The sequence below is a fragment of the Seriola aureovittata genome, chromosome 16 (genome assembly GCF_021018895.1).
Source record: "Seriola aureovittata isolate HTS-2021-v1 ecotype China chromosome 16, ASM2101889v1, whole genome shotgun sequence".
Classification (NCBI taxonomy): domain Eukaryota; kingdom Metazoa; phylum Chordata; class Actinopteri; order Carangiformes; family Carangidae; genus Seriola; species Seriola aureovittata.
Window position 1 is genome coordinate 13,203,536 of NC_079379.1, and position 288,358 is coordinate 13,491,893.

The 288,358-nt window shown below is 40.5% G+C and overlaps 15 protein-coding genes across 19 annotated transcripts in view; 5 read left to right on the forward strand and 10 right to left on the reverse strand.

Annotated features, from left to right (window-relative positions):
* Window positions 1-743: 743 nt before the first annotated feature.
* Window positions 744-13,572, reverse strand: ptpn2b (protein tyrosine phosphatase non-receptor type 2b). The gene is made up of 10 exons (XM_056400070.1): window positions 13,348-13,572; window positions 12,731-12,821; window positions 12,528-12,628; window positions 9,639-9,737; window positions 8,055-8,192; window positions 7,188-7,397; window positions 6,306-6,467; window positions 5,230-5,438; window positions 4,376-4,471; window positions 744-1,720 (listed from the first exon to the last, which is right to left on the reverse strand). The coding sequence occupies exons 1-10, from the start codon at window positions 13,402-13,404 to the stop codon at window positions 1,699-1,701; spliced, it is 1,185 nt and encodes a 394-aa protein (XP_056256045.1). The 5' UTR covers window positions 13,405-13,572; the 3' UTR covers window positions 744-1,698.
* Window positions 13,573-16,583: 3,011 nt separating this feature from the next.
* Window positions 16,584-40,488, forward strand: LOC130183767 (E3 ubiquitin-protein ligase RNF19A-like). The gene is made up of 10 exons (XM_056399442.1): window positions 16,584-16,719; window positions 28,283-29,177; window positions 33,089-33,297; window positions 33,518-33,662; window positions 34,045-34,207; window positions 34,693-34,807; window positions 35,101-35,259; window positions 36,200-36,419; window positions 36,718-36,861; window positions 37,065-40,488. The coding sequence occupies exons 2-10, from the start codon at window positions 28,570-28,572 to the stop codon at window positions 37,879-37,881; spliced, it is 2,580 nt and encodes an 859-aa protein (XP_056255417.1). The 5' UTR covers window positions 16,584-16,719; window positions 28,283-28,569; the 3' UTR covers window positions 37,882-40,488.
* A 299-nt stretch (window positions 40,489-40,787) lies between these two features.
* On the reverse strand, window positions 40,788-52,640 carry spag1a (sperm associated antigen 1a). Of its 3 annotated transcripts, XR_008829955.1 has the most exons (10): window positions 52,274-52,468; window positions 50,692-51,272; window positions 49,039-49,138; window positions 47,646-47,798; window positions 47,065-47,222; window positions 44,716-44,857; window positions 43,595-43,721; window positions 43,318-43,455; window positions 42,851-42,962; window positions 40,788-41,883 (listed from the first exon to the last, which is right to left on the reverse strand). XR_008829955.1 is itself a non-coding variant. In XM_056400206.1 (9 exons), the coding sequence occupies exons 2-9, from the start codon at window positions 51,047-51,049 to the stop codon at window positions 42,957-42,959; spliced, it is 1,182 nt and encodes a 393-aa protein (XP_056256181.1). In that variant the 5' UTR covers window positions 51,050-51,272; window positions 52,571-52,640; the 3' UTR covers window positions 40,788-42,956. The 3 variants fall into 3 exon arrangements, 2 of the variants coding, with proteins under 2 accessions (XP_056256181.1, XP_056256180.1); XM_056400206.1 differs by lacking the exon at window positions 52,274-52,468 and adding an exon at window positions 52,571-52,640 and having other exon boundaries at window positions 40,788-42,962; XM_056400205.1 differs by having other exon boundaries at window positions 40,788-42,962.
* Window positions 52,641-52,840: 200 nt separating this feature from the next.
* polr2k (RNA polymerase II, I and III subunit K) lies at window positions 52,841-54,559 on the reverse strand. The gene is made up of 4 exons (XM_056400207.1): window positions 54,457-54,559; window positions 54,173-54,240; window positions 53,383-53,475; window positions 52,841-52,952 (listed from the first exon to the last, which is right to left on the reverse strand). The coding sequence occupies exons 2-4, from the start codon at window positions 54,231-54,233 to the stop codon at window positions 52,930-52,932; spliced, it is 177 nt and encodes a 58-aa protein (XP_056256182.1). The 5' UTR covers window positions 54,234-54,240; window positions 54,457-54,559; the 3' UTR covers window positions 52,841-52,929.
* Window positions 54,560-54,799: 240 nt separating this feature from the next.
* Window positions 54,800-63,212, forward strand: stk3 (serine/threonine kinase 3 (STE20 homolog, yeast)). The gene is made up of 11 exons (XM_056399161.1): window positions 54,800-54,953; window positions 56,114-56,194; window positions 56,370-56,498; window positions 56,775-56,889; window positions 57,410-57,574; window positions 57,738-57,905; window positions 57,997-58,134; window positions 58,368-58,493; window positions 58,583-58,784; window positions 59,635-59,828; window positions 60,011-63,212. Exons 1-11 carry the CDS (start codon window positions 54,931-54,933, stop codon window positions 60,167-60,169), a joined length of 1,500 nt encoding a protein of 499 aa, XP_056255136.1. The 5' UTR covers window positions 54,800-54,930; the 3' UTR covers window positions 60,170-63,212.
* A 208-nt stretch (window positions 63,213-63,420) lies between these two features.
* On the forward strand, window positions 63,421-68,301 carry rida (reactive intermediate imine deaminase A homolog). 2 transcript variants are annotated; one of them, XM_056399164.1, is made up of 6 exons: window positions 63,421-63,579; window positions 64,588-64,693; window positions 65,273-65,327; window positions 65,425-65,493; window positions 67,448-67,503; window positions 67,774-68,301. In XM_056399164.1, exons 1-6 carry the CDS (start codon window positions 63,515-63,517, stop codon window positions 67,828-67,830), a joined length of 408 nt encoding a protein of 135 aa, XP_056255139.1. In that variant the 5' UTR covers window positions 63,421-63,514; the 3' UTR covers window positions 67,831-68,301. The 2 variants fall into 2 exon arrangements, with proteins under 2 accessions (XP_056255139.1, XP_056255138.1); XM_056399163.1 differs by lacking the exon at window positions 63,421-63,579 and adding an exon at window positions 63,723-63,872.
* A 61-nt stretch (window positions 68,302-68,362) lies between these two features.
* si:dkey-284p5.3 (uncharacterized protein LOC557830 homolog) lies at window positions 68,363-74,467 on the reverse strand. Its single transcript, XM_056399165.1, has 4 exons — window positions 74,073-74,467; window positions 71,256-71,513; window positions 69,178-69,219; window positions 68,363-69,092 (listed from the first exon to the last, which is right to left on the reverse strand). The coding sequence occupies exons 1-4, from the start codon at window positions 74,161-74,163 to the stop codon at window positions 69,079-69,081; spliced, it is 405 nt and encodes a 134-aa protein (XP_056255140.1). The 5' UTR covers window positions 74,164-74,467; the 3' UTR covers window positions 68,363-69,078.
* An 832-nt stretch (window positions 74,468-75,299) lies between these two features.
* Window positions 75,300-78,197, forward strand: rpl30 (ribosomal protein L30). The gene is made up of 5 exons (XM_056398476.1): window positions 75,300-75,391; window positions 75,506-75,554; window positions 76,022-76,167; window positions 77,132-77,262; window positions 78,097-78,197. The coding sequence occupies exons 2-5, from the start codon at window positions 75,534-75,536 to the stop codon at window positions 78,147-78,149; spliced, it is 351 nt and encodes a 116-aa protein (XP_056254451.1). The 5' UTR covers window positions 75,300-75,391; window positions 75,506-75,533; the 3' UTR covers window positions 78,150-78,197.
* A 13,914-nt stretch (window positions 78,198-92,111) lies between these two features.
* On the reverse strand, window positions 92,112-105,685 carry laptm4b (lysosomal protein transmembrane 4 beta). The gene is made up of 7 exons (XM_056400075.1): window positions 105,412-105,685; window positions 104,052-104,169; window positions 102,056-102,129; window positions 101,790-101,912; window positions 101,366-101,464; window positions 98,842-98,937; window positions 92,112-94,401 (listed from the first exon to the last, which is right to left on the reverse strand). Exons 1-7 carry the CDS (start codon window positions 105,502-105,504, stop codon window positions 94,327-94,329), a joined length of 678 nt encoding a protein of 225 aa, XP_056256050.1. The 5' UTR covers window positions 105,505-105,685; the 3' UTR covers window positions 92,112-94,326.
* Window positions 105,686-108,131: 2,446 nt separating this feature from the next.
* mtdha (metadherin a) lies at window positions 108,132-116,063 on the reverse strand. Of its 2 annotated transcripts, none has more exons than XM_056400078.1 (12): window positions 115,573-116,063; window positions 114,624-114,722; window positions 114,241-114,352; window positions 113,795-113,962; window positions 113,492-113,542; window positions 113,106-113,279; window positions 112,068-112,145; window positions 111,888-111,959; window positions 111,633-111,760; window positions 111,269-111,379; window positions 111,054-111,153; window positions 108,132-110,816 (listed from the first exon to the last, which is right to left on the reverse strand). In XM_056400078.1, exons 1-12 carry the CDS (start codon window positions 115,918-115,920, stop codon window positions 110,749-110,751), a joined length of 1,509 nt encoding a protein of 502 aa, XP_056256053.1. In that variant the 5' UTR covers window positions 115,921-116,063; the 3' UTR covers window positions 108,132-110,748. The 2 variants fall into 2 exon arrangements, with proteins under 2 accessions (XP_056256053.1, XP_056256052.1); XM_056400077.1 differs by having other exon boundaries at window positions 112,068-112,148.
* Window positions 116,064-116,186: 123 nt separating this feature from the next.
* On the reverse strand, window positions 116,187-121,087 carry rrm2b (ribonucleotide reductase M2 b). Its single transcript, XM_056400080.1, has 9 exons — window positions 120,928-121,087; window positions 120,143-120,307; window positions 119,786-119,902; window positions 119,199-119,332; window positions 118,595-118,689; window positions 118,337-118,470; window positions 117,349-117,453; window positions 116,978-117,091; window positions 116,187-116,744 (listed from the first exon to the last, which is right to left on the reverse strand). The coding sequence occupies exons 1-9, from the start codon at window positions 120,979-120,981 to the stop codon at window positions 116,592-116,594; spliced, it is 1,071 nt and encodes a 356-aa protein (XP_056256055.1). The 5' UTR covers window positions 120,982-121,087; the 3' UTR covers window positions 116,187-116,591.
* A 139-nt stretch (window positions 121,088-121,226) lies between these two features.
* LOC130184212 (nuclear transport factor 2-like) lies at window positions 121,227-126,122 on the reverse strand. Its single transcript, XM_056400083.1, has 5 exons — window positions 126,016-126,122; window positions 124,022-124,142; window positions 123,777-123,848; window positions 123,419-123,517; window positions 121,227-121,527 (listed from the first exon to the last, which is right to left on the reverse strand). The coding sequence occupies exons 2-5, from the start codon at window positions 124,124-124,126 to the stop codon at window positions 121,411-121,413; spliced, it is 393 nt and encodes a 130-aa protein (XP_056256058.1). The 5' UTR covers window positions 124,127-124,142; window positions 126,016-126,122; the 3' UTR covers window positions 121,227-121,410.
* A 372-nt stretch (window positions 126,123-126,494) lies between these two features.
* Window positions 126,495-130,970, reverse strand: bloc1s4 (biogenesis of lysosomal organelles complex-1, subunit 4, cappuccino). Its single transcript, XM_056400081.1, has 5 exons — window positions 130,589-130,970; window positions 128,756-128,827; window positions 128,520-128,621; window positions 127,741-127,875; window positions 126,495-127,495 (listed from the first exon to the last, which is right to left on the reverse strand). The coding sequence occupies exons 1-5, from the start codon at window positions 130,904-130,906 to the stop codon at window positions 127,397-127,399; spliced, it is 726 nt and encodes a 241-aa protein (XP_056256056.1). The 5' UTR covers window positions 130,907-130,970; the 3' UTR covers window positions 126,495-127,396.
* A 2,119-nt stretch (window positions 130,971-133,089) lies between these two features.
* Window positions 133,090-165,242, reverse strand: pard6gb (par-6 family cell polarity regulator gamma b). The gene is made up of 3 exons (XM_056400079.1): window positions 164,924-165,242; window positions 160,291-160,513; window positions 133,090-134,739 (listed from the first exon to the last, which is right to left on the reverse strand). The coding sequence occupies exons 1-3, from the start codon at window positions 164,993-164,995 to the stop codon at window positions 133,643-133,645; spliced, it is 1,392 nt and encodes a 463-aa protein (XP_056256054.1). The 5' UTR covers window positions 164,996-165,242; the 3' UTR covers window positions 133,090-133,642.
* Window positions 165,243-255,423: 90,181 nt separating this feature from the next.
* jarid2b (jumonji, AT rich interactive domain 2b) overlaps window positions 255,424-288,358 on the forward strand; it is a 105,455-nt gene continuing 72,520 nt past the window's right edge. The window contains exon 1 of the mRNA XM_056399195.1: window positions 255,424-256,034. Within this exon, the coding sequence (XP_056255170.1) occupies window positions 255,990-256,034 (45 nt within the window). The 5' untranslated portion in view covers window positions 255,424-255,989. The remainder of the gene's footprint in view (window positions 256,035-288,358) is intronic.

Genomic DNA, 288,358 nt, shown 5'->3' on the forward strand with positions numbered 1-288,358 from the left:
AACGGATTCTGTTATTTTCTAATTCTTTCATTTACTTATGACTAATTTTAACTTAACTTTTCTGTTATTAATGTAAAATAAAACCTTAGTTCCTGGGACTCAGAATTCCTGCTGCTAGGTAACGTCATTAGTCTACCTTACCATCACTCTTTGCATAGCATAAAAACGGGGAAACGACTAACCTCACTGTGTTGAATGGTAACAAAAATCTGCCTCACTGTAATACTCACTAATTAACACGTTATATTTTATTTGTTAATTTGTACAAAAAACGGGTCTAACAACGAAATCGATTTTATGGGAGTCTAACGTTATCTCTAAGAACAGTAACTCTCTATACCCAGCTATGGTTGCCGCTACGTTGCTAGGCAACATGATGAGGCTACTGCAAGTAACCACCAAAGAGGTTACGCGCCACTTCCTTAGCTGAAAGCAGAAACTTCCTCCCATGTGTCCAGTCTTTGTGCTAAGCTAACTGGCTGCTGTCCCGTTGTTTATTGTGTCCTCGTTTAACTAACACACACACACACACACACACACACACACACACACACACACACACACACACACACACACACGGTATCAGTCTTCTGATTCAACTTTAAAACAGAAAGCATATTTCCCCAAATCTAAAATTATTGCTCTAAGTTAAATTTCTTTGTTTGTAGTAACATTCTGAGATGCTACTTATGACAATTCAAGATGCAGAGTTGTGGTAAAGTAACCAGAAAAGTACAAACACATGTTGTTAAGTAAACTAGATGATACCAGTTTTATTTGAGGATTACACTCTTAAGAGAGAAGAATTTAAGACAAATTCATTTCAAAAGGAGAAAAAGTCATCAAATCAGCTTTCTACTGTATTCAAATCTGTAACATTGTGTGTCTTCGTCTTTTTCTTTTCTTTTTTACAAGCAAAAAAAATATGTCTTTTTACACACATCTTTTAAAAAGAACACTATGTACATCATGAAAACATCACATGCCACTGAATTTCTCATGTGGGAGGAGGCAGAGCTTCTCATTTGACCAACCCCCCATCACTGTGAAAAACTTCAAGTAATCTCTTATAAAAAATAGAACATTTTCATTTTTGTCTCTGAAAAAAGGTTTTCTAAAAATACACATATGAACACCATTACAAATTGGCAATGCATAGCCCCTATTTTCAGTTTTAATTTCATAAATGCTAAGAAGCATGACAGAAAGACAAAGCTGTAAATAATAATATTAGAGCAAAAAACAGATTTTCTGACTCCAGAAGCAGCGCAGGTGTTGGTTGAGGTGTGGCTGTGGGGGGGAGGGGGTAAAGCGCTGGTGTGTTTGTCTTTTTAAATGTGCGCTCTTCAAAGAATGTCAAAGTATCTGCTGTAAACAGTTTAAAAAGGAAGAGGAGATATGGAAAAGCTGTGATGTGGGGCACTGAAGAGGATGTGGGAGTGACATGTTGCTAACACGGCTAAGAAGAGGGATGTGTGCGGTGGCTGACTAATGCTGTTGGGCTGGGACACACACACACAAAAAAAAACATGACAAAAGGAGGAGGAGAGCTGGCTGTTGAGGTGGAGGTGAGGAACAGTGGTTTGGAGTTGAGGAAGAGGAGGAGGACAGAGCCCCTTCAGAGGAGAGAGCTGGAGTTCCCTGCAGATGTTGGCTTTGCTGCCAGAGCTGTAGTCATGTGGCCATGGGAGGAGGTGGTTAGCAGTCACTGGGTTTCATCCTGTCACAAGACACAAAATATTTCAAGAGGTTGAACTAAAGACTATTTTCTACCAGAGAGTCAGTGAAGCTCAAGAGTGATCAAAGGAACTTGTGCCACAAAATCAAATAGCGTCTTGGATCACTTTGATCAAATCAACATTAGATCAATTATCAATGCAGCGAAAGCAGCCATCATGTTTAATAAGCAACATGTCACACTCTGTTCAGATGTTCTCAGCTGTAAATGTAAAATTTTCAAGAAAAATTTCCATTTGGTTAGTGCAGAGAATTATATCTGGTTATCTGTAACTAACCTAAGACTACAGATAATGTGGAAGGCTTTTAAAGATAAGAGAAGAACTGAAACAGTCAATGAATCTGTTAGTTCATAAACAAGAAACTATCAGCAACTATTCGTTTAGGTAAAATAGCAAGCAAAAATGTCAGATATTCTCAGATTCATTTGCGGTTTTTCTTTTGTTTGTTATCAATGTAAATTGAGTATCTCTGGGTCTTGGTCTGTTGGTCCAACAGAAAAAGACTTTGGAAAATGCAACCACTGGCTCTGGGAACTCGACATGACCACCATGGCCTCTTGTACTGTCATGTTTAAAAAAGCGAGGAAAAGGTTATGTAGACATTGAAATCCTGGGTAGCTGATGCCGCCCAGCTGTTCCGCTTTAGTTGTGGTCTTTATACTGTCCTGTGCCTTTTACTGTCAAAAACCTGCTCACATCAAGCATAAATATTGTATGTAACTTGAAAAAAGAACATCATTTTTACAGCATGAATCTTCATGGAGGTGAAATAATTGGCCAGGTAATTAGTTGATTGTCAGAATTAACCGATTTGAGGATTTGCTGCTTTTCTGTGTCTTATGTGATATTAAACTGATTATTTTTAAATAGTGTACTATTGGCTAAACGTCACCTTTGGCGGTAGGACATTGTAGCAGGCATTTTCATGAATTCCAGACACTTTATAAACCAAATTGATTAGAAAACACTGCAGGTAAATCGATAATGACAATAATTGTTAGTTGTGGCCCTAAATATCCAGTTTGATACACTACAAGTCACAAAAAGTTTTGATTATTCAAGTCATTCAGCCTATTTAAATAAAAACAGTCCCTTCTTGACCTGACCATAAATCTCCTAATGGTAATGAAACACCCAAACTTCCATTCAAACTTTAAAAAGGCCAAAACACAACTGATGCAGTTTATTACCCACAAGACAATTAGGAACATCACCATGCTAAGGTTCTGAAGAAACATGAGGACCTCACAACAAAACTCTGAAAGTTAGAAGTACCAGTAAAAAACATAGGAACATGCAACAAACCTTAACGCACCCCAATTCATTTGGTGTGATGGACTGACAGCCTCAACCAGGACAAGAATTTTACTCTTAACTTAGACTTACTTTGTATCACTGTCAAGGGACCATCTGTAATTCTGTCCTAGCCACTTCACTTCCCAACGAAATAATACTAGCTTTATGTGCAAAGCAGTGGTTGTTGATTATATGTAACTGTGTTTTGTGCTGGCTTACTCACTAACATTTTACAGGATTGAACAGATAAGTTAGACTGAGAGTTAGCTGCCACCAAATCTGAATATATGATGCGGTATAATTTAGCACTTTGCAATATTCCAAGTCAACCTGACATTTCAGAGCTTCAACAACCATTAGCCACAAGTATAAACACACACACACACACACACACACACACAAACTAACACACACACACATTCACACATCATGCTAGAGTGCAGCCAAAATGAACACACCTCCAAACCGCAGGAGCCAAGCCAATCACGAAGGAAAGAACAAAACCCCAAGAGAAACAAAAACACAACAGACACCGAGCACACACACACAAACAAACAAACAAACACACACACACACACACACACACACACACACACACACACACCTCAATGTACAAGAGTGGGCGTTCTTTTTAAAAGCTGTGGGTAAACTTCCTCCTAAATGTGCTCTTCATGGTTGTTGTTGCTGTCTCAGAGGGGGGTAAAGATACACTGCCCCCCACTGGACAGGCCAGCTCTTGTCATGTGCAGCAAATGCAGCCCAAACTGTCCGAGAAGAACCACAACAGCAGAATAAGACCGTGTCAGGACTGGTGCACTTTTGACCGTATTACTGGAACAACACTGACATGTCACACAACAAAGAGATGGCTTCTCAGAAATGACTTAGTGAGCTGTTTTTGGCGGCGCACAGTCATCAGAAATAAATGCTTCCTCAGGTCTAACTGCCACGCCTTTATGAGAACATGATGTAAATGTCAGCTTGCTATACTAGTGGCTTCTCACTAAGTGACTGAGAATTGTTGAGAGAGAGAGGGAGAGAGAAAATACGAAATAGAAAGAAAATTAAGCCTCAGTTGTAGTATTAGGATGTTGAGTCATGCTGTGGGAAAGCCTGGCTTTCCTCTACACGGTTTCGAAGAAATTGAGCTAAAAACTGACTCATATCTTTTCTTTTACATCAAAAGAGTTGTAGAAGGCGCCCATCAGAATAAATTACAGCGAGTACTGAATACAAAAGAAATAGTGTGATGGTGCATGATGTCCTGGAATGCAATAATAACATGATGCTTGGTGTATGAAAAATAATAATAGGCTAGTTCAGCTAAAAGATATAATTACCTTTTTCTCTTCTTCTCTGAGTCATTTGTCCTGGGCTTGCTTTGGGGTGTCTTGGCTGTGCCTGATTTGGAGATACTGTCTTCTCTGCGTCGCTTGCTGAAAAAAGGGATAATGGGTGAAGCATCTCTCTCCAGGAACATTATGCTCTTAACAGAAAATAACACGCCCTTAAGGCAAGGGAAGGATAGATGTTAAAAACCCAAATGCCAACCACTTTTGACCTCGCAAGGTCTTCATCAAGGTCTTCTTCAACAACATTGTGAATTATTGTGTTGTGAGCCATTCTTTTAAATTAAGCATTGTAAGATCCTAAAGGATTATGTATCGATCATGTTTTCTGTGACTGATTACGACTTGTGGTTTTTAAACAGTCAACACTGTAGTCACGATTTGAAAAAAACTGTCCCAACATAACCCCACCAAGAAACTTTCTCTCTGGCCACTAAAAAGACCCTCTGGAAAATTTTCTCAGCAATTAAAAATTTACATTTACATGCGACTTTTCATTATATTCTCTGTAAATGTTTTTTGCCTAGAAACTCTCAAATTTAAACTATTAAGATTTAAAAAATCTGAATTGCCTTCAAGAGTCTTTAAAAATCTTCCATAATTACATGTTAATATAAATATGATAACTTGTGTATCAATCTACTGCCACACATTAAGCTATTTATTTCTACCTGCACAGGTTCTACTATCTGTGTAAAATGCAGACTAGTTCTAATTTTTGATCATAAGCAAAATTCTAATCAAAATTTCAAAAACTAACCGTCTCTTTCAAATGATATTCACACTAATGTTCTGCCACAAACTAGCTTTGGCTCAATATAATCAGAGCATCAGAGTGTACTGACTGTGTTGTGCTGCCGTCCAGCTCCTGTTCCTTGCAGGGAGACTGTGCAGGTACTTTGCCGTCCTGTCTGTAGTCACTTCCTTCCTCCAGCTGACCTCCCCGTTGGCTGCCGTTGTATCGCTCTGTCGCTAACCTGGCCTGAGGCTGAGTTGAGGGGCGAGACTCCGATGTTGGCTCCTGATCTTCCCTGGACAACTCCCGCCACCGGTTCTACATGGGGTGAAGGACAGTAAACAGGGAGGAGATTAGTGGATAGCTGGTTTTCTACTGATGAAATTCATAAATAGACCAGAATTTGAGAGGGATACATTAAAGACTTTTGTCTAAAATTTCCTGTATGTTATACAAATGTAGTTACCAACAAGCCTTATTATGCTAATAAACTCCATAATAACACTGCACTTTGATGCACAGAAGTCACTGCACGGTCAAGTATTCAGGACATCCACTTGCACAAAATACTGGAATTTGATACATGGTTATTGACTTCTGACATTCTCAACGTAGGTTGATAAGCTGAGAAAAAAACAGTCTCTTTTTCTTTAGCTCTCTTCTTAGAGAGAGGAGACAGAATATGACATAATCAAACTTTCATTCTTAGCCTCACTGGTGATAAAACTGGCTTTGGTGTGATTAGGAGATGTTAAAAATAGGGAACTCAATATTTGAAAGATTAAAATTAAATTGCTAAATTACTATGCTTTACAAGGACAAGTGAGTGAAACAGAATCGAGGTGAGGTAAATTCAAATTTTGTGGTTTTCTCTGCAGCCAAATTCCCGGTTGTACAGAGGCATAAATTACCTTTGAGAAACTGTCTGGTGTGTACACTGTGTTTGAACTTTCTGTGTTTGAGTCATATAAATGAAAAACTGTTATATTTTTGCTTCCAAAATTGTAGAGGTGGGAGGATCTTTCTGCTGTATTTGGACTTTTAAAGGTTCTTGGCACAGACAGCCCTTAAGCTCTGTGATGCCCAAACTATATTTTCTTCATCTGTTGTGAACAAGTACTACAGAAATAAAATAGACATTAAAAGTACTTATAGAATTGGTTATGTTGTGTGTGGTGCAGGTACCTGTACAGAGGAGTCTCCCATAATGTACTTGGCTCCTTCAAGGACAGCCATGTAGGAGAAGCGTAGCTGGTCAGGGGTCTGGATCAGGCCCATGCGGTATTTCCTCATGTCCAAAAGGATGTTTTTGATGTCCACTGAGGAAGGGTCTTTCCTCTTGTCCATCTGCAGGGGTCAGCAGTATAATTCAGCTCAGCTAACCAGGATGAACTCTCATTTCTCTAAATATCTGGTGACTAATTTGTTGTTCAGAAGAAAAATTCAGGCCTTACACTGTCACACATCCCCCAGTATAGTTTTGGGATGAAATGCTGTAACTGACAATTTCAGTGCGCTACTTTTCTTTGATCTGGCTTATCTACCTCGACATCATTTTGTTTTCATGTGTTTTCCAGCATGGTGGGTCAAGCCAGGAAAAGGAGTTTGCACTTCAGCTGTGGGTTCTACATAAAAGTTAATTTATGTTTAGTAGTTTAAGGTGTTTTTTCTTCAGTATTTTTCTCTTTTAACTACATTTTAAATTGTGCTGTCAACACTGACCAAAAATTACTTTTGATTTTCCCTTCTAAAAATACACATATAGGTACAAACCAGTCAAACATCTATTTTCCAAACAGATATTTTTGGATAGAGTGCAGCTCACTCTATCTGCAGCCAAGTTAGATTGGGAACTCTCCGCCTTCTTTACCACACTCTTACTGTTTAATTATTCACTTGTTTCAGTTTGACCTACATTTCATGTTCAGTCAAGGAAAGTGACTTTGTGTGTCTCCTGTCCTGATTAGTCTACACAACCTAAAAACGTAATTACACTTGAGTTTCACTGTGAAACTTCAGTAAAAGCATTAAATCAGACCTCATATGGAACAAAGAGGCAGGGCTTACCAGGACCAGACATGTGTCGACTAATGAAAACGTCCCTGAGCGTCCAATTCCAGCACTGCAGTGGACCACAGCCGGCCCATGGTCAACACCCAACGCTCTCGACTCCCGCACCTTGAAAAGGAAGTTTAGGAAGGACGCTGGGGACTCTGGGACACCAAAATCAGGCCATGTGGTGTAATGAAAGTGGTAGATCTCTCTCTTCTCCCCTGTCTGTGAAAATAAACAAACAGAGGCCTCGTTAGCAGCTAGAAACAAATAAAACTTTCACTTATTGGCAGTGAGCCAGTCTGTCCTGTTTTTTTATCAGTACTGGCTGAGGTGACTGGAAGTTATTTCACAAGTGTTTAACAGTTGAACTTATCAAACATTCACAACAGTTTCAGTTTCAATTCATGCAATAAACAAGGCTCTGAAAACCTGTCACACCAACACAGCAAATGTGTGAACTTATTTCTCATTCTTGTTTTTTTCAGTTAATATTTTTCATTTTACTTTAAAAAAGAAGTGTTCATTTTGAATTTTACAAACAAGTTAAAGATGGACCACAGAAATTTATACTTCAAAAATGCAATTCGCAGCAGACACACTGTAGCCTAAGCATGTCTATTTAAAATACTTGAACTGCTCTGCGGCATAGCCTACCCCTCATTTGCATGTTCTCCCCACCTCCACAATTTTGGATGTGTGGGAGGGTGAAACTTGGGTGAATATAAGAGCCTTAAGTATCAACAAGGATGTTTTCAGTTTTAAAAAACTTCGGACAATACAGATTCATACATCTTGTTGTGACACCCTTGAACCATTTCAGTTCTCCTTTGCCTCCTTTCACTGGAAATTCCCCTTATACTAAATAATCCTCTGGCCTACATTAATATTCTGCAGCTCCAATACTCTGGTGGTGTAGTAAGACTTGGTGTCTTCTGATAACAGCTTGACCAAGAAACGCGTGTCTCTAAAGGCCATCTCCCTCTCCTCAGCTGTGGGCCAGTACTGGGCACACTTTTCCTGTAACAGAAGAAGAAAAGGGAAAAAAATCTTAGACACCACGAAAATGAGACATCTGGCAAGGAAATACAGCTGATGAAAAGCAGATGTAAGCTGAGAGGTCAGGTTGACCATGAGATAAAGCAGCTGATGACTAACTCGATGATAGTTTGTTCCTCTGAACTGAAAGGAAAACTGGAAGAGAAATTAAATTGAGCTGAGAACATAACATCATTTCATACACACACAGACTCTTTGAATGTATTTTGTTGCACAACTACATAACACAATTTTGAAAAAAATAACAGGTTCAAAACATGAGGGTCTATAATTTTTCTAACTTTATTGTTTACTTCCTTCCTCTTTTGACATATTATTTTAATATTACAAAGTTTTTTTTTTTTGCTAGCTATCCCGCACAGACAAATTAAAGGGGACATTTAAACGGATGTTGGATTGTTTTGGTGGGTGTTTTTCAAAATGTCTAAAACCTTGCACAGCAGCACATCTCTCTGCTAGTGTGCCAATGTTTCCTGCTGCCTCTCCACACCAGCAGCGCGCTGATCTGAATCTACTGCAGGTAACTCATTGACTATGCATGACTACCACATACAACCCCGCGTCAAATAACCCGATCTATCCCTTTAAGATGAGAAGCCAAACTAAATTCCAAAACCGTTCCTGATCCTGTATTACACTTAAAGCACTGTAATCTTCACAGTTTTCAGGGTGCAAACTGAACAGCAAGTCATCTGTTAGTAGGGTGGCCAAATACTCTGAAGTTATGCCTACAACCAACATCTCATCATTCAGTGTTTTCTTTGTAAACAGACAATGACCAGAACTGTTGATGGTAAGTCTATTATGTAACCTTCCCTCTGCAGGATTTGAGAGCTGTTTGACCTACATAAAAGATCCTTGTGTGGTTAATAATATGTGGACTAGGTGTTTTGTAGCTTTTATTTCCAAGAAAACAGTCAGTGAATCTCATTATTCAGCGAGATCCACTCCAGCTGCTTTACTGAGAAAGAGAGAGAGGGATTACAGCTGTTCTACTTGACAGAGTGAGTGTGTGTGTGTATGTTTGATCAGCACATTGCAGGATAACTGGAGTTACAGGAGTTAAGAGGTTGAACTGCATCCCACTTCCTTAAATCTGAGAGCTTGCAGTCAAAACACTGAATTCCAGTTATCCTGCTGACAGGACAGGGAGGCATCACAATGAACCATTCAAACAAAAATCAAGCAGGATTAATAAAGCTACATAAATGATCTCACACTGTCAGCAAGCTGCAAACTTTAACAAAGTGTGTGTCTTTTACTGAAGATAAAGTGGTCAGTGCATGACTTGTATATCTGTGATATATTTAGAATGTCTGCAGTCTCTGTATGTGGGTGTGTACACACCAGACAAATGACAGATGTCAAACCAGACAAAAAGATGTTTGTGTTTTATCATGTACTTACTGATCCTTTCTCTATGACCCTGTTGAGCATGATTACCACCTTAGTCTTCTGCTCCCAGATCATGAGCCAAAAATGGCCACAGGTGTTTCTGAGGGGGCCCTGTGGATGACACAAACACACATGTACGAACATCATTTGATCAGTTACATGATGGTAGTAAAAAAGTCCGGTATGATGGCAAAGGAAATATGTGTGATCTTTCAAGCACGAGCAATAACTTCATTAGCTGAGCAAAAAGCAGAGGCTGGTATTTATTAATGTGCAACAGAGATTTGCAAAGTGATAAGAAAGTACCTAAAGGTCAATGAAAATGCTAAAGGTTATGATGTGGTTAAGTTGAGAAACCTACAGTTTGTAGATGTTAAATGTCAAATGTCCTCCAGACAAATAATATAGAAATCTAGAGTACATACACACAAAGGCATAGATAATGTTAACATTATCTTAGCTATCTTTGCTTTCTTTTTTTTGTGTCGTGTTTTTGTGTTTCATGTGTAAATACAAAAAAATATGTCAGTAATAGGATTAAAAGAAATACCATTATGTACAGCAACACACTGTTTGATGTCACACAGATCAGGATGCAAATAACTAAAGAACTGTGAAATAAAAACACAAAAAATGTGCATGGTTCAACTATTTAAGGATACCCACAATTCATTGGACAGAGGCAAGCATTATCTAATTTTCTTAGCTTTAAAAGCATTATATTCCTATATTTTTCATCATGGAACAAGACCCATGATAGATAATTCATTTTCAGATGGTCTGTAATCTGTGTTTACCGGACATTTCCATGCCGTAACAACCCACAGATGAATGGTATCATCTAGCTTATTTCACAAAAGGTTGACATATTTTTGCTTGATAACATCCTAAACATGTCTGCATCATGTCTACAATCCACAATTCCAGTAAGAAATTTGATATCTTAAGTCTTATCATGTTGAACTGAGCAATCTTTCTGTGGCTTCAAATTACTGAGACGGTATTCAGTGCGTGGTATGCAACATCATTTGGTGAACAAGAATCTTTTTTATCAGCCCACACTCAGTTATCTATGGTCACGCAAGCAAGAAAAAAATAATCACATGAAAAAGTTAAGTGGTTATTTGTCCTTTCATTTGCTGAAGAAGTGAGAATATTCAAATTTGTTTGGGGTGAAAACACCACTGACTTCTGTTTACAAACCAATGTTGAAGACTTTGGCATTATAAATGACCTCAAAGAAACAAGTCACATATTATCTCCATAACATTTGTAATGTTGGCTCTTGATTCTTAATCACAATATTTCAGCCTGATGTATGTATGTGATAAGCCGTGAAAATATCAGTACTACAAGTAATAAGCTGAGAAAATTACAATAAAGTGATGCTTGGTCTGCCCTAACACAACACTTATGAGTCAACGTTACATGTCTCAGAGAAGTCTCAGTCAAGTTATGTCACAGTCTAACTCTACAAAGAAATCAATTTTTTAGTAAAGCTAAAAAATAAAATTGTGTCACCTCAGATAAATGAAGCGCTGTCAACACCAGAATTTGTAGAGCTTCTATTTTAACGGTTAAGCAAGTATCTTCTATTCAGATTTTAAAAAACTACAAAACTTCTGTGGTGATCCTTACATTTCAACTTGTTTCTATGTCAGTGTAATTACCATTAGACAAAACCAGTAAGCAAGTGGTATGTCTGATTTCAGCAGTATCCAGTTAAGACTGAAAAATGCGATCACCATACAAACGTTCCTGAGAGTTAAACAAGTAAAAGTTTTCAGCTCAACTGCCAATGTGACTTGTGGTGTTGTGCGTGCAAACCGATTTTTAGATAGCAGTTATCTTTTAGAAAAAATGGCAGGCACCTGCAAAAAAAATCATGATCCCACAAGCCAACATTATCATCAAGCAGCTGACTGGGATCAGCCTGCAACCTGGTTCTCTCTGGTCATGAGGTAAACAGCTGAATGGAAAACGTTTCCAATAAGGGTGGTCCTGAGACTGAATCTTCCCTGGAGGTTTATTTCTATTGCCATTAGACATCAGTTTAGTGACCTCTGACACACTGTAACAACTTTACAATTTCATAAGTGTATAAAGCTGTATGTAGTTTAAAGTTGTAAGTAATTATAAAAATGAAACACAGCATAGGTGCAAAATACAGCTTCACCTCAACATAAATATTTCTATTAAATAAAGAACTCAAAACAATCATTTCATGAAAAAAAAAAAATTCAACAATCGTTCTGAATAAATAGAATATTAAGAAAGATAAATTCTTTGAGTTCTGAAATGTAATCGTCTACTACTACTCACTTATTACTAAATATTTGAATATATAAGATCAGAACTACCACACATTCACTAACTCTTCTTTACACAACATGACGACTTGTGTCAAACCACACACACTCCTACAGTCAACACTATACAACACTGCAGACTTTACTCATCTCTAAACGATTTACCTTAACCAAACAAGCATTCTTTATCATCCATCACGCTGAGTGACACAACATATACACGCATAATTCAATATTAAGTCTGAACAACAAACCTGAACTACTGTCCATCTGCTCTGACAGCACACATGCTGATTTGCTTTTCTGGCGTATCAGTCAGCCACCAGTTTTCTGATAACACTCACTAATTGACTTCTGTTAGAGAATTCATGGTGTGCTGTTCATACATTATATTACAGTCACATCATAAAGAACTTTTATGTAGTTTTTGTTTATTTTAAAGGGACCAGTTTTAGAGCCAAAATGATTAGTGGGTGATTAGTCAGTTGAAAATGAATCTTCAACTATTTTGATACCAATTAACTGTTTAATCCCAAGATAACAGACCTGCATGCATGATTGTTATTACCGGAATAAAAAGTTTTGGACTTGCCTGGGACAATATGTAACTTCTCTGGGCTTCCTCCATCACTACCAGACTTGCATTGATGTAGTCATTTTCTGTGTTCTCCAGCTTCACCCGACTATGATCAACTACAGGCAGCGTGAGGGACAGAGTTAATTCAGATACAGATAGAGGCTTGGGGAAATGTTAAATGTGTAAACAGTTTGCAGTTTCCACAAATGTTTACTCACATGGACTGACATCTCTGTATCTGTTTCGGTTGCGATTCTCTGGATACTTTGCCACCTTATAGGCGCACTCGTGGGACTGATTCCTGATTTCCTGAAGAGAAAAGAAAGGTTGTTTAGAAACAAGAATTCGACAGATTTTATGCCACACGCTGACAGGGGCTCAATGAGGCAGGAAACCGGTCACATCCTATCTAAAATGTGCCAGTCCACAATCACAGTGTGTTAGCAGTTACCTCAGCTCTGAACATTACACAAACTCTCACGTTAAGATCCTGCTGTGGAGAATAAACATGAACAATGGAGTGTAAAAGTCAAAGAAGTGAATAGCTAACTAATGTAGCTGATCAGAGAGCTTCAACCACATGCACAAGCTTATGACACTGACTAAGCTTACGGTAGCATTTACGCAGTCATTTCAAAAAGTACTGCAGTGTCCATTGACAAACTTAAAAATATATAAAATGGACATAAAACAAAAAGCAAAGACACGTAGCGATGAGTAATTGGCTAGATATCGGACACTTAATGAGTTGGCCGAGCTGTTAGCTTGCTAAATTGAATGCGCGCTTCAAGTACTATCTGTATTAGCTTCATGCTAGCTATGCTAAAAGACTTACTAAGTACAGTTTTTGCCACCGGCCCTCTGAGTCTATGTCTTCAAACTCCTTGTCCATTTTCAGTGTGGCAATGCCAGTCTGTTCCAAACCAGGTTAGTATAATTAGCTGTCTGACTATCTACCTCATTACTTTATTCAGCCAAGAGAGACTTTTAGTCAAAGAGTTACCACTTCCCTGCGCTAGCGACCTCTGGCTAATTGTTTGTTCGTTATCTCTCTACTGCAGTTGACAATCCGAGGAGGTGATGTGTGCGCATGCGCCAACAGAGGTCCCTTCAGGAGCTGTCAAACCAAACACAGCAAAGATTTTCAGTGAGCAACCGAGATCAGTCCATGTAAAGCACCCATTTTGAGAATAAATGTTTATAATGTAATAATCCACTACACACATTTCATTATATTACCAATATAGCTATTTTACACCGTTTCATGAATGAGTAATTCATTTGGAGAGAGTTATTGTGCATTAATAGATTTTTTCAGTATTTGCTATGATCTTCATGTTTCATTTCACATCTTGGTACCTAGACCTAGTCGTTCAGATTTTAATCATAAATGATTTCAATTTAAATTGAATCAAATTATCATTTTTATTTCATAAACATTTTGTCCATAAAACATCAGAAAATAATAATAATTAAAAAAAAAAAAAAAAAAAAAAGATGCCAGTCACAATTTTGCAAAGTTTAAGGTTTTGTCTGGCCAACAGTTCAAAACCAAGGGTTTTGATTTAAATATCATAGAGAACTAGAAAAAACCCTGTAAGTATTCACATTTGAGAATCTACACCCCATGGATTTGGGATATTTTTGTTTACAAAACATAATAACGTACTTTATCAGCAATCACTGTAGTTCCATTAATCCACTGACTGTTGCAACATTTTTAACAATAATTCTGAAACCAATTTAAAACAATGTGTGTACCTTTTAATATAGTTCTCAAAGAGGCCAATGTTGCAGCCTTGACACAGTTCCAGATTATTCATTTAATAAAATAACTGAATTAAACTACAGCATCACTGGCATCATACATTTATGATGTATTTGATAATAGCTATTATAGGAACAATTCATTTCTAAATTCATCAGAGTTTGAACAACTTTCTATATCAATGACAGAAAAAAACACTCAACAATAACACTATCTGGGTCATTTCATGTAGTATATCCTTTGTTAAACAACACCATGAGGCTTAGAAATGTGATTCTCAGTGTGCTGAGCACAGAACACTTTAGTAATCTGACTCTCATGACACTGATTACAGCAAACAGGTCAACAGCATCATTTCTAACATGACCAAGCTCTTGCACGTTCCCCTTTTCACTTATGACAGATCTGTCTTTAATACCTCAGCTAATGATTCAATTGACTGGTTTTTTATAGTTCTTCCATTTACTTCCCTTTTTTAGCCGGGTTACTAAGAAACAGAGATGAAAAAAAAGCCTCCTGAGATTGTTTGTTTGGTTGAGTTGTGGACAGGTCTGAACATGTCTGAGCCATAAAGACACCTACAGTAATGTGATGATCCCCCTTAGACAGATAATCATTAAGACAGGTGCTGAAATACATAGAAGTGATGCAAGTCAAACCGTCTGGAAAACAGCTTTATTCAACTTTGAAATAAAGGGGGGATTTAAGGGGAAGTTGGGCTTTAGTTTGACATTGTCATTTAAATCCTGTTGTGAGCACTGATCGTCTACACATGATAGAAAAACACAGATAAATGGAAAGTTCTCTTACTGACAAATATCAAATTACATTGAGGAGATCTGACATGCATTAAAAACACACAAACATCATACACTACAGCATGAAGTTTTGCTTTGCCAGTGTCTTTTCTCAAAGTGGAATAGTGGAATACCCTATGTGTGTGTGTGTGTGTGTGTGTGTGTGTGTGTGTGTGTGTGTGTGTGTGTGTGTGTGTGTGTGTGTGTGTGTGTGTGTGTGTGTGTGTGTGTGTGTGTATCATAATATGCCTTCATGATATGCGTATAGGGAAACTACTCTTCAATGACCACAGGGTGGCAGCATTTCCCCTACCACACTTGAGCTGCCGACGTGTCAAGTCAACGGCTGCTATCAGGAAGAGATGTTCCGGTTGAACTATTTGACTAACAAATAAATACACAAAAATTACTGGAGCTTGTGGACGCACAGTAGATAACTTCTCACCATAGGAAAATAAATATATACGCAGATTGATGTGTTTTATGGTTTACATTTTGGCTGTAAAGTATTTGGAGTGAGATCTTTTCCATGAAAGGTGGTTTGAGCCAACTAACTCTAAAATAGAAATTGGTAGTGGTGGTAAAACATCATATATTCAATGTTACTAAATAAACGACCCAACATTGTTTGTGAAATTAAAGCAAATATTATAATATATACAGTAAAATAATGCATTAAAGTTAAAGTGTGTTTTGACTTTTGCTACAGAGGTGGAAAGTAAATACGCTTATATATACATTTACATAAGTGCTGTACTAAAGTACAGTTTTTGAGATACTTTACTTGAGCACTTATATTTTTCACTGCATTTCAACTCCTCTACATTTCACAGGGAAATATTGTAATTTTTACTCCACTACATTTACTTGACAAGTTACTTTGCAGATAAGTAATACAAAACACAAAATACAATTAACAAATACATTCTGATTCCTAGTATGAAGCTTAGAATATAGTTTTATTAATCCAGGGGGAGAAATTCACAAGATAATATTAGTATATATAATAGTAGCCTATGTAAAAAAAAATGTTTTAACATATTTATTTTCTTAACTTATTTATCTATTAATGTATTATTGCCATTTACAATACTAAAGTTATCTACATATGAATGCATCAATAATTCCCATAACACAATATAATATATGTTGTTCTGAAAAGGCCTTCCTGCAAAAAGGGTAGGCCTACTTCTACTTTTTTGTACTTGGTACTCCTCAATTTCCTTCGGTTTTAATAAAGTAGTTAGACCCATAGGTTATACCTAAACAAGTGACGGTTTTTATTCATTATTCAGTTTTTCATTCATGTTTTTTTCTTTATTTTTTTTCTTTATAGTGTTCTTGCAATTTTTACATGGGTAAAGAATACATCCTCCATTACTGGCTACGCTCTGTGTAGCCACAGAAACCTTATGGATGTGTGTTTTATTGTGAAAAGCGAGCATTTGGTACCGGAGTCCGGATGTTTTGGTATTATTGTTCTCTGACTTGACAACAACAGTCAGACTCAGTCGGGGAATGCAGCCTGACTGTCCTGCGAAGTTTCCTGCCACATATTTCCAACTACGGTTCACTGAGAAATGGAGACTGAGGTGTACACGGCTGTAGTGAAGTAAAAGGAGTAACCAGTGGAAATCTAACGGTAAGTGACTATAACAGTGATCTTTATAGCCCGAAGCAGTCAACGTGTGGTAAATATCACACAGATCAGAACTTCTTCCTGTACGGGGCTGACGAGAGGCTAGCAGTTTTTAGCTTTGTTAGCTTGTAAATTCTCCTCGTTAACTCCGGGACGACAGAAATCCTCCACATAAGACACCAAATAAAGTTTTATGGCCGTAGAGGTCAACTGAGATAGACCATATTGTCGACTTAACTGTCCTGTGAGCGAGCAAACGCCATAGCTCAGCCAGTGAGCAACTCTTAGAGCGATTAAAGTTGGTCACTAGCTTCATGCTAGCCAAATCTGATTTCGTTAGCTAACAGGCTAACACTGGTTAGCCAGGTGGAAAGTGTAAACAAAATGAGGTTTATACTGTGCCGAACTTCGAATCAAGTATGGGGTCTGATTTCCGTCTTCTTGTGAATTATTTTACTACTGTCGTTACTCGTGAAACAAGCCATTTCTTATAGACCTCCGTGGGATGGTAGGGTTTTTGGCTGAGATACAGTGTTATCCATAGTATCCTAATTTCTTTAGTTTATTTGCACTCACAGTTTAGGGTTCAAAAAGACGAAGTGTTCACTAGTTTGTTATATCTGAAATAGCAGAACATATTCATTCACTCCCTGTAAAACACTGGAACAGGTCCATGCAACTAAATTCTTGTCTACCTTTATGCGTAACACTTTACTCCCGCAGTTTAGCATTTATAAGTAGTATACAAACTTTTGAAAAATGCTTTATAGCATACTATGATGTAGATATAAGTGGCTATTAATGCAACCATTATAAGTCCTTGTGTGGGGAAATGCCTGGTTACTGGTGACATGGCAATATAGTAAAATTATAATATCTTCATAGGAGAAGTTATAATTGTTAACGAATACTGTATTAACACTTAAAATGTCCTTATAGCTGCTTTACAACTACCTTACAGTGTGATATAGGCCATATATGAAATGTTGGTTATAAATGCTTAAAAGGAGGACTATGAAATTAGGTAAATTGTAGCCCCTTTATGTCGTACTCATAAATTTAGGCAATTTGTACTGATTAGTGTAACATTAGAGCAAAGGTTGGTCTGTTTTGTTTTCTGTGACTGTTTTGTGCTTCACAAAGCAAGAATTATAGTAGCACCTTTTTAAGATGTTTAAAGCATTCAAAAGTGACCATATACTACTATACTATATGTATTGGTAATTTGATATCATGTTTTTGGCATTTAATTATTGCTGGTTCACATTCTCAAAGTAAGTGATCTTCATGTAACGTTGAAGTTCATTTGATTGTGATTTGTCCTGTTACTAAACGTATGTGGTTCAGTGAATGGAAATACTCACCTTCAATGTTTTCTATCCTAATTTTATAGCATAGTCAACATGATAATGTTTTACTGAGTAGATAACATGTCAGTTGTGGGGCACAGTCCTTCCGTATTTACTGTGTGACTTTTATAGCATGCATGCTAAATTAATCTGAGCCACTCTCACTGTGGTATTCTGTTGATGAGTCACGGTGCTTTGTTTTCTCCTAATGACCAGTTACTGTCTTCACCAATCTCAGCCTTACACTTGCTGAATGTAACTAAAATGAAACTTCATGCTCACAAGTTTGGTGAAATTTTGGGGCTCATGTAATTGAAGTGCCATAATTCAGTGCTTTGTCAATGGCATGTCTTACCACCTTGCCAAATCTTTTTGATTTTAGTGGCAGACAGTACATTTTCAAACAATGAATCATTACTAGTGTTATATGGAAATAGTAACATACATGGTAATGTAATATCTGTATTTAATTTTAGCCCAAGATAGTTTTTTTTTTATTTAAACCCAAGATTTTTTCATTTTACACGCACAAAAAATGCTTTTGCACATGCAATTTTCAGGTTATAAAGGATGCTCCGACATCACCCAAAGACCATTCCCTAATTTACTTAGAAATTTAAACTAGGTCAAAAATTCCCCCAGTCTGAACTAGTTGAAGGTTAACTGACCTAAATTTGGCGACCATTTTGTGCAGGGGATGTTGTGCCCAAACTGTATTTTGAAAAATATTTTTCATATACCCATCCACAGTGTCTTAGATCCGTCGGGTGACAGTTCTGATTATTCTTTTGAGAAAAGAAATTCAGTATCCAAATGGGAGAAATGTATGTCTTATGCATGTTGTGTCTATGAATGAGCCCCCTGTCTAAGCATATACCAGCAGACATACTCTCTGATGTTCATCTTTGTGGATGGAGATGTTCTTTGTATTGTAACCAATCTAAACCTTTTATTTTAAGCTGTATTTGTATAATCCTGCATCCATCACCCCTGTGTCATTGATGTGACTGTGACATTGACTGACAGTCAGACAGCTGTCTGTGACGCAAACACACAAGACCCATGAGCTGTGAATCAAAGCAAACATTTGCTTCTTTTTTTTTTTTTTTATTGTCTCCTATCTACAAACATGGGCACTTATCCAGACTTTGGCTTGATGAATGAATTCGCAAACATTTGTGCACCAGGGAGAGATAGCCAACACCTTAACATAATTTTTGACTTCAAGAAGGGGTGAATTTTCTAGATACAATTAGTCTTTCAAATTTGCATGTTTGTACTGTGTGGGACTAATGAAAAGTTTAATCACAGATTGTGGTTATTTGAAATTTTTAGCTGAACCGACTATGGTCTAACACTACATCCCTGAATTTGAGTGAGTGAGTGATGGAAGTACCACATCTGAGATCATACATCTCTTCAAATTTTCTAGCTAAATTAATTCAAAGGCAGTCAAATCAGTGCATCTTTGGCTTTGATTAAACTGTGAACCCCAGCACTGCTGGCGAATTATGAATAGCTGTTGGTGTCTCTTTCCTCCTTCATTGTAGAACAGAATGGAACAGGGCTGTCTCCCACAAACCACCGATCTGCTTCCTGCTCCCCCGCTGTTTGGGGTGAAAAGCCTTTAGCAGAGAAGATAGACAGTGAGGAGACTGTCATGGTATGTAGTGATCAGGGCATGCATGATGAATAGGGTTGATGGAGTGGATTCACCCAATACCACTCATTCTGTCCCTATGTGAAACTGCATTTTATCCAACATTTGGTTGGAGCCAGTGGTAGTGGTAAGGGATGACAAAAAATACTCTAAACCATTTTCATTCTAGGTAATTCTCTTCACAAAAAAGAATTGCACAAGCCTCAGGTTATGTTTTTTTGTGTAGGAGTTTGGCTTGCTAGGTTTGCACAAAGCAGACATTATTCCCCATGACTTAATGGTTAACCTGCGGGGTTCAGGCGTTAGAGTTAGCCCAACTCTGACTCTGCATTCAGGGTGGACCACTTGAATGCTTGAATGTGAGACTAAGTCCTCTGAGCAACTGTCCAAGCCAGCTTCACCTCTTTTGTCAGGTCATTCATTACAGGGTGCAGTTGAGAAGGAGTCAGAGTGGTCATTGCCTAAGATGCTCAAGCCATCATGGAGGGTGCCTCTGGGTTTGGCCAGGAAAATTTTCATCTCATTAAATCTGCTCTCTAGAGAAAACATGAGCTCAGGGGTGGTAATGGCCCGTAGCTGAACATGTGGCTCCTATTGCAGCTCGAGCCTGCTGTGTGGACTATGAGGCAGTTTTGGTGTAGTGGCCACAGTCGAATTTGAGTTTACGTGACTCAGAAATACTTTGCCATATACAGCTATTGTGAAAGAAACAGCAACATCTAAAAATGACTATTTGAATATAATTATTTGAACCATAAGGTCAAATATAAATTGCAAATACATTACTGCTTGCTGCTGGGGTCCTGAAAATAGGAATGGCATGCAGAAGTGGGATTAACTCTTTGTTAAATAATCAAGCTGATTTGAGATGAATAGGCAGCAACATTTAGATTCATAGAGTTAATCCATGATGTGGTTCATCTCCTTTATCGTCCTTGTCAGAACCTCACTGTGCAGTATAGATGTCCCTCTATGTAGCAGGGAACTGGTATCTCCCTTTGCTCTCCCTTGTTCAAACACAAGTCGGAAGGGCTGATTTCTTTATTTGCTGTCTCCATGGCGCTCAATAGAGAAAATACAGATGAATTAAACCTCATGTTCAAATTACTATTTGACATGATATACTCTTTTTTTTAGTACTGTAGAAAATTTAGCTACCTGATCATTGCATTCTCAGTTGCATCCTTACTCTTACTGACCCTGACATTTGAATAAAACTGTTCCCTCATCATAATATACCAGATACAATGGAAAAGTACCTTCCCCTGTTGGCAGACTGTTTAGTAAATAGTGCTGAAAGTAGCCTCAGAGGCATTCATTCCAGTACCTCCTGTCCCCACTCTCTGTTGAACGTCAGACATTATTATTATACTTTGGCTGGCAGATAATAGACTAAATGGAGATTCATTAAGCTACTGGGTTATTTCGATGCCCAGCTGACAGGAATTTGGCTTACACCTGATGAGCAGTCTAACTATAACTTTTTTCCAATATGAATGTGCTTCAGTGGGATGGTGCTGGAGACAATAAAAGTTTAAAAAACACAAATATTTAATGTCAATGTGCTAGGTAAACAAAATTACGTAAGAGAAAAAAAAAGCTTTCTTATAGTTTGTTGTCCAGTCTCTGGAGTTTTCCTCTGTCCAAAGTTGTAATAACTGAATGCATTGTCATAATCAGGAAGTTTGTCCTTCAGCTGGAATGTCACCGGATATTAGTGTACGTGATGAACATTTTGCAGAAGAACACTTTGAGCTATTCGTTTCCAGACAAGGAAACTGGTCATTGTACGTGTGATTTCTTTGAAGGCAAGCATTTGTATCAAACTTGCAAAATCACCTCTTTACCTAGATTTGGACTTAAGTACTTATAAACAGCAGGGCAGGGGTTCATTCTTAATATACTTCCGATTACCAAGAATTAAAGTTAACAGTGGGATTGGGATGGTGGTCGGATATTGTGGACCTCCAGAAACTGTTGTAGTGTCATGAATGTGATACACTGGAGGTGGCTCAACTACAGAGTTGTCACAAAATCGGAGTTGTATATTAGAAAACAGCCAAAGTCCAAGTCATCATACAGGAAATCCCAGAGCCAGGGTGACAATTACATCTGTTTAAATTACAGGACTGTGTTGACCTTTGCCTGGATTCCAAAGGCGTGAAACAAATGTGTTTTGATATAGCTACTAGTTAGTAATTATTATACAGGGTAATAGGTGTGAAGTCAGTTGGGAAGTCAGAGAGTTAAAACTACATTCCTGTACAATGTCAAATTAAGTCATCACGACTGCTTTCCATTGTGCAGTGTGTCATCAACTTCAGATACGATCAGTTGGTGTCTTGATATACTGCACTTAACGCTGCCACACAAGAGGGCAGTTAGCATCTGTCCGTATACGTTTCCTAGTGCAAAGGGGCTGAAAAAACAAATGAGGATTTTGGTATTTTAAATATTTACAGTAAAATATCAGAGTAGATGTTAAATTTAATACACAGCTGTTAATCCAACTTTCGAAATAGAGTTTGACCAAAAAATTGACCAGACCAGTACATTGGTTGTTATTAGCTTATCACTAAGACATTGATCAGCTTACATGTCAGCTGATAAATAACATGAAATTGTTGCACAAAACTACCAGAGATATGTTTGAGGTCATTTAGGAAGTGAAAAGTTAAACAAGATTTTAAGGGAAGTTTTTGCGTATGTTATAGTTTGTTATCACTTCATATTGACCAGAATTTCATTATCAAATTTGAGTAACTCTCAAATATCAATATTGGCCTCAAAAATAAAATCCAGTATCAATCGGGCTGTAATCAAAGGAAGTAAATTGTGCTCACATTGAGTCAGTGCTAGAGACAAACTCATTTTAAACAACTCATTGACGCTTCCCTTTTTTATAAGCAACACAACATTAAGAACCAGGGTTACGCAAGTAATCTAAAGCTTCACAACATGAGTAACTGAACAGTTGCAAACACAGACTTTAACTTTCATTTTAATTGGAAATTAAACCTATTGTTGTGTTTGACTGTAAAAGCCACTGATGTCATTTTGACAAGACTCTGGACACATCTCAGTGGTGTGTGCTGATGGTTCAAGAAGATGGCACATTTTCAGGTCAGCTTAAGGTCATGTATTTGTTACTGAGTAGTTCTGCAAAAGGAATAGCATCTGCAGAGGGGACATCTTTATTGCTGCCTTGTTTTATTTGGGCTACAGCTCTTCTGTTTACTTTGGCAATAGAACAAGTACCATACAACAATGTTAATGTGAATATTCGGGGAAAGATGTTTCTTTGGGAGAGGGCCATGTTCGGTTTATAGCTTATTAATAGTCCAAAAAATTACAAATGGCACTTGTGTAACTGTGTTTGACATGTTTTGACGTGTGGAGTCGCAGACCTGTAACATAAACTATTCCATTGCAATTTGGTTATGCACCTAATTGTGTCTTTGCAAAATTACAGGCAATGGAAACCTGGATTTATTTTGTTTATTGCCGTGCAGGAGCCAACATGTTATTGCGGTCTGAAGGGCTATGCTTGTTAAAACCATTACTGCTGAAGGCCCAAGTGACACATTTTGTTACTATTTTTTCCCTGTCCATCTTGATAGATTATAGTGTGTCTTACCAACAACAACAAAAATCACTGACCTTGCATTGACCTATCCCTTGAGTAGAAAACCACTGATTTAAATCATGTTACAATGGTAATCATGATATAGCATCAGCTGATGTAAACTCTTTCATATAAGAGTTGATGGAAGGTTGAAACCATTTAGTCTGCCGCAGTAGGCTTCCTGCCCTGGGGTTGTCTCAGGAACTGGGACACCATCCCAGTGTGTGAGCTGTGGTTGCATGTGATTGCCCCTGAGCCATAGAACTTGAATACATGCATGTGTCTGCACACACACACACAAACACACACTGACCGCAGTCACATGGAAAGTCCCACTCACTCTTGGTATAGTGCCGGGGCAGGCTTCTCCAGTTTAATTAAGCCTTGGGAGTGTAATTTCACATTGACTTGTGGGTTGCTTAAAATTGCTCCTCTGTCTTATTAAAATTTCCTCTTGGAGACATGATTGGTGTATTGACCCAGTATATTATGAAGCTTTGATGTGGAATTATTGTGTTAGGACATCACTTAGGACATCAGTAGATGCTTTCCCACCAAAAGATCCAGGAAGTTTAATTTCCCATGAAATAATGTCCAATCATTTTTTCCAGGGGTAAAAGTTCCTCTTGCACATGGTGATTTGTGTTTCCGGAGAAGGGCGAAAGCCCTGGGAACATTAAGCAAATTAGTTGGCTAATGTATCAAAAGCACAACAGTTGCCTTTTACATAATTTGGGTGCTCAACAGTGCAAAAATGGACAACAAAGCTTGGACTTTGTCGGCCCATTGGCCTGCTCCATCCTGAGTATTGATGGCCACAAACTACAAGCAAATAACATGTTAGCAGTTATGGGTTTTGAAATTATTGGGTGTGTAACAGTGTGGCGAGAAAACTGCATACGTTACTAATCAGTTGACATTTAGTTCGGTAAGCCCTACCCCAGAAATAACTGAACCTTCAGAAAGTACTGCCCCCCAAGCACGGATTTATTTGGGGTTTCCCAAGGACTTGATTTAGACCCTGGTTCCTCTGATGGAAACACAGGTAGAGGAAGTGAGTTCTCAAAATGTTCCTGCTCCCCGGGGAAAGTCCCTGCAGTGGAAACTTGCCTATTGTGGACCTACGTGACACTTACACCGTGACACACCTCAAGGAAGTAGCACCAAACTGTCTGATGCATCATTTCACATCATCTTTTGTCACTTTACCCACTGTTTGTGTTGCTTAAATTTCAGATGTTCTGGCTTTGGTTTTCAAATGTGAGTTTTAAACTTTCAGAGCCACCAATTTAAACACATTATTCTTTACAACTTGGCTTCAGTGCTAATTGCCTGAGGAGATGCAATTATGATTTATAGCCTTTTCTTCATCCAATTTATCTTTGGGGTCATGGTTAAATATATAGGTTAACATAACATTAGATATACTTATATGGTACAGTCAGCTAAACATGGCTGCTTGGTAGCATCTAGTCCCTATTTTTTCTCTCTCATCAAAATCTATTTCAAGTGATGCTTCAAAAATTTCCAGCATAATTCCTGTTAGATAATTGATATATTACCTCACAGATACTTTACTTAGTCTTCCATTTATAGCAGAGGTTTTCCGACCTTCTAAATTAATGACCACCGCTGCTAAAAGGAGAACTTAAAGAAAATGAACTGAAAGATTCTGATTCACTCGGGAAATGCCCTATAAATATTGAGTGAGGATATTGTTTTAGCTATCATCCAGAAACTACATTGTAAGATGAGATACATGAGGATCTGTCAGATTCAGCAGATGATAATGTTTCCTGAGCTGTATTTAATCAAAGGAGTACGTTGCTATGTCAGGTGATTAAAAAGATCTTCTACCCTGGCCCCAGTCACCTGAGTATGTGGGAGTAACTAACCTCACCCTCAGGAGAGCTCAATGAGGGCTATCTTCATTGTTGGTGACTGATAGTACAAATAATCCTTTAAGTCTTTCATCTAAAATGCTGTCATCTGTTTGTATTACATCAACGTCTTTTCTGATGACAACAGTTACTGACGCAGGTCTGTCAGTTTATTCATTGCCAGTTTTGCATTGACAGGAATAAGGTTCGGTCAGGGGCTTTTTGTTCTTCCTGGTTGTGACGATATTTGTTTTAAGCCGATGTGTATTGCTACAAACAGTGTGAGTGTTATAACTTTTTCAAGCGGGCAACTAGACTAATTGAAACGTTGTTTTCACGTCCCAACAGTCCTGCTATCACCCTCATATCACAGTCGTCACTGTTGGTACTATGAATGTGACCTTCAAAGAGGTAACAGGACTATATTTTTTACAATGCCTGTATTGTATAGCACTCTTGTTATTGTGTTGTGATCAAGGTGAAGAAGATAAACCTAAAGGTAACACTTAAGGAGAAAAACGTGCATCCGTACCCAAACTTCAGGTGCACTGAAAAGAGAAAACTTTTAGTAGGTCAAGCAAAACAATCGTGACATAACGACATAACAAACAAACACCGTCATCAATGAAGTAAACACCCACCAGTGTTGTCTGCAGTATATTCTCCCCAATGTACGCTTAGTCATTGTTGTCATGCTGTCAATCTAATGATTAATTGCTTGATCCTGTGTCAGTAACAGATTTGTCCAATTCAGCCTTTTACATATGTTTTTGTTGTCAGACTTTTAATATATGCAACCAGTTCATAAGGGTTTATTCAAAGGATCAGCTTTGTGTCTAGTGTCGAGTTGTCATTTTGTATGTGTGCATGCTCAAATATACACAGGATCCATAGTGTTATAAGTAGGATAATTTCTGGCTTACCGTGGCTGTTTGACACAGCAGGACTCACACGTCTTTCATCTCATATTCACATCTGTGTTACAGGATATTTAGCTTCTAGCTGTAGGAACTTTTATGCAGCTGTGGGATAGCAGATAGAACGACCTTCCTTGCAGGCTGCAGGCCATGTTTAGACCTTGTATCTCAAATGTGTCAAGAGCAAGTTTAGATGAATTGCAATTTACACCTGGCATCAGAAGGCCTCTGAAATGCACATCACCACTGCTAAACAGAAAAAAAAACCTTTTACGCTTGTACTTACAGTTGGATTGAAGTGGCACTTTGGTACCTCAGCTGTGAAACCTTGTCTGAGTTGTTTGGTATGGGCAAGTCAATAAGTTAGGAGCTATGAGTATGAATATATTCACACTACACTGCACAGGTTGGAGGCTGGACACATCTCAGACAAAAAATTTTTTTTTTAGAGTTTGTGATCAAATCAACCGCAATGCGTTTGAGCGGTAGTTATTAATGCACCATTAATTCAACTTAGTATTTGGTTGATATAGAAGAGGAATAATAGTCACCATCTAAACACATGGAGTCTAGGCACCAGACTGAATCCGGCCTCTGGCTGTGCAGCTAAAAGCTCTTTTTTTTTTTTTTTAAATTCTCCTCTAACACTGAAGCAGCCGTAGTAAAAGTTAACTGCTGCCTGCGTGTCATCCTGAAGGGAGAAAAAACCACAGTCAGTCAGACTAAGGTTTGTAGGTTATGAGACTGAACATTTGTGCTTTGTGGGATTGCTGCCCCAGTTGAGATTTGCAGCGGGCTTATTAATTAGTCACCTTTTGGCTCCCAATGGAATTTTCCTGAAATTAGTCCCTAATGACAAACACACTTACTCAAACACAAGTTTGGAGCACACAGAAGCAGAGGGAAATCATACTTGGTCCTCCATAGTGCTTATTTGGTATTATGCTTAAGGGTTTTTGAAAGACAAATCTGCAGCTATAGTTCTGAGGAAGTGAAGGCAAGATCTCACGGAATCATACAAATATGGAAAGTTGTTTAGATTCCTGTGGTTTAAACATAGCAAAGAGTTAAGAAGATGGATAATGACCAGCAAAACTTATTGTTTGATTTTGGTTTTTTTGGGGGGTTTTTTTGCAACTGGATTCTGTGCTTTGATGTTAAATGCATGATGCAGTTTTTATCCACCATCTGTTAGAATTTAAAAATTTTAAAAACAGAACCTTTCCACAGTGCAGTTGATCTACTGGTTACTGAGACTAGCTTTTTATCCTGCTGACAGGTTGACTTAATATATGCAGCTACAGCATCGCGTGCCATTGCGTCCCTCGCTGAAATGCACACAGTGTGACATAAGCAGTCATTTTATTCTGCTTCTCCCATCAGTCGGTCTCTTTAGGAATCAGCTCAGAGCAGAGTTGTTTATCCAAAACATGTAAATTCATCAGCTGTGTTGGGATCTGTGAACTCAGTGGAAGCCCACACAGTACCACACCCACTGTGTTGTTGTTTTGTTGTTTTTTGTGCTGTTATGCTTCTCGTCACTTTAAGGTCTCTAGTCTAGTCTGTCTTTTGTGTTGATGTCTGCCGCCAGGACAGAATCGTGAGAATCTACAAGTGCACTTATACACTGGCCTCACAGCGGATGAGTTATCCTTCAGTTGTTCACATTGTGTGAAATCTGAACATGTGGAAGCACTTGAGGCAAGGTGCGGCTGCTCTAGAGGCACACTGACACAGCTGTGGCCACATCTGAGTTCTAGGGTGGGAAAACACATTGTTTTGCCTACACTTGACTAATACACACTCCAGGGAAGGCCTGCAGTCGTTTATGTAAGTAGACTAACATGCAGGCACACATACACAGAAGACACGCCTGAAGAAATGTCTGCGGTCTGCCAGAAAATGCCTAATTATCAAAAGGATGGTCTTGCCTTAACACAGACCGTTGAAGCATCTCACTAGGAATAGATTTTGTTGACGTCATATCTCCAGTTGATTGGTTGTTTTGCATCCTGAGGAACAGATCACTGCACCTTGCTTCCAAATGTCTGTTTTTGCAGCAGCACATTAAAAGTTAATGCATTCAGCTGTGGTTTAGTACCTTATTTTCTTTTCTTTTTTTCTGTTTCTCTCAGGTTAGTGTCCTAGATCTGAGCAACTGCATCTCGGCCTCAACAGAAACCCTTCATCACTGTGATTTAAACCCAGGACAGACCGCACCACTGACTTCAAGTCCTCCTATACCAACTTCAAGCCACTGCCACTATGTCCTAGCTAACAGCAGTCCAGTTCCCTTCCCTGACCACCCTGTCCCTTAAGCCCCAGTCCCTTTCTCCATCTTCTCCCCCTCTCACCGTCCCTTATCTCCTCTCCTGATGTGGTGATTTCTGGTGGAAGCCCCAGCAGCACCCCGCCTGGCGTGATGAGCAGCCTGCACCAGCAACATCATGGCAGCACAGGCTCAGAGCGAGATCTTCACTCTGCCGCCTCCTCTGTCAGCCTCCCTTCAGTTAGAAAGACCCCCAAGAAGCGCCGTCTGTCCCTCCACTCACTCTTTGGTCGACGGCGCCGGCCTGACCGCGACCCCAAGCGCAAGTCCAGGACTCTGCAGTCCGGAGCTGGAGTGGACGGCGTTGTCAGCACTGAAATTGTGCAGTCAGAGACTTTCCATGATAAAACTTCTGCCCATTCTTTACCAGGTGTAGCATCAACTTCATCAGTGTCAGGGTCTTCATCAGAGCTGCTGGAGTGCCCCTTGTGCCTACTGCGCCATGCACGTGAGCGCTTCCCAGACATCATGACCTGTCACCACCGCTCATGTGCAGACTGCCTGCGACAGTATCTGCGCATCGAGATCTCAGAGTCTCGTGTCAACATCAGCTGCCCTGAGTGCTCAGAGCGATTCAATCCCCACGACATCCGGATGATCCTGGGAGACCGAGCCCTCATGGAGAAGTACGAGGAGTTCATGCTGAGGAGGTGGCTGGTGGCTGAACCTGACTGCCGCTGGTGTCCTGCCCCAGACTGCGGGTAAGAAACATATCTGAGGGATTATATAGGCAAATCAGTGAAGAACACAAGACAATCTGCTCTTTCCATAAAAAAAAAGACTCACCAGGTGAATCAAGGTGAAAGCGTTCTTGATCTTAATCAGTCCCAGGAGATGAGGGTGACATGATGCTTTAAAAAGGCTTTTAGTCTTGTGGACAAATAACACAGAGGTTTTGCAGCCAAATAAAAAGCAAGCAACACAGCATATGACAATTTTATCTCAGCCAGTCTGCCATAATCGTTTCAGGCCTGTTAGATTATTTCCACATTGACTGCAACTTTTAACATTTCAGAATCTCTTGTTCCGTTTCCTAAGATGTGCTCGATGTTCTCTACGTCTGATGTAACCAATAGACAAGTCCCAAAATAACAGTAAGCAGCAACATCAAGGAAACTCACAGGCTGTAATCTGGCCTTTTGAAGTTCACCCCAGCTTCTGCATCGATGCCCAGGTTATAAATAGCTTGTAGCAGTAATAGACCTGTTTATTCTGTCAGCCTAATGAGTCAGCCAAGAAAGATGTGAGCAGCAAGTGAATGATGATGCCTGTTGTCGTCAGACTGTATCTGACATTTTTCAAAGCACATGATGGGCATAGGATGTAAAGGGACTTCAATATTCACATCACTAAATATAGGAGCATAAATAGCATAAATAAAAAAGTATTTATGTTGTGGGTCTGTGAGAGAGTTAAATTAAGCAAAGTGTATAAGTTTAAATCAGTTCAGGTTTATTTTTGTTGCCCTTCACAAATACTAATACACATAAATGTAAAATCTACATTGATGGTAAATATAATACAACAAAAAACTTGAAATTAAAATATTGTGAGTTTTGAATAAAACTAGTAGTGATTTGCCTTAATCATCACCATTATAACGTATTTTATTTACCGTAAAACACTTTCGTGACAAAGTGCTTTACAGTTAAATGGAGTAAATGATGAATCGTGTCCAAAAAAGGAAAGTGCAAGACTACAAAAATTAACCGGTGCCAGTGTAACGCACATAATAATAAAACAGTAAAACAATGAAGAACATAAAAAGGTAAAAAAAGACAGGATAACCAAAGCGAACGAAAACTACTGAATTTGAGTATTGGGCTTGGTGAAACATTAGCTCGAGGTCAGATGAGGTTCTGCAAATACATTATCGAATCTCTGTGGTTTCTTTCAGTTAGAAATGATTTTTTCTGGTTTCCCTCTTTCACATGGCGTTGACGGTGAAGGTGAGGGTCGAGTCAGGGTCTTATACGTTTGGAGCTGGAAGGGATTCAGCAGTTTGCTCACAGCGGCCTGAACTGAGGTTAACATTGCACTTTCTCCGCTCACTAGGCGCAGGCACCTTTAGGCCATGACTACCACCGTGCACACGTGCACTTGTATTGCTCAGCTACACTTGCAGCAGTCTGTATTTTTTGCCACAGGTGCTGGCTGGACTTTTTTTTTTTTTTTTTTAAAGAATGCTATTTATATATTCATAGAGTTCTGGTTCAGTAGCACACATGCCCTGCCTTCAGTTAGCACCATTAGTTGAGTTTTGAGTGATGGCTGGATTCAGTAATGGTTTTAGCCTTCCCTCTCTCTCTCATGGCTTTGTTTCATCAACACTGCTGACCCTGTCTGTTAGAATAATGGCTCTTTCATGAGCTTGTTTCAGCGCTTCTTGCTGCATTCCTCCAAACAGTCCAGCTCTGGCAAACTGCCACTCTCCTTTGGTTAATTCTCTTGCTGTTGATTGTTGTGTGATTGCACTTGCAAGTTACTGGGCTTTGTTGTTCATTTCAGCAGTTACAGTTGTCAACTCCAAGAATCCTATGCATGAAGAGACAAATCATTCATCTATTTGCTGGGTAGAGTCTTGGCTTTGCAGTGGTGTCATGTGTAGTTGTTGTGTTTGGGGTTTGGCATATCTGCACCTCAGCACTGTTTTTGTATTTGGTGCAAATTTGAGTTGTGTTTCAAAAGGGGACCATTAGTGATCAGTATAAAAACGTGAGTCAAAAGTGAGCAGGAATACAGTTGTTACACTAAAACACATGTGGAAAAACACTTGATGGTTGTAATACCAAAAGGTCCATTTGGAAGATTTCCCGTCCAGTTACAGCTTCTACACATTCGCCACCAGTTTGCTTCACCAAGGTGTTAGTGGAGACTGTCTGCAAACTGTCTAGACTCAATGTTTTTTAGGTATATGTGTTCACACACACAACCCCCACTGCTCAACCGTCAAATATGTCAGTTAGGAGGGTGGGACGTGTAAAAAGCTGATTTCATAACAGTGCTACTAGTTTGCTCTCATTTTTGTTGCCTTCATCTGAAAACAGAAACCATGAAAACCACCAAAAAAATATGATGAAAGCCTTTTATTTATTCCCACCTCACTTTTGTTTTTGCATTTTACTTTTACATTTTTTCATTTGTAACATAATTATGCAAATGTTTTGCTTTAGACTTACGTAATCTCTTCAGAGCGACTGAGCCACTTTCATAGCATGAAAAACTGACACTTTTTGCTCTTTTAAAAAAAATTTTTAGTTTGGTGTTCTTTGATAGGTGTATTTATGATGGGCCAAGCTATGCACGCATTACTTTTGTTTTGTATTATTTGTCCATTTCACAAGGGTCACATATTCTGGGTCACAGCTGACTCACTTTTAGTTGAAGTCTTTTGCACAACTACCAGCTTTATCATGATTTAACTCACTGTTGATTGTCTGGTATCAGCTGATGTTTGATTAAATACTTTTCTCATTTTAACTAAAATCTTTACCCTGCGTGTGTGTGCGTGTGCGTGTGTGTGTGTGCGCGCGTGTGTATGAGCCAATAGCCGTGTTGTGTAAAGCAGCTGATGCCATCATTTCTGCTTACTTGGCGTAAATAATTTTTGGGGAATTTGTGCTGAGCTGAATAAGCAGCTCTGTCTTGCTGTAGGCTTTGCGCTCCAGAATTACATTTCTAAATGTAGATTTAGTGGATTTTACAGTGTGTGAGTGGATCATGAGGACTCTCACACTGGGCCTTTATGCTTTTGCACAGAGAGATGTCCCACTATAGAGCCGGTGCAGATTGTCAGTTGATCCATGAGTCAGTCAGTGTTTGTTTTTCTTTATTGGCTCTTTCTAATGTTCCCATGATAACCCTGCTATGGGAGGCTGAATGGCTGCAACAACCTCAGGGTTTAGCTGAGGTTTTCATACATATACTTATTTTATTAATAGGCCAGGTATCTAAGTTGTTTTGTTTTTCAGCAAAACAATGAATTATCATGTTATTTATACCAGTGGGACACAAGCAGGTTTGTGAGTCACTAATCAAGGGGAAACCGTTGCTACCATTCATTTTATTACTCATCAGAGATAATAAAGCCATTTATTTGAAGCAGTAATTGTGTTTGGATGTAAATGTTGCTGCAACAATGGATTTTTATAGTACCAGTTTGTCAAGTTGTATTAGATCTAAATGCTTTTAATAAAACAGTTGTTGGAAATACCCTCTGTCCTGCTGTGCGGCTTATAAATTGGCCATTGTAATGATTGATGAGGGACACCAGCGTGACATGCAGTCGTGCAGAACTGAATGTGCCTTCATTGATTTATTATAACAGCTCATTGGTGGAATCATCATGGAAAAATGGCAAATTTCCTGTGTTTTTGTAACAAATAAACATTGCTGAAGATGTAAATAGTACCACTGACCACTGTGAAATTTAGTATTTAAGCACACTAGATATTGGCCCACAGTTTTACCCACCCAGTTTAATTCTCCTGCACTCTTCCTATACTTGCCATTTTAGCCCTGCTGACCTCTAGTGTTGTGGTGAGCTACTGCACCCATTCTCTTTTACTAGCTACTATTTACCACCTTATGGGCTGTATTTTTCCTCTCTCAGTTATGCAGTAATTGCATTTGGCTGCGCCAGCTGCCCAAAGATCACCTGTGGACGCGAGGGCTGTGGGACAGAGTTCTGCTACCACTGCAAACAGCTGTGGCATCCCAACCAGACATGTGACACGGCACGGCAACAAAGGGCCCAGAACCTCCGGCTGAGGAGTTTCAGGTCCTCCTCCCTCAGCTACAGCCAAGAGAGTGGAGCCGCAGGTAAGTTACAAATAAATGCCCTCATGCAAATACACACGGAGTAACCTGGCCACCATTTTGGTATTTACACACATACACACACAAAATAATCACACATATCTGTACCTTAAGCAAACACATCACCTATTTTTAGCCTCATAGTTCTACACAGATGATTTCACAGTACACAATCTGCGCTGTAAAAAGCTTCTCTGGCTTACCCTCAATCAACCTCCACTAGGTGATGACATCAAGCCATGTCCTCGTTGTGCTGCTTACATCATCAAGATGAATGATGGAAGCTGTAATCACATGACCTGCGCTGTCTGCGGCTGCGAGTTTTGCTGGCTCTGCATGAAGGAGATCTCTGACCTGCACTATTTAAGGTGAGACAAATGTAGAGTTCATTTAAAAACTGCTTCTCAGCTCTCAGTAGTTTGTACAACTGTGTCTCCTTTCAGTGTTTTGGTCTTTTAACAGCGTTTACTTTTCTAATTATTTCTTGCTTGAGTGTGAAAGCCTGTGATTGACTTTGGGGAAAAAACAGTTTGACACAACAATCCAAACTCAGATTCCCCTCACCAGCTTTTTCCAGAGCTTTCAACTGGAAAGTTTTTTTTTGTAATAATTGAATTTTTAATAACTAGTTGTCTGGAAATAGTATTAGATTTTTTCAGAGGATAATTTTCAGTCATTATTGTCACCATAATTCACACTCTTGAGTTTACACAGACAAATCTTCTGTCTCTGTCTCGCCCGCCCTCTCAGTCCATCAGGCTGCACCTTCTGGGGAAAGAAGCCCTGGAGCAGAAAGAAGAAGATTCTCTGGCAGCTCGGCACGTTGGTGGGAGCACCCGTGGGCATCGCCCTTATTGCTGGCATCGCCATTCCCGCAATGATCATTGGTATCCCAGTCTATGTGGGTAGGAAGGTGAGAGCTGCCACCAAGGAAGGCTGTTATGTTAAAAAGATGATGATGGATAACCCAACTATAATATAACTATAATAACTTGTTTTGCTTGTTTGTAAACTAAAAGAAAAACAGAGTATTTTGCTGTTTGTATGAGCGGGAAGAGGCAGGCGGGGTTGAAAATACCTCAGCTGGAAACAAAGATTGGTTGATAAGTAATAATTGGTTTGTGGAATGGAAAAAGGCTTTCGTTACCATGGTTGTCCAAATGTAGTTTTAGACACAGTTCCTAATATTGTTTTACTAACCTAACAAGGCTAAATGTATTATTCATGTATGTAATCTTAATCCAGTTTATTAGGTCACATCAGTTTTGAGATCTGAGGAACAAATTTCTTTTTTTCTTCTTTTTTTTTTAAGAGATTTTCTGTGGTGTCAGAATCACATCTGAACATAATGTGATTCAATATTTTATGGCAATAAACAAAGATTTTTTTCCCCCTCAGATCCATAACCGCTATGAGGGCAAAGACATTTCCAAACACAAGAGGAACTTGGTAATAGCTGGTGGTGTGACGCTGTCTGTGATCGTGTCGCCTGTGGTTGCTGCAGTCACTGTTGGTAAGAAAGAAGTGTTTTTCTCCCTTTTCCTTCTCGTTTTTCTCCTCTCCACTTTCTCCGCCGCCATCTGTTTCTCAACTACATTTAAATAATTTACAAGGGTTTTCTCTGAGGGCCAGGAGTAGAAAGTGAGTACTGTATAAAAGTATCATCTTGGGTTTGGAAATTGGCCCGAAACATTTGCCACATGCCGTCTTTCTACTTTGGACTATCTGAAAATGTGGATATGCTGGGAAAATCTTTTTACAGTGTTTTTGGAATGAATATGTGTGTGTTTACGTTGTGTTGTGTAGGCATCGGTGTTCCCATCATGCTCGCTTACGTCTACGGAGTTGTCCCGATCTCACTGTGTCGGAGCGGCGGCTGTGGAGTGTCTGCCGGCAACGGCAAAGGGGTGCGAATCGAGTTTGACGATGAAAATGACAACATAGGCAGTGGGGCTGCAGCCACAGGTAAATATCTGACTGAGTGACTGATCAGTTCAAATTGGGAAAAAACTACAGGCCAAAGAAGTTTGATACATACACACAAAGGAATATCAATAAATCTGCTTCTGAGTACATGGAGTATTTAGAATGAACCTACTTTACATGTTTCATAAACATATAATCTCCTGGAGACTTGTGTATGTTGTTATACGCACCATCCTTTCCAGAGTGTCTGGAAAACACCAGCGACCGTGATGCAAGCGGTTTTGGTGATGTGTTTGCCAACTCTGTTTGGCACATAGAAGTACACCTGCATCCGTCAGTGCCCTTTGTGTGTACATATAGATTATTCATAGCCCATGAAATGCCAAAACAGTTGATGGGAGAGGCAGGCCGTGTGATGGTGTGAAATGACTGGCGCAGTGTCAGTGGTTTCTCCTGTCAGCGTGCGTTTGTCACTGTCAAACTGACGGCTGCATGAGGGCGCGCTCCTCTTGCTTTCCCAGGAGGTGCTGAAGGAAAGGGATTGTATTTCTCACAGCTTCTTCACTTCTGTCACCACTGAGTGATAATTATGAATCCACATGACAGCAGGGACTCTGACCTTCCCAGGAACATAAGGTGTGAGACATGATGACACTTATTCACACCTTTAGAATTCATCAATCTGTTGTTTCGGGATACATTGTACGGCCTGTAAAAGTCAGTGAAGTCATTGATAAAAGTCAAAAGATTAAACTCAGCTCTCCTCTGCTTCCTTTCAGCTTTAACCAGCAGTTGGTGTCGGTCACTTTTTGTCATTGTGTGTGGAAACAGAGATATTGATAATATACCTTTTATGTTTCTCAAACATCCACTTATTTAGCTTTAGGTACAACTGTTAAGTTCTTTTGTCGGACGCAACTCTCTTTAAATTTAATAAAATGACAAAATCTTTCTTCCCTCTTCTCCCTTTTCTTCACAGACACAACCTCGGTGGCAGAGACGCGGCTCAACAATCCCAGCCTCGGTGACGGAGCGAGCGTGGGCGGTCTGACGGGCCTGAGCCTCAGTGTCAGCGGGAGCCACATGGAGCGCTGCGGCATGAGCTCCACTCAGAGGGACAACATGAGTGACAACGCCAGCACCACAGCCCTCGCCGGGACCAGCATCACTGGCAGCCTGTCTGGCAGCTGCTACAACAGGTAATAGACTGGACCTGTTTCATTTCTAGCCACAAAACTGTTCTGATTGAATAAAAAACATGGGGCAAATGCTGCTACGTGATCAGCAAAGGGGGGTTATTTCACGCAGGTGTGTTCATGAATTTGCACATGCACACATCTATCATTTTGAGCAAGAGAGAGGATGATGTAGATGATTTTGAGATAAGATAGTCTGATAGTCATGTTATTGTCTTTGAAAATATCTGCCATTGTGCTCATGGTGCAGATGATGCAAAGATACAGGGACTCATTTTGTGTCATTTATTGTATTTCCCAGGATGGAAGTGCAGGCTGACGTCCAGAAGGAGCGCTGCAGTCTGAGCGGAGAGTCAGCCACTGTCAGTCTTGGGACAATCAGTGACAACGCGAGCACAAAAGCCATGGCAGGATCCATCCTCAATGCCTACATGCCTCTGGAAAGGTGAGCAGAGCATTTTCGTCCTATTTACTGTTTCCCCAATCCCAATCCTAGTTTTTCTTGTACCTTTTGTCAGACGCCCTGTGGTCGAATTGTTAAACATGCATGTAGATACACCTGGATGCACAAGATAAAAGTTGTAATATTGAAATTATATGTTGTTATTCTTTTACTGTAAGTCAAAATTGTGTGCTTTTATTTTGCAGAGACAATAGTCTGGAAATTCAGGCAGATGTGGAGTCCAAACAGGAGAAGGTGAGACACTGCAGTGCCAGCAGCAGCCTGGATGAAGCTAGCTGTAGCAGTAGCACCGCTGGCCTCAAAGGTGCTAGCGGTGGCGTATGCCCCTGCTCATGCCCCTCCACCTGCTGCTGTACACAGCATGACAACCACTGCTGCCCCTCGTCTCCCTGGTCAAAGGAGCCCTCCACTTCAGGGGGCAAAAAGAGCAAAGGAAAGCTTTGGAAAAGAGCTAGCAGCAGCAAAGGAGAAACAAAAATGAATGAAACACAAGGATATATGGATGCTCAGCTCCTTGAGCAGCGAAGCACTAACTCCTCTGAGTTTGATTCTCCATCACTGAGCGGCAGCCTGCCCTCTGTGGCCGACTCGCACTGTAGCCACTTCTCATCAGAGCTCAGCTGCTCAGATCCTGAAACCTCAAGACCAGCTCACCCACCCTGCTCCGCCCCAATGGAAACCCACACTCACCATCCCGCCACCGCCGCCTTCAATGACATCACCATCACACCCATGCCTGAGGTGGAGAATGACCGCCTGGAGCACTATCCATCACAGAGTAGCCACGTGGCCTTCACCCACCACCTGCTGCTGTCTGCATCTCCACCTGCTTCACCAAAAGAGGGAAGTAGTGGGAAGTTTCTGTACATCAGCGAGGAGAGCGTTGGCAATGTCGCAGGCATGGAGCCGGTGGAGGACGAGAGCATGAACGAGACCACCAACAACACTGCAGTACAGCCTGTAAGCCCGACGAGGAAGCGCTGTATACAAACAGACATCTAAAGCAACTCTTCACCCCTTCTGCTGTTGGCTTTGTCACCACTGCTTGCTCAATTAGCCTTATCACCTAATTTCACTCTTGAGCGAAGCAGCCAATTCATCTTTGGAAGCTGGGGGTCAAGTTTAAGGTAATATTATATTTTTATCTGCTGTGGAGGCAGGAATATTATGTGAATGTCAGTCTGCACAGTTGCAGAGAGGGTCAAGGTCTAAGTTAGAGAAAGATTTGTGAGTAAACAGAAGCACAGTAAAGTCAAAGCCAATGGTTTGGTTCTGTTATTCAGGCAGGACAACCAGGCGTGTGAAGAGGTTGTTGACGCTGGAGCAGCAAGGCTTATAGAAGGTAGAGCTGAATGTTTGTGGGCAGGTGTAAAGCAGGATATCAGTGTGGTGAGATACTACACAAGGCTGTTTATTTATCCAGCTGTTATGATGATCTGCAAAGTCTGACATTTTCAGTCTGCACCCCTAATGATTTTCTGAATCAAAACCTTTTCCTAAAGCTTACAAAAAGCAGAACTGATAAAGCTGGATGAGAGCGAGTAAAATGTCTGATATTCTTTTCAATAGTAAATTGAGCTGCTATTATGAAGCATCACCGATCCTCCTTCATTGCATCTGCAAAAATCTGGGTTCTTCAGGGTTTGCATGAATCAGGGAGGAGATGTCATCACTGTGGTCCACCACTGTGCCACCACTTCATTCTGTGACTTCTTAATGGTGAGAAACACAACAGCTAAAGGATTGTTGAACCTTCTGTCGAGCGTCCAAACCTAAGCGGGACCAGTCCAGTAACAGATTTTATTTTTCCATAATCATTGATAAAGAAGTGATTATAATTGCTTTTGTTTAAAATGTGACCCTTGTTTTTTGTGCTATGTATTTGCTTATTTTTATTTTCCATTTTGGGAAAGTTGGTTTTAATGTTGAAGCCCTGTGTTGGGTCCAAACTTTTCAGTATAATGGGGTGGGAATTGTGTTGACAAAGCTCAAGCCCTTCCTCGTTTTTAATTATTGTGAATTTAAGTTGCCATTTTGCATAATTTAAGTCTTCACAAGCCCCTGTCTACAGTGGTAAAAATAGTTATTTGTTTGTGGTTGCACCTGTGCAAAAATGGAACTTTTTCACTGCAGTTTTTAGTATATCATTGAATTATGAGAGTTGTATTCAAAAAAGGGAATTTTGTTATTCCCTGTAAACTGAGAGATGCAAAAAACCAGCATCAATTTTTAATTTGAAAGTGTAGCATGTTATAGGGCTTGTTTTAGTAATCAGTCACTAAAACTGGAAAGCCATCCAAACACTATTTCTTATAAGAAAAATAACCTGTCAAGTAACTATACAACAAGAGCGGATGTGTCCAATAAGGGAAACACATCAACTTCAAAAATAGGTTTGTTGTGCAATGAGAAACTTCTTGTGTATTGGAGCACATCCATCTTTCAGTGGTTTAATATTCAGTAGTGAATATATGGTAATAATGTTACATTTTTGATTCTCCCTCAGTAATATCCAAATCAAAATATTATTTTTGATTCAGAGCTTTGGGTGTATTTTAACTACAATATGTTTTAAAGTTGTTTCTTGAATCCTTGCAAATGATTGATGCAAATAATTTTATATTTGTTGGACCCACGGTGCCTTTTGGGGAAAAATCCTTTGTATAGTGTTTTTTATTTTATTTTATTTTCCTCATTCTGTATGTCTTCAAATGATAAACATAAAAATCATAAGAGAATGAATAATGTTTGCCTCATTAAATGCTTGAAATGCACGAAAGCTGATGCTAAATACTCATCCTCCCAGTAGCTTGTTAAGCCTACCAAAGACTGCTCTCAGGCCACTGTGGTGTAGACTACGACACTCAACACAACTGTTAATGGTGTTTGATGGTACCAGAAGGATTTCCTTGAAATCTTCACACGATTAGAGTTCAGTCCATAAAGTTGAAAAATGGCTTCTGTAGACCAGATAAGTCATGGCAATACAACTTTGGATTAAACCTAATTAGGGGGCACTAGTTTAAATCTCAAGACCAAAATATTTGTTTGTGGTTAAGTCATTTTTAGGAATAATAATTTGGAAAATGTTTCCCTGAAGTAGCCAAAGTCTGAAAGTTGGTGGAATTTATGTGCTGTGGGAAGGTTAGTCAGCACGTGTTGGTAATAAAACCCTTCTTATCCAAAGCGATCAGCATCAAGAGTGTCTGAGTGCAGTAAGACTTCATCTTGTGTTCAGCAGCTGCAGTGACCACAGATTGCTCTGCCATCTCAGCTGGTCGAGCTCAGCATGAGCTGTCTCAGAGTGCAGAGCTTGTCTTCACCAGAGTAGCTGTGTTGATGACTAAAAGAAAGTTTTGGTGCAATACAACAGCCTCCAGCTGCAGGATATTCCCACCTCGTTTATGTTCCTTCTGTTGAAAAATGCCTGTTTAATTCCTGTGAGTTTTATATTATTATTTGAAGACTAGTGCCAGGTCTGTTTTTTAGCTTGGTCAAAAGCAGTGTATGCTATTTGAAAAAGTATATATTTCCTAATCATTTGCTTTATAATGTGCATGTAAATGCATATCTTTAAACAAATTCTGTCAAATAAAATTCTGAATCAAGCTTTGTTGTCTATATATTTTGACATAAGAATGATTGTTTTGATTGTCATGCTGTGGTGCAGTCATTCACACTTCATGCTCCCCTGTGCAATTACTGTTTAACTGAGATTAGTGGGTGGGCTCAAGCAGTTGTGGTTCAAGGAAACTATAACTTTCCTAGTCACTGGAGAAAAATACATAAACTTCTCTCGTTTCTTTCTAATTTTATATGTTTTGTTGTTGGGAGAGTTTCCCTTTGGCTATACGTTTAGTCAAATCTTTCAAATTAAGTCCTGTGAAGTTGCAGGGAAAAAAAGCACATTGAAGCATTCACATTGCAGTTTATTATTTACATTTGCATTTAACCTATTTACATACAGTACATGCTTTTACATTCCAAGAAGCACAACAAACATTGTCTGGAACAACTAAGCCTCATATCAACTGTTTTCATTTAAATGGGATTTATATGCTTTTATTTTGACAACACAAGAAAAACAAAAACAAGAAAAGGAGATAAACCAAGGGTATAGGCTGGACAATGAGCACATTAATACTACAAAGTACAAGTGAAATAAAGGCTGTGGCACATTGTGCTATACAAAGATTTACATTTTTTTTTGTGTCTTGTAGAGCTGACAGGATTTATTTAAAAAGTGTAAGGTGTGAGAAACAAATCAGATCTAAAGATATTTGAGTGCTCACCCACACAGGTGTTTTTAATTCTAGTTAATTAGCCCTCTGCTCAGGTTGAACCTGGGAGGTGCAATGCTAACGAGCTCTAATCTACTAAAAGGTCAAATAAGTGAAAACATCTGTGTAAGTGAAACTTGACTGAACTTTAAAAATGCAGTCAAGATATATTTTAAGTTTAACTGGAGTTCCTGTTAATTTTATTAAAATCATGATGTTCTGGTTGTATGTTCAGCCATTTGATTATTGATCATTTTGACCTGTCTGTCCTATTTTGTGGGTTTTTTTGCACAGACTGCTAAACTGAAAACCAGGTTGAGGGTGGGTGGAGGAAAAAAAGCTACTTGACCTTCAGGACCATATTCATCTCAACTGATATTCAGGCAGTTGAAGAAGAAATGGGATGAAGTTAACTTTATTCAGACTAGCTGAGAAATGTAGGTACTAAACGTTTGTTAATAGTCACTCTCTTAAGGGGTAGGTGCCCAACTCCGGCATCCCAAATCATTTTTGTTAAGGCAGAATCTGTGACTTCAGCCACTTGACAGAGCACACAGACACCAAGCTTTGTGAGTTTATTATTGTTTTACTTGTTAAAAAAAAGAAGTATGTCATCACCTTTGGATTTTGCCTTTTTGCCTTGCCTTGTTCCTTGTTGCAGCTGCGAGGGCGTGGAGATATGGACATAAGTTAAAACAGATGCAGCAGGAGACTTTCTGCACACCTACACAAAGACACACAGTCCTCCTGGTTACATTCAAGACTGAACCTGAGACCTACAGTACGTCTTACAGTACAACAGTAAGTGACCTGTAACCCTAAATTCAGTAGCTGGATATTCATTTAAAGCCAGTAAAGTGACAAGCTTATGGTTAACAATGACTTCAGCACTGAGCTCATAATTTGTTGGATTTTAACTATGGCAAATCATTATTTTACCATTTTTAAATCCCAGTTAGGTTACGGCCTCTCACTTCATTCTGGAGGTCTACAGGATTGATTTGGTGGAGATCATCGAACTAAAAGAGCTTATTGAAACAGCAGCATTGTCATGGTTTAGCTGTGGAAATATGCAGCAATAACCAACACTATATAATGATGATGATGATGGTTTATAGTCAGTTGTTGGCAGCAGCTGTAATAATACGAATGTAAACAGTGACATATGTCTTGTACATTAGCTGCAATAGGTGGAACCCTGGATACATTGGGAATGTACCAGATAATGACCTATTGACTTGATTGATCTTTCTGGGCCTTCCTTATCTCTACATACAATAAGTTGAGAGTTGAATAAATTTCTGTCAGTCAGTTTGAAACCAAACACAACATATTAAAAAGAAATTAAAATAAAACTTTTAATCTTGGCGTATTTCATCCTAACTGGTAGAAATCTCAATAAGGCACACATTACACGCTCTTTCTTTCCCCATTTTACTTCAACAAATAACAGTGCTCGGCAGCCTAGTACATGAATCTGTATGTACAGTATATTACATCATAATGTGAATGACTTATAGTGCAAGCAGGTCAAGTACCTTTACATTAGCCTTTTTAAACAAAGCTGCCCGTTATGTAAGGTTGTGCACTCAGGAGTTATGGTGTGGTTTGCACACGTTGCAGATGGTGCAGAGCTCAAAAGCTGGTCGTCCAAGGAGCCCGTCCTCGGAGTTAACGCCAGTCTTACTTACTCAAGTTGATGGCTTTAGAAGTCTTTCTCCTCCAGAATTGCTGCAGTACAATAAGAGTCCACACCTGTTTCATTCCTCTGCCTCTATATGGATCCACGAGGAGCCATCAAACCTGGAGGACATCAGCAGAAGTTAGCCTCTTGGTGGTTTTGTTTGTTCTAGTTTTGTGATAGGTTTGAGTTTATGTGTAACGTACTTAAAATAAGACCCTGTCTAGATTGAGTTGCAATGATATAAATATTAGACCACCAACATTAAAAATCAAAATGCAAATCATAGCTATAGTAAGTGTACAGATGAAGAGGTGTGTGTGTGTGTGTGTGTGTGTGTGTGTGTGTGTGTGTGTGTGTGTGTGTGTGTGTGTGTGTGTGTGTGTGTGTGTGTGTGTGTGTGTGTGTGTGTGTGTGTGTGTGTGTGTGTGTGTGTGTGTGTGTGTGTGTGCGCGCGCATGCATATAAATCACTTACCCTTGGTGTGTGTGCAGTGTTGTCCATCAGGCTCTGTCTCAGCAAGCTTGTCACCACCTCAAGTTCCTGCTCAGCTTCCCGAATGTTTGGGTCCAGCTGGAGGACTTCCTGGAGGTCACTGCTGGCTGACAGATAGTCCTAGGTTTGGGGTCACATGCAGATATACACACACACACATAGAAGAAGAAAACAAGAGATAATTAGATGCACAAACCCTTCTAATCCAAAATCTTCAAAGAAATGAACCAGCATATTTGTAATCGGGGATGATAGGCACCTGTAAACCTTTATAAGCCAGTGCTCGCCTGTAGAAGGCTTTCTTGTTTCCCGGCTCCAGCTGCAGAGCAGAGTCACAGTCTTGTTTGGCCTCTTTAAAGTGATTCAGCTTCAGGAAGCAAATGGCTCTGGAGGATAGTGAAGAAAAAGAAAGGAGTCAAAAAGTGCAACATGTCAGGATTCTGCTACTGGTAATGATATTAAGGACCAATCTGCTCCATTACTGTTGAAATATCTTATTTTAACAGTAATGGAGGTTAGAGGACAGAAAATCTATATCTTAACTCATTTTTATTAAGTAAGAAATGCTCTTAAAACAAGAGAAAAATTCTGCCAGTGCAGTGACATTATTTCAGTCCACTTCTATAACAACTTGTTTCAAGAATCCTTCTAAAACGAAATACCATTCTGGATTACAGGAATGTGCATTATCTTATCATCAACCTTTAGAAAACCCTTGAAATAAATTGTGATGAAGATTTGAAATCATCTTACTGCACTGGCAGATTTTTCAGCCTCAAAACAGACAAAATTTACTTTTTACAATGTTGAATAATATTTGATCTGGTATCAAGACACCTTCTACCTGTCCAACCTCGATACATCTTTGTTTTATTTATATGCTTCTCTATTATTAATGCCCCAACTAATCAGCTTCTCTATATTTGCAGCCATAGACTGAAATCTTATGATAATATTATTTAACTTAATAAAACTGATAGTGGCTGCCCTTATTCTCATAAGCAAGATTACATTTGATCTTAGCCAAAATGAGATTTAATAGACTGAAGTTGACACCTGGATGATTATGTGGTGCCCTCTACTGTTTAAGAATTAGCATTTTATTACTACCCTCAGCTTTGGGACAGTCCACGTGTCTTTAACATAAAAAATATGTGAACATGTAATCTGGAATCTGGTGCTACCGTTTGACCGAAAACTGGTTGAGAAAAAGGTAAAGATGAGCAAGGGAGTGCTGCTGGAAGACACACACTGCACAGTATTTATTTCCCAGTTTAATTCAGGGATGATTCAACATGTGGAAATTCCCAGATCAAACAGTCCTGCTCAGGGTGTGTGCAAGTAAGGCTTCAAGTTGCACACAGTAGGGTTGTTTCATACCTGTTTGTGTAGAGAGCACATTCGTCAGGTTTTATGGTGAGACATTCACTGTACTTCTCCAGAGCCTCCTGGAACTGGCCCTTCTTGACCAGATCATTGCCTTTCTGTTTCAGTAAAGTAAACTGGGCCTCTTTTCTTCTGACTGTTGACAGAAAAATATAATTTACCCAAAATTCAATACTGAAACAAGTGAAGGAAAATATAGCAATACAAAGTTACTGCTGTTAAGAAAAGTGTCAATGTCCTTGATAGGTCAAAACAAGTGGCAATATGATTGAACTAGATTTCGTTCTTCATTACAGGTTATACATGTCAGGGGCCGACTGTATTAAATGTGTGTTTGTTTGGTGCACAAACTTTTTCAGGAGTGATGAATAAATCTATCTATAAGTCTATCAGCAGCAGTCAGAGGAGATGGGTGAACTCCTGCTTACTGAGCTCTCTGCTGTGCTGAGAAAGCCACTATGTCTAATGACTTGGGGAAAACACACACACACACACACGGGCACTTAAACACATCTATAGGCTTTTCAATACGTACGTACACACACACACACACACACACACACACACACACACACACACATACACACACACACTCCTGGCCTTTATCAGACAACCCAAGTATTGATATAAAGTCTAAATTATTTATCCAGTGAGACAAGACAACTGACTGAACTTGGCGTCAAAGTAATATGTTTGCTGAAAGTTCATTCTTCCTCTGGCTGAGATGTCTGGTTATTGGTACCTGCCACTCTGACAGTAACAATAACTAGCCTGTTATTGGTCAAGACTTTCTATTCCTTTATAACTGAGAGAATAAATTGTTTAATAAAACATGGATTCTAGTTCATTCACCACTGCAAAAATGGAAAATAGAACCATCGTTAGCCTGTTTATGGATCTGAACTGATAAAACCATGCACTAGTGGCATGTGGAATATTTGTCTCTGGAATGAGCCCTTTGCTTTGGCAATGGGAAGCAAGAACAGTTGCAAGAATCAGGAGAGCCATATGATTTTTTTAATTCAGTATCAACAACAGCTCAACCACAGTGCAGCACTCAGTTATCTGTAGCTATTTAAAGCACTTTTGTAAATGAACAATTCATTCTTCAATTCATTTTTTATCTTATCTTTTATCTGCCTCAGTTTGTTTGAATGGATTCTTTTCAACAGTTTATCATATAGAATTTAGGTTTATGTTGTTTTTATCTATGGTTTTATTTTGTGGGTAATTATCTCCTATGCTTTCTTAATCAGCCTTAGTTGATTAAGATGGGAGCATTGTAACTTAACTGAATTACTTAATCACTTAAATGAATTCAAAATACCTACATCCAGTTGATTTTGCATTTATTAACATGGGCTGAGACTGCATTGACTTACTAGCCTGGTTTCAGCCTGAATCCAATATCTAATATAAGAATTAATTATAATAAGAAACACCTTATATTAGGTGGTGAAATCCTATTTTGTCACTGCAAATATGCACAATTTAATATAAGATACAGATTTCTGCAATTCTGACGACCTGTCTACCCAGCAACAGCAATGTGCTATTCTGAGCTCTGCTCTGTCTATGTGCTATAGTCATGAAGTGTTTATGCCTATGTGTGTGTGTGTGTGTGTCTGTATATGATCAGTCTTTTGTCAGTGTAAGGTGTTTGTAAATACAAATAAAGCAATGTTTTTTATAGTGTATGTGTGTGTTTTTATAGCTGTATACAACACTGCATATGTTTAAATATATTTGAATGTATGAAACGTGTGGAGTCTTCTGGTCTGTGTGAGCAGGAGCAGCCTACAGGAAACCTGACCTGGATTGTTCCATTACAGCAGCGCTACACTCTGTGTAGATCACATTCCCCTATGCATTATTGATTGATAGTCCATCCAGACACACACACACACACACACACACACACACACACACACACTGTCTCTCAGCAGGAGTTCCTCACTGAATCCCTGACCGACTTCTGCTTTATGTTTCCATAATTGAAGGGTATAATTTCAAATTTTAACGACCACAATTCATTACGCAATATTTCAAAAATTAAACTATTTGGTCCAGGAAAGAATAATATTAATACATACACATATTTTTATGTAAAAAAAAAAAAAGAGAACACATGTCCTAATTGGATACCACTTTTTGAAAACCATTAAATCACAGTTACACATAGTGATTGCTATAACTGTGCGTGCCGTGTGATGTGCGTGTGCTTGTGAATGATTTACAAAAAAAATAGGAGGCTAAAAAACCTTAACACATTTACATTTAAAATGTGTGTTTATGTAGTTCACATAACTTCTCACTAAGCTCAGAGGAAGTGATTTCATTCACCTTCATCCTGTGCAGCTCTAGCGGCTCGGGCCTGGGCCTGCTCGATGCTGATCGGTTTCTGTCTGTGTTGCACCTGGACGGACAGAGGGACGACCGGGATCTCTGGAAGTTTCTCCCTCCACTCAGGTCCGTCCTGCTCGATCAGCATCTTGGTGATCCTGGAAGTAAACATGGAGAGTGTAAAACATGAACACTTGAATTGCAAAAGGGTTTTAAAAGTGCATGTGTTGTGTTAGTTAGATTAACGCTGCAGCCACTACAGGGTTCGTAGGCTCTACTTTATGAGATGTTACTACTATTCTTCATGGTACTGAACGTGTTGTCTTAACCCACTGTTTAAAAGTGATGTCTTAGGTTTGAATGTTTCACTCAACGTAGATATAATATAAATACATTAAATTAAATAAAGTGCAAGCTGATACCGAATGTGACATTAATCATATGGTTTGGGAAAAACACAACAGCCACTATTGAATGAACCCTGAAAGTGCAATGCCTAAACAGCTCTCATTCTTTCTAAAAGTTACAGCAGCTACATGAGAGCAGCTGTAGTTTGGTATGTTTAGCTAAGCTGAGCTGACCTGTGGACGCTGTCATGAGCCGCCTGCACCCCGGTGTCAATCTGCAGGACAGTCTTATAATCCACGTAGGCCATTCTGTAGCGCTCCAGTGACTCATAGGCCATAGCTCTGCGCAACAGGGGCTTCAAGGAGTAGGGCTGCAGCTCCAAAGCCCTAAGAGGATCAGAGAGACGTAGAGACAGAGGATCAAACCCTCTACACCTGCACACCGTGTCACACGAGTAACTGGGCTGATCTGAAGCTCTCCATTCAAAAACATGTGAGGGATTATTTGTTTTAGACAGAGAGATTCCTGCAGCCTCCTGAACCAACAATGAAAACCAAACCCCGTGCGTCCAAAAGTGCTTTTCCATGGGCGATCTCTATATATGACTCTATAAAAGATTTTGTGGGAAAGCTGAGCAATCTACTGTCTGAGCTTGTAGCTGTGTACTAAGCTGTGACAATCCCACTGAGGGCCTTATGGGCAAATTACAAAGCAAATGTGCTTTTTCAACTAATCCCTCCTGTCTGCTATGGATGCAGTGTATAGAAAAGCATATTTTCATTTATTGTAAGTATTCTATTCTATTTTCTTGTAAAGATGAAGTGCTGTGAATGATGAGTTCAGCTAAACAGAAGGGTCCAAATGATAACTATCCAGGACAGTGTAATCATTAGGATATCCTGTGAAAGGATAATACATTGCCAACTATCACGTAATGTGTTTATAGTTAAGGCTTAATCTAAGGTTAAGCTGATGTCTACCTCCAAAAGTAACTAAACAAGCATTAGAGTGAAATGTTTTAAATTCATTTCAGATAAGTTTTTAGAATAATGCTAATAATGAACTCCATAATGAAATCCACATTATACCTTTCCAAACACAGTTTTCTATCACTTCTGAATGTAAACAGACTAATTACAGCCAGTTGCCTCACATAAGCTCAACTGTTGAAAAACTAAAAATATAAATAACATCAATTTAAAGGTGTTGCAGAGAACTACACATGTGTCAAAATAGTAATATAAAGCTTTTTTGTAACTCAAGGTGGAGCTGAAATCTGATAAACTGTCTCAGGTGATGTCCCTTGAGTCAGTGTAGGTTGGGGCTGAAGACTACAACTTACCAGACCTCTTGGCCCGCTCCTCAACTCTATTAGCATAACACACCCAAATCTCTGCTCCAACTGTCAGCAGGCCAGTTACATTGTGGATAATGTAGGCCCAAGTTTTTACAAGGAACAAGAAAGTATGGAATACAAAAGACATTTTGTACAATGCTAAATCGGTGGAGTACTTTAAATCTGACAAAAACTACACTGAAGTGGATACAAACAAGAAATAAATGTCTGAATGTGCAAATGAACACATACAGCCAGATGCGCACACAGTTCTGACACTGATCACGTACTTGGTGCAGTCCTGTATGCAGTCTGTGCTGTTTCCATCCTTCAGGTAACAGGCAGCTCTGTTGGAGTAGAGAATACACAGGTCTTCTGGACTGTCAATGCCTGCAGGGGAACAACCATAACTCATCTGAAAGAACAGACACTGAAAGAACACTCCAGTCATCTTTGAGCTCAGTATAAAACACGATCAATACAATAGTTTTGCTCCTGTGAAAATAAGATGGTACGCTCAGCGGTTTGGACTGAGAGCTCTAGACCAAAGAGAAATCATGATAACACAAACAGTTCAATTTAAAGTCATTACACTATCCAGAGATGCTGAGGGGGGGTCAATGGTAGACGAGGGCAGGTAGATGAATGGATGTGTTATCAGTCACTCTGGTAGAGTAATTTTCTACTCTGTCCTTTCTCCTCTGAGCCTCCAGTTCACAACCCTCTAGCAGACCATCAGTCAATATATACTGCTTTACTGCCCTTAAAACTACTGTCAGCAGTCTTCATACCCATCTACACTTGTGTGATCTCTCTACAATATTTAAAAAAAAGACATCATGACACATTGTTGTCAGTCAGTCAGTCAGTCAGTCTCAAAGTATCCTTCTGTTAAGTCTACTCAAATCATTTTAAGTCTATCTCCAGTGCTGCAGAAAAAGCAATGACTCTTGCCAACTACGTGAGTAAAAGTTGGCTGAGTGCTCTTTAAGTTGGAGCATGACATTCAATCTTACCTAAAAGCCCCATGCACCAGCACATGACTTCTATCTACGGTCAGTCGCACTGCCTTGCGCCAACACTCGGCTGCATTTACAAGTCAACTCCTCATTTCTCAGATACTGTTTGTGAATGTGTGTAAAAACTAATAGGTAACAGTAATAACTGACAGGTGACATATCTGAAAAGTGACCTGCACTCATCCTGCACTTCAATTATAATGTGGGGTGGAGAGCATGTGCATGCAGAATGGGTAGACAGAGGAAATTATGCAGCATGGCAAGTACTGGCATAATGCATTTATAACTGACATGAGATACTTTGGATTATGGAGCCAAATGACACTGAGTCAATTTCCCTTTCCTTACAATAGCTAATACACAGGTGTTAGAGGTGACATTTTGTCTGTCACTGTGTCATCCATCTGTTGTTCTTTCTACCTCAGTCACTTGTTAGAGAATTAAGTATTTATACTATTTAGATCATTTAAAACTAAGTATGAATAAAGTATAAGGTAAAGTATGCAGCTGCGAAATTAAGCTAAATAATTACTTGATGAATCTATTAGTCGATCAAAACAGCATTAATCAACAATTTTGTTAATTGTCTAAAATAAGATTCCACAAATTCACCGGCCCTAGTTTTTATAAGTCCTCTGTGATTGTAAATGGAATATTTTTTTGGTTGTGGCCTGTTAGTTGGACCAAACAAATATTATGAATACATTAATTTGGGTTTTAGAGAATCATTTCAAACAATTAATTGATTAATATTGTGTATGACAGGTTTTACAATACAGAATTTCTTTTACCAGATATGTCTGAGAGTAAAATATGTTTTGCTACCTAAATTTGTAATCAACAGACACGTTTTTCTTTGAATGAAATTCTGTATCTGAGGTGATCACTCTTGGAAAATAAACAAACAGTTCATATCCTCCCCACCTGCTTCAGCACATCCATCAATGGCCTGGGTATACTTCTCCAAGGCATCTCCAAACTGGCCATGTTTGAAGAGATGGTTTCCCTCATTCTTGAGCCGAGCCAGGTGAGGAGGAAGGGCCCCAGCAGGGGCGTCCAGGTAACTTGTGTCCACTGCATGGCTGTCCTGCTCCTGTTGTCCACCTGCAGGGCTGCTTTCCCTCTGTGTGCCATTGGCCACCCCCTTCTCTGGAGCTCCCTGAGCGTGGGGCTTTTTCACGCTGCCTCCACCCCGGCTTCTCGTCCCGCTCCCTGCTGTGGCCTGATCTAATCTAGCTGCCCCTCCTCCGCTGCCCGAGGGTTTCTCCTGCGTGTTCCCCATAGCTGCACTCCCTCTGCAGTGTGTTCAAACTCTTCCTGCCTCCCTGCCTCTCCCTCAGAGCTGCAGCTACATCTGTGCCTGGCTGGGGATTTCTGATAGACACGCCCCCTGGATGAAACGTCAGAAGTGATGTCACAGAGGGGGGAAGTGCAACAAAGATGCAGTGCTGCAGTAGGACAGCACTGATGGGAGAGCCTCAGATTAGACTTCACAGCAAATGACTCTGGGGAGAGAATGCCTTCTTGTCAATCTGTCTTTTCACTGTAAAATAAAACTTTGGGTTTTTCGATAACCCTTATAACAGAGGACATTTTAACTTATAACAGGAAAAGGACACCCGTAGATAATAAAATGAATTAGCTGCTTCAGTTTCAGCGTCCTTGTAGTGTACATGCTTGCTCACTGTCACCCCATCATGGTTTACTGGACAATTAAATAGAACAGAGCATTGTAAATGTTAAAAATAATAATACCTTTGCTGTTCCTACTATTACTATTACTATCCTGTGAATACAGCCAATTGTTGGGCTGAATCATAAAGCAACATGATGAAACTAATTTGGGCTCTACCTTGTCATGGGTATTTGTCAACGAGATTATTTTTCAATTTTTATAGATTTAAATTTTTTTTTCTATATAGTAGTCAAAAAAGAATTAGGCTACCACTATGATGTCACTTAAAGAACTAGTCCCACACTGTACGCTAATTCTTTCTTGCCAATATTAAGATGTAATAACTGACACTATATTCTCATGTCTTTATGGTAAATCAATCATAGTTGAAGCCAGCAGCTGGTTACCTTAGCCTAGCGTAACGACTGAAAACAGCTGCGTCCAAAAGTGGCTACATTCAGAGCAGACATTTTAACTTGTCTCATATATTAACACGTTACTGATTGTTTGTGTAATCTCTACAAAAACAGCAAACTTCTGTAATAACTACTATTCACAGTTGAGGCCTCTACTGGTTGCCTGGCAACTACTCCCAGCCAAAAAATAGTCTAACAGCACTTATACTGTTAGTCTGTGGTCCAACACATAAAGTAAAAGTTTGCATATCCCCCAGTAAAAGATTAGTTGAACTGTGTTGTGTAGTTTACTTTTTGTCCTAATTTAACATTATATAGTATTAATTAGTTTACTTTTAGAAGGGAAGCGGTTTTACCCTGGTTCGAGCCTTCGTGCTACGCTAAGCTAACTGGCTACAGGTTAGCTTACATTTACCTTACATATCCCTGCATTGAATCCATCTTCTCATCAAACCAATCCTTGTAGGTACAGATTCCACGGGCATGGCTCGCCATCTGGCGACCTGTGTCAGCCACGCATACAACGTTGAAGAGCCAACTCCACGTGAAATGTTTTAGTCCCTTTTAGAGGTCTATCTGTTATTTAGCCTCCTCTCACTGATTTAAATGACGTGGACCAAATAATAGAAACAACTTTCCGTACAAAATGACCAAGAATTGAATCAGCACCTCTCTAAAACAGTTCAACACAAACTGAGACTATATAACTTACCCAAAAAAGAGATAAATTAGTATTTAAAAAGCGAATATTTCTCAATTTGCGTTCCTGTATCTACCTAATTGTTACCATTCAAATATGATAATGAATATGAAAAAAAACAGTGAAAACAGTTAAAGTGAGTAAAAATCATGTTTTTAATAAACCGAAACTTTCATCCATCACTCGAAAAGTCACTCAAAAAAAGAAAAAGAAAAAGTAAAACAGTACTGTTTGTGTTGACATGAAAATGATGGGCTTTGACCATAATTCAGAAGTCTGGAGTCAGGTCTGAAGGTCTATTTATTTACATGGTCATACACTACAAAAATAGCACACAACAATAACAATCATAACAGCTGCTCTCCTCTTCTTCATCTGGCATCAAAGACAACCACTGAAATCAAATAGTCAAGGAATGTATAGGTATCATAGTATTCACTTCAAACATATGGTTTAATAAATATAAAAAATGTTTTCCATCCAAATGTGTGCATTTGTTCAAAACCTTACACATCTGCTCCCTTTTTAATAAATTCTCACAAGGGGTAGTCAGTCAAGAAATGTTCCATATTTTCAGCATGAACATGAAACCACAGTTTATATAACATGGTCTTTGACATGTCTTCTCTATAATCTAAAATCCAAAATCCCCATCATAAAAATTTCGATCCATTGATTTCGAGGTGTGTTATCATTCCAAAATCTGACAGTTATTTCAATCAGATTATCAGTACTGGAAAACAAATTGTAGCTCAATGATAAGTTCCTTGTATGGTTTCACTCTGTCTCTCTCTCACACACATGCAAAGACATTTAAAGGATACATCTCTTTGTTCTCTTCTTGTACATGATCCTGTAGCCGCACTCTCTGCATCGGATTGGATCACGGGCTTTAATTTCATTTTCAGTGTGACATTCTGCAATTAAAGACAGAAAAAATGTAACAAAAAATACCCTTAAATGAAGACTGATACAGTTTGTAGAACTATGTTAAAGAACTCGTCAGTCAACAGAAAATAAATCTGCAACTATTTTGATCCTGAAATATATCCTGAAATCTACTGGTCTACAGACATTTAAACATACCATGTAATGATTGCTTTTGCTAACTCTGTCTCAAATGTGTGAGAGAGGAGGCAAGACGGACTGGTTTAGATTCTTGGGTGACAATTATACAATATTAGCCCTTTACTTGATATGAATTATGTTGTAGACATGATGGACTCTTTGTAGTATCACTTGGAAACGTATGCACTGCACTCTAGATCTGGTTTATATTAAATTGTGGTTTCTTTGGATCCAATGCACTCTAGGCAGAGCTGTGTACATGACACAAATAAAAAGAAATCATTCTATAAAACTGGATTGTATCGACCTCAAGGATCTCTTTTAATGTCGTTAAGTACTAAGTGCCATATGTATAGCACTGATGTATCAGTTCTACTAGAACCGTAGTTATTTTTATAGTATAACGTAAGAGAAACACCCAAGACAGAAGAAGTTGTATTAGTACTAACAGTGATAATAGATGCATTAGAAAACAGGTCTGGTAGTATCGTTAGCTTACGTAACAGTTGTAGTGGCTATAACATTAACACAACAGTAGAAATGCACCTCCACATATGTAGATCATAGGCTGCTGCTTGGGTGGTTGCAAATCTTTCTGTGTATCCATTTTGATCCTTTAAGATAGAGAGAGAGGTGTTAAGATCATCACAACTGTATCGTTTTAGCATGCTAACACAGAAACAGCATGGTGCTGCCGATAGGATTAGCCAAAACCGTCATAACCGGTGGACGTAGTGAACTGCAAAGGTCTTTGAGAAATCTCAAAATGGAGTATGTATATAGTAAATATGAAATACACCGAAGGAATAGAGACAAATAAGAGATCTTACCGTTTAAAGACACTAACTGTTAGCTGTTTACCTCTCTTTTCATCTCACACTGGTGCCTTCGCGCACATGCGTACCACTGTCCAATTGGCCTCAAAGCAAGGTGTATTGTGATTGGTCAGAAGATACTCTGTCATATTTGGCATATTTTTGATTTTACGAATAATACGAATGTATAAAGAATTCCAAAGTATATAATAGCCTTAAAGGTTCATGTATTTCACATTATCCACGGTTTCTAACTTTGTAGAGACAAAAGTTTTGGTGTTTTTGTTTTGCACTCCGGCTCACCAGGGGGCGCTGTGGTAAAAATTATATCCCCAAACGGTCAATCATCTGACGGACACTCAGCTGGCCCTCCACTAGTTTTTGACAACAACGACTCTGTCGACAATGTTCACATCGTGACTATTGGCCCCAAAACTGACATAACTTACAATTAGTCCGTTGCCTTTCTATTCTTTGAAGCTATACATCATGGAGCCGTCTGCGCCCAAAAGGTTTGTGTACATTCTGCTGGTTTGAATCGTTGTTTCAATCTATTAACTAGCGAGCAAAAGGCTAACGTTGGCGGTAGCTGCCGCTTAGCGAGCTAGCTAATGCTAATTTAGTTAGCTTTACCAGTTTTCTTTCAAACTTTCTCTCCAGTTAAGACGAATTAACGGGTTTAATGATCACTCTTGATCAAAATCACGCGCACTGTGTTAAACCTTCTGTTGGGTTTCAGGCCTGTCTCGTGGTTGGGCTAACTCTTTAACGAGTGCCTTTGCCGTTTGACATGTGTTACTATTTTGACATGAAATAGAAATTAATTGGTTGTGTGTGAGTTGAGACAATCTTACACCTCTGTGGAGCATCCCTGGTAACCGTTTAGTGAATTGGCCTCGGCTCCTTGTGTACACTGGTAGTTTAAACTTAACACCTCAGGGGCTGATTTCACTAAAGAGGAAATAAGAGCTGGGCTATATTGCAACAGTAACATGTCGTTTCCCCTGCTCTGAAAGGCAACATTTCAATTAGGCATTGTCTGTAAGATTAGAGCTACAACTGTAGATTATCATATGCAGCCGTAAAACTGTAATTTACCTTTTAGTTGTTTTGAAAATTGACCATCTCTATTTCCAAGACCCAGTGTTAAAGCTTCAAGATGCTTGTTTTGTTCGACCACCACTTAAAAACCTACATATGACAAATTCTTATTTCGTTTACATAATGAAACAAATAATCAATCAGTTGATTAACAGAAAATTAATTATCTACAATTTTAATAATTGTATAATTTATCGAGGTAAAATTCTAAATATTTGCTGGTTCCAGCTTCTCAAATGTAAGAATTCTTTTTTATTTTATTTTACATTATTGTAAACTAAATATCTTCCAGTTTGAACTGTTAAACAAAACTAGACATCTGAAGATGTCACCTTGGACTCTGTAGAATTGACCCATTGACTAATGATTTCACTGATCATTTCATATATAGGATATTTTTTTTCTAACATTTTGTGTCCTAGCAAATTGTCCGAACTGGTGACTTATTTATGTGTGTAACTTTAACTGATTTGAAATGCTTCTATTGTACAATGTTTTAGTTTGGTTTCTATTCTTGTTTTCAGTTACACATTTATACTAAGATTACAAATGATTTGTTCCATTTTCACAGCAAGCTGAAAAAGCTGAGTGAGGACAGTCTAACCAAACAACCAGAGGAAGTGTTTGATGTTCTAGAGAAGCTCGGTGAAGGGTAAGAACTTCATCTCTGCTCCTTTGACTGAAAATATTTTAAGTCCATCAGATACAACAGTCAGCACTTTCTGAGATGGACCTCTTTTGTTGTGTAATACATTAAGTGGTTAATATTTTGAACTATAAAATGCAGTTTATACATATTTGGACTTAGCTTTTGTGTCTCTGTTTAGTTCCTATGGCAGTGTGTTCAAAGCCATCCATAAGGAGTCAGGCCAGGTGGTGGCCATAAAGCAGGTCCCTGTGGAGTCTGATCTGCAGGAAATCATCAAGGAGATTTCCATCATGCAACAGTGTGACAGGTGGGACAACAATGTAGATTTCCTGAAATCTCCACATTTACTATATAGATGAAATTAGAAATGCTGAAAAAAACCTTTATTGTCCTCAAAGTATTATTTTAGCTACCATAGATCACTGTACTAGGTAGGTTTGATTTAACAATCATACTAGTATCTCCTGCTGCCCGTACTATCCATTGTCTTGATGTATGAAGTTTTCTCACTTCTGCTCTTTTAGTTTGAAACGGAACTTTGTCCTCTCTTTTGATAACCACTCTGTTTTGCGTTTCCTCTTAGCCCTTATGTAGTGAAGTACTATGGCAGCTACTTCAAGAACACAGACCTGTGGATTGTCATGGAGTATTGTGGCGCTGGGTCTGTCTCTGACATTATCAGGCTGCGCAATAAAACGGTGGGTATTTACAGAGGGTTACAACTTCCTGTGTGGGCCCGTCTAAAAATTTAGGGATTCCCAGAATTTATATTTTCTGTGATATTTTTCTTAGAAAAAGCAGATTAAGTTATTTATATTATATATCCTAGACTGATACACTTTACCAACAAATAGTATTGAAGTTTTGTTCAATAGTTATACACTTCTGAGGTTGTCTGTTGATGTAACACAGATGTTAACACAATATTTCTTATTGATATGATGGTGAGAAAGCCACAGTGCCCTCATGACTATTTTTAGAGACATGAGCATGGTTTTTATATAGTTATTACCAAACAGTGCTGTGTATAATAAAGCAGAAAGGAGAGATTTTTAAGTAGGTTCTAAGTTGTAGACACTCAGGACTGAACTGTCAAAACTAATGATTGCATAAAGAATACAATAATTCATACTTTACTCTTCGTTACACGTTATTATTTCTTTATTCACTCATGGATCTCATTTTGTCCCTGCGTTTTCTTTTTCCTTCCCACCTCAGCTGACAGAGGATGAGATTGCTACCATCCTGAAGTCCACATTGAAGGGTCTTGAATACCTCCACTTCATGAGAAAGATTCATCGGGACATCAAGGCAGGAAACATCCTTCTCAACACTGAGGGACATGCCAAACTGGCAGATTTCGGAGTAGCTGGACAACTAACGGTAACATTATAATTGATGTTGGAGTTCTTTTGACAACAAAGTGAATGGTCTCATCAATCCTCCACATGGAATACTCAGTCTTGCGCTGATTTTGTGAATCCATTTGAATGGATTTAAAATGTAGTGCTCAATGATGAGACCAGCATATATTTTCTCTCTGAAGGACACCATGGCAAAGAGAAACACTGTGATCGGTACTCCATTCTGGATGGCCCCGGAGGTGATTCAGGAGATTGGCTACAACTGTGTGGCTGACATCTGGTCCCTGGGCATCACTTCTATAGAGATGGCAGAAGGAAAACCTCCATACGCTGACATCCATCCCATGAGAGTGAGTGTAAACATGTTGGGTACTAAACCTAGCCACTTTTCTCTTATCAAAGTCTCTGACTCTGTTTTGTATCTTCTCTATGTTCCTCCAGGCGATCTTCATGATCCCCACCAACCCTCCTCCAACATTCAGAAAGCCAGAGCTTTGGTCAGACGAATTCACAGACTTTGTCAAGAAGTGCCTGGTGAAGAATCCAGAGCAGAGAGCGACTGCCACCCAGCTCCTACAGGTTGGAAGGGAAGAGGGAGACATACACACAAGCACACGCACACACAAGCAGCCGCATTTAGATATAAACATATTACAGCAGAACTCACAAGCTTATGTGCACACACTCAAAGACTTGATGCTGTAGAAACACATTCATAAAACACAAGATGTAAAAGATGCATAGATGTAATTTACCACACAGTGGTAAAATAGAGTGCGCACAACAATCTTTTTTTTCTGCTTAACATCCAGCACCCATTCATCAGCCAGGCCAAGCCAGTCACAATTTTGAGAGACCTGATAACTGAAGCCATGGAGATGAAAGCCAAAAGGCAGCAGGAGCAGCAGAGAGAACTGGAGGAGGAGGACGACAACTCTGTACGTATTCTGAGACGTTGTTCCATTCAAAGCAACCACCAGACAGCTCTATGTTAAGGCTTTATGTCTCATTGTCTTGTGTCATTCAGGAGGAAGAGACTGAGGTGGACTCTCATACTATGGTGAAGTCGGGCTCAGAGGGCGCAGGGACCATGAGGGCCACCAGCACCATGAGTGACGGAGCACAGACCATGATCGAACACAGCAGCACCATGTTAGAGTCAGACCTGGGCACTATGGTCATCAACAGTGATGATGAAGAGGAAGAGGAAGACCAGGGATCCATGAGGAGTGAGCACATATGTGTTGTTAAGCAAATTATAGGGAATAAGGTGATGGTAGCAGACAGGAGAACAGAAAAGAGGAGCGAGTGCTTAAGAAATATTATATTTACAAAGGATTATTTGTAATCACATTGAGACTCTGGTATTTTTATGGAGACACACAGTCTAACACCACACAGCCCCAAGCAGTCACTGGGTGCGAAAAAATTGTGGGACTGAAAGCAAAGTGCTAGAGAAGGGCTGGATCCAACAAAGGTCTCACAGAGTAGCCATGTTGCCATGTTCATGTCATACGAGATGGATGGTATAGTTGTTTATGTTTACAACTTGGAAGTGTTCACATGATCAAGCTTTTTATATGTTGACACCTGGTAGTGTGAGAAATAAAATATAGTGCATTGACAGTATAACACCATATCCATTAAATCCTGGTTTAGTTACACTGAACGGCAGTCTCTTGCTGATTTGAGGCATTAATATTTGTTTAGTTGCCAAGTCAGATGTATCAGAGCTTTCAGAAAAATATGAGATTTTCAGTGGTAATATTGACGTGAATGGTGTGTGCTAGTTGGAACTCGTATTTCCCATAATTGCATAATATGACTTGAACACAACATAAGTTACCACTAGACAGATGGGGTAAGTTGCCTGTGGTCCTTTTAACACAACGTTCTAAGTGATAATAAATGTTATATCCGTGTTATTTAATGGGTGGTAATATTGTCCAGAGTATGAGGAGTGTCCCTTTAAAATCTCAACAAACATAAACTTCCAACATGCTTTAATACACTTGTAGATTGTCTCCAAGAAAGCATATCGAAGATCAGTCAGAACATGATCCTCTTCCTCCTCCACAGGGCACGCCACCCCCCAGCAGCCCATACGTCCATCCTTCATGGACTATTTTGACAAGCAGGACTCCAACAAGGCAGCCCAGCAGCAGGAGAACTACAACCACAACCAGCCACAGGAGCAGCCCGGCTACCACATCCAGTCCAAGAACGTCTTCCCTGACAACTGGAAGGTCCCACAGGACGGGGACTTTGACTTTGTGAGTAACATCTTCCACAATTCTGTGATGCTACCGCTGTAATGAATGGGGTTATTCATGGTGGAAATTATTATACACTAGTCCTTCAGTGGTTAAAAATATAAAAACAGAAGACACTAAATATGACTCATCTCTTTCTCATCATCATTTGTCTGTGTTTGTACTTGTGTGCTATCACCCAGTTGAAGAACCTAGACTTTGAGGAGCTACAGATGCGCCTGAGTGCCTTGGATCCCATGATGGAGCGGGAGATCGAGGAGCTCAGACAGCGCTACACTGCCAAGAGGCAGCCCATCCTGGATGCAATGGATGCGAAGAAGAGAAGACAACAGAACTTCTAAGTGATCCTCCCTGTCGCCCTCATGCCCTGGTCTGGGTTTCAAAGCCACTATTACCACAAACCCTATGTCCTAATGACTCAGAGGAACTAGAATGACCTTATTGTCTTTGTTGGAAGTCGACTGGAAGTCTGACTGACTGCTAACTGACCTCTGTCTGAAGAGAGATGCTTCTTTTCCTGGGTAACATCCATTTTGGCTCCTGGAATCCACAATTACAAGCCTTGTTTCTACACAGTTTAAACCTTAAATTTGATTCTACTGTTCCTGTAAAGTTCCTTCTCCACAAATGTTGTTCAAGACTGCGGCCAAAGAGAGAACCGAGCCTTGGTGATTGCACATCTGAAAGTCGCAAAATTAACTTCCTCTCTTCCAAATGAAATTCCCCTCACATAGAAAGACCCTCTGGGAATCACCGTCAAAACATAAGGAAGGACATCTACCATGACAACCAGGCCAGCATTTCACCTAGTTTCTGGAAGCAGCAGTGTGGTCAATGACAAGTGGTCTTTTTTCCCTCAGACATTTTTAGTTTCACTGTAAATATAATATAGAGCCTAGTTTGGAAATACCTGCAACAAAAAGCTGTGGAGGTTCGTCCATGACCAAAGACAATCAAAGTGACGTAGATTCAGTTGAGAATGCCTTAAAAATATTTGAAACCTGGTTTTCAAAATGAGCAATGTAATGAAACAACCAAGTTGTCGGAGGGTTAAATCCCTCCTCACTTGGAGAGATGAGTTGGACTGTGGAAAGCTGCAAGTGTTTGTCAGAGTGGACAGATTTGGATGGTGAAGAGTGGATCCTGCATGTTTTCAATTGTTTGTGGACCAGAAAATTCTACACTCATTTCTCTAGTCTTTATTATCATTTATTTAATTTTGTTGTTTCCAAATATGATGTTCTGGGCTTCTTGATATTTCCAATGTACTGTCCATTTCGACAGACACCATGCATCTTAGTGCCTCATACCACACACCTGTCCCTCACTGAGCATGTACTCACCCACTCCTGAGCCACTTTTTCTTTTTAATTCATTCCCAAAGCAAAAGCATTCCTAAATACTGAATGACTATTATTTTAATCTCTCTGTGGTCTTTAAAAACCCTGTATGACTTTCTGAAACGTTTAAGCCAGATGTCGAGCCGTATCAATTCAGGGCTCCTTGAAGAAAGTAGCCAGGTATTACTTGCCATATTGACTGTTCATAGCCGTAGTTCACTTCAGGAGATAAAAGACTTAAGTGACTGACTGATACTGTTCACCTAAGTAAAGCAAAGCTGCTGCATCAGCCACACATCTTTAGATAATTATTTTGTATTGCATTAAAATCTCTTTCCAGCAAATTACCCTGCAGCTTGTATATATATAGACACTCATACTCATACTCACGTGTTGTTGCTTTCCATTTCCTGACATTTAGAGTGTGATGTTATTGGTGAAGGAATGAAAATGTACTTTGTGCTCTGCGTGTTTTGGGACACAAACTCATTATCAACAGTTCAAAACTGTATTTACACAAAATTATTGAGCCCAGTGAGGAACGTGTGGTGTGAAATTGCTCCTTCTTTGTGAAAGTGAAGGTTAGTAAGGTGTTTTTATTCAAATATCTGCACTGAAGGTAACTATGTCAGCACCAGCGTATGTAATGGCCAGTAGGTAACAAGAAATCTTAGTACAGAAATGTTAACGATATCTTTGCAATGGGCTGAGAAACTAATTAAGAATGACAATTTTTTTCTTACCAGGGAGAACTGACAGGTTTATTATTTAACTGTAACAGATCCGGTTCAGCATCTGTATCGGCCGTAATTCTTAAATAACCAAATTCGAGGGATCTTATCAAATGGTTTTTTATCCTTAAAAAAATATTTTTTCCTATTATCAGATTTTTCTCAGCTGTTAAATATTGATATCGGTCTCTGACTCAAAAATCCAGTTTGGGCTGTAGTTCACAGGTTTCAGTGCTGAATCGAAAACCCTTACTAACAAGCCCATGACACACGGTGTGTGTCATACACATGTGATGTCTACATGAAGGAAACAAACTGCTCTTGTCTTATAATTTAGTTTTGTGTCGATGTTTGAGTTTGATCTGTCATGTGCTAATAACGACCCTTTGAATGAATCCAGACTGTGCTTATACTGAATACACCTGCAGTATGTCTGCACGTTGCTGTTACATATGAAAGTTAGTATGCAGTCTTGATGGTGTGGTTCAGCCCATACTTACTGCATATTATGTGACATTTTACGAATAGGATAATCTTATACATCGACCTGTTACACTATCTTACTGTGTGTCTCATCTGACGGATAATGTGGCCAAAACGAGACGACATTTTAAACACAAATTCAAATTTCAATCAGCATCATCTCAATGTCTGAATGATCATGTTTGTACGTATGATTGATTGTTTTATTTTTCTACATGAAGATGAACCTGTTCTTTCACAGAAATCATTAACATTCTTGCCATGAAATGTTTTCATAAATTAAGTCTGCAGTGCATTAGCAACTTACACACAAGCATTCACACTCTATTTATTAAATGCTTAAACTTCTTTCTTTTGGTGACACTGGTTTAAATATAAAAGCTGATCTGGCTGTTAATATTTTAGCCCCTTGTCAAATATATTTGGCTTGATTTCTGCTTGTGTTGGACTATGCATATTTATAATTCTGTTTGCTCTGTAGTTGAATGCTCTTACATTAACTGCACAGGTAAGAGTATTGTTAATATGGAGGATGGATTATTTTCAGCTTTTAATGAAAACTGCTCTGTACAGTTTTAAAAAGCCCAGTTTGAAATATGACATTGTTCAGAATCGGCCATACTATGTACAGTTATCTGAAATCACGTTTTGATATATAGCAGTATGATTTTGTCTTCATTTATTTCCGCTATATAATAACTTTTGAAGGTGTTGGGTGGAATGTGAGCATTTATGTTTGAACCACTTAATTTATTATCTTTGTTTGTAATACTTTATAAAGTTTTGAAAACGTGCAAGAAATAATAAAAGTTACTTATAGTTAACCTTAACTGCAGTGGGATGCTTTATATCTTATCTCTGATCTCACTTGTGGAGACTTCAACCTCTGAGCTGGGCTCAGTTGTACCGTAACTCTTCTACTATGAACGCCACTGTTTTCAGTTTGCATGCTGTTTCCTAAAGAAGCGCCTCCTAAAATGCAGCGTGCTCTTGTTGGCAGAGATTACGGTAGACTTAACGGGGGCAACTGTTCCTTTTTTATCCCCCCCCCCTAAGTTGTTGCACAGCCATTTCACAGCCACTCTGCAGTGAAGAAAGTTTGGAGGAAATAGAAGAAAAAAATCAGGGAAACATGGCTGCACTCCACAGAAAGATCATCAACACTGCATCGGCCCCGGCGGCCATCGGTCCATACAGGTAAGGCAAGTTTAAACTCAGAAATATGCATCATAATCTATTTATAGCGACACGTGGTTTGTAGAAGTAAATGAATGAGTGGGAATCACACACAGTCCAGCGTTTGACCAGGGGCGGGTCTTCGTGTTCAATGAACTCACCTGCTTGACTTGACCCCATAAAAGAAAGTGCCGAAGTTAAACTTTGAGCAGAGCAGAAATATCCCTGAATCACACAGGCAGCAGAGTCATGGCAACTATTCATCGACAGATTCCTTACACACCTAAAGCCCCTGTCAGACAGGGAATATACAGGTAAGCATCAATGTGCTGTGAAATACTGCAACTTGAACCTCAAATAGCTCTAGCCTTAAGAAAAAAAAAAAAAAAAAAGGTGCCGTTTTTGTTTGTGATAACTCGACTAAAACATATTTCAGTGATCAGAAGTCATGAAATTGCCTCACTAATTTCCTGTTTTCTTCTTTGATTCAATGTGTGTACTTGCTCAGATTGAGGGGTGTTCCTGGTCTGACCAATCGGCTGTCAGTGGGTGGAGTTAGTTTAGACGAATGGACTCTGCTCATGATCTTGTTTTCGAGCAAAAATCCACATTCAGTCGATTCGCCACTACTGCACTAACATGCAACATGCATCTAAAATACTGTAACACTAATTGATATTTAGGTAAATAAAGCAGGTTACAAGGCTAAAGCAAAACATACATTACGTCACTGAATAACTCCTGAAATACACTGAACATCACAGACTTATGTAAATGAAATACTGCAGTAAAATAGAGCTGTCAGAGTTTTATCACATGACTTTATCTGGATTACTCCTTTTAAAAGATTAACAGCTTGTTTGCATCTTATTTTTCACCATTTCTTCCAAGTGCTTGGTTGATTATCAGTCAAATTAATTAATTATTGTGTGTGTGTGTGTGTGTGTGTGTGTGTGTGTGTGTGTGTGTGTGTGTGTGTGTGTGTGTGTGTGTGTGTGTGTGTGTGTGTGTCCTCTGTATTGTCCTCAGTCAGGCAGTGGTTGCGGACAGAACCATGTATATCTCCGGTCAGCTGGGGCTCGATGTGGCCTCTGGTCAGCTGGTAGATGGAGGAGTCCAGGCCCAGGCCAAACAGGTGAAGCTCACAGAGACGGATAATGATGATGATGGTTGACTATGTTTGAACACCACAAGATGGCAGGACATTTACTGTCCAGTTATTTCTAGCGGCTGAGAGGTTTATCAGTGTAAACCAGAGCCACTGTGCCTCAACTTTACTCCATTTCTATAGTAACTGTGTTTCCATAAGTAATTTACATCTAAGATCATCAAGAAGCACAGCTCTGAGCCACATGCCTTTGACCAAACAACTGAGGCTCAAAATATTCAGTAAGCTATTTTCTTTAAATGATAAATGTTTCATGCTAAGATGATGGACGTACAAGCATTAAAGCTACAGTAACTTGACTTGGGTAAATGTGTATTTTTGCTTTTCAATTTAAATTTCAAGTGTTAAGAACCTAATAAAAACAACAATATGAATAGATAAAAACACAAAATTAAACAAACTAAAGCAACAGTGTCTACACTGACACTGATTAATTCAAATAACAGTATGTTTCCCAGGCTTCGTCCTTTTGGCATAATTACATTTAAAGGTCTGAGCAACATAAATAAAAAACAGAAACATAACAGGTCACCTCTCATTCCTCAGGCTCTCATCAATATGGGGGAGATCCTTAAAGCTGCTGGCTGTGACTACACCAACGGTAAGATCTGACTGTGTGTGTGTGTGTGTGTGTGTGTGTGTGTGTGTGTGTGTGTCAACAAACTAAAGAAAATAAAAAATAAAATCTTTTGTTTCAGTGGTGAAGACGACTGTGCTGCTCTCAGATATAAATGACTTCAACAGTGTCAATGAGGTCTACAAGACATGTAAGTAAACATGTAAATACTTAATTGTTTCCATATTTCAATACACGTTGCCTAACATTTTATGCAAGAAAGTGAAGAATGTGCAATTAACTTATTAATTTCTAATGGTATTGTCAAAATGTACTTTGTGTTCTTCCCTCAAAGTTATAATCTATTAAGAAAAGCAGCCACATGGGGGCAGGTTTTAACCAGGTCAGAACTGCTGTCACCTGCTCGATCTGCCTTCACAAACACCTGAGTCACTGTTTGGATAGTGGTTCATTTAATCAAGGCTGTCAGTGTACTATCTGCCAGCTCCAACAGTGTTGATTTGTAGAACATTTCTCACATCACTTGACTTTCAGTGCAGATATGATTTGAGAAATTAAACAGGTTCTTGTTTTTACTGATGGTTATGTTTATATGCTCCTGTGTCTGGAGCCTGAAGAATTCAACCTGAATAATTATAGGCTTTAATGTAATCATTCAGTGAATTGATCAGTTCTAAAAAGGTATAATTTGATTCTATTAAATTTGCATCAAAACAATGCATCATAAAACTAAAAGTTAAAAAAGTAATAAAAACTTAATTAAATTTGACAATACTACTTCCTTGTTCTGACTTCAAATTATTTTTTCATTTTAAAATAGATTTGAAAAATAGATTTGAAAAAAGTTTTTCCATTGAACTTTTTGTCACTGCAGTTGCTATGTGTATGCATCTCATATTCCATCTCACACTACATTTGATCCCTGGTTTAACATGTACAGTTTCCATTTCATGATTGTTTTAAATTACAGGCAGCTTGCCCTAATTTAAATATATCTAAGTGGTGTCCCACCTTAAAATTAAATGAAATCCAGTTCACAATCTACTATTATATTACACATAAACAGTGTAAAAGTCTGTAATCAGTCCAGTGGCACACTCCTGCCTCCGTACCTGTGTGGTCATGAGGAGATACAGTGGCTCATATTTCACTGACATCTCTCAGAAAGTGACTGCTGGCAGGTTTAGCAGCTGCCTGACAGACAGACTCACTCTGCTCTTCCTCTGCTGCATGAAAGCAGCCTCCTCATACAGGCCGCTCAGTCTGGGCATTTCCTCCTGGATCACAACAGACAGGTGTAATGGAAGCTGCACTGCCCAGTGAGCTGTAAATGGACACCTGCTGTGCAGGCACACAGGTGTAACCCAACCCCTCCCTGCAAGCTTTGCTGCGCACACCATTGACTGTGGTACAAGCCTGAGCTCCCTCCCAGCTCCAGACTCTACTCAACCCTAAACACAAGCAGGCAACTTTCCCTGACCTTGACAGAGAAAGGCGAGGACGTGTGTCCAGTTGATCCAAAGTCGAGTGAATTTGAACTTTTCAGGCAGCAAGTGAAAACTCTCACTTTAAAGTACATTTCCGCCAGCAGCCAATGTTTTGACTGCGTCTGATAAATCTGGTTACTCGAATTATCAGCTAAAAAAGATTTGTTTTTCTCATACAGCTGTTTTTGTCTTGTAAAAAAAACTCAACAGCTGTAACTCCTTGTGTGGGCACCCATAAGTGTTAATGATTTATGAAAGAGTAATAAGCCATATTAATATATTATATTCATATTTTCATGTTAAAAAACCTGTTTCATTTATGTGTATCCTCCTCCAACCGGCTCTTAAATTCATCAAGGAGACTCAGCCAATGGTCAGTTAGACCACGTAACTTCAGGGACCCTTCAAGACAAACATGTTATGTGTTAAAATGGATTTTTTCAAACCTAGCAACCAAATAGTTGCACTTAATGTCTCATTATTTCTCATTAATAAATCATCTTTTAGCATCAATAGACCCTTGGTTTATAAAATATCTCATTCATTAAAAGAGCTTCCCAGAAATTAAATGATGTATTTATAGTTAGAGTCGTCAACCTGGTGGCTTTTTGATATGCTTTTTTTATACTGTACATATCATGTTTGTTTTCTCTCCAGTTTTCAGCAGTAACTTCCCTGCCAGAGCTGCCTACCAGGTCGCTGCTCTCCCTAGAGTAAGTACAGACAAAACCTTTACACCATTTTAGAACCGCAGTGCCCCATGGTACATGGTTCATATACATCAATACATATGGGGTGGTGGAAAAGAGCATGGTAGCTAGGTGCATGCTCAGTCATGCATGTCATGCATTTCCTATCAACCATGTTGACTTTTAAATGCTCAGCTGCTTGGAGTTAAAAGTTGTACATGTCCTTTTCTCAGTAGCTCTTTTACATTCCCCCTTGTCCTCAATGTTTCTCTGTCTGCTTCTTTTTCACCTCAGGGTGCACTGGTGGAAATTGAGGCGGTTGCTGTCCTCGGTCCTCTCTCAGACTCCTGACTAGCCGGCCACATCACAAACAAGTTATAGCCTAACCACCAAACGGCCGTATAGTTGCGCTGTGGAAGCCTTAATGTATTTCCAGATGACAAATGAAAGACCAAACTAGGATCTTGTTCAATTTCCTTTTCCCTATAGTCGGGTTTTATGACTTTCTCATGAGTTTCTCTTCTGCTCACTGTGGCTGGTTGACGGCACTGCTGAACTATTTTCAGGATTGTACCACTGGAAAACCACCTTTAAACTAACAAAAGAGAAGCACTTAACTAAAGGTAATTTCATACCCGACATACTCCATGAAGCAGATTGTGCAGATAATACCATTTCCTCATTCCGACAGAAATCAGCCTTCTTTGGTGCCGTCTCTGGTTTCATAACTCATCTTCTGTTTTTCTCCTGAATAAAAAAAACTGACACACATTTGAAAAGAGAAGCTCTCACTAATAAATAAATGCAGTAAAACCCCTAAAATGTCTCATCCAACATATGTATTCATCCTTGCTTTAAGATATCAAAGAAACTCTGTTAGATGTCATCTTTAAGGTGGCCCTTTTAATTTCTTGACAGTTAATAGCTTATTACAGATTTCAGGTTTTCCTTCCAGAGAGAAATCATGACACATCAGAAGCAAACAAAAAAAAAAAAAACTCACTCTCATATTTACTCTTATCTCATTGGTTCTCATCAGGAACCCATATTGATTTTTAAAATCAGACCTCAGTAAACCTGCAGTGGACCAGCTCTTCATTTTCATCACAAACATAGTTGTACAATCAAAGCCAGCTACCCAAACAGAATAACATCTCATAAATCAAATATATTTTGGCTTTGGTTTCCTTAGAATCATGATTTTGTAGAAAACTACAGAATGAACTCTTAGGTTAAAGTTAGATTAAAGACATCTACTATCATACATTTCTATGCACTGAATAAATAGAAGTGATTAGTAATTTAAGATATTTTGAAATGATTGCTTCCTCTGAAGATCAACACACCCACTAAGTGCAGTAGAACTCTGTCAATGTGCAGTTTTCAAGCAGAAAATGCAGCCATACACCATCATGAGGGGAAGAAGGCACAGTGATGACCGAGGAACCCTGATCGAAAGTGGATATCACAGGGTCTGCATCTTGGCAACAAGGTGATGTCTGTTTCACACACACACACACACACGGACGTACTTTCACTCACACATACAAACAAGATCAGACACTTCCAGTTAATCTGTGCAGTCATTCACGTTGCACTTCACTCGCTGGGAGCTGGAAACAAAGAGGGAAACATGTTTAGGACTGCACTGATGGTGTTATGTGGATGTGACAATGTGGAAACTACAGCTGTGCTCACCTGGTGTCTCCTCTGGTTTGGGCTCTGAATCATCTGCTTTTTCTGTTTTGAATGAAAGACAAAAAGATTTGTACACGAGAACAACAAACGTGGTCACGTTTAAATGTTTGGTTCACTCGGGACGACCCTGGCAGCGTGGAGGTTAGATTGATCACATCACCTCCAGTTAGTTAGTTAGTAAACGTTAATTATTCAACCTGTTACACATTTTGGTTGTGAAATCCCAACAATGCTGAACAAAAGTACAAAAACTTGCATCTCACATTCAATTGGATGTTTGACATTCAGTTTTCCCTCAAACGCTTGTGATTGCAGATTAATCCCAAAAGGCCAGTCCCAACCCCTGACCACTGACAGGTACAGAAGTGTTTGAACTGCCATGTCCGGTGTGTTAATGAGACACTTGATCCTCTCTCTTCATTGGCTGTGAAATGGAGGCAGGGAGGCTCAGCGCACCTGACATCATTCATCGCCAGTGGCAGCCCTGTATGTGTTGGCATGCTCTAGTTTCTCTGTGGATTCCAGTTGCACCTTAATGAGACCACGGTGACAACAAAGTGTTCACAACAAACACACACACACACACACACACACACACACACACACACACACTCTCTCCAAAGGGCCATTCAAACAGGACTGTGGTCAAGCTTGAACTGAGGGTGAGTGAGGTTGGAGACCAAAGGGGGGTCAAGATCAAGTGGGGACAAAGATCAAGGAGAGTCCTGACTATTTTTTTAATGCATTGCATGGTTTAACCTTGCAAGTATCCATCCCTTAAAATCCGATCTGTTTTAACTCTTTTTAACTTACACAAATCAGGATCTGATCCTGGGCCGACTGGTAAGAAATCATAAATGACGCTTGGAGGATTAAAACTGAATTTGTTACTGAATTGTTACTGTCTTCTTTTTTGGTCTGCAGCCCTTAATAAGAGTTCCTCAAAACATCACACTTTATATATCTTACATGTGTACACAACCAGGAGGGAGAACGTTTCATGAAGAGGATCTTAGAGAATACTCAATCAACTAAACATCAAGGAAAACGTAATTCATAAACTAATGAAAACGGCTTGGATCCATAAAGTGAGTACAAGTGTGATTTATTGAGACAGGTCCTCTAATACTAACTAAATAATCAGATGTGTGACTTATAAACACATTCCTGTGGCCGCCCCGGTGTGTTCATTAAAAGCCAAAGTCATGTCTGTGTGTTGTTGGATACTGCCTGGTTACCACCGTTGCTGTTGGGACTGGGGAGGGTCTAGGGAAAGACGGAAGGGACATTATGTACCTGGATGCCGAGGCAGCCTGTGTTCATTGGGTCACTATGTAGGAGGCGGAGCAGTGCTCAGGTTATTGCAGGTCAGTGGAAGCAATTGTCCAATTTGTCTATAATAAGTTTCTCTTCCCTCAATGGGACACAAATATTGTTACTATTGTTTTCTCCCTTATGTGGTAACAGCTTTTAAGGGCCAGTTTCACAGATGAAGATTAAAATATCAAGAGAAAAATGCCCAAACCTCGAGAGGTTTGAATGAATCCACGCCGAAGCTTCCTCACACACTTCAAGAACGATGTCTCGTTAGAGAAAATAGTAGTAGCGGTGGTTAATGAGGCATAAGTATATAGTATATATACCAAAATGGACAAACAGGTTTGCAGCTCCATCCTTATCAACTTTACAACTTAGTGAGGTGTTCATTCAGTCTGATACACGTCACAGTGTTAGGGAGATAAGTCATGCTGTAGAAGACAAATGTTTAATTTGCATTGAAAATTGTATAAAATGAATAGGTGCTTGGAACCTAGCTGATAGCTTGAAGCAATTCATTTTGCAAAGACAAATGGGCTTGTTCATGTGAGGATGGTTGACAGTCCACTAAAATATTTAGTAATCCCCCAAAATCTACATTGGTATAGTTCTTTATGGGATTAAAAGAAGTTTGGGATTTAAATTCCCATACAAGCCCTATATACCTTGAACACTTCTGGATCTGTTAATGGTCAGGTTTGGGGTTGGCCATGTGGGATGAAGAGAGAAGACACTGCTTTTTCTTTTTTACTCCAACTTACCCTGGTCTGCAGCTGCAGCTTCCGAGGAGCTCGCTGCTGCCTCAGTGGTGCTGTCTGCTGCCGCTGCCTCTCCGTCTGCAGGTGGACTGGCTTCTGCAGGCTGAGGTTCCTCCCCTGCTGGTGGAGCTGCAGCGGTGCTGTCTGCAGATGTGGCAGCTGCAGCAGGTTCATCTGCAGGTTTAACATCGCCATCAGCCGGTGTTTGGTCCGGAAGAGTTTCGCTGTCCTCAGCTACTTTGCCAGTTTCGTTGGCCGCCCCTGTCAGAGACACAGTGTTAAGCACGTGCATTTGTTAGCTCATGTTAAAAATGCCCCCAAAAATACCTTAAAGAAATCTCCCATTTAATGTCATGCCGACTCTTGACACTGGCAGAACAAAACACACAAACACTGACCCTGTCAGGTAAGAAAACAGGAACTACACTTTTGTCATTTAAATGTGAGACAGTTTAGGGTATCAGTACTGTGCTCTTAGGTTCTGCTGGTTTTAGTTTCCTTTATGTTTGTGTTGCTTATGTGAGCTATTGAGTTAATCCAAAACCAGAGGGACCAGTCTGCATAACTAATATTGTTATGGGCCCTAAGCAACAGTGAAAACATTTTCTGTAATCTCTTCATGAACTTTCTGCAGGCTTTGTCTGCAGCATGTTAGACTGTATGACACAGATGTTTTCATCTTGTGATGAATTGCATTGTGCTTCATAATTAAAGATTGGGAGTACTGTGAAAATAAGAATCTGACTCCTGTTAACTCCAGTCTCTGACCACACGACCACCAGTTTCACCCAAATAGCAATAACAAGCAAGAGCAATAACAATGCGATCAATTCCTTGAAAACAGAACTATACCTGATCAACTGTTCCTCCTTCAAATAACTTAGTAAAGAATAAAACGAATGCTGCTGCTACTTGCCACAGATCAAAAAGTTTAAATAAAAAAATGGCATAGAGAGACCTCCACCTACACATAACAGGAGCCACAAAGAGTTAATGATTATGCAGATTGTTGTTAATGAACAGGAACAGCATAGCTCTATGAACAGGTGACTGTGTGTTTTGTGATGTTACATATCACTTCCTTGTAGAACTTTTTCTTCTGGGGGATTTGCATTGCAAATATTTGCATGGATCGTCAGTCTTGACCATCAACCTTCTGTTTTCAAAGTTGCTTGAAGCAATTAAACAAAGTTCTCCTCGAAACAGAAGTGATGTCATTAAGAACCTGGGACATGATATTTGTTAACACTGTTCCCATCCTGTCAATATTCAACATCATTATGATAAATACTTTCTCTGTTGTAATTGTGAAGAATAAGAAGTAAGTCAATATGTCAGATGGAGGGTGCTGCTGGGTAAAGACTGGCACTCGTGTGTGTTACACTGACATGTCTTTAAATGGATAAACCTCGGGGTAATAAACGTAACCCTTTTTGGGAATGACAAGTAGCATCAAGGAAAGGAAATGAGCAACATGCAAAAATAAGAAAACATCTTGACAAATTTCCATTTGACCTCTGAGACGATGTTCACTGTCATTTGGCTGATAAAGCTCTGCCATCCTCATCATCCAACAACAATGACATGATTATTTATTAAGAGTTGTAGTGGAAGCTCTCCTCTCACTTGTCACCTTTTGGGGGGGTCAGAGGTCAGGATCAGCTGCATGATACAGGTTTAAACACATTTAATCAGTCTCAGTGGCAGTTTCTCAGCTCAATACATCAATGCAAGTAGATGCATTTGAGCCCGTTAACTTATGTGAGCGTGCGTGTATGTGCTTCCATGTGTTTTATGGCAATAATCGGCCTGTATATCTCTTTAAGAAGTGCAAAAAGAGAGTGAGAACAAGTGACACTTGCTCTGAGGTGGTCCCACTCAGTGAATCTTTTACTAGTTTTCACCTACTTATTCTTTGAAGTGTCAAGTAATGCTTGTGCTGGCAGAAACTGCAAAAAAGTCACATTTACTACAGTCAGACACAAAGCATTTGTCCCTCACATATTTATAAGTTCCAACTCTTCCTTAACACTGCTAAATGCAAACGCAGCATCCGGTGTTGATGTTTTACCTTGAAAGGTGTGCTAGTTTGCACCACAGCCCGGGCCATCTCTGACCCACTACAACAGAGGAGTGTCCAAAGTGGCTTCTCCATTTCCTATTGAAACTGTAGACTGTCACCAAATCTGCTTTCATGCCACTGTCTCTCCCTCTCAGGGAGGACAGAGCCAGAAGCCACTGTTAAATAATGACAATAAACTTTCCCATCCTGTCACTGTGGCGCTCTGGCTCAGTAAAAATAAAGAAACCAGATACTGTACCCAGAGAAATACACTGGTGTTCATTTGCATGCAGACTGTGCCGTTCCTTATCAGGACAGTGCTCCCTATATTATAACTGAATGGATGATGCAACTCTATATGGACACAGTGGTGAGCTTCCATGATGACACCATTTTCACTGACATGTCACAAGGTTATTCATAGTATCTACTGAAACAAAATAACTATTCAAAGTGCTTTAATTAATATGTTGACGTCATTAAGCATTTATAGACATAACCTGAGTGATATCATTGTAGTAAATTGATATTTACAGTTATGTTAAGGCCATCGACATCTCTACTACTCTCTACTACTATAATTTCAGACTATGCAAAAATATACATTATTTAACATACAAATTATGAAACTACAGTATGTCAAATTTAGTTTTTGGATAGGAAATGTAGCTGCATGTACAGCACATTTGTTATTTGCCTTTTCCACACACCTCTTAAACATATTATTATACATAGAAGAATAAAGCTTTCTGCATCACCTGTAGTGCTGGCTCCGTTGCTCTCCTCGGGCTTAGCACTGGGTCGAGTCGTGTCTACCGCTGAAGTTTGGGAACTGGTGGAGCATCCCATCCTGTCCTGTGCACATCGAGGACTAGAAGGTGAAGTTCAAAGTGAAGAGGTGAGGCTGGAGCTGCCCTGATGACGTCGTGCATAGATATCGTCTCAGTAAGTGGAGAGGACTCAAAACTTTGCAGAGAGAATCCCCTGGAGGAGAAACAAAAAGCCAGGCTGGACGTCAAATTCCTCTACTCCCGTGCGTAATTGCGCACCAGGGTACTTCCTCCAGTAAATGCGTTCAGCTCCTGGTGTCGTGGTCACACGTTTCTAAAAACAGTTGGACCCGCAGATGAAATGTAGGCTTTTGTTGTGTACTGTAACTTAGGCTGTTTCCAAGAGGCTGGCGCAGTGACAAAAATACATTATTCAGTCAGTGTGCAGCGGCCACCTCTTGGGGCGGGGAAAGCCAGGCCAAAAACTAGGCCCACTGCCAATGTGCCTTTGAGCAAACATCTTAATCCAGAGTTAATCTACTGGGGCAGCGTAATGGCCAACTACCACACACCCTATACTGTCAAACTACTCCTTTACAATGACGAGTCCCGCATTCATTATTTAACTTAAGTGCAAAATATTGGCAGAAAAATGTACTTGAATTATTAAAATTAAAGACAGCTGCATTAGACAGCAGAAAGGCTCCTAGTAGAGAGTAATAACTGAGTTCAAAGCAAAAATTATATCTGTAAAAATAAATGTAGTGGATTAAAAAGTAGACATATAGTCTTTCAAATGTTGTGGGAAGTCACAAAATAGCATTAAATAGAAGAATATAGAAGAACAAAAGTACAAAAGAAGCACAAAAACCTAAAAGTTGTAGCCTACTTACTTTTGAGATTTACATTTTACATTTAAAACACATGATCAATTTATAAAAATATCATCATAGATTATACTACCCAACAGTGTGCACAATAAAACAGCCTCTGACTGCAGCTCTATCTGTACTTCTATTTGAATAAGGTTTTGAATGCAGGACTTTTATTTATAATGGAGTATTTTTTACAGTTATTTTGTATGGCTGGAATAACTATATACCCATATAGTAGGTTATGTATGAAATGGATGGCTTTTAAGAATTGATTATTGATTCATTTCTTCAAAAAAAAAAAAAAAGCTCTATAAAGCATCTGTAGTGAGTAACCTGCGCAGTTCTCTTCTGCGCAGGCCCTCCGAAAAGATAGCAGCGCAGTGCACCATGGGCCTTCCTTTCTCTCCGAGGCCATATTGGAGTCATCTCACAGTAAGAAGAGCTCCGAGTTTTCTAAATAAAACCTAACGTTTTCTTGACATTTTCACGTTTTATTTCTATCCAGACCCTAACGAAACTATTTTCCTCCCCTCCTGTCGCTCGCAGGTTGGCCGGTCAGGACTAAATCGCAAACATGGTGGCCGCAAAGAAGACGGTGAGTGCGGTGGGGTCGGGCTGGGGAACACGCCGCTTCACGTGGAGACGTGTGTCTCTCAGGGCCTGCTAGCTAACACCGCGGCTGCCCTTATGAACTTATTGTTAGCACTCAACATGTAAATTGAAGAGCTGAATTATTTCGGACGTAATGGTGTGAAGTCACCCGTGTCTGCTCTTTCTCTCTTTATTGCTGTTTATCCGTCTGTTTGTCTGACGACGGCTAACCTGCTAATGCTAATTTGCTAAATGCAACAACAGCGAAATGTTGGAAAAGTAGCAACAGTTGCTGCAAATGTACGTTAAAAACATACTTAACATGTTGACCTCATTGTGTCCATTTTGATGAATGTCATTATTTCCACAATGTTGCTTTGGCTTTTTTGAGAGCACAACGATGGTGAAAGTTAGCTGTGCAGCTCAATGTGGTGTCACTGACTGTAGAAATGTGTATCGGTGTTTGTATAGAAAAAGTCCATGGAGTCCATTAACTCCCGTCTCCAGCTGGTGATGAAGAGTGGAAAATACGTCCTGGGCTACAAACAGTCACAGAAGATGATCCGTCAGGGAAAAGCCAAGCTGGTTATCCTGGCCAACAACTGCCCTGCTCTCAGGTATGTGATGATGGTCTCCAGTCTGCACCATTAAGGTTTGAGTTTGACGTATGAAACTTGAGTCACTTTATTTAATAAGAAAATATGGTATGACAAATACAATTTATGATTGAAAACATGTGCCAATGGATTGTTTAACATCAGACAGCACTGTAAACAGGAGTTTTGTGAACTCACAGTGAACTGGGAAATTAAGGGAGAATGTGGTCTTTATTCTATAATATCAATAATTTTGTTATCCTGACTGCTTATTGGAGAAGGAATATTTATTGTCATCTAAAGTGAAAACTCAATTTGGAAATTGCATTGCTTTTCTGTTTGCAGGAAGTTATAAGCAGACAATAGAAATACGTTCAAAAGCTTGGTAATCACCCTATTTTATCCAATGGGAAGTGTAGATATTTGGCATTGGTCAGTTAATGAAAAGCCCAAGACAATGCAGATATGACACAACTTACCCCTGACCTGCTCCATGTTTCTGTAGTGGTCTAAAGTAAAAGCTTAGCATTTAAGAGTTAATTTTTTTTTGATAGTATTAGTATTATAGTATTGAGTTGTGTTATGCAACATGCATGTCAGGATCCTAATTTTTTTTTTTTTATTGGCATGTCACACGATGACTACGGAATGAAAATTCCAATTATAAATAGTATATAGTGTATATATAAAACTATTCAAACTAGTCATAGATAACATTTCTTCGTAAAGATTTCAGATGTTAAAATCTTAACATTTAGATTTGTTATAAATTGTTTACACCCTGATAATTGGAATTATTGTGTTGAGAGACATTAAATACAATGATCCAAGTTTCTAGGGTAGTGTGGCTTGTCTGCACCTTTTTTTTTTCTTTTTTAATGCATTTGTTAAATTGTACTTCCTGTCTTCTGTCAAATTTACTTGGTTTAATGGTGTATTTGCTGCTTTGACTCACATATTTCTTTTGCCTGTCTGCTGTGTTCAGGAAATCTGAGATCGAGTACTATGCCATGCTGGCCAAGACTGGTGTCCACCACTACAGTGGAAACAACATTGAGCTTGGCACAGCCTGTGGCAAATACTACAGGGTGTGCACACTGGCGATCATTGACCCTGGTGAGTACCTGTATTGGTATTGGACAGCATCTGCACTATATTAAATGGACTAATGGGATGTTTCCGACACAAGCTTGTGCCAGTCACTGTCTGGTATCAAAATTGATGAATTGACATTTGCCAGGGGCCGATTGGTCCCAGTGAGGCTGTTTGACATGAGTGAACAGAACAGCAGCAGCAAAGAGGCTCTGCTAACACAAACCGAAGTTTTCAAGCACATCACAACGTTTCAGTGATTCATGCTAGAATATGCATATCTAGTCAATGAATCTGTTCACCCAGAAGTACTGTATATTAGTCTATTACTAACAGTTTAATTGAGATAATATACATGCATTAACAGGGGGAGCAACTAAAGTCAATGTCAAAGCATCCTTTTTTCAAATTATTTCTAACACAAGCTCACTTCAGCTCAACAAATAAGTTCCAAATTGGTCAAGATTTATTTAAAATAGTTTGGAGCATTGTTTACACGGAGGTCTATTAAAACTCTTATACAGACGCATGTTTTTTTTTTTCCCCTGACACTTGGTTTTCTTTGCGAATTTTTGCGCCTGTTGGACTTGTTCACCAAAGTGGTCCAGTTCAGGACTAGTGGTTCGCTAGATGAAAGCCGATCGGAGTGCTCAGCTGAGCTGCCAGTGCTTTCTGGCCAGTTCATGAATGCTCTGTTGGTCACACTTATCCTCATAATGTCAACTTTGGTAATTTATTTTTTAGAGGGTATTAAAATTAGCTGTTAATGCTAGGGATATAATTGGATGTCTTTGTACTGCATATGTGACAAGTTTTAATTTCAGTTCACTGACTCTTCGTTCATCTTTTCCTCTTCAGGCGATTCTGACATCATCAGGAGCATGCCAGATCAGCAGCAGCAGCCTCAGTAGAGCTGTTCCCCCACCCCGTTGTTATAAATAAAGTTGGAGTTAACAGATCATGCTGCTGTCATGTCATTTTTGTTCAATATAAACTTGCTGTCCAGACATAGTGTAAGTCCCGCAAGTGTCCACCAGAGAGCAGCATCCTACTCTTTGGATTTCTCATTCTACCCACCACCCCCTTGCCTAACATTGCATGTTCCCTATGAGGGATTTCCTCTTCTCTCTGCAGATTTGTTTACATTATGAGGCTGTCAGAAGAAAACACAATGATGGAAACCAAATTTAAGTAGCAAAGCTTTCTTCAGAGACTTGTGTAACAGCATGGTGACAGGATTATCAGTTTGTGTGTAAATCATCATCCTCCCAACTGACTGCTTATCACATTGATGTCAAAATTACACAACTGCTGATATTTGAGGATGTTTTTTTTTCCTCACTTACATAAACCTTGGGAATAACCGTCTGCTATATTAGCTGCAGCCTGTTGACTGTAATCGAGTAAGGACACTCTCCTTTCAGAGGTATTAAAAGCTTTACAGGGTGATGGTCACCTCTGATGTCCTCCAACTTATAAACAGCTGAGTTTTAAAAGTGTCTCAGTGAATCAACTCTATAAAGAAATGTTAAGCATCTACTACTATCTACTGTCCCATGACAACAGGAAAAAAACATCCACTGATCATGACCCTGTGATTTAGTCAAAAGCTCCAGAAGAACTGAATAAGTGCCAACTGCTGTTTCTAAGGGCTAGAATATATAAAATGGGCCACTCTCTCAAAACATAAGAAGTATATGGCCCATGTAAAAGGTACATGCAATTGGTTTTACACACTGATAATTTTATTTGCCATGTTTGGTATAGCTCAGTCAGATTTTTGGGAATTTTCTGAGGAAAATAACACGTCATAGTGATGCGATGAGAGTCATCTCAGCTTGGGCTTGCAAACAATTAGCCTCTGTTACAAACTGGAGGTATGGAGTTAAAAGGACACTGGTGTTTATCAGGCAGGGAGGATCGAAGCCGTCCATCAAGTAATTTGGCCCAGTTTTTACACTCATTGCTTCCCTAATGTGCTATACAAATAAACTTGCCCGATAAAGTACCCTATCAAGTTGCATTATGAGAGATGTAGGAATCTGTTTTTGTAGCTTGACCCATACTAAAGATCAAAAGTCAAAGCAACTTGTCATGTGGTGCAGCAACAACCACCTCTCCTTGAATGTGGAGAAGACAAAGGAGATGGTAGTCGACTACAGGAAAGGTCGCAGTGTGCACGGCTTTGCTGTAGAATTAGTCAGTAGTACTAAGTTCTTGGGGGTTCACATCACTGATCTGACCTGGTCCATCAACACCACAGACCTCACCAAAAAAGGCCAAGCAACGCCTCTACTTCCTGCAGAGACTGAAAAAAGCGAATTTTCCCTCATCCATCATGAACACTTTCTAGAGGAACCATCAAAAGCATCCTGACACACGGCATCACCTTCTGGTACAAGAACTGCACAACTGCTGAGCAGAAGTCCCTGCAAAGAATAGTGAGAGCGGCAGAAAAGATCTCAGGTGTCTCTCTCCCCTCAGTGGTAAACATCCACACAGACGGGTGTGTCAGAAAGGCCACCAACATACTGTCTGACCCCTCCCACCAACTCTTTGCACTCTTGCCATCTGAAGGAGGCTCCACATCCATGCAAGATCCACCAGACTGTACAATATCTTTTTTCCGCAAGCCATAAGAACTATGAACTTCCTCAAAATGCTGGCCCCATCCCTGTCTCCAACACCAGAGGGTGACATGCAAAAAAAAATGCACCAGCATTTTAAGTGTGCACTGGACATGACTGTTTATTAAGGACAATTGTTTGCATCAGCACCTTTTTATATATTATCTTAAGCTGCTCTTATAAAAAGTTTTTAATGCTGCTCTCTTTGTCACATGTATACTGTATCTAACATGTATTTTGTTGTTTTTAAATGTGACCTGCACCCTGATCTATGGAGTACGGTATTTCACTTCCATGTATGCTGAAACGCATTTTATGGTAAAATCATACACAAACATATAGAATTTTAATAAGCATGAAGTTGCATTTCACTGTGAGTATTTTATATGTGTTATAAACTAATATCTTCATACATCCAAGGTATGTGTGTCTGTCATTATAATATATCTTCTTATATGTGACACATATGGTAACATCAGTCTTGAATTAAGGGACATATACTGTATGTCACACATATGTTATTGGTCATAGTATACTAAGGAATGAAAACATCAAATTATATTCATAGAAAAGTCATAGAATGAAAAGGCACAAAAAACCACAGTATAATGAGCCATATAAATGTCAAAATCGCATTGGTATAGTAAGGCATAAAAAATGTCATAGTATAGTAAGGCATAAAAAACGCCATAGTATAGTAAGGCATCTAAACGTCAAAAACGCCATAGTATAGTAAGGCATAAAAAACGTCAAAAACGTCATAGTATAGTAAGGCATAAAAAACGCCATAGTATAGTAAGGCATCAAAACGTGAAAACATGTCATAGTATAGTAAGGCATAAAAAACACCATAGTATAGTAAGGAAAAAAACGTCAAAAAACGTCATAGTATTATAGTAAAGCATATAAAATACAATAGTATAGTAAGACAAAAAAAAAAAAAATCAAAAACGCCATAGTATAGTAAGGAATAAAAAACGTCAAAAACGTCATAGTATAGTAAGGCATAAAAAACGCCATTGTATAGTAAGGAATAAAAAACGTCAAAAACGCCATAGTATACTAAGGCATAAAAATGTGAAAAAGCGCCATAGTATAGTAAGACAATAAAAACACCATAGTATAGTAAGGCATAAAAACCGTCAAAAACGCCATAGTATAGTAAGGCATAAAAACCGTCAAAAACGCCATAGTATAGTAAGGCATAAAAAACGTCAAAAACACCATAGTATACTAAGGCATAAAAAATGCCATAGTATAGTAAGACAAAAAAAGCGCCATAGTATAGTAAGACATTAAAACGTCAAAAAACGCCATAGTATAGTAAGGCATAAAAACGTCAAAAAATGCTATAGTATAGTAAGGCATTAAAACGTCGAAAACGCAATAGTATAGTAAGGCATAAAAAACGCCATAGTATATTAAGGCATAAAAAACGTCAAAAAAGTCATAGTATAGTAAGGCATTAAAATGTCGAAAACGCCATAGTATAGTCAGGCATAAAAACGTCAAAAACGTCATAGTATAGTAAGGCATAAAAACATCAAAAACGCCATAGTATAGTAAGGAATAAAAAACGTCAAAAACGCCATAGTATAGTAAGGCATAAAAACCGTCAAAAACGCCATAGTATAGTAAGGAATAAAAAACGTCAAAAACGCCATAGTATACTAAGGCATAAAAATGTGAAAAAACGCCATAGTATAGTAAGGCATAAAAACATCAAAAACGCCATAGTATAGTAAGACAAAAAAAACACCATAGTATAGTAAGGCATAAAAAACGTCAAAAACACCATAGTATACTAAGGCATAAAAAATGCCATAGTATAGTAAGACAAAAAAAGCGCCATAGTATAGTAAGACATTAAAACGTCAAAAAACGCCATAGTATATTAAGGCATAAAAAACGTCAAAAAAGTCATAGTATAGTAAGGCATTAAAATGTCGAAAACGCCATAATATAGTCAGGCATAAAAACGTCAAAAACGTCATAGTATAGTAAGGCATAAAAAACGTCAAAAACGCCATACTATACTAAGGCATAAAAATGTGAAAAAACGCCATAGTATAGTAAGGCATAAAAACATCAAAAACGCCATAGTATAGTAAGGAATAAAAAACGTCAAAAACGCCATAGTATAGTAAGACATTAAAACGTCAAAAAACGCCATAGTATATTAAGGCATAAAAAACGTCAAAAAAGTCATAGTATAGTAAGGCATTAAAATGTCGAAAACGCCATAGTATAGTCAGGCATAAAAACGCCATAGTATAGTAAGGCATAAAAACCGTCAAAAACACCATAGTATAGTAAGGAATAAAAAACGTCAAAAACGCCATAGTATAGTAAGGCATAAAAACCGTCAAAAACGCCATAGTATAGTAAGGAATAAAAAACGTCAAAAACGCCATAGTATAGTAAGGCATAAAAACCGTCAAAAACGCCATAGTATAGTAAGGAATAAAAAACGTCAAAAACGCCATAGTATAGTAAGACAAAAAAAACGCCATAGTATAGTAAGGCATAAAAAACGTCAAAAACACCATAGTATAGTAAGGCATAAAAAATGCCATAGTATAGTAAGACAAAAAAAGCGCCATAGTATAGTAAGGCATAAAAACGCCATAGTATAGTAAGGCATAAAAAACGTGAAAAAACGCCATAGTATAGTAAGGCATTAAAATGTCGAAAACGCCATAGTATAGTAAGGCATAAAAACGTGAAAAAACGCCATAGTATAGTAAGGCATAAAAAACGTCAAAAACGTCATAGTATAGTAAGGCATAAAAAACGCCATTGTATAGTAAGGAATAAAAAACGTCAAAAACGCCATAGTATAGTAAGGCATAAAAAACGCCATAGTATAGTAAGGAATAAAAAACGTCAAAAACGCCATAGTATACTAAGGCATAAAAATGTGAAAAAACGCCATAGTATAGTAAGGCATCAAAACGTCAAAAAAAGCCATAGTATAGTAAGGCATAAAAACATCAAAAACGCCATAGTATAGTAAGACAAAAAAAACACCATAGTATAGTAAGGCATAAAAATGTCAAAAACGCCATAGTATAGTAAGGCATAAAAAACGTCAAAAATACCATAGTATAGTAAGGCATAAAAAATGCCATGATATAGTAAGACAAAAAAAGCGCCATAGTATAGTAAGACATTAAAACGTCAAAAAACGCCATAGTATAGTAAGGCATAAAAACGTCAAAAAATGCTATAGTATAGTAAGGCATTAAAACGTCAAAAACGCAATAGTATAGTAAGGCATAAAAAACGCCATAGTATATTAAGGCATAAAAAACGTCAAAAACGTCATAGTATAGTAAAGCATAAAAACGTCAAAAACGCCATAGTATAGTAAGGCATAAAAAACGTCAAAAAACGCCATAGTATAGTAAGGCATTAAAATGTCGAAAACGCCATAGTATAGTCAGGCATAAAAACGTGAAAAAATGTCATAGTATAGTAAGGCATAAAAAACACCATAGTATAGTAAGGCATAAAAACGTCAAAGACGTCATAGTATAGTTAGGCATAAAAACGTCAAAAAACGTCATAGTATTATAGTAAGGCATATAAAATACAATAGTATAGTAAGACAAAAAAAAAAAAGTCAAAAACGCCATAGTATAGTAAGGCATAAAAACGTGAAAAAACGCCATAGTATAGTAAGGCATTAAAATGTCGAAAACGCCATAGTATAGTAAGGCATAAAAAACGTCAAAAACGTCATAGTATAGTAAGGCATAAAAAACGCCATAGTATAGTAAGACAAAAAAAGCGCCATAGTATAGTAAGACATTAAAACGTCAAAAAACGCCATAGTGTAGTAAGGCATAAAAACGTCAAAAAATGCTATAGTATAGTAAGGCATTAAAACGTCGAAAACGCAATAGTATAGTAAGGCATAAAAAACGCCATAGTATATTAAGGCATAAAAAACGTCAAAAACGCCATAGTATAGTAAGGCATAAAAAGCCATAAAAACGTCAAAAAACGCCATAGTATAGTAAGGCATTAAAATGTCGAAAACACCATAGTATAGTAAGGCATAAAAAACATCAAAGACGTCATAGTATAGTTAGGCATAAAAACGTCAAAAAACGTCATAGTATTATAGTAAGGCATATAAAATACAATAGTATAGTAAGACAAAAAAAAAAAGTCAAAAACGCCATAGTATAGTAAGGCATAAAAACGTGAAAAAACGCCATAGTATAGTAAGGCATTAAAATGTCGAAAACGCCATAGTATAGTAAGGCATAAAAAACGTCAAAAACGTCATAGTATAGTAAGGCATAAAAAACGCCATAGTATAGTAAGGCATCAAAAACGCCATAGTATAGTAAGGCATAAAAAACGGCATAGTATAGTAAGGCATAAAAAACGTCAAAAACGCCATAGTATAGTAAGGCATAAAAAACGCCATAGTATAGTCAGGCATAAAAAACGGAAAAAACGGCATAGTATAGTAAGGCATAAAAAACGTCAAAAAACGCCATAGTATAGAAAGGCATTAAAATGTCGAAAACGCCATAGTATAGTAAGGTATAAAAAACGCCATAGTATAGTAAGGAATAAAAAACGTCGAAAACGCCATAGTATAGTAAGGCATAAAAAACGCCATAGTATAGTAAGGCATAAAAAACGGCATAGTATAGTCAGGCATAAAAAACGGAAAAAACGGCATAGTATAGTAAGGCATAAAAAAACGCTATAGTATAGTAAGGCATAAAAAACGTCAAAAATGTCATAGTATAGTAAGGCATAAAAAAGTCAAAAACGCCATAGTATAGTAAGGCATAAAAACGTGAAAAAACGCCATAGTATAGAAAGGCATAAAAACGTGAAAAAACGCCATAGTATAGTAAGGCATTAAAATGTCGAAAATGCCATAGTATAGTAAGGTATAAAAAACGCCATAGTATAGTAAGGAATAAAAAACGTCGAAAACGCCATAGTATAGTAAGGCATAAAAAACGCCATAGTATAGTAAGGCATAAAAAACGGCATAGTATAGTCAGGCATAAAAAACGGAAAAAACGGCATAGTATAGTAAGGCATAAAAAACGCTATAGTATAGTAAGGCATAAAAAAACGTCAAAAAACGCCATAGTATAGTAAGGCATTAGAATGTCGAAAACGCCATAGTATAGTAAGGCATAAAAACGTGAAAAAACGCCATAGTATAGAAAGGCATAAAAACGTGAAAAAACGCCATAGTATAGTAAGGCATTAAAATGTCGAAAATGCCATAGTATAGTAAGGTATAAAAAACGCCATAGTATAGTAAGGAATAAAAAACGTCAAAAACGCCATAGTATAGTAAGGCATCAAAACGTCAATAAACGCCATAGTATAGTAAGGCATTAAAACGTCGAAAACGCCATAGTATAGTAAGGCGTGAAAAACATCAAAAACGTCATAGTATAGTAAGGCATAAAAAATGTCAAAAATACCATAGTATAGTAAGGCATAAAAAATGCCATAGTATAGTAAGACAAAAAAAGCGCCATAGTATAGTAAGACATTAAAACGTCAAAAAACGCCATAGTATAGTAAGGCATAAAAACGTCAAAAAATGCTATAGTATAGTAAGGCATTAAAACGTCGAAAACGCAATAGTATAGTAAGGCATAAAAAACGCCATAGTATATTAAGGCATAAAAAACGTCAAAAACGCCATAGTATAGTAAGGCATAAAAAACGTCAAAAAACGCCATAGTATAGTAAGGCATTAAAATGTCGAAAACACCATAGTATAGTAAGGCATAAAAAACATCAAAGACGTCATAGTATAGTTAGGCATAAAAACGTCAAAAAACGTCATAGTATTATAGTAAGGCATATAAAATACAATAGTATAGTAAGACAAAAAAAAAAAAGTCAAAAACGCCATAGTATAGTAAGGCATAAAAAACGCCATAGTATAGTCAGGCATAAAAAACGGAAAAAACGGCATAGTATAGTAAGGCATAAAAAACGTCAAAAAACGCCATAGTATAGAAAGGCATTAAAATGTCGAAAACGCCATAGTATAGTAAGGTATAAAAAACGCCATAGTATAGTAAGGAATAAAAAACGTCGAAAACGCCATAGTATAGTAAGGCATAAAAAACGCCATAGTATAGTAAGGCATAAAAAACGGCATAGTATAGTCAGGCATAAAAAACGGAAAAAACGGCATAGTATAGTAAGGCATAAAAAACGCTATAGTATAGTAAGGCATAAAAAACGTCAAAAAACGCCATAGTATAGTAAGGCATTAGAATGTCGAAAACGCCATAGTATAGTAAGGCATAAAAACGTGAAAAAACGCCATAGTATAGAAAGGCATAAAAACGTGAAAAAACGCCATAGTATAGTAAGGCATTAAAATGTCGAAAACGCCATAGTATAGTAAGGTATAAAAAACGCCATAGTATAGTAAGGAATAAAAAACGTCAAAAACGCCATAGTATAGTAAGGCATCAAAACGTCAATAAACGCCATAGTATAGTAAGGCATTAAAACGTCGAAAACGCCATAGTATAGTAAGGCGTGAAAAACATCAAAAACGTCATAGTACAGTAAGGCATAAAAAACTCCATAGTATAGTAAGGCATAAAAAACGTCAAAAACGCCATAGTATAGTAAGGCATAAAAAACGCCATAGTATAGTAAGGCATAAAAAACGCCATAGTATAGTCAGGCATAAAAAACGGAAAAAACGGCATAGTGTAGTAAGGCATAAAAAACGCCATAGTATAGTCAGGCATAAAAAACGGAAAAAATGTCATAGTATAGTAAGGCATAAAAAACGTCAAAAACGCCATAGTATAGTAAGGCATAAAAACGTCAAAAACGCCATAGTATAGTAAGGCATAAAAAAAACATGAAAAAACGTCATAGTATAGTATGGCATAAAAAACGCAGTAGTATAGAAAGGCATAAAAAACGTCAAAACGTAAGGCATAAAAAATGCCGTAGTATAGTTAGGCATAAAAAACGTCAAAAATGTCATAGTATAGTAAGGCATAAAAAAGTCAAAAACGCCATAGTATAGTAAAGCATCAAAACGTCAAAAAACGCCATAGTATAGTAAGGCATTAAAACGTCGAAAACGCCATAGTATAGTAAGGAATAAAAAACGCCATAGTATAGTAAGGCATAAAAACGTGAAAAAATGTCATAGTATAGTAAGGCATAAAAAACGTCAAAAACGCCATAGTATAGTAAGGCATAAAAAACGCCATAGTATAGTAAGGCATAAAAATGTGAAAAAATGCCATAGTATAGTAAGGCATCAAAACGTCAAAAAACACTATAGTATAGTAAGGCATTAAAACGTCGAAAACACCATAGTATAGTAAGGCATAAAAAACATCAAAAACGTCATAGTATAGTAAGGCATAAAAAACGCCATAGTATAGTAAGGCATAAAAAACGCCGTAGTATAGTAAGGCATAAAAAACGTCAAAAATGCCATAGTATAGTAAGGCATCAAAACGTCAAAAAACACTATAGTATAGTAAGGCATTAAAACGTCGAAAACACCATAGTATAGTAAGGCATAAAAAACATCAAAAACGTCATAGTATAGTAAGGCATAAAAAACGCCATAGTATAGTAAGGCATAAAAAACATAAAAAACGTCAAGTATAGTAAGGCATAAAAAACGCCATAGTATAGTAAGGCATAAAAATGTGAAAAAACGCCATAGTATAGTCAGGCATAAAAAACGCCACAGTATAGTAAGGCATAAAAATGTGAAAAAACGCCATAGTATAGTAAGGCATAAAAAACGCCATAGTATAGTAAGGCATAAAAAACGTCAAAAACGCCATAGTACAGTAAGGCATAAAAAACGTCAAAAACGCCATAGTATAGTAAGGCATCAAAACGTCAAAAAACGCTATAGTATAGTAAGGCATTAAAACGTCGAAAACGCCATAGTATAGTAAGGCATAAAAAACGCCATAGCATAGTAAGGCATAAAAAACATAAAAAACGTCAAGTATAGTAAGGCATAAAAAACGTCATAGTATAGTAAGGCATAAAAAACGTCAAAAACGCCATAGTATAGTAAGGCATAAAAACGTCAAAAACGCCATAGTATAGTATAGTAAGGCATAAAAAAACATGAAAAAACGTCATAGTATAGTAAGGCATTAAAACGTGAAAAAATGTCATAGTATAGTAAGGCATAAAAAAAACATGAAAAAATGTCATAGTATAGTAAGGCATAAAAAAACGCCATAGTATAGTTAGGCATAAAAAACGTCAAAAATGTCATAGTATAGTAAGGCATAAAAAACGCCATAGTATAGTAAGGCATAAAAATGTGAAAAAACGCCATAGTATAGTAAGGCATAAAAAACGGAAAAAAACGCCATAGTATAGTGAGGCATAAAAAACGCCATAGTATAGTTAGGCATAAACACGTGAAAAAATGTCATAGTATAGTAAGGCATAAAAAACGTCAAAAACGCCATAGTATAGTAAGGCATTAAAACGTCGAAAACGCCATAGTATAGTAAGGCATAAAAACGTGAAAAAGTGTCATAGTATAGTAAGGCATTATAACGTCGAAAACGCCATAGTATAGTAAGGCATAAAAAACATAAAAAACGTCAAGTATAGTAAGGCATAAAAAACGCCATAGTATAGTAAGGCATAAAAAACGCCGTAGTATAGTAAGGCATAAAAAACGTCAAAAACGCCATAGTATCGTAAGGCATAAAAACGTGAAAAAATGTCATAGTATAGTAAGGCATAAAAAACGCCGTAGTATAGTAAGGCATAAAAAACGTCAAAAACGCCATAGTATCGTAAGGCATAAAAAACGGAAAAAACGCCATAGTATAGTAAGGCATAAAAATTTGAAAAAACGCCATAGTATAGTAAGGCATAAAAAACGGAAAAAAACGCCATAGTATAGTAAGGCATAAAAAACGCCATAGTATAGTAAGGCATAAAAAACGTCAAAAACGCCATAGTATAGTAAGGCATAAAAAACGCCATAGTATAGTTAGGCATAAACACGTGAAAAAATGTCATAGTATAGTAAGGCATAAAAAACGTCAAAAACGCCATAGTATAGTAAGGCATCAAATCGTCAAAAAACGCCATAGTATAGTAAGGCATAAAAACATGAAAAAGTGTCATAGTATAGTAAGGCATTATAACGTCGAAAACGCCATAGTATAGTAAGGCATAAAAAACGCCATAGTATCGTAAGGCATAAAAAACGGAAAAAACGCCATAGTATAGTAATACATAAAAAACGCCATAGTATAGTAAGGCATAAAAAAACGGAAAAAACGGCATAGTATAGTAAGGCATAAAAAACGTCAAAAAACGCCATAGTATAGTGAGGCATTAAAACGTCGAAAACGCCATAGTATAGTAAGGCATAAAAAACGCCGTAGTATAGTAAGGCATAAAAATGTCGAAAACGCCATAGTATAGTAAGGCATAAAAACGTGAAAAAATTTCATAGTAAGGCATAAAAAATGTCAAAAAACGCCATAGTATAGTAAGACAAAAAAAAACAGGAAAAAACGTCATAGTATAGTAAGGCATAAAAAACGTCATAGAACAGTAAGGCATTAAAACGTCAAAAAAAACTTCATACTATAGTAAGGCATAAAAACGTCAAAAAATGTCGTAGGCATAAAAATGTATATGGTAGTGACATGTCCCTACCATCCATATGCAAACCTACTCCCTTGTGTCAATGACGTCATGTGCAAATGAGCAATACAAAAGCGATCATGCAAATGTAACAATTTTTTTTCTTTTTGCAATCGCCCTGCCGCCCCCTGACAAGATGCGGCCCTCGGCGGCTGCCCACGTCACCCGTATCTAAATTCGCCACTGCATGAATGAGTGCATTACATGCAAAGCCTGGAAAACTGACTACCATGGTTAGAGATCATTTCTTGGCAAGGTATGCTAATACAAACCAATCCCATTTATGCCACGATCACATTTCATTCTTTTTGCCATAAGTTTGCTGCCTTACAGGGGCCGATGCATCTACCCAGTGACAGAGATATAAGCCGTCCATCATCCATCGAGTGGTTTGGCCCAGTTTTTCCACTCACTGCTTCCCTAAGCCTTTTTCTTGATTCCCAATTAAATCGAATGAAATCATCCCAGATGATCCATTTCACGTGCAGCAGATGCCCTGCTCAAAATGAGGACAATATATAAAGATGTGACAGAATAAGATCTGAATGAACAAGTATGAACAATCTGCACAATAATAGAAATAAAGCTATAGAGAGCCACGCTGCAGCCCCAGCCCTAGCCCTTCACATATCTAGGCTATTGTGTTAGGCTTATTTCATTTAGTGTGGTTTTTTACATTTTGGCTAAGCACAGATTAAATTGTTAACTTTGCTAACTAATTTATTTCCTATTATGTAAAACAATGTCCAAAATACTAACCACAAGGCAATTAACTGTCATTTTGGTCAGTATAGTAAATTTATCATTGAACATTTCTCACCATAAATGATATGTGACATTAATTAGACTTCAGTGGATATTGACTGAGTGCCATGTGCTTTATATTCTCATTAATGATCATAAACTTCTCTCATTGTCTCTGGGCAGTGTGATTACAGGCAGAAAATTACATACACCAAGCAGTTTTCGAGTTGTAATACTTCACAGTAAATGTACATACAAATCCTATTAGGTATTACTTTTGACAAGCTGCTCTACGGTAAAATGTTAGGAAAATTTCAGAGGACAATCTGAATTGTATCCAGGTCATATGAATTCTGCCAACAGATTCTGGCTCTTATGTCCTCTTTTCATAAATATCTCCTCTTTTAAGCTGAGTCATTGTACAACCCTTTCTGCTTCCACTAAGCATTTCAGCAAGAAAAGAGACAGAATGTCAGAATGTGACCCACTTGTTTTTTTTTTTGTTTTTTTTTTTGTTTTGTTTCCTCCCCTGCCCTGTCCCAGTGGCAGAAAGTAGGTGAGCGTGTCTGTCTGGTAGCCTACTGTCAGACCCAAGGTAATGCCAGCCTCCATTTTGAGGCAGGCGGCTAAATCCTTGCTGATCTGCCAGCTTGTTCATCCGCACTGGGCTGAGGGGAGCACTGAATCTCTGAGGGCAGCAGGATGCACGCATGTCAGCATAACACCCATTTTTTTGAACAGTCATACTCTTGAAACTTCACCGTCTATATAATAATGTGATCTTAGAACAATCTCGTAAGAACTGTGCATAAATGACAATGCTCTAATAACAAGGTTTAGACCTGTTTCTGGTCCATGTGCAGAGACAGTTCACAATTAGTATGAACTATACTAATTTATCCTGTGTTTTAAACAACAGAGAAAATATGATGAATGTAATGTCTGAATTAAAATGAATAAAACTCCAATAGACTGATGATATACTGACTTAGGATGAATTTCCTGGCACTGAATCGATCCAGTCAGCTCTTGGTAAGCATCTGTGCTCAATTTCAACCTATGAGATGTTTCATTTTTGTTGAGTGGTGTTTCTCCCAAGATGCCAACTCCCCTATCACAAGACACAGACACTCTGTAATTTGAATAGGACGGGCATACTGTCAGCCGCATCCTCCTCCAACAACCACATAACCTTCACTTTAAGGGAAGAATGTAAGAGCCCTGCTTCATTTTCACGGTCCTGGTGTTGTGAATGCTGTTATTGTGCTATTAATGTTAGTTAAATTAGTAATTGTAAATAGATTATTGTTGCAGAAATCATGCCAGTGTTTTAAGAGGTGGGCTTTAATATAATTTTCTGTTCTTTTTATATCTGGTCTTGCATGTTTTTTGTTTAATTGTATTTTTTCAGTTTTTATTAAATGTTATCTTTGAGCTTGCTTGAATATTGTTATTTTTTATTTCCCCTGTCATGGCAAACATTTGGATCATCAATACAATACACTGCTATTCATCAAACATTAGAAAATACTTCTGGTGGTATGCAAAATGAGAAGATGAAACACAAACAAAAAATTTTAAAAAGTAATGCGACATTATATATATACTTTATATTAAAATAAATAGCATACTGAAAGGAACTGCTACAAGCCTTAAGTTTATCCTGATAAAGTTGTTTTTTCATCTCCCAAGCTGATTGAAATGTTTCATAATGTATGTGAACTCATCAATATCGTTTTTATTATGTTGTTTTCAAGATGACAATGAAAGCTCAAAACAAAACGACTCCATAAGAAATCCAGCAGGAGACAAAGGTTGATTTCGCTTTTTATTATTCAGAATTGAAGACATGAGCTCATGCAGATCCAACAAGAGGATGTGTGTGAATGGAAAAGCGATGGAGAACAGTCTTGAGTGATTCTAATAAAATGAGGCTTCAGCCATCCACTTGTCCAGATACAAGCTTTTTCCTCTAAACCCCGAATGACTCGGCTCAAAATTCCCCTTCCATCACAAATCTGCAGCTTTTCAGCCACATCACACAGTGTAAATACTGATTTGTTGATGTTATGTTTTGGAAGCTTGTATCATCCAGACACGGGCGGCTGATCATATTAGAATCACTTGGCTACAGAATAGCATGGTAACGATGAAGAAAACACAAACACAACGGTTTATAGTGAGCTCACGCTGACTTTAAAGTGCAATTTCATTTTCAGCTTTGTTGGATTTGCAAAAGCAGTGGTCATAATTCACACAGGGACAATGATGAAGGGGCCAACGAAGGGATACATTATCAACTACAGAATTAGTATCAAATGGAAAACTACTTCATGGTATACATGTACTTCCAGGTCTAACAAGTTGTGACTGCACTATTGCATAGTCTGTAACTCTGATTTATTTTCTCTCTGTTCATAACAAATACTACTTGGGAATTATTGGAAAGAACAGGATTATTATGTGTTCCATTATTATTTCTAATAATGCTCAACTGATTGCCTAAATAATTCAAGGCAAAAGACAAGCATTTGCACTGTTTAACTAGCTTCACATACTGTTTATTGATTTTGTGCTACTATGCAATGCTAAATCAATGCTTTAAGATCCCCATCCATCATTAATGTCAAAAACATCACCAGCACAGGAAATATCTCAAAATGATGTCACTGAATGTGCAAAAAAACAAAAAAACAATGTTACTACATATAAAGGACCTAAAAGTTACATCATAATGTCACACATAGCGCTCAAGCAAGCAGACACACACATACAAACACTCACAACCACAAACATAGACACGCATACACTCTCTGCATGTACAGCAGCATGTCACGCTGTCTTTATAGGAAAATGCCCTCAGTCCAGCTAAGTTAGCTCAACTCAAAAGATCAGATTATACACTATAATCCATGTAAAAAAAAAAAAAAAAAAAAGACACAGTCAATGCTGTTGCATGTGCAACTCAACGGGGACACAAGACAGACGTCTCTACTGAAATATATTCACTCATTAACGTTTACACATTGGACTTTTTATGTGTAATGACTTTTTTGATGTGAATCTGTAAAGTGTGTGAATGAGTGAAACATTTAGGTTTGTGTTCGCTTCACTGGATGATCACATTAATGCCAGTCTTTTGAGATCTCGGAGCAGTTCAGGAAAGGGGCAGGAAGGCAAACTGGAATAGATTGTGATTGAAATCAATAGGTGAACAAGGTTTTCACTGGCAGTTAACGGGTTACAGGTTTACAGACAGTGTGTTACATGGATACAAAAGGAAGACGTAGTTGTTATTGGTCAAGGGACCTTCTTCAATACGATATCCTGCAGGACGAGCTACATCAGTACAACAGGACAGCCTTTCCTATTCACTTCTTTTTCTCTCAGTTTTTACTGTTATACAAAAAAGTCATACAAAAATACCCCAACATTACATTCAATGAAGGAAATTTGTCAATTTCTGAAAAAAGTGCTCTTGCATAACTGATCACGTATGTCGCTTTCCTTCTCACTCTCTCTCTATCGCTATCTCTCTTCAGGTAGTTTGTTTCTAGACAAAGACCACGAGGGAGATTCACAGTATTGGGGGTTAACAGTTGGTGGCCAGACCGGTGGGTGCACGTTTCACTCAAAGAAAAGTGCAAATTAAGTTGGGACAGAGTGTTCAGGGCGTGCAAGAGTTTAGATGCTGCCAGGGGACAGCAGCTGCCAAGAGGGAGCGGTCTCAAAGTTGCTGCGATACTGTCGTATGAGGAGGACAGAGGAGACGAGAGGGGAGGAGAATACGTCACAACAACCAGGAGCGATGGTGGAGAGTTGATGGCAATACTGGCTCAGGGTTAGCCTAATCTAATCTAAAATTGGCAGGAATCCAAGCTGAAACCAGCATCTAAGACATTGCTTTTTCTTGGTTTTTCAACATGTCCCAGCGAGCTTCAAGGGTCCTACTGTTGGAGAGAGATGTTGGAGGTGTTTGGGGGGGGTAGGGGGGTGTTTGGGGTATAGGGTCCAGCAGTGAGGATGTATCTCACGCCTCCATATATTGGGGAGGAGGCTCCTTGGGTGGAATGGCAATGGCTTCCTCGTATGGTGGCAGCAGAACCTGAAATGTAACAGAGAACCAAAAGGAGGCTCAGTTAAAACTCATAGCTCAAATACATCCTCAATACTGTTCTGCTGTTTGTTAGAAAGGGTTCAGTCGTGACAATTGTAAAACATTTAATTTTCCTGAATTGGTGATATCAGTAAATTATTGAAAAGATTTGGCTATCCTTGAGATCTCCATTGAGAACTCCATTGCTGAAAGAAGACTGTGAGATGTGGTTGAAGCTTGGAGCTTACATTACAAAGAATTAGCATCCATGCTTAAATTCTACATATACCTTATTTCACAAGAAGTTGTAGCTGCTAGCTTTAAATTCCAGCTTTGATAATTAAAGTGAATTATGTTTGCTAGAAGAACACAATTATACTCTTATAAAAGAAAAGCTGAATTCATTCGCCAATCCCTCCCAGTAATTTATCCATAGTGAGCAGTATAGGAGCGTTTGGACACTATAAATCATCATTTTGCATTTGAGTAGTTTACATGCTGGACATGGACACATCTTTCTTCATTCTACTGTGAGAATTTCTAAGGGAGCTATGGTGTGTAGAAATTTCAGACAGAAAAACTAGTTCACAGTATAGTCAACAGGAAGTGATTTCAGACACAGCCTTAGTCACTGTTGCATGTTTCTGCCCGATTCCTTCAAGCTCTTTATACTCCATCCCTATAGAAGGCATTACTAGCTGAAAGGACAACGTCCACAAACACATCCCTGTGCTCTACAGGCCGGACTGCTTTCTCTCTACTAGAGGTCTTTCTCTGTAAATGGCGTTATAAAACCAGCCCTGCTGCTAATTCAGTGAGAGAGAGAGAATATTCTCGGAGGGGATGGAATTGTGAAATAGCCAGGGAGGCCCGGCAAACACATCACAGGGAGGATTTGAAATGAAGCGGACAAGCAGACTATTATGTAACATGTCCAGAAGAGGAGAGGGGGACGGACGGAGATATATAGAGAGAGGAGGGAGGGGAGGAGAGAGAGAGAGAGAGCGAGGGAGCGAGAGAGAGACGACCCTTGTGCATTTTAATGGCATTTATATAAAAGCAGGGCAGATAAGCAGCTGGGTACTTGATGTTCAAGGCTGTAAAAAGCCATTTAGACACACTGCCGGCTTTCTAATAGTAAAAATAGATGGAGCACTCGATTCACTCACCACCGTGTGTGGAGAGAGGGAACGCCATGAATAAAACCATATCATCACTATTCAGGCCAATTTGAAAGCTATTCAACCTGTTTAAACCATGTGCCACAGATATTTGTTGCATCTAGATTCTATCTGTGCCCTGATAAGTCTCTAATTAAAATTCACACAGCTTATTCTGTGGCCTTCACTTTGACCCACTTGCTTCAGCTGTTTGCTTCATTTTGTTTTGTTTTTTTACATGCCAAGTTTTTTCTGAATTAATCTGGATAAACAGTTGATTTTCTAGTATACATTTATACACTATAACACTAATTTTCTGTTTCCATTAACTAACTAATAATAACAAATGTTACAACACAACCTTTATGTAATTGATTCTGTCCAAGACATTTTCAACATTTTCAAGATAATTTGCCGTTTTCTTTTACTTAATTTCTTTCATTGTGTAATTTAATGAACGTGGTTAAAACCATATCTTAATGACACATTTTATTTCTAAAACTAAAATTAATTAATTAATTCTTATTCATTATATGTGGAGCCCTGAAACCGGAAAAGGGCAGTAAAAGGTTATCAAATCAGTTTAAACTAATCAATACATAAATAAAGCCGAGTGTAATAAATATATATACAGCTTCACACTTTTCTTTTGACCTCCAATCAACTGGAATAAGGAATTAAAACTTAATTTTAAAAAGTTTTCTATTTGTTTTTGCCTAGCTAATTTTTTCATCTAAAATAATTATTTTCTCAAAGCAACGTACAAAGATTTCTATTTCTTTTTACACTCCATTTTAATAATCTAATATTGTATTGTTCACAACACGCACACAGAAAGGGCCGGTACAGAGACTAACAGGGCTTGTTAATGCTTTATGGATTTTTTTTCGATGGACAAACAGGATATAAAGCACGCACATCCAAAAAAAGAATTTAAAAAAAAAAACTTTCACGGGTGCTGGGTTACAAATCAAACTTAGTCAGTTAGTCAGACAAAAGATCAGCACACTGTGCTTACTGTATAGCTCCCAGCAATTTTAATAAAGCAATGATTTGGTCTACTGGAGATCTTCGATAGGCACTGTCCAAATCACCATTACAAAGCAGGACAGACACAAACACATTCATAATTCAGGTGATTGTGATTTTATGTTCCCACAGATGCCACGGCCGACTGGAATTTGTCCCTGTAGTCCTGATGGCCAGTCCAACCACAGAGCTCCGGGACTTGAGAGGATTCAGAACTGAAGCCTACTTATTAATACAACCGGTTGTTTTTCTCTGCCTTTATCATAGCACTAAGATTGGGGTTGTTTCTTGCTTTGCCTGGCAGATAGCAGTAGCCATGTTGTGATCTGGCCTTGCAACAGTGGCACCAACAGTAATACCACTTGGAAACAAAAGGGGGAAAGTCAAAAAGTTGTCTGTTTCCACTTTAACTGCTAATCCACATGAATTGATCTCGTTTTGTTATCTGCATTCTTTACAAATCAGTTTTATAATAATCTTTTTTTTTTTTTTAAACAGAGTGTTTTGATGACAAATGTATTAAGTTTTTCTTCTCAAATTGTGGCTGTGGAAAACACTTCTTTCCTTTCATATTGGCCCTCCATCATATCTGCAGTGGACAAAACAGACTGGCACATACGATACACAATATGATACCAGAGCCTGCTGGATAAGCTCCTGCCTGTAGAGTCTGTTTCATAAGGTGAGAAACGCCAGCAGTGAACCGGGGCCTCGACAACACAAGGGCAAAGTGACAGACAGATGAAGTGCTACGTATTGAGACGACAGCGGGTGTGAGACAGATTAATGTCTTATGTATCAGTGTGGAGGATTACAGACAGACAGACAAATGGAAACCATGACTATGCTAAAGCCTCTGAGAAGCTTCCTGAGTGAACACTGAGGGATCAACGACGACGGCTGGCCAGCCGGCCAACCCCACCTAAGGATGACCTACAGTGCCTACTGCACTGTGACCAACACCACCAATGTCACATCACTGACTCTCACACAACCGAACACAAAGTGTATGTTGACAACACTGGGATATTTAGACGGCTCAACAGAAGAATCTGGAGCCTGGACATTCTCACTGGACCACGTATATACACTGCAGAGTGTATGCTATTCTACCAGTGTCTATGATATACTACCAAGAAAAAAATATAGGGGGTTCTATGAATTACTATAATTTACTTCTGCAGTACAGTGATACTGTATGTGTAGGATTTAATCATGCATTTAATCACCTTAAATAATTTCTTGCTTATCTTAATAATAAGCAAATCCTGTACAAACATTTTTACCTGTCGGTTTCATTCTCATTTAATTTCTGCTTTGGCAAGAATTAATTAATGATTAAAAAACTACACATAGCATCTTCAGCTGTTCATGTATGTAGAGACTGTGACATGATACCTATTCTAGTGATTTAGTAGCAGGACCACACTAACCTGAACCTCTTGGAAATGGAAAAGTTATTTGACATGTGGAATGACCTGATGACCGCAATATACTGAGGCGTGCGATAAAATACTTTCTGAAAATACCTTTCAAATTAATTTGGGGAAATATAATAATTTTTAATATACAGAATGTAAACAGAGATTCAAACAGATCAGTTATCTTTCTCTTTTTTCTTATTTTGAAAGAGTCAATAAAATTTTAATCACATTACATTGGCTGTGAGGTGCCGGAGGTACTTCTTCCTCATTAGCAATGTGGCATCTATGAATGCAGAAAACATTCACTCCCACACTGAATAGAAAATCATTCCCATCTTCTTGCGTTAAATGTCTTTAAGTTCTCAAGTAGGTTGAGGTTAATGAGGTTTTTGAGAATTTTAAAAATTAAATGTTTATTTTTTATTCTAAATTTCTGCTCTAATCACAATTCCAGCTCTATAAAAATGATGATTTTACAAGTAATACCCAGAAACCTTACCTTGTACATTAAGAGGTATCAACTCATTGAACTGCAATAACATACAAAAGTGAATAGTCTATATTTTAGTAGAGTTAGGTAAAACCTCAGCAGTTGAGCCTAGCATTTGATACACCGTATTAAAGTTAAAGTGTTACTTAAGTGATGACAATGACTTTTCAAAACCTTTAACTCTAATGAATCAAAGCTTGTAAGCCAAAACAGCAAAAAAAAAAAAAAAAAAATCAATGCTGTGCAAATGCAATTATATTATGATCCCAGGATATGGGGGTGGGGGGGTGGGGGGTGTCAGGATGTCCTTGAGGTGAGGAGCTGGGAGGCGGATGTGCGGACTCACCGTGGTGTCGTTGGTGGTCACATAAACCAGGACCTCTGTGGTGCCCCTGCCGCTCACATATCTGTAGCAGTTCCACACACAGCCAATCAGGTAGGCCTGTCCCCATGAAAACAAAGAACACACAATGACCTTTACCAACATTTCGTACACGTCTCCACTTTTCATTATTACTGATGCTGCTTGCTATGATCTCATCCATTCATCAAGGTTAGGGATGATGACAGCAGAGATGCATCATATCAACACTTCATAAAGACTGTGATATAACGGGTATCATCGTGAGCATCAAGACAGGTAAGGGCAAATGGCAATTCAATTCAGCTGTAAAAACATAAGACAATTTAATGGGTGGACATTTCCAACATTTTACCAAAAGCAACTTAACAGGCATCTCTTGCTTCAGTAAGGCTATGCCTGCACTGAGGTTTAGGTTTGGCTGACTTGGCAGAAGAACAGGAGGTTCATTGTGCGTATGTGTGAGTAGCCTGCTGAGTCGGTACCTCTGCCAGCAGTAAGAGCAACCAACCAACCAGGACGCCAGACAGACTGCTAGCCAATCACTTTACCATCTGCTGAGTTGACCTCCTCACTGTGATACCAACTCTAAACTGAGGTCAACTTAACCACTATGCAGCACAGTATTGCACAATTATACCTTTAAAACACAACACGTAATGATGATAATGCAGCTAAGTGCAGCAGATCCAGTTCAACTTGTTATTTTGATCAAATAAAACAATTGTTTATTGTTCACTCTCCCGTAAGTTTTATTTTGTTTAACTGACTCAACAGTCTGCAATCTACAGGATACAAACATTACATTTTTAGATTTTTTTTGTCCCTGAAACATTTTGTTTGCGAGGTACAACAGCATTTTGTATCAGAGAGGCAACGTTCTAGCTGTGCTACGATGTCCAAGTTTGTCCATCTTGCCCATTTACATTCTAGTGTGTCATACTGTCTCTCTTTTTATTCATCCAAGCTTCTATCTATTTACACTTTTGTATCTGCCCCTCCCCTCCCCTCCTATCTACCCTCTTTTCTCGCTTCAGCTCTACTTCTCTCTGTCTGTCTATATCTGTCATTTATGCCAAATGCAGTCGACTGGAGGATGTTGGCTTCTGCAGGAACTTCAGCAGGTGCTGCCTCTGTTCTGAGATCTGGGTGCATCCTTGAGTTTTCAGATCTGGCCTCTTCCCAGCAGACTGACTAACTATCATCACTATAGGCAACAGTAGCAAATGTATTGTATATGCAGCTCTTCAATAAAAAAAAGGGGCTCTATTGATTTTGCTTGGCAAGGACTTAGCAAGGACACATCTCTATTTGATCTTTAATTCTGAATTTTGGAGCAATAAGCAGTTCAACTACCGCACATACTCTACACTCCCCCTCTGAGTTGTGACATTTATAACTCTTCTCTCTGCGAGTCCAACAGTGTGTCTTCCAGTGGCTGCTTCCTATCATAAAACCCCAGCTCTGGCTTTGGATATCTGCCGAGAACATTTCCAATCTGAGCTTAAAGGAGAAACAACTTGATCTGATTGTACACATGACTGCAACTTCATATTCCATCTCGTTCCAGAGCCCCAGAGCATAGCTGCGCCTGGAGAATCATCCATGCATTAAGGAGGAATTAGCTTGACAGGAGTTGGTTTCCTGTTGTCCCTGACCCGCTGCTCTCTAACTGCGTGATAATCTCATGAAGAACATTGATAATGGAAACGTTCACAGTGACAGATTCATTGTACATGCCAGATACTGCTATGAGATGTGTGCAGTGTTAAACTTAATTGCTTTGATCAGATTGCAATATGATGAGCATATCTATAAACAAGAACAGATCAAAACCCAGTATATGGCTGTATCGCATCGAAGGCTATTTGCAGTCTGCCTAGTGTCAGCCGGTTTCAGCCCTTTATCTGTGTGCTTCTGTCTTACTCTCTGTGTTCACATAAACAGTATCTTAATACAGCTGAACTCCCAATAAAACTGTTCCCATTTATATGTTTTTGTTTCTGTTGTCAGACAATGGAACAAGTATAAAAAAGTGACTGAAACACAGCCCATTAAGACCACATGTTAACAAGCAGTCATTTCCAAGCTACTGCTCAGCACTGATAAAATCCTGATTTTATGACAGTGACGTCATCTGACGAAATCCGAACACATAAGTTAAAGTCAAAGACTGTGCTGTGATTTCAACTACATTTACTTTATAATGATCAGAGAGAAAGTTAGAAGCTGAATGAGGGGCATGGAGAGGTTTGTCTGAAGAAGAAAAGTGTCACCTCATGTTCGCAGGAAGGACTGAGAGAAAGTAGCTAAGGTTTGTCCAAATAGACACTAGATTTGTTGATAGGTGATCAGGTGATCATTTTGAAAAGAAAAAAAAAAAAAGTTGTGAGCGTAAATCTTTTTCTATGCATTCTATTCCTATAGTTTTAGATATCATTCAGATGGATGTTTGCCAAAGCCAAAAAAGGCCGAAGCTAGTGCAGATTAGGAGAATCTGCAGGCTTACCTTGAATGAAAGGATGCAGCCAATGAAGAGAAGGACTGCAAAAACTAGGCACATGTTGTTGGTGGACATGATGTCCTCTTTGTAAGGGAATGTCCCCGGCTGAAGGAAAACAGGTAGAGAGAAGAAGATAAATTAAGGAAGAAGATAAATTAAAATAAATAAATGTCAGGACCAAAACAAAAATCAGTGAAAGAGGCATGTTAAACAGAGAATAATGAAGTGGCCTTTTTCAAATCAGACAAAACCTTTAAGTAATAGACAAGCAAACAGTCCAAAATGGAGTCTGAATCTGAATAACTTCATGCCTGGGTAGCCTTTTTCCATCTTTAGCAGTGCTCAATGGATGCAGAACTAACTCCTGAATCTGCTTTATGGAAGTCATATAGATAGCTGTTTTAGTTGTGAAGAGTGAAATGGTCCTCACCAGCTGCTGGAGGTAGTCCTGCACTGTGTTGGGATAAACCACCACGCTAATGGCTACCAGTGTGTTAAGGGCAAAGTCGAAGATTTGGTAGCAGAAGAATGGAATGATCCAAGCAGCATGTTGCTTTACAGGAGAGATTGACAAAAGATTAGCAGCATAAGGAGTTTGTTTATTAAGTTCATGAATCTGTTACTGAACATGTCAGACCATCAATATACATATATTATTTTTTTTACAAACATTTATCATTCCTATTGTTTGTTTACCTTGTAAGCACCGTATGTTGCCATGCCACATATAAGAATCATGAGTAGGGATATTGCAGTTGCTATGCAGATATCTGCAGAGAGAAAACACAGACAAACGGAATTACGTGAGAACAGATAATCTAGTTTACCAGTGAAAAAACAGCAAAAAACACGTAACAACATTGGAACCTTGAATCCACTGATGTAATCCAAAAGTCTTTATGGGAACATGGATTTATAAACAAAGCACCTTCAGTAACCTCACTATTTTTAGCAGCCAATCTGCCTCGGAAAAAACATGATCAGCACGTGGATAATTGTTATGCAAGAGGTGCTAAATTTGACAAAATTTCACACCCTTCTCACATTCACGTTGCAGCTGTGAAAGTGACTGATGAGACACTATAAACCAAGACAGGACATTATTAGACACATGCCCAGTCCGGTGAAAACAATCCCAGATCACTATGCAGTATTGGCAGTTACTGAACATGGTTATCAGACTCAGTGGTTGCTGAGAAAACATGGGAATCAATGCACCTCTGGCAATTCTTAGTGGCATTTTTTTTTGCATGAAAACGTAACACCGTCCACGACTTTACAAAATACAAAACACGAAAAAGTGAATGCAACCACTGTATGTCATCATGACGGTCAGCTTTCCCTTACACTCAGCAACAGTAATTATTCCCACTGTTTCACAATCTTTGACTGATGCGGCACAATGCCATCTGAGGGGGAGTCAGTCAAGATGGCCGTTTTAATCCGACGGAGAATTGGAGCAGTCGTTTTTAATCAGAGTAGCCAGTGACAGGGTCTGTGGCATTCCAGAGGCAACGGTGATGATGATAGCTGCTGGAGGGGAAGCACTGAAAATACACATGCACTCTGATTTGTTAATTATGGTGCCAAGCCTACTCAGCCATGTCTGTGCTGAGAGCAGCATTCTGGGTAAAGAAGTGCTGGACAGAAAGGAGAGGTGATTTTAGAGATGAATAAAAAAATATGGGCTTTATGGACATGCTGCTGATTTTAATGAGCTCTCTCTGGCAGAGCTTGGAAATACATCCAAAGAATATTGTTAGTGAGCCTTCAAACTTTATACTGATATTGTCTAGGACTCCAGTTGATGCGGTATCTTGATACAGCTTCAGTGTTCATAGTCATTTAAAATTTAAAATGTTTTAACTCAGACTTTTTCAAGTGGAATTAAATAAATATGTGTAAAGTGTAAAATGACTAGTTGTCTTTAATAAACATTGACACTGATGCTAAAACATTGTAGTATTTGCGTCTTCATTTAAAGTAGATATATCAGCAGCATCTGTGCTGGAAACAAACGAATGCACTAAAGGAAATACCAATGTCACAGTTTTGGGATTTTTTTTTACGGACAAAACATAATGTAGATGTTTCAGCCATTCCACCACTAACTGTAGACTCAATTATTTATGTTAAACTTTGGTTCAATATTTAAATGATCCATCCATTGAATTATTCTAGTACATGTTTTTGAAATAGTGCATTATCCAGGAGTATTGAGAGAGTAGGCAAAATAAGAATTTTTGTAAATGGATTATTGAGAATAAGAAATTATTGTTTAAAAAGAAATAAAAAAGCAGTGACATACCATCTAGATGAAATCTTAAACTAGAAAACAAAGCAAGCCTTCAAAGCAAATCTGCAGTGATACATCTTTAATGGGTGGGATGAATAGTAGAAAACAACTGAAACAAATAATTATTTTCATTCTTGATTAATCTGTGGATTATTTTCTCAATTACTCAATTAGTTGTCTTGTCTGTAACTTCTTAGAAAATTACAAAAAATACCCATCACAGTTTTGCAGAGGCAATGTCGTCAAGTGTGTTTTTCTGTCTGATCAACAGTCCAAAGCCCAAAGATAATCCGTTTACAGCGATATAAACAGAGACATCCTCACATAATCTACCATACCACTAGGCAATTTATACCAAGTCAGACATGTAACAATGAGGGGATTAGCTGCACTCACTTGCATCATCCATGACATCAATGTCGGTTCCCAGCTCAGAGCTGGTAAGGTGGTAGCGGTACTGAATTGGGTCATTGAGAGCCGACAACAAGATGAGTAGAACCACTGCATTGATGAGCTGTGGGGAAATGAAATTTATTCAATTAATATTATATTTCACAGTTGAGTTACCAATTTTTACATTCTTGAGTTAACCGTCAGATACTTAGTTAGTTTATTATCCTTTCGGGAATTGCTTTTATGATGTTTGGGCCTTTTTGTAGTGTAGCGTAAAAGTAATTCAAATTAAAAAGTAACTACAGGGGACGAAAAGACTAATACCTTTCTGAATTTAGTTACTCTTTAAGATATGATACAGGCCAACTGCTGACATAGATCTGCAAGACAAAACTGTAATGAAGCATCATTATATGGTGATCAAACAATTACTTACATGCCTCTGTCAATTTTTGGCTTAATAGTTTAGCCTGTAACATGAAAATGAATAGTTCTTAGAGCCTGTGGTGGCATTCAATTGATTTGCTTTATTGAACAAAATCAAAATCTAACTTAAAATCGTATAAAATGGAAAGAAATTGATCTAATGTTGGTGTATGAAACACTGGTGTTGATACAGTGTCATAGGATGGGTCATTGCAGCATTCATCCAACCTGCATCTCTAGAAACAAAATGACTTTATGAGTCTTATTTATCGCAGTTTTAAACTGACGTCAAAACATCGTATTTGTAAAGGCATTTGTTGCTTTTTCTGCCCTTTGCTCCATTTGACGACAAACAGTTGTAGTAGTGAGGTAAAAAAGAGAGGGGGGCTAACGCTTACTAAAGGTCAGGGATTTACCAGGCTTACTGAACTATGTTTAAAACTTTAGGTTATCCCGTGGGTAAAAACAGAAGCAAACCCTATATTTAACCGGTACAAATGTAGGACAGATCAAATGGGATGGGCCGGTAAGGTGATCATTCCAGCACAACAAAAAGTGCAGCTTAAAGGGAAAGTAAATACATGGCCACAAATTGTGAGTATGTTTTATATTTTTTATACGTTACGATTTGATTCAAATATAAGAGCAGAGCCACGAAAGAAGTCTTCACTGGCAATGTTGGTGACCAGTTAGCAGGCACTGTAGTTTAAATGTATTACTTTGGTCTATAACCGAGGACATCTTCAAAATGGCAAGTCAAAAATGAGAGCGGAAAAACAAATGGGAAACAGCAGCTAGCTAACTTAGCTTTTTTGCTATAAAACTCAATGGTACTTGATATTTTTAATATATTTCATCGCACATTCCACATTTTAGCCATATTCGAAGACATTTAGGCCTGACACCGAATGATAAATGTTCAAAAAATCTGACTTACCATATACCATATTCCCAGAATAATGGTGCCCGTCCGTACATGGCAGCAAAGGCAGCAGCTCGTCGAGTACCACCGGTCCCACGGCGAAATCATCTTTTTTATCCTGCTCTGAATTTCAAGCTATTTCATGAATGCTTCTGAAAATGAATTATTCAAGTCTGCAAGGTCCGAAAAAGACAGGATAGTTGGCGTCCTTGGTGCTAGGATCGCCACATCCAGCGTGTGTTTGAGTCGATGTTCGCCTGTTTCAGCAAGTGCACTCCTGGCAAACAGAGAGCCGTTAATCTGGCTCATCCGGAGTCACGTGACCACTGTAGGATTTTGACCAAGCTCCGAGGCCTGGATGGTGATGGATGTCAAATGTTTCACAATCACACAAAAACATTTCGGGTTTTGACATGATGATCTCTGTCTTTATGACCCAAGTTTTTTAAAAGTTTTGTTCTTTAGTCACAGTTTGTTTTTGGGGGAAATTGGATGTTTAGGTCTGGGCCAGATTAACCTCATGTAAGGGCCCAGGGGAAAAATTAGTTGTTAGACCCCTGCTGAACCTCACTATACAACACAGTTTCATTATTTCCTTAGCGTTGTTGGGCAAGTTACTTGAAAACTATAATCAATTATTCATCATACACAACTCATTGAAAAGGTAATGACATTACAAATTACTCAGCATTAATCATTGCTTTATTTTTGTTGCTCAGCTGTCAGCTTCATCGTTGGCCTTTGAGCACCGCCATGGTCCACACCCACACATTACATCACAGTTTGTATTTAACACATGTAGAAAAGGAGAACAAGACACTGCAGTTTAACGGTCAGGAAGCACTACAATCTGGAGGGATTTACTGACCATCCAGCACATATACATTTTTGCTTTATTATTATTTAGCTTTTTTTGGTTGCTCCCAGTTATTAGAGAAAAGCAGACAGAAAATCACATGCCACTAAACAACGCACTTCACATGTTAAGAACTTGGCCAGTGGAAGCATTTTACGTGCCCCCAGTATAAGGCTGGGTCACAACTCGGGCAAAGTGGGTGCTCCAGAGTCACTGTGTAGTAATTGGTTTGCGGTAATCTAATCGATTGTAACTTTGTCTGAAAGTAGGGGAATAATGCACAAGACCTTTATTTTTTGAGCTCATATTGTGTTTACAGTGCATGATGCATACTCTTACATTAATTTGTTTCTATGCAAATGTACACACAGAAAACATGGGGGCATGTATTATTCCAGCATAGCAATACATACACTCTGCACAGAGAGGGGGAGGAACAAGGAATTAATCAGGCCTCCAGGCCCCCCTCACAGACTTATTGGGCTGTGCTCCAATGCAGCTGTTTAAAGCCTTTTTACAGCGAGTCACAGCCTCTTAAACATAGGCATTCTGCCCAATCAATATGAAGATAATATGGCTCGATTTATTCTTTACACAAGATGATTAACATCGAGACTTAAAAAGATGTCACCACAATAGTATATATTTTTTTAATTTAAAGAAAAGTCTTAAAACTAAATTGAATGGCTAAATATGGATCTGTTTGCAGTGTTAGAATGAGAAACTCTCTCTGTGTTTGTACAAACATCCTGGACCAAGCCTGACAGATGGGCCAGTGACCACAGCTCTAAGCTCTGGTGGGTGGACTGCATCACTGTCACATTAGGGGATTTTCCTCCCCTGCCATGACTTAATAATGACCAGACTACCAACTCTTTAAATGCTGGAATGCAATCTTTGAACAGAAGATCTTGAGAGATTTTCCATACAACAGCCATAGTGACTGTTTCAATTATTAAACAGACATTTTTGTGTAAATATAGAAAGGGCTCTGACATAATGACCGGAAGTACAAAGCCTTTTAATCTCAGGCCTGCTGGAGAACAATAAATCCCACCGCCAGGGTTTGGGTGCACAGATATATCAGTGTGGCTGTATAATGTTGCCACACACTACTGACTTGTTGCAGGACGTGGGATTGTGTGGGTTTCAGACACAGGGACTTTAGACAGATCTTTTTTTAAAACAGCATTAGCAAGTGATTTTTGTAGCAGGGCTTTGAGCAAGCCACAGTGCCATCCATTAAAGAGTGACCTTCATAATTAATATATCTGCCTTTCATACACACAAAGAAGAAAAAAACGATAAGCAAACAATCCTCCAGCTAGTGAATAAAAAACAAACAAACGTGATATCTCTATGAAGTGAAGGTGAATGGAGAGTGAGTCAGAGATTGTGACAGATTAAAAACTGGTAAATCCGAAATGAACTGAGAGATAAGGGATAGAGAGAGAGAGAGAGAGAGAGAGAGAGAGATGAGGCGAAGGAGGTCAGGCGCTGTAAGCGTGCCACGCGACTGCCTCACCACATTGACTGGGGCAGTGGTTTGGCCTCAGGAGGGTCACTGCAGCCGGAGCCTGTCACAGGCCTGCTGACACAGATTGCACCATAGCATATAGTGAAATCTCATTGAATTAATCACAGATTCAGGATTAGTTTGACAGAAAACGTGAAATCAACATGCCGGTGGACAGGGAGAAAGCACCATTTACTATCAGTACTGGTTATGGGGAATTCTGATGAAAGAATTGGTCTCTAATTCATATTTTAAGGTTAGTGAGGCATGAAAACATGATTCAAGAAAAACAAAAATATGCAAATCAGTTTTAGAAAGCTTTCCCTTGAAACTAAAAATTGAAACCCTAATGACAAGGTGATATCAAGCATTTCTTATTTATTTATTTTATTTTTAACAAACAGACATAGAAATATCATTTGTATCTCCTCAATAGACAAAATGATTCACAAAAACCATTTCCTAGAGACAAGTTTATAAATACATTGATCGAATCATCTTAATCAGTAAAAATTAAACAAAAAAAAAAAAGGGTGCCTGAAGCCACAGCAACATATCATGTTGTTCTATCAGATCTACCAACAAACAATTATGTACCACCACCAGCTGATCAACACTGATGCACTAAGGCTCTTTGCCTACCAGCAACAGACTCCTGTTAATGTCCACTTAATTGGATGCCCACAGAAAAGCTGCAATTTGACTCCTTAAAAAAAAAAAGCCATTACAGTATGCACATTGAGTGGTACTCCAGGACCAAGTACTAACAGTTAAAGCAAGAGATCATTCGTTTAATTTCTTGTACACAAGTACTATTATCAAAGTCATGCAATGAAATTTATTCTGACATCAAAACTTGCAATTAGATGGAAACTATAAAAAAGGACGGCAATGCTATACATCTACAATTTAAGGCAATGGAATTAAATTCCTTTTAATATGTGTAATTGTGTGTTTGTGTGTGTGTCTTCTTTGAAACCAACTTTGATGTGGAATTAAAGCTGCTCCATATCATATCTCTATGTATGTTTTCACTCTCAATTTACATCAAAAAACATTTTCCCCGTCATACTAAAGATCCTGGAAGTCAGGTACAAACCAAAAAAGTTACAGATTTCACATTCCACAGAAAGGTAGTAAAAAACAATTCATTTGACATAAAAAAAAATCAATACAGCCTTTTGCACAGTGCAATCACAGAACTGGAAAAAAGCCCTTACAATCTGTACATATGGCATGGCTTTTTCTAGCACAAAAATCAGAAGAAAACGTCTTAAAAAATCATTAAGAGTTCAGAAGGGACCATTAAATCTCTAGAAAAATCAATGCACAGTCTAGTCAGATAAAGATAGACACGCTCAGAATGATAAAAGTAAAGGGACATTAGTGACACAATAGTGCTACTGATTTATGGAATAATCCCACAACTCCTTTTCTTCACTTTACAGTGCCTCCTGGTGGTTGATATCAGGTTACTGTGCTCTCTACATAACAGTCCCAGTGTCAATACGGAACTCCTTTACGTCTAAATTTCAAATTTAGCGTCATCATTGAGAAAATTATCTGTCCTTATACACGACTGATGAATCAGTAGCTTTTCAGCTGTCAGTTTGTTCCAATTTCTCATTATAGTTTCAACAAAATATGGCTAAATATGCAGCCTTCGCAAAACAATGAAGAGGTGGATTACACTGTAGGAGGTGTTGAGAAGTTTCTATGGCCACGATACTTTTTTTTTTTTCCTGCTGTGAAACAACCCACCACAGTGACTGAGATGGATTTCAACCTGTGCACAGCTGCCATTCCTCATAAAAAGGAGCCTACAGACAGAGAGCTGCACTCGAAGAGATTCGCTGTTAGGGAATCTTACTTTAAAGGTCAAGTTTGGATTTTTTTCAAGTCTTTTTATGTCATATGTTGGAAGTGTTAAAATGACTCGTTCATACAAGTTGTGTAGCAATACCTTCGTATAGCCCATACACTTTAAGAAATAGGTTACAAAATACATAGTGTATGTGCTGTTCAAAAATGCATTCTAAAGTTCAGTCACAACTAATCGGAGGCTTCAGCAGTCTAAGAGTCATCAAATCAGCCTTTGTCCTGGCAGTCATATGTAAGTTTATTACCTGTGGTTTGTTCTGGCAACAAACCTTTATGCTAACACCAGGACGTTTTCCTCTGCCACAGATCAGCAAAAAAATCAATCAATTTGGCAAACAGTAACTTAGCTGAAGCCACATATTAGCTTTGGCTGAACTTTAGAATGCATTTGTGCATAAACCAAGAGGTGTGGATTTTTGTCTCCTGTCTCTTAGCTGCTCTATGATGTTATCACTTCATGGCCAGAATGAACTGGAGAGATGATTACAGAGGCAATTTTAACATATGTACGGGATCAGAGTGTTGTATTGAAATAAACTTGAAAAAAATCCAAACCAATCCTTTAATATGGATTTGAAACCAGAACTGACATGCTGCTGGCTCTCAAAGATTTCAGTAATTGATTTACGGGCAGCAGCATGAAAAACAAAACAAAGTGCAACATTCTGGGGAGTAAAAATGTATTGTTGTATTGGAACTTAAATTTTCCTAAAAAAATCAAGAAGAAGAAAAAGCATTTATGTTTTTTTTTTTGTTCCACAATTATAAAGAACACTCTTGGAGAAAAAAACACCTTTGATGCCATTGAAAAATAATTACATAAACATGTACCTCCACTGCAAGTCTACCGCTCCTGAAACTCCACTCTTTTTGCAGTGTAGCAAATAGTGCAAATTAGTTAAGATTTTAGTCCACAGGACCACATTTCATCTCTATATTTAGCCAAGCAGGTGATATCCACTGCTTGTTTTCTTTTTGTTTCGGTAACTAACAAACTGTTCATGTATCTCAGACTCTCTAACTCTGTACCTGGTAATTATTGCATGTGACACATTTAACAATCATTTGCATATGCTTTGTTTAGACCTGTGATGTGACTTCATGTTTCTCTTCGGACCTTTTTCTTCTGGGAGGGTTTCGGAGGCTCCGCAGTCTGCTCAGACTTCTCTGCAAATAGATTAAAAAGTAAAAATCAAAAAAGTTGTATTTAGAAGCATCTCCATTTAATCCTACAGAACATAGGAACATACATTACAGCTTCAGCCTTAAAGAAATGTATAGGAAAGTACAGAGATTGACAGTTAAGAGTAGTTTTTATTCGGTTGGAACATTTACTTCCTGTCAGTGACTTTTTTCTGAACTGTGAGTAAACACAGATTCAGAGTCAGAACTTCTGAAACCTACTCTGAGAGGAGGATATGCTGGGATTCAGTTTTTTGGAGGCCATCACTGGAAGCTCTTGGGGTTTGGGCCCTGCATTGACCAGGGGTGCAGCGCTCACCACCTACAATCAAACAAACACAAGGACATTGACAAAACAGAGAAAATGCCGACAACACAATAGTTTTATACCTTTGTGCAAGATATTAATCTGACAGTTTGATGTTTTGCTTCCTTGCCTGAGGCTCGGATGCAGCCTCCTCTTCTGTTTTCTTCTTCTTTTTCCTCTTCTTCTTGGATTTGGCTGCTCCCCCAGAGGGATCCTCTGTGTCCTTCTCATCCTCTGATACCTGCCATAAAAAAAACACTCAAATTATCTCAATTAAAAATTGAGATCACTAAGTTCTCTTGATTGCTTTCTGTCATGGTGAATGATCATGACAGAAAGCAATCAAAGGGTGCTTTCGGGATTAACACTCAAAATACAGAATTACTAAAGCCTATTCCACATTTCATTAAGACTCTCAGGTCCTGGATAAGGGGGGTTCATGAGAAGAATAAAGTACAAATAGCAGTGTGGAGGCCCTGAGGATTGAGAAAGACCTTGTTGGGGGGTGGCTGTTGCTTCAGCGGAGGGGCTGGTGTCAAGGACACAGGAGGCTCTTCATAGTTTCCCCAGTGCTCTGCTGGGGCATTCCAGTCAGAGCTGGGATCCGCTGCTGCCATCCCATCTGAAAAATTCACATCAGGATGGAAGTCAAGATACAGAAAAATCTTAAATGCTGTTCCTTCGTTTTTGAACAAACAGCAACTGTTGAGGAGGGTGTGGGATGTAGGATGCGTTGCTGAAACACTTACTGAATCCAGACCATTCATCGTCAGCATCTCGGTGGCTTGCCCACTGCAGCTCAACAGAATTTGATATTGGCTCTATGAGAGACAGAAGGGAGGTAAATAAACTAAACTGACAGAAATGACTGAAAATAGAAAAAAACAATTGATGAGGTGATAAAGCTGGCAGTTAAACAAAATATCAACCTGTGGTGTTTAGTCTCCGCATAGAGAAAGACACAGGGTTGAGTTCAGTCTTTATCCGACCATCAATGCCACTCCATGCTGCTGACGAGGGTACACAGAAACATGGATTTACACAAATATAGTTGGAATACTGTTCTGGCAATAATTTACGATTGAGAATACACCTCCAGAGACATCAAAACTGATTGAATCACAATCAACATGAAGTCTTAATTTGGTTTTAATAACCCCTCAGGGTGTGTCACCTTATAAAATGTTATATAGAGAATGAATATTTAGGGTGTCTTTGTTGAACAGTTGATATAATCATTTAATTGTTTCACCACATGCTAGCACAGCCACTTATAACATATCAGCTCAAGTTTTAACAACACATCATTATAACTTCCACTCCTTATCAATCCTCATTTTTCTTGCAATACCACTTCAAGCCAGCAGATGGCTCAGTTGGACAGGGTCTTGTAAATAACTATGATCTCAGTGAATGTAAACTGAAGAATCTGATTTTCTTTCCCTTTTTTTAAATTTCAGCAGTCCAAACGGCAGCTTTGAAATGTTGTTACCGTAGCCTGTTTTCACTTAGTAACTGAATATTGAAATAGCAGTACAGACACAAATGATACAGCATGCTGAAAGATCTGATCACATTGTTAAATTTAAATATAGTTAGAACTGGGAGCCTGTGCATATTCTCATTTGTCCAGGTCATAGTATCCTAAAGGAGTTTTAAATCGAAAAAACTCCTTAAAACTCCTTTGGGTTAGAACTGGAACTAATCAGCCACCCGAGGATAAAATGGACTATGAATACTACACTGTTCACCTGAGGTGGATGCAACTTCTTCCAAACTTCTTTACAGCTGCACTTTAACTTCATAGTCGTTGTTTCATTTCAAGTCCAACATGCTGATTAGAGCCAAAACAATGAAAAATCTCACTGTCCTAATGTATGTTTGACTTTGCTGTGTTATACCCTGCTGCTGTTTTTGCTATTACTGTTTATATTTGTGGTGCAGAAAAAGGTCTGCCAATATGGTACCTTGCGTCTCCTGTGTCCAGCGCTGGGGCTCGGCTGCGACCCTGTAATGTGGAGCTGTGGACACGTTACTCCACTTGGTTCCCTCCATAGCACCTCTCTGACCTGAGAGCTTCCTGGAAATGTCAGTCCATCCTACACCGTTGACTGAAGGCTCCTCTCTCCAGCTGGAGGACACTGAGGAAGCAGACGTACAGGAAGACAGAGAGTCAACAACCTTTAGGCAAGCAGATTTTAATCAAATTAAATCATATATCAGGGTTCAGACCAATGTCATTGATTTAAAAATCACTTTAAGACCTTATCAAATATTTACTTGTGAAAATAAAAAAGGCATTCAGGGAAATGGGAATTAATACAAAGTTTTCTCAGTCACACTCAGTCTTTACCAGCTCCACTGGCAACATCCCCCTTTCCGGTGGTTCTTGAAGGCAGTGACTCTAAAACAAAGGGAAGGGAGAAAAACTATGCTTCAGTAAATCTCAACATTATTAGATCATTCTAGTTTTTGAGTATGAGTGAATGGCTCCCGACAAGACAGTACATTCAGTACAGTAAATAAAACTAAATTTCCATCACATTTTAATGATAGGCCCAACCTTTTGATTACTACTCCTGCCATGTATATGACACAAAATCCCTATATTCTAACATCTAAATTTAATGTCATTCCTTAGATGTTAGATAAATACCATGGCTTCCTCTGTTCTTCTTGGTGTTGGTAGGTGCTGTGGCTACAGGTGCTATCACATGGGTTTTGGGGGTCTCCACACCCCCTGAACTACCAGAGTCCTCAGGGCCCTTGTCCTTTCTGCGCTGCTGCCTCTTCTCTCGGTTACTGACTTTGGTCTCCCATGCACCTGGTAGACACAAAAAAAACCCCAACTACAATTGGTTAGGTGTCTTGGTGTGCACAAGGTAATGATAACTATGTATTTTAAGGTTGAAGGAGTGGATGCACTGAGGTTGATTATTCAACCAAGACAGGGAAAATTGAATGGTACTTCTATCAATTCAGGCTAAACGAAACTCAAGAAGTCAAGTATGTTGTAAATACTTGACACATGAGGGGTATGCACTGATTGACTAAACTGTCAGTTTTAAAATGAGAAGTTATGAAATTTCCCCTACAACAGACCATCATCAGGTTCCTTCGTGTCATTTGTAGTCACATGTTGGACTGGTTTCACATCTGTCTTGGTTTTCTTTTTGTTCTTTTTCACTTGCACTGGGGCCTGTACCCCATGGACCTGTGGACAGAGAGAAATAAAAGTTACACAAAATTAAAGGATGGGATAATAATAAAAGTATATATTAATGACAATCATATAACTTTGGTGTACATTGAAGCCTTATACATACTGGAAAATGTGACCAGCAGTGACAGTAAGGCTTCAGTATCATTTCATCAATAACGAAACTGTCTCATGAGATTGTATAAAACTAATGGCTGTCTTGCCCTCAAACACCCACCCTCTAATAGTTTTCCCCTTAATTTTGGCAGCAGAAGCTCAAACATACCTTCTCGGTTTTGATGTCAGAGGAAGGCTTGGAAACCACAGGAGTCACTTTAACTTCCTCCTGAGCAACAGTCACTGGTTGCCCATTGGACTGAGTTTTCTGGGGGAGGAAGACAGACAGCAGAAAAACAGCATGATGTCTTTGAAACCAGTCATGCTGCTAACCTTTCATTTCAAGATTTTTACACTGACTGTATCCGACTTTGCTGTATACTTCACAAACATACCTTTCAACTGCAACATAAACAAAAGCTTTTAAGTTTTTAAGTAAACATCAACTTAACGTTATATTTCTAAAACTACTAAAGACAGGATCCATGTGGTGGTCGATAACCTTGATGACACCTGACTCCAAAGACGTTTGGCTGTGGATTGAATAGCTCACGTAGTCCTGAACTTAAGCTTCTGAAATATTAAAAATACAGACAGTTTTTTAAAACTCAGATAACCCTGTTCACACATGAGAGAAAACCTTGCCATTTTCACGCTATCAACAGTTTACTAATCGGAGCTAGACAGTGCTCCATCTTGTTTTACTTGTTTACGTCAACTATCGTTTGTGGCTTGTCAGTTGGCAGCTAGTTAGCATACCTTTCTAATCAAGACGCTGCTATTCATTTTATCTTTAGTCTTTTCTTTATTTTTGTAATTGTAAGTGACTCACAGTATTGTCTTTAGATAGCTTAATTTATAGTGTTTAAACAAAGCGTCTTGTGACACTTATAAGAATTCAAGGTGTGTGAGATTACCAAGTTAGACGGTTAACAAACGTAAACGTTGGACTTGACGGCTCTTTCTGATGAAATGCCAGTGGGGATAAATGTATAAATTGAGCTAACTGAGTAAACACTTTTGTTCAGCGTCAGTTGTTTCTGGGCACGACTGAATAGATGCACTTATTTTGATTGTACCACTGTGACTCTACCGTCCGTTAACGCAGACTGCGGTACCTTTTCAAGCGTTTTCTTTTTGTTCCTCTTCTTCTGCTCTTCTGGTTTCGTAGTTTTGACAAGATTGGCCTTGTTAGGTTCACCGCTGCTTTGGGTGAGCGGGGATCCTCGCTTTTTCCCAACGAGCAGACCGCCGCAGACGGCGACCCAGGACAGACAGAGTAGCAGCAGCAGACCCACCGCGGCCGTGGACAGGATGACCCACGTCGGGTACAGCTCGGGCTTCAGCCCCAAATCCACCCCGAACTGAGCCCGAACATACCCTTGCCCCGCGGACAGGAGCTCCTTCAAACGGCTGGAAAACAGTTCGGCTTTTTCCAGCGCAAAACCTTCCAAGTCCCCAGCCATCTTTCGAAATTGCGAAAACACTAGCTAGCTGTTAGCTATCATTGCCTGCATCCGTATGCTAACGGAGGAGTGGCTAATCTAATCTGGTTGCTGGAGAAATCTCAGGAAAACTACAATTAGATGTATATAAATATTGTTTTATTCTGGTCGTTAGGAAGTCAAATAATATGAGATAGATTCAGGGATTTGGCAATACCTAAATAATATAGTTAAACAATTACTCACCACCATTTAAAAACGGCCGGTAATGACGACAAAGAAATTACTTTCATTTTACAAAACATTTTATTGTACCTTTTAAAAATGACAAAATGCTAAAACAGTTCACCATAGAATCCAGTACCCAGACCTCTAAACTCAATAAAATATTATGTATACATATATTTATCACCTTTAAGTGTCAGATAAGGTATGAAACAGTTGTTCCTTGTAACCTCGCTCATTATTTATGCTTAACTAAAAATGCCTGTTCTGAACTGTTTCCAGGTCAAAATTGGCCTTTAACATTCACCTTATTCCACTTTGCAAACTATACTGGCTGCTAATTCACTTGAGGTGTATTTCCCATTCCTCAGCCAAATGTAGCTGTAACATGATGAGGTTTTCTTTGCCAACTACTACATAGAAGAAAAATAAAAATAAATAGGTCAATGGTAACAGTGATCTCTGTTTCAGAAGTCTGCATCCAGTGTGAATTCACAGTCTGTCATGCTCGACATAACTCCAAATCTCTGATACTCCGCCACTCGTTTCTCAAAGAAGTTTGTTTTCCCCTCTAGGGAAATGGACTCCATGAAGTCGAATGGGTTCTCTGCTTGGTAAACCTTGAAAAAGAGAAAGAAATAAGTTTTCCCACGCTATTACAAACAGTTAACCAAAAATCATTAGTGAAATAATCTGTAAATTTTATGTTAAAAACTTTTTTGCAGGGAATATGGCTTCTAGACAAAGGCATTGGGGAATCCACTTCTTCAACAGCATAGCTACCATAATATAAAGAAATTAAATGAGAAATGACCACCTGGCTTCCATTTAATTCAAATTTAAATAGAATTACTTTAGCCAGTCCGAGGTCAGTGAGAAGACGGTCAGCCACAAACTCGATGTAGTGTTTCATCAGACAACAGTTGATTCCAATGAGATCCACTGGCAAGGCCTCTGTCAGAAACTCCTGCAACACCAAACAGGATGTTTATTTATTTACAGAAATGTATGTACTATCAAGATTGTTTTCTTTCAAAATCAGCAAGTACATCAAAGGAGAATATACTGTCAAACACTTGCTGGTTTATTGCAATACCTTTCCATAGAGACAAACTAGACAGTGAACAACAAACATAGATATACTGCATGCTAAAATTTCTAATGTGGTAGTGTGGGTTGGATAATAAATAATAATAAAGCATAAATCCTCCAACACTAGCTGACCTGCTCAATGCTAACAGCTTTTGTGATGATGTCCTTCACTCTGTCCTCTGATGGCTTTTTCATCAAGTAGCTGTACAGCAGGCAGGCGAAGTTACAGTGCAGGCCCTAGGAGACACATCAATATACATGTGAGGATAGTTGATACTGAAACGGGGAAGATCAACCTTTAACTGTTTTCATACTGTGACCATATTTACTACCCAAACTGACCCTAGAGCACCTTAGCTACTGTGAAAAACTTTAAATAGCAAAGTGTGGAAGGAAAAGCTGAACAAGCCAGCAATCACATTATAGGAGTGGTAAATGCAGACACTATGGTAGCAATATAAGTAGCTGAGTGACCTGAAATAAACAGGAAAAACATGCACTGCCAAACCTCAACAGGTGTGTAACACAAAGTTGTCAAAGATTAAAGTTCTGCCAAGTGACAAGATTTCCACGTTTTATTTTATGTACTGCAAGATGTCATGTTCAACTTAAAATGTAATTTGGAAAGTATTATCAACAATAACCTAAATTCCACACCTGCATTGAGTAATGTGTATTGTGTAGCCTGAGATCAAACATTCCTTGTTACATTATTTTTTATATATTTTATATATTATATATATATATATATATATATATATATATATATATTAAATATATATAGAATAATATACATTCTGGCAGGACAGAGAAGCAGCTACAGAAGCAAACGTCTCATCTCACTGCGCTGCAGAACAGAGAGGTTCAGGAGATCCTTTGTTCCCACTGCCATCAGGCTATACAACACCTCAGCCAAAGGAAGTGGACTAATCTAATTAATATTGTTCATTTATTGTTAACTGTTTTATTATTATTATTATCAACAATGAGCTAACGGGCACATGAATTTCCCCTAGGGGATAAATAAAGTATCTATCTATCTATCTGTCTGTCTGTCTGTCTGTCTGTCCTCAAAGTTAAGTGGACTTTTCAGTTCAGTTTAGTTGTGAATTCCTCTCACCTCATCCCTGCTTATCAGCTCATTGGAGTAGGTAAGCCCGGGCATCAGGCCTCTCTTCTTGAGCCAATAGATGGCAGCGAATGAGCCAGAGAAGAAGATTCCTTCCACAGCTGCAAAAGCCACAATCCGCTCCCCTGAAGGCAGAAAGTCAATGTCAAAACTACTATTAACCCCCAGTAAAAGGAAGCTCATCTGGGCAAGAGTTGTTCATTATGTTCAATCTATGATATGATGATTTTAATGGCATGTTGTACTTACCAAATGAGGCTTTGCTGTCATTTATCCACTGTATGGCCCAGTCTGCTTTTCGTTTCACACAAGGCATAGTCTGAATGGCGTTAAACAAATAGTCCCTAAAACACATGCAATTTATTAAAAAACATTCAACATTACTAGTTCAAAACATACATAACAAAGACAGTGCCTACGAAAACTATTCACTCCCTTGGTTGTTTTTTTGTTTGACTCATAAACAATAATGAATCATATTTGAGGCACTTACTTTTTTATAAAAACATAATCTATGGCAGAACCTCTGAATGTGCGGGATAAAATGAAGGAACAAAGATGCATGATGTAGAACAATAAAAAATAATGTCCATATACTTTTTATAGACATAGTAAATAGCTTGTTTAAGCATGAAAGTGTTGTCTTCCTAGTCTGTAGGGACATCAAAGCTGCACCAGCTGGGAATGCAACAGACATCACCACAAAGTGTTGTAGATATTTCCTGTGACGAACAGGTGCAGATCTTACAGTTTGTTTTGAATCTTCAGAAAATTTTATGTACAGGGAGAATCAAAAAATTAGACAGAACCACTGAGCCACCATAAGAAAAGACTAGACCAATAAGAAACTGACCTTTCCTTCAGATCCCTAATGTAAGTGTTGATGAGCATGCTGTACATCTCTGAGTGAACAGTCTCTATGAGAATCTGGAAGCTGTAGAAGGAACGTGCTTCAGGGACCTGCACCTCCTGGCTGAACCTCTGCACCTGTTAGTTGAAACACAAATTCAAAAATATTACCATGACACTTTATGTATGCAAAAATATAATTTCAATTCAAAATTTAAACTTAATCTGACTTTAGTGGGTCATTCTTGATGGTGTATGTCACAAACAGTTGATTGAGTAAACCATGTTCCAGTCAGGTGGCCATTTACAGTGTTTATGCTATCAAACACAGCATGTACCATGAACTATTAGGTTCAAAAGCAGTTCATTTTGGCAGTGGCTAGAAAAATTTACAAGTGACTATGGAAGAAAAACCAAGCTAGGCTCATTAGGTTCTATCTTAACTTGGCTGCCAATACATTTAACTGCCATGCTCTGAATCTATGAGCACTTGTGGTGGGTCTATAGAAAGAAATGTTACATCTTGTTGTCTCTTTAGAGGTGTACAACCCACAAAACAGCTGAGTGACATCCCTGTGGTATCTCTCTCACCAAGTTCTCGTTGACGATACCGTCACTGGCAGCAAAGAATGCAAGGACATGGGAGATGAAGTGTTTCTCTTCAGGTTTCAATCTGTCCCAGTGTGGCAGGTCTTTGGAAAGATCAACCTGAAAGACACAATATGAGCAGTAAATCTGTCCATCTCCTAGATTGTTCCAATTTTTCCAATGATGAAAAGCTGTGGTAGACATTAAATGTATGTATGTATGTATATTGTACGCGGTGGCAACATGTAAATCTGTGTGGAAATTGATATGAAAAAAAATTACTCAGTAATTGAAAAGTTGTTTTTATTTTTAGTATTTTCCCCTTAAGGCAGTCAGAAATACCAAAATAGCAATACCCACCTCCTCCACTGTCCAGAAAGAGGCCTGCGCCTGCTTGTACATCTTCCAGATGTCGGGGTACTGGATGGGAAAGATGACAAACCGTCTGGGGTTTTCTCTGAGCAAAGGTTCATCCTCTGTCTCTGAACCATTTCGGCAGTCTGGATCTTTATCTTTGATGCCATTCTATAAAGAGCCAGAGCCCAGTAAGTAAACAGGAAGTAAACACACATATTTTCACCTCACATTTAGTTCTGTATTTTCCTGATTTGTTTTTTAATTGCTAAACTGGGGTTCAGTGGGTACAACCCCTCAGTACTAATTGTCAACTGTAGACAGCTTGTTTTACGACATGTACCTTTAATTACAAAAGATGCCACTGCGCATGCGCATTAGTACATAACTCGTAACAACCATAACAATGGACATATAACCTTCACGTTTAATATGGGATTTGTATAAGTCTTCACATTGAACGTTTTTGTCTTGTTACCAAAAGTCTTGAACGTTAAGGCCCGAGCGTAGTCGACGGTTGTGTTGTATCCGACGTCGCCATCACGTCACTGAGTTAGCCAACATTACCAGACGAGGCTCGATTTAATATTACGTTAGCCATAAACCATAAGCCATAAATGCGCTGTACTTTGACAAAGCGAGGCTAAACTTGAGTCAGCCATGTGGTTTGTCAGACCACGTTAACACACAGGCAACAGATCTGACAGTTACACAAGTACGCTCTTTATCATTATTTTACGTTTCCCTATATGAATTAAGCGCAGTAGCGAGCTGCATTGAAAACTGCTTACCGATTGTTTCAGGTCATCCGACGGAGGACTTATATTCACCAGATCCATTTCCATGTCATTCAGAGTATTTAATTTGGTTCTTCTAGCTCCTACTCAGTGCCATGACTTCACGTAACAGCAGCTGAGGCTTTGTTGGTTGGACCATTTAAACTGACACCCACAGATCAGGCGCTGCGCCTCTAGCGATCATGTATGAAACCACAAAAACCTCATGGTGCATGACAAAATTACAAGAAAATGCAGTTTTAGTCATGGGGAAAATACGTATTTGTCAGATCAAGAGAACACAATTACAATAATTCAGACTAATAAATTCTTTTATTGGACAGGAATGTAGTTTGGCATTTCTCTACTAACAGCATGCTTACACATGTATTGCCAACATTGAGGAATTTTGCATATAATGCCTTGCGTTTTCAATGATGACCCCAGCATGAATTCAGAAGTGGATCTCAATGTGTGTGAGCCAACAAATCCAGATTGCTACACTGGTATGTTATGTATCCCCAACCGGAACACATCGTTTGTGCAAGCCCATGCACAGTTTTGGTTCTTCAGCATAAACACTTGATGGAAGGCCATTGGTGGATCATCATCGACCTGTTGCAGAAAATGTTTGAGCACAATGATGAGAAAACAAACTGTGATGTTAACTAAGGCAGAAATGTTTCCCTTACATGCAATATCTGCAATAAAACAAAGGCAATCAGATTGTCAAGGAGGACAAGGGAGAGTGGTGTATAAAATAAAAAGCTTTGCTCTATTTTGAAATCTATGCTACAAAATTGTTTTGAGATACTTAGCAGTGACAATCAAATGAAGCAGGTGTACAGGATGATCTATAAATAATGAGTAAAGAAAAAAAAAAGAATACCAAGCCAGGTTGTCCTGCACTGCAGCACATATATAAAGGTTGTGCAGTTGAAGTCAGAAATGTACATGCACTTAGGTTGAAGTCATTAAAACTTTATTTTTAACCACTCCAAAGATTTCATGTTATCAAGCTATAGTTTTGGCAAGTTGGTAAGTGCATCTATTTTGTGCATGACAAGTAAGTTTTCCAACAATTGTTTACAGATTGTGTCACTTCTAATTCATTGTATCACAATTCTGGTGTATCAGAAGTTTAAACTCACTAAGTTGACTGTGCCTATAAACACCTTGGAAAATTCCAGAGTGACATCATGCCTTTAGCTTATGATAGGTTAATTGACATAATGAGTTCATTGGAGGTGTACCTGTCAAAGTATTTTAAGGTCAACCTCCAAACTAAGTGCCTCTGTACATGGCATCATGGGAAAATCAAAAGGAATCAGCCAAGATGTCAGAAAAAAAAAAACTGTGAACCTTCGAAAGTCTGGTTCATCCTTGGGAGCAGTTACCAAATGCCTGAAGGTACCATATTTATCTGTGCAAAAAATAGTAAGCAAGTATAAACACCATGCAGGTGTCATACCAGTCAAGAAGGAGACATAAGAGATGAACTTATTTTGGTGCAAAAAGTGCAAAGAGCAATGAACCTTGTGAAGATGCTTGAGGATTCTGCTACAAAAGTATCTATAGCCACAATAAAACGTCCTATATCGACATAACCAGAAAGGCTGCTCACCAAGGAGGAAACCACTGCTCGAAAACTGCCATAAAAAAGCAGCAGTTAGTAACTGTACACAGGTGCACAAAGATCTTAGTTTCTGGGGAAATGTCCTGTGGTCTGATGAAACAAAATTGAACTGTTCGACCATAATGACCCTCCTATATTTGGCAAAAAAGGGTGAGGCTCGCAAGCAGAAGAAAACCATCCCAACTGTGAAGCATGGGGGTGGCAGCATCATGTTGTGAGGGTGCTTGGCTGCAGGAGAGACTGGGGCACTTCACAAAACAGATGGCATTATGAATAAAGAAAATTATGGGGACATATTGAAGCAACATCTCAAGACATCAGCCAGGAAGTTGAAGCTTGGTCGCAAATGGGTCTTCCAAATGGACAATGACCCCAAGCTTACTTCCAAAGTTGTAGCAAAATGGCTCAAGGACAACAAAGTCAAGGTTTTGGAGTGGCCATCACAAAGCCCTGACTTCAATTGAAATTCTGTGCACAGAACTGAAAAGGCGTGTAAACCAAGGAGACCTAGTTACACCAGTCCTATCACGAGAAACGGGCCAAGATTCCAGCAATTTATTATGAGGAGCTTGTGGAAGCCTACCTGGAACATTTGACCCAACTTACACAATTTAAAGGCAATGTTACAAAATACTAACAAAGTGTATGTAAACTTCTGACACACTGGGAATGGGATGAAAGAAATAAAAGCTAACTAAATCATTCTATCTACTATTATTCTGACATTTTACATTCTTAGAATGAATACAACAAATGTTTATTAGGATTAAATATCAGGAATTGTGCAAAGTGTATGGAAACTTCTGCCCTCAACTGTACATCTGTGGAAAGTGCAGACCCAAGCCTGTTAACTAAAATCTACCAGCTTACCTGCAACTGTCCAAACACCATGATGAGGATACAGCTATCTATCGTGGGTTGGAAGTCTTGTTCTGTGATAATGTGCTTAATACGCTTGAAAGGCAAGTTCTGTGGATTGGAAATAAAATTATTATTGGAATATACAGCAACATCCAGCAACCATAATGATTTGCTATTAATACTAAAAAAAGGTGGGACAGTGTTCAATGCAGAAAAGTGAGACAATACTATCTGTTGAAACGTGTGAACAAATGCAGGCACTTAAGGCACAATGAACACAAAAAGCAGCTTGAACCGGAAGCCTACAATTCCACAGTTTCTTTGTGGATTGTGATTAATATCAACCATGGTAAGAAGAGATACTTACTGCTAGTTTGCCTGTAATGGCTTCTCTTCCTTGAAAAGGTGATCCTTCCCACGTCAAACAAGCATCAGCAGACTAAGAAAAAGAAGTTTGTTTACATTACATACATGTACACATTTTTAAAAATCATACATTGTAACATTTACAAAAGTAACTTGAGTGTAACATGAATGTTTACTGAGATGCAATTTGGTTTGCAGGAAATGTCATGTTGTAGCAAACTTAAAATGGACAGTGAACAAACGTACATAAAGGTTACCCAGTCCCATCCTATTGGTATTGTCAAACTGGTTGTAATATTCTTGCACAAAGCCCTCTCCAATCTTTTGCCATATTTCTTTCTCACAAGCCATGTGTGAAGCTTTGGATCTGAAAGAGAAAAGAGTCTCATCATTAGCTGGCAGTCAGAGTTGTGGTAGACTATACACTGTTCAGTGAAGTCATACTGATGTACTCATTCTCTAACACAAGATTTTGTAGCACCCTAGTCGCTCCTGTAACTTAACATAAATGCTGTGTGTATATATATGCTATATACTCTTGCCGATGGGGCAAGCTCAGTATAACAATATTTTAGTTATATAGTTGCCACATGTGTGTAATTTTATTTTATAAGTGTTTCATAGTGTGTGGAAGGAGAAACCACAGCAACTTCTCGTCTATTTTTACTCCTATTTTTTATTTAATACTGTTTTTAATGTTTATATTGTATAAATTTATTCAGTATCTGGCTTTACACACCTACAATTACAATTCAACTCTATTTTTCTATTGTCAGACAGACAGAAAGTCAGTCATTCAGTGTGTGATTGGTCATCTGCAGTATACAACAGCTGCAATGATGAAGATCAAGCTTCATATGATCGGGTTCTTCTTACAGATGCAACTGCTGTGGAGAAAAGCTTTTCATATATAGGCTATACAGCAATAAATGTGGGTTTTGAGTAACAACTGTCAACTAACCACAACATGCAGATACAGAAAATACAATATCTTTATTTCTGTAAAATTAAATTCTTAAAAAGGGAGGAAGTTTACAATAACATAACTACCACGTCCCACCAGGACACCTTAAAGATCCTACTAAACAGTGATAACCCCAACACAAAGTTAGGCACAGGTCTATACTCCCATTTTAAGGTAGACCACTCGACCACGGCACGCTATCACCCTCTAGTGGAGGCACGGCAATTTACCTTACCACACTTACCTGTCAAACCACACAGTACAGGCACTGTAATCCACACAGCCCCACTTAAGGTGAGAAGAATTTTAACTATCCTGCACAAGATCGAGGTGTAGTCTCCCATCTTCCCTCAGCACCTCTAAAATACCGTTACTCACATGTGGCAACTGTATAATTATTAAACTAATGTTTTACTTATTTCGCCCCGTTGGCCAGAACATGGCAAGTCAGTGGCAGCTGAGATTGCCACAGGAAGTGCCACAGCTAGCTGCCACTATCTGGACTGGCTGTATGTCTTCAGGGTTTTATTTAGCGCTGCAATGATTAGTCAATTGATCGATCAATCCTCAGTCATCATCGATCATTTCAATCATTTTTGAACCAAAAATTCCAAACATTCGCTGGTTGAAGTTACTCAAATGCAATAATGTGGAGCGTTTCTTTGTCATTTCTGATCATAAGCTGAACATTTTTTGTGTTTTGGACTGTATAATGACTAATACAACCACTGAATACGTAAGCTTTGACTTCTGAAAATTACAGTGGGTACATTACACTATTTTAGGACATTTTTATAAATAAATCGATTAATAATAATGAAAATAATAGTTCGCTGCATCCCTAGTTTTATTCCTTCTGATGGGGATTACGCCAAAGACCAAAACAGAAATACTAGCTTGTATTGATACATTTGTATTCTGAAACTATCACTAGTCATGCAATGAGTTTCCAATGTTATTTTCTGCAATTGGCCCGAGTCATAGCAATCTATTATCGTATAAATGGGAGCTCGGTACAGAAAGCTCCATCAAAAGTTACTACCGGCGGTCCAACAACTGTTCAACGCCGGGAACCATCGCCATAAATGAACTTAACTTACGGCTAACTTTGCCGTTAGCACACAGACTGCCTTTCTTCCGGAACCGTTTTATTAATTTTCCTTGTACTTGCCTGAATAAAGCCGTGCTACTACAACTAGGTAAGTTATCACCTTTGAAAAGCGTTAAACTAAAAAAAGAGTAGGCCTACTTTATCGTGTTGCAAGTTTTAGCTTACTTTTTCAGGCAGCAGGCCAGCCAGCGTGGACACAAATTCAATCAGACCGGGGCTTATGGTGTTCCCGCTTCCTCCGAGTTATGACCAACTTATGACGTCGCTTGCAAGCTGACCAATGAGGACCCACATTTCTGAAATGTAATATTTGCCCTGAGTTTGGCCTGTCAGGACCTCTTTCTCCACGACTAGGTACCACATCTAAGGTATTAGGCCTATTTCCAACAAGGGCAATATCCCGTTAGAGATGGTCGGTATGAACGTCAGTCATAGTAGAGGATGCGGGACTTATATACACACTCTGGGGAAAGGCTGTCTGAAAAACTCAATTCAGGGCTACAAATCTCAATACATTTTAAGGTCGATAGACAAGTGGCAACCTTTGTATATACACTTTGATACAATCTATGGACTAATTAAAATATAAAACCATTATGACCAAACTGAGAGAACTTACAAATAATGGGACATGCAACAAAGAATTGTCTCAAATAAAACTTTAATGATTATTTTAAAAACGTAATGCAAAATCAAACTGTAAATGAAACATCTTTATTCCTAGCTATTTTGGCAAATAATTAATCCAATAACGAATCACCACTGCGACCATTACTCATTAAACCTTGTTCGAAGGGTAAGGGCCACATCACATCTTCATCACTGGCCCAGACTATGATTCATCAGATAGTTGGACTTGTGAAACGAATACAATTTATCAATAGTGTGCTTCTTTTTTTTTCTTTTTTTAAAAGGTGCCATTAAATATAGCCCCACATCATTGGGGCAACTGTCATCCATAGTCGGTAAAGTCAGGCTTGCAATTAAGTGAATATTTTGAAGTGGAAGACATTAAATGCTTAACTGGATGAGATCAATATTGCTTGGGGAGAGTGATGAGATATTAGAAATACAAATTAATTCATAACAGCGTGCAGGTTTTTTACAAATGCCAGTAACAGGAATGTAATTTATAAAAAAACGCTGGGTTAATTCTTCGTGTAATACATCTTTAGATGTTTACAGGTCCTCCTATTGTACCTTCTTTACAGTGGGATGACTTTGTCTTCCTGACTTGTCACATTTAACAGCTGACATTGTTTTCTTCACAACTGTTGAAAACAAGACTGACAGAAAGAAGACCCATTTAGGCACTTTTAAAATCATTTTGCTACAGTTCAGTGCTTGTTGCTGCCAGGACACTAAAAAGTGTCTTCACGCACTTGACTTCCAGTGACTTGTTCAGAAAGGCTACTATTGCTTTGTTGAGGCCGCTGTACCAATAGATCCTCTTGCAATGGATGGCAGTAAAAGTTGTCTCTACAGTTTCACCCAAATAGGCCTCTGAGGTTAGACCAAGTTATGTTAAGTTAAATGTTCTAGCGTGTCACTGTTCTGGCTGTGATGTGAAATAATCATCTGTCCGAAACACACTGGGGATCTCTTGACGCTGATGTGGTGCTGGTCTTCTTGGGCTGGCTGGTTTCTGTCAATGAAAACACACAAATGAATCTTAATTGTCCAATAGTACACCCTTGAGAACAATTTCAAATATGCTAACTAAGAAAGGGTCTCAGGCATGTTCAAGTCAGTGGTACAAAAGACTATTTCACACCATAGTTCACCGTTTACCGTCAGAATTAACACAGGAACACATAAAATTCATAGATACTAACAAACAAAACTGACAATGTAAAACTACATATTCCAGGCACATGAGGGAGCTCTTACATTTAAGAAGCCTGGGACACTCATTGTGCGAAGGATCTTCTTGAAAGCACCAGGTAGTGTTCCTAGCTCTCCCTCTGCCTGTGTGACTTGCTCCTCCATGGCGCTGACATTGGCTCCCACCATCTTTACAAACGCCTGTAGGCACACCAGGCATAACATGGCAAAACTCTTTCTCCAAGATTCTTGGCAAAATTATTTAGCATTTTGCGAATATTTTGTAAAAAACTAAGTGTTTTGTAAAAAAATTGTGAATATAACCAAGAAGGCCCTTTACATGAGGAAAGGACAAAGAACAAATAAAACCAAAGATTTCATACCTAACCAAAAAGCGGAGGCTTACAATTAATACGTTTATGTATTGGCTAGTTGGCTTCTGTCTCAGTTATCTACTCAGTGTGTGTGACAATATTAGCCTTTGAAAACAAGAGCATACTGCACTCCAAAACCATTGTTTACTTCCATTTTTGATAGAAGAAAATAGGAAGTGGCCAACACGGAAAACTGACTAGTTCGCAGTATTTCTAACACTTTCTCCTTTTGTGATGAGGATATATCGTATACGTAATAATAAAAAAACACTTTGCACAAATCTTATTTTCATCAAATTACATCATAGGTTTCATGTTACATTGATTTAACAGTCCTTAATGGAGTAGTTTACAGTCTGCTTTGCTCACAGGATGCCATTCACTAGATCAATTGTATATTACAAAAGCACTGTATTTTGTATGAAGCAGTACTGACCCTTTCAACCTCACAAAGTTAAAATGATCACTTACCTCTAACTTATCAATTCTTCTGTATATTTGTCTCATTTCATCAGACTTCTGCTGGATTTGAGGTAGGTTTTCATTCACTATCTGGGAAGTGTCATTACGGATCTGGAGACAAATCATGAAAGGAGACAAGAGACAAATATGCATTTAATTCAATAAAAAATGAGATACAGTGCACTCATAACAATCTTAATAATAAGACACAATCTTTCACTGTTTCACAGCCTGACCTAGCTTACCATGTCCAGCATTCCAACAAACTCATCGACTCTGGTCAGCATTTCTTCCAAGCTCTTTTCCAAGCACAGGATCTAGAGGAGAGATAATTTAAAGAAAACTTTGTTAAATGTTACACACATACAAACTATGACTTGACCTGACCTGCTGAACCTAAAGCCACCGATTACACATTGAATGAAATGAGGCAGCTGGGGACTTAGTTGACAGTTTTTGTGCACTTCAAATTCAGTCCTATGCGCCTGTTTAGGCTGGAATTCAATCAAATCCCTTTAAATTGTGTCAGAAAGGACCCCATGGCCAAAAACACAGGGGCCTTTGTCTTCCTACAGAGCCCGCTAGCTCATTTTATAAATTGCCAGGTATCATGCTGATCCAGTTAATGTCAACTCAGGAGTGACAGTGAGCTGGTCGGTCAGCCATCATACAGTCAGTAACTACAAATACAGAACACTCCTCTCCTTAAGCTGAAGACAACTGACACTTTTTGGAGTTGACAAAGTCTGCGGGCTCAGACTGTTAAAGTGTGTGATATTATAAACAAGTTTTATTTGACTATAGGGCCAGAAAAAAGAAGTGTGGACACAAGTCACATGGCCTGGTTTCAAATCGGTCTCGGGAGAGAAATCTGACAACTCAGTTTTGACTTTAACTACAATTATTTGTGACTTCACTTGAACTTAAGCCTGGAATGACTTGAGAAAGATAAGAAATAACTTTAAACAGTCATTGTGCAGTGGACCCTTCATTTTTCTGACAATGGATATACTTTGAATCAATCTGATTGCACCTCATCACATTATATTAACAGGAAGACGAAAGACGACATCTCAAACGAGATTGGTTCTTCAAAAATGAAATGAAACATGCAACACATTTGGCTTATCAAATAATAATTTTGCTTTAAATACTATAGAGTTTGTTTTAAAGTAATAAAAACATTTCAAAGAGTACTATAGAAATGTATTGTTGTAATTCTATAAAGATGGGAAGACTCTTTACAGACTCATGATACTATAGCCATTGATCGACTCATTCACTGAATTTGACCACTGTTGATCTGAATGTAAAACTTAGTGTACAAATGTAGTGAGAACAATACAGCAGATGTGAAACGTTGATGATAAGAGCAGATTTTATTACATTCAAGTTCAGAAGTTCCCAATCTTGAATAAAAACTCTTGTGTGTGTGTGTGTACAGTGTGCTGTATTCATATCACATGTTCAGGTAATAACATGGTTGTGTGTATCTATTTAGTTATAATGAAGTTATAAATGTTGGTAAAAATCAAGCTAATAAGTCATCAGGTTTGCAGTTAAAACGTTAGTTAGGCATTGTTGTCCAATCAATTATACAAGGCAATACAGCGTCTTGGGTTTCCCCCCCGCCATTTGAACGTGTTAGTCAGGCACCTGCAATTATGAATTGTGGGTTCAACAGTCCATCAAGTCTGCATGTGCAAATGTAAATAAGCACTTTATAAATAGATTTTGGTCCAAATGTCCTTCAGCCCTTTTCCAGAGGGGAGGTGGTCAAACAGCCCGTTGCAGGGGTCTCACCAACGAATTAAAGAGCTACGAAAACAAAGTGTCATGCTGAAGGAGGGTTTTCCACAATCTGGCAACCCAAAAGCTGTTCTTATCTAATTGCTTACAACTTATCTATAAAAGATTAGGAATTATTTATTAACATTGATAATTCCATTAATTACAGTTTACAAACAATCTGTCGCCTTTTCAGAAAGTGATACCACAAAGAGCTAACGTGAAGTAGCTAATTAGTCCGCACATGACCTGGCGACTGTCTCTTTTGTGTAAAAACCAACAGCACAAACCTCTTCTCCAGCTGTCGCTCTGATGTAGTTGGAGTAGCTGAGGGCGGTGTGTCTCAGGACCTCGTCGTCCTGCTCCGAGTCGTGCTGGTCGGTCGTCCCGGGCTCTGCTGCTTCGTTGAGGCTCGGGCTTTGAGGGATAACGTTAGCTACCGCGCCGAAGCTGGGGCTCTGCGACACCGTGCCGCTGCTGAGGATTTCGCTCACCATGGACAAACTGCTCGCACTTTGGGAGACGATGCCGCTGTCTCTGCTTATTTCGGCGCTGGACTCCTCCAGGGGAGACAAGAGGCCCACCCTGTCAATCTGATGATGGTCCATGTCTCCTCTCTTTCTCGCGTCTCCTGCCGTGTTTTGCCCTGTCAACTGACTGACTAGATCACGTGTGTTGTGCAGCCGACGGTGGCTCGTAAGAGTCAAAAACAGTGTACCGTACAATAAAGCGTTGAAAAACTTTGTACTTATTGACCACTGTAGACTGTAATGTATATTACAGGTACACGTAGATTTGAAGTAAAAAACAAAAGATACGCTTTTAAACCCTGAGCAAATCAAACACAGAAAGATAATCACAAGCACTGCGACATAAATATACAATAGGGAAGCACCATCAAAAGTGAAAGACAAAACCATGTAATACATGGACCGTGAATTTGACTGAAACGTCGTTTATTAGTATGTCAAAAGACATCATACTAATAATCTGCTAACATTACTTTTGAAAAAGGAGAGGCACAAAATGGTGGTGATGTGTCTGATAGTTTGGAAAGTCTTTTCATGTCATTATTACAGACGGTATTTTTACACATTCAACTCACAACCATTAATGACTCGTGGTAAGAAATTGTTGTCCAATCAATTATACAAGGCAAACGTGAATATTGCGTGAGACTGATTTTCATTCCGCGCATTGGACATTTCATGACATACTGTCATTGCAATCTTGGCCAGCAGATGGCAGACAGAATTACTGCATGGCAATGGACTTCAGTTGTCTGCACAGGTCTGATGCATAAACTATAACATGCAAAATATCTAATAGAATGAATTACATTACATGCATTTAGACATGGGCAGGTATAAGAATCACATTGGTGGAATAAAATGGCTGGTCTGCTGGAGTATTTTTTCCACTTTAAATTTAAAATGTTCCTCCCAACTCCAATGTTGTAAATTTAAAATTTGATAGATCTACCAAGAATTTGTCAGTGTTAATCAGTCTATTAATCCCTGAATTGCAAAATGATCATCACTAAGCAGCCTCATGTTTGAGAGTTCAGTGTTAAGTCACTGATAGCAAAGATCGTTTGTATGACTGTCAGGATTTGGGGTCCCCCTTTAATCCTACAATCTGCTGTCTAGCAGTGCATACTACAATCAAAGTCGACCAGCTGGGTGTCAATGATCTGTTAGCTGTTTGAGGTGTGTGGCATGCTGAGTAAACACAACAGACACACATTCATTAGCAGAGAGGTGAAAGGAGCTTGTTGCTGCTGGAAGGCCTGTGACTCAGGACAATGCTGCATTCCTTCTGCATGTCCAGGTCAGATATATTGGCTCTATCCAACAGCTGGAGGATGATAAAGAATGATTGTGTCTGGAAAGGGGAAATCTGACCTTCAAACTCTATTGTTTTCACCTTGTGATGTCTACAGAAAATCATTTGTGTGTTGAAACTTGATCTTTGTGTCTTACCCACTTCCACTCAACCTGATTATTGCCTCCAAATGGCATGATCATGTTGCATTAAGATGCAGATTTGCATGTTTGGGGTGAAGTGACAATGAAAATGCTCTTGTAGCACACTTGTTCGTCGTCTTAGAATCATCACATTGTAAGTAATCAGTGTGGTTTGACCTAGTTCGCTGTAAGTACTGAGATGAAAATATCTTCATAGTTTTGCTTTAGCTGCAGAATGGTAATAGCACAGCCAGTAATTAAAACAAACCCCAAAAAACCAAAACAAAGTCACACCTTTTATGGTTATGCATTTCCAGTCTCCCAGATGCTGCTGTTGGTGAAGACATGATGGATCAGTCACAGCCATGATTATTTGTTCTGTTGATTCAGCAGTGAGTCTAGAAAAGAGCTTCTGAATTTTCTCCTGAGGGTCTGAAACCTAAAGTAGATGTAATGTGTTGTTTTAGATAGGTTTCCCTCTAAAACCCAGTCAAGCTAAACTGGGCAAATTAATATTGAATTAAAGCTGCATCCACTGCATGTTTAGTAGACAACATTTTTCTTTGCCACAAAAGTTTGGTGAAGCAAATGAAATTACATCAAATTTAAGCACCAACAACTTTGAAGGAATTGGGGGACTGAATTGAGAATAAACTGAGATAAATAGAATATTTTTTGACTCAAGTGTCCTTTACAAGTCATGATACATCACTGACTATTTTCTGTTGTAAAAAACTAAAATGTGGACATATACACTAAAAAAAACCCATCCACACGTAGCCCCTATATGCTGGACCAAATCATCACATGTCTTGTTTGCAAAGTTGTGAGACAGAATAATTTATTGGAACAGATACAAGGTTTTGATCACAATCATCAATGCATAAAAGAACTATTAAAAAAAAATCATACTCTACACAGCATTTATCAGAATATAAGAAATATAGATTTACTCTTTAAAAACATCCATAAGCAACCCCAAGTTGGTCCCAGTAATAAGAATGAAAGGATCTTAATAAAAGTGGTCACTAACAGAAGATATCGGCTGTAGGCACATTCAGAACTCTAGGATACAGTGGACTCGCCTAAAAACAGTTATTTGTTCTGATGCTTATTACATACATACGTACAAATCTTTTCATGTAAGACAAAAACAACTTTAAAAATACAAGAAATATATACAATACATTTTCCTTGTTTCCTGGTTTTGTAACTTCCTGTTATCAATTATCTTGTAAAAAAAAAAAAACAAACAGAAGTTACAAAATTAGTATCTGACAAAACTCACTTGCGCTCATATGTATCCGGCCTGCTGTTCCAGTTTAAGTCTCTGAGCAGTTTGGGATGTTTATGTCTCTGAGTGTGTGTTTATCAGTATTATAGGGTAATGACGGTGCCATCCTCCTCCACCCCTCCCCTGGGCAGCGCAAGACTGTTTCGTGGGTCCGTTTTCAGAGAGCTGAGGATTTTGTGCAGGCTGCCGTTGCTGTGGCGGAGGGCTGGGTTGCTACTGTGATGCGGGGGCTGTACGTGGTGGTGACTGTGCTGGGACTGTTGGTGCTGAAGGTTCAGGTCTCTGTGGAGCTGGTAGCTGAGGCTGCTGTGTTGTTGTTGGTGGTGGTGGTGTTGGTGGTGTTGGTGGTGGTGGTGGGACCCTCCGTTGAGGCTCGGCTGGGTGTGGAAGGAGGCAGTTGAGACTACCGATGAAGGACGTGTGGGGGGGCTGGGAGGTGCTGCCGGGCCTGACAATGTTGTTGGTGGCTGCTGATGTGTGCGCGAAACACTGGACGCCAGGGAAGCATTGGACCTCTGAGACGGCCGCTTGAGGCTGTTTTCAATGACGATATCTGCCTCTTCGTCACTCTCCAGGTCGTCTTGGTACCCATGTGCTCCGGAGGACATCACTCCCACTGAGGCCACTGACAAACTTGGGTAACCAGTCGATCCGCTGCTATCAGACGATTGACCTGAGCTGCCTGAGATCCTGCTGCTGCGGACCACGTTGTTGCGCTGGTTCACCGGCTTGACCGTCACGATCAGGTTGTGGCTGTTGGCGATCATCATATCGGTTACCTGATCCAAGGACTTTCCAGTCACTTCGATGCCGTTCACCTCCAAGACCTCATCGTTAACTGCCAGCAGTCCGGTGCTTTCTGCCAACCCTCCAGGCACCAGCCGGGATATGAAGATGCCGGGGACTTTCTCCAGCCCATGTGGTGTCACCCGTACGCTGGTTCCATCTCGGATGTAAAAACCCAAGGGTTTGTCTGAGCCATGACGATACAGACGGACACGACGGTGAGATTCAGGTAAGATATCCACGTCAATGATGGAGGAGACGGGGCGGAAGTCCTGAGGCATGCCAATGCGGATCTGTGGCCGCTTGCGGTTGACGTCGTTGTTGCGCAGTGCGACCACTGCCTTCTTCTTACGTGTTATTGTGTTCATGCCAAAGTTAGCATAGTCGGCCTCCTCTGCAAAGAAACGAAAGGAGACAGAGAAACAGAAAGCAATGAGTGCACAGGTTTCATTATTATTAATATGCAGCACAGGTTGAAAACAGACATGCGCTTTTGACGTCTAATACCCGAGTAGTTTGAGAGAGTAGGATATGGAAAGTTAAAATAAACTGACAACAGAAAAGTTTCCATACTAAAACTACAAAACCTGTACTCATGAACACACCTTTAAATCAAACCACCTGCCTCTCAGGCTCGAGAACCTTTCTTCAAACTATGCACAGATGTGCTTGAAAAGAATTTTCCTGCAAGAGACCTGTTAATCATTTAAACAGATTTTATTCCACATGTGACATTAACACAGTTTTTATTATCGGAACCATAAACAAGACTTGAGTAGTTGCTGGTTTAGTGCTTAACTGTGTCCCTTTTAGAATGATGAGTCCAACTATGTATGAAAAATGACATGTGAGCATGTCAACTATATTCACATACTCCTACTACTGAGACGCCCTGTGTGTGTGCATGTTGAGATAAAATGCTGAGTGTGCAGAGCATTCCTGTCTGTGCTGACAGAGGTGACCCACCCTTCTGCTACCAGGCAGCTGTAGGGATTCCCAGTGTGCATTTCTGCACTCAGATACAAAAGGCACATATATGTACTATCCTCAGTACAAACAAAACTTGACAGACAGAGAAATACCGATTGTTCTTCCAGTTATACTACTGGAAAAAGTCTTCAGCGCTCCTCTAGCTTAACCTGAGAGTGAACTCAAAGGAAGACAAGACAATACATTGTGGAAAGAATGAGCTGTGAGGGAAGATCAGTGTGGTAATCTCAGTTAAAGCATGATGTTTCCAACCAGAGATTTAGAGCAATCAGTGAAACAATGAAAACCTTCATGGGAGGACTAGATCACCCTCGCAGTAAGAGAGAGACTTCTTCATAACAACATATCCGCTGACAAACATGCTCATGCACTCGCTCAGATAAAATAAAGGAGGGTGGATTGAGGCTTAGCGAAGAGTGGAATGAAGTAAGGTGAAATAAGATGTCACCTAAGAAAACCTGACTAAATGTGTTCATTGAGTTGTGGTTCTGGCAAAGTAACAGTCACATATGTGTGCTCCTTGTTAAAAACAAACAAACAAACAAACAAACAATAAAAAAAAACACACAAAAAAACATGATAGCTCTCTAATCTTCCCTTCTCAGGCAGACAGGAAATCTGGACACAGCAAAGCCTGATGTGACAGGAAGTGAGGGTCCCCAGGCGGGAGTATCCTGCACTTCCATGGTAACAGCGATGAGTCATCTTTGCCCTACTGTGTGGGACACCTGCTTTATAAAATTATTGTGTGTGTGTGTGTGTGTGTGTGTGTGGGGAGGTGTGTGTCTATGGGTGAGCACACTGTAATTTAGGGTCCCATCTTCAAAGTACACTGTGGAAGGAGAGAACACTAAAAACAAACATGGAGTCTCTGAGCAGAGCCAGCTGGCCAGTCGTCCCCCCAGCCTTGGAGGAGTGCGGACGTCTGCCATACAACTCCCTATGCAATGCTGACTCAATAATAAATGTCTTCCTCCAATACCTCCTCTTGCCCGTCCTGAGCAGAATGTTGACTAAGCAGGAGCATGTTTTTGTTACAGCGTTAGAGAAGAAATGGAGTGAATCTGGGGGAAATGGTGTGAATTTTGGTATGTGCTTCAATGTCGCCGTCAGGTGAAAAGAAGCAGCTTGTGGGGGTTGCCAGTGACACCGACCACAGTGCACATACGGATCTAGCAATGACTAAATTGAGGAAAATGAGGAACATGACAAAAACAAGAATGATAAATGAGTGTTAGTGAAATAGTAGATTGACGTCTCTTGGAACAGCATGAAATAATGTTGTCAAGTGCTCACAGACCCGAGCCAAACTGCTGTGCCAAAAACACATAATACCTGATAAAGAAATGGCTTGGAAAATGCCTCTTATCAACTTTTACTGCTTTAAAATCTTTTTTTTTTTTTTTTTTAAACAATTCTTTATGTTTTTTTTGCAAAAGCATCTGAGTATCATCAAACTTATAGTGCATGGTATTCTTAGTTTTCTATGCATGTCGTGGCAGAAGCTGATTTGATTGAATCCAGACAAGGCTTTTTGCTGCAGCACTGGAATTTCAGCCACAAGTGCAAGTCTGCCTGATGGGAACCATATTGGAGGGGAAAGTCTCATTACAGGTCTATGGTGCAACACCCTCCTCCTTCCACACCCTCACCTCACTGAAACCAACGGCACACCACACAGCCCACCACATCACCAGTATCTTTAGTAGAACAGACGATCTTTCAGTCAGAAATCCTATGGATACAACTATAATTATGCTTTCTGTGTGTAATGTCTCACAGCTGTTTTGCAAAATCCCATAAGAAGCCCATGCTGCTGTAATTTGTTGAAAGAAAGCTACAGATGCAAAGATGTGGATGGTGGTGCATTTGATATATCTTAGGGCAACAGCTGAAGAGGCAAGATTGAAGTAAAGTTGAGCATTGGCTAAATAAGGACACATATTTGTTACAATCCACCAGAATAAATATATCTTAAAGAGTCTATGTAAACCTATCTATATAATTACAAAACATCAAGTAATGCCACATAGTTTGCGGAAGAATGTGAATGCGAGCCAAGTAAGAAAGAAGGAAGGCTTTCAGACGACAATAACCTCAGGTGGAGCAGGTTCACGTTCAGAAAACCCTGAAGTCATCTCATATTTCAGGGGAGCGTGATACTACACATATTACCTTGAAGTGCACAAGAGCTAAACAATTAGTGAATCGAATATTCAAAAGATAAAATTAATCAACAACTATTTTGGTAATCAACGAATCATTTGAATCCAATTTCAATCAAAAATGTCAAACATTCACCTCCTCCAAATGTGAGAATGTGTTGCTTTTCTTTGTCTTGAATAATGGTTAATTGAACATCTTTGGTGGTTTTTGATGGTTGAAGATGTCACCTTGGGCTCTAGGTCATTGTGATTGGCCTTTCCCCCCCCAAATGATTGATCAGTTAAGATGAACTGATGATGAAAATAATTATTTGCAGCCATTATGTGCAGTATTCCTTCTATAACAAGTATGACTGAAGCTACTGCATATTCCCTTGGTCAGTAAAACCACTGGAGCATCATGGGATTACAGTATTTAGAGATGCCAAACAAATTAAAATGTCGAGTCATAGAACCAGGCTGTGGCAGCAAAACCCTGTCTGTCTATGTCTGTCTGCAGGGCTGGGCATTCATCAACCTGAAAAGGGTTTTTTTCCATTGCAAAGTTGCACATTATGTTCTCTGTTACTGGTGCACATTTTGCATTATCCTATAATGCAAGAAAATTACTCTGTTATTTAAGCTGCAAAAATGAAACCAAATCCAATTTTATAAAGATCACTAATTACTTCAAAGAAGCTAAGAATGAACTATCAGGTGTCTAAGCTTTCTAGACCTAGCTCAGCCGTGCCAAGTTTGGGACACACACACGCGCACGCACGCACGCACGCACACACACACACACACACACACACACACACACACACACCACACACACACACACACACACACACACACACGGTCTGTGGCGCAGGGCTAGACTAAGTGAGCACGTTCCAGCCGATCACACAAAGGTTATCGTAACAACTTCTGACAACCCTAATCCCAGCTACACTGAAGCATTATGGGTAAGCCAATGTGAACCCGTTGATCAAAGCCTGTCGGGTCACTGCCAGGCATCTGCAGGCTCAACAGCACCTCAGAACAAAAGCCTATTAGAAAAACTTGCTGTTTCAATTAGCTGTTACTCCATTATTTCCACACTGTTATTAATTACCAAATGTAATTTAGTGACCAGTGATGGAATATAAAACATGAGTTTAGGTGATACACAACCTAGGAACACCTACTGTGCATATAGTGTGCATGCTCAAACCAGCTGTTTGCATTTACCCTAAACCTCAGTTTGTTCGAAACTTAAGGTCAGGGAATTCCACTAAAAATCCAGCTAATAGTGAGGCTAAATGCTGACAGGGACGGAAAAACATTCATTCACTTAAATAACATTTAACATCTGTGGTAAAGAGTATCGGTGAGGGTAATGTGAGAGCTCTGACACAGCTTGGTGGATAAAGAAAGAGGGTCAGAAATTGACAGTGGGATTTCAACATTGCCACTTTTTCCATACTCGAGCTGGACTGAAGCTGAAACCCCATGACACCAGAAAACACCACCTAACGTGGCTCCAATCCATAACCCACGGAAGGTCGGGGGAAAGAGGTCGGAGGTGAAAAGACGGCTTCTTGGTGTCTCGACATTCTACTCCCTGCTGAAGAGTGTTGCAGTGTGTGTGAGTGTGTGTGTGAGTGTGTGTGTGTGTGTGTGTGTGTGTGTGTGTGTGTGTGTGTGTGTGTGTGTGTTGTGTGTGTGTGTGTGTATGCATGAAATTCGAGGAATGTGGGGATAAATGTAGATGGAGATATCTCCCAACAGGTTGAAGACCTGCATACATTCACAAGACAAGCACAGGCTGCTTTGAACCAAAGCAACTGGGTAATTTAAGCTTGCCAGGATATTGTTCAAGTCATATGATCATTGGCATATTTCTAATCTTCTTCGCAGCCACACTAAGTGCTAACTTTAATGAAAACTGAACTCAATCATATTTAAATTATTTAAAAAATAATGTGCAGCGCTTTCGTGTGATCCTGGTGCATTCAGAGAGGAGAAAACTAGTTTCTTTGTGATTCTCAGTTGCTGTTGAATGCCCCATGCTGTTTTCAAGCTTGCAAAGCAGAGGAAAAAGTGGAAAAATAGTCTTTGTTCCACTGAAGCCCACCTCTAGTTAACCAAAGCTGTGAAAAGAAGGCCCTTTAAAGTCCTACTGCTTTCCACCATTTCCCATAAAAAGTCAGGAATCTAAAGAGTTTTATGATCAGCCATTAAGGGCTCTGCACACTTGTTCCTGGCACGTCTTCTTACATTCACTACTGACTCGACAAAACTGTAAACACAGACTGAAAAGACGATGGAAATGAACCAAAACAAAAACACTTCCATTTTTACACTGTGCCTCAAATTCTTTTTATGCTTAATTACATGTGTGATGCAATGTGCGTAATACACAAACAGTACCATAATATTTATCAACAGGGAATTTGTATTGTGTGTGTGTGTGTGTGTGTGTGTGTGTATGTGCATGCCACTATGTGAGCACTGACATGAAAAGGTAGACTGTTACAAACACAAGCGTTAGCGCCTGGCTTCACATAAGTGAAAGCTCCACACCACAGCATGACTGGTATGAGACTACTAAGCGGCACCATAATAACAACACAGACGTTTAGACTAATGATGTTTGAAGAGGTGAGTGGGGCCGGCTTCATCTGTGATATTTCACACGGAAATTTGTGAAAGTTGGGACGATAAGTATTTTTGGTACACCAGTGTTGGCAGAGGGAACATCACGAGGAGAAACGCAAGCAGCTGCTGGAGCTAAAACCAGAATTCATATTGATTTGTATGATTTGTCAGTGCTGTGTCTGTAGTATTATGTTATGCAATGTTAATGTACATGAATGGAAGTCTCTGTGCTTAGTGGCCAGTACATGTTGAATGTGTCTTCACACAAAGCTCCGACCCTGACCTCTGATTGGCTGATTGGAGTCACTGTCAAAGCAGCTGTAAAAAAATATTTAAAAAAAGGAACATGACAATTAGCCATTGAAAGCGCTAACAAGTGCTATATTGTTAATCAGAAGGCTTGTGTTCAATTACTGCTGATTTTTTAAAACATAACTTTATCTGTGAAAAGCCTTGTTGGTATGTGCATGCGAGAGTTGGGTTAGAGGCAGCAACATCAACACCCTCCTAACAGCTTTAGCGGTGGCCCCTCAGGGGTGCGACCCCTCTGGTAACGATATTTTTATCCAGTGATATGACCCAGACACTCACAGCCCAGCTGAGGAACTTCACAAACACACAATCCTTTCAGACTGCTTCACAGAAGCAATGACATCAGGCCATGCAAAGAACTCTGCATTACAGTTGGGCATTGAGATATATGAAGCATGCATGAAATTCTAATTATACGCCACATGCTAGACTTAACATCTTGAGCACAGATCGACCTATCGTCACTGTCGCAGTGAAAACTATGCAACCCCCAAATTAAGGGAAACTTAACTTAGCTTAGCATACAGACATGAAAGTGCCATCATCTTCTTGTCTGACTCTTGGGTAGAATTTCCCAAAATGTTGAACCATTTCTTTAAGTATGGATTAAGCTTCTACTTCTTAAGCTAATAAGCCATTTAAAAACAGGAGCTCATGTAAAAAACGTCATGTCACAGAGCTGATAAAAAGGGCATGAGAGGTTGACTCTATATTCATCAGTTCACTACTGTATACTCTAACGACAGCCACCTCTGGCCTGTTGCTATGTCTACAGCATATCCAGCTACAGTCCATCTATGCAAGTGACATTCCTGCACCCCAACAACCCCCCCTCCCAGCCCCCATCATGGTCTTCGGCCAAGCGTGACAAAGTGCTTAGTGACAGGAGAGACCATAATCACTAGAGAGAGAGAGAGACAGACAGAGAGAGAGAGAGAGAGAGAGAGAGAGAGAGAGAGAGAAAATGGTGAATAGTGCTCGACCCTGCTGCCTTTTGCATTAGGTCACTGGATGCTGCAGCAGTGGGCTTCATTCCTGGGCCCCACATATAGACATATAGACACATACACACAAAGCTGGAACCTCCTCACTTATAGCAATATAGCATGAAGTAGAACGGGATGAAACAGCTCATGACAGAGCAGAGCCATGCAGGACGAAGCGAGGCAGCCCAGTACAATGCTGTACAGTATGCATATGTGTCCACTGAAACATTTTTTCTCCTTTACTGACCATTTGCATTTTTTCTTTTGGTAGTGTTTGCATTATAAAAGACAAGATTTAATGAAATGCAGAGCGCTTTGTGTCGCTTTCCTCCTCATAGCGTGGGGTTCAGAAATAGCTGGTTTTCACGATGACTCTCCAGTGGTTTCATAAAACGAATCCAAATACAGAAAAATGAGCTGAACAGCACTTTTCTACATCTCTTTCCCATGTAACAGAACTGCAGTGAATAAAAAAAAAAAAAAGAAAAAAAAAAAAAGAGGCTTTTCTCTTCTAATGCAGTTCCGTTTGCAGTTGCCATGTCAAGTTTTCACCTTTGTCAAAATAAAATGCATGTGCAGCCCCTTCTAATGAGACGTACACATATGAACGTATTGAATGAACCAAAACAATCAGTATTCTTGGACGTCTCCTCTCCTTCCCCATTGGAGACAGCCGGGAAGTCTATCTGTGTGTTTAGGGGCTGACTGCTGCCAAGACGTTCAGCTAACACTAACATGGAAAAAGAATCCAGACAGAATAAAGAAGAACTTTTTTTTTTAAACATGCAAACATATTTCGCATTCTTGTAGGGGTGGTTGAGGCAGCGCCCGGGTGGAAATTTGGAGAAGCTCGATAAACATACGTGGTTATAATCGACAGCTGCTCTGAAGGTCTGGGTTTGAACTTACTAGAAGTTTCTGTGATCTTATGCATGCTCTGAAATGCTAGGTGCAAAGTAATGAAGTACATTTAGCTAAGTACTGCACTTGAGCACAATTTAAAAAGGTATTTGTACCTTATTGTGTATTTCAATTTTATGCTAGTTTATACTTGTATTTCAACATTTTTATTGACTACATGCCAGCTTCACTGAAAAGAAGCCACTGTGCATACTTTTACTTTTGATATTTTACATCCATTTTGCTTGTAATACTGATTTGGTTTTACACATTTTTCAATGCAGGACTTTTACATGTAATGAAGTATTTTACATTGTGGTATTACTAATTATAATCGGAATATTTCTTACACACATACACACAAGCAACAACTGCTTTCACTTTTATGTGAACTGTGGACCTGCTCATTCCAGAAAGATGTGGTAGAAAAAAAAGTCTTAGAGGCTTTGTATTAGCATTATGCTTCAGGTAAATTAAAAAAAAAAAAAAAAAAAAAAAAAAACTGTAGAGAGTATGAGACTCATACATACTGTATATGTGCTGGGTATCACTTTGCATGCACTCCCTGCACTCATTTCTCTCCCAGTTACTGCGGCACATAGGGGCCGAGCTGCACATCTGGGACAAGTTAAATGGAGCTGCCTTGTCTGCTCCGTTCTGGCTTAGTCTATGTGGTGGGGTTGGGTGGGGAGAGTCACAGGTTTAAGATTCGCTACAGGTATCACCCCCCCCCCCCCCAATAACACACATATGCATACGTATGCATGCACACGCACACACATGCACGCACGCACTGGACCCCACACAGCACAAGCAACTTTATTCACACACATGCAGATGCTGGGCCAAATCACATGGGGAACAGAGGTTAAGACCAAGAGAAGAGTATTTAAAGAAGAAGGGAGTAGGAGAGTGCATGTGCGTGCATAAGGAGATTAACCTGTGTGTGTGTGTGTGTATATGAGGGGGCTGACACATAACAGAGGAGAGGAGGGTGAAACATCAAAGAGGAAGGAAGAGGAGAGCGATGGAGTAGACAGGTCTTGCATTCCTCAAAAGGAACAATCTACACTCCCCCCCACCTTCAAGGAAAAAAAAAAAAAAAAAGTGCCGGTGGGGGTTCAAACCTTCCTGCCTCCACCTCCTCCTTCTACTACTGCTTCTAGTTTTAAGTCTTCTGTTGATTTAAGTTCCACAAAGTCTCCACTGCCATCTGGCCCACAGGTACCCGCGCTGCCTTTACTGCTCACTACCCATGCAAAGATATAAATAAATGTCACTGTGGAATACAAAGTTAATGGAAATCTTGGACTCTTTTCTTAAGAAGAGATATACTGGGCAATAAACAGGGGGCAGATTTCTTCATTTCAAAGAGAACAATGAACAATCAGACTCAAGTGTAAACATTAAAAAACAAGTCCCACAATCATATGACAAATAATACATTTCACAGGCATTCTGGCAACGACGCAGTAAGGGGAAATAGATTCTGGCAGTGTAGTGGTGACACAAGTCACAGCAGCAGACTTGGACTAAAGTCCTTGCCACCTGTCTGGCCTTCTGTTTGTATGAGAGTCCATGTGAGTGATTAAGTGGGTGCGTGTGAGCGAGAACAGACTTAAGGATAACACAGACAGAATGACTCTAAATGACCCTAAAACTAAGAGGAAACATGAGATATTGTTTCCTGATAGACAATTTTTCTTCCAATATTCCTCCTCTCTTATACACAAGCCAATACTACTATGAGAAAGACATTCAGATAACAACATAACATAATAACAGTCGCTGTATAAACTCTCAGTTCCTCTCCAACACTCACAAACCAGAGCGTGAGCTTAGCCGCCTTCAGCCTCTTCGACCATCAAATAATGTTTAATGAGCCCCAGGCTGAAAAGATTTGCCCTCAGTTGGATTTGCTTCACATTGTTTAATGAAGAGAACAATATTTATGAGTCCTGTGTGAATATTATTCATGCGGGCCCACTTAAGGAGCGAAAGAAAGGGAACAACGGTTCATTTGCAGTAGTTTGTTGAGATAGTTTTATAAGAAAATGAATAAACCTGTCTAATGTTGTAGTAGTGTTGAAATTATTCATGTTATTTAAATAGCTGCAAACAGGTTAGGGGGATTAGGGAGAGCTAAGAATAATAAACCCACATGTAAAGAGGATGCGGTGGTTGCTGTGGATGGGTGTATAAACCACTGAAACCTGCAATAACATACCTTAAGTCTGTGTATTTAGCCATCTAACATGAGAACAGTCTCATCTATATTTGGAAGCCAAATGCAGGAACTGACACATCTAAATGCTGTAATTGTATTACAACAGTATATATTTCTAATAAACTTAAAAGCATAAATGAGTTGACTTTATGGGCTTTCTGGTTTCTGGCATGCGTTTGTTTTGTGTCCTTTAGAGACCAATCCCTTCTGCTATCTAGAGGTCTTCACTCCCAAAATAGAAGAGTGGAAAACATGCATATTTTAGTTCTTTAAAAAGAGAGCAGATTTTAATAGACCAGAGGATCATTTGGCCCAAACACGACACAAATAGAAAGACAACACCAGCACCTGCACTAGCACTATGTGCAATAAATTAACAAGCAACAAATAATAATTATAGGAACAATGTCATAGAAAAGTCATAGAAACTAATTCCAAAAGCAATTTGTATGCTTCAAAGCTAATTTACAAAAATAATGGAAGACCTATTTTCATCCCCTGCACCGACAAGTAGAAGGCACAGTAGAGCGCATACCTGACTTAACATTTTCTTCCACCAAATACGGATTATTATTTGGATCTGCCCCAAATTGGACTCACTCATAGATGTCAACACCAATGTAATAAATAAAACTCCAAAAAATACCTGTCATTTAAGCTAGTGACACAAATCTTTTACACGGTCTACTGATATCCAAAAATATTTTCTCCTGTGGTGATTACAACTTATCATTTGAGCTAATGAGTATGCTCGGATCCATTCCAGTCCCCTTAGCTGGACAGAGACCCGGGACCTGTGGCAGTAAAAGATGACCCCACCCGATTAGAGCAGCTATAGTTGGGTCCTGGACTCATTTCTTCTACTACTACCCCTTTGTCCTTCTTAACCTCTTTGGCACTGACCTGAACTAGAGTCAATCTCTAACCTTTTATCAGCTGCAGGGGACAGACAACAAGCAGACTAGGAGGATTATGGGGGCTCACTCTCTCTCTCTCTCTCTCTCTCTCTCTCCCTCTGTGACATTCAAGCAGATAGGTAAGGAAATGAGACAATCGAGGAAGCAGACAAATACAGACTCGAAAATGGACAAATTTCCTTCCGTAAACAGGTGAAAAGAGTAAAAACTCATCATGCTGCCTGTGAGACAATTTCAATTTCATTTGTGGTAAACTGCTTGTTTAAGGGGGAACAGAGAGAGAATGAGAAAGAGAGAGAGAGAGAGAAAGAGAGAGAGAGAGACAGACAGACTGAGAAAGGAAGAGACTGTCTGTCTTCACAGAAGAGGTCTTGCTGAGAAGGTCTTACATCAGCCCACAGGAAAAGTGATCCTTTGTTATGAAGCTGCCTCTGGAGACATTCAGCTCATTCACACCATGGGCAAGAAAAATAACCCCTCACGATACAACTCGACTTATAAGTGGCCAGAGAAAATGTTGTCTCCGAATGCGAGTGAGATCATTTTTTATCCTTATCCAAGCAGACGAAGACAAATACACAGTCACTCTCTCTCACACACACACACAGACACACAGACAAAGACACACACACACACACACACACACAGACACAGACACACACGAACGTGCATTGTTTTGCAACAGATCGGTGTGATAGTCTTGGCTGAATATGGGCTTCTTGTTCACTTTGGTTGTTGATCCAGTTTGACATTTGCATTCTTAATCCTTTGAAGGGGATCCAGCATGAGATTTGCACTGGTATGTGTTGGATCCTGCCATTAGCGCAGGCTCCCTCACTGACCTCTATTCAGTCATGAACAAGGGTCAATGAAAAGCCCCTTTCCGGCCTCCAGGTGAGGGCCCCCCATTCCCCGGTTGTGATTGGGCAAATCCTTTGCAAGCTTGGACAGGCCTCAGTCCCATCCTCCCCTGCACCTGAAAATACCAACACCCTGTCTTACACAACCACACAGCATAACAGAACACTTCCTGTGTGTGGTGACACAGATCCTTGGTTCTTCCTGCTCCTGCTTTGCTCCACTGACTCCATTTGTGTTTTCCTTCATCGCTGCAGCCATATCACTACTCTCTCTCTCTCTCTCTCACACACACACACACACACACACACACACACACACACACACACACACACACACACACACACACACACACACACACACACACACACACAGCATATCAAAACTATCTGTGGGAGAATTTCCACATGAGCTGTCAGTGTCCATTGTTTCAGCGAGTCTCTGGGACACAATTCATATCAGCACAAGAGTCAGGGCTCATTCCTCCCCTCCTCCATTCTTTTCCTTCCTCTCCCATCCTGAACTGCTGAGTTGGCCTGATTCAACCACCAACTCGGGGGAGGTGGGGGTGGGGGTGAGGTGGGGGGGTGGGGGGGTGGTGGTGGTGGGGGGGGGCAGGGGGAGAGAAGGGGCAGCGTCTTCTCACGGTGTGTCTGTCTATTTCTGCGAGACATTTGTGAGTCAGTTCAGGAGTTTGTAAGACAGCATATTTTACTGAATAGGAAGGCTTTCTAAAAATGTTATTTATGATGGTTTATTAATGAATGTACCAGTGCAGCATCCATTTAAAATGGGCTCAGTGGCAGAGAGTAAACCAGACAAATCCACCTTTATGTGACTATTACTAAAAGGTATGCAGTAGGGGTTTTTTTTGTTGTTGTAATAAAATCTGAATTACTCACTTTGAGGCCTCCTCACCCCTCTTCTCGAGAACATTTACTGTACATGAGGACACAGTGAAGACACCCTCTTGAATATTGTATATCAAAGAACTCTTGCCCAATTTCCTTTGGCATTAACACAGTGAGCTTATCCTGAATCACAGATGTATTAATGAAAATGTTATGCAAAAAGCAGCTGAGGATCTCTAGCTCTGAATCATTCAACTGATCACTTAAGACAGACTGGCTCTATAGTAAAGCAAAGTAAACCATTAAAACCAAATATCCAATGACCAATTGAAAACTGCAGACACTCTTCCAAGATCAATCAATTACACCATGAACAAACCACAAATAAAACACCAGCTTTAGATCCGCTTTGTGATTTACTTTGATGTTAAATGAATTTTGCAGTGGCTACTGTCAGGCTCATTGCCACGTCTGGTGATTTGTGAAAGCCAATCATAAACACTTCTGGCTTTACTCTAGCCAATCAAAGCACTGCAGTGCATGTTATGGCTGAAGAATTCTCAGACTGGTGAGGGGCATGACAGCTTGTCTCATTGTTTTAGCCTCATGACCTATATATGGCTATACTTTTAGCTGGCTGTAATTGTTCTTTTAATTCCTCGAGTGCGTGCGCACGCACGCACACACACACACAAACACAAACACACACACACACACACACACACACACACACACACACACACACACACACACACACACACACACACACACACACACACACTAGTCCCCACAAATCAATGCACTTATCTACCATCATCTGGAGGTAAAAAAGGTTACGTTCAGTTCTTTCAGAAAATATGATGAATAACTCTAAAATGCAGCCCCCTTTTTTTGCCCCCCCCCCCCAAAAAAAAAACAACAACAAAATGGCCTCAGATTTCGTCAGTGTGGCTTGGCCGCAAGGGGATACCAGAAGAATAAACAACCCTAAAGAAACAGTCGACTCCCTCTCAGCAGACCAGAAAAAAACACATCCAACATTCACTAAATGGGTTGTGACACATAAACATTCCTTTTTAATGCTAAAGGCATGATCATCTGTTCATTGTGAACATGGAAAAGCTGCATGTAATCATTTTAGTCATTGTGTTGTGCACACATGGTCTGTGACGTAGTATCTCCACTTTAGGGATCCTGAAAAGAAAAAAAACAAAAAAAAACAAAACAAAACAAAAACAAACAAACAAAAAAAAAAAACATGCAGACAGAAGGACACGATCAAGAGTTCATACACACACACATACACAGCCTGTAGCAGCCTGGCTTTCATGCTCAGTGGATTTAGTTCTGGATGGTTCTTGCCTCAGGGAGTGAACTTCTGACCAGGGTCATCAAATGGGGAAAATAAATGACTTCATGTGCTACGAGGTCGAGCACATCTGATTGGTTTCAGGGGACAAGGAGTGTGTTTGTGTGCGTTTGCAATGTATAGTATTTATAGCATATGAGCCCGCCATGTGTACCAGCAGCAATAAGCACAACAGACTCCACTACTTTCAAAGCAAAGTAGGAAGTTAATTGCCTCACTTAAATTATAAACTAGGTGGGCTGATATATTTATTTGTTTATTAACTAAATATTAGGCGAGCTACCAGCAGTGAGTATGAGCTTGTTTTTTGTAGCCAAGACACAGCTAACCTAAAGTAAGCTGGGTGGCTCTAAACCTTGCCAGTGGTGAGTGTGTTTGCTGCGGATGAGCTGTCGAGAAGCAAAGTCAGTCCCTCCTTTGTAATTATGGACTCTCAAAATAACCCTTTGCAGAGGCAATACTAGGTTGATGTTGTGCTAGCTAGCTCTGGGGCTCAACTTGCTTATATCAGAAAGTTGCATGCTGTCTCCGAGGCCAGAAAAAGAAGTGGATGTGGTGCTATTGTTTAGAAGATGACAATTCAAATGAGCGGTTTGGAAATGATCCAAAGTTTTTGAAGTGTAACTCCCACCGAAAAACCAGGAGGAAAAAAAATCTTAAGATCCTGAAGAATTTCAAACTGTAGCCTAACCCTGGAAGAGATGGTGTGTGTGTGGACGGCAAACCCAAAGAAGACTCAGACATGGTGGGAAATTTGTGAAAAAAAAAAAAAAAAAAAAAAAAACCTGAATGAAAAGACATCCAGCATTTTGTTCTCATGTGTGCATCAGTGACACTCTTTTCTAGCAACCCTGTATGGTCTGATGAGGCGAGGTAAACGAGCATATCCTCAAAAGGACACAAATCCCTCGCTCAAACTTGTGTTGATAACATTAGCATATGTGAATTAGTGTGAGTTTTCAGATGCACTGGCAGAGCGTGCCTGGCCTTGTCCTTCAGTAGAGCTGTAATTAAACAGGAACTGCAGTGAGCAGTCCCACAGCGAGCCGTCTCTGCACAAACCAGCGACTCCTCCCTCAAAAACCCACTAACACCCACCCAGCGTCCATATTCCCCGCTCTCTCTAACCCCAAATCTTCACCCTCTTCCCTCACTTTGCTCGTGGCTCGGTTCTAAACTTGGCCTGGGAATTTTCCACTGCATTCTCTTATTCAACCAGTCTCAGTATTGTCTCAGTCCTGGCTGAAGGAAAAACCGTCCCTTCACTGTTAGTTACCATAAACTTATGATGTTTAGTGTGTTAGAGTAGGTATTTTCTGTGTATGTTCACCCCTCAACGTGTCATGCAAACTTCAGCAAATTACTTCCTATATTTCTTAAAATGATTTTTCAATCACATCTGAAGGGCCCATCGCTTTTCTAGTCTGTAAGGATGACTGCATAGTCGCATATGATAAAACTGGTTAGTGGCCTTCTCGATGCAAAATGGAGAATCTAAAAACAAGCTGTTACTCTTTGAGTCTGAGGGGCTGACGGCAAAACCCAATTTTAAAGGAATAGTCCAACATTTTGGAAAATGCATTTAGTCGCTTTCTAGCAGAGAGAAATGAGAAGATTCACTCCAGTCTCATGTTTGCGCAACAAAACCCACCTACCAGCACCTCTACACCTCTCATTTGTTTAGTGTGTACAAAAAACAAGACAAGCTAGCTTTTCATGCTAAGCTAACCAGCTGCTAGCCATAGCCTTATACAGATATGAGAGTGGTGTCAATCTTCTGATCTAACTCTCAGCTAGAAAGTGAAAAATGCCAAAATGCTGAACTAATCCTTTTATTAAGAATCTTAAGATTAAGTTTTAGAACTTTTCTGTAATACATGAGAATAAGAAAATGTACCACCATACAAACATTTTCTGCTTTTTAATGTTCATTTTCTATAGAAATCAAATGTAAAATGCTGGAGAAGGGCTCCAAAATAAGGTAAAATTCTACTGTAAATAGATAAACAACTGTCTACACTGCTGTCTGGCCCAAAACAAGCCCTGCCCATTATTCATATGACAACATACAAACAAACACACAAACAAAAGAAAAGCCCGCACACTGTTGGAAATTCTAGGTCACACACGTTTGTAGGATCTCATTCCACTTTCAAGCTCGGAAAAGAAATAGTGCACTCAAATATTTCAAGCTTGATTTCTCACTTTGAAGGTTCATGCTGCTGAGGAGTGGCTGTAGTGGTGGTGGTGGCTTAGGAAGTTGTTTGTTTGTCCCTGAAGGACCGGCTATATTCATCACATCCAGCATACAATTTCCAGGGGCCTGCGTCTCTGGGCTTATTTAGATGCAGGATGAGGTCAATTTCGACTCAGCCACTGAGTTTTTGAGAGTCGGAGCAGTCAGACAGTCATAACAGAAGGTCTGTCAAGGTATTGAGGCATTTCTGAATTGAGAGCAGCTGTGTGTATTGTTCATTTTTACCAAAATGAAGAACTGCAAATCATCTGCATCCTACAGGAAATTTGCACGTCAAACATTGGAGAAAACATTTAACACTTTTTCGACAACTTGTGATCATGCAAAACCATAAAGGCGACTCTGTTGACTTTCGGGTTTTGAACACGCAAAAATAAATCTCTGAAATGCTTATCAAAAAGTGAGCAACAGATTGGAGGAATGCCCTGACACAGACACTCCTGTCCCACACTGTCTGGAAACTTCATTGTGGGGGAGCGCGGACTCAGTTCAAAGCTGGGGTCGTAAACCAAAATGAAAGCAGGGACTTAGGAAACACAAACACCAATATAGTTTTGCCAAACACAACAGCCCCTCACAAGTTTAATTAAAACACAGGACCTCCCCTTCTGGGCTTCAGGAACAGAGAGGAGGACTGAACATGTGTGTCAGCTGCGATTTGTGACGCATATGAACAAGAAATCATGTGTGCATCCGCTACAAGGATATGCTTTGTTACAGTTAAAGCAAAAGACTGCTGTTGTGCAGTTACCATAAAATGACTCAGTTCACAAACACACATTAAGTACAAAGTGAATGTAATGGAACTGAGTGTGTGTGTGTGTGTGCGTGCATCTAGCTGCATGTTTAAAATGGGTGTGGATTTGTGTGTTTGTGCTCAGTCATGCACATGTTTGTCCCTTTTTTTTGTGTGTGCCAGCTGACATGATATACAGCATCATCCAAGCTGGTTTGCAGTGTCTTCACAGTCAGAGGCACAAAGAGAGGCAGCTCTCCGTCGGACATGGCTGCTGCTGCTCTGTCCTGCTCCTGGCATCTCCATCACACTTTAACTATGGCTGGCATTGTCTGAAGACATGCAGTGAAAAGGCCACACACGGGTTTTATAGAGAGGCCCACACACACACTACCTAAAAGGCTTTATGGCAGAGAAACCTTTCCTATGTAGAGACAGGGACAAATTTCCTACACTGACTAGACCTTAAACACCTCACTTGCCTGCGTTGAGGCATTTTCAAAGGCAACGCAGTTTCCCGTGCTGCTGCCCACTGAGTGTAACACAGATGTGTCATCAAAGTATCTCTCTAAATCTTACAACAACCTCTAATAAAAGGCTTTTTGTCTCTTGCCGTCTCTGACATTTGCACATGGCACCTCTGCTCACACGGGCTTCCCCTCTTTCCCAGAAAATTCCTGATTTCTGTTGGTTCAGATTGCAACAAGAGGATAACAGCCAGACCATTGGATGGAGGTGGACTGAACCTGCCCACTCCTCCCTCCCTTCTCCATGCCCGTCTGTCTTTCTTACTGTCAGGCTGACTCCCCACTGTCTGCAGTGGTTTTCTCTCCCTTGCCCTTGACAACTGAGTCATGCCTGGACTCTAATGTGAAAAGAATGAGGATCAGTCTAAGCAGATACCTAAAACAGCATTCCTGAATGCAGACCAAGATGATCGGATGGACGGGTTGCAGGGCTTTATTTGAAGTCTGTCTGACAGGAATTGCTCACTGTCCTCGGGAAAAGGGAAAGCACAGAAGGGTGGAGATGTAACAAAGAAAACAAAAGCACAAGAGAGAGGAAAAAAACAGAGATGGGGTTTTAAAAGACAGCTGCCGTCTCTTTCAAGGAGCACTAGGCCGCGTATAGGCTTGTTGCATCATTGCGATCCCTTTCACTAAACCAGCTCCGTCGTTGCACAGCCTCAGGCCACTCTCTTGTGCCAGGCACAAAGGTAGTGGAAGCCTTGGAATAAAAGACCACACTCAAACATACTCTTAATGATTGATGTTCAGTCTAGAGAGTCACAAAAGCAGACTGAGGCAAGGCAATGAGGCAGTACCTTTACATGACCAAAATAGATCTGCTGGTATGAGGAAAGGGATGCTTTCTGCTCATCATGGTATTTGATTGGGTGGCTGGAATGCAAGTTATTAAGCCACCAAACAGCATCCAAAACGCAAGTGAGCAATAAGACAAAATAGAAAAGGCTGCATTTTGGCATGAATGAATTCAGAATTATCCATACCAATCAAGAGATCTTTTATAATCCACTGTCCGAGGACTAAATCAGCTTTGTGAGATCTGGCTCGGAAAAAGAACCAATGCTAATTACTGAAGTGGCTCTTTTTCTTGTGTACAAGCATCAAATGCTGCGTGCGGGGGGGGAGGGATGAAGGGAGGGAGGGGGGGTGGTCAAAGCTCTGACCTACAGCTACCATGACTGAGCACTGGCGTGTTGACACATGTGCTGCACAATCCCATCTAGCGAACAGGGCCATGTGGGCAAAGGTACACACACACACACACACACACACACACACACACACACACACACACACAGTCTCGGAGGCCCTGTGGCCATGGTGCGAGAGTGGCCAGATGTGCTGACAGGATTCCTGCAGTTGGCCAGTATAACATCACACAGACAGAGAGAGGAACACAACAGACATTGTGGATCTAAAATGTACAATGGCTGCTTTATGAATCTCTGTAGAAACATTTGTACATTGAGTCTCTGTAAATGTGACACAGTGAAGAGAATTTGTATCTTTCGGAGCTCAAATTCCTTCTAGTGTAAACTGAATAAATAAACAAAATGTTTTTTTGGGTTGATAATTAATAGTCCAAAACAGTCCAAAATATAAGTGCAGATTCAAATGTAAAACACAAATTCTAGCATCAACAGCCTGGAAGAACATGAGAACTGAAAGATTTGATGTCTGCTTGCAATCCTTTACTTTTATGAGAGGAAATAAGGTTCTACGAAAATGTAAGTAGAGGGAGTCCAGAAAAAATTAGAAAACCAGACAAAAAAAACAAACACAAACCCACCAAAACTTCCTCTCCATTTCAACATTTGGACTGTGACCGTTTCAGGCATTAAACCAGAGTTTCTGTTTCACGTCCTTTCATGACTTTTTATTCCATACTGTTTTATCTATTTTACAAGTTTCTCACTATTTCTGATCTTAACAATAAATGACAGACTGAATCATCAATAAGAACTAAAACCCATGCAAAAAAAATGCAGCAAAATTTGGGTTGAGTGTGGCTGATGGTTGACCACAGCTCCTGATCCTAGTCAGAGTGACTCCATAGTCGGAAAGGTCAGGTCAGGCCTGGCTAAGGTCAAGCTTTTGCCCATCATGCCATATCCCCTAACAGCTCTAACACACCTGAGAGCCAAAAATACATTGAAGCGACAACTACTTCTTCTATAAAAAAAAAAGTCATTTTTCATAAAGCTGATTTGCATGTGATGAATTTCAAACAACTTCATCTGGAGTATAAATAACCAACCGTCTTACTCTTATTTCCTTAGTAGAAATGAAAAGTCACGTCTGGGTGTCAACAATTTCCAGTGACCACAGACACCTTCTTAAGGTGACGACTAATACACTGAAACCATTATGAATCTTTCACATCATGCTGCATTCAATGTCCTGTTGTCCTCCTTTAATATTTTTGAGTATAAATGACACCTTTTATTCACAGCCTGCCAGGCTTTGTTCTGTTTTTTTTTTTATCTTTTTTTTTTTTGCATCAGTCAAATCGTAAAAAAGCAGCTGAGCCAAGTGTGGAAAGTGCAGACAGTCAAGGCAGCCATAGCCATTTAATAACGCTGGCATTTCTTTGATCTCCAAGCAACTGTGTCGTCCAAGTTGTTGAGAAACAAACAGTGGTCTGGATGTCTGCACTTTTTTTCAAGCTTGAGCTGGCGTGGCTGCTGTTACATTCTGGCGTTTGAAAAAAAAAAAAAAAAAAAAAAAATGTTTTATTTATGCTGCGGTGCCACATCTCTCTTTAGTCTGGCTGCTGTTGATATCTGGCCCTTCTAGTTTTTACAGGTGTGGAGAGCGCAGCTGTAAACCCCCTGCACTCAGCAAGCTAGATATGAAGCCACCCAAGGCTCAACCTTGGCCCACATCATCTAGCTCTATTTATTTAAACTTTTAATCCTTTGCCAAACAGGGGTCTCTTCTTTTTGTTCAGAGTTTAGTCTGTGTGCAGGCCACTGGCACTGTCTACAAAAACAACCCCCCCCCCCAAAAAAAAAACTGAGCTGCAAAAACAGGCCAGTGTTTTACTTGGATGGAGACCGTTTTTTTTGTCAACCATTACAGTAATTACAGGTAAAATTTAAATTAGATTTAACACAAATAGCCTTATTTGAACACTAATTGTCCTCAACTGTACAGACTATCATTAACATTACTAACATTACTACAGTCACTGCCGTAGTGTGGGAAGGTAGTAGATTGTGTCAAAGTTTGCCAACTTTAAAACCCTTTTAGCACATTGAAAGCCTTCATTCACAGCTCCTCTTACTCCAACAACTGATTTGTGGGAGTAGATTAGATATATTCTGTCCACTGTTTTTACTACTTACACGGATCTTTTACATTTTTTTTTCTTTCATAAGGAGAAATGTGGAAATTCATGAGCCAAGTGGCCGCTTTCCTGTCCAAGTTATCTTTGCCTAAAAACGAATATGTAGGCAGTGTTCCCTCTAATGCTTATCTACATCCTAATTTGCATCATTCTGCACAAGAGCCATAATATGAGTGAACAGTTAGTACTCACAGTAGTTTCCCTAGATAAACATACAATGAACCCTTGACACGATGTCAGACTACCTAGATAAGTATATTCAACATGCCTCTGAGCACAGCAAGACAGATCGCAGACTGCAACTTTTGAAACTAATTTAGCCGGAAGTAGGAAATGAATAGCTTGATCCAAGATCAGATCCTTTTCTCTGCAGGAACATACACAAAGTCATACGGCAATCTCAAGAGCTGAAACGTCCGTGTGACCCCAGTCTAACATCTATCATCAGCTGTCCACACATGACTAAACTACTACAATCACACACCCACACATGTGACCAGACGACGAGTCCACCTCCACATACAGAGCCGGTTCATTCACTCCTCTTTCGCCACAAATCTTTTGATGCGTCCCATTTCTTCCCATCACTTGCTAACACCCCTCCCCCGCCTGATTGTGTTGAGCATGAGAAATGTTCAAGTGTCCCAGTAGGAAACTCCCCCCCCCCTCTTCTTCTACAAACTGATATGTTTCACCACCACAGGTTTTGACATAATACAGTAGAGCTTTCAGGAGCAATGATGATGATGATTTGGAGTGCGTGGGTGGAGGGGTGGGAAACAGGTGGAAGAAATTCTGGCTTCGACACAGTTTTCATGCCACCTTAAACTTTTAAAATGAAAAGTACAGACATGCACCGACATGCACAGTCTACATGAACATGTACGCTGCACGCGCCATCCTCCGTCGTTGTCACTCAATAACCAACATCATTATTTACACACTATGTACGTGTTCAAACATTCCAGCACGGCTCAGTGGCCCAAGGTATGTTTTCTCTCAATCTAATTTCTTTGTGTTAATCATTATGTTACGAACAGATTGCCAGTGGCTCAAGTTATTATGCAAATGAATGAAGACAGAAAGGCTCCGTTGTACTGCGGGCACAACCAGATAAAAAGGCTTTTTCTGTTCTTCAACACACAATTCATCAATTTTCATTCTAATGAAGTGAAATATATTCAAAGTGAAACATGTTGCACCTATCGGTTTTGCATTGCTGACAGTAATACCTGATATGTAGCTGCAAAATTATGAACCTTTAAAGGATGTCTCTCTTTGTTTTTCTCTGGGTTTTTATAATTATTTCACTGTGTCGTAGTGCTTCATGTGAACGCTAATTAATTATCTGGATCCAGCAACTTTCAGGTCTGTGGATTCATTTTCAGAGTTTAATAATAAGTAGGAAAATTAACCCTAACATTGCCAAATATGACTGTATGTGTAGAGACACAAAAGGGGAGAGAGGCATTGAAACTGCGACAATGCCTGTGTCTGTTTTGGACTAACTCTGCACTTATATGTTTTAAATGTCAGTAGATTTCCTGATTCAAAATACAACTAGAATTGCCGCCTCACGGTCGTACGCCTCTCCGCCAAGGTGCAGGAAATATTGTCACAATCTCCCCTTCCTGAGTTACAGCATTGAATAATGGCCAGAAGTGTTTTTACAGAGCATTATGATGTCACAGTGAAGTTGACCTTTGACCATTTGGATATAAAATGTCATCACCTCATCATTTTGTCCTATTAGACATTTGTGTTAAATTGTGTCATAAATAGGATATGAATTTGTCGGTTAAGGCAACACCTTGTTTTGTGAGGTCACAGTGACCTTGACCATTGATCATCAAAATCTAATCAGTTCATTCTTGAGTTCAAGTGAATGCTTGTGCCAAATTTGAAGAAATTCCCTGAAGACATTACTGAGATATTGTGTTCATGAGAATGGTGCGGAAGGACAACCTAAAAACATAATACCTCTGGTCCTGGCTGTCGCCGGCGCAGAGGCATAAAAACAACACAGGTTTTATGCCTCAACCCCTCTGACTGAAGATGAGTCCTGTGTAATCACCTACGTTGAGAGGCTATTGCTGGGAATTACCCATAAAGTGTCAACATCTATTCTGTAGGCGCAGGTCATCATTACACAAGCTGCCATTTTTGCCCACAGGGAGAAACATCCGGTATCATCAGCAGGATTATCATTGTATCGCCACACAACTGCTGCACGTGCTCAAGTGATCTTGCCAACAATGGCAATCTAAGCCCGGAAGGGGGGGTGTCAGGTAGATAAAAGACACACATGCGCACACGCACACACACACACACACACACACACACACACACACACACGCGCACGCACGCACGTATGTACTCACACACAAAGACACACAAGGTAAGTCACAGAAACTTGTCTGGGGGGAGCGGAGGGGCTGTGTGCACACCTTTGACGCACCACTGTACTCTCCACTCTTACTCAGCCTCAGAGACCCCTCCCCTCCTTTCATTTCTTTCATGTTTCCTCCTGTCTCACTTTGTGTTTCATCTTTAACTCTGATGAGATCCTTTAAAAACACTTATTGTACAATGTTTCCATGTATCCATGGGAGTTTCGAATATTTTGTTCTATGTGGCAACCCAAACTGAAACAAAGGCATGTTTCACACATTGTAACAACTTCTTTGTCACATTGAGATCTTTTAATTTTCTTGTCTTTTAAATGACGAAAGCGAGAAATGAAAACTTTGTTGGCTGAGCTCTCAGGGAAGCAGTCCAATTAAATGTGTTTTTTTTCTTTTTACTCTCATATACATATGAAAGGCCAGTCCAGTTTAAGCTACACAGAACATCCCTGCTATGACTGAGGGGTGAGTCACAGTGTCTTTATATATGTGTGTATGTGAAGGCTTTTCTTTCATCTGGGGTGGTCTGCTGAGGGTCTGACGCGGTGGCAACAAGAGCTCGCTCGCTGATGACCTGTGCTAACAGGCTGGTACTGACTGATACAGTCATTACCACACAGACAGACACTTTCTCGTGCATGCACCACACTGGGTGCACGGAGAGCTCTTCTGAGACATGAGGTACTCACGCTGACACACACACACACACACACACACACACACACACACACACACACACACACACACACACACACACACACACACACACCTCTTTGTCTGGTTGCGAACAATAGACTGCAGTGAGGCCTTAAGATGCTCATATGGCTGCAGCATCAGTCACAACAGTGCACATTCCCCTAAACCACATCACCATGTCAGCGTTGTGTTTACACCACAACAGCACTAAATAAGCCCCTTCTTAAGTGAAACCAAATCTGTCCTTCAACAAGAATCGCTCAATCCTTCTAGTGTTTTATGGGATTTCTCCTGTGTAAGGTATTCTGGAGCGTGGCAGAAAGTGAGAATGGGATACAGAGAGAACGTGACAAAGGTCATGAGAAACATATGCTCTGGTAAACACCTCATCTCATTAGAGATGTCCTGTCTGGATGTTAACAGAGATGAGATGGGTGACATCTTGCTACAAATGCCAAGAGCTGGGATGTTTGAGCCACTGAAACATCAACTACAAGTCTTAGAAATTAAATATGACAGTGCATAACATGAATTAAAAATAATTTGCAGTTGTAGGAATGTAGAGGTACACCATCATAATAATTGTTTTGTCGACTGATCTCACTCAAAGTTCATCAACATTCAAAACTTTCATTTTTACATGAAACATCTTTGGCAAATGTCTTATCAGCAAAAGACAATGAGCTAATTCAGCTCCAGCCACAGGAACGCTCAAGACAGCAGGTTGCACAATAGAGAGGTCTGGTGGGGCCTCTTGAATATTCAAACTTTATTTCTTACTAGAAATCTGTGACAAGATAATTCACCGCAGCGCGGCTAGCTTTTGTATCTGAACCACTGCACAACAATTTAAACAATACCCTGGAGTGTACGTGTTCATTACACAACCGTGCGAGGGGCATTCCATGAAGGATTGAGGGTATGAATAGATGTGAATGGTGATAGATTCATTTGTATGCTGGCTGGCTGGCTGGCTGGCTGGCTGACTGGCTGACTGGCTGGCTGGCTGGCAATCAAGAGCCACTCCAGAGTTGGGATCAATGAGGGAGAGGGAGACTAGGACTTGGTTACCATTCAGTGTGCCGTGGTGTTGTCTCTGAACAAATACACACTCACGTGCATGCAAGCACACACAAACACGCAAACGGAGGGAGCTCAGTAAGGAGTCTCTCTTTTCATACAGATCTTTTGTCTCTCTGTAATGTCTGGTATGTCGGGATACAGGGTTTGCTCAATGACCTGATTTCTATGGGGCTGCCGAGGCACCGGCTTGTGTGCGTGTGTGTGCGTGTGCGTATGTGTGTGTGTGTGTGTGTGTGTGTGTGCGTGTGCGCGTGATCATCTGCCTGCGAGCCCTTCCTCTGGATAAGACACAGGACTTAGCCAGGCAGACAGACACAGACTGAGACCGATTCATCCAATAAGAGGGCAGGAAACACATAGAGAGACACACACACAGAAAGCCTCGCATGAAGTAAACAAAAAGGCCTCGAGTTCCCATAACGGGAAGACGGACATAATTGGATAAGGAAATATTCGAGCCTGCACAATAATTGCAGCCCAAGACGCAGTTAATGCAACAGATGATTGTTTTATAGATTTACCAGTTGCAGGATATTTCAAAACAATTATCCATCCAATGTTTATTTAAACTAACAATCTTTAAGATTCTGATGGTGGAGAAAAAGACTCAGTAAGTTTGATTCCTGCTGTGTAATAAATACAAGAAGAAGACAAAGGGATGCCATGTTGTCTTTAAAACCTTTCAGACAACCTACCTTGTCTCTGTATGAAGATCCTGAGGAGTGGATGAGCTGTTGACACCGCCTTGCAGAAGTTGTCGTCGTTGTTGATTGGCAGCAGGTCTCCGTGGACGTCAGCGTAGCCAATCATCACCTCCATGTTGGCGATGCGGTGAATGTGCAGAATGAGTTTGTAGAACTCCTCAAACTTGCCGGGCTTGACCCGGTCCACAGAGAACCGGCGGAACTCTGCCCCATACTGGAGAGAAAACGAAATCAAAAGACGAGAAGAGGACATTAAGGGCACGGTCGGTATGACAGCCAAACAGGAAAGAGGAAACCGGGATGTCCGACCTCGTGCATTTATCTAAACCATCTCACTGGTTTACATAAAACTAACAGGGTGGAAGTCCGCTGAGCTCTGTCACAGTTATGGCCATGACCTTTATGTAAAATATGACGCAGGTGAAGTATCTCCTGCCAAAGCATTGTCATTTTCAAAACATTCACATTACACTCACAGACATGGATATAAACAGCAGCAAAAATTATTGATGGCAGAGCAAATGGATTCGGATTATGAAAGACTTTTAAATCAGTGTGTTTTATAGCCAAGGTGGGCTTCCTCGACTAAAACACCTCCGCTAACATCATAAAAACACTTTTCATCATCAAATGGAGCATTAATCTTTTTGCCAAGGGGTAAGATGAGAAGATGAATAGCACTTTCATGTTTGCACAATAACTGTGAGCGAACCAGCAGCTGATTGGTTTAAATTTGCACAAAAAAAATTGCAAACAGCGGGGGAAGCAGTTGGCATGGCTCTGTCCGAAGATGACAAATTCTTTCTACCCGCACCTCTAAAGCTCATTAATCAACACGTTGAAATATCTTGTTTGTTAGAAGGTGAACACACATATTTCCCAAAAAGCCACAACAATGAGTGATCTGGGGGGCTCTTCCGCCTCAGCTGAATGATTTCCTGGGGGAAACCCTGCAGCTTTGTGTTACACTGCAAGATCACATCATTGCAAAAACAAATTTCAGTTGCACATTACTTGTAACTTTAACCACAAACAGAGCAGGAAAGGGGGGGGGGCTTGTTGTACAATAGAACAAATACAGGTAGATGAGTAAGCTGTCTTAGCATAAATAAACGGCAGTGGCAGGTGAGTTGTGCCTCCCACCCACCATTTACACACAACAGTGCAGACTTGAATAATTGTGCCGCAGCTTTCCCGGCTGGACCACCGAAGCACCAATGAGCTTCTGCTGAGGGTCATGGTGGGGTCGTCATGTGAGTCAAAGACAAGCAGTGGATGAGAGGAGGTGAGATATGGCCGATGCACAAAAAAAAAAAAAAAAAAGCACACAAACACACAACGGCTGCAGCACCGGTGTCTGAATCACAGTGGTAATTTGTAGGCTAAAGATGCTGCTTGTTACTGTAATCATCAGCTCACAGCGGAGGGAAGCTGACAGCAGAGGAGAAGAGTGGAGAGATGATCTGAGGGGAGGGAGGGAGCGGAAAAGTGCTGACAGAGTAGCAGAGGAGAGTAGCAGAATACTGACTGGGAGGAGAGAAGAAGAGTGGGGGATACATTAAGCAGCTCTGTAATTAGAAGATGACATATGAATTCAAGAGGGGGCATGTTAGGGGACTAGGGGGATTCCAGGCTGGTGTGTAGTTACCGTACGCAATGGAGGCATATACTGTTCTGTATAAACCTGCATTTCAAAAATGTGGCACCCAACTTGGATCCCAGCTTCTAAAACTCTAGCTACATTCGAGGACAACACAAGAAGCAGACAAACAGGTTTGTCAGTGTTCAACAGGTGAACTTAACATTTCAGAAAGTGAAACCTAAACATTAATGAACTGTAATTAATAAACTAAGAATTTTCATCGTGTTACACTTCACCTGACCAAATAATAATTATACATGTGCGTATCAGTAAACTCAGACACTGAATCTGAATGTTCTCTTGCCACTTCACATAGCGATCAGTCTGAACAATCTGTTTTCAGGAGGCAGAACTTGGCCCTCAGGTATGAGCAAGTCTGAACACGGGCTGATTAATCACAGGCTTCAAAACTGAACCCAAACCTAAGAATACATCACTACAAAGGTGACATCACCCGTCCGGCTGGCCTATCAGAGCAAAGTGATGTCAACAGGTTGAAACATGTCGAGAGACTCTAAACTCTGACACAGTCGAGAAAATGGAAGATAACTGACATCTGTATTTCACCAGCATTGGTTTTTGTCCTTGCGTAACGCTCTGTGTATCAGGGACAACTCATCTTAAAGAAAAAATAAAAAAATCACACACAAGTTATCTGCATTTCAGAAGACAAATAAATAAATAAATATAAAACACCATCAGTAAAGTGAACGACAAAAGATTTGCTGATGCATTTTTTCAAAAATAAAAAGTATTTGAAAATCTGGGGTGTTCTTAGTACTGGTCCATATCAATGTAAATCCCACCCATCCCCCAACATCCCTATGCACTCTCTCTGTCTCTGATAAGAGCTTTAAGTGAGTGAAACCAGCTCCATGGCTGAGGCTCCGGGACAGGCAGCCAGACACCTCCAGTGCTATCCCTGATAAGCTTATCATTGGAACAGTTTCCCCTGAGAAAAGCAGACGTGGACCAACGAGAACCAGTCGCATGACATGCACCAGACTCAAACGTGCTGACAACAGCTCTGAATATCTACCATAACTACTGTTCAGCTCTTTTTCTTTTCAGTTTTCTTCAAATGGTTATTTTCCCTCTCATTTAACATACCTCTTGATCAATCGATTAATCATTTGATCTATAGAAAGAGAATAGTAAAAAAATATCCATCACGAGTTCCTACAGCTCAAGGTGACATCTTAAAATATCTTGTTTTATCCAAACAACAGCTCAAAACCCAAAGATATTCAGCTTAATAATAAAATAAATTGATTATCAAATAATTGCTTTTTACTTTTCTGTCAAACAACTAATCTTATGTGAACCTTGCGTTAATTTGTTTGTTTTTATAACTGGATTGGAGTTGCAGTCTCAAGCAGTCATCAGCTAATCATCTGAAAAAAGTGCAGTAAGGTGAACTGTTAGAGTTCAAAGTGGGATCTGAAATTGTCTGCTAGTTTTCCATTAGTAAGTCCTTCTCTTCAAAACGACACGACAAGCTGGTCACAACAAAACCAGAGGAAACAGCAAATGACGTACTAAGAGTGATGAGCTATTCATGATCCAAAAAGGGAAACGTGTGACGTTACAGGACAGTGAGTCAGCTCTGCAATGATGGATGCAAAGAGGCTGTTAAACCTGTCCGTTCTCACCGAGCAGCTCCAGGCCTCGTCAGTCCCACCCACAAACAACCTCCTGTAGCTACAAGCTGACCACTCCTGTCTCTGTGGAGCAAACATGTAAGTGACCCCCTTCCTCAGAACAAAAACACTGATGACTGATAATCAATGTGTCATCTTAAATGACGTATTAAAGAGTGATGTATTAAAGATCATTTGTATGAGCATCCTGCAATACGATGCCCTACCACCTACCCTCACCAACCATCAGTGTGTCCGTTATCCCTCTCACAAGCATTCCCAGGTCACTGACCCACCACCACCACACTGAAACTGGGCAGCCAAAACTAAAAGTGACTATTGCAACACTTGCCCATCTCAATCTGGCATGTCATCTGTGACTCAGGGAGCTCATAATTTTTTACATATGTGCAGACACATTCATGTGTAAATGCATGTCTACAAATACCACTACAGGTTGTCATCACGTTAATTGAATCTAGTGAAAAATGTTGCTTACTAGAAACCCTTTAGAGGCTTTGGCAAAATCATTATATCACTGTTATTGTGATGAGGATTGGACACAGTGTCATGTGTTTATCTGTTATGATTTTCACCATACCCACATTACCCTTGTTAATACTTAGGTAAGTTGACCATCATACACCAAACTATTAAAAGCAACTTTTCTTAGATTTTATGAGACATTCAGCTCAACTAAACATCGAGAACTCGAATGTGATTCTACTATATCTAATGAAATTTGACAAGATCCAAGTGCTGTCTGTTCAAATTTTATATAAAACTGGTGGTCTTCATTACATAAGCCTGACACTGTAGTGATTTACTTACTGTTTAACTTGATTTATGCAGCTGTTACACTGTCAGCCTCTCACAAACTACCCTAAACAACATGTAGGCTGAAACTATGTAGCGCAAAACCCGCAGTGAATGCGACTATTGTTACAAACACACCATATTTAACAGATAAAATCTTGTCATTGTAACAAATGGTCAAAGCTAGGTTGATCTAAAACAATGTCAAACCCGTTTTTCCCCCAGCAGCTTCGTGACAGAGAGGGAAAGAGCCAAATCAGCACAATCTGCATTCTGTCGGAAGTAAGAAGAAAATAATCACTGCAAATTACACAAACATCCACAAACTGCTGCGTTCACATCCCGTTTCAACAACTGGATACGTGCTTTGTCGCTCAAGAGGGTAAAATATGTGTCGTTAGTTGCAGACAGTTTGTCCGACCAACTCCAAGCTCCGTTACGGGACGACCATGTGAACTCTTTTTATTTTCTCCCCAAATCCACATTTAGATCCGATAGTCAACCGTTTCCACCCCTCGACACTCACCTTGCTTTTCACTTCCACGGCGTTACAATCCACATTTCGCAGAGGTTGCGACTTATTAAAGCTCCGATTCATTTTTGCGGTTGCAGTTTAAAAAAAAAAAAAAAAATCAGCCGCCTTTGCCCACAGAAAGAGGGGCTCTGGTCCCGGGGTTTCTGCCGTAAAATCCTTTTGCTCCGCTTCTAGTAGACAAGTTTGTGTTCTTCTTTAGTTTAATTCACCTCCTGGAGTTTATCAACGTGCTCGTCCAGACGAGAGGGAGGACTTTACTAGAGAATAAGAGGTGAGCAGCTCGCCGCGTTGACTTATGAGAGTGAGTTAAGTTTTGAAATGACATCAGCCCTCCTAAAAAAATGGGATCTTATGATGCCTTCACGTGTTGCCCGTAATCCCCAACACCCTACTTTTGGACCTCGTAGTAGCCTAATTGTCCTAAGAGTTGACTAATACGCTTATTAAAGAAACAATGCACGAGAAGGAAAAAACATCTCTTAGTCACATATATATAAATATTGTATTAGATAACTACAAGTAATGTATCTCAGTATTTAAGAAGAATACATTCAGGAAATCATCACAAATCAGCTATGTTTCATTGAACATCTTTTGATGAATATGGAGCGCAAAATTTAAAATTCCTTATATTTTCCAAGGCAGGTCTATTAATCAATGATAACCAAAATTCACATTTCTCCAGCCCTATCCATAATTTATTAATCTATTGATCTTTTTTTTTGTTGTCGTTTTTGACACTTTACTAAAACATTAACCATTTCTGACAGCGCCTGAAGGTAGCACCACGCGCACTAGTCCTCCAGTGCACCAGAGGACGCATTTCTTAACACAATTACACCGATCAGCCACACTGATGACAGGTGAGGTGAACAATATTGATTAACTCGTTACTATGGCACCACCAGGTATCAGGTGAACAGTCAGTTCTTGAAGTTCACGTGTTGGACGCAGGGAAAATGGACAAGTGAAAGGATCTGAGTGAGCGACTTTAACAAGAACCAAACTGTGCTTGACCAGTCAGAGCATCTGGCTGAGACGGCATGTCCTGTAGGGTGTTCTTAGTACTGGTCCAAGGAAGGTCCCAAGGGCTCATTGATGCGCGTGGGGAGCGAAGGTTTAGCTCATTACTGTTCAAACAAGGCAAGAAAACTGACACTTTAAATTCACACGCAACGAGACCCAATACTAGTGATAAAATTAGGGTTTTCCTCTTCCCCTGCGTAGCCTACCATGCATATACTTGTATGAATCCATATGATGTAATGGTAACAGGGAATCATCTTTATATCTGCTAACATCATCATCATCTATCACTAAGCGCACAATTTAACAGACAGGCCAGGTGGCTACAAAATAAAACTTTATTGTGTTCATAGCACAATCAACAAACTGATTTCATTTGTTTATGCACATAATAATTGTCTTGACTTTACTGTGCATTATACAGTATCTAAATAACTAACCCAAACCTGAAAAATTGTCACTGAAACACTTCCTTACTTATTGGTGTTATAACATGGATTCCTTTGAGGCCTATTGATATTTTTCACTGTTTCTGTCCCGTGGATCCTCCAAACTGTAACCAACACCCACAGTGTAAAGCTCTGTGATGAGTGTATCTGACTGCTGTCCTGCTTTACAACATTCCTGGGCCCCTGAAGCTGCCTGTACACAACAGCTGCAGATAACATTGCCCCCCACGAACTGCAACTACTGCTTGTTTACTCACTACAGGAATGTGTTGACTGGTTACAAACCCTCTATAGGTATAGACTGTTAGAGGCTTTCATTGTGGCTATACCAGTGTTTTTTACCATGTGATTTGATGTAATGCGAGTTTTGGTTATACATTTGTGCTTGTTTTATTGAACAGAAATTGGGTTTAAATGTGCTGTTGTTTTATTTTAGCATTTCCTGTAGTTTAGTAATAATGTGCAAGTTGGATGCGTTTGTATGATTCTAATAGTTTATCATGTGGGGAATATTTTTCAGCCTTTTCATTCATAGACTGAAAGCAAGCATGATTAGCTGATACATAAATAATTTACAAAGGTTGTGTTTTCATCTGTTAAACTTGTTATTATTGCTCACTAGTATGGCAAATCAGAAGGCTAAAGCAGTCACTTATTCAAAACGTATCGCTTTAATACATGAGGTTCATCATTTTGGACATGACATCAGTCAGTGATTTGGGATAACAATGATTGAGATAATGGGAAGTAAATTTACTGAAGCTAATATATTGTATGTAACATTGCCTATAGTGCGAAGTAAGTAAGAGGAATTAGGTAAACAAGCTTATAGTGCCAACCTTCGGCCTGTATGTGGTACTGCATGAATCCACTAAGATTCCACTTTAACAGTGCTATGAAAACGCCTGGACCCTTATATATAATTTTCATTTTTTCACAGTGTTTTTCACAATTATTTCATTGCACTGTTGTAAGTATTTTTACACAGTTAAAGGAACAATATTTTACTTGCAAATATTGCTGATCAGTCAGTTAGATAAACTGAACGTACACTTGTGGGCAGGTTTCCTCGCCCGAGTGTCCAGTGTGCGATGCCATGTTGCAGTGAACTCAGTGTGGGCTTATGTGGGATACGTTTCATACCCTTACTGGAAGGGAGAAGGAGGGGTTATGACCATGACTGCCCTTGCTTGAAAAAAAAAATAAAACCAAACTTCATTTTCCTCATGGGCTTTCTCTAATACAAGCATTCTTGCTGAGATTGGTGGCAGGCAACACACAGATGTAAACATTTTACAGCAGAAAGGTGGAAAGCTTTATTTAGTAACTTGTGTAATCAAGCAGGGATTAGTGAGAAATATTTGATCAAAAACTTCTCACCGTGCCGCGAAGATCTCCCTGAGGTTCTAGCCACAAATTTGATTGCCATTTAAATTGGACGTGATTGTGCCTTCGAGCCAAGAACATCTGGTAAACAAACAAAATCTCAAATAATCCTAGTTGAAAAATACACACAGAAATATCTGCTTTGGTTTCAACCTTCCTCTGAGTCCTCACAGTCAACAGGAGTCATGCTTTTGTTCCCAGGATTTATATAGCACGTAATGTGGACATGACAGAGAGTCCTATGGTCTTCGGTTCCATATAACACATAATGGGAACCTGAAAAAGATGTTTTTAAGATGTATTCAGACCCTGGGAACATAGGACCCTGGAACACTGGTACTCTCTGAAACACAGCATTGCAGGGAAAACAAATACAGATTTAATCATCAGATCAGAACATCAGATAAAATACAACACTCATGAACAAAATCACATCAGAGCTAACCGTAAATTCTAAACTCCATACAGGAGTAATCGAAAGTCAGTAGTGCAGAGTCAGAATCAGCCAGGGGCCAGGTCTAATTAGATTTTGGATGAACAAAGTCCAGGCAACCATTCATTCATTCAGTATGACTGTAAATCTTTTCTAATTGTTTTAAAACATGACACAAGAGACTTCAGCTGCAGCCTCAGTGTTACATCACTTTGCAATGATAGCAGACTGAGCTCAGTACATCACTGCTCGTAATACACCCAACATACAGTACATGTGTCATCTAAATCATACCCTAATGTCTGTCTCCTCAAAGCCAAAAGAAAATTGCTATGACATTACACACACAATAGTGTAACCTGTAGGTATTGTTAAATACGTGGGAGACAGTTTGGAACTTACACAGTGTGAGACTCAATGAAATTGTCCCAGATCCATTTTGTAGGATGAATCTCACCTGTCTCTTTTCCCTTTAAAGAGTAGTCCCACATGTGACCAGCAGAGGTCAGCACATACCCACACAAAGCTTGTACTTCAGGTCTCAATGTAGAGCTGACACAACAATTACAAAGCATGTTTGTTTTGTTTTTTTGCTTTCAACCTAAAATTGTCTGAATAATATGTGAAGTGGACATGCAGCAAACAGATTTTGTATGCATGACTGCAAGATGAATGCACAATATTATTCCCACTCAGCCCAAAATAGGACTTTTCACCAAAAATCAAGACTTACCATTTAACAGCACATACAAAAAAGAATTCACACGGAGAAAATCTTTCCCTTTAGTGTGAAAAGATGGGAAAGAAGATGATGATCATAATCAAATATTATGATCTGGAACATCTAAAGATATTCTTCAAAGTGTGGGGCCTACTGAAATTTAGTGGTAAGAGTGGTTTAATAATTAAACCCTTTCATATGCATCACGAATGTGCCCTCCGCTTTTAAATAAGTACTGATCCTATATCGGTGGGAATATGAATGAGTGAATACATGACCTGAAATCATTAATGCTGTAATGAAAGACAAAGACACGGCAACGACAAGGCAAGAGCTGAGAACTGGGGAAAAAAAAGAAATAAAGAATTGATGGAAGACAGAGAAAAAAGGTTTCAAGCAAATGAATCAGTGTAAAAAAAAAAAAGCAGAAGTGAAAGAAAGAATAAATGTCGAAAGAAGAGAGTAAGGAGGAAAGGAAAGTAAAAAAATAAGAGAGGCTGAGTGAATCAGTGCATTCATACAGGAACTCTCACTTTCCCCTCCTCATAAGATGTGTGTGTGTGTTGCGGAGCATGGCAGACAGTCACTTTATACCCAGAACTCACAGCAGTGTGTGGTTTTAATCCAGCTCCATATGTCTGAATTCAGGTGGTCCTTCGGTGGAAATGTGAGAGGAGAAGATTACAGTGAGATGAAGAGATACTCGTGGTAATCCATCCTCTGTGCAGAGACAGAGAAACATCAGGAGCTGGTTATAGGCAGTATTTAGACGGCAACAATGCCAGCCTAAAGTCAGAGAGACCGACAGAAAGGCCCCCGATTCAACCCTCCGCTCTGTTCTGCTCCACTCACTCTCTGATTAAAGAGAAAGGAGGACACGCACACACACACACACACACACAGAAATACTGCCTTCACGTGCATCTCCGGGTGATCTCAGCATTCAGGTCGTATTGAACAGACACTGTGGTTGTGTTGTAACGTAAACAGAGCTGCAGCCTTTCCTCCTGATCACACTGAGTCATGACACACCATCAGAGTCTCCAGCCGTGCCCTCTGACTCGCCTACTCAGTGGACAAAATGAAATGCAGGCACAGTGCATGTTGCAAAATGGAAAAGTAATCTTTTTCTGTTTCCATCACTCTGGCTTTCTCTCCCGCTGTGGAGCACTCAAGGTATATATGTCTGAGTGTTAGACAGAGAGAAGGAGTAGAAAAGAAAAAAAAAGAGGTAGAAGAGGATGGTGAGAGTCTGTGGAGGAGGCAGAAAGATAGGCAGTGAAATGAACACATGCAGTGTTGTTGGCAGACGCTTTCTACAAGGCTGTCACCTCTGTTAAATGGGCAACTTCAGTAAGGAGTGCTGGCCACACATCTGCTGCTGTCAGATATTTAAAGGAAAATAAATATCTTTACATCTTATGCTGGTGAAAGCTACATTATAGTACCGGACCTTAGTGCAGAAAATGATACAGTGGATCATACTGCACATAGCAGTTTCTTTAAATTCTTCACAGAATTAGATTTGCAGGATCCTTTTCTGTCTTCAAAAGCTGCTTGAAGACCTGCCTCTTCCAACATTCATTCTCTGGCTCTTAAAAAAAGAGAAATTTCAATTTCAATGCACTTATGTCTTAATTCATGCACCTGCAACCTTGTGGCACTTGTGTCAAGTGGAATTTGAAGCTGAATGATGCGGCATCACTGTAAAGCTTCTTCTTGATCTTCTCTGGCTTGGTTCAGACCCTCTGTTCCTTTCTTAGGACAACAGTGCCTGCTAAATTAAAAGAACATGTAAATGTAAAAAAAAGTGGGTCAACATCTTTGTTTGCTACCATACTGTGTTTTAAATCCTATTTTACTGTAAAGCATTCTCCAGTGAGATAAACTTTCTTGTGCTACTGTCCAAATCTGGTGTGCCTCAAGGTTCCATTTTAGGGCCACTATTTTGCTTTAACAGAATATGCATACTCTAGGGGACATTATTTGCAAATGCAATATTAATTTACATTTCTATGCGGATGACATTAAGCTATATGTACCAATACCAACTAGTGACACTAGCAGTTTAGTTGTCCTTCATTGATGACATTAAGGACTAGATATTCAAACTTTTTAGGCAACATTTCAACAGTTTTAGGCAAATAGATATCAGAAATTAAGAAATCATTTTTATTTGACCCTCCCCACTCCATCAATCTCTTCCATAATAACTTTGGCAGTCTGACAATCATTGTAAAACCTGTAGCTTGAAACCTAGAAATGCTTTTTGACTATTTTCTCAGTTTTGGTGCTTAACTAAAAGGTTGTACAGAGCACCCGCAATGGATTTTTACCAATTCAAGTAAGCACAAACACATCACCCATAACTTGCCCTTCCCATTCACTGGCAAGTGGCTACTTCATTTTGAATTTCATTTTACTCAATTCATTCAAGGCAAAACCTCTGGTCTGGCCTAACATTTGTGAACTTCTTAGCCATTATGAACCACTTTCCAAACTGAAGTCCTCTGACAACGGTCCCCTGGCTGCTCCTTGATCCAAAAGCCATTGCTGTCAAGACTCCACTGCTTTGAAATGCCCTGTCAAAAGAACTCATGCGTGTTACATCTATGTCAACTTTCATGTCTCTTCTCAAGACATATTTCTCCAGACAAGCCTTTTAATAGGTGTGCAGCCTCCATTTTCACAATTTTCCTTTCTGTGTTTTTATCACTTTTCCCTCGGATGCTGAGGTTTTTTGAGGGGGGGTATCCTTGTTCGCATTAGTTTGGAAGCACACATGCAAGAACACACACACACACACACACACACACACGCGCACATGCAGGTAAGCACACCAAAATGCACATACCCTCTTGATTGACCTGCCACCTGAGTGTGCCACTGTCATGCTGATAGCTTCACACGGACATGAGTGCAGGCAAACACACATACACAGGGCTGTGAAATCTCCACTGCCTTTACTCATTACCTCAATTTTTTTTTCTCCACGTGCACACACTTGCACACACCCACATACGTTTCACACAATGCCACCTCTCACACATTGCCGCCTGCTTAGTTTCAGTCCTGCATTGACGTCCCCCTCTCGTCCACACTGTGTGATTTGTGGAATCTTTTGATGTGTAAAGTGGCTACGACCTGCAGCTTGATCTGGACTTTGTCACGGTTTCTGGAGTCAGCAAAGTCTACAGGCCAGTGGAAGAAATGAGAATGTGTGAGGGCACTTCCACACTAGCAAGTTAGTACAAATCCAGCAACAGTTCACTCATAAATGTGGTCATGTGAACCCTTTTTTTGACACCTGTATGATGTGGTGTGAAAATCTACTTTGCTGTCATCAGGCAGTTTTCTCTCTTTAGTATCAATCATCCTCAGGTAGTAGGTATCCCATTGGCTTCCTGAAAACCTAGATGTCTTCACAAAGAATATAAATGCACAGTAGTCTGCCTGATTCAGCAATAGTTCTATCTGCTCCCCCGTTGATGCACAAACACCTCCATCATCCTCCAACACACTCGTCCTCCTTTCCCTTCCTGTGACGCTGTGCAATGTGGTTCATTTCTTCTCCCTCCAGTATGAAAACATCAGCCATCTGGTCGAGGGGTGAAAGGTCAAATCTCAGGCTGGTAATGAGGATGGCGTCGCTAGGGGGATGTAGGAGGGGTGGGAGTATGTGTGTGTGTGTGTGTGTGTGTGTGGGTGGGTGCGTGATTGTGTGTGTGTCTATGCGTGCAAGCCTGGCTGAGCATGTCTGCTTCCTGAGTGAGCATTAAACATTAACGAGTGCGCTCTGTGAGTCTGGAGAGAGGACAGAAGATGTGAGTAGAGGGAAAGAGACACTGCATGGACAAAGTCACTTCACAGAGAGGAGAGGGAGGAGAGAAAATGTGCAGGTAGATCCGTGAATGCACGAACACAACACACACACACACACACGCACGCACACAAATGCACAGAAAGACAGACTGCTTGTGGATACACTCTTCCTTTTCAGTCACTCTCTCCTCAAAAAGCTTTCCCTCTTGTTTATTGACTCAGCCTTCCAACATTCAGTACATCAATAGCTCTGGTCGATGAGAAAGAAAAAAGGCACAGAGGCTACTGCTGTGACGGAGATGTGTGTGTGTGTGTGTGTGTGTGTGTTTGTGTGTGTGTGTGTGTGTGTGTGTGTGTGTGTGTGTGTGTGTGTGTGTGTGTGTGTACCTGAATGTGCCTGCATGTTCATCAACCTTTCCTTCCACCCAAGCCATTTAATCCAACACATCCCATAATTTGTTTCAGTTATTTTCCACCATGACTTTTATCATTTCCTCTGCATTTCTACTGGGGGTAACTATAACGTGCAGGTCTGTAAAAAGGTAAGGTGTAAGATAATAATAACAGGGCTCCTTTTCCCCACTGCTGCCTAATTGGTTGGAAATCACAATGGGCCAGCAGTGAGACTCAACAGTGGAGTCAGGTACAGTGAGCTCACAGGTAAACTGAGTTATACTCACTTCCTTTTATGCTCTTTAGAGACTATTCCTGTGTGTGTGTGTGTGTGTGTGTCGGCGTAGTTGCCATGGAGATGCAAAAGTAATGGAATACCCATGTCCTCAGTGGTAAACCCACCTCTTGCTCTATACCAGTAACCTTTGGGTGTGATGTTTTAGTCTCTGTCCCAGACCACAGAGCAGTTTAATCATGTAATAACCCTAATAAATGTACAGCAGCAGGTCCCTACATACATTACACATGTTAGTGCACATATTGATACATGTGTGTGTTACAGTAATAGAAAATGAACACAAAGAGAATAGAAAGTCACTGGAATTACAGTATATACTGTACTATACAGTCAAGTCTATAGCATATATACAGTTGTGCAACAGGTCAATGTCCAGAAGACCATTTTTGGCTGTTCTTGGAACAGAAGTCTCCGTTGAAGCTGAAGTTGAAGTTTACAAGTCACATTTTTCAGATGTTTTTCTGCAATATCATACATATTCAGGCACATTTAAATGGATTTGCACAAGGTAAAATGAACCATTTCTCATGAATTAATGTTAATGTCTGTTTTAACCCTTTCATCATTTTTTCAGATGATCCAGTCATTTAGTCAGAAGTGTATCTCATCCACACTCTTAATCCTCAACTTCATTTGAAAAATTCAAATTATGGATTTGGACAGGGACTTTTCTCAAGTCAGGATTGGGTTAGCACTAAATTTTCTAATCAAAGTTATAAAATCTAAATCTGGATAAAGGGGTGAAGTTTGGGTTTAGGAGTGAGTGGTGAAGCAAGCAAGTGGCTGACACAGCTGTCAGTCAATTAGAGTGCCCCCCAAACTTCTATTGGCCTTAATATCTTCCTAATGAAACAACGGTTTGAAAACGTGAATGTAGATGTATACAGTTTGTATTTCTACAGTTAAGTTGGGAATTTCCCTTTATTTCAGCACATTTGGAGTTTTTGGCCACTAGAAGAATGTCAAAATTTACTCCAACTCTTTGGCCACTGGGATTCTTGTTTGATAGACACTGACCTCTGCATTCCTCATTGACAATTTCAAATGAAGTGGAATTAAACCGACCGTATGTCAAGCTCTGTTTTATGTCTTACGTCCTATACACTAACTATATACTATATACTATAACTAAATGACAGGTTAAATACATTGCTCTCATATTTATCTTCTTTAGACAGATCTTGTTTGGAAATACACTTGTTGAAATTCAGATTCTGGGTATGGACATTACTCTGGCCACAGCAGCTGAAATGTTTTTTTCTCGTGAACAGCAGTGAGTCAGAGCACCATTCAGAGACGCACCAGTGTTTAATGTTTTGCCTTTAATGTCCCTTTGGTATTTTTAGGTATAAAATATCAGAGAGGAGAGGGGCTGGATTGGAACATTAGTGTGTATGATGTGTGTAGTGTATTGATTATTTATCTCTTAAAAGTGCAAGCATGAATCTTTCACTCAAGGGAAAACTGGGGAGACTTTATGCTTCTTCTGTGCCTTGAAGCCTGGATATGTACAATTTGTCTTTCTGGATACTTGGGACGGCCTGGGGAAATTAAAGATATAATTCACAACATATTCACAGAACATATTCTGGTAGACTCTTGTTTTTACTGTATATAAGCCTGGAGGACTGTCTAGTCTGGTGAATCATTTCTGTCTTTAGACAAACATCTCATACCCTCTGACTGTATGTGTGTGTGTGTGGGTGTGTGTGTGTGAGCGCACATATACATACCCGCTTTTCTTTAGTATTTATATCCAGAAAACAATCAGATGTGTAACTCAGATGGTAGCTATTACTGGTATAATTATCAACATCACCAACTACTATTATGTAACATAAGGGTGTTAATGTTATTTGAGGTGGATTCAGGCTCTGGTGCAGGTGATTACAGGACATCGGGGTGCAGTCTTGTCTAAACTCACCGTCATTTAGCCTTTAAATTTCAAGGAGGGATGATGTTATTACAGTATCAGCAGGCCACATCTTCCACACCATGTAGACTGTTACCGCTTTGCAGACTCAAGGGGGCGCTGAATGTCACAAGCAGGCCAGGCTGATGGTGAGATGAGAACATGTGTTGCACCAGTGACAAAGGCCTCTGCGGAGTGTGGCTCACGCTTTCTTACATTTAAACCATATTCAGGAAAAACTGTTGCGTGCCTTGTAACTTCACATCTCCGGCCAGAGCTGGCAGCTTTAATCCATTATTTTCTATTCGGCTCTGGGTTGTCGTAACAGTGTGTCCTTTTAACTATTCTGGCCTGATTTAACCTCAAATTTCCAAACCGACACTGACATAAAACCATACCTCTGGATACTTTGGTTAAATTTGAATTTCTGTTCTATGTTCATATCTGCAAGTGAATAGCAGTAGCAATAGCAAAGTCAGAGCAATAAATAAAAGATGGGGAAAAATAAGCTTTCTCAAAACTATCACAAAGTGCTTCACAGAAAGCAGAAAATCAAATTTTAATTACAAGAATAGAATCAACAATGCAGGATATCTGTATGAAAATCCAAGAGGAATAGTCTATAAAACAAAATGAAGTTATTTAACAGAAAAGTAAATGTATACAGTGTGTGCTACAGAGTTGAAAATGAAATTCACCATGCATAGGTGATTTTAATTGAAAACATGTCAGTGCAGCATGGTTTGTCAGCGCTGTGAAACAGTGTGAAACATGTTTGCAGCATGAAGGTTCCTGTCACTTGGCGAGAAGATCCCAACCCGGACATGGAGACAGAGACAGTCAGATGCAGACACAGTGTCTCGGCCTGTCCTCCTCCCTACACTAGTAGTAAAGAGTGTTTATGTGAGCAGTCTGCAGCGTGAGTGCGTCCCACACGGCTCCTTGATTGAAAGAAAACAACATCAATCTAGCACAGGCCCCAAGGCCTTTAAATAACTGGCAGGCTATTTAGATCAGAGATCCCATTCCCTCCCTGCTGCTGCTGCTGCTGCTGCTGACTTTGGACACACACATACAGTGACACACACAAAACCGCACTCAAGCACACACATTTTGTTTGCTCACAGATAAATTCATTAATATATGAACACATAGACAAAACAGATCTGTCTCTCTCTCTGCCGCTCCTTCACCATTTATACCTCGATCGCCCCTCATCATCTTCTCCTCCAGTCCCTCCTCCACACTTCCCCCCTTCCCAAGTGTATTGTGGTCATTTTCATTCATCGCCCCCATGATGCTAAAGTGTCAAGGTTAGAGTGTGCCAGTTCTCACACATGCACACGTGCACACACACATGCGCACACGCACGCACGCGCACACACACACACACACACACACACACACACACACACACACACACACACACACACACACACACACACACATGAATACAGGAATTAGTCAAGCGTGCATATTCCTTCTTCTCCCTTTCTTTGCCTCTCTCGCTCCTCTGCTGCCCCCTCTCTTTGTTGGCAGGGGCCTTTGGTGTGTGTGTGTGTGTGTGTGTGTGTGTGTGTGTGTGGGTGTGTGTGTGTGTGAGGGAGGGAGGGAAAGAGTTTAAGGGGTGAGGAGTTGCAGGCAGTATGAGGGGGGTTATCGGAGGTGTGGGCTGGGGTTTAACTGGGTTTGGGGGTGTTATGTTGTGCTGATGTTTATATGTATATACTTGATCTGAATGGAGTAAACTGAATAACTCCCTGAGCAATCAACTCATTCACCACAGTTTTTTTTATCTTTTTATTTTACTTCCTTATTTAGAAGGCTACTTTGAGATGAAAACGTGAGACTTACGTCTGACAAAACTGCAAGCACAAAATGAAAGTCCTTGCTTGTAGTTTTTCTCCAAATGTGTGAATGCAGCACTTTGGAAATGATGAATAGTTTTTTTTAAAAGAGAAGTGAAAGGAATGCAGAGAAGGGGAGTGGAAGAAAGGATGCATGTGAGGTTGAGGTTTTCGCAACTCCATCATTTATGGCTGGTTAAAATTTATTTTTTTGTTCGTATAGAAGCGTCACACTACACAACACACTGTGATGTAAGAGGTGTGAGAGTTAAAAAAAGGGGTGTTAAATGTGTGATGTCAGAGGAAGTGATCAACACACGCACGATGGCCTGCAGTTAGAGCATGAGTGTTTCCTCATTTTTCATTGAACCCTCACAGTGGAGGACAAAACAATCTAAATATGTCATTTTTACCCCCTCTTTACCCCTACCCCATCTTTACATCCTCCCCTAAACTCCCCCATCCTTCTAAGAAAGAACCATCCCCTCTTACCCCGGTGTGGCCGCTCCCCCCAACCCTAAAGCAGTGCCCCCTGAGAACAGAGGTAAACATGCCCCCACCCCTCCTCCCTGTTCCCCTCACCTCACTCCCTGCACCTCCTCCTCTTTCTCTGCTGGTTTGCCAACGGGGCTGCTTTCTCCACTTTTTGTTCGGCATTACGAAACATCAAACTCAGGGCACACTTTGAAGATGCTGCAGAAAAAAAAAAAGGCAAGGCAATGATGAAGATCAATTTGTAAGGTATGGGGAACATCTGCGCATGCTTTCTATGTATTTACAACTAGAAAGTCATTTGGCTGATGGTTTGCCTCACCGCCTAGCAACTGAAGTGTACATCCAGCTCTTAGTCTCCTCATTTTCAGTAAAAAAAAAAAAATAAAATAATCACAGAAAAATGTACGTAAAAGAATGGATATGATATTTGAATGGTGCTAGTCTTGCTAAACTAAAGAGAAGAATGAATAATAATCGCTGACAGGAAAATGAATAAATCAAATGTTAAAGCAGGGTCAGTAGTTGTGTCTTTGAAACAGTGACTTGCATCATTTAAATCTATCTATCCTACATTCACTCCGGTTGTCTTTTACTCGAGAGACCGTGAATGCCAAATCTGGTCCTTTTTTTTTTTTTTTTTTTTTTTAAATAGCTGATATGTTTACTGTATGTTCATGCAATGTTGGAGTAGAGATTGTGTAGGAGGGAAAAGGGAACGTGGGAGAGACGAGCGAAGAGGAGGGAGAACTGCTATTGAGGCTATGTTAGTGTGTGTGAGTGTGTGTGTGTGTTGTTTTCTTCCCTGTAGTGCAATTAATACTCATACCTAGAAGTAGAAAAAGAAAAGAAATTGTTAAATGAGTTGTACCACGATTACAACACAAGTAAAAAAAAAAAAAAAATCAAATCGAATTGTGGTTTTATTTTTCAAAAACTCATTTACATTTTCAGCCATTCAGAAGTCATGAGCTCATCTACTTCTCTGAGAAAAGAGGAACAAATTCTCTGTGCACGGGTTTCTAACTGATTTGCAACTTATCCATCTACCAGTGCCCCCCCCGCTCTCCCCCGCCCTCCCCCGCCTCCTCTACACCCCCACCCTCCCACCACCACCTTCACTGCAGATGTGGAGATGGATGAGGCTTCATCGTGCATCTCTGTCACCCGGCAATGCAGTCCGCTGGGTCACCTGGTAAAGCAGCCCATATGGTAGGAGGTTTTGATAACCCACGCACACACACACACACACACACACACACACGTATGTACATGTGCATGCACATACTGGGCAAGTGAAAGGGAGAGGCTGCAGACTCTGCAGAAAATGCCTCCTCCTCCCTTCTTTTTTTTTTAAAACGAAACATGATGCAGACCAGTCCCCACCTCCTCCTACACACACATTTAAACACACACACACACACACACACACACACACACGCACTTATGAGGTGTCGCTGGTTGAAGACAGACAAGGCAGGTCTGCTTAGGATTAGTTCACAACAACCCTATAGCCCTGTCCCAACAGTCTGGACTTGGCTTCCTTGTCTTACTATCTTTCTTCCACACCTGTTCTAGTACTGATTTCTACAGTAGCTCTCTCAATACTTAGCTATTATATTTCCTTTGAACCCCCATTTTTATTTCATGTCTGGATATTTTGTGGCAGCAGATACACAACAGGGATTCAGAGCATTAGAATTTAACACTTATCTGCTGCTGAGAAGTTACAGGAGCCTGGTGAGAACGCTATGTGCCCTTCAAAGGTCCCTGCAGGCTGAATTTATTTGCTTCAGAGCCTCCAGGAAACAATCTCCATTGTTCTAAAGGTTTCCCTCCTGAAAGGCTCTGGGGGTACGTTACCTCATAAAAGAGACTGTTAATGTACTCTGACCTGGGGTGGGATTATTATTTTGACAATCTCTTGGCACACGGGGAGGATTCGGCTCAGTGTACGGCCTGCCTTGCCGGATCATTCAGAGCAGGTTGGACAAGGTGCCATCGAAACACAGATGTGCGATCAGCTATCAAAGAAAGCTAACTAGGTGTTTTGGCTGAGCTTGTGACACACCACATGAGCGGCGGAACGGTGGAAATGAAACAAAGGAAATATGTACAAAGGCAGCCTGACGGTTTTGCACATGCACACGTAAATAGCTACAGAATGTGTACATGCTCAGAATCACGCAGACAACGGTTTTTCTCAAGTCTGTTGTGTCTGAGTCCACTCTTGTTATAAAGGTGTTCACTGAAAGAAGTTCTTCTGAGGTTCAGAGCAGACCAAAGCCTTTTTGTTGTCTGTGCACATGCAGGCATGTAGTTCTAGAGCAGTTTGCATCTGTTCAATGCACCAAGGCAAAATGTGAAACACAAGTGAAATAAAAAAGTGGAAAAAGCCTATGTGCCATTTTGAATGTTACAAAAAACATAAAGCTGTTTTTTAAAAAAAAAGAAATAAAATGGGAAAATGGGTCACTTGTAGTGATGAATCTGCAAAGAATAATCAACCAAACCTTCAGCCCCTCTCGACTTTATATTGAATTTCAGCTCATTGTTTAACTGTAGAGCATCAACTTTACTGATAGCTCATAGTGTTGATCCACTGTCCAAAACCTGCTCAGCACCAAATATGACCAAATATGAGGCATACAGTTAGTGACCTGTTGGTGAACATAGTGGAGAACTAAGCAGCCGGATATTTCCCACAGGAGTTGGTAGAGACCAAAAACAAAGATAAAAGAAGAGTGAATATTGGATTTACATTCACCAGGTGGCCAGACACATGACTCAGAAAGAACGGTAACGTCGCTCTCTAACTGCTAAATGTGTAAATAAGCAACTGTTTGTCCACCACGTTAACGCAAACGATGAGGATATGAGAGTTCGCAGGGTGTTTCTGCTTCCTCCATGTGGCCAAAAATATCAGTATCAGCTGTTTTTTTTTTTTCTTTTGAAAAATCTTTGTAATTAGTTTTACAGTGACATTCTTCGCTGCACACTTTGAGAACAGGATCAAATAGTAGGAGTGATCCATTCTGTTTGAAACATTCATTTGTAACCTTGATTGTGTTTCTGCCAAGTCATGCACTGGTAAACAAACTCTTTCAGGCATAATTTCTTCTACAAGCAAAAAAAAAAACCCAAAGATTAAATTGAGAACTCAAGACCTGGAAAAAAATATTAATATCTTCCTGTTTGGATGCTCTTATATCAGGCACAAACCCTGGTCAAAGCCAATATAGAAATCAGGTAATACATAACTTATGTAACACATCCTGCTTTTAATTGCTTACTAGACGTTCAGAATTGATGTTAAGCTTTTACTCATCACCTGCAAAGCAGTTGATTGTCTGGCTGGGCCCGGTGTATTCGCCAGGGTGCACCACTTGGTTTGTGGAAGATTTAAATGCCTGCTTAAAACAAATCAAACAAACAAATAAAGTGATATACAACACACAATGTTATATGCATTTCTATTTATGCACGTGATTACAGCTTTGTAATAAAAAATACGATAAAACAAAATTTTTTAAATCTAGTTTTTCATTTTGACATGAATTGCTCATGCCACAAAGTGTATTGTATTTCACTTCATGTCATTGTTTTATTCTATTTTTTCCTGTGGGCATTTTAGTGAAAGCTCCTGAATTTTAGAACAGTCTGCCACTCTCAGTGGGCTCAGCCAATCAGTTTCTACCTTTAAATATCTCCTTTATAAAAGTGCTTTTTTTTTTACTAATTTCTCTTTTTGTTAGGGTTTTCTTAATTTAATATACGCCCTCTAGGTTGATGTTGTACAAAGATGCAATAGACAGTAAATGAAGATATTATCATCATCATTATTAATAAAATCAAAACATCAAATTCAAAAGATTTCTAACTGCATGCAAACATGAAGGTGTTATAGAAAGAAATAAAATAAGCCACCAAGAAATATTTTCAATCTATGATTTGGAAACTTCAATTAGTTCTCACTATGTGTGGTTTGTGCTCCTGCATATTTGTGTTTAGCTCAAGTACATGATCTCACACTGCTTCGTGTAGCTTCTGGTGCACCTTGCCACATATACATGCATACACACATACACTCATGGTGGCCCTTGAGGAAGTGGTTGAAGGCTTTCTGGTTTCACATATCTTATTCAGTTTGTGTGTGTGTGTGTGTGTGTCTGTGTGTGTGTGTGTGTGTGTGTGTGTGTAGGTGTGTGTGTGTGTGTGTGTTCGTGTGTGTGTGTGTGTGTGTGTGTGTGTGTGTGCGTGTGCGAGTGCATGGCAGGGATTAAGAGAGGCCCTGCTCAAGGTAAAAAGACAGACGCGGTCACTTCTTCCTTTGTCTCTCTCTCTCTTCTGTTCTCTTTCTCTCTCCACTTCACAATCTTTTCCTCCCGTCCTCTCTCCTTTCTCTCCATCTCTCTCCCCGGTGGCACAGTGATGGATGGCAGACCGCAGGGGTGAAGGTGGAGGAGTGTGTGATCAACAGCCAGGCCTCTGTATGTTTCTGAGTGTGTGTGTGTGTGTGTGTGTGTGTGCGTGTGAAGTTCTCTCCAGGAATGGTTGTGTACGCAGGTAAGCAGTGTGTGGTGTGAAGGCTGTAATGATGAAATGAGTCACTAATCACAGTGATTAGCGTGTTGATGAGGGGGAGGCAGCGACTGGTCTGGGATGGTGCTGCTTTCAAACACAAGCACACACATGGACAAAAGCACACAGACGAAACACACAAGAAGCTCTACCCACTGAAGTGTAAACACACACTGGTTAAATATGCGCAGACAAGTGTATGTCCTCTATAGATTTAACCATCCAGACACACACATGTGCACACACACACACATGTGCTTGCATAAAATTAATTCATTGAGCTCATTTAATGGTCTGTGGGCTTTATGCTCTCACGTGTCACCATCACTTACAATGGAAATAAAACCTGAGCACATTACACTTCAATTAGCCGTTTAATACGTCCCATTAAATGACTCCTATTTCAACTGGTATATGATAACAGTTTGAAAAGTGATATTGGATTTTATGGGCTATCCTCAGTAAATCTATAAGTTAACGGGGGCTAAGGTGGCTGGTCTGAATGTGGCGAAATTGAGCAGCAATGATGTGACTTTAAGGGGGAGAATCACGGGTTATCTCGAACAGATTAAGTGTTGGCGAACAGCTAAACAGAAAAAGCTGCATTAAGGAGTTCCTGGATAAAGTCACGTTTACCAAGGACATGCTCTTTAATACTTCAAGCAATTCTGGCCCCAGAAAGGGCAAATATATATAAAACACATTTTGTTAAGACTGTTGAGAAAGAGGTGAGATTCCTATAGAGGACCACGAGAGTGACAAGATTTAGGCCCTTGCCTCTAAATTAGAGAGGCTCAGAAGTGACAGAACTAAAACTGAATGAAAACAAATTGGGTGGCTTAAAAGCAATGCAAATAATCATTTACTCATTAACTGTCAACAATTGTATTTAAGTACAATTTTGAAGTATTTGGATTTTACTCACATGTTTCCATTTCTTATTTCTTACTCATTGACATAACTAGTAATTTTAGATTAACATTTACACAAAAACAACATTGAACATTCGCAAATATACTATGACAAAACAAGATGCATTGTGGTACACAAACTGTCTCTGCCCTCTGATCATACGTGTAAACAGACATCATAAAGTCAGATGACAGGCTGTTTGAACTCTTATAGTCATCGCTTTACAATATGTTCACACAGAGTTTGGGGAAACTGGATTTACACATGAGGTTCTTTATAAATGAAATGAGTTACGGAAAGTTTTTAAAGTAAAATCACTACGTATTGTGAAGGAAACTTATAATGTAGAATCATTGTAGTCTGTATGTAGCTAGTGTGTTGTTGTGAAATTCTGTTTTGTCTGTGCTTACACTCATGAAGTACTATGTTTATTCTTGCACATCTTGATCTCAGTGAGACTCCCTGTAAACATTTGCTCCACCTCAACAGCTACAACATAAACAAAATTGCTTGCATTAGATCAGTAGTAAAACAGGATTGTTCAGGAGGACTCTTACTTTGTATATTTCAGTACATTTTGCAGATAATACCTCTAACGCCTACTTGAATAAAAGCAAGTGAATATAATACTTACATAAGTCTTATATACTAACTTGAATACAATCTATGAATATAAGGTTTCCCTGCAGCCATTGAAGTCCTTGATTTTCATGCATTACAAGCATGTACTGGTTCATAAACTCTTATGGGAACCTTTTCTGTCACCTTTTCTACTGTTAGACATGTTTTTCAGACAACTTGTAAAATGCATGTAAACACCTTCATCTTCCACAGGCTGCACCTCACATCCTGTGTGTGTGTGTGTGTGATCACACAGGGGAATATATGTCAAACCACTGCGGTGTGTTACTCACACCTTGAACACACATGTTTCTTTGCAGATGCACAAGCGCACACGCACTTGTGCACAACACACACAAGCGCTCGTGCAGCCATGTAAGCAGCATGCAAAACAAGCCCAGCCGCCAGCAGCACCGCGATGAGGCCTCACTGTTCAACAAGGCACAAACACTCTTTTCAAACGCCAAGCAGAAAATAAGCAGCTATGAAGACACACGCCTCTGCCAAAACACTGACTCTGGTTTGCTCCCTGCTTGTTAAACTGATATCTGGATCTTAGAAGCCAAACAAATGAGAACCATGTCCTAAAAAAAAGTGTGCATTGCTGAACGATGATCAGTGTAATTCTTCATGTCTATCTGTTTGAAAACCAGCATCCGGCTCAATTTATCATTCCCACTGTGTGTGTAGATGCGGGTTTGTGTGTTAATGCTTGATTTTACATTTGTGCATGTCTCTGTTGGTGATTTGTCATGCACCTAAAAGCCTTTATGTATATCTGTGTGTACTGTTGTGTGTGTGTGTGTGTGTGTGTGTGTGTGTGTGTGTGTGTGTGTGTGTGTGTGTGTGTGTGTGTGTGTGTGCAGTCTATGGCACACTAAACAAAACAGCAGTAAGGAAACTGTGATCAATCGATGATCGCCTGCAGGCTATATTTATTAACATCTCCATCTTAGTGTAAATGTTCTAGCCTATATTCTCAAGGCTACACACACATAGAAGAGAGAGAAGGACCGAAAGAGTGAGTGTGAAAGTGAGAGAAAATAGCCTGATTATCTGACCATCTCAAACTATAATCACCCAACACTCTGTAAATCAGCTCTGTGGTTTCTGTTTCCGATATCAATTTAGCCTGAATTACAGCATTTCCCACACATTTTGTTTCCTCTGCCAGGAAGTTCACACTCTATAATCAATACGTTGTGTCACTCCAACCACTCCCACGCAATTATGTTGTTATCAATGCTTCTGTAAATTAATTTAGATGTCATTTGTTTTAGACAGTAAAATAAGATATTGTAGTACTTGATCTTGTCCTGATTTAACATATGTCGCAAATCAAACCCGCGTTGAAACAAAGACAGACTGACATTTTACAAACACACAAAAATGAAAAACATATCCTTGGATTTCTGTGGTGAGACATGTTTTGAAGCAAAGTAGGACAGATGTGCCTAATCTGAGGATCTTGTTTTCTTCTATTATATGTTACCCACACAGACAAAGACACTGTTGCATACAGACATAAATATCACACACACACACACGGGCCCAGACACACACACACACACACACACATATACGGGCACAGAAGGGATCCAACACCAGAGGCAAACCTGCCATGCTGTCCCATGCTTGAATGGCATCAGATGGATTATGAGCGTACCTCAGATATACCTGCAGGTAGCGAAGGAATCCATTTTGGGACAGACTGTCAAGCGTAAAGTTTTATTTCGCTCATCAATGAAAAGACGCTGCTAATGCATCCATCTTGGCGTCCATGCAGCGCTGCAAGCAAATAGCGTCAGAGACGATAGCTATCTGCAGAGGCTGAGCTAAACAATTCAGCACTCGTACTTCGCCTGTGGAAAAGATAGATAAGAATGAGGCATTGTGGAGGCTGATGCGGCGAGCAGTGCACTGGGTTTGATGTAATTTGGTAGGTTGATACCAGAGTGGATGTATGGAAATATAAGGATGCTGTCAGGAGAGAAGAAGATTCCTAACTTGTCATAAATTTCCAGTCAGTGAAAGCACCTGCAAAAACCCAGAGGAGCAGTTTGCTACTCATGATAATCTTTTCACCACCACAAGATCAAAACAGGATACCCATGTTGCTCTGAGCTATTTGTATTGCATAGGGTATTAAAAAATAACCTCCCACCATTCCCCACTTTATTGTAACTATGACTCACTTTCACTTCAGTAAATCAAACAGTAAATTCTTTGTTTCTATGACAAGACTGTTACATGTTTTTTGCTTAAATAAACATAGAGCACATCTGCATATCAAATTATTCTTCAAGCCACTGATCTTCTGTTGCTTTTACGACACACCACTGTTTCAGACTCACAGGACGGACATATAATAACAGAAAGAACTAGAGTTTCTGGTGACTTCTGAGATCAGACAGAGCTGAACACAGATACACACACACAGTCTGGTGTGTCTGTTGTGAGCTTACAGTCAGAGCAGCTGGTACATTGGCTGTTCTGAGGTGAATCAACATGGACTCCACAAATGCTCTAGGGGTCAAATTCCTACAAATGATGAGAGGTGAAAATTTGCTTCGCTCTAAACACCCCTCTATAAAAAACAGTGAAATGCAAACCAAAACCAGTGAAAAAAAAGGCTGCTTGGCTGTACGGCGACTCCACAAACAACTACCACCTACTACTACATGGTGGGGAAAGCAACTCCCTTATAATCCCTCATAATTTCTATGGAAGCCTAAAGGTTATATATTTCACCACGAGAAGCACAACTGAAAAAAGTTTCCCTTTGTACACGACAACCAATAAAAAAACAATCCAGCCACAACCATTGGCCCATGCTAGCATAGTGATATGCTCCACAGCAATGCTGGCATTAAGTTGACTAGTGATACTATTTGCTGAACAAATTCATAATATTGGTAATGGCAAATTAGCTAATGTTATCATGTCTTTTGTAGCCGGTCTCTAATGGAAACAGAAATGTAATTATGGAGCCATCAAGTTACTTATGCATGTGGAGAAGAAAAGCCAGCTCTGAGTCAAGCTGGAGTCTTATAGACACTCATAGGGTTCTCAGAAAAGCCAGAACAATAATGGCTCTGGTCCACAGTCAGACAGGGAAAGAAATTCAGCCTTGGACTTATCTGCTGAGACCATCCCCCATGAATGACAGGCACACACAGAGGGTCAGTAAAGACACTGACAGAGCCAGTAAAAACTTTATGGATTTTTTTTTTACCAAAACAAAGAACAGAGAACTTGGATTACATTCAGTAACAAATCCCACCTCTTTAACTTTACTTTTAAAAAATGCATTCTGGTTAAGAAAAACACAGCTCCAAAAGTCACTGTCATAACATTTGTAGCTACACACGAACACAACATTTAAAAGACTACAGCTGGACTGACTTTATTCGAAACTCCAGAGGGCGAGGGAGGAACAGTTTACTGCAGCTGCTTACTGTACTCGTCCTTCAGTGTCCCGCAGCTCACTGACATCCTTCCAACACTTACTATTTTCCTCAGGATTTATGCCCTGTCGTTGCCAGACATAAAAAGTTTAAAATGATGGATATGGCAGTGTATTACCTATGCTGCACTTGTCAAATGTGATCTCGCCGCCCTGTATTTGTTGATGAAAGACTGATGCTGGCGGAGGGAAGTAAATCTAATTCCTGCTTAAATTGAGGAGACTGTCAGAGCAAAGCGGAGCTGACACAGTCACAGGAAAAGCCCATCAGATCCACTTGAAGGCAGAGAGAGCGAGCCGGATATGTCTGTCCATTTAACAAATCTGACAGGCACAAACACAAATAAGTATGTAAACACGATCGAAACAAAGATACATAAAGCTACAGCACTCTCTATGTTTTAGTAAATGTACAGACTCAGACATTTGAATAGCTTTGTTTAGCTGAACATTAACACTGATTGGACATATGCGTTTGTTTTTTATTCTGTAAAACTACATTTACAGAGGTTCAACTTTTAGTTAAGATACAAGTATTTCCAAGTTTAAAGGTCTGAAATGTAATTTTGCACAGATTTTTAAAGGGCATGTGCGCACACACACGCACACACACACACACACACACACACACACACACACACACACACACACACACGTGCGCGCACACGCACACAGAGTCAATTACATGAAAACATTACCTTCCCTGATGGCACATGCTCCATGCAATTATTCAATTTGCTTGGTCTGCAGATCACTGCTGCACAGAAGAAGCTGACACTCCTCCACTCCTCTGCCCTTCAGAGTCCTGACTGCACAACAAGCACTATATACAATGCACACACACACCCACATGCAAGCACATTTTTGAATGTAAACACACGTATATATGTATCTGGATAGGCCTGTGACAGATCTGTTTGGGTTTGCAGTTTAATCAGCAACAGGAAGACAAGACAAAAAAATCCTGTCTGACATGTTTTTACAATTCAGGACTTCTGTTGTTTTCCTTAGACCGTACGACTCTCTCCGCAGGCTTGAAAACATTTGTACTTTTCCCCTGTTTTGGTTTGTGCAGTCTGGTTTGAACTTGATATCAAGTTGCTGTTTAGTTCCACTTTTTCTTTGGCTTGGTTAAGTTTTATGTTGCCAGTCGGCTAGTAAAACATATGCTATTTACAAAGACATGTGGTTGTATAAGTCAGTTTTATGAGTGCTACTTTAATCCAATAGTCAGTTCAACCAAGGATCATAGATATACGAGAAAATGTCAACCAAAATGGCTTCTGATCAAATCTACAAGTCGTTTTTTCCTGCTTTTCATGAGGCCAGTGTTCTCACGTCAAACAAATCACTGAAAATGTTCACATAAAACAGTCAGGACCTTCTGTTGCCAGGCAAAGTTTTTGGTAAAAATGTGTGTTTGTTTAGCTTTTTATAATATTTCCAAGCAAAGAGAGAATACATACATTAAAGCGGCTTGATTCATCTTAAAGTGTTCTAGAAATGTGCCCGTTTGTCATCCTGCAGGTCTTATCTTTGCTGTGTCAACCTTCCACATCAAATGCTCTGTGCTATCTGATCTTTCACTTATCTCATGTACGGTATGAGTCTTTTCTACATGTCACCTTGTGTTAAAGGAATGTTTTTTTTATCGACAGTCCTCATTTACAGTCAGTTCTGTCATCAAAAGTTTGGTCAAATTCAAACCAGAGCTGCTTTTTTTCTAGTAAGTCACTTCCACATTCTGCAAAACTTGAGTGTAGAGAAGACCACAGCGCTGCATACACAACAAGGAAAATCTAATTACACATAAACTTAGCATACTGTAATATAAACATGTCAGTTTTGCTGCTATTTCCTCCTCATTTATACCTTTTTGTTACCTCCTTGTAGTGTTACCTGTGAGCCCCTTGCAAATCATGTTTGTACCACCTGTGCCTTTTCAGTCTAATTTCTCCACCACAATGTCACCTTTGTCACCCAGGTTGCTATCTGCGTCGTCCCACTGTCAACCCAAATGCTCCCTTGAAGACACCTTTGTATCACCTGTTAGTCTGACACGTCTGTGGCACAGCTTGGTGTCTCATGTTACCGTGGAAAGAAGGAGACGAGATAGAAAAGTCCTTCCTTCTTCCTTTTGTTTCTCTGCGCCTCGCTAGACTCCGTCCTCCACACCCCCCACTGTGTCCATCTGTTCATCTCTCAGTGGAGCAGGGTGAGGAGGAGGTGAGACATGCATACGCAAGCACACAAATACTTACATGGGCTGTAAACACATACTCTCTGCTGGCACGCACACACACAAACTGCACACACACACACACACACACACAACACACACACACACACACACACACACACACACACAAAGAGACTACAGTAAAAGTCCAGCAATCAGCATTAACTCGTTACCATAAAATCGAGAGAAAATACTCAAAGTTTCACTGTTAGTAACAACAAACGGTCTTGTCTTCTTTCGTTTTAAAATCAGTTTGGAATCTAATATTTTTTGATTATTGTAATAGCCTATAAAAACTGATTATTATTTAAACACAATTATTCCTGTTTTTACAGTTTTTCTATATACACAGTGAAGGCTAGTGAGGACAGAGTACTATCAATAACTTCACACATAACTGATGACACCATATGATGACTAAATGATCTGTTTTCTTTTCCCCCATTTGTTTACAGAAACTAAACTCAGTGACAGTTGGTGCTCACTCCAAACTCATCTTGGATTCAGATCAACATCTTTTTCATTTAAGCTTCTCAGGCTGTTTATACACAAGTTAAATATTACTTGGCTGGCTAGTTAATAATTAACAAGGATGAAATACTTAAATACCATCTTTAAACACCCCAGGATGGATGCCTGGGAAGCTGGAAGCACATGTCTGTTATAAACGTTTTTTTTTTTTAAATCTTCGTTTAAATCAACAAACCTTTCAGAGAGTCGCAGCAGTAAAGTATTATAAAATGATTTTACCACCATTTTAAATGAAACAGACTCTGTTCACCTCACAGAAAACTATTTGTATTAATACAGGTGCTCTATGTAAGTTTTTGCTATATAGCCAGTGTTAGCATTAACAGCTGTTTATTTACCAGTCTAAGAGAAACATGTGAGTTCAGCATCATACTTCATTACTTTCTTTGCCAAGAGCTCTCTCCAGCAGTAGAGAGCAGTGGTAATGTTAATTCTCCTATTTCTATCATGTCTGTTCTTGTACTGAAGTTAGCATGCTATCCAGCTAGCTCCGATCCGACTGGACTCTCTCATCACTTTCCGATACCGACTCAATGTAGGGTTCAGTCTGTCCTGAAGAAGTGGAGCTGTATTATTAGCTGTATTATTATTATTATTATTATTATTACTATTATTAGAGCGTATTATAACCTCTTGTATTGTAAACACAACAACGGCTGAAGCTCTTTGCAAGTGACCATCACCACCTCCCGCCCCCGGCAAGAAACCATGTTTAGCATCAGAGAACACTTTTATACAGCCCCTTTAAAATGTAAACCATGTGTATTGTGTCTTTCCCAAAACAGCTATTAAGATGGTTCGTTAGGAACTTTCTTGTCCACTATCACACCGGCAAATGAAGACAAAACAAGAAAATTAAATGTGTCCAGACATTAAGAACAGAACATCAAAAATAACGTTACTTTAAAACACATGCAATATAAACAACCATTTTCATTTTGAAGGGGCTGGATGAGGGACCGACTTGCTGTACACATTTTCAAAACGTAACTTTACAAGTGATAATGCATCGCTAGTTGGATTTAGTAACCTCACGCTGGTGGGAATTTTCCCCCTGAGAACGATGTTACCATGGTGATAAGGCCGTGCCCTTTGCACTACGGCCCCTGCCCTTTGCTACCCTTGAGGGGGCATGTGCCGTCAGTGCTGCAAAAAGGACCCCCCGCTCACAGTGTCAAGAGAGATCCCCCGATGAAAATGGATGGTGCTGAGAGAGTGTGTGTTTGACTGTGTGTGTGTGCGTGCATGCTTTCCTGCATTCATTTTGCATGGTGTGTGTGTGTGTGTGTGTTGTGTGTGTGTGTGTGTGTGTGTGTGTGTGTGTGTGTGAGTGTGTGCATGAACACACATGACTGCAAATGCACACAATAAGAACGGGAAGGAAAATGCAAATATTTGATCAATTGACAGCTGCTTTAATCTGTGAGCCAGCAGCCAGGCAGCAGAGGAACACTTCCTTTGTACAATGAGATTCTCATTTCCTTTGCACACAATTGTTTTTCCTCTGTCAGGCAGGGCCAGGCGTCATATAGACTCTGTTGCTCTACTTACAGCACATACTGCGGGTGATTTGAGCATAAATCACAGAAAATACACCATTAACATTTTTCTTTAATGCGGAGACTAAGATATTTTATATAACACTCATGAATACCATCATGGTTGATAAGGACATTGTCACCAGGAAAAACCCAGAAATGTCATATCAGAGATAATTCTGTAGATCATAAGATAAAACTGATCAATCAGAGTTGCCATGAAACATTATTATAATTTTTCCTTGCCTATTTACTGCAGAACCTCTCTGCCTCACTGTTATATGCCATTATACGCTCAAACTAGACAAGTAATATGACGTTACTTAACCAGACTGAGGTGTTCTTATATATGATGGTAATTTTTCTCTAGCAAACGGTAAAGTGTTAAAACTGCGTATCCCCCTCTTACTGACAACCATATTAACAGGAGCCAAACATACCACAGTCTGGGATCATTTACAGTTATAAGTCATTTAAAATTATGTAATTCTCAAATTATAACAGCTTTGTTCACCATTTAGGTAAACCAAACTATGTCTTTATATTTATTTTTCTATTCAAACAACCATTACTTTTACTTTTTATTTGCACATCCTTCTAGTTGCAGCACACACACATTTCAACAGGCTCCATTTTGCTTAATTTGTAACTTTTCAAAGTCAGAGAACTTTACAACAAAGAGATGAAATGAAATATTAAAAGCGAACACAAGCAATAGGAAATAAGGTCATAGCAAGCATAAAATAACAATTGATAAAACAGCCTTGAACAAAAGAAATATGGAAAACAATAGAAAACATAAAAGACCGCTGTTAAAATGTGAGCTATTGTTTTGATTTCCTTTAACAGAGAGACAACTCGATGCTTGACCATTGTTTTTGAATGAACAATATCTTATTTGACCACATAACCACTGAATTTTAGGTTTTGATAGGTGGTTGTGATAGCTCAAATATAGATTGGAGTAAGGATTATAGGGCTTAAAAGTTTTCCTAAATCAATGAAAAAATCAAAGACAAATAATACTTTTTGTATTTTCTATTCTCTGTTATCTTTATCTGTCTTTTATCTGCCAATCTGTCTGTTTCTGTACATAGTCAACAATCCTCAGTATTTGACCATGAGAAAGGTATTTTCCACTTGAAAAAGAAAACTCAGAGACACAACAGGAGAGGAAAGACAGCAGTATTTCACACAGGAAATGAAGCAATACAATATAATAAATGAGCATAATGTTTTATAATAACAGCCTTGAGACTGGATCTATAATTTAGTCTTTGTTTGTTTGTTTACTTCCATATTGTAGTGGATGTGTGTGTTTGTGCATGTGCAGCAGATTTTGAAACAGGAATTGATTGAGGGAAAATATTGTTCATATGTGTTTGTATTTGTTTATTTGTTTGCCTGCTCGTAACCAATCACGGGCCGCTCCTAATTTTGTTGTCAAACACACATGCTCGTGGAAACAGAGCCTGTGCGTGTGCGCATAATGAGCACACACCACTCGACCACTCCTGCTATGGCACTAGCTGGAAGTGCGTGTATAATAAGTGTGAAAAATCTCATTAATGCAGTGCGGCTGCCGAGCCGCGGCTGCAGCTAAGTCCCTTGTATTGTCACTTTTCTCCAGGGCCCCTGAGCGCGAGCTAGCTAACTAGCATCATTGCCATGGAGACCCTGGCAGCTATGCCTCCCCACTCATCCTCAGCACTTTCACCCTTAAACTGTGTACACACACACACACACACACACACACACACACACTCGCCCACACACACAAACACACACACGCATAGGCAAGCAGGGAGGGACGCACACACACACACACACACACACACACACACACACACACACACACACACACACACACACACACACACACACACACACACACACACACACACACACACACACACACACACACACACACACACCTTCACTCTCTTCCCCCCTTCCCTGCCTCACTCTCCCTTTTTGTCCTCTGACAAAGCTTGACAAACCGCATGTGACTTGGAGGGCTTAGCACCGGGGAATTGTCAGAGTTCCCCCTCTCCAATTCACACACAGTTCAAACTCTAAATAAGCAGCCATATTGATTTTTAATGATGCCAGCCAGTGGAAGACCCTTGCTGTTGGATATGGAGAGAGGGATGGAGGGAAGGAAGTTAAGAGGAATGATGGAGCTGGGTCACTTTGTTACTTTTGGTTCTTTGTGCAAGTTGAAAGAGCCACAAAAATGATTTATGACTGCTTCTTCAGAAATAGGTTTTCAGAGACTGTCCTGCTGCAAAAAATGAGCTCACAGGTCGTCTGTGCAAGCAGCTTATATGACCCATAGTTCAGTTTTATTGTTAGATGACCTCTAGTGGCTGTAGTAATTATGACGAGAGCAGAGGAGGAAGTCAGGCGGCGTAATATATAGAGTGACGAAGTCCATGTTAGCAGGAGGTTGGGGTGGATGGATGTATCAATAAACCCATGAAAACAAAGGTCCTCTAACATTATGCAAGTTCTACTTATCCTAATTCTAACCAAGTTGTTTTTGTGCCTAAAACCTAACCAAACTGTGACCACTCCATACGCCTATCTGCAGGTTTATTAATGTAACCACGACGACAAAAGTCTGATAAGCCTGCTGCTGTCGGGGCGGAGACGCTCCTATGGGTCGTATCAGAGGGTCGGGTCGAACAGTCTATATGCTCGTTTAGATTGGAGGACTTTCCATCAAGAAGACCAGGTTTGCTTTGGTTCTCCTCACTTCTTACGGGAGAGCTTTTTAAGTTACATATAGAGCATAAACATACAGAGCTCAGTAGCAGGGGCAGCATGACAATGGCGGAAATTTGAGCCCATATAGTCTTAAATACAAAGCACATGCATTAGCTGCCTGCGCCACTGCGACGCCTTTGTTCACACAGCTTCTGTCTCAGTTGCTGTAATGGTCATGTTCTCTAGAAGTCATTTATCGAAGAAATGTGCTTTTGTTTTTAATGGAGAACTGAGTGAACTGAGTGGGTGAGAAAACACCCTCTGATAATTTCCATTATCTGTAGATGAACATTTATTTGTTTATCTCTGCTTTGGTCTTTCTTATTGCTGAGTCAAAAGAGTCTGAGGCGCTCTTATCAAACCACAGGCGGCTGAAATCCAACATGTAGTCTCCTTCCTACATGTACAAACTACCTCGGTGCTAAAGACATAGCTGGCTACGCATATGGAGGTGATTTCATAGATCAAAGTGTCGCTACAGCTAATTAATCTATATCAATGTTAATTAATCAACTTAACCTCAGGCTTTACAGACAACCCCTAATCAGTGTGTGTGTGTGTGTGTGTGTGTGTGTGTGTGAGTGTGTATGTGTCTGTGTGTGTGTGTGTGGTTGCATACCTCTGCAGTCTGGAACAGGGATTTTAACGACTAACTCACACACATTATTTTTTCACACTCCTCCATAGTGTGAATGGCTTGAGCCGTTGGCAGGCTTTCAGAAATACAGGCGGGCTATTTAACAGGCTATCTACTAAAGAAACTATTCTCCTTGAACACACTTTTTTGTTACATTTTAAGTGAAAAAAAAAAAAAACTACAAATAATTGAGACACTACAATATTATTCTAATATACAGTATAGTGCAACACCACAAGGTTACTTTTTAGAATATTTGTCATGTTAAATGTTAGAAACATAATAGTTATAGGATCTATTTTTGAAAGACATCAGGAAAGCCTTTGTATGTATTTATGTCCCAGTCTGTGTTCATCATAGACAGTTCGCCTGCAGGCTGTGGAGGCCCCCTCTTTGATGTGTGGAGATCGGCCTCTTGACAATTTTTAAAAGAAATTTAAACAAGCAGTTTAGCACTTATATAATGAAAGAAGACTTTACATAAAAATGTTCAATGTAAGTGTGTGTGTGTGTCTGTGTGTTAATGAGTGCTAATGTTTGTGTGCGTGTGCGTGTGTGTGAGAGAGAGAGAGAGAGAGAGAGAGAGAGAGAGAGAGAGAGAGATATATACGCATGGAGTATTGTAAGAAATCAAACAAAATCACCAACCTTGACTTCTAAATGCAAAAATGCAAATAGATATAATTTGTAATTGAAGAGAGAACGCAAGCAAGATTAAATACAGGACAGAAATAAAATCAGGAGAGAAAAAGAATCAGCACATACATGAGTGTGTCAAAGACAAAGCCTGTGAGTGCAGTGCAGAAGGAAAAAAAAAAAAAAAAACCTTTCCTGAAAGAAGAGAAGGGGGAAAATGATTAACCTCTGAGACATTTACCTAATTAATTCTGTCCGTGCTTTAAATGAAGTGAACAACCTTGGAGCAGTAGCCGGTCTGTGGAACTCATGTAAAATGTATGTCACCCTATATTATCGTGTGCAGAACAAGAGCTGCGTCTACTTAATATAATGACACATGTAATCTTTATTCAACTTGCACCCTCGAGGCGCGCAGCTTTGTTGCAGACAAGGAAACAGCTAACCCTTTAGCCCAAAGCTAAAGCTAAATAAACTGACAGTCTATTGACACAGGTGGGAGCCTATAAAACCATGTTTGCATGTAATTATGAGCGTTTATGTTGGTATTAATGATCAGTGTTAATGAGTGCTAACATGGAATTCAGGGGTTAGTGGGAGTGAATTAGATCTATGTTGCAGATGTGTATGTGGATTTACAGAAAACTGTTTTAGTATTAAGAACTCTTTGTATGCAGTTGTTTTTTTTTTTGCAGCTTATGATACACAATTTATCTTTTTATGTGAAGGAAAACTTATTATATCTTATATCTTATATCTATGTTAAATGTCAAAATTTAGAAACAAAATGTGTTTGAATACCACTCGTGCGTTAGTAATTATGGACTGTTCAGGGGGTTTGTAAATGTGAAGAAATTCTTCACAAAGCTGCAGCAGAAAATCAGCACATTTTAAAACAAAATCACCATATTTCGAAATATTCTATTACTGCCAGCTTATGACTGCAGCTTCACTTCACCCTCACGCGACGGATGAAATGAGAACGGAAAGAAATCTTCTCAATACAAAAAGATACAATTAGAGCTGAAACAATTGGACAATTAATCAATTTGTTTAATGAATTTAGATAATTAATGCAACAGTTAAAGTTGTTTATTAAGCAATAAATAAAAAAAACATCCACTGTTCTCAAAAATGAGGATTTGCTACTTTTTTCTATTTCATATAATTAAAAATGAAATGCATTTGGGTTTTAGACTGGTTGTTGGGCAAAATACACAGTTTGAAGACATCAACTTGGACTCTCATTTTCTGAATTTGAACCTACTATATGGCCGGAGTGTGTTTGGTCAATGTGCAAAACTGAGGACGTACTTCACCTGACGAAATCACCTAAAACATAATAACAGACAATAGCTGTGCTGCAGCTATATTCACTATATTCACACTCAAAATGATCAATCAGAGAGAGGGTTAGAAGCGACAGAATATCTCTCTTATTTTGTCGAGTAGACACAGGGAGAGGTCTATGTTTCGCTCATGGTGCACACTGGCATCTCTCTTCTCTCTCTCTTCTGTGGAAAGTTGCTAAGGTTTGTGGTCTAAAGTGGTCTGAAATCAAAAACTGTTGTGGCTCTGCTGTAAACACCCCCTGATGATGTAATAGAAAATGTACACACACACACACACACACACACACACACACACACACACACACACACACACACACACACACACACACACACACACACACACACACACACACACACACACACACACACGCACACACAGAAAGACACACTCATACTGAGTATTTTGGGATTGTGGAATTCAGATGAGAACTTCCTTCAAAGGGCCGAGCGGCTGACGGCTGCTCTCAAGAGCAGCAAAGGAGCTGCCTGAGCATTCCTGTGGTTTAACACTATGCTTTGAAAAACAAGGGCGTACCAAGTCCCCAGGACCCCCCCCGCCCCCACCCTCCACACACACTCCACCACTGCATGTAATAAAAATATCAGAGAGATGCCGACTCCTGCCCCAGAAAGTAAAGTGAGGGAAAGAGTTTTGAGGGCATGTGTGGAAAGGGCAACGCACATGTTAGGGCTCATGCATACATGCAGCAACACATGTACACATGACATAAACCAAAACATAAATCGTTCCATTCGAGATTGTGGGACAAGCATCCCCACCCACCTGGCAGGCAAATATGAAACAGCTATTCAGATCGGTCAGACGAATATGGAGGAGAATCTGTTGTGAGGTGTTGTGAACGACCTTTCCATTATACAGGATGAATCTGATGTGGGCAACACAAGATTTACATATAATTAACATATGCATGACCATGGCAGGTGTAACTTTCGACTCACTGCACACGGTTTTGATGTGTTTCAAAACACCGACCGCGTGAATCTGGTCTAAACTCTCTTGTTGCCTACAGATATAAACATCTCGTAGATTAGGTTCAGTGTGGTGCAGCTTCTCTTTGACAGAACAACACACCAGAATTAGGCAAATGTTATAAAACTATTTCCAGTTTCTACTGTATTATCATTTCCCGAATCTGTATCTTTAGCATGGAGTGCACACGAGGACACTGTGGTGACGCCTCAGCTGACTGCCAGCTGTGTGTGACCATAAAAGAGCCTGCAGCTGTGGGTCAAAGGACCCTAAACAATAGTAAGTAAATAAATAAGCAGGCTTATAACCCACTCTGCACGGGTGCCATGAGCATGTTATTTTTTAGATTGATTAGCGTTTCATTATTTGCCACTAAACTAAAATGACTCACTGAAAATGGGAGTTCATGCTTGACCTTGGGCGTCCTAAGTCGACAAAATAATCTTACAACAAAGAGTTGCGATTCACAGCTCTGCAAAAGCTATGAGTGGACCCTTAACTAAGATAATGTTGTCAAATGACTGGATGTGTGTTTATGAGCCATTCAGGTTCTTTCCTTCACTTTTCCTACCAAATGCAATCGTTGGGCAAAACTTTCTTCTTAATGAATTGATGATACAGAAACAGACGGATAATGTTCTAGAGTTATCAGCAAAGTTTACTCAGTTTAAACTCCTTGTACAGAGCGGTTTCATTACTAGTTTCTGTTCGCGTCACCTCAATTATGTGTGTTTCACTCTCAGATCCCGATAAGGGACAATATCATAATTGAAAATCGTCATTAATAGTTCGCCTTGTTAGGTCAACAGTTCACACCCATATTTCTGTTTCTCATGACACATCTGCGGAATGTGAGAGCAGCACTTGTCACAGCTGCACGTTGGTGGTTTTCTGAAAGCTGCTCTGAAGCGACATTTTAATCTGACAAATTTCCTCTGAATGATATTCAACTTGGCAGCACCATTTACTCCCATCTGTTCCGCACAAACACTCACAAAAAGGATGCACAAGACATGCAGTGATGACAAACTATTTGTGAATGTGTTTTGTCTGTGTACTTGAAGTGTGTACGTGTAGCTTTATGCATATGTATGCAGAAGGAACCGAACAACGCTGGAAAAAAATGCATCACAATGTCTTTATGGAAATCAACTAATTGTGAGCAGAATAGACAAGTAATTGTGTCCACTGTGGACTGAAAATTCACCTTAAGCAGTTTAGCACCTACGATACAGAGGTAATCTACCCCACTCAATAAATACAAAGCATATTTGGTGCAGCTTAAATAAATCTGTCATTTTGTTCTTGCTAAGATTAGACCTGAAATGAGTTTTACATCTGTAGTAATGTGCCCAAATCAGCCCACACTGTGCATGAGCATTCGTGGCCCCAGGGGAGGTCTGCCTTTGTTATTACTGTCTGAGAACATCTGTCAATTCTTTTTTTTTCTTTTCATAAAAACATGCCTATTATGTTCACCAACAACCCAACTAACAATTCTTCCAAAAATAAACTATTGCTTTCTTTTTGTTTTTCTCTTTGTTTGTTGTTATTTGTTGATCAGTATTTTCATCAGCCCAGTATCCTGCAAATTACAGCCATAGATAGATAGATAGTAATTAATATAATATTTGACGTCAAAGACTTGCAAGATCGTCAACTGTGAGTCTTTTAGTTGCTTAATCTTAACCACACTTTAATTATAATGTATTTGCCATAATCACCATCTTCCACTAGCCTTAGCCACACTGTAGCTGCCATGTGCAGATGTTGTTGACAGCAAGAATTTTAGAAAACCTAGTAAAAAACATTAACTGGGGTATTGATGTGGAATTTTGTTTGAATCCTGACTAATTTAATTCCAGTCAGTAAGAGAAGAGCAGTTTACATAATTTATGAAGTGTTTGTTTTTACTGCAGCCACATGGGTAGCAGGTAGCACACTTATTTATTGGCAATTGTGGCTTGCTGGACGATGTATGAATTCTGTTTTGGTATTCAATACGGCAAGAAGAAAAATATCCACATCTGCATGTCAAACTATACAGGTGCTGACAGAAAAGTCTAACAGCTCGCGATATGAAGTAAGCTGAACTTGACCTCTAGAATCAGCAGCATTATGAGCGGCTCTCTGCTGACCTTGGGCCTGTGATGAAACACGCTCAGAGCCGTCAGGCTGTCAAGGAAGTCTGAAGGAGAACTGACTGATGTGCAGCCTTCCACACCGATTTCATGTAGCACAAGCACAAAGAATACCACGATTTCTACGTGTGTTAAATCTTTTGTGTGTTTCAATGCAGAAGACGCGATCTCAGAGACGCACATGAAAGCTGATTGTGGGTATTAAACCAATCTGGGCCAACTGTGCCACTCAGAACCAGACAACCTCCATCAAAGGCTGCGTTCCCCCGCTGCTGAGAAGCCGGCGTATTGCCTGCCGCAGGGGTTGGCATGGAGGTTGAAATGTCATGAACAAGGCCTCCTCTGCCAAAGCAAATGACAAAAATGTGTTTCGTTTGACAAAAGAGGTGGGACATACTCTGTGCCGCTCGGCTGCCAAGCCTGCAGTGGCAGAATAATTCACAGAAAAATGGAAATATTCGATGATACAATCTGCTGGATAATTTTGGTGCAAATTAATCTGCTTTCCTCTCACTGTGCTTGCTGAATTATCTTCCAGTGTCGGGTGCATGCTGGTTTCTTCTGGTTCTGGTCAGACCGTGGTATTCTAATTTGATTTAACGGTATTACATATTTAGGAGCTGCTGCACGCCTGCTTGAGGAGATTTCAAGCTGCCTTGCACCTTCGGATTAGTGGCATTATATTTACATTACAGAGACATTAGATTTCCTTATATGACTTTCAGTGGCAGTGATAAAAGCCATTTCAGAATATATATGCAGCGCTATCCTGAAATCAATCGGCTGATTTCCATTTTTTGGACGGGTACACAGCCCGTCCAATATTTATTCAGGTCAGGCCACCGTGTTTTCCATGCTATGAATTCATTTGGAGTGGAAATGTGCTTATATATCTCAAGTGTGTGGTGTTTTTTTTCTCCGCTTCTCCCCTAACACACACAAACACTCTCATAGACCAACCATAATGGCATTTTATAGCAGTTGTGCGCTGGCTAATTGTTGTGTTTGGCCCGCTTCTCCGAGTATGAGCAGGCAGGTGGCAGGTTATGTTTTATTTTTCTGCAAATCTAAACAACATTAAGTGTCGGAGACAGACAACTTCCCCAATTGAGCAGCCTGCAGGAGTTGGTGAAGCACAAAAGCTTTATTGCTTGTTAGGAAGGAAAAAGAGGAAAGGGGGACTGGGAGAGGGGAGGGAGTGAGAGAAAATAAGGAGGAAAGTGGGAGATGAAAATAGACAGCATGTGTGTGTGTTAGTGTGTGTGTGTGTGTGTGTGTGTGTGTGTATGGTTGGACCCCAAGTCTAATCCTCGCCCCAATCTGAGGCCATAATGGAGGCGTTTGGTCTCCCAAAGCCAGAGGCAACGTCCACTTCACTCACGGGTTGGTGGGTGCAGAGCTGAGGTCAAAGGTCATCATCTGGATAGTTTTAGTTATTTGGGAACGTCCCCTTTAGCGCTGATTGAGGTCATGCAGTGTGGCCTCAAAACCTGTGACCCCTAATCCCCTCTGCGGTCATCTGGCTGTTGGCATAGAGTTTCCACACACAGGCGAAAATGCAAATAACCAAGAGCCTCACAATTGAAACCTGAGGAGATTTAATGTTTTGCTTTATTGGACAAAGATGTACCGCAGCATTTATTTAAGCTGTCGTAGCCAGGGAAAGAAAAACCTCAAAAAGAAAAACTGCAGGGGAATACTTAATTTCCTTTGTCACATGGTGTATTCATTTCTTTTATATGATTGTTTCAGTGAATCCACTGTGAATAACAAGTTTTGGCAGAAAATATTTCATACTCACAAGAATCAAAGTATGTGGAATAATTATCACCTATACAACAACAGAACAATGCAAGAGCCGCAGATGCCTGTTCTACACATCCTTAACTTGTGGCATAAATGAATATACCTCATCAAGGAATGCAGACACAGGATTTGAAATGGAAAAGATGCAATAATCACCCAAACAAACCAACGACCGACCAGCATTGGCCTGAATTCCCCGTTTGCACCAGCCAATGACTGATTGAGTTTTCGGTGTCACTTTATCCAATATACTTTTATGTGTTCCCACTGTGTTAATAGCATGAAGTTTATGGAGTGTGCTCTGTAATTAAATAATGCAGGATGACTTTGAGGGGGAACACAGTGGATTATTTTTTTTTTCATGCGTTCTGCACCGCGGCCCTCTTGTGGCTCTAATGGGATACAGATGGCGGCCAGAGGTTGGCCGACAGGCGGTCGGCACCGCAGACTGAGACCAGCGGGGAGTGTCCTGAAACTTGTTCACCACATTACTGTGCCCCACATGCCATGCCTGGGGCCACTGAGTGTGAGAGTGTGTGTGCGTGTATGTGTGTATGTGTGTGTGTGTGTGTGTGTGTGTGTGTGTGTGTGTGCATGTGTCTGGGACAAAGAAAGACAGAGAGAAGGACTTTTATTCTGTCAAACACCTGAATCAGAAAAATCAGAGAATTCAAGTGTCATATTGTATGGACCATTGTTTTTTATTGGTAAAAAATGTCAAATGGTGGCCCAGAAACAATAATTTCTTTATGATATTTCATTAGTGACCTTATCAATTTTGTATTTGTAGATTTGTAATAGATAAAACTCAGTTTTTATCAATAAATAATGACTTTTCTCCCCTCAGTAAATGTAACTCTATTCTTCACCAGACTCCCTCCAATTTCATCTAACCTCCCTGGCCTGGAGCAAGGCTAGACCATTAAAATATATTGCCACAGAAGCATCTGTTGGGTGGAAGGCATTAAATACAAACAACTCAACAGTAAAAAAGCCAATTTATCTTGAATCCAGCCTGCCCTGCTACTGGGACTCTAACCGAGCTCCGGCAGCAGAACAGTCCCTAATTTTTTAACCTATGACTCTCACAGGTTATGCTGAGATTAGCCAGACTGTGAACACTTTGGTTAGCTTTTGATGAATGCCATACAAGTAGCCCATAATGGACGTGGTGTCATGGGCCTACTGAAGAACTTCCGAGTATAATTTGTTCACGTTTGAGGATCACTTTTTGGAATAATTTTATTCTGTCATGCTGGATTTACCTGCAGTGAATTATTTTAACGGCAGTGTGCCTCATTAGGATGCTGTTCAAATCGCCAGGTTTTGTGGAGTTTTTGTTGGAAAAAAAAACCCCTACATTAGTAATGACCTTTTTTATTTTGCAACACTGAATCTCCACCAACTGAATAGCCACAAAAACAATCTGACTGTTTCTGAAGTGCCACATTCCCTAAATAACTCCAGCACACACGTACAGTAGGTGCCACCGTCTGTCTATGGGAGGGTTTATGAGTGTTTCCTGTAATTGTTTCTCTCTTTCACTATCTACATTATTCAATAACAAAGATGAACCCACAAGTGTTGTGGAGGCATGAAGTTAATTTGCCGTGTTGACTTTACTCTGTCTTGTGAAGGGCTCACGGTGGGACAGTGCCTAGTATGGGACACTGGGAGGGAGAAAAGACTTGCTGTGGGAGGGATTAATCATACAAATCCTCCTCAGAATGCTCCAGAGGACTGATGGGATGTGGCGTTTCAAAAGATCCCTGGGTCAGAGAGCCTTTGAACTTTGACCCTTGAACCGTGGCTCTTCACAAAGGCCGGAGACAAAGGGGGTGAGCAAAAGTTGCACCTCCTGAGCTGCGCGGCGTGAACATCGTGGAATACAAGAAATCTGACATTCGGTGAGGAAATAAGAGCTCAAAAAAGGAGAGTGTTAAGAAACTAGAGTCCCGCAGTGCTATCAGGTCAGTTAGATGCAAAGGTGTGATTTTGACATTCACACTTTGATGGGATTATATTGCTAATTGCTGTGACCATAAAAACATATCCCATTAGGAAATTGGTGTGCACGTTAATTGTGTAGGTGAGATGTCTTGAATAAATAAAGAAGAGAAAATGAGCGAGTGCAGGACAGCTAGAGAAAGCCATTGAGGGTTGGCAGCCCTCCTGTTTGATTAGCCATTAGCCTCTGGTGATGGGAGTCGCAGTCAGAGTGCCACTCCCTTTGATTACAGCGCAAGAGAACGCTGGAAGAATACATCTCCCCAGCCAATACATATCACTTCAGGGGGCTGATTTGGCTTGTTGCTTTTTCACTCCCTCTCATGTTGTAATCAGACATGCTGTCATTGTGTGGAAAAAAAGATTCATAATCATACATAAATATAATAAGTACAGTCAGAACTTTTCAGGGGAAGGGGGTTGAGAGATGCTGGAGTCCAAAAAATGCATCCTAATGAGCCAATAAATTTGTTCAAACTGTTTTTTAGAGGAATATCTGGAGAGCTGAAATTGACAGATAGTTTTACACACCAGGGGTAATTTTCATGCAGGGAAGGCAAGCAGCATAAATCAAAAGTCAGGAGGGTGAAAAAAGAGGGCAGGCCTAAACAGAGTAGATGAGCCGCCCCCGCTTGAAGCGACACGACGAGCAACATTTTTATGATGCCAAGGACTTAATAAAGCTTCCTCTCAAGTAAACAGAATAACTTGCGCCAGCATTATACTACAGGCCCAACAATAAAAACAGCTGATTACTTTTAGTGTAATAACGAGGGGCCGCTTTCAAGAACAGGTGACTTTCTCTCAAGGCTCAGCTTCAAATGACGGTGACAAACGTCCTTGAAAATGACTGTAACTCCCAGCTCCAGGGTCACTGCTCTGTGCTCTCATCTTCCTGAACGAGAGCTGAAAGGGGGGGGGGGGAGAAAGAAATCTCTTCAGGGCATCAATTGAATATTAGTGAAGCTCATATCACAGAAGCCTAAATGAAAACATGTTGCAATTTAGTTTTGTTTTGACAGACATGCACAAATAAGAGCCCGGTAAGTGGTTCATAAATGATGCATCAACACTGACAGCACCTGAAGTAAATCTTGGGCATGTGATCCAGTCCAAGATGGATTTTTTGGCATTCTTTACCCCAGGAGAAGTGCAGCGCTGAGCACAACAGCTGGCAGTTCATGCCCCCTGCTATTTTCTCTCCAACACACCCCTAATTTCTTTTCGGCTCCCCCTCCCCTGCTTTCATGCTTGACTTGCAGCAGCTTTTGTCCAGTGGCAGAAGAGCTTGTCAGTGGGGGGTGGGATGGATGGATGGGGGGGTGGGGGAGGTGGGGGGTGTTGGGGCCCTGTGGCTGGACCGTGGATTGCTGGGGGAAGCTTCCCGGTACTGCCCACACCACCTTCAGATGTGCAATCAATCTTCCAACTCATCCCTTTTTCCTTGTTTATACAGGGGTATCCTCTTCCCCTCAGTCACCCCTGTTACCACAATGAAGTCCCGCTAAAGCAAATCAAATGGATGCTGAATCATTGCTCCACTTCTGTCCCATCCGCCATCTCTAGTCCCTAAAGATTCCCTGGTGTGCATGCCTGCATCTGAGTGTGTGTGTGTGTGACATGATAGCCTAAGGGCTACAAGACTGACCAGCGACTCACTAAACCTCCTGCGGCATCGTCTTCCAGTGAGAAACCTGCCAAACCTGAATCTTGAAGACCGGATGAAATGGGGACTTTAACTGTCTGGAACAAAATAAAGTCTTTAGTGGTGAGATAATCTTACACTAGAAGCTAATAAAGGCATTATAACTTTTTACGGCATCCCACCCTGCTGTCCCACCTATTACATTAAATTAAATTCCCTGACTGATATCCCGTTGGTTTACGGCTTACAATGAGTATTCAGTCTTATATCCCTATATCCTGTTTCAACAGGAAATATCAATTCATTAAGGAGGAAAAGAAGTCTCTTTAATAAATCAGACAACAGCAATAACACCTTGACATTGGTATAGAGCCATGCTAGCAACCCTGTGAGACTGTACAGAGATAAACGCTAAGACTACATCGCTAACATGCTTATATTTACAATTCTAGGATATTGATGTTAAACTACTATAATGTTTACCATGTTCACCATCGTAGTTCACCTTGTTAGCATATTAACATTTGCTTATAATCAATAATTGTCACAAAATTAGCTGTTGCTGATGGGAATGTCCTTTTTTGTTGCAGGTATTTGGTCAAAAACCAAAGTGGAGAACATTTTGAACTGATGATGGAGGAAAAGTCAGGGGCTTTGCCAAAGTCAGTAGGATACATCATCTGGGAACCATTAATGTCTGTACAAAGTTTCATGCCAATCCATCTTGTAGATGTTGAGCTTTTTCACAAAATAAGTGAAACATTTGATCTGCTAGTGGTGCCAGAGGTACTGTCATGGGACCACCAAAGTTTGTAAGATTCATCCTCAGGGCACCATGGGTATTTGTACCAAATTTTGTTGCACTCAATCCAATAGTTGCTGAGACATTTCACTGAAACAAAAAAATGTCAACCTTCAGAGAATACATACATGAATACCTACACAAGAGTTCACAGCAAGTTCACAGCAGTTCCATCCAATAGTTGTTGAGCTATTCCAGTCTGGAACAAAGTGGCGGACCGACTGACCAACATGCCTTTCCTAAAGTCGCGCAGGCCACCAGCATGGCTAAAACATGCATTAAAGGAGAAGACGACTACAAAGGGGATGGGAGCTAGACAGAAGGAATGGCTGGGCATTTGCTGGCCTGCTTGTATTATGGAGCGTTAGAGTCAAACGAGACTGTAAAAATGCCAGTCTTAACAGGCTGCAGCAGGATGTGTGGCTATTAAAGGAGAGCAGCCAGGTACACACATGCAAAGCAGCACGCACACAGATGTACCGACACACACCGAAAACGCAGATTGCATGCAAATGGGCCAACACATCACACTTTCTAATCAGACTTTACACTCCCTCCCTCCCACAGCAATGCCGGCCACGTGCTTCGTCCCCACAGTATTGTGGCTAATTCTGCCATTGACAGCCAGGGCTGTGCGCTAAGCCGTTACTAGATGGTGGAAATTGATTAGTGTGCAGAAGACTCCCCCATGGTAATGAAGTTAGAGCTCAATCAGCTAATTATAAAGCATGTGACATATGTGTATGTATGCATGTGTATATGTTTACACGGATGCACACAGATGGGTGGATACTGGCAAACATTACATGTGCAGACATGTTGGTGTATACATGTGCGCTTGGAGGGGTACACACCTGCATGTAAACATAAAAAGCTTCAGATGCAACATGATAGTGGCTAAAAAAAATTCCTTTTGTGGCAGTGCAGGAGGTTCAAAGTCTCGTCTGCTTACCTGCTCCACTCACTGCATTCACTGTATATCCATCCACATAGCTCTCTCTTTTTTCCCCTCTCCTTGTATGTCTACCTCCTTCTCTTTCTCTGTCGGTCCCTTTCTCTCCTCCTCAGCACAAACCTGGCTGTCCATCTCAAGTATTTTAAGCCAGTCAGCCAGGCGTTCCACACATCCTTAATGAGCTCACAGGGGGATGTGACGTGACTATGGCGACAAGCGCCCACCGCTTCCCAAAAAATCAGCATCCAGCTGCTAGCGTCTAATTGTCAAGTAAGTGGCAAATCATTGTAATGTGGCAGACAGTGGGGAATCCAGAATTTTACAGGTAAGGACACACACACACACAGAAACACACACATACACACAAATAGAAAAGAAAAAAGACCCTGTTTCCTTGATTATTTTCTTCTCAAGAAAATTTATTCACAAGTTTTTCTGATCAAATAAAACTAGACAAAAAAAAACAACAAATTTTTCTTTAGCGTAAGTTACAACTGCAGCACATTTGGATGCAGTTACATCACAGTGGAAAACACCGTCTTAATACTTCTACGAGGCTCCAGCACATAAGTTTCACACACACGCGCACACACACACACACACAAACATCATTAAAAATAGTTTATTCATTTTTAACCTAATTTAAGAACAGAACTGACATTAGACTACTGCATTAGTCAAGCTGCCCGGCTTCATTAAGGCTGTGTGTTTTTTATGCTGGATGCCAGCTATGAGTGTACTGGTCGCCATAGCAACACAGTCATAATTTATCATAACCAAGTGGCTAATATGCCTATAAGCACTCTGTGATCTTTGACCCCACTCTCACTGGCTGAAACACTTAATATTCCCATTCCATTGTCTGCTAATTCCCCCCCCCCCCACCCCCCACTCTCTCTCTCACTCACCGGCTCTCGTTAAACGCATGTAATTGCCTAATTCAACATGCATTAGAAATGTAGTGTTTAAGTAATCATCTCAGATAAGATTGGGATAACATTTCAATTACCTTGTCGGTGCGTTATCTTTGCCGCAGTGTACATAACAATTAAATAATCAGCACAGCTTGACAGCAACAGCTGTTCTGTGTACATAGCATGTACTCACATATTTATAAATCTCATTTTATAGAACACACTTCAGCACGTTTTCTTTTGAACTGGGAAAAAAGTAACAGGAGTGAAGCCTGAATTGTAGAAAGTGTCTATCAGCATGACGGAGAAAAGTGCACGTGCGCCATGTGCTGTAGAATGTGGATTAAATAAGGCCATTTATTCATATGCTTAAGAGAAAAAAAGAAGGTTCATTGTTTACATGTTTGTGCAGAACTAACTGACAAATCACTAATGGTCAAAACTAAGAAAAACAAACAAACAAAACCTGAATGTCACAGGTTCTTCAAATAATCTTAAACAAAGGAAGTCAATTAATTTGGTTGCATTTCCTAGAAAGGAAGTTGCTGCTGATGAGGATGATTTTTCCAAAATTTGCTTCCCCTTGAACCTTATGACTAAAAGCTGCACGGATGACTTGCAGAAACAGTGGCAGATGTTTTCTGTTACGAAGGGTTACCCTAAAATAAGCTTGGGTTGCCACTTCCACTCCTTCCCTGCCCCAGCAACACATTTTATTAAAAACCATGTGAGGAATGTTAGCTATTAACTACCTTATTGAGTCTTGTGGCTTTCTCAGTGAATGGCACTGTGTATGTGCGTGCTGTTGTTGCTAGTAGCTAACAGAAATGCTGGTGCCAATCAATTATTTCCTCTGTTTTCTATCTACATTCACAGCTGAGCCACCTGCAGATATTGATATCAACGTTAGCATTTTGATAAGGCAACAATTAACCCCAGACTGAGCTTTTGAATGTTTCCTGTACGTGACTCAGACAGAAAGGTTGGAAGAGTAAGCAGAAGAAATACAGGAAGATAAAGATAAAAATGAGTGATGTGATGGTAAAGTCCATGTTTATGCCAGTATGATAAAACCTGCACGTATTCTAAAATAATTCATTTTGTCTAGCATGTGGGTTGGGACAGTTACAGCCGGATATCCACTTCTGCTTCAAAACTTGTTTTTCATTGCCTGGGACTGATAGCGATCTGAAACTGCTCACTTGCAACTTCAAAGTTGCAGGTTTGGTATGAGATTTGTGATGTTTATCCATTCGGAAAAGTTCAGCTGGGTTGTCTTTCAGCGTGGTGTGGCAAATCAGTTGTAATCACCAAGCCTGGTCATCTGCATTTGGTCGGAAAAACTCTATAAAAAAAAACAAAACAGGAAATAGATACATACATACGAGAAGACTGGGACGACAGATGAGGGGAAACACTGGTTTTACTGTTAGAGACTGGGGCTGATGGGCTCACTACAAATTGGGAAAAAGCCAGTAAGGAAGATCTATTTATGGGTCGAGTAGAGAAAAACACGAGCCCAGTTTGTATTGAAGTGCGCATCATATTGTTATGTTCATGGGAAAATAACCAGATTTCACAAGATAGCATTGCACACGACATCATGAACATTTAGAGCTCTCACAGGACATTAGCCAAAAATAAATAATACATCGTTAGCTTTATTACTATGTTGTTTACAGGCAACAATGAAGAATTTAGGGGGAAGACCATTTAATCAACAAACATACAAATGATGATAATAGGAAACAGTGGATGCCCAGAAGATGAGAATATGTAAATGTTTTGTTTTTTTTCCGCCCTCACTAGAGATCCTTTGAGTTTTTTTTTTTACATTATGAATTCTAATTTATATTTAGAACACAATACTTTGCTCTCTGAAAACAAGTCTTTGTTTTATCTTTGCCTTTGCCAAACTTAACGCACAATGACTTTGAACAAGCATTTGAGTGAATTAAGCCAACATTTTAATTTAGGCGTCACTACATTTTCATGGTTTATAAGTTAATGTGCCATTTTGGCTACTTATGAATGTCAGCGCAGCAGGAAAAAAAACCATACTTGATACAGACACACAGCAGTTAGTGGGTCTGACCACAAACTTATATTTAGATCAGGGAAACCACAATGTCTTGTTTCTCAACCGTCTCTCCTCTTCTCTCACATGCACCATGGAAAGAAATGTGCCATTCGATTCATCGCAGCGCTCTTTATCTCTGCTTGCCTCAGTCCCTCCCTCTCTGTTTATCTTTTTCCTTCTCACGCATTCCACCTCTTTTGTTCTCTTACCTTTAAACACTCCCTCACTTGACTCTGTATGTCCTGTACCTCACATCTTTGTTTCATTTTTGTCTCTCACATGCTCAGTTTTTCACTGTTTCTCTCATCTGCTTTTTCTTATTTCCTTCCCAAGCTGTCTTCTCTCCCCTCAGGTCTTCATTCTTCCTCCATCTCACTGGGCTTTGTCCCCCTATATTCTTCCTCTTCATCTGCAGCTGCGTCTGAATTGAGCTGAGCACATCTGCCTCCGGAGAAGCCTTAAAAAAAAAACAAACAAAAAAAAAAACGACAAAGTACAATACTCAAGAGCCATGGCCCCTGAGGGTTCATCACAAACTAGACTGAAAGCATGAAGGGCCTTCGCCTTGAAACGTATTGTTCTCAACCCTGTTTGCGGGGGAAAAGTGTGTGGGGAGAATCAGGCAGCCTTGCCATGTACCTTAGGCAGAGGCTGAAAGACGAAAGGCTTTATGGGAGCGCATTACCTTAAAAGGAGGCAAATCAGACTTGTTTGACCTGTGTGAAGGTGTACATACTGTCTGAAAAGAATGTCTACAGACAGTAGATAAACCTTTGGAAACACCTTTTCATTCTTTCAACTTGCCTGTTTGCTCTCACTTTGTCCAGGTTATCTACGCCTGAACACAAATTAGCGATTAATATGCAACTGTGCGACGTGATGATTTTCAAAAGGGGGTGAGAGATGGAGAGAGGGGGAGGCAGGGATGGGAGGAGGGAAGGAGGAATGCACATCCAGTGATCCCATGATTTGCTCGCAGACAAGCCCTCTATAGCTCTTTTCAGCGCTGGCACAATGAGCACTCTATCGAGGAGCTAACCAGCCATGTCAAGCCATTGCCTGTTTGATTAAAGGGTAAGAAAGAGGGGCTTTATCTGTTAATGATTGGGGGGAAGAACAAAACTTATTCTGTTTTCGATTGGTATGGCTGGGAGGAGGACTTTTCTCTGCAGATTTTTCTAGTAGTGCATGAGGAGAAAATGTCAATGTTTGACCCGATGTTTAGGTGGAAGGATATTGTGGCTTATCCAGGCAGAGGTCAGTGAGCCCAAGAAATGTCAATATCAGATACTGAAATGTATGCAGGCATTCAGGCTTAAGGAAACATGCTACAGTGCAGACAAACACAAACCCCTCCAAGTCTCCCCTTTAGTTTTTCCTTTTCAAATTCATACACCAATAAATAATGTTTACACCAATAATGATGTTAAAGTTATCACATGATATCACCACTCCAGACAGAAGAGCCTGGCAGCATGACTCCCACCAAATTCCTCTTCATTCAAGTATATTTTCGGCTTCATCATTTTCCTCATCTCAATTTTAGTCAGACTTTTTTGAACACCCCTGTGTCTTTTGTATAATTTAGTTTTAGACATTGTAATTACACTAAATAACATATTCCACCATTGATGCATTTAAAGGAGCTATTTGCGAGTTTCGCTATTGCTACATAGCCAGTGTTAGCATTAACGGCTGTTTACTTACTATTCTAGAAGAAACGTTGAAAGTTCAATATCAAACTTCAGTCCTTTACTCGCCAAGAGCTTTTTGCAACGGTGTATCTTCTATTTCTATCTCTTCTTTTATTGTACTGCGGTTGGCATGGTAACCAGCAAGCTCCGGCCCTGTTGGACAGACTTGTCACATTCCAATACCGAGCCACTGTTGCATCCAGGCTGCCCTGAGGAAGTAGCACTTCTCAGAGGGCGTATTATAACCTGTTGTCTTGTAATACACAACGATATCCGAAGCTCTTGCCAAGACTGGTAAGTAAACAGCTGTTAATGCTAACGCTCGCTATGTAGCAATAGCGAAACTTACAAATAGCTCCTTTAACTTACGGTTCCTGTCAGTTTCTAATACGCCTTTTTCATTAGACATCTTAAAGTAGGAAAAGCGCAGGCGTAAATAACAAAATAAATGATGGCTGAATTCCAATTAGCTGCTTCAGATTCAGGGTCCTGGTATTCTGCACGTTGGCTCACTGTGACACTGTCATGTGACACTTATGTTATTAGTAACACCTGTGCTTTTTCTACTATGTCTGCTGTAAAAAGGGACTATTGCTCAAAGATACTGATATGATTTTCAATCCAACTCCAGAGCTATGCAAAGCTTTTTATGTGTTATTATGAGCTGACATTTTGCCTCTCATGATGATGAGTGCTGAGTGTCTTAGTGTTCCACCAGAGACCTAAATCTTTGTATTTAAGGACCTGTAAATTGCAAGCTCTCTAATCCTAATGGGACTCTTAATTAGTGCCTCATTAAAGACAGGTGCACTGGAAAGGTCAAACATTTAGATGGTTGACATCAGTTGTAAGACAAATATACAGTACGTTGTCTGCTGCAGATGTCTAATTGGAGTGATCAAGATCTAGGCCATTGCTAATTAAATCCTGATATTTTGATTAAAATAATACCTCTGTTCCTCACCTATTCCTCACTTAGTTAAGGTATTTACAACAAACACAATGTTTGTTCAATATACAGTATGAACAGATCCCTTGAATGCAAAAAAGTACACGCACACACACACACGCACAAAAAAAAGGGAAACAAGCAGTGGCCGTAACATGAAATGCAGACACAGGCTTTTCAAGAATGAACCTGAAGAGCGCCGAACTTGAAACGTGTTGCGACCCATCTTCATGAAATATTAAAACCACTCTTAACATAATGGCCCCCCTTGCTCTTCAATCAGACTGCAGAGTCACTCCTCTTCATTTGTCATAGACTAAAATGCCATCTCCACAGTCTGTAAACCACAGTCACTGACCTCCAGCCTTCACACTCCTCCTACATACATTTCACTGTGCTCTTAAGTTTCCCCCACTCATACAACAAAAGCACTCTGTATGCTATGCACATAATTATCATTAAAAACAACCTGACTCCTGGCTATTTTACAGTGTGTGCCTTCATAAATGTCTCTAATGTGAAGTAAAAAGCTCTATAATGTTCATTTTAAAGGTCCCATATTTTACACTTTTCCAGTGTTTTATTTGAAGTTTTGACATCTGTAAAAAATATATGCAGTTTTAAATACCAAGAACTATCTCATATTTTTACATTTCCTCTCTCATGCTTCTCTATGGACCTCTAGCAAGAACAGAGTCTCTTTGTGTCAGAGCCTCTCTTCTGATTGGCTGACCATGTTCAAAGTGATGCACACCCAGGCCACTCAAAGGTAACGGACTGTAGCCTATCACTGTAGTTTGGTAAAACTCACCTGTACAAATGGTGATGGATGGATGGTTGGATGGTTGGTATGTTGGTTGGTAGAGCATCTGTTTGTTCCATCAAAGTGTACTCTTTCAATTTTCTTAGTGCATGCTGGGAAAACCCACCAACTCTCAGGCTTAAATCATAACACTGCTGTCAAAGGCTCCAGTGTGTGTGTGAGTGTTTGTATGTGCCGTGTGTATTTGTGTGTGGGTGAGCGTATCGTTTATAGTTCAGTGGTGCAGTGGGCTGCCTAGGCCACATTTCATGGTCTACACACACGCGCGCACGCACACACACACACACACACATACATACATACATACATACATATATATATATATATATTTTTATGTCACAGCCATTCAACCTTGTCAAGTTCATTCCTAAGAACAATAATATTTAATGATATCATATCATGTGATGAAACACAGGATGCATCGAGCAAAATGTGTTGGTACATGTGAATATCTGCGTGTGTGCGTGCATGCAATAGCATTTTTGTGTATGTGACTGCCATTGACTGTATCTTAGGCATGCCTAGCATAACATTTCCCCTCAGTTTATGTATCAGTGAGTGGCATGTCGAGGGAGTCCTAAAAACAAGGCAGTTTTCAAAAGGCCTGTTGGCCATCGGGCTGCTATGATAGCCATAGCAGATGTATAAACACTCCCTCTGACTTCCTACTGAGTGTTAAATGTTGGGACATCACACTAGTGTGTGACTAATGATACAACATCTGAACATACAAACTTTGCAGGCAAAGGTTCATTTGCACGTTTGGAAAGTGGGGGATAGATTAGAAGATCATTAGGAAAAAAGGTTATTTTTCTCTGAGTAGTGTAATTGAGTAGTGTAAAAAAAAAAAAAAAAAAAAAAATTTTAATAAAAATGTTTTAGCAACACTAAAAAATTTGAACAGAAATGTATTTAACCCACACAATGAAAAATAACATGCCAGCCAAAGGAGAGGTTACAGCAACTGTGTTTTCCTTTTTGCCAATTTGAACTCTAAAGAACTTTTTAACTGTTTATCTGATAACAAATGGAAAGCTGTAAGTACAAGTGTGAACACACCCAAGATGCATTTGAGATCTGATCACTCAGACCACATTCAGACTTGGTCTGAATGCCCACATTCTTTTCGCAGTGTGAAAAAAATGTGTCCTAGGCTACATTGAAGGACTGCCTCTGACAGTCTAATTAGTCCCGCCATAGTTTCTTAATGAACTGAAATATTATACTATTTCAAATGGCTGAAACCTTATTCCACTGAATTATGGCCATCAGCTTTTCCTTAGCTCTGATCAGGGTACATCAAACTGAAACATTAGTAATTTATTTTATTTCAGTTGTGCCCTCCATGATAATGCAAATTGTTTTCCAATTTTTGAATTAATATTTAATTTCACACACTTATTGTTTATTTATACATCATATATTATTAGCCGCAGTCTTTTTTTTTCTCTTTAAATATATTTAATTCTTCAATGCATGCCCTATAAACAAAATATTAATATAAACACATTTGGACAAATAATGCATTATATAATACAGCATCACATCATGCAGCCCAAACGGTAAAACATAAAATAAACCTTAACTGCTTGGCTAATATGCCTCAGTGTATTCATGGACTAGTACCATTGAAAAAGAGCTCACTTTTCTTCATGATATGGTTGAGTGGTTTCAGGAGGCCATGTGGTTCTGCAGCCGCTGGTTAGTGGGTGTATCTTTTGAATGAAGCCATAGGGTGCTATATTTTACAAGCTGTGCCACTGGAGCAAGTTTTTGTGAGGAACAGGGCAGGTCATTTGCATTTGAAACAGATTTGCCCTGCCCCTTTTTCTGCCTCTCGCCCTGCCTCCATGGCCCCGGGCTAATGCTCTCTTTTCCGTCCAGAGCAGGCCTGTGCACCTGTGGATTACACACACACACACACACACACACACACACACACACACACACACACACACACACACACACACACACACACACACACACACACACACACACACACACACACACACACACACACACACACACACACACACACACACACACACACACACACACACACACACACACACACCCTCTCAGGGCCTGTCCAGCTGTGGGCTGGAGTGGACTGCTTGGTTTAGCTAAGCTAGTAGTCCAGGCCTAATGATGCACGACTGTCCATCTGTGAGCCTCTGCCTCTGTATGATAGGGAAGACATGGAGGAGAGCAACTTGTCTTACAATTCATTCAAGGGAACGCTGCTAATGAGGGCTGCAAAAATAACTGCCAAACATAACATAAGTCTCTTTGATAAATTCTGATTTAGACTAACAACACATGATCTTTACACTTCTTCTTTGTGTGACATGTAATGGTTACAAATGGTACGTTTGAATGGAATAAAATCTGGTTCCCGTGTGTTTGCTAAGTTGAAGAATTTCACAGCCTGGGCTGTTGCTGCCTTTTAGAAGCATCTCATCTTTGACATCCTCCAAAAATCATTCTGGCATTGGTCCCGCAGAAAAATCATTTGCTTTGTGTAAACTTAATTTCACACCTCGAAACCTGATGTGAAAGAGTAGAGTGGATGAATTGAATTTATTGGTAACCTGAGCAGAATTGTATTTCAGGCAGTACAGTGTGCAGACACTGGTGTATAAACTGAGAAAAAAAAAATTAGTTTATTTGACGGGGGCCATACAGATAAACATTGTTACATAAGGAAGAGCAATGCAGTAGATGTGATGCATATGTGGCATTGAGCTGAAGCTTGTTTGCAGCCCCTGTCTGTGGTTTGGCTTAATGGTCACGCATTCATGGTAAAAACAGAATCAGGATATAAAAAAGAGGTGAAATAGGTCAAATAGATAGTGTGTGTATAAGCACAGTACATAAGCCCATTTATGACTTGAATAAAATTTTTATCAATTTGAACTACACAAATACCATACTCTGTATTTTTTATATAATTACATTGATTTTTATATTTACGTCATTTATTTATGATTTAATTTGATATTTAAGTGTTTGAGAGAGGTGTTCAGTTGTGTTGTAAAAGAAGTTTCTACTATTTAGTCCTAGACCTCACTGATATAAATGAGGAGCACAATGTATTAAAAACACCTCTCAGTGTGACAACATACAATTCATCAGCACAACAAGCACAAAAGAAAGATGAATCAACAAAAACTGAGCATTTTAACCTTTTAGGCATAAACTGGCAACTGAGGATAAAATTCAACACAATGATACTAAATATAGAAATACAATTGTCACAGCGATCTTTGCTAAAATGTTCAAGGGTAACAAAACAGTTTGTACACATTTTCATATTGTCTCCCCTTTGTTTTCATTTTGACAGCCCTTACTTTGGCAGAATGGGCCCAAGCCAGATTTATAAAGGCCATTAAAACACAAGCTCTCCGGTCCATACTGTCAAAGTGAAGGCATTCACTGGAATGGAAATGGTATCTGTGTCATGTGGGGGGTTTTTTTGTTTTTTTTTCTTACTTTCCTCAGTGACAGTAATGTAATTCAGGGGACCACCTCGCCGTGCCAGTTGTCTGAGTGCCAGGCAGATTGGCACTTGGGGCACTTAACCATTTAGGGCATTGGCATGGCACCTGTACAAGGCCTCTCATCCATACATCTTGGCGTCTGCTGCCACTTGATGAAGCCAAAACACAGAAGCCGGCTTCTCAAGATGGTGTTTCTGCTCCAATCCATTTAAGGAGAGATTTTTCAAAGCTTTCATCCACATAAACCGAGACAGAAATCTGTCCTTGCACTTTTCCAACTGAATCCCTGAAGCTTCTGTATCGCTATTATTCCTTCTACATCCTATCCTATACCATTTGAATTGCGCTTTATATCTAGTTAGTAAGTGAAAGGTTGTTTGATTTATTTCTTAATGCACTAATTTTTTTCTTTCATTGCTTATTCTTAAAAATCTGTATAGAACTTTAAGCTTCAAACATAGTGGAAGTATTTGTATATGGCAATTTCTTTTTTTCTTTTTTTTTTTTTTTTTTTTTACAAATGATTATCTCTCTTTTACACCATCTTCTTTTATTCATTGCTGACTGTTGAAAAAAATCAATGTCTTTACAGATGGCTGTTAAAGGAAAGCTTGGCCAGATGTGGAATAATTTACAAGAGTCAATGCAGCCTTTGATGTAGAGTCAAGGAAGGTCAATTGGTTTCCATGTATGGCATGATCATTGACTGGTTTCCTGTAACATGCCTGTATGAAACATGCAGCATTCACAGCCTGATAAAAATACAGTCCACAGCATGCTAGGATAATGACCGTGGGCTGGGGAATATCTAGCACATGTACACACTAGTGCATGCTGACACACACACACACACACACACACACACACACACACACACACGCACACGCACACGCACACGCACACGCACACACACAGCATCTACTTCATCTTTTCTCTGTCACTCCACTGGCAGAACACAGTGTTTCTACATTTCAGACAGTCGATATTCGAGTGCTTACACATTCTATAGCAACAGAGCAGGCCTGGATTGATGAATGCTGCGTAAGTGAGAGAGAGAGATGCACGGCCATATAGGGATCCCAGCCCAGAGGGGAAGTTAGGCCACTGTAGGGGGTAAGACAAGAGTCTGCTGCAGCTTTGCTATGAGGCAATTTTTGGAGTCTGTGAAACATCCACATCCAAAGTAAAAGACCAGGAGCTGAATTTGATGGTGCCTCTGCAAACTGACGCAAATTACCCTAAAATATCCCAAAAGATTTCCCTTGATTTATTGGCCTAAATAAATCTAAATATGAATAAAAAAATTTTTTGATAATGGGTTTGGGGAATTTGGGACTGGATTTTGGGACGTGGAAATAAATATTTAAACATTTTTCATGCTGGTTTGAATGACACTATCACTATGTGGTACTACAGTATGTGTATGCGAAGCCAGAACTGCGTGTCAAGAGAATCCTCCTGGAAGTTTGAAATACGCTGCTGTGAATTGATTTGACGTTAATTGGAGTTCACTCATGGAAAACATGCCAATGAGATAAGAAACATGGAAGTTAGGGTATCAAAGATCATAATGTATAAAGCATTTTATACAGTAAAAAAGATATATTCAGCAAATTTACCAGATTTCACTCAAGCGTAATATGCATTGAATGCATTACAATTTTTTAAAACATAGGTTATTATGATTATATAAGTAGCTCTGCCATAAGAAACCAAAATTTTGTTTTGGATAATAACTCTGAATATTTATTCATTCATTCATACAGGGGATGGCATATATATATATATATATATTTAGTATTTTCAAGTTAAAATGGGATACATGTAATGTATAATTGTATTTTAGGAAAATATCAAATAATCATTATTATTGATATTTTCTGTAACAATAATGCAGAGTGCTGCTTTGAGCTAAAAGCCAACTTGACAGTGCCAATGCAAACATGGTGCTGTTTAATATACATTTTACTCAAAAACACAAATCAAGGGATCACCAAAATCAGAGCTATTCATCATCTGGGGACCAGGAATGTCTGTATTAAATTCAGTGTGTTGTTGTGTTAAACAGATTAGTGGAAGTTTAGCTGGTGATGAAGTCAGGTCACCATACAAGTCATTAGCATTTATGGAAATAAACCATGGACATTCGTACCAAATTTCAATGTAATCAAATAGTTGTTGAGACATTTTACTAGTGGAATTACTGCCTTGCTGATTTAAGCCTCCACCAACGTCAAAGTCCAGTTGCAGAAAATATGGTCACAATCTGCCCTTGAATAATGGCCATAAGTGTTTTTGCCGAATATTATGCTGTCACAGTGATGTTGACCTTTGACTTTTTGGATGTAAAATGTAATGTAAGATCACTTTTAGATAAGTATCCTATTAATATCCTATTAGACATGTGAAATGTATATGATAATTAGTGTATGAATTCTTGATTTATGGCCAGAAATATATTTTGTTAGGTCACAGTGACCTTGACCTTTGACGGACGTATGGAGGTACAGATGGACAATCCGAAAACATATATGCCTCTGGCCACGGCTGTCTCCGGCACGGAGGCATAAAAAAACCAAAAACTACGACCTCAAGGTGGCTCTAAAGATAAGCTTCAGCCTCTGGACACTACGAATGTATGAACACAATTTCACACCCGTAGATATTTCAATCTGAACTAAAGCGGTGGACCGACCCACAGACCCACAGAGAGACTGATGTTGCCGTCCATAGAACCACACCTCTGGTTTTAGTAGTTGGCTTGTCCTCTTGACAAGACAAGATAAAAGAACAAGCCAACTACTACTCCCTTTCTTTCCTATCATTTTAGAACAATTATGCAGAGAACCTGGAAGTGTAGTGGCACTATAGTTTAAGCTGCCATCAGTCGACAGGTCTTAATCTGTTGAGTCCTGCTCAGTATTCCTCTGGGACAGAAAGCCTATTAGATTTCACTGATCTGATCTTGCATGGTAACAAAAATACCAACTGGCCAAGTGGGATTTCCAAAGAACTCTGCCAAAACTTTAGAGCTGAGAAGTATTTTACATTTCCAGACATATGCAATAACACAACCATACTTGTTTATGCACATATATACATGTCTCCAAAGTTGTTGTGAACACAGACGCGCTGAGGAGTCGGCATGTTACAGCTGAACAGCTGTACTGAAGTGATGGATTTTTACTTGTGTTTTACAGGCTCAGAACTCTGAAGGATTATTTCTGCTTTAATGATCTATGCACCGTGGCCTTACCAAGTGTATATGAAGTGCAGAGCTCTTATTGCAGTCATGCATGAAAAGCCGTCGCTTCAGATCTAAATGAGGGTCTGATGTGTATCGGCTTACACTTCCTGCCTTCGGCCCAGTGGTCATCCAACCACCAACCTAATCCCAAACCCGAAAAGCCTCTCCCGCTCCCTTTAGGGGAGGTCACAGGTCAGGAATCATTCATGCAAGACACAAACAAGAGCAGTTTGTTTCCACTTAACTACCACCTCTTCAGGCTAAAACAAGTCCTTTTTGACGTGTTTGTTTTTGCCAAAGGTTAACAGACAAACTGAACAGAAAACATAAAGTTAGCAGACCATGCTTGATGAATAAAAAATATTTTGGGGTTCTCCCACCTCTGAATGCTCTGTCTCATTTGCATCTCTCCCCCGTTGGCCTGTCACAAAGACCAATGAAACTGAATGCGGGCGTGTCAGCAGGACAATGCAGACCAGAGTCCATTTATCTCCATACGTCAACAGGGCTGGTAGAAGAGAGGCTTTCAGCCAGTCACATTATGGTCAGTTTAAAGAGTCTGCTCCACCAGACATGAGTTAATGGGCTACTGATGGACATTCAAAAGCAGGTGCTGTTTTTGTTGGCGGGAGCTTTGGACAAAAAGCCAAAGGCTACTCCCTGACTTAGAGCTGTAGTATTTATAAAGCTCTGCGCAGACTTTTAATTTAAGAAATGGCATTCCTGCTCACATGTTTGTTCTTATGGTTTAGTTTCCGCAAGCTAGCTAGCAGTTAAGTACGTCTTGAAGAACTCAAAGCAAAGAGGGAAACCAACCAAACTGAAGCTGGCTGAATGGCCGGTTAAAATGACACCCTGATTTGTAACTTTGGTTGTTTTCTTTTCATTTTCATGTCTTATGGTCGTTGCGTTAGCTTTTCTGGGCATGTCAACACCTTGCCTCTTTCATGTTCAGCCTAATAGTGATTGTATTCTTTCTATTTATTTGGGTTGATATTCTTAATGTTGGTGGTTATGGTGTTTGGCATTTGTTGAATTGTTGCATGCACTACCCTGCATATAGTATTTGCTCCAACAATTCCTTTCAGTATAATTTCTCCGTTTATACATCTGGGTGAATTTAGTAATAATTTAAGTTACCTGTGTGTTAATATGGTGTGTGGTAAAGGTGTGTCCATGATGCGCCAGTGCTCATGGCAATGTAGACCCATGCTGCATTGCAGGGTAATTCGAACATTGTGGCTATTAATACTATGACTATGTCCCATTATTGTAGTGAAAACTACATCTGAAATGACTGACAGGCAGTGGGAATACATCCACAAATTCTCTGATTGCACATCACAGTCATCACAGTCAATCATACAGTTATGCAATGCAATAAAACTCAATCCAAGATGAAACAAGGAAACTGCCAAGACAATTTGCTAACAAAGACCTGGGGAGACTAACAGACACTGATTTACAACAGAGAGAACAATTAGTGATGAAAAGGCTCCAATTAAAATGACTCCCTTTGATCAGCAGAGGGAACGAGGCTTTACCGCGTACACCATCTGCGATAGCGCAGTCAGATCAATCTGAAATGAAATAATTATGGCAAATTAATGGGTGTAAAAGTCACCAATTGATACGCCGAGGATGATTTCATATGTCTAATTGGGAGAGGGAGGAGGATGTGCCCGAACAGTGAGCTGTTTTACAGGATTAAGGAGATGGAGGGGGAGAGACTTCAAGAGATAGACTGACAAGAGACAAAAGAACAGACAGAAAGAAATAAAGCTAAGGTTTTGACATCTGCATCACTCTCCTCCTCCAGGAAATGACTGCAGACAGAACGTTAAAGCACACGAATCCTGCCACAGCAATATTCCATAAAGGTGCAATAAATTCATTATGGATTCAAGAGAGGCCGTAATGCTTTCAAATCATTCCCAGTAGGGCCGCGATCAAAACCAACACCCACAAATCAAATTTGGACCAAATAACTGTCAAGTGGTGTAGATTAATGAACGCAATACAAGTCATTTGACGTGAAATGATACCGTGCGAGAGTTAAGGCTGGAAAATATGTGTTCATATCGAGATTGGAAAACAAAAGAAAAATACAGCAGCTGCCAAAGACTGTTATTGGATTGTATATTTCTGCTTCTGCGCTCACCTGAAAGCTGTGTGACAGTCCTGGTCGATATTCAAATGTAGACGCTCAAGCATTCTGCGAAGGAGAAAAAAGAGAATAACTGAATAGCTAATGTACCTGACAATGGTGTTGACTTGTTTTGTTGCCTGCTTTAGACAGAGAGAAAAGAAAGTCTCGAAAAAAATATGGGTAGAAGCCGCTAGGAAAAGAATGAACGCAGGGAAAAATCAAACTGTTCAGACGGTGGGAAAAAAAATGGCAAATTAAACCAGATTTGTACAGTGTATTTACATTTAATGCATTTCTATCATTTCTGATCAAATTACTTCGGTCTCAGATTCCTACGCTTCCTATTTCTGGAATTTTCTCTGTGTTTTTTTTTTCCCCTCCTCAGCAGAGATGACTGGAACACCTGCTGACTGAACAGGTGTGACGATCTTCCAGGAGAAAAAACAGGCTCCCGCACGCTTCCTCTGAGGAAACCCAAACACCCCGAGTAACTGAGGTGTTAATTAAAAAGAAAAGGGAGAATGTTAAAACAGTGAGAAAAACGCCTGCTCCCCCTCAAGTTCAGCTTGGCTTGGCAGACGGCTGAGCCGGGACGGGAGGTTCATGCTAATTGTCGTGGCCTTTCATTTCGGGGAAGGCACGTCAGAATCCTCAGCGGAGGCTAATTTGTAACTTTCCCTCTGAGTACGTTCAGTCTCTCCTGTTTTTTGTCATGTCAGATATGCCATCTCCCTCACCTCCTTCTCAATTTCCACAAATAGCCCAAAGAGAGCCCTGATGTATGACGTTCATAAATAAACGAGAAATTCTAATAAGACGCAAAGTTTTTAACCGCTTAAAGTGTCGAAACCTGCTAGGATCTCCATAAACACAACAGCTGTTTTCCTCTAGCTTCATCATTTTTGATAAATCACCTCAATGCGTTATTTTCAAGCCAAAAAAATCTGCAGCGTATGCATGTGCAACTGTGGTGACAATGAATTGCTTAGATTGCGAAAGCGCTTCACGTGGTCAAGCCATGTCCATCTGTTGGATTATTTATCACGCCATTTGTGGCGTTGAATGTGGGGGGAAAAAAATACAAATTATGGAAAGGAAAAAAATTAAAAGAAAAAAGTTTTTGGGCAGCTGTGATGAAATGAGGCCTGTGAGTAAATGAGGCATCTGAGTATGTGTGTGGGTGGTGGGTGGGGGGCAGTGCCCACAGTCACGTTTTCCTGCTGACATCACCAACGCCAGCTGAATCAGAGATCATGATGAGGACAGAGAGGCTGCCACGTTCCTCTGCAGCAGGACGCTGACTGTCTGTATCGCTCTCTGTAGTTCATTCATTTGAATACGCAGAGGAACACACACAAACAGTCACACACAGACGCAAGTCCTCCATTAAAGGAGCTCCATCATCAGCGATGTGGGAGGGTTGTGTGTGTGCATGTGTGTGAGTGGGGTTGTGGTTAGCTGACTCACTCACTCACTCACACACACACACACACACACACGTGCGCACCCTCATATGGAGACGGAGATGATCACGCACACACACACACACACACACACACACACACACACAGACACAAAAAAAAAAGGTACAGTAAGTGGGAACATACAAAAGAGAGATAAAGATGGACACACTTGTCTTACCTTGTGAGGACACTCCTTGACTGTCATAAATAAATGCCTAACCTAAACCTAACTCTATCCTGAAGCTTAAAACCAAGTCTTCAAGACAAAATTTGTCCACATAACAATAGAAAGACGCACACATGCACTTAAACACGCACACAGTGAGTGTTATAGTTAAATTGTGGTCGTCGTGTACCCCCCCCATCGTCCCCTCCCCTTCTCTGTCTGCCTCCTGTTTACTTTAAGCACATGTTTTCCTTTGTGGCTTGTTTGAAGGGGGTGAGTTCTGCCTGCAGAGCTTCACTATTCTCCCAGGAGCATGTCTGTGTTGTGGCCTGCCATCCATGTGCATGTGTGCGTGTGTGTGTGTGTGTGTGAATATAGTCGCTTTTAACAGGGGATAAACATTACCTCAAATGATTTTTCAGTGTTTTGGAGTGTGTTAATTCTACTGTGCTCTGTTTTCAGTCAACTTTAAAGAGCAGTCAGGGGACAAGATGTGTCATTTCATCCTCGTCTGTGTATTAATACACATGGTTGTACTCAACAATAGAAGACAAACACAAACATGGTGCTGCTCACGCTTCACATATGCAAATAAAAACATGCTCTTTCTTCCAGCTTGGGAGTCGATGATATCTCTCCCTGACTCCACCCGGCCAGCTCCCTGTGAATGACACAGCTCTTTGTGTGTTTTTTTAAATAACAATTGGGACTATGATTAGTTAAGAGTCGTTTTTTGAAAGTGCATGTGCCACTCAAACTTTCCTCTTAGGCTACATCTACACTACCACGTTTTCATTTTAAAACGGCGTTTTCAAGCGAAAACAACCTCGATCCGGACGAACGTTTGAGCTCCGTATCAGAAAGAACGTCCTTCCAGACCATCACACTTGAAAACGCATACATACCTGAGCAATCAACTACACTGGGCATGCGCGAGCGGGTGTAAACAGGAAGCAGAATGTCTTCTCTGCAGTTCATTAGTTACAAAAATACTATGAACGAGCAACAGCAAAGACAGTTGTAGTATTGAAATGCAAAATTTAAATGCACAACAGCTGAAGGGAAAGACAACAAGGTCAGTGACTTGTATTTCATTATCTGTGTTCAATTCACCACCACTGGTATTCGAGGCTAATAAGACCCAATCAGGGAGCGACCTTGGGTGCCTAAGTCATTGTTTCCAAAGGTCTCTGTTTGAGCCCGTCCAGACTATAAAGCAACCCCAGAGTTTTCAAAGTAAAACGGGGCCGGCGGCGTTTCCAAAAGTCTCTGTTTTTGTTGCTTGAAAACTCTGCAGTAGTGAGGACGTAGCCTTAAGATTTCATTTCCTTTGTAAATGCCATTAAAAGTATCTTTAGAGAGTCACGTGTTAGCTAAGAAATTTCAACAATTTTACCCTTTTTACACAAAAATGTTCTCATCTAAGTGAGTTTTTTTTAAACACAGGTGTAAACACTGTTTTTTCACTTACAGAGCACACACACAGACGCAGACACATGGGTGTTTGATTTACATCACTGCTGATCAGAGCCGGAGACGATAAATACCCTCGACTGCTGCAGAGTCATTTGACCCGGGAGTGAATGCGGATTGTACCTTTTCACATTGCCGTCAAAAGCCAGATGTTAGCAGATCTTTTGACCAGGGTAAAGGGGGCTTTATTTACGGCAGCAGAGTCGTGAGGAGGTGGCTGGGGGGTGGACAGCAGTCGTACAAAGCGCATGACTGCCACGTCAGATGTCGGGGTTCACATCCACACTCCAAACTGTGGTTTTTGTTTCAGCAACAAAAGCCCTTTGGTTAGGGTTAGGGAAAGATGGTGGTTTTGGTTAAATGTAAATAAAAAAACATTGTGTCTGAAGTTACTGTGCCCTGCTGGTTTGAGTTGCTGCACAACATTTATCGCATTTACTTGCTGTCAGGAAAACAGACACATCACCTTAAGTACAAATTTGATCTCAGCACAGTCCAGTTCAATCGAATATCTTAGCAAATGGCCAAAACAGATTTATATATCAACATACAAGCAGGATGTATAGATGTATAGATTGTTGTTATTAGTGGTGTGTGTGCCCTGGTCTTCTAAAGCCTCTCAGGAAAAACATTATATCTCATTTGGGTTTTCTGAGTGCTCTACCCATGCGGAATAGAAACAGGTGTTATCTGCTGTCAATAATTACTGTGTATACCTCTGTGCGTGTGTATGTGTGTGTGTGTGGTCCCATATGGTTATGATGAGTATTTGGACAGGTGACAACATGTCAAAAACTTGAAAAGAAAACAACAGGCCTGATGAATTCCCTTGCTTCCTCATGACTGTTTTTGCGAGGACAAGAAATCTCTCCTCCAAACCAGGTTGTTGTCTTACACATTGTGGGCTTTCTATTTGATTTTTCAGTGGTTTTGCTTCACCACACACACACATCACTCTGTCTTGTTTGTCTTGCTCTTTCACTGTTTACCTTTTGTGTATACGTTTGCGTTTGATTGTGTTGTGCATCTCTGGATGGTAAGAGGAAGCAAATAAGTCACAATCGTATCATGGACTTAATGCAAATTACACTTTTATTGAATCCATCAAAAACACAATCTGCCTTTCAAGCAATACAATGTTACATCAAAGCAGCTAATATGCAGCCATTATCATTCAGAAAAAATGCTTCGGTAGAAATATCCTTTAATACTGTCATATCTAAATAAAACTAAGTATTTTTTGGAGAATGACAATAAGGTAACAAAATGAAAAGCCATTTGCTTTTCAACTCAGGGGTCTGTACTGTAAGCACGCTCACTCAACAAGTGTACCACAAGCATCCCAAAATGACACTAAGCTCTGAATGCACCGCTTTGAATTGAGAGGAACTTTTTTTTTTTTTTTATGGTTTTGCATTGTGCTTCAATGTTCAGACTTCCTGTAGTAGTCTCTCCAAAACAAAGGCAACAATGCTTCGCTGGTACAACCCCACCTCCGCCTTCCACGTGTAACAAATACTTCCCCAGCGGACTCTCCCCCCAGTGAACACAATCAAATAAACAATACGGCTTCTTTTACTGAAAACCAGAGTGCCTATTAGAGAGAGCAAACGACCTGATTGTTGATTGTGTTAGCATGTCTGAGTGCCTCACTAAATTGCCCACAAGGGTTGAAGGCAGGAGAGAATAGGGAGGGGAGGGAGCAGAGAAGGAGAGAGAGAAAAAAAAAAAGAAAAAACAAAACTCTTGACTTCTAGATGAGAGGGAATAAAATGAGTGTTCGTTTTTGAGACACAGGAATAGATAAGCCGGGGTTCTGGGGTTGGAGCGTGATTACAGAGCTATTGTTGTTGTTGGAATATATCATATCGCAGCGTCTCCTGCAGCCTTGGCTAAATAAATCTGTCGTAATCCCCCTAGTGAGCCCCGGCGGCTTCGCGCGCGCCTACTTAACCAGGCTAATTAAAACTCTTCCTTGTCTTGCTTTCCCCTAAATTTACATGCCAGCTTCTGTCTGTGAGGTTGCAGAAGGCTCCATTGGTGGGATGCATCTTCCCTTCCTCTCTCCCACAGTGCATGCACACACTGTTTAAAAAAAAAAAAAAAAAAAAAAAGTGCGGGGGAGCAGAGGAACAATGTGAAAACTTGCCAGGAAATGTGCGTAGGAATTGTCCTTGTGTGATCTAAATATGGGGCATTTTATTGATGACCCACTTTATCAGGAGGCACGAGAAAGAATGAGGAGAGCTGGGAAAAGTGACTTCACACATGCACACACGCACACACACACGGCACTCAGCTTTATCAGCTCAACAATTATTGTCACCGGGCTAATTATGAAAGGCAATTAGTACTGCTTACATGGCAGGGGAAGGAAAGATGGAGAGAGAGAAAAAGAAGGAGAGAGAGAGGGGCATGTTTTTTTTTTTTTTTTCCTCAGCACAACATTTTAAGATTTGCATCTTGAAAATTGGATAGAGGGGAACTGTTGGGGTTTCCTGGGAAATAAAGCGTCCTCACATGGGAGTGCTTGTCACTTAATCATCTGGATTTGTTCAAGGTGACATGGTGATGCACTTGGGAGCCCGCGGTCCAATTCCTCCTCTGGGGTGGAGGAGCTTAATGAATGGATGTGTCCTCGGGCGACCTGCGAGTTCCACTCCTCGTGGCGTGAAAGATGGATGAGGAGTTTTATGACATTTTTTTTTTTTTTAACTTATCACATTGTGTACAGCGGAGAGACACGGGGCTGATGGGAGATAAAGAGGATAACGTGTGGTCAAGGATGTGAGTCTGGTTTAAATCCATTGTTATGAAGCTACAGGAACAAGGGGAAATGTCATGAATTCTGTGACAATTGACACAGCAATAATAGACCGATGGATATTTTACTGATTGCAACCACAATCTCTCAATTTTGGAACTGATATATTGTAATAACATCAAATACTAATATGAATTTTAAAATACAGATCCTGTGTTGTTGCCTGGATAAGGAAAAACAGTGAAAACCCACGCTCACTGTACGGTACTAATGTTTTCTACCTGCGCTGCCTTAGTAGTAGAGAGCGCCTGTAAATGTGTGTTTAGCTTTACTGAAACACACAAACAAAATGTGATCACAGGCAGTCGGGTGCAACAGAGTGATGGTTTAACCTGCTGAGACCAAGCGGATTATCCAGTCACTGACTGCCATGATAATATACGCATACCAACAGCCACAAAGTGCAACTTCACACAACCGTCCCGCTACATGTTCTGTCTTGATGTAGTTTGTTGTGTGCAAGCCTTACAGGAATTGTGCTTGCATGTCATCATAAAAGAGTCACATGAAACCAAAGTATGAGCTGATCTATCCGGATGCAGCGTTACTTCCCTTCCCTTTCTTCTTTTCTTCCTTTAATCATCCATAGTATTTCTCTTACACACACCAACACAACTTCAATTAATCTGAGATACAGCCCATACTGATGAAACACAAATTAAATACACCATTAGATTCGCAGTTATTTACAGCTACATTAACGCTACATGTATGTAAATAATTGCTTTATGCACAGGGGTATTAAATCTGAACAGACATTTTTTTCTGTGTCACTATCTGAGCTGAATCTCAATCATTAATCTTAGAATAACTTCTCAAGAACTCTCTACAGATGCCGATTTTGGAGTATCTGTACTCTACTCGAGTATTATATTTTTTGGAAACTTACGACTTTTACTCCACTACACTTAAAAGACAAATATTTTCGTTTTTATTCCACTTCATTTCTATGATTTTTATGCCTCCGTGCCGGCGACAGCCAGTGTCAGAGGCATATTCTTTTTGGCTTGTCAGTCCGTCTATCCCACTCTTCTATAATATCTCAGTAATGCCTGGACAGAACTTCTTCAAATTTTGCACAGACATTCACTAGAGAACAGGGATGAACTTCTTTGGTGATCAAAGGTCAAAGGTCAAGGTCTTGGTGACCTCACAAAACGTGGTTGGGTTGCACCACACCCACCATTGAACTTGGAACCTTTAGTTTGATCTCAGCTATACACTTGTAAAGTTGCCTGACTGTCTTGTAACAAAACTGATCCACATACAAACACCTGCAAAAGTACTCAAAACTTCCCGTCTCCAGCGCCACATATTGCCATGATAACACACACAAAGACGCACAGACTCACAAAGTGAAAACAACACTGTTCCCGCTGTTGTGGCTGGTAATGGCAATCTTAATGTGTCATAAAATGTCATAATGTACCACAATGCTTCAGAGAAAACGGAGATCGCTAAACTAACACCATTCAGCACCTGATCTGAGAAGAGAGAAATTAAATAAATAAAGAGCTGGACAGGACTAATGGAGGACTGCTGTGCCTCACTGGAGCGACTGGCCTAATTGGAGCAATTGGAGATGGACGCTCACTGCCATCAATCACAACACCTCAGATGGGTTTTGGAAGGATTTCAACAAGGGAAGAGGGACAGAGAAAGACTTAGGCAAAGCACGGGCAGTCAGGTGTGCACTTTAGTGTGTGCGTGTGCAGAATTTGTGGGGCGGCGGGGGGTTGAATTTGATGCCTTGCCAAAGTAGGATTTTCCCCGGGTGAAACCTGAGGCTTTTGAAACAGCAGGCTGCAGAGTCGGCAGGCCTGGGTTTAGGGTGGTGGTGCCGGTGGAGGTGGGGTGGGGGGTAACTTGTCATCTGTAATGGAGGAATGTGGGGCCGTCTCACTGGGGCAGGGTATTCCCTTTCACTCTCGGTTAGAAAGAGAAAGAACTGCAGCAGGAGAGGGAAGGGCTGGGTGGAGTTGGGCCTCTTTTTCAGACGTTTGAGGACTGGACGTCGTGTTCCAGTGGCCTATTTTCAATTCCTAGAAAACTCCAGACAAGCTGAGCCTCCGCAAGGTAACGCTGCTGAACAAACTCCTGACTAATGCAATCTGAGCCGTAAGCACACGTTCACTTAAATCTATTACAGCAGATTTAGCAAATTAAAACCAGTTTGGCTCATTCTACTCTAATCAAGTTTAGTCAAACCCGATTAATCATATGTTATCCAATCAAATTCAGTCCATGCAGACAAATCCAGACAACTGCTCAAAATGTGGTCTGCTTTAATAAAAGCAACATTCTTGTAATCAATCCAGAACCACCTGATTGCAGTAATGATTTAACCACATTAATAGAATTGTTTTGGAGCAGGCAATCATAGAAAATTTAATTTGTTCAGTGTCATGCAACCCTGGAAGTACACAAAATATTTCAAAACCTTTGCAGAAAATCTACAACACTGCAGCTCACATGGCGGTGACTGGTGAGGGAGGGTTATATTCTTCAGACAGAGTTTGAATGTCTGTGCTTTCTGGAAGACACAACTTCTAATTTCTTAGTAGCCACTAAGAAGTAGTCTTAGTAGTAGTCGGAATCTCTAAAACATACAGAGGCTCAGCTGCGGCTACAGGACAGTGAAAGTGCAGCGAAAGATTTCAGAAAGATGTCCCGCAGATGTGAGCCCACATGTGGTTTTTTTTGTGTTTTTTTTTCGTTTTTTTTCTTTTTCCTGAAGGATGTGGAAGCATCGACAGCGAAGGATAAGCTCCAAATGTGGAATGCCATTAACAAGATCAATGCCTTCCTCTGTGAAAATGCTATGTTTTCATGTTTTATGGTTACGGGTTTGAAGATGGAAGCAGCGATGTCAGGTTGAGTGCCAGGTTGGGGCTGGGTTCATCTGTGGTTCAATTCACTTGAGGCTTCCTCCTGTGCGAGTAGCTTGGCGTGACTCTTCTAAGTGTGTGTGTGTGTGTGTGTGTGTGTGTGTGTGTGTGTGTGTGTGTGTGTGTGTAAATGTTTGCAAGTCTGTATGTGTTTGGCTGTGGGTGTGTGAAGTGTCTAAACTGTGATTAACCGTTATCTGTTGATCCTCTGTATCTCGATATGCCCACTCTCGCTTTTTATCCTACACAACGCTCACACACACACACATACACCATTCTCCTTTCATCGTTCTTTTTCACTCCCTCATGATTAATTTTCCCTTCTAGATTTGAGTAAAAGAAGTCAGGGAACATACTGTATTTACACAATGAAATAATTAGAAACACATTTTGGCAAGTGTTTGGAAAGAAAACAACAACAACAAAAAAACAGGGTCCATTCAGATTGGAGACCTGCTCTTGCCGCCTTTGCCCCTGGCATCTGTCACCAACATCAAATGGAAAACTTAAAAAAAAAAAAAAAACCCCCACACACAACTGAGTTGTATTTATTTTGGTGTAATCATTAGGATTAAGCCGGTGCAGAAACGCATTAATTCTTAATCCTTCCCGTGTCCCCTCTCCCTATCCCATCTTCTCCCTTGTTCCCCCCACCTCTCCCTTCTCCTCTTCTTTCTTCCCTCCCTCTCTCCCCCCATGCTTTACAGCACCAAACGCTTTTAATTTGTCAGGGAGGGGGTGGAGGAGTTCGGGGTGGGGTGGGGGGGTTAGTTAGAGGCACTCGTTCAGAGCAGCTTTGAGCCTCTGCCAAGCTCTCGTTCGCATTGTGCTGCTTACAGCTGGGCTTGCCCTCCTTCCCTGCTCTCTCCCTCTTTCTCCGCTCTGTTCTTCGTCTCCCTTTCTTTTCTTTTTTTTCCTTTTCTCTTTTTGTGTGTGTGTGTGTGTGTGTGTGTGTGTGTGTGTGCAGCGCTGTCTGCTTTTCTTAATGGTTTCTGCTACAGGGAGTTAGAGAGAAGAAGGGGGTCACTTGTCATGGGGCCAACTTTTGGGGTTTCCATCCCTTCTGCATGGACACACACACAAAAGACACTCATGCACATACACAGACGCACAAGCACAAGCACACACACACACCAGTGGCAATAAACACCAGGGAGGCAAGATGGGGAGGAGGGACAAGGGGTTGAGGAGAGAGACAGAAGGGGGGAAGAGGGAGGTGAAGGGGGCAACATGGCACACTCTTTTGAGGCAACCTCACAGCTCTGCTTTAACTTTCTCTGCCTTTCCTCTTTCTTTACTTCCTCAGTTCTCTTTCCAGGTTTTCAGAGAAGTTGAACGAAGAGTAGAAAAAAGAAACTAACAGAACAATCTCTGACTCTTATTAAGTCAGTAACAAACTAAAACACAGTCCACGAAAGACATGATCAATGGATGAAATAGAGTGAGAGACAGAATAAAAGAGGCAGTTTCAGAGATAGGAAGCACGAACGCTGCGGAAGAAAAGACAGAGATAGAGAGAAAAGAGGGAGGCAGATGAAATGAGAGAGATAAAGAGGGGCAAAGCGAGACAGGGAGGCAGCAGAGAAACTCCAATAAAGGCACAGATCAGATAACGGCGTCTCTGAGGACTTCCAAATGTCCCTTTATCTCGGCAAGAAATGCTGATATTAAAAACCAGACAAAGATAGCGCGCCGTCATTTGCTGCCTTTACCAAGTAGTGACTTATTACTGTAAATTGGATAAGAAAATACTCATCGAGGCTCGTCTCCAACACACTTAGTGACTAAAGTTTCCTCTTCCGACGTCTCGTTGTGTCATTCTGACGGCACACTGAAAAAGCTTCGAAGGAGAGAGGCCTGACACATTCGTTGGGTAAAAACCACACACTTAGTCAGGGCTTACTGACTCATCCTGTGGGCTGTTTTGCTAGTCATGTTATCCCACAGTATCAGGTGTGTACTTTGTTGGATGCCAGATGTCGCCTACATATGTGAAAGACACATTTAGTTCTGTTTGAATGGAGAAGAATAGAGGAAAATCTTTTATATCAGAATGGGATTGTGTCTGATTCAAAGCCCAGTTTACTGTAAAAATGCTTCAGCTTTGTCGTTGGTTAACGGTCTAATGGGTGAGTAATGGTTGAGTTAGCGCCAACTGAATCAGACACACTCACGCGTCAGTCTTTTAAGGGTGAATCTATTTTGTGATCGCAGGGAAGCTCATGAGACAATACCAACCTCACTATGACTTCCAAGAATTGCCCTAACAGACAAAATAGCCCGTGAACTTTTCCTAGATGATACTTTCCTTTTTATGCAATCTTTACCGCATTTTACAAAAAGAAGCAAAAACAGATGAGTAACAGGAACACACTGTGGGAAACACTGGACTGGAGTTCTGTCATCCAAACTAATGAAATCCTAAATTAAACATCTTCAAAACCATCAGCTGGTGCCATATCCAGCGCACAAAGTGCTACTGCCAAAGTAGAAAGAAAAAAAAAAAAATCACATTTAATTTGAATAACAAATGAATCCTTTTAGTGGGAGTGCTGCAATTTTCCTCAACGTGTGTGGATAATGATCTGACTTCCAAAGGGATCAGATTGAGTTAGGTAAAGGTTGCATTACCATGACAACTTGAAGAGGAGGCAGTTGATGGAGGATGGGGGGGTGGGGGGGTTGGGGGTGGGTGCGGATTTCACTGAACATGGACTCATGAGAACCAGTAGTGAAGGACACCAAGGCTTTGCATGTAGGTCAGCGTCATTCCAGCCCCTTCCTTTGGACATAACCGAGCCTTATATCAAGACAAGAAAAATACGGAGAATCATCTGTTTGCAAGAACGCGGGTAAGTTCGTTTTTACCTCACAACTTTTCATTTAAAACTGTGTAAGACATAGCAGCAGACTGCATGTGTAGCAACACAGAGGCCTAATCAGTTATGTTACAAACTCAGCAACGTGTGGAGGGAGCTAAATGAAACAATGTGCTCAGGATGTACTCAGCGGCGGCACACATATGTAAATGTGGCTTGGCTCGGCTCAGCTCAGCTCAGAGCAGTTCGGCCCTCCTCGGCTCTCTACCTCCAGCCTCTTAAAAGCGCAGGAGGAAACATGACCGTGCAGTGACTCCTCCAGGCTTACACTTCGCTCTAATCGCCTGGGAAAACAGGAAATTGCGGTCTTGGAAAATGTAATGTTTATACTTAGATCACATTTACACGAGAGAACCCTCCCCCACCTCAACCCTCCTTTTGTTATTTGATTTTCCTATTCTTCTTGTTCTCGTAATTTTTTTTTTTTTTTTTTTTTACTAACTTACAAAAAGTTGTTAAAAAAAACCTGATTTAAAGGGCAATGAAAGGACACGTTTGATTGCTGCAGTTGCATCTAACAGCAACTTTGCAGCGGAAATCAAATCATCCGCTCTAACTCTGCCTCTAAATAAGTTAAAAACACACTGTTCCACAGCTTGAGCAAACTGAAACCTACAAACATGAGACATGAGAAGATTGATGCTCGGCTGAGGTGCGAGAGGCTCAAATTTTCATGCAAACTTAACATTTGTCAACAGAATATGATTCAAACCCATCGCTCAGCCTTACCATCCATGAAAGGCTTCAAATACCGTGGCCAGAGTTGGCGCACATCCAGTCATGTCTGTTTCTCTGTCACTCCGCTCTTCACTCCTCACTTCGCGCTCTCACCGATGCCTTCCCAAAACTCTTCACAAGCTTCCCAAAACTCTTCACAAGCTTCACAAAACTCTTCACAAGCTTCACAAAACTCTTCCAAGCAGAGTCAAAACGTCTGACAGACGTTGGAGTCATTGCTCATTTTTGATGGCGTTGGCATGAGACATTTGGAAGATGTTGAATTTTGGTTACTTCACAACACAACTTAAAACCAACAAAATATCGTCCATATCGCTGTCGCTGGTGTTTTATGTCCAGTAGGGTTGTGCCAGTGGACGATGGTACCTGTGATCGGCAATTATCAGAATGATCACCTATTGCTCACGCCTTTGCAAATGTCAAGGCGATATTTGACTTGTTTTCCCATGAATATGGTAACTTATTATTTGTAGTAGTAATACAAAACTTAATTGTGCTTGCCACAGTTTAATGTATGTAACTGCATATCACCAATGCTTGCAACATGCATGTTCAGATGATTGTAATGAAGCTGCTTGTCGTGTGTAGGAGCTGCTGTGATTTAAGAGCGGAGGAGATCGACAGACAGACAGAACACATCATTTAGTTCAGTTTCTTATCCTGCTGCTTTTTATGGCTGTAAATAGATCTGCTGGAGTCAATGAAGGAGAGAGGCAGCAGAACGGGGAACACCAGGGCTGCGGGAAGATGTTTTAAGTTGGGGGTGCTGTAGTGGGAGGAGCATTTTTGCAAATACATGTTGGAGCTTATTTGTAAAAACTCAAATTTGGCATCTCTCCATACAAATACAACACAGGTCTACAACAATGCTACTACAACACAGACCAAAACAACAACATCAACAACAAGGTCTATGAAACACAGAAACCACAAACCAATGCCATAGCTTTGCAATACACACGTCCAAAAGCCCATATCCAAATATGCACAATTTTCTCAACAAAGGTATATTAGTGTGCTGTTTTAAATTCTTGACAACTAAGTTATTAACTGCTCTGTGGCAGCTTGCAATACTGCACCATCAAATGTATGCCTGTATTGTAACAGTGCAAAAGCTCATTGCGCACAGCACACAAGACCATATCCAAATATGCACAGCAAATATATCGGTGTGATGTTGAAATGTATTGACAGCGGACTATTAAACTGCTCGGCGGCAGTTTGAAATAAACCAAATATCTTACCTTGAGCTGCAGGACGATGAGCTCCAGTAGTTGCAATAATCCAAAGGTGGCCTTGCGCTCGGGTGTTGGGTATGGACCGGGCATGGATGTCCAATGAGTTCAAACTGTCACCGAGGTGAGTCCGTCTCTTCCGGGTTATGGTGTTGCGTAGCCATGTTTTCTCCATCACGTGTAGTGTCACCCCTGAAGCCGGTCTCCTTATCTGATGGATCTGAACAGTAGATCCGAAACGTGTCGTGCGGTTTCTCTGCTGTTTGGCAGCAGCAGACAAGAGGGTGTCGATCGGCACATTCATTAAAGCAGCGTGCCTTTGTATTGCGTCGGTGAGCAACTTCGATCTCTCGTGCTCTTTGAATTTTTCAATTGCCTTACGCCATTTTTAAAGCCGCCCTCCACAAACCTGATAACTACGCCATGTAATGAAGCCACTTTCATTCAGCAAACCAAGCTGCTGTAAAAGCGCGACTTAAAGTTTCTTTCCTAAAACGTCTCAAGAGCAGAGGAGTGTAATCGTCTATCTGTAGTTTCTCAGGGTGACGTCAGGCTGAGCGGACTGTGGTTACGATCGTGCAACGCAAATGTCCAGTTGACGTTGAAGTTTGGTCATCTGATGTCACAAACTACAGTCAACCAAATATTAAAGTCAAACTTGTTTTTATTTTTGTGTCTGTTGGAGAATCCTTTGTAAATATATATATATAGGCTTGTTTTAATTTCTTCACCCACGTTGTAGCTCATAACTGGGCCCACGTCCCGCGGCTAGCTGTAACACTACCTGCACAACTTCCTGATCCCTGCCATCAATCATGCGGCTCCCTTCCTCTCCACAGCTTTCATACTGGCCTAAAGCCCTTACTCCCCATTTCATGGATCATGGACCTCCTGCATACTTGTGTGTGTGTATGTGTGTGTGTGTGTGTGCGCGCGCGCGCGCACGCGTGTGCGTGTATTTGCATGAATGATGAGAAACAGAGAAGTGTAACTTGATCTCTGGGCATCTTGAGTGCCTTGCCTCTGTTTCGTTTGGGATGTGAATGGCAGACAGGTGAACACACCTGGAGCCCTGAGGCACCTCATGCATGCAGGCGTACAGACACACACACACACACACACAACACACACACACACACACACACAACACACACACACACACACACACACACACACACACACCCTCTCCATTCCCAAGCCTGCTCTAATGCCTCTCTTAATGCCCTGGAGTTAAGGGGCAAGTCTCTTTGGTGTCTCTTTTACAGGGTTGTGAAGTGTTGACAGTTGCACATTATGGAGACAAATTGAGGCCCAGAGTTTAGCGCGTCTCCAGACGTCGTAGATGGATGTTTCAAAACACTCCGAGGATAATCTAGATGGAATCTCAGACTTTTTTTTGGGAGAAATCTCTGCCGTCTTGGCTCACAGCATGCTGGAATGACAAATGAGGATGCTGATACAAAAACCTCCCCATGATTTTTTTTCCCCCATGTTTTATCGGTGCAACAGAAAATACCAAAAGTGATGCGGAGCGTTGAAATGACAAGAGTGGGCAGAAAAAAAGGAGCAGCAGTGGAGAGAGGGTGAGAGTGTGGAGCGGCAGTGAGAGGAGCACACAGAAATCTAGTTTTACAAACCTTTTAGTCTGATACAATAATGTCAGTTGTTATTTTATCTTGGCACAGGAAATAGACTCTCTGGAAGTTATTTTCACAGACGACTTGCTGTGGCTGTCTACATGGTTGGAGTAAAGGGTGCCTGGATACATGGTGGTCAGGTGGTCCCCTCTGATTTGCATATAAATACAGAGAAATTTTTAGCGTTGGCGGTAGTGGGGGGGCAGACGAGGGTTAAGTGGTTGCGCTGAGTTGGTTTACCCAGCAAGCCTTGATTTAGTCTGTGGCGAAGGGTAAAGCTATCATTAGGAACTCACCAGGCTCACCGCCACTGAACACTGATAATATACCAGTCTGGTGAAGTGTGCTGGAGAGGAGCAGCTCACTGCAAGTTTGTTCAAACTTCTCTACATTTTCTATTCGCTTCTGTTCTTTTGTTTGTACAGAGAAAAGAAAAACTGTCTCCAGCAGTTTCTCTGCTGGGGTTATAAGTTTGATAATAAATGTGCTTTGTGATTTTTTTTAGATAAGGCTTTTTTCATGTAACTTGGTTTAACTTGACAGCAAAACAGCGTTTTTTTCAGTTGTATATGATTTGAAAATATTTTATTTCTGAAAAAGACATTTTAACTATTCAGTTTAAAATTTTTAATGGCCTTGTTAATGTGCAACAACAAAGTATATTGAAGATGGTTTTTAGTCATTTAAGAATCACACGTTTATACCATTGTACTGATAGTGACAAACAGATGTATAAGCAAGTATGTATCACAGTCAGACGGGTAGATGAATGGATGAATAACTGTATCACATAATTTGGCTTATTGCACATAAAATTATAACATACTTTGTTATTTAGAGTGTCACTTAAAAGACTCATAAACAGTTCAACATAAATAAAAAAGGTAACCGCACATCTAAATATCAACACAGATGTGGCAATGAGAAGAAAAATTACCCTGCATTGAGTTTACAAGTCTTTTCCCCTAACTGTTCTCAAGCCCACTGAAATATTAAGTATTTAAATAACCAATCTTTGGTCGTCATCTATATTTAAAAAGTCTACTTCTTTTACAAGTTTACTTGGAGAAAATATTGCAAAATATCTTGAAAAAAAATGTATTAAAAAGCACACAATGCTCATTTGAACTGTTTGATCACCCGTCATTTCTCAATCAGTCAGTCAGTGGTGTAGAAAACCTCAAAGAAAGCAGTTATGTTTCACTCGAGTTAGTGTGTGTGTGTGTTTTTCTATAATGACTTAAGAATCTTACAACTATTTTACAAATCACAACATTAATCTTTAATGTTCTCTCTAATCCAATGATTCCCAGATTCAGAAACTATACAGAAGTCCATCATTCAAAAAGCCACGGGGTTTATACAAGAATCCGAGACACAAAAGATGTTGCAACCATAAACCTGATTTGTGTTTGATTAATGAAAACTGTTCAGTTTTTTTAGTTTCCTTCTCTTTCTCTAACATGGGAATGTTTTTAGCAACAACCCGCTTTACACTGTCGCATACTTTGACACCACTGTGTTGACTTGCCTTTAAAAATAAAGTTGCACATTTTCAGATATGAAGGTTTTGCACTTTATATAAGAAATCACTTTAAAGACAAGAAGAAACAAATAAGAGTGGAGCTTATAACTTATACTAGCCATAGACTCGATAATTGACACTGACGTGTTCCTTTCATAATAAGTCAATCTATTTATAGCCAGAGCCACTTGAGGTCCCACAATTAGAGCACTGCATCTGTAGTAACGGCACATGTAATTAGCAGAGAGCGCGCGTGTGTGTGTGTGTGTGTGTGTGTGTGTGTGTGCGTTCGTGAATGTGTTCATGAGTGTATGCTTAAAGGAAATGGAAGAGAAGTGGCGAGCTTTTTCCTGCCCCTTAGCACCTCTCTGCTTTTGTCTTGCATTTTAAGAGGGGTTCAACCTCATTGTCGACAATAAACACTACAAGAGGAACTTACCACAGCCCTCCCTTCACTCTCTCTCTCTCACACACACACACACACACACACACACACACACTGATCCTTAAATGGCATAATTTGAATTTAAATAGAAGTGTACAGTATTGTGAGTACTGGTGAGTAAAGTGCATCATCCATTAGTGAGGACATCCTTAGGTCTCCTTTAAATAGGCCTAACCCTTTGCTCTGCCTCGCCTGCACTCTCCCTTTCTGGCTTTGTTAGGAGATGAGAGGACAACAATGAGAAAATTATCACAATCCTTATCCAGAGGTGGGTTTTTTTTTCTCGTTTAATATTAGATTGCATAAAAATAATTAACCTGGGCTGGCAGAATTAAACAGTAGTCTCTTTGGAAATGAAACAGGTTTTGAACATGAGGCTTTGACAGTTACATTTTTTATATGTTATATGTTTTATATGTTTTAGCCCACAACACATCATATAAGATTTACATTATTAGTGACTTTAACATTGACTCGATTCGACTTGATTCTATATGAATCTATTAGTGACACACAGACCAATTTTAATTTTTTGCCAAAGAAGAGTAATAATATCAGAGAATCACACTTATAATACAAATGGAAAGCAAACATGGAGGTTCTGAAAAAGAAACGTGAGCTTCAGCTGCATTAAAAACGTATTTCTTTAGCTGCCAGCTCTGAGACTCTGTGTACTGGAAGCACATTAGAGGCAGAATTTCCAAAAAGGCTCTGGTGAACAGCTGTTTAACCACACAATGATAACATAAGAGACAACAATTTAGGTGAAAATGTGTTTACATACAAGCAAGTTTCACCTCTCAGCAGTTTTCATGTTCACACTGTAGTGGAATGACTGGAAGTAAATGGCTGCAATAGAAGCGGGTAAATAAATCTAAACTCATAATCTGCTTTTGGAAAATCTCAGAAAGGAATAGTTTGAGATCGTTTTAGTTCTAACCATGACGTCAAAGATTGTCTAACCTCAACAAAGTCCTTATTTTAACCTGAACCTATTTCCTAAACTTCACCAATTTGTGGCTTTTGTGACGAATCCTAACCAAACCTTGACCGTCCCACAATCTAAGGTGTGTGTTTATTATTGTTACCATGATGATGATGATGTCCGGTAGGGCTGCCGCTGGTACGCTATGGTTCATATCTGAGGGTAGGGACAAGGAACCTATGTGGTCAAACACATCACTTGGAGTGACAGTAAACAGTGAGGCTGATATTCATAAAATAAAATGACAAAACACTGGATTACATACATGGATCACTGCCTGTGAATCCCTCTTGCACAGATTGGCAATTTGAATCCATTTCATTGTTCGTGTGGACACCGCCACTAACAACGAAAACTGTAATATCAATCTACTCACCAGTCCACCTTTACAGCCAGAGAGCACGGACTTTTGTAGAAGTAAACGCACTAAACCAAACTACAAGTTGGAAGCTTAGTGGTGTTGACATTGAAGTCATGTGACTGCAATGTTGTTTCGTTTATAGCCGTTAGCGCTTTACTTCTAGCGATTGCATTTACACTTAAAAAAAACACATAAAAGTGGTGTTCATTTGTGAAGATTATCTTGCTGAAGAACTTTAGTTTGTCACAGAGCTTATTTTTTGCAATAATCCAAAAGCCGATAGAAAAATCACATAGGCTTTTTGTGGAGGGAACCAGGGTGATGCTAACTTCCGAGATGGTCTTCCAAAATACGTCATCCCTGTAGCACTTTATTACAGAATGTAAATACATTTCATGGTTATTGCTGACAAAGTGCTGACTATTTGCTTTTGGCAGTGGTGTGTAGCGTAAGTGCAAATCCATGGATTTTGTTGGAGAATTAGATCCTCAAAGTGTTGCAACCCTGTCCGGAGATATATTTTATGTGCAGGGCTATTTCTTTTCTTTTCTTTTCACACATCCAGGATATTTGCAGTTCATGGACAAATGTTTTACATCACCAGAGAGTACACAGCTGTCTTTAACTAGAAATGAAAAAGACCACTTTCAGTTTTTATTCACTGGCCAAAAACCTAAAACAGATCACAGTATATGTCTCTTTGTTTGAAAGAACTATTGCAGTCAATCACATCAACACTTGGACAATACACTCCAGATTCTGATTGTTTGTTCATTGCATGTGTAGAGGCTTCCAGCTCATTCTTCGCTTGCTCTTCTGGACTGATGATCTGAGGCTGAAATAACGTCAGGGACAGGAAAAAGCTGTTGTGTTATCTTGTCAAAGCATGGGGGCCGTGCAACAATGGCGAAACATGTCCGCTGCCAAAGGAAACGTTTTATACGTAAATTGGGGGTTGATGACACATATTTGATGAACAGAGATGGTTTGAACTATGAGCCTGACACTTCAAAGGGATCGGATTTCCTCACAAGTTTATTTCCAGTTCCTCTCTGCAATGAGTTTTTAGTGGTGTGGGCTTGGCTGAGGGAGAAAGGGAAGGAGAGGGAGATTTCGCACACAGGGACGGACAGATGCATGCAGGCTTGCTCACGCACGCACGCACGCGCACACACACACACACACACGCACATGCACAAGAGCTTAGACAGAGTGCTTGCACTTCAAACAAATGGGACTTCATCAGTGTACATCAGTAATGGTTCCAGGCTGCCCCAACAGCCCTAATCATTTCCAGAGGGAGACACAGAGAGACAGAGCTTTTTTTTTCTTTCTTCTCATTCTTTTTCGCTAAAACCTCTGTTTCAAGTGTACCTTGGGCAAATTAAACATAAAACCAAAATAATTTCAGTACAAATTCTAGCTTGCTAACAGAGACAGGTGAAGGACAAGAAGGAAAAAGAGCTGCGCTTTTACTGAGCGTATACACTGTGCACCACGTTTTCCCCGTCTGCATGTTTCTGTGTACGTTTAACCTGCGCAGGATACAAGGTATAAACATAATCCCCCAGTGACTACAAGTTAACCTCACAGTAAGTAAGGTAAGTCATGCAAACAAAGATCAGGAGAGGTTACATTCAAGAAAACCGCAAAGGACCTCATTGTTGCAAACAGCTGGCTGTGTGTGATTTGGAACAAAGTGTTGCGGTTTTGCCTTGAATAGCGACATTTTATCTGAATCCTGCTGCAGCCAAGATGTCCTTTTCTTTATGTCCAAAACAAACACGGTGTTTGTCGTTCCTGGGGAAGTTAATGTAGTGTGAATATCCAGAGCAGAATCACTGTGTTTAGAATCAAATGAAGCTGAAAATGGCCAGGTGCTGTAGATACAAAAAAACAAGTCATCAGCCGGGTCAATGTAGGCTGCGACGAAGAATGTGATAATGTTTGTGCACCTGTGGAAAATCTTTTGTGAGGAACCCATGCAGTGTGTTCTTAATTTTGAGAAGAAAAAAAAAAACAAAAAAAAACGGAGAGTGGGAAGGCTTTTATCCGGAGAGCAGAGAGGAAGGCACAGGAGAGTCCGGCAAGATTCATTGCCATCAGGGGAGTTTGTGCAGCTCAAGAAGCAGCGGATTGAACCACTTAAATATCTGAGGGCAACGTGTATGCACGTGTACGCATGTATGCACAAAATGAGCATATAGGATAAATGGGAAGGAAGAGGATTTGGCTCCTGTTGAAGTACACGGGCTCACTGGAGGAAATGCAGGTCTGAAAGAAATCCAACAACAGAAAAAAAAGAAGAAAAAAAATCTCCCTCTTTTTTCCCCCCATACAACAAGGATAAATGGAGGGATTGTTTCTCAGACACAAATGGACAGATTTGAGAGAGACCATGTGTGGTGACAGTTGGTCCCATCATGTGACGCCCCTTTGGCAGACCAGTGAGATCTGGGCGTGCTGGTTGGCTGCTTGTCATCGCTAGGTCACGCCTGATTGGACAGTGGTCAACGACACAGCCACACCCCTCTGTGGGGAAGCTAATCTCTAGGTAGCAGGTCCATAAAATAGAAGACAGTGTGTGTGTGTGTGTGTGTTTGTGTGAAAGATGGGACCAGTGGAAACTTCCCTATCTGCACGCACAGAGACACACTAATACAGTATATTCTACACCACCCACCTCTTCTGTTGTCACACCATCTCTTCCTCTTCTCTCACCACTCTTTTACACACACACACACACACACACACACACACACACACACACACACAAACACATACAACCACACACACAAGTTGTGAAACAACCCAGTGTGGGAAATAATTTGCAACACAGATTCCTTGCGATCATTTTGCCCATTTCTCAATGAACTTACATCACAAACATCTGGCAAATGATGCGCTTCCACGACAGTAATACTGACGCAGTTTACTAGCCATTACGGCCGGCTATGACATCCGAGTGGTGTTTCAGCTGACACACAATTTGTGGTCACAGCTTCATTGCCTTAACAGTCAAAACATAGAACGGTTCTTGACAGTAAATTATTACTGTGCAGAAATGTGGAAACGGCTCTGCAGCCAGTGAGAGGTGAAAGACTGAGAGCAGAGGGAGAATTCGTCAGCCAGCTCGGCAGATGAGGAAAAAAGCGATTGTAATCAAACGGTGTTCGCGTTCAGTGAGCCGTGTTTAAGGTTATGTACCACTCTGCTAGGAAGTAAACACAATGTCTCCGACGCTTTTGCGTCTGATCTTGTTCCTCTGTGTGTTTTTCTGATTTTTTTTTTTATCCAGTATTTCTGTCTTCTTTTATTCCTTTATACTTTAATTGTCTGTTTGATTCCTCTTAACTAATGCAACATCTGCAAGCATCTGCTTTTTCGTTTTCCTTAAATTACAGACTGACCGTGTGTACAATCATTTCACATATTACAGTACAATTACAGTGCAAATATTATATGTGTTGCATGTGTGCAAATAATGTTATATTCTTGACTTGCTATATAGCCTTCAAAAACATGACCACCGAAGGAACGTCAGGTATTTTTAAGTTGATCTCTGAGACTAAAGAAAACATGCATTGAATTTTTTCCCCTCTGTTTTGACATCTGGAATGGATATGTATTTTTATTTACCATTACTTAGTCAGGTGAATCTCATTGAGATAGGAATGTCATTTTCAAGAGAGACCTGAATGTACACAAAAAAACATCATAAAAAACAATTCAGGAACACATAGGCTGAAAAGAATTTACAATACTTAAATAACAAATAAATACAATAAAATACAAAGTTGTAATAAAAATAACACACAAAGAACATTGAAAACATATTAAATGCCAAAATTAAAACACAGCTATTCATCCAATGAGAAAAAAGCCTCATCAATTACAACAACTGCATTCTACAAAGATAAATGTTGTTTCTACGAACTGAAATCATCACCTAGTGCAAACCCGGTGAAAATAAAAACCATGAGGCATCACTCAAACTGTATCTGAGTCAAATGTAGGAAGGCAGAAGGTTTTGTTATGCAGCTCCCACGGTGCAACTCGTATCTTCAAAATGACTTAGTCATGACATTGAGAAACAGATGTCCAGTCTCTTCCTCTTTCTCTACCACGGCTCCTACTTTCTTTATCTCTGTCACTTTCATCGCCCCCTCCCATTATATGCGAAGTGTGTGTCGAGCTTGTCGCACACTGCGTGACACGCTGAGCGTGGCTGCTTATCTGGCTTGCTTGTGAAATTGGCCACGATGCTCCAATGATGTGGTCAGACAAGCGGGCTGCACAAAAGACAGGCAGAGGCAGAAGGGGAGAAACGGAGAATCAGAGTGAGGAAGCCTATTTCCTGAGAGGAATATTGATCTGATCATCTCTTCCTCCACTCTTCTAGCTCTAGCTGCCTTCCTCAGACAGCCCTCGAAGGGAGAGGTTGAGTGACAAAGACGGGGGAGAGGATAGAGGCTGAGAGAGAGTGGAGGAGACAGAGAGAAGGAGACAGATAAGGGGGTGACGGCGCCACAGCAGTGTTCTCTCTGCCGGGCCCACAGTTCAGCGCTATACACCAATGGCACCGGGAACAGATTAATAATATATCCACACAATCTCTCAAGTGGTGTGGCTCCCAAGCACTCCATTATAACCACAAGTGCACAAGCTGCAGTAAAGCACTTTAGTCAGCAAGCCCTCGAAATGCTCTATCTGTCCATCTGAAATGCACACCCCTTGTGCTCAAGTTCATCGCTATCAATCACAAGCTATTAGGCCAGAGGAAAAAAAAAAGCCACAACTGATAAAAACCCTCACCCAAGTACATCTTAATTGATGCTTCCATATCCATCCTTCATATCCCTGTGGTGCCGCAATGACGTGATCTACAAGCTCATCAGAAGGAAATTAACCAACTCAACAGGCCATGTTTCGTCCAGCGAGACCGACCAAAGAAAGATCCTGAGCCATCTGACCGATCGCATTACAGCACCCAGCCCACTTCCTCTCATTCTCCTCTTGATTCCTCTGGGACAGGTGAACATTTTAGTGCAGCGAGAGCTAGTGTACGGCCTCAGTTGACTATAACATTGTTGAAATCCTTAATGTCCAGTAACGGTTTTCTCTTCATTTGAAAACTGGAAAATCATGCACAATAGCCACCATATCATTGTAGTTTATATTTACTTGCATACAAAGTAAAAAATAGTTTCAACTTTCACAATGTAGATATGTTGAAAAAAAAAAACAAAAAAAACAAACAGACTTGAGTGATCTCTCACTACATACATCCCTTTCAACATTTCCTCTTGTGCCCAGGCATTAAGAAAAAAAAAGAAGTAGCTTACGTGATGACAACAATTCATACAAGTCAGCTGAACTGAAGTTTATAGATGAAAATGTCATCACCTAAAGCTGCACATTACTGATTTTTGCCGGTATCATCATTTAACAAACCTGACAATATAAACTTTTAGTTGTAAGACACATGCATGCATGACAACTTACAACCTAATACTCTGAAACAGGCTGCAGGCCAGTATAATCAGACCCTACGGGTTTACGAGCGTATTCGGTGGGGCCGCTCCTCCTTGTTATCACCGCCCTTCGCCAACTGCAGCCTGTCTGAAAACCTGAGCCTGTCCCCCTGCTGCCATTGGCATGCATGCCGCTAACCTGTAAACAATTCATGAGGGCCCTCTCCATATTTCATGGGGCGGAAATGGATGTTTCATGTCAGGAGTGAGGGAGAGTGGAAAAGGGGAGAGACAAAGCAACAAGATTGAGCGGAGGACCGGTGACAAGAGCTAAAGCAAAGAAACTAGAGGAGGGAGAAAGAGGAGGAGAATGAATTAGGAGTGGGGTGGGTGGCTGTGGGGGGGAACTGAGGAATCTGTACAATCTGTGCCACTGATTCCCTCACAGCTCATCTCAGATCTCTCCACAATTAACTTCCACCTCACCTCATTCATTCACTGGCCTAGCCTTGCCAGTATGTGGAGCTTCTTGGACTCATTGACACTGGCTGGTGGAAGAGAGAGGACAGAGAAAAATAGAAAAGGATGAAAACAAAGGCCAAGAGAGGAGGAGGAGGAGGAGGAGGGAGAGGAAGAAAGACAGAGATGGAGAAGGAGTGAGACACAATCACTCGGCTCAGCTAATGAATGTATGGCGGCGGGTGGCGGCTCCTCCACAGGGAGCTGCCCTCATAACCGACAGGGCCTGGCTGGGTGTAGTAATTGAAAGTAATGATAATTAATATCATTGGCATAATCACCATTCGTTATTACAGGGAGGATGTTTATGGCTTATTCTGAAAGGGAGAAATAAGGCACAGTTTGTTCAAAAGAAGGGAATCTCATTAACCTTTTAGCTATCCTAATCTTGTTTAATATCGGGAAGCAGGAAAAGTGGAAAGTGTTTTTGCAGGAGTGGCAAGGTTATTATTAATAAAGATTAAAAAAATTACATGAATTCATATTCCAGTGCTTTTCCTCTCCGCTGAACTGAGAATTGATGTTAAATCTGGATAAATTGGGTTTGATGTCATGGATAACAAGTTGGGATTAACACGCACGAGGCTCCTTGCACCGATGGAATATGCATTTCTCAGATATAGGCAGCCATAACATGACACAGCAGAGCATTTGAGAAGCAAATTACACTAGGCAAATATCGGAGATAAGCAGCGGGCCATGACCAGGAACAAAAAAGGTCCTCAATTTATGGTGGCTTCTGGTTCGGGATGCATCAGCCCTACTAATGTTGTCGGAGTCTCCGCGGATTCGAAGGGAGAATGTCAAACTTAGTGCAGAATAAGCGAATGCATATCATGAATATATTTCCATTTGTTTGAGTCAGACATATTATGTATTACCATGGGAAACATGGAGGCAGATTAGTGACATTATGAATTCAGTGGAATGTGAGACAGGGCCGAATTGGTAGAGTTAGTACATGTGAGCGATCGGTCCGAAATTCACAGTCACATGTACTGTGTTTTTTGCCACATTTGGCAATCACCACTGTGTACAAGAGAGGTACTGCAATGTGAGTGATATCCTGTGGAGAAGATGGCACTCTTGAATCCTGCATACAAGGGAAAACACACGCACATACACACACACTCACACACATGTAAAAAAAAATTGAAAAAAATCACCTTTGTCTGTCATGTACCCTCTTTAAAAAACCTATAGTTATTCAGTTAGTTGAAGTACAATTACGTGCCTTTCAATTGCAAATCAGAGCAGAGCAGCGAATCCGAATAGACAATCAAGGAAGGTCGCTTCCAAAAACACAAGCCTCGCGTTAAGCCAACTCCAGCCTATTAGGGAAGGGACATATGTAGCTAAATTACACCGTGCACCCAGGGGATATGCAAATGTGCAGGACCTCCCGCATGACTTACCTTCTTTTTTCTTTTTTTTTTTATCATGCAAACCATGTTGGTGTGATAAGCCTCCTATGAAGAAGCACGGGGATATCGCCTCTATGTGTTTTTTTTTATGTGAGGAGGTTATCAAATGCTTTCCCTAATAACCAAACACTCTAACTTTGCTAATGCCAAAGGATTAATTAAATTGTTCTGATAACGGCAGCTGGATTAGAACACTTTTAAAATGGTCGCTGTGAAAGGTGGGGAGAGGTGGTGAAAATGATTAGACAACTTTCTGTTTAGTTTACTTCAGCATGTGGTGAGTGGGAATGGTAATTTCTCTGTTCTTACCCAGCAAAATGGAAAACGCCAGTTATCATAATTATCATCGCGTCTTGAGCTGTTGTTTAAAGCATATGTCACTGATTTCAAATATACAGTAATCTGTTTTTTGTTTTGTTTTTTTTGCACAGAAGTGACTTCTCTTGCATTTTGAATTACTCCTCTTCCTCTGATTGGGCGACTGGAGCAAAAGCTTCTTCGAATAATTAGATATTGATGTGTATCGATTTGCTATAATTGCTGTAATAAAGGGAAAACTCACAAGTAGCTGCTTTCCCTCGGCTGTTTTTTCTTTCTCTATTCTACCTCTCCTTAATAGCCTCCATTTTCAACATCTCTGTCCTCACCCTCTCGCTGTCTTTCATTCTCGCTCATTTCTCCTACAAGCTCACACCCTCTCTTTCTCTCTCCCTCTCAGACCACCCAGACAGCCGTCCCTGTGTGCTCCAGCTGTTCCCCTGCTGTGGCTCGACTTTGTGTTACTTTGTTTCCGCATGGCTACGATTGAGGCAGCCCCCACCGCGACCCATCCAACCCCATTTCTTTCTCCCTCGCACCGTTCTTCCACATGTCCTTTTCCTCTCTCTGCTCATGCCCTCGAAGAATTGGAGAGGGATGGCTTTTGTGTCCAGTGCAGGTGTCCCCGGGCGGGTGAAAAGGGGCGCAGAGGCTGTGGCTGCCTACCGTCGGGGAGGGAGGTTATTCAGCCCGGGATCCCCCACCTGTGGCAGGTCTTGACCCACATGAGTCAGCCAGTCACTCCTGGGCTATAGAACCTTTGTGGCTGAACGCTATTACTCTCTGTGTGGCTAGATACACACAAGAGACCTGCCAATGCTACAACGCAGCTTGTTCCTCATGAGCGAGGTATGCTGAGCTACTCATCCGCACCCCACTCCAGTCCAGACTGGTTTGAGGGTGAGAAAGGAAAAAGAAGGAGTGTCGAATGATGTCAAACTGAATGGGGAAACTGGACTTACAGTGGGAATGGATGAGTAAATACAGATGGGAAAAAAAACACTCTGCATGAATGAGAGCCACATGGTGATCCTATTAAATTTCAAAACACTGGATATGTGAAAAAAAACAGGAGCATGACTTAAAATGAGATAATAGAAGAATAGTCAAAAATCAGCTTAACCGGCTCACTGGTATCACTGTAGTAACATCTGTAGTAACACCCAGGTTTTACACAATATCGGCAAGTTTACCCAGGTTTGACTTATCTGGGTTTGCAGTTGCAAGGTGAGCTTGGGGAGAGCCGCCTCATTAGTGGAACACAACAACAGCCTCGGGGGCAGAAATAACAGCAAGTCATCCCTTGACTCTGATCTTCAGACACTTTTCCATTTAGCTTCCAGATGGGTCAACTTAGGGCACAGTGAAAAGCGTGCTGAGCCTAGTTACGTGCCCTGAGGACAGCTTCACCCTGGAGCCCGAGGGCGTGGATATTCCTCCTGCTGATCGTGCCCGACCGCACCACAGCCACCGCAGCACAGGAAGTGAGGTATTCGACATGTGAATTGAATCAGAAAGAGCCACTGCCAAAGGGCTTTCGTGTAACTTTCAAATCTAGGTTGTAGTTTGGGTTCAACCAAACCTCTCTCTGTCTCTGTGTCGTCCTCACTGCTGTACTTATATTTGAGAAACTTGATACGAGCCTACGCCACCGGTGCCTGTTTTGTTTCGGCAGGGGATTTCTTACGCTGAAGGTGTCCAATTATCCACGGTAGTAGTGTGGGGACTCTCAAGTCCCTTCAGAGGAGGAAGTGTACATCTGCGAGTGTGTTTGTGTATCTCTGTGTTGGAGGGGCTGTCGAAAAATAAATTGTGTTTGTGATCTCAACGAGTCCCTGAACACTAGAAAGGGAGAGGTGGGTGTGAGGTGGGGGAGGCTGTGTGGAAGGTTAACCCCACTTTAATGAGAGTACTTGTGAGATTCAAATTTCAGCAGAGTCATTGAAAGCCACCGTGACCTCCAGTCTGTCTACCATTGTCAACACTGCAAAATAAATTCCCTCCTAAACCAAATTTACTTCAAAAGAGTCAAATATTGTCCGAACACAAAAGTTCTTTCAAATGCTTCATTAGCGTCATCTGAGCAAATAAACTTTAAATGTGAGTTAAAAATGCATGTGCAAGTGCAGGTTTGTCTTCTCATTTAGGTGAGTGTTGGCTTTAATAACTTGTATTATTTTTTACAGTGCTAATTATGTAGATAGTTTTTAATTGACATGCCCCTTATATCTATTTTTTATTAATCCAAACAAAGAGAGAATTATGAATTAAGATGTCTTGGGATAGAATTTAAATATTCCTTTTATTCTCAAAACAAGTCCAACGACACTTTAACCCCGGATATAATATATGATCACCCTCTCTTCGACACATAGTTTTTGCAGTGTAAAACTTCAATTCTCTCTCTTTTCATTCTTTTATATGTAGTATTCAATATCTCCAGTGCTCGTATTACTTAAGAGTTTTAACAGTCTGCATGAAAAAGGAGTGAGCTGTATAAGCCATGATTTTACTGCTTCCTTATCCGCCCAACCCACCCTGCCAACACTGGCTCGCTTGTCCCACAGTATCACACTCAGCGAGTTAATTCCATCCCCCCATGCACACACACACACACACACACACACACACACACACACACACACACACACACATATACCTCCTTACTCCTCTTATTGAACAATAAACATAATTTTATGAACCCTGTAGACAATAAGTAGTGAAGAATAAAAGTTCAGGAGTGGTGTTCATGCGTCCTCCTGTAAATGCCAGTGAGCAAATGCCATTCATTCTTATTCGAGACGTTATTCTATTCCACTGCTACACTCACATTTATAGGAGTATTTTAACTTCTGAGAACTTTTTTCCTGTGAGATTAAAAATCCACGTCTATTCAAGCTGTTGTAGGAATCCTACTTGAATGGAGAGATCGATTAATAAGGGTCTGAAATGTAATAAGGGTTTGATTCTTTGCCAGAATGAAACAATTGTTTTTAAAGATTACGTTTGTGGGAACTGAGGAGCGATAAAAACATCAGGTCATTGTCAAGCTAAACCCAGAGGAAGCGTCTTCAAAAGGAGGAGGCAGTACCTGCTGTAAAAAAAAAAAAACAAACCCCTTTTAATCACCAGGGGAACTAAACAAAAGGTAACATGGCTGCGCATATTTTCCTGTCTTTATTTCTCCTTTTATTTTCAGCAGATGTGATTACAATCGCTTGATTTTTCCTCCCTTTTCAAAGAAACTCCTTTGGGTTTATTTCCACAATGTGCAATATTTAACAATTCAATCTTTCAACATTAATTTGGGATTCGTTGTGCCCCTTCCCATCCATGCTGCCCAGTAAATCAACCCCACCCACCCTCCCTTCATCACACACACACACACACACACACACACACACATACACACACAAAAACACACCCTTACTCCCCCTCTTCTTGGCTATCGGACATCAATCTAGCCAGCACCGTCTGCTAAGCCTCACTGGGCAATTAACCACATTGAGAGTGAAAGCTCTAATCAATCCCTGGCCTTCTCCATCACACACACATATAGACACACATAAATAAACACACACACACACACACACACACACACACCTAAACACACACACACACACACTTTCTTAAATCCATTGGTGTAAATGCCTCAGCCATCTATATAAGCGCGGAGCGGTCCAAACAGCACTTTTAAAACCTGCTGTCCCCTCAAGGACACGCACAAAAAATGACTGACACAAACACACTCTCATGGCCATTTCTGCTTTTACTTGCATGGATTATGAATAAAAACAGATCAGTCATCTAAACCCTCCCCTGCATTTGACCAACAAGTGTTACTTACTTGTGTGTACTTACACCACAACACACTTATACTCTAATTCACCCCCTGCAGCAGTCTCCAACATGGACATGTCTTTGACAAACTAGAGTTGGCTGCAGTTACAGGTTACACTAAATCTTTTTATGTATAAATTTGAAAATAGTGACATTTTTTTTAAAGCCTCTTCTCTTCTTCTCTCATTATGTTTTACAACCCTACACGAGGGGAAATCAGGCTAAAAATGTCGCTGCAGCCCTTTTCGCCTGTACATGGTGTGGGCTAAATGTGAGCTGTGAGGAGGGCTGCTGTGAAATTCAGGCATCCCTCCACAGCTTGTCTCATTGATTCATGTGGGCCTAAATGTCAGCACCAGCAGGGCAGAAGACCCTGGTTAAACCCCCTGAGAGTGCAGGGTGAAGCGGGCTAAAGGCAGAGTGTTCCACAGCCTCGTCTCAAAATAGCCTGCTTGACTCAGACACTGTCAGAGGACAAGACATCATTGATTGGAGGGCTAAAAGAATAAAAGGTACTGCAAAGATTTACAATTTTTTTTTTGATATATACTGCCCATGGATTTACCTGTAAATAAATGATTAGGGTTCATTTTACTATGCATTAAACATGCACAAAATATTGACCCGTCAGCTATTGATTTGGTTGTCTTTGTTCATGCATTCATGGGTAAGTTTAGTGCTTTGATCATTTGGCACGTTATGCTAAATCTACATCAAACACAGAAGAGGAATCGATAGCTCTTCCTCGTTACATGAATGATAATGAAATCAGCATGATTGCGCGGATACCGGTGATTGATTGTAGTCCAGCTCTGAGGGGTTCAGGGAGATGCCAAAGCTGCTTTTAGCATTTTTTAGTCATAGCCATTCACTTGTTTCCTCAGGCAGAGCAAAGACTTGCAGGTGACGTGACTCTGAAAACTCAAAATTGGTCTGTGGATGTGAATGTCTGGGGTCAGCCTCTCACCCAGTGTGAGCTGCAGGAGTGCTTGAGGGGGACTAAAAATTCTCAGACTAATAAAGAAGCACCCTCAGATGAGAGTGCAATAAAACTTTTGAAAAGCATTCAAAAAAAAATTGAAGCTTATGGTGCGCTGGAGGATGAGTCTTACCAATGATGGGCTCACCAAGTCAGTCGGTTTGATCCTCTTTGGACCGACACGTCTGTACAAAATTTCATGGCAATTCAGTTGTTGTAAAGATATTTCAGTCTGGACCAAAGCTTTGGATTGATAGACAGTCTTGGTTTCACCCTTTAGGAAACCAATTCTGGTCATAGGTGCCTGACGAAGGGTTAACAACTTAAATACAGATGCAAAGAAACATTGCAGTTAGAGCTCTCTTCACACACACACACACACACCTACACACACACACACACACACACACACACATACACACACACTGCTCTTATCTACCTCTGAGGTTCATACAGAGCAACCGTCCCACTCAGTATATTAGAATAATGACACAGCAAGCCCACTTCTAGTGAGGGGGATGAGGACACCCAGTCAGCTAACAGTCACTGCAGAGTGGATAAAACAAAAGTATGACTACCTGAACAAATAGTCACGAGTGGAGATACACACAAATTTTGTCAAACATGTTGGTGTAAGCTTTGGAAAAAAAATCTGTAGATACTATAGAAACTGTGAAGGTAGTTGCACTGGAGTACAAGTAAATAAGGTCAAAAAATGTGTTCCCATGATCATTTATTTCTTGACTGGAGGTGTTTAGCTGAGCTGGGGGATCAACATGTACAATTCACACTTACAAGTAAGAGCTTGTTTATTTCAGAGCAGTAATTTGCAAAGTGGGGTGCGCATATCCCTGAGGTGTTCTCCTGTGGGGCACCAGAGGGAAGAGCTTAATCCGACTGCTAATGTATTTACTATGAACCCAGGAAGCAAATGTCTATGTATTACTTTGCTATGTTTACTACCACACGGAGACTTAAGGCTTTCCATGAATCTAACTTTCTCAGGTGGAGGATTACTAAAAGTCTCTCATGTTTAACTACATGCTTAGTGTTTGTGGGGGTGATGTAAAGTGGGGGTGATGTGGAGTGTGGGGGTTGGGGGTTGTCATTTACATAAAGATTTGGGAACCCATACTTTTCTTTTATCCCCTATTTACCACATATACTATGAATACATCAAAGACATGCGATTGCTCTTCATAAGATCATGACAGGAAATGCAAGACAGTCTAAGGCCACTTCTCATTGAGCTATACATAAGCCTATATGATCTCCATAGGAACACTATGAAAACACAGGATTTAAAATACTACCAGCATAAAAAGTATAAAATTCATTGTGACTCTTCTTGAAATGCATTTTAGACATTAAGCCTCCAAACTAATGATATTGGAATTAAAACAGAGCATTTCCTGTAAGATCACTATGAGCTGTCTAATACAATTACCACAAACACAGTACAAGTCAGTAAAAGAATATGGCAGAGGGGTATTTGGTGGTGTTTTGTGTTTGGGGTTGTCTCACTGGGGTTTTGAAGTTGCCGCTGAATGCTGAGGGATGTGATAGGCTGAGAGGCTGAGGCTGGGGAAGAAAGGAGCTGCTCTCCGTCAGTAGAGCAGTGCCGCTGAGAGCTCTCTCGTCGACCGCAGGCTCCAGCCAAAAGAGAAAAAAATAGACGTGACTTAACGTTTTATTTTTAATTTTTATTTATTAATTTCGCATCGTATCGTCACCTCAAGCAAGATGTAACTTGTTGACATCACCTCACCCATATTCATGTATTTGAAAAGAGCCGGGAGTGAGTGCGCAGAGACGAGAAGCCGAGCTGTTCTGGCGAATGGAAGTTATTGTTGTGCATTTGTTTTGACTATGTTATCCCCAAGTGAGTTTGGGTTCAGTCCGTCTCTGCTCGTCGTCGACCCTTGAATTTTTTGGGATTTATATCCGAATAGTTTAAGGGAAACACCGAAGGAGGATTCTGCAAAGCCAGCAAGCTTTTCCTACAGAGCCGGGGATTTAAATCCGTCATTTGGTGGTGGTGCTCCGGGAGAGGCGAGAGTCAAAGAAAGAAATTCATGTGGCCATTCTCTCTATAGCCAAACATTTTTGGGGATTGCATAATGAGCAAGGAAAGACCTAAGAGGAATATCATTCAAAAGAAATATGTAAGTAAAAACACATCTTTACCCATAATGCTCACAAATGCAATCGCTCTATTCAAGTTTGCCTTCCTCGTCGCGATGAAAATGCATAAACTTTCATCACGGACTGTGAAGGTTACCACCAGGCAGCTTGTGCACTATTTGGGTCAAATATCCTTTAAAAGCTAACGGCTATAAGTTACCTCAACGTGTTAACAGTTACATGGTTTTTATTTAAAGAGACAGCAATGTTTATTCAATGTCTGTGTTGCAGCGTTTCTTCGACATCAGACATGTTTTAGGCTATTTGAACATCGGGTGCTTTTTTGAAGGGGGGGGGGGTTGCTTCGCTCATTTTTGACTCGTTTTAACGTGTGATTGGGGGGTGGGGGTGCATCGTGTGTCTTGGCTATATGATAAAGCTATAAAAGGTTTTAAATTAAAGGACTTGGCAAAGTGCTACCAGAAAAGGCTTTTGTTCGCTCCCCATTTCTTCCTATTCAAATCCGTGAACACAAGCCTGTCGGCCATGGCTCAGCTATTTCGGCTTCCATTTCGTCCCATGCTGAGCATTTTTATCTCCGCTTCAAACTGAGCTCTTACATTGGCAATATATATGTAAAACCGTTCTCACCTATAGAGTTTGTGTTGAATATAGCGTTGTGTCTGTCGCTGTTGTGCATTTTCTGCTGTGTGGCTGGCAAACCGACATGTTTCGCGGACTGTTGTGGCTCTTTAATTTTCTCCATAAAGAGTGTGGGAGAGCTGGAGGAAAAGGGGGTCATGCAATTCAGCATATTCGCTCAGTTTCCACCACTTGAAACGTTGTGGGGACACTCATGGTTTTTACTGTTATGCGGTCGTCTTCGCTGTTAGTCCTACTGTTCATGAATAAGTCCGCCAGGGTCCCAGTAATTTCGCAGGGCTCCGTGTGACCTCTGTGAACGATATTGCAGCACAGCCCGCTGAGGGATAACTCCATTTTTGCAATACTACGGGGGGATTAGCTTACAAGCGTGTGGGTCTCGTCCTCAGCCACCGAATTCACATGAAGCAGCACATTTACATGGTCGATGTGACTGAGCACAGTTTCTCAAGGATCTAGTCCCTTTTTTTTAAGCGGCTGTGTGCAGTCGCATTGCAGAGGCTCATGTATGAAGCGATACGAAGAAGCAACCATTTTCTTTTCTGCAAGTAACACTGATGAATTTGTGGGGAAAAGGGCTGTGAAATAAAATAGTTCAGCCTCATCTGGGCTTCAGTTGCAGTCTTTGGTTCAGGCCATGGTGTGTTAAACACTTATGTGTCCTCTGATGAAACAAAGACTTTTAAATCTTGCAAAGTGTGACTGGCTCAGCATATCGCTCCACTAAGTTACCATGTATCGTTTTTCATGAGGGCTACACGCCGGGCCTCTGCTACTTGGGCTTTAAACTTTGTTGCACTTCTTATAGTGTATTTTCTAAATGGTTGCAGTGAATTATAGTCACGCGCCTAGTGGGCACATTGTTGTGTTTAATTGCACGAGGCATATCTCGTCTGAAGCTGGAAGTCAGCAGAGTTAACCGCCCCCCACCCACATCCAAACAGCATGCGGAGTGTCTATGAAAAAGTGTGCTTCCCTTTGCAGACACTTTTGTGGCCTAACAAACTTAAAACAGAACAATTTCTCATATTTATCTTTGGTTTAAAGGGAATTTTACAACAGGCCAGACTGAGCAACAGGTCTGTAGGAGCACGTGAACAATTAGATGAAATACAAAGAGGTTTGTTTTCATCTGTTGTAAAGATCTCTGATTTAAACTGGGGATTTATCTGTTCCTCTCAACATCTATAGTAAATAAATCTCATGTCTAAGCAGCTAAAGCATAGCAGTATTTTTGCCAATAATATTCTGAATGACATTTTTATTAGGAACTTTTTCAGTTTTTCAAGTGTCGATGTGGTTTCTCCCTCATAAGTTTTCTGGTAAGTGTAAACAAATAGATCTGACAATTAGGGACATCAAACCAAGAAGCTTTTGATTTACCACTTTTGGTGTGCTTTCTCTGGCTCGGTTCCTTGTATGGTATTATATCAGAGGATAAAAATCCCCTCAGCTGAAAGGATGTAATTCCAACACATCTCTGTTCCTTTCTTTTACTAGATATATTCTGCACTAGTCATCAACATCCCATAGTATGCTGTAGTCATAGTCAACACTGTTTTTTTAAGTGTTCAACCAGGACATTGATTTCTTTTTTCTCTTGCCATGATCAAATAGTTTCAGTAACATTAACTAATTATACTTTAATTGCCATGTGTTGACAAAGTGGGTTGAATATATCAAAGATAATAAAGTTTTTGATTCTGTCAAATTGTTTGTCTTCATTGGAACTGAGGAAGTAGGATGTGCCATAGAAATAATGACTAACTGAAACAAAAGTCCCCACTTAAAATTGAGCCAGACCTCGACGGCCAACGGTGTCTCACACTCTCTAAAACTGGATGGGCTTTTTTTATTTGGGTCTATTCATAACTTGGTTGTATAATTAGAACTGGAGCCAGAGAATCAGGGCTGGGGAAATGGTGTGTCTGTATGCCCGGCTGCAGGATGCATGTCTCTGTCCACTGTGTGTGTGTGTGTGTGTGTGTGTGTGTGTGTGTGTGTGTGTGTGTGTGCGCGCGCGCGCGCATGTGTATCACATCTGTCATGTGTTTTCGGCAGCTGCAGCTGATGCATTAAGTCTGGCTCGGACCAAATAAGGCTCACAAATGTGCATTTCTACAACAACCTGGAGGAGTCCAGATCCCCAAGCCTCCCTCCAGGCTTTGAGACAGGACTCTTGGCCCCTACTGATCCCCCCCTCCCCCTCTCCTGTCCCCCCCCTTAATTAGCGTAAGACAATTATACATGCTTGGCTTAACCATTTCCCCTGAAACATGGGTGTGAGTTGTTACCCCCCTCCCCACTCCCTCCTCTTGCCCAACAAACACCCACTATCTGTGAATGATATTAAAATTCATCAGTCATAAAATGATTGAAAAGGGGGGATGAGTCTTTAATAAAAGCAAACAAGGCAAGGCAATTGTCATTTTCCACACGGACTGATAGACGTCATTGTGAACAGAACCAAAAAGAAAAGCCAAACTGCCCTGTCAGGTTTTTTTTCCCCCAAAAGATGCTTCGTAAGAAATGTCAGGTTGAGTGACACTGCAGGAGCAAGCGTGCACATGTTCTCCGGGCTCCTGTTTAAGTGTTATTGTTGTTGGAATTTTTTTATTTATTTTTTTGTAGGTTTATTTTCTTAATTTGTCGGTGACTTTCAAGCTAGTGTTTGAGTAGTAGGTGCTGTGTAATGACTGAGGTACCAAGAGCTAATGTGCGGCAGTGTTGTTCTGTCTAACGAAACATGACACACACTGTGTGTGTGTTTGTGAATGCATGTAAGCGAGAATAGCAGGAGAGCACGGCAGAGTGCAGCCAGGGCCATTTTGTGCAGAGTCGGCTCTTCCTGTAGGCCCCAGCTGGGGCTAGGCCTCTGATTCAAAGGTTGTGTGTGAGTGTGTGTTTGTGTGCATGCATGGTGTGTGTGGGACAAGCACAGCTGCTGCAGGGGCCTTTACAAATGTAAAGAGGCTGTCAGTGTTTGTTTCATCAGGCGCACAACTGATGAGGGCCAAGTTGAAAATCCATTGCACTGTGAGTGTGTGCGTTGAGCATGCACAAAAAGAGGAAACAAAAACAGAGAGTGGGGGCAGAATGGGGAGTGCAAAGGCACAGACTCTCCCCCTCCTCTCCTTTTCCTCTCTTTATCTCCCTCTCTCCCTGTCTCTGCCTCGCTCTCTCGTTCTTGGGCTGTCCAAATGAAATGTGGGCCTCATGTAGGACCATGAAGAGAGGGTCACAGGGTTGTTTTTTCACCGTGCCTGAGCCTCAATGTGCTTCATTTAACCTTATGTTTCAATGCAAATTCTTCTTTCATAAGCTCCCTTCTCCTCACGTGTGCAACATGACAGGGTTCACTTTGCAACCTCCCCGTCACTATGGCTACCATGTCAAACCAAAGTATACTGTGGCAAAAGCAATGTTTTACTGCCTGTTTATTTGACTACGTTCACTATGGTTACATTCCACGTGGCACCTGTGAAAGGCGTGATGGTAAAAGATAAAAGTGCTTTCCATATGTGCTTGTTCGTTTTCTCAGTGTGGCTTTACATAAGACAGTTTTTCTGTGAATGGATCCCCACACAGAGTATAAAGTGACGAGTGTTTCAAGTTTTGAAACCAGCAGGATGTAGCAGAGCTAGCTTTACACAATATGCAACAGAGGACAATACTTTTTAATTTGAAAGTAACATTACCAAGCTTCATTGTCTTGTTAATTTTAATTTTTCATCAGTGGGGAAAAATCAAAGCAGGGCTACTTTGATTATGATGCCAAACTGTATCAGCGTGGCATTAAAGTAAGTGCCAAGTCCTCATGAAGATTGCCAGCAATTTGCACACAATGGAAAATAACTGAAACAAACCAAGAGTTTGTGTGTCGCTCACACTGTGCAGATAAAACAAAGCATGCTATATTCTTCACACTATGTGCACTAAGTTCTAAGAAACAGGAAAGCACACAACACATAACCAGATGTATTCTGCTGCCTTATATGTTTTGGTGACAGTTAGCATTTCTAGTGTACTGAAATTTGTCTGGCAATTAACTGTTGCCAGGCCTCAGTTCAACCCCCCCCCCAACAATTTTGTGTTGAAGAAGGGAGGAAGCAGTCCTTCCCACGCTGCAGGCCCAGCCTCACGTCCCTTTGGCCTCATCTCTCCTCTCTCTGGGCCTGCCGTCTTGACAAGCACTGCCAGAAAAATTCTAGGAGTGAAGTTGGCGAGCCCTGCCTCTTTTTAATTCAGCCTTATTTATTTATGTATTTATTAAGTTTGTGCTGAAATGAGGAGACGGAAAAGCTTTTTTTTTTTTTTTTCTCCCTTTAAATAAAGATTGCTTTGCCAACAGAGAGTTTACTGCATCATTACAGGCGCTCTGTGAGCTGCCGGCTTCAATTTGGAACGGCGATGGATGTTCAGTGGCCAAATGCATCACCACTCAGCTTTTTTCTCTGACATAAATACAGACTCTCCCTCCCTGTTTACCCATTACTGCCTCTGCCTCCCTATTCTTCTCTTATGTCTGTTTTCTACAGAATTATGTCACACACACACACACACACACACACACACACGGCACAAACTCCCTGTTATGCAATATGACCTTTTCTCTTATCAGCTGTTGGCATTGAGCACCATCTCCGGCTCTGTGCTGGCACCAGCACACGCTCGCACGCAGAGGCAAAGGTCTCTAGGTGTACGCTTGCAGTCAGCAGGTGAGATAAACCGGTTTTAAGGCTGAAACTCGCAAGGTGTCTCATGGATATCGACAGTGTAGCTTTGGTGGAGTAATGACATAAAACTGGGCGTGACTGTCTTTGTTATACGCTATGTGTGTTTCTGTCATGAGCAGTGTGTCTAGGCCTGTGTAGGTGCGTTTTACAGCATATGCTCCAATAGTTGGACACAGTGCAGTTGTGGGCGGCCAGTGCAGGCGTGTGTGTGTTGTTGTGTGTTTGTGTGTGTGTGTGTGTGTGTGTGTGTGTCACGTACACCACGTGCATTCCCTCTGTGCTCGTCTTCATTCTGCCGAGTGATTTATATCCTCCTGCTCCTGTGGGTTTGGATGGAGATGGGGGAGCAAGACAGCTGGTCAGGCCCTGAGAGGCTGTGTGTGTGTGTGTGTGTGTGTGTGTGTCTCTGTGTCTCTGTGTATGGACACACATGCTCACTCTTGCATGTGTGTGTGTATGTGTGTGAATGAGTGAGTGGTTGCCACAGCTTATCCGTTCAGGATCCCTATGAAGCTGAATCAACACTTTAGCTTTGTCTTTGGTTTGGCCTTGCAGGCTTTATGGGGGCCCATGAAGGACATTCAGCAATTGTAGGAAGAAAAGAAAACAATTGACTGTTTTTTTTTATTTACCATATTTTTCTGTGAGCATTGTGAAATATGTATTTTTGTTTTAGAAAAATAAATAAAATACTTTTGTAAAGTACTTTTGTTTCTAGCTCAAATTCAATCTCAGCTTAGCCCTGGGCTTTCCTTTAAGCTCTGCACGGCTGAAATAGGAGACATTGAGTTGTTTTTCACCCGTTTTCTTTTTGAATCACCAAGCTATTGTAGCTCAGACTGACATTAGCTTTTAATGACCATCATGTACATCTCTCAGACAACCTCTTGACCGATCTCCACTCACCCCCTCCCCGCTCTTCATCTCAGCTACATCAGTTTAATAAACACTCCTTACATTTTCATCCTGTGGTCAATCCTATCTGATCCCCTATTGTGACACCGTCGTCTTTACACATCCAGTGAATTAAGCCTCGAGGGATGAAGCAACAGAGCGGAGGCTCAGTCAGTATCGATCCTCCATTACTTCCCTCTCTTTCTGCCAGGAATACCACAGTTTCACTGTCAAACATATGCCAGTAAGACTCCGCAGGCAACATCATAAAACGTCTTGACTGTGATGTTAAGATGAGGAAATCCTCAAGCTTTCTGCTGTTGGTCTTCTCACGAAAAAGCTACATGCTGACTTATATTCATTTGACCACACAGTGTACATTCATAACTGTTCTTGTTACGTGTTGTGGTCTCATGAGTCTTCTACCAAGTGTAGTAATCTATGAATCATTCTTTTTTTTATGATGGAGCAGTTTGTTTCTTCCTGCCAACAAGCCACTGGCCACTCTATTCTGGTCCTCTTTGGCAGAGCATTGCCTTGGCCGATGAATGGCTCTCTCATTTAATCTCTCGTGAGGGTATTTTCCAGTGATAACTTTTTTTATATATATATATATATATATATATATATATATATATATATATATTTAACTATCATTATCCGTCCTTTTTTTTTTTTTTTACAGCAGTCATTTGTGGCTCTCCAACATGCATGGCTAGTTGTGGAACAGTGACCTCCCTTCCGTTAAAGAGCTCTCGAATGCAACCCTTTTTCACCAAGCATTTGGCCTCTTGCGAGCGAGACCTTAATTCAGGATGGCACCCCCTCCCCATCCCACTAACAGGGGAGTAATGAGCCAGTGGAGCAAAGTGGCTGGGTGACCACTGTTGCTGCCTAATCTCTACTTTTCAGCCCTCGCTGAACAATGAAGAAAAAAAAAACAAACAAAAAAAACAAGTAGAAGATGCGGTGAAGGTGGTGTGGTGTAAAGAGGTTTTGTACAAAGCTTATTGATTCAAGGCAGAATAGCAGTTGTAACTCTTGTGGTCTTTGACTGATTTAGAGGAAAATGACCGGTTACAGAAAAGGTGGTAACTGCATCTGGCCCTCACTCATACCGATTAGGCAGCCCAAACTGTATTTAGAGGACTGGGCAGCAGCATGTTTTAATGCTGAAGCATAGTTGGGGGAGGGGTCTGTGTAGCTGCTGAGTTGTCGGATGTGCTGGTTCCCATGTCAGCTCCTATATGAAAAAGCAGGAGGTGGTGCCTGATGGTGGATGAGGACTGTGAGAGGCAGAATACATGGTTTATTTGATTCGCAGGGCAATATATACACATTCTGTTTGCGTCTATCCTACATCCCCATCTTCTATCCGCCATGAGAAACGCATTACTACCCCCCCACCCATCTTGTCTTGTAATAGAATACCAAGTGCATTTTTTCCCGTGTTCCACTCTATCTCTCTCACCTCCTCCTGCTCAACTCATTCACTCCATTACTCAGCGCAGCTACAAAGAGAGGAGAGAAGCGTTGGGAGCTTTACTGTGGCATAGTGCTGGAGAGAGGACGGAAGAAGTGGGGGTATTTTCTCCTCGCCTAGCTGCGAAATTGACTCAGTTGCAGAGGAGGAGCCATTGCAGGATCTGTTCCCTTGTCCTCTTGCTCATTTTTTAGTTTTACTGAGTATGTGTGTTTGCATGCGACAATCATTTGCTTCCAAAATCAGAATGCTGCGCAACATGATTAGGTTGCTGGCAGTTTTGCAGCTTTCTTCTCTCGGTCTCCCACTCAGTGGGCATCTCGCATTCTTCCAGCTGTTTTTGTTTTGATTTTGTCTGCCAAAGGAAACTTTGGATTCCTCTCCAGTTTGATCTTATACAGCTGTGTGAATTAATCCCCTCCGCCACCACCCTGCTAGACGCACATACACCAACATACCAACACGCACACGCGTAATTCAGCTGTCTGTGGTTGTCATTTTGCACTTAGTACACCTTACTGAACCTTACTGGTATACATTTGCAAAAATTGTTTATGGAGCTATTGGACACTTTCAGTGTTTAACACCTGTTTTTGCATTTATCGACATTTCTTTTTTTGTTCCTTGCTGTGATACTCTTCTTAAACATTTCTTCATTTTAATCTTCTTATGTGAAGTACCTTAGTGGAATCCTTGGGGTTATTCCTATTTTATTCATATAAATGGAAAGCAGTATTAAAAACAGGATGAACTGACAAGAGTCGGTACAGGAATATTGATTTTCCTTTTCTTTTCTTGTCTATTGATTTTTCCTTTTTTTTTCTTGAGCAATAGGTGCTTTTTAAGTTTTTCCAGAGACAGGCAGAGTGTGAGTCAAAGGTATTGTTCCCCCTGTTTTTAACCTCTGCTCAATAGATGAGGGCTTTCACAATTCTCCTGGCTGTGTGATTTCCTCCAGGCCTCACAGCAGGGGGGCTAGAGTGCATGGTACACTGAGGGAAGGGCACCAGAGTCTGGGCTGAATGTCTGGCCGGCCTCCCCTGGCCCTGGATCAAACATCACAGGGCCCAGGGGGGAGAAGGCCAACCCTGGAAATCGCAACCTGTGATTGTCAAGGAGAAAAAAAAAAATCCAAGAGGATAGAAATAATCAAATTAGGCACCATCTCAAGTGGAATATCCACAGTGACGGCAGTGAAGGCGAGGCCTGTCTACTGATCTGTCGTAATACTCTCTCTACATAAAATTCAGCTCCTGAAAAAGCACATGCACATCACAAAAGCTGACGCAAGCCTTTGCTGTTTTTAGATTGAATAGTTTGAGAATGTGGATAGGAAATGAGGTAACCACTGGTTGAATCCAAGCCAGGCCGTCACAGACACACTCACTTTCATACTGAAATGAGTAATGCAGGTGTTGGTTAGCACTTGAGACAAAATCGAAACAAACTCTGGGTAAATATAATTTGTAAGCCAACTAGTAGGACGTTACCATGGTGACGAGAAAGTATTACTTACTTACCCCCCCCCCCCAACAGTCTATGCCTCTGTTATATATGCGGGATGTGACTGTGTGGTTGAGGAGGGACTTCCACTCCCACCCCCAGGTTTCTATAGAAACTGACACGCTGGTGACAAGGTTTCTGAGCAAGTCAAATAGTTCTTCCTTTTTGTTTCAGCACATGAGGGTGTGGCAAAGCAGAAAATGAAGAGTAAAGTTATATTGTTGTTGGAGCATCTGGTTCCTGGCTGCAATCTGGGGAAGTTACTAGATCTATCTTGCAATCATGTGAGTCAGAGAGATCAAGTGTGTGGCCGTGAAACTGAGAAAATGTAGATGAGAAGGGAATTTTAATGTACGAAAGTTGTGCGTGTTTGTTTTCTTTGAATTTATCTTTTTTTTTTTTGGTATAAATTGACAAATTTAAGACTTCAGTTTCTTATAGAGATTTAAGTGTTGCCTCTAAAGCTGAAAGAGAAAAGAAAGAAAGAAAGTAAAACAGAAAAAGTACGTGCACTATTATTTTCATTTCATTATTTGTAGAGCTTTTTCAGAGGATAGAAAATCTGCATTTTTACTAATATTGTTCCCAATATACCCATTTTGTTTTCTTATTACCTAGCTGTTGTGACGTCTAATCAGTAAATTGCAATAGACACAAGATACCGGGGAGCTTTCACAATTTTTGTTGTTGGCCTATTTACTGACAGTAAATCAGTTATTTTACCATTATCGACAGTCATATTCATTTTGAACCAACACCCCCACCGCTCAGTCACCAAAATCAATTTGTGGAATTTCATATTACTCATACCATTCAGTCATATGTGACAGTTGTTTTTAATTCTGCTTTTAATTCCTGTCTTGTTCCTGAGGTGGAGATGTGATACATGAATTCATTATGTGTCGCATTCATGCACAAACGCATTAACAAACATAAATTAGAACTGAGCAGTAGCAAGTATGTGTACATCTACATCTACATATGCTGAAGTCGTGTGTTTCATTATGATGATTGATCCTGGCAATGTGTTCCTTTTTTAGGTTTCTAATGTCTACAGTGCAGTAGCTGTATTTCAAACAGCAGCTGTGACTTGCATCTTTATGTGGCGCAGAGTTGTGATTAAGAACTTCTTATGCATGTTAATTGGCAACTTGAAACTAAATGACAATAAGGGGTCAGTTCACCCTGTATCACAAAAAAACATATTTTCTTACTTGCCCTTAGTGGTGCAGTTTCACCCTTTCAGTACATGAACCAAACTACTAAACCCACAATGTCAATGCCTGCATTAAACCATGTATCTTGTTTTTGACAATAAAGAATTGTCTCTACACATCGAATCAGCTCATAACTTTCATACCAACTGGAAAAATGTGGTCATGAGTGAAATGGCAAGTCTTTCCAGGAACAAGTACCACCAGTAACCTCAAGCATCGCCCACAACCAGGGTGGGCTGCATGTCTGATGATTGAGCTAGAGCTTTGACTTCTGAGGTTCATTATATTGCATGGTAAAGCACTGATAACTGATAACAGCTATGACTAGTGTGTGAGTGTGAGAAACCCCTGTCAGTTCAGGCATCATTAACGGGTTTATATGAAAGGCTCAGTCAGACAGAATATATCCAGTAATGAAGTTATTGTATTCATAGATGACTACCAGCTAGCCAAGTGACTCATTAACAAAGTGTTATCATCAGAATATCTCTCAGATTAATGATGAGACTATACCTGTTGGAGCCGTGCAGCGCTGTATTAGGCTGACATTTTTTTGAGCTACCTCTTTCTTCTCTGTGCTCGCACCTAAATACATTTATTTCACTTCCCATCCAGGCTCCCTTTGAGGTCAATTACCAGTGATAGAGTCTGCTATCGGCTTGTGGGTGCCTCTCTCTCTCTCTCTTCTGTAGGTTGCTAGCTACACTGACGCCATCTAATCGCCCCTCATGCATCATAGTCATTCTTCATCCCCACTGTACCAAGGCCATTATTCACCCCTTTCTCACAATCTTTTGCTTTCCACTCTACCTCTCTCTTTGCACACAAACTTCCCTTTACCTTGTCCTGCTATTCTTATGCTCCCTCTTTTCTAGCCGTCTCTCACCTTCCCTCTGTCTGTGTCGTCCCCCCCCCCCCCTTCTCTGGGCCCCATCAGGCCTCAGAGACTTTGCCTTTGTGTGCAGTAGCGGACTGGGGGGTGCAGGGGGTGGGGTGAGGTATGAGGGTTTTGTCCCAAGCTGCAAGGTGAAAATCATTTCTTAATTGCCGCTTGTCTTTTATATATTTATTTATTTTGTGTCAGCGGTTTTGCCAGGGAATGGACTCCTGGGCCTGCACTACAAGTCCCTAAGCAGAGGAACTCCCTTGCCTAAGCCCTGGCTTTGTTTCATAACGTTCTCTGGCTACACTGTAATCTGCAGTCATACAGCAACACACACACACACACACACACACACACACACACACACACACACACACACACACACACACACAGGCTTTAAAAAGGCTTAAGATGTTGGACACAGCAGAATACAGAGAAAATAGGCTTTGGATGTAGCACCATGAGGTCTAGGTGAGTTGTAAATGAGCAGTTGTGCTGCATTGTAAATTGTTTTTCAATGTGAAGCGCCGTTCCCATAGATTTGTTCGATGTTGGTTTGGCAGTTGAAAATTTCAACATTGCCTGAATAACATTTGTGAACAGTTTCAGATGTTGGTGCTTTTGTAAAGAATTTTGTACAGCAGCTTGGCTCTCATCACAACTTCTTGCAGCTGTCCTACCTCTAATATCTGCAAGTCAATATTGCATGATGAAAATGGTGTTATCACTCATGGCTCCTCTCTAAGTGATTTCTTTTTCCTGTGTGAACAAGTGTAATCCACTTTTAAATCTAGTGTCAGTTTTATAAACTCATGATGTGGCCGTGTAAGTCTACATTAAAATGTTGCTGCTTTAGGTGAAATATCTTTGGTCTATCGTAACATTTGTCTTTTTGTTTCAATAGTTTTAATACTGGTGAAAGTATGATAAAGGTCTTGCAGAATGCATTTCACACTTTTGACCCAGTTACAAGAGTGTCATGTGTGTCACAGGTTAATTTTTGGTTGTCGACATTCAGAAACGGAACTCTGACAAGTGAGAAACTCACTGATGTTTAACAGTTAGATTGAAGTCTCATCACTAATCAGAGCACAGCAGATGCCACCTCATGTTCTCCCCACGTCAAGAGGAAGGCAGTGGAGCCAGTTTGGATGATGCCCATTGACCACAAAGGCAGGTTGAACCCTCGTCACCATAATGCTCTGAAAGGGGGTATTTGTGTGACCATGGTCAGGCCCTGTTCCTGCTTTTCCTGTCAATTATCAGTGGTTGGCTGCAGTGGCTTCCATTAACCACCACACTAACTTGTAATCTTATCTCCCTGACTATATGCATTAGGCTCAGCCTGCTGTCGGTTAACCCTTTCCAGGCCACCGCACAGCACAGTGTTTTGTCCCCGGTGGTGCAACACTGTCTGATGAGAGGAAGTGCTGTCGTTTGGGGTTTAAACTTTTGGCTTGTTGAAACGGCCCAAACACAGTTTGATTGACAGGTTATATTCTGCACAGGATCAGTCTGTCATAGCTGCTTGGACATAGGAGCTTATCTCTCTCTTGCCTCCTCCTCCTGTCAACCCTATAAAGAGGATGTATGAATTTCGGGGCAGGCTACTTGCGAGTTGCGTGACTCTACTTGCTCGGCAGCACTGTTAGAGTCACTCAGCCCCCGATGATCTCCATAAAATCTGTCTCCCTCTCTCCCTCAGTCTGTCTCGCCTTTACTCCCCTTTAATTTTACTCGGCTGCAATATCCTACCTAGACCTTGATTGTTGTTTTTCTGAGAGCCTGAGCAATGTTGTTGTAACATAATCATTTAGTCTCCCTCCCGTGGTTCTGGCAAGCTGCACGGTGAAATCTATCCAGTGCTCATTTTTATGGGGAGCGAATTTGTTGTAGCTGCTGCGACTGCTGCTGGCTCGCCTTTACGCTGTATTTACCAGTGTAGATGGATATCTCCCCTGCAAAACATTTGAGAGATGACACATGTTATATACACATTTAATATTCCCCAGAGGTCATGCTTGTGAATTTGATTAGCATGGCTGAAATATGATGGTTGTGATATCGAGTGACTTGGCCTATATTGAATTTTTAATCTCAGTGTCAACTACGGCTTACGTGACGTGCCATTTCTCCTGATCTGTGTTGTTGTTACTGGAGCAAGAGAATTGTTTGGAGCTTCATTTTAATTGATTAGTATGGTTAAACATGACAAGTCAAGGGTTTTGTTTTTAAGGTTAACGCAGAACCGGCACTGTGGTATCATTAGAGGGAAATACAAGAGGTTGTTGAGGTGATCACATAGCGTTTTTCACTCAGGTCAGACTTGTTGACCCTGACTGAGCGTCCACTGGATCCCACAGAGCAGTTTAGCCTTGTGACATATCATCTCGAATGGAACTAACGGCCAAGGTGGTATCATGGGAAATGAAGCTGTTGGATGCAAACATCCACGCGTCCACGTACATCTACGCACACTCGCCGCGTTTCGTGAGAATTATAACACGACACTGTGCTCATCTGTCAATCATCCATCCAAATCAACCCTCGCACAGCACGCGGCTCTAAATCTTTTATTCACTCGTCTTGTTATTGCATCTGTAGCACACGCTAAATCCCATTGATTACTCCTTTCACTTGTGTCACGGGCAGGGGCACCGTATGGAGGAGGAGGGGAGACCCTGATCGATTCAGGGGGGCCCAGAGCTGCGCAGGGGCCCTGTAACATGACAGGGATTAGATGTTTATTGTTTCAGACCTGGAGTGAGCTGTTGACATGAGGCCCAGAATTCCTAGCTGTGCCTATGGTTACAAGATCACAAGTGTTTCAAATCGATGTTTCTCCGACCTCTGCTGCTGTAAAGAGATTTAGATTTTCAGGTAGTAAATTTAACGTCGGCCACATTCAGCTTTACCCCATCTTCCTACATCTATACTGAGAAGTGTGTGCTCTTTGTGTCAACACTGCGGAGATCTCCAAGCTAGTGTGGTTAATCATTCGCTTCCCTTTCTTACCAAAAAAATAAAGCTTGATCTAATTTCTTCTTCATTGCAAGAACAACCAAAAGATCTTGTGGGGGTGGATTGAATAAGTCAAACCCTTGTAAATGCATCTGGTGCTCGACAGCGAGTTTGCATATGATTTCCATAAACGAGGGTGTTGATGTATGAATAACTTGTCAGATGGATTGATTCACGGAGGCAGCTGTCACTCACTGGTGGAGTTTATTCTGAGCGTGCCCAACCCGACCCATCAGCGGATTACAGACTGTGTGATTGAACGAGTGGCTGACTGATAACCAATGCAAGGTTACCAAGTTACATCAACCTCCAATGCTTCCTTTTTTTTTCTTTTTTTCTCACTGTAGCTCAGCTTTTTTCCAGGAGTGGACTCTGTACTATCTCATGAGGGGGGGGGGGGTTGCTCTCATGTAAGACTTTACTTCTCTTATAGGGAAAAGTGATCGGCAAGGCAAGGAAGAGAACGCATATCCATTGACAGGCTGCAGTGCCTTCTCCCTGCTATTTCTCTTTGTCCCTTTTCTGTGCCTTCACCCTCTCCTTTTGTATCTCCCTAGCTAGTAGGTGTTATCAGTGCAGCTATTGTCAAGGCTGAAAGAGCAAGGGGGGGGCTCATGAGACCCCCTGACAATGGGCACATGCCCCCCCCCCCCCCCCCCCCCCCCCTTCTGTGGGCTTCCTGTGTCTTGGTTGTGGGTGTGTGATGGTTGGAGCTCTGTGATAAGGCCTTTGTGTGTCTGGGAAACACCTCTCTTCCTCTCTCAAATTCACCTGTTTTAGCTGCCAGGTGTCATGGCACAAACAGTTGCGATCAGCCAGCTTTGAATCCATGTCTGTGGTAAACCACAAAGCCATAAAAAAAAAACCAAAAAAAAAAACACCACAGCTGCATGGTAACTCAACACTGCATCGGTTTAGCCAGAAATTTCATATATATCAAGTTCTATCTGGAAATTACCTGAAACTCTAATAACTCTAATAACTCTAATAGCTTCTACAGTAGAGGGTCCATCCAAATATCGCTTTAGCCTGGCATCCTGCACATAGGCGACTTTTCTGACAGTGTAATTTGAGACAGCTTTCAATCTCGTATCTATTCAGGACTTGCTAAATGAAAAGAAAACATACGGGATGTGAATAGCAAAAATTCTAAGCTAGAGTTTCCCAAAATATGCCAGTGAGTTGGTCTGTAGACCAAGAGTTGGTTATCTTGACTGAACGGCAGCTGAACGATGTGTTCAAAGGCCATTTACAGCAACGTTAAATGCACAAAAGTTCAGTTTCCAGGTGCTGGTAATAACCTGCGAACGAACAAACAAGCGTACCTGACAGGCTGAGACAGTGTTGTTGATGCTTGAAGCACTTGATATCATTCCAGAGGAGGAGGAGGAGAAGTAGTAGTAGAGGCATTGGTAATGCTACAGCCCTCTCTATCAGTTTTGAACAAACATTTTCGATTTTGCAAAAGGAATTGTTAAAGTAAAGCGGCACAGAGAGCGTGTCAAGGCCGTCTTTTGGTCTGCAGCAGACTGAATGGAGATGTCCACAGCTGCAGTGAAAAAGGATCTCTGACTGTCATGAGAAGATCATAGGTTAGAATCAAAAGATGTGATCTTACAAAATGCCCAAAGAAAAAGAAAAATGGTGACATTCATCATAGCTGAAAGTGGAAGAGGTACCTGAGTGACAATAACGCACACTCTCTCCAGACGTCTTTATTCTTCTCATTTTTACGCTCTTTCTCTTCTTCTCACACACGCAAACGCACAAGATGGCTGCTTGAGGCTGTAGCTGACTGTTAACACCTCCAGTCTACAGAAGGGGGCCTCTTTTTGTTGCTGACTCCTCACCACAGGAAAAAGAGGTGGGGGTGGGGGGGTGGGGGGTGGGTTGTGAGGTTAGGAGCCCCCTCTTGATCCTAAACATTCACATAATGCGGTCTTTATTGCTGGCTTTATTGCAGAGTTGATGTTGAGTGCGAGTGTGCCCAATGTTTGCCTCTGAGTGACAGTAAAGAAGTAGGTCAGAGAGGAGACGCCGTTCAACCCCGAGCTCAGCCGCCTGTGTGAGTGTGTAAGTGCATACACGTGTGTGTGTTAGTGTGCACATGTGCATTTGTGTGTGAGTGTGTGGGCACAGTTTGTAGTACAGTGTGTAATTTGCTTCCTTCCGCCAGGAACCAGCCTGACCTCCCCCGGCTTCCACAGCATCACGCAAGTGTGTGTGTTTGTATGTGTGTGTATTTTAGTGTCTGTATGTGACGGCTGAAAGCCCGGCAGAGCTCTGCTCCGTGTCCCTGTGAGCAACAGAGTCAGCAGTCATATGCAGACTGACAGCCGACGGAGCAAGGGGGGAGAAGACACTGGGCAAGGAAAGCACTATTTTAGAGACGGAGCGTGTGTGTGTGTGTGTGTGTGTTGTGTGTGTGTGTGTGTGTGTGTGTGTGTGTGAGAGAGAGAGAGATGCAGAGGAAGACAGGAGGGCTCCACCACGAGAGGCTGGTAAAGAGGAATAGGAAGAAATAAATACTAGAGAACTGGAAACTGTACGAGTGAATTCTCTCTGTCTCTCATGCTCACTCGTTTCACAGCACGCTGCTGTTGTTAGGGGATGGCTGAGCTGCTCCACCCCTTTCCCCCCCATGAGCCAATCCACTATCATATTCCTCCCCATCCTGCCATCTGATTGGTGGACTGTCTGAGCCAGTGGAATAAAATCGGATTGATGGGTAATCTGGGACTGGAAGTGGGGGGAAGAAGGGCAGGAGCTCAGGGCAGGGGTGAGGTTAGACTCACTTGATCACTGGGACCGTGATACAGGGCAGAGATAAGATCACACTAATGCAGTTACATTACAATATACAATACAATATTCCAAATGTGAAGGATTTCTTTTTTTACATTGCATTCTGGGATTTTTTCATTTTTTAAAAGCTGCCGTTGATGATGCTTCCCCAGGGTCACTGAGGGTGAATGTTGAATGTCTCCTTTTATACACTCTTTCCTTTACAGTATTGGAGGAGAAAGTATGTAGGGTGGTTAATTTTAGATAGACATTTATTGAAAAATGTAATCATGTTGCAAAACATGGGCCTTCTGGAGGAGTTGGTGGGGTAAATACACAGAGAACTGAGTAATGTGAGGGCCTTGGCAGAGGGGAAAAGCCAGGGCTGCACTGTCTCCCCCCTGGGTATTGTCATGGCTGTGAATGGCTAATGGGAAGTGAAACCAGAGCTCGAGATTGCTCCGTAATGGCTACTGAGCTATGTCCTTGGGTATGTTGTTCACTTTACAAGAGCTGCTTTTTGTTTAGCTATGTCTGCGAAGGAAGAGCAGCATATAAAAATGTATAGCTAAGCAAACTAGCTGTAAAAAAAAAAAAAAAAAAAAAAAGAAAGAAAGTAAAAAAAAATATTCGGTGTGTTTGTGGGTTGTAAATAGCCTCGAAGATCTGGTTCAAATCCACAGGAAGCTGTTTGTCCGTATGATTTTCTTTAGATACTCACTCATGTTCAGATCTGTGTTAGTAGAAGTGTCGGTTGAATGAAACTACATGTTAACAACCTGCTGTGAAATGTGAACACGCTGCATATGGAGTATTGCCTCAAGTGATTCGTAACACGTTAAGAAGTGTGTGTGTGTGTGTGTGTGTCTCTGAGTGTACCTGTGACCACAAGCACCCTCTCTGCCTCGGTTTCTTTTAAGATGCCTTAAGCATCCAAATGAATATAGATGAGCGGAGAGATCAGCACGTGTTCAAATCAATGGCCTGCCAAATACAATAAAACTGCTGCTCGCTACCAGTCGCGTCAATAAAACATTGATTCGGAAATGCCGGCGTTTTGCTGAGGCTCTTTACCCCCGCACTCTTCTAAGAGACTTCAGGTCAGGACAACTTTGAATATTTGTTTTTGCTAACTTGCATGTTAAAGTTGTTTTTTGTAAAAGGTTACCAAAAAGTGACAAAGCACTGACTCGCACTTTCGCTCAGCCTTCATTACAGGTTCTCTGTCAAAACTCTGGTCAACGTCAGTGAAAGTTAAAAAAATTTCGAAAGAAAAACGTTTATAAAATGATGACAGAGTGTGTTCCTTTTACGTTGTGACTGTTCTCATGAATACGAGCTTTTCCTTTACTGTCACTCCTGTTTATACAAGTTTCCCATCATATGTGTTATCCTCTGTACCTACACCCATCACTCAGAGTCACAGTTAGCAAAAATCCCCATGTTTTGGGTAACTAGGAACAGATCAGAGAAGCCGTGCATCATCTTGTCTCACAAGGGAGTCTTTTCTCTTTTTTGTTTTCTTTCTGAAATGACTTGGTCACCACAAACCACAAACTTTCACACCCTGCAGAGGAGAAAGTGTGTGGTGTGTTTCAGCATGGTCCCATAAGAGCCAGCACCGTCTCCCTGTTTTTTTTTGGTTTTTTTTAAATCTCCAAAACCTGAAGGAATTAAAAAGGGTGAGTCAACGGTCCAGCAACTCTGAATAAGCTCAGAGGATAAACAGGCCCCAAGTTAATTATTCAAACCAGCGGGAGGGATGCCTGACACACAAACATGCACAGGGTTTCCCCAGCGATAGGGCAGGGGCCTGCTGCTCGGCCTCCCATGGTTTGGTAAAAATAGTTACCATAAAGAACAAATGCACACGTTATGCGACGTCCTTAGACCAGAAGAAATTTTGTCTGTTTTTCTAAATATGTGCATCAGGACAAACCATGTGACCAATGTTTATTAAATGGAAAAGCTTCTGTATCTTTGGCTCGAGTCAGATGCTCTTGCAAAAACACTATTTTGAGATATATTTTTAATCTTAGTCATCTTTACACTTTCCTCTACACCTCCTCCTCCTCCTCCTCCTCCTCCTTCTCTTCTCGGCTGTGCTGACAGGAAGACTACCTGATTTCAGAGGAGTTTCATTATGACACAACTGGCAAGAAAAGCCTCCATCACCAACAAACATCTAGAGCTTAGAGAGGGGAAATCTTTTGTTACGTCAATGCTGGTTTTCCAAAAAGCCGTCACATCCACGGCCTCTTACGTTCGGTCCACTCAGCTCTCCGGTGTGACACTTGATTGCCAGGAAATAGATTCCACGTCGCTTTTGATCTCGGCCAAAGATCTCGCAATGTGTCTTTTACCATACAGTGTTCTGCACATGGCCACGCTTTTTTTTTTTTTTTTTTTTTTTTTGAGCAGTAGTTGGTAACAGAACCTGACATTTGCCCCAGTATGGTGCTACTGTCTTTTGATCCCACTTATCCATGCATTACAAAAGGGAACTGGCACCATCCTGTTTCTATATAGCAAGCCACATCATTATATCTTGTAGATGGTAATTTCAGAGAATCTTGTGTTTGTGTATGCGAGACCGAGTGAGTGACAGCATGCGTAGGTGTGAGCGAGCAGGGGAGTAGCGTTAGATTGAGGGCGACAGGCTGTACTTGCTCTCACTGTATAGGCCTTCCATCGACTTAGGAGCTGTTCCTTTTACCAGGAAAGTGGCGGATGTGACCTAGGTGGTAAATGGAGTTGTGGGAACAAGGGGGGGGGGGGCACAGCTAGTGCACACGTAATTGCACTGACACATACTCCTCCATTGTGATGAGCAGAGTTGAGATGATACTAAGCCACACACTCACACATACTCCTCCATTGTGATGAGCAGAGTTGAGATGATACTAAGCCACACACTCACACATACTCCTCCATTGTGATGAGCTGTACCGATAGAATGCAAAGCTCAGAGTCACAGCAGAGGAGCTGGGAGAGTGCGTGTAGGCGCTAATGTGATTTTAAAAATGCTTGTTTACACAGACAAAACACACCGCCCAGCTGCCACACCTGAGAGTATAGAGTCTTCGTTTGACTACTTCGATAGGTTTAATGATCGTTAAACTAAGGCATCCTAGTATAGTCACATATTTCCAAAATAAGCTGTGTGTCCCAGTTCTATAATACATAGGTTTTGAGTATTTCATTCATTCTTAGAGGAAAAGTGACCCAGATGAAGTATTCTCAAAGACTATGCATACGGACTCTCACAACGCAATGCGCAAAAGATATGAAGCAACTCTGCAGCAGCTGGGGAAAAAACGGCTCCAGAAACATCTCAGCAAACAAGAAATAAAGTAAAAAAAAATGAAGAGAAAGCAGCATGACTTTCTGAAGTTTAAGCTGCATTCTAAAATTGCAGTTTGTAATTGCCAAAGCAGCATAGTGAAATAGTGTGTACTTCATAGCGTTGGTACAGTGTGGCTTCGGGACACAGCTCTTGTCCCTCCAGTCATGAGAGTGTATCTGTATCTGAGAGCTGAGCACCACGTGTGGGTGGCTGGCTGGCTTACAATGGCTTCAGTGTACCGGCCTCTCTCCCCACTGAGTCCTCACTGTACTGAGCGCTCACACAGAGAATTCCTGGATCTCTCTGACAGGATACCATCCTCCCCCACACGCCGAAGCTTTAGTGGGAAAGAGAAACCCGAATAGCAGGGTGATCGCAAAATTGGGGGTGGGACCCTGACAATCGCAAAAATTCCTGAGTCTCCCACTTGGTGGATGTCTGGCAAAAAAAAAAAAAAAAAACCCAACACAGGTCTCCTGCGATTCGCATCATTCTGCACAAGCGCAAGGGGGATTGACTGTGTGGGAAAACAATCTTGGGAAGTGGAAGAGAGGGAGGGAAGAAAGATCCAAGGGTCCTTTTCATGTTGTGCATGCGGTTTTGCGTGGCTATCAGTAACACACTGTCAGCTTCCTCAACTACGCAAACCCACCACTTACAGGGGGTAGGAGGAAGAACAGGACTAAAAATTCAGCATGGAGCGATTTTTTTTTTTTTTTTTTTTGCCTGGCGGTCGAGCTGCTCACTGACGTAGCTTGGCAAGGAGAGACGGGGGAGAGGCAGGGAGGGACGGCAGAATAAGTGGTGGGCAAAGGGAGACGGAGGGGAGGAGGTGAGAGAGAGAGAGAGAGAGCTGGAGCAGGTGTGAGGGAAGAGGAGAGAAAGACTGAACAGATGTAGAGAGAGAAAGGGAGTAAGAGAGGAGGGGAGGGAGGAAGACAGAGATCTATGGCTGTTCCCTAAATAACGGATGTTTGGGGCGGCAGCTCTCTGGCCCGTCTTCCGTTGTGTGCAGACGCTGGCAGTTAACCTGTCTCCAGTGCACAGGAACACTTCTCTGTGCGAGCTCTCACACACACGCTTTTAAACACTCGCACAGACACTCCCTTATGGCCTTTCCTGTGCTAATTCTGCTTCTTCTCCCCGCTTGGTCTGGTTAGCTCCAGACTCCCAGACTGCCCTTGTGGTCAATAAATCCCCAGAGCCTCCTGGGAGTTGTGGTTTTAAAGCGCTAGAGTCGCAGCACCCCCTCCGCCGCCTCACCAACCCTCCCCCCTTACCCCCAACTCGGAGGGCGTGTAGAGTTCATACCCAGCCTGGCGACATTTCCAACGAGCTCAGTGTTGATACCAATGTGTGAGAAGGAGTTTGTTAATGTGTCATAGTTCCTTTTTGTTCATTGCCGTCTTGTGAAATACTTGTTCTCTCTTTTTTGTCCTGTCCATTGTCAGGTTTCTCAGGTCAGACCAAACACTTAACCTCAAGAATCCCAGGAATGTCAGCTTAGAACTCAACATCCCCGCATAAACCCACACACACACACACACACACACACACACACACACACACACACCTAATGCCACGTCACTATTGCCGCAACATATTTCTCTCCTATTGATTTAGTTTTCCTCCCGCTCCCTCTGTCAATGTGAAATGAAAGGGACACGATAGATTAAGATTGATTATTTTTGCAGAGACGAGTGTGAGCATTTTTCTTTCAGTGCCATGCAATGATTGATTGCTTTCAGTGACCCTTTGTCTAGGGCAAGAAAAAGCAGAGGGGAGTGTGTATACACTGTGCATATAGGTGTTAAGCTTTTAGGGCAGGATAAATGCATCGCAAATCATTTTGAACTTGTTCCTCCTGCTCAGCTGAGATAAGGATACACGCACTGTAAAACACACAAGCACACATTTGATTGTCTCCACGTGCTCTCGGCTCCATTTGCGGACGAGATGTATGAACAACAATCTGAAGTCGAGGCCAATGCAAAGTGACATTTGAGTGGAGGATCCATGTTAAGTCATTGTCTGAAGCCCAGAACGTGCTCTGCCCTGCTGAAATGTGCTCCGTGGCTCTTAGACTCTGGCACTTGTCCAACTTCTGTGTGTGCGTGTGTGTCGGTGCGTGTGTGTGTGTGTGTGTGTGAGAGAGAAACAGAGAGAGAGTCTTAATTATAACAAGGAAGTAGATATACAGGACTGAGAGGAACACAACGATCACGAGGAGGCGACTGGAGGGGGTTATTCCCAGGCAGCTTTGAAAAGCTGGTAGTAGAGTGCATGACCAGTGGAATATCTTCTTTTCTGCAGAAAAACCTGTATTTGTCAAAGTTTGATGACAACATGCCCACACAGCCACCATTAGCACAACTTTTTTTTTTTTCCCCCTGCACACTCAAAGCTGTTCTTTTCTAGTCTCTCTTTGCAGATTCCATCATGCCTCGCCTTGCCTGCACACAAATATTTCCTCAGGAGAAACCTCCTCTGTGTTTCATTAAATAATGACGCTGACATGAAAGAGTGATTCAGGGGATTGTGACTCAGACCTGGATTCACCTCTGCCAACCCTCCCTCCCCCCTCTCTCCCTCTCTCTCTCGTCCCGCGGCCTTGCATCACTGTAAGTCATTTTCTGTGTTTTTTTTTTTTTTTTCTTTTTTATAACTGGAGCGGGTCACTGCGCCATGTCGCTGACACACATTTGAGTCAGCTAAATGATTTCCTGCATGTGAGCGGCAGCTCCTGCTTCTGATGAAGACATCAGCCTTTGTTGTGGTTGTTGCAGTGGCGTCATTTTCCTGAGACAAACGCGAGGAAACCCCTGGAGGTATTTCCTAGACACAGCACCAGCTGATGATGTAATGGGTAACTGCTGTGACGTGAACGGACAGAAAGTTCTTTGGAGATAAAACCCGAAACTCTGGCTTTGGTTAAAAACTGCTTTCTGTTTTCATAAGTATTAGCTGTGCAGTTTATCTTTGAGTATACAGTTTCCCCGCCGAGGACAGACAGTAATAACGGCATGAAAAAGGCCTGTCATTGGGTGGGCGCACCAGAATGGACAAAACAGGAGAGAATTGCACTGAGAGGACGGGACACAGCCAAGAATCTTTGGATATTAAACAGATTGTTACAGTTCGGTCTGTGGTGAATATCAAAATCTCATTTGTGGTTCCGAGGGCTTCTGTCTGTTGTAGCTTGTCTGAGTCACAGCAACACTTTGTGTCAAACTTAAAGACAGAGATGCCACCAGCTATTAATCACAGAGATTTCACATGGTTTAATTGACAAAGCTTCCTTTAGGCTTGTGGATTGAGAGAGGAAAACAGGCAGATCTGATTCAGGGTACCTCACCTCTCAAACCAAGGAAACTGCAGACCTTCAAGCAGACACTTCATTCCCCTATTGCCACAAAGCTGAAGGCATATCAAAGCACAGCCTCATCTTACTCACCAGTGACGACGCATACATGTCTCTCTCACTGGGTTTCCGTGTTTCATTAAGAGCCCATTTGGCTGGAGTCATTTTGGAGACCCAATAAAGTGGCCGGCCTATAAATCGAGGGGGTTTAATGTGGTTTGGACGCCATATGAAGTGTTTTTATGACGATACGCAGACAGCCTTTAGTGAAACTAGTGAGCCGCTCTCCCTTTTGCTATTGCTCGCTCTCCTTGTCTTCCTTATTCACTCGCCCTCTGCCCCCCCCCCCCCCCAGAGTACTTACACATCACTCACCCGACCATGCTCCTCCGGTTATTTAGGTTCGTCTTTGAGCCTGCTTTGATCCTGCCGCGTAAACCCCCCTCCCCCCACCCCCTGCACATGGCCGATGATTAAACAAAGGGTCACAGAGTTTGGTCGAGGAAGTTGTCTGTGTTTGCGTATATCTAAGAGTGTGTGTGTGTGTGTGTTAGTGTGTGTGTGTGTGTGTGTGTGTGTGTGTGTGTGTGTGTGTGTGTGTGTGTGTGTGTGTGTGTGTGAGAGCATGCATTTGTGTCTATGGCGTTTGAAGCGGATGGTGTTTTTCTAATAATAGCCTTTGGAGATCTGTTTGAACAGGCCAGAGGGGCAGTGAAGGGAGATTTGCAAATATCTGATGAATACGCCCTTCCCAATGGACCATTGTTACAAAAAGAGGAAAAAAAAAATCTTCACACTGATTCCATAGTGGGGAGTAAATGTAAATGGAGATGGATGGCCACAGCCGGAGCCAGGGTGTCTTGTCCATGTTTTTAAAGTGGGGACGCTCTGAGGGCAGCGCTGGAATGCAGTTTACACTGTGATGCGGAAGCGCTGATGCTCTTATATGGATTTATAGCGGGAAGGGGAGCTTTGAGCGCAGAGAGGGAGGATTATTTCAAAGCTTTTTGTTGGCTTTGGAATGTAAAATGTTTGGATCACCCTCACTCCGCATTACAGGGGGAGTTAGGAGATGTCCTCCGAAAAAGGTGCGCCTCTCTTAAAAGATTGAGAAATCAAGCAGCCACTGAATATAGTTTGGTGTGAGAAAAGGTTGTTGTTCGGTTTGTTATGTGAAACTGATATATGGGTGTAGCATTGAACGCAACACAGACAATGAAACCAGATACGTCTAACTTGTATAGAATAGCAAATTTCCCATGCAGCTGCTCAACCAAATTTACAGCTGGAACAGAGTCTGTAGCACATGATATTAAGCTGTGTGTAGTGTTGCCAAAAGATCTGGTGAAAAAGTCCAATAAAGCACATAATTTCAGGGTGAGCCATCTCCATGTGTGTTTCTGTGTATATTTGTGTGTGTTTTTGGCCTGGCTGTAATCTGTGGATGGAGATTTGATCGAATGTCCCATCTGCACCGCGCTGAGGTGTACAAGTGAAAAAAGGAATACTTACTCAGAGGAGATGATCTGATTTCATGTGCTTATGCTTGACCTTCTACTATTACTCTCTGTATGTGTGTGTGTGTGTGTCTGTTTCAGTGGGTGTATCCGACTGACAAGTTATGTACTTGCTCAGCTCTGTTGTGATGGAGCCACATTTACTGGCTGCACATCAAGATCACTTCTCCCTCGCTCGGGCCTGATTCTCTGTCTGTCTGCTCGTCATCTCGTCAGCCTGACTCACACAGGTCCCCAGCGCAGATGCCTTGGCCCACTCTGCATGTGTGCAAGTGTGTTTGCATGAATGTGTGTGTGTGTGTGCGTGCGTGCACCTCCTGCTAGCCCTCAGCAGGACTGCCAGTCAGTTTGTGACTACACTCCCACACATCTCAGTCTCCTCTGCTTTCTCACCATTCCTCTCTCAATCTTGCTTCCTTTTTTTTTTTTTTTTTTTTTTTCCCGCGCGTCCTTTTCGCCGTCTTTAATATCCTAATGAAATCAATGAAATACGTCTTCCTTACAGGCAATTGAGGGTAGAATGAAAAGATTCTCCAGCTCACCTTCATTAGCGCACGGCTCTACATCTCGGCTTAATCCGTGTGGGTCGTTGTTTATGATGAAGTGGAAGGATGGGAATTTGGGATTTGGACGAGGGCCGGACGCGAATGTGAGAATCGTTCCCAGATCATTCTCAGGCCACGCCTCATGATGTAATGTCTGCCACAGTAACGACAAGCCCTCTAAAGCTGTGAGACTGTGAGACAGTATCGCAAAGTTATTTTTTTTTTCTTTTTTTCTTTCCTCGTTGCAACTGGAGCTGATATTTTGGGGAAGTTGGTGAAGATATAAATATCTCACTGAAGCCACTTTGTGAGTTCTGCTTAGCTTTGCCTATTCATTCAACCGCCTCCCGTCAAACCCATGCATACACACTCTGACGCAGGCGGGTGTTGACTCCCAGTGGAGATACTGTCTCTGCTACTGCTACAGAGTACAAATAGACAGACAGGACCTTGTACACACACGCAGCAGCATTTTCTCTCTCTCTCTCTCCCTCTCTATATCTCAGTAATGCACTATCGACCTCTTTTCTACTTTGCAGACCTTGGGCTCTCCAGTGGCCTCAACCTGTTAAGTACACAGACACACACACACGCACGCTATGACCACGCTGACCTTTTAGCTCGCGGAACGAGACTTGATTTCCAATATGGGTTTGTCTTACAGCACTCTGCTCCCTCCTTCCTCCCTCCATCCTTCCTCCAGTCAGTGTTAATGAGATTAGGCTTGTGTGCCTGCTTCCGGCGTGCTGTTTTCTTTGTCTTTCTGTCTCTCTGTCACTTTTTTCTCCTTTCATCTAACCCCGTCTCCCTCTCTCTGCTGTTATGGCTGAGGTAATGCCATGCTGGGGCTCTTTTCTGTGCACCTCTGCTGTGTGCTAATTCACTAATTCACTTTATCAATCCCTCTCTTCATGGTAGACCATTCTCTCCGTTCTTAATCTAATCTCGCTTACTTTCTAGCCTGTTCTTCCCTCTCCCCCTGTGGTCACTCCCTTTCTCTCTCAGCACCCCACCCTCCACTCCTTGGTAACGCTAACACAATGTCATTTCCTGTCTAAACTGGGCAAACATAGCAAGGCCAAAGGAATCACAGCATGCTTATTGAAGCATAGAGGCCACTGTACCTGCTAGTAAACCTAAGCTCTTTGCCTCAGTGTTAGGTGTATTGTTGCTTCACACGCCCTTATTTACCTTTTATTTACCTACCAATATGATACAGTATATACCAGTCTGCTATAAGGTAAGACTGCTGTCAAACACATGTGGTGGAAACTGGACTGAAATCATGGGGGCACTGTGGACACGGCTCACACTATATGGCTTTGCAGTTGATGTGACCTTTAAAAAAAAAAACCACGCGTGAGCACACACTCTAAAGAAGGTTAATTTCTGAATTCGCTGAATATATATATTTTTTTCTTCCCCTCGCCACACAGGAAATACCACCAGCGGCCGCTCGACACTTCATTTATCAAGAACCCAAGGCTAAAATTGTCAAAAGCGAAAGAAGTTTATTGAAACCAAAATGGTTGGTCGCTTTGGCTTCACAGCTCATTCATCCCCTCCAGCATTCCCAAATCTCATTAAGCAGCTGAGGCCCCCACACTGGTGACACTAGTAGTAGTATTTCCAGTTTTGAGAGGGAGAAAAGTAGGTTTCCTCTCAAAGCAGAGCCTCATCAGGAATTGTCTTAGTTTATATTTAGCTGCTATTATCCTGATGTGCTGAGTGGGAATAGATAGAGGGCAATAAATGGAAGGTGGGGCTGAGTGAGATATGGCTGGAAATGACAACCAGGGGGGAAAAAAAAAAGATGACCTCACTTTGGAGGCCTTTGTGGCGGCGCCTCCTGGATGTTCCGTTTGTCCATCTCCCCTTCTCCCTTTTCCTTGCTCCTACCTCTGGCAGCAGGCGCCAGGCTGGCAGACTTTGTGTGTGTGTGTGTGTGTGTGTGTGTGTGTGAGACTGTACGTAGATTCAGTCGCAGGACAGGAAATTGTGGGCAACAGGAGTCCCCTGCGTCTCCTGAATCCAGGGGGCAAGAGATGGAAATTTCTTCCTGCATGAAGAACTGATGTCTCGATCGTTTCGATGCATTCTCACTGCAGGTAGTATGGTCGTATGTGGGTTTTTTTTTTTGTTTGTTTTCTGCCAGGAGCGCATGTTGGAGAGAGAGAGAGAGTCAGAGAGAGAGGCAAAGCTGAGTGGAGCCGGGTGGGGAAGGGGCATGTTTCGGGGTTGGAGAGGGTGAGGAAAAAACAACCAGACTCTGTGAGGGCCAGCAGCCTATTTGGCCCAAGAGCTTCAGGCTGTTCCCCAGCCAGCCTTGCCTGCCTACAGCAATATTTACGACCATTTTTTGGCAGGTGAAAGTAATTGAACAAGCATTTGTTATTTGGCAAATGAGCATCTGGCTGCCATGTCACGCTCAGAGAACGCCCCTCGTGTTGTAGTTTTTACACTCTGCTAATTGGGCCACATTCAAACAGTGGGTGTAATGTGTTTTGAATGATCAGATGTAATGTTTTATTGCTGGATGTTTTATTACTGATGAAAATTTGACACTTAATAGCTCTTAAATCAGCATTTCTTTTTATTTGAGTTTGTTAACATTTGATGGTAACTGACAGCTGATTTTGCTGAAATTGGTTTCGCCTCTCTGAGAGAGTCGGACAACATTTCCTCATCAGTTCGAATGTCACTCTTCTGGATAGAAGGTTCGTGCTGGACATGATGAAATTGCAGAAACGAGCATTTCCCGAAACAATCAGCAGAATTGTGCTGAGGAAAGATGCTAGGTCAACTTTTCCACTTCTAGCCTTGCACTCATCAAATGTATGAATACCTCGGCTTGAGGGGAGGAGGCAGGGAGCTGTACCTGAATGAGAGCCTGCCATTATTCCCTTGTAATTTTAGATATTAATAATTTCTTGGAAGCCCAGTGCACAATAAGGCTTTGCTTTTACTCACCCATAATAGCCCAGGCCACCACACTAACATGTGGAACAGTTTTTTTCCCCATCATTTTTTTAAGTATAAAATGTTTTTAGTCTTGCCTTAATGTAAGTTGACAATTACTCGAGGAAAAAAAGAGGCTGAGAGTGGTGGTGAAAAAATTGACCACAGCATGTTGATTTGATTCCATATTTCTGATGTCTTTAGCACGTTTTTTTTTCTCTCACAGTTTTTTAATCAGCACAAAGGCAGAATTCAAGTTGATTGCAAGTGGCGTGCAATTATGCCCTTGTATTTCCTCTTGCTCCTCCGCCACGCTCCCTTCTTGTTCACTCCCTCCTCGCTTTTTCCAATCCACAGTTATAAACGACAGAGAAGAAATAAAACCGTCCAAAGCTTCTCACTGAGCTAATACAGGAAAACGATTGTGAGCATTTGCTAACAGAACATGGGCTTAAATTAAATGGCACATTTTATGAGAGCTCAGTAAATCACGCAACTCGGCTCAAGACATGTAAAAACACGAGCTTTGGTTTAAATGCTACGCTGGGTGCAATTAAAGGTATTTACACTGATGGCACCTTATTTCTTGGAAAGGTGTGCTGGTGGTGGATGGAAAAAGCACTCTTAATGGTCTCTGCCCAGTCAGCCAGGAGTGAAGTATTTTTTTGACCCAGTATGTTGTTTAAAAGGAGCCTGGTCCCCTCCATAATGTGAGTGTGTTTCTGCTGTTGTCACGGTGAATGGGCCGTTATATCATGAGCTGCATTCGTGATACGCGGACATGAGGACAGGGTGTCACTGTGCCGTGAAGCCACCAGGCTGTGCGGGCAAACCGGGCCAAGAGCAACAGCTGACCCACACACAGCTCACAAAGAACAACACACACACCACACACACACACACACACACACACACACACACACACACTCTTTTCTCTCATTCACCACAGCTCGAGAGGAGCGTGGTTTTGTCTACTGACATACTTTTTCACGTGCAGACCCACATCAGCTGCAACTGTCTGTCCTGATATACCCGCACGCTCTGTGCTGCTCTTTCTGCTTTTTTTTTTTTTGCATCTGTGTGTCTTGGTAGCTGTGGCACAGGGTCATCAAAGCCCCACATTGTTCTCACCCTTCGTCTGCTGATTTCATGTGACAGGTGCATTCCTCCGGGTGGGGTAGAGTTTGAGCTTATTATTAAAGCGCATGAATCAGTCAAGAGCCGCGGCGCTGTAGGGCACACGCACACTCTTTACTCCTATGTATATTGCCAGTAAAAGCAGCCAATGTCAATAATAAGCAGAGCAGGGCTGGCTAGTATCAAGACAGGGTGTGTCGCGCATGGCTGGGTGTCAGTTACCAGCCTGTCCAGTGATAAGTGAGGCAGTTATGGTCGAAACCGCGGGCCTATGTCGCAAATGAGGTTTGGCAAGATGAACAGGTGATACAGGAATGGCACATTTTCTACACGGGGCCGTTATCTTGTGAGAATTCATGGTCAGTTACTGACATTCTAGCAACATTCTCGGTCAGAAGCTATGTGGGGAAAAATGCTGCGTAAAACGATGGCATTGAGGGGTTTTCAAAGAGCAAACAACAGAACGGTTGCTACTTATTAAGAGCAGCAGTTGCCACATGTGAAAGGCATAATGGAAACATGTTAGTGAAATAAATGCCAGCTGTGTTCCATGTACGCTTTGTTCCCACCATTTCCACCTGTTTTATCTCTTTGTGACACAATGGTAAAGTCCGGCCTCAGTTGTAACAGACCGGGGTTTTTGCGTTTGTATCTGGACACAATAGGTCACAGTCAGACACAAAGTAAAATGTCAGTCTGAAGCACCGTACCTCCTGGGAAAAAAACATGCACTCGCCCAGCTCTGTGGGCTGCGAAGAGGGGCAAATACAGATTAGCACACAACCTGAAATGTTTCACACAATTGGAAGCATTTCGAGGTATCTGTGCATTCACAGGTCATAGCCTGCACACACACACATTTAGCCTTTTCTCCTTCTTTTCCCTCCTCCCCCTCCTCCCCCTCCTGCCGAGTCTGTGGCGGGTTAATAAAATAAACATACATCCACCAGTGGCGGTGGCAGGCATGTCAGACTCCCTTAGCTGTCATCAGCCGTGTGTGTGTGTGTGTGTGTGTGTATGTGTGTGTGTGTGTGTGTGTGTGTGTGTGTGTTATTTGATGCGTGTGTGTGTGTGAGTCTATTTCCAACACAGACTGTCACTTTTAGCTGGGGCTTGTCTGTCAAAGCCTTCTCTCTGTTAGCGCCCCTCCCTAGGCACAGTGGAGCCCATATGGGGCCGGGCATTAGCTTAGCACACTGTGTGCCAGTCCAGTTAATGGCTGTTCATCACAGTTCACCAGTGTAATTCTATCCTGGTTGGTTAAATAGTGTTTCTTCCTGTGGGAAAACAATGCGTCCTTTCCATTTGACAGCTCTGACTCGCAGTAATCTACTGTATTATTATGCTTGATATGTGTGTTTTATAAATGTTGTATGATTCCATTTGAATATTGTGAGACTGGATCCGCATCTGAGTTATGAATTTAGAAATTACCTGCTTTGTGTGTGTGTGTGTGTGTGTGTGTGTGTGTGTGTGTGCGCGGAGCTAAAAATGTGTTGAAATGCCATGTCAAACTGTTTTTCTAAGCAAAAATATCAAATATTTTCTGGTTCCAGCCTCTTGAATGGGCTTTTCTTGGCTTTTTGTGATAGCAAATTCAATATCTTTTGGGATTTGGATTGACAAAACTAGAACACAATATGCCACCCTGGTAATTTTTCACTATTTGCTTTCCTTCGTCAGACCAAATGACTAATTGTTTACTTGAGAAATGAATTGGTAGACTCTTACTCTGTAATGAAAATGAGTGTTAGTTGCAGCCCTGGTGTGTGGACTGTTTTGCTCTGCACTGTGCCGGATTTGTAGTAAATGGATGTGATTCGACCGTACATAGTTCCTCACTTTCTTTGGAGATTAACTGTGGAGGGACTGGTGAGGATTTTAAAGAGTAGCGACGTGTGTGTATGAGTGTGTGTGGGCCCTTGTCCTCTAAAGGCTTTGTGGTGTAGGCCAAGCACAACACAGCTGCCCACCCACCCAATCTCTCTCTCTCTCTCTTTCTCTCTCTCTCTCTCTCTCTCTCTCTCTCTCTCTCTCTCTCTCTCTCTCTCTCTCTCTCTCTCTCTCTCTCGCTTACACACACCACCTCTCTCTCTCTCTCTCCTTCTTTGAAGTTTGTCCCAGTCCAGTAGAGTGCTACAGGGTCAGGGTGGAGAGGAGGATTAACGAGGCCCCCGGTATAGAGGGATGAAAGGATGGTGGGATGAATGGTCTTTATGAAGTGTTAGATGAGAGGAGGGAAGGCCAGGTGATGACGGCCGCTAGACTTTGGTTCTCAAGCAGACACGGTGATAGAGAGCCCAGATCTAAGGTTTAG

Bases quoted from the DNA above. Each gene is read 5' to 3' on its own strand.
- ptpn2b (XM_056400070.1), bottom strand. From the start codon at position 13,404: ATGGACAAGGAGTTTGAAGACATAGACTCAGAGGGCCGGTGGCAAAAA. The intron at 5,439-6,305 runs GTACCTGCACCA...CACCCCATGTAG, and splicing joins TGGGAGACTCCTCTGTACAG to AACCGGTGGCGGGAGTTGTC. The intron at 4,472-5,229 runs GTCAGTACACTC...CCCTTTTTTCAG, and splicing joins CTGGACGGCAGCACAACACA to CAAGCGACGCAGAGAAGACA.
- LOC130183767 (XM_056399442.1), top strand. From the start codon at position 28,570: ATGAGCAGCCTGCACCAGCAACATCATGGCAGCACAGGCTCAGAGCGA. The intron at 33,298-33,517 runs GTAAGTTACAAA...AACCTCCACTAG, and splicing joins CCAAGAGAGTGGAGCCGCAG to GTGATGACATCAAGCCATGT. The intron at 36,420-36,717 runs GTAATAGACTGG...TGTATTTCCCAG, and splicing joins TCTGGCAGCTGCTACAACAG to GATGGAAGTGCAGGCTGACG.
- spag1a (XM_056400206.1), bottom strand. From the start codon at position 51,049: ATGGGGAACACGCAGGAGAAACCCTCGGGCAGCGGAGGAGGGGCAGCT. The intron at 49,139-50,691 runs GTGGGGAGGATA...GTTCCCCTGCAG, and splicing joins TGATGGATGTGCTGAAGCAG to GCATTGACAGTCCAGAAGAC. The intron at 44,858-47,064 runs GTGAATGAAATC...TTCTGTCAACAG, and splicing joins TAGAGCTGCACAGGATGAAG to TCAGAAGAAAAGAGGCCCAG.
- polr2k (XM_056400207.1), bottom strand. From the start codon at position 54,233: ATGGATACACAGAAAGATTTGCAACCACCCAAGCAGCAGCCTATGATC. The intron at 53,476-54,172 runs GTGCATTTCTAC...CTTTAATTGCAG, and splicing joins TATGATCTACATATGTGGAG to AATGTCACACTGAAAATGAA. The intron at 52,953-53,382 runs GTATCCTTTAAA...ATTTGATTTCAG, and splicing joins CAAGAAGAGAACAAAGAGAT to TGGTTGTCTTTGATGCCAGA.
- stk3 (XM_056399161.1), top strand. From the start codon at position 54,931: ATGGAGCCGTCTGCGCCCAAAAG. The intron at 54,954-56,113 runs GTTTGTGTACAT...CCATTTTCACAG, and splicing joins GAGCCGTCTGCGCCCAAAAG to CAAGCTGAAAAAGCTGAGTG. The intron at 58,494-58,582 runs GTACGTATTCTG...TGTGTCATTCAG, and splicing joins AGGAGGAGGACGACAACTCT to GAGGAAGAGACTGAGGTGGA.
- rida (XM_056399164.1), top strand. From the start codon at position 63,515: ATGGCTGCACTCCACAGAAAGATCATCAACACTGCATCGGCCCCGGCG. The intron at 64,694-65,272 runs GTGAAGCTCACA...CTCATTCCTCAG, and splicing joins TCCAGGCCCAGGCCAAACAG to GCTCTCATCAATATGGGGGA. The intron at 65,494-67,447 runs GTAAGTAAACAT...TTTTCTCTCCAG, and splicing joins CAATGAGGTCTACAAGACAT to TTTTCAGCAGTAACTTCCCT.
- si:dkey-284p5.3 (XM_056399165.1), bottom strand. From the start codon at position 74,163: ATGGGATGCTCCACCAGTTCCCAAACTTCAGCGGTAGACACGACTCGA. The intron at 71,514-74,072 runs GTGATGCAGAAA...TGTCTCTGACAG, and splicing joins CAACGGAGCCAGCACTACAG to GGGCGGCCAACGAAACTGGC. The intron at 69,220-71,255 runs GTAAGTTGGAGT...CATTCAAAACAG, and splicing joins AGCTGCAGCTGCAGACCAGG to AAAAAGCAGATGATTCAGAG.
- rpl30 (XM_056398476.1), top strand. From the start codon at position 75,534: ATGGTGGCCGCAAAGAAGACG. The intron at 76,168-77,131 runs GTATGTGATGAT...TGCTGTGTTCAG, and splicing joins AACAACTGCCCTGCTCTCAG to GAAATCTGAGATCGAGTACT. The intron at 77,263-78,096 runs GTGAGTACCTGT...TTTCCTCTTCAG, and splicing joins ACTGGCGATCATTGACCCTG to GCGATTCTGACATCATCAGG.
- laptm4b (XM_056400075.1), bottom strand. From the start codon at position 105,504: ATGATTTCGCCGTGGGACCGGTGGTACTCGACGAGCTGCTGCCTTTGC. The intron at 102,130-104,051 runs GTGAGTGCAGCT...TTCTCTCTGCAG, and splicing joins TGATGTCATGGATGATGCAA to ATATCTGCATAGCAACTGCA. The intron at 101,913-102,055 runs GTAAACAAACAA...TCTCCTGTAAAG, and splicing joins CAACATACGGTGCTTACAAG to CAACATGCTGCTTGGATCAT.
- mtdha (XM_056400077.1), bottom strand. From the start codon at position 115,920: ATGGCTGGGGACTTGGAAGGTTTTGCGCTGGAAAAAGCCGAACTGTTT. The intron at 113,543-113,794 runs GTATTTATCTAA...CCTTTGTTTTAG, and splicing joins GAAGAACAGAGGAAGCCATG to AGTCACTGCCTTCAAGAACC. The intron at 111,154-111,268 runs GCAAGGAAGCAA...GTTTGATTGTAG, and splicing joins AGGCTGCATCCGAGCCTCAG to GTGGTGAGCGCTGCACCCCT.
- rrm2b (XM_056400080.1), bottom strand. From the start codon at position 120,981: ATGGAAATGGATCTGGTGAATATAAGTCCTCCGTCGGATGACCTGAAA. The intron at 119,333-119,785 runs GTGAGAGAGATA...TTCAACTAACAG, and splicing joins GTATCGTCAACGAGAACTTG to GTGCAGAGGTTCAGCCAGGA. The intron at 116,745-116,977 runs GTAATTCTATTT...CTCTTTTTCAAG, and splicing joins CTGACCTCGGACTGGCTAAA to GTTTACCAAGCAGAGAACCC.
- LOC130184212 (XM_056400083.1), bottom strand. From the start codon at position 124,126: ATGGCTTGTGAGAAAGAAATATGGCAAAAGATTGGAGAGGGCTTTGTG. The intron at 123,518-123,776 runs GTAAGTATCTCT...TCCAATCCACAG, and splicing joins CCATTACAGGCAAACTAGCA to AACTTGCCTTTCAAGCGTAT. The intron at 121,528-123,418 runs GTAAGCTGGTAG...TTTCTGCAACAG, and splicing joins TGGTGTTTGGACAGTTGCAG to GTCGATGATGATCCACCAAT.
- bloc1s4 (XM_056400081.1), bottom strand. From the start codon at position 130,906: ATGGACCATCATCAGATTGACAGGGTGGGCCTCTTGTCTCCCCTGGAG. The intron at 128,622-128,755 runs GTAAGCTAGGTC...ATTTGTCTCCAG, and splicing joins TTGTTGGAATGCTGGACATG to ATCCGTAATGACACTTCCCA. The intron at 127,876-128,519 runs GTAAGTGATCAT...GTGTGCCTACAG, and splicing joins GAAGAATTGATAAGTTAGAG to GCGTTTGTAAAGATGGTGGG.
- pard6gb (XM_056400079.1), bottom strand. From the start codon at position 164,995: ATGAATCGGAGCTTTAATAAGTCGCAACCTCTGCGAAATGTGGATTGT. The intron at 160,514-164,923 runs GTGAGTGTCGAG...TTTTCTCTCCAG, and splicing joins CCGTGGAAGTGAAAAGCAAG to TATGGGGCAGAGTTCCGCCG. The intron at 134,740-160,290 runs GTAGGTTGTCTG...GTTTCTTTGCAG, and splicing joins GATCTTCATACAGAGACAAG to AGGAGGCCGACTATGCTAAC.